The following is a 280157-nucleotide window of genomic DNA, read 5'->3' as shown; positions in this document are numbered from 1 at the left end:
TGTGGTTATGGTATTTAATTGAAATTAAGGTTCTGTAGTCTTTGTTAACATTGAATCCCTGTTGATATGAAAACTGTCTGTTATGTAATCTTAGCTTGTCGCTGTTATTCTATGGTCTTTTGCTTTTCCTTCTTTTGTGTGATGGTTATTTCTGTGTTGTGCTTTGCGACACTTGTATGCTGTGCTAGTTGGAAATAGAAAATTACACAGCTTTTTCTTTTTGGGCTTGTGAATTATTGTTTATCACTATTGACAATTTGATGCAAACACTAGTGGAATAATAACAACACGAACCACTGATGTCTTAAATAGTATCTAACTTGGCTGGGCATGTTACTACATCTTAGTGTTGGCTTTTATGCACTGATATTTTCAATCCACTGGCTCCTTGCAAGTTACCATCATCTAAATATCTGCCCTTCACCTTACCTTCTTCCAGCCAAACATGCGGAACACTTATTTATTTATTTTTCCATAATGCACTGCATGTCTAAAAGAGACAGTACCATCAACACAACCAGTACTGTTGAAAGTGTAAAGTTTGTGGATGTGTTTTCTTTTAATAAAAACTATACTTGGTAAATGGGAGAGAGGAGTATAGGCATCATAAATTTTGACGGAACTTTTCTTTTCAGTTATATCGTGAAATAAGAAACATCTATATCTTTTAGTAATCTAGACTATTTCCTTTAAAAGATGGTTGGCAAGAAACACCTGATACTTTTTATGGTGTTGATGCCTCATTTATCTATTCATATGATTGAATATAAACTTTTAGTGTTGAGAATAATAAAGAGAGACAGGATTGTCGTGGTTATCGAATCAGGTTACCTGTGCAATGAAAGTACACAATGATAGTGGGCAATGGGATAGCGTGCTAACTTTATATTACCTTGAACTATATGATGCCTGTAAAGTAAATATTTAGATATCTGCTTCCACGCACTTATATAACCATGAATCTGTGCCTTAACGCTTCCTTCAGTGTTATAGGTCTAAAGAAGCTTCATGGTGTTTGCTAATTTATTACTATTTCTTTCTTTTTGTTGGTGCACTTCGTGATTTTTCCCATGATGCAGGTGTGATGGAAATATCATTGTTGAAAGCACTCCTTAATGGCATCTCCTCTTTTTTACATTTATTGTCCACTGAAAACTTAAGCTCAGACCTGGTTCAGAAGTATTACCAGAAGGCAGAAGAGATATTAAAGCTGTTGAAGCCTATACTTGATGCCATTGTTGATTCTGAAATGGCTTCTGATGAAGTGCTTAATAAGGCATTTGATGAATTGGGAAAATCTATTGATGAATTGAGGGAGCTCTTTGTAAACTGGCAACCATTATCGAGTAAAGTTTATTTTGTAAGTGCCTAGCCATATTTTTATGATTTTATGTAGGCCTAATAAACAAAAAACCCAAAACTTTTTGGAAAATTGTACTTGTACCCGAACCTCCTAACTAATATTATTTTACCCTAGAATTAGTTGAAATTATATGCATTTGGACAAAATATACTGAAAAATAGACTATTATACATCTCTTTTTTTTTTTTTTTTCGGCTACTCATCTCCAAACTCAACTCTATCATAAAGCTCCATTAGTCTCTTCTTAATCGCAAAAAATTATGGATACAAGTTTAACCAAATGTGTATAATTGCAACTAATTTTCGGTATTAGGGTAAAATAGTCTTTGAGGTTTGATTACAGTTGTGTTTTTTTTGGTGATTAGGCCTTTTAAATAGCATATTTAAGCTGCTTTATATTTTGGGGGAAATACCTAACCTGAGCTTGCTTATGACAATGCATGTTTGACCAATATATTTTACCTTAATGAGAATTGTTAATATAATTTCTTTATTTATAATCAGCATGTTTTGATTTGTACTTTGCATGAGCTGAGATTGCTGTTTGTGGCACAGCCTGTCTTACACTCCCCTGAAACTCCCTCTGCAGAAGTGTTACTAAATAATTTGTATGCAATTCATTATGTTCTGATCCACAAGTTTTTTCAGGTCTTCTGCTTTCAATTAGTCTCTAAGTCTCTATAGAAAACATAAATATGCTGGTATTTGAGAGTAGGTTTTGGTTGTAATTTATCTGTGACGTGGCAGCTTTATTAGATGCCTGAGACTAATGTATTAATGGTGGTCAGTCTATCTATAACAAGAGGGGTGGCTTAAAGTTTGAGGTTGTGCTATAGTGATCACCATTTTACGGTGAAACTAATGATGTGAAATGCGGAGATTGGTGTTGGTATGGGGTTTGGTTAAGCAGTAAGTGTGTACAAGAGAGATATGGAGTGGGAGAGGGGTCGGATAAAATTCTGCTGAGATGGTGGGCAACCTGTTTCACCCTTGTAAGGATAACAATTATGGTGTTGGGAGTTGCAATGTAACAGAGAATAATCATGAGATGAATTCTTGAAAATCTGTGTTCCTTGTTTTAGGCTAAAAGGAAAATTGCTTTGTTTGCATTCAACTGAAGCTTGGACATCATCATCGTTATGATTTTTATAAAATAGCTGTCGTCTCCAAATAATCAAGGCATTTAATATACAGTGACTATCATCTTTTGGAGTTGTTCAAGTAAAATGCAACTTTTTTCAGTTGTCATTTTATTAGTGTTGTCTTTATGCTTGTCATTCTCATCAAATATAGTGTAGGTTTTTGAGATACCTGAGTTGTTGTGGTATTGCGGCTTTGAAGATTAAATTGCGATTGTAAGTTAGCCTCTGTTATTGACATATATCATTCATACTTCTAGTGGGATCTCTTTCTTTATTTGTTGATAAACTTATCCTATGTTCAAACCCTTAAAGGAGGCTAAAGTATCCTTTTTAAATCATTTTTTAATCATCGTATCAGTGTAAATTGGTGACTTGACTGAATCAGTTATCAGTGCAAAGTTTCAATTTATCTTGCTGTTAACATCGCTTAACTTATACTTTTGTTCCATTTTAATGTTCCTTTCCTACTAATTTCAAAAAATTATTACCTTAGAATTGATTATCTAGGAGGCATTTTGCTTGCATGTATTGTTCCTTGATGAATAAAAATATAACACTCTCTTCTTAGGTTGATTCATAATGAATGCAGCAACTCGCTGAAAAAGTGAAAAAAACAAAAGGAGCAAGAGAATAATGCTGAACATATGCAACCTTTCTTATGGATGAGGGTTTTTGACCATCAAATTTTTTCTTTTTGTCTAGATTCTGCAAGCAGAATCATTAATATCAAAGGTTCGGACTTTTGGCCTGGATATTTTTCAGCTGCTGAAGTCTTCTCCTCGACATCTTCCTGATGAATTAAGTTCATCATCTCTTGAGGTAATCATCCCTGAAAACTTGTTTGAAGCTTCTGTTGTTAAGTTACAGATCATTGAAACATTGAAGAATCATGCATTTGGAATATGAGAGAATTAATTTATAAATTTATTCAGGTTCTTATAAATTTATGTTTAATAAGTATTGACATTCTTGATTGCAGTACTGCTTACAGAAAATTAAGCAAATGGGATATGAGCAAACATCCTCTGTTGTCAGAGAAGCTATTAGGGACCAAGCGGAGAGCGTTGGACCCAGCTCAGAGATCCTAGTGAAAATTGCAGAGAGCCTAAGCTTGAGGTCCAATCAGGAGATTCTGATTGAAGCAGTGGCCCTTGAGAAGTTGAAGGAGAATGCTGAACAAGCTGAAAATCCCAGGGAAGCTGAGTTATTTGATCAAATGATTTCTCTTGTGACTCACATGCATGATCGACTTGTCCTGATGAAACAGTCCCAGACCAGTAGCCCAGTCCCAATACCCGCTGATTTTTGCTGTCCTCTCTCTCTTGAGTTGATGACTGATCCGGTGATTGTGGCATCAGGGCAAACCTATGAGCGTGCATTCATTAAGAACTGGATAGAACTTGGGCTCACTGTTTGCCCCAAGACAAGGCAGACTCTGACTCACACCAATCTGATACCTAATTACACCGTGAAGGCACTCATTGCAAATTGGTGCGAGTCAAATAATGTGAAGCTGCCTGATCCTGCGAAATCTGTGAGCTTCAATCAGCCTTCACCACTTCTTGTACACGCTGAGTCTGGCACACCCAGGGATTTACATGTTGTTTTTCCTCATTCCAGGGGAAACCAACCGATGTCTCCTGAGTCAACTCGTTCAACTGGTTCTCCTGGCAGGAATTGGATATCTTCTGGTGCAATTCATCGAGAGGGAGCTTCTCCACTTCATCCCCGTTCTACTTCTGAGGGTTCATTGTCGGGTATAATAGGAAATGAACGGGGTTTGGACTTGATGAGAATATCATTAACCAATTCTGAGGAAAGGTCTGCTAACTTGGAAGGAAAGAGCTTGGATTCAGTTGTCCACCACTCTCTATCTCCATCTAGAAAGGAAGTTTCAAATTCTTTTAGAGCTGATGAACCAATAGCTCAGAGCCACAGTAGAAGTGCCTCAGCCTCCAGCACACTTCCTAATGCAAACTTTTCTCAAGGAGCACAGGGAGATAATAATGAGTCTTCAGAGGTGTCAAACCATCTTGCTTCCTATAGCAGTGATAATTCTGGGGAGGTAAAAGCAGAACCACAGGCTTCTACTGCCTCAAACACCTCTCACAGAGAACATGAATTCCCACCACGGTCACGAAGTCAAACTATCTGGCGCCGGCCATCAGATAGGCTTGTTCCAAGAATAGTTTCTTCCCCTGCTATTGAAACAAGAGTTGATCTTTCAGGTGTAGAAACCCAAGTTCGGAAGCTGATTGAGGACTTGAATAGTGATTCAGTTGATATTCAAAGAGAGGCAACATCTGAACTCAGGTTACTTGCGAAGCACAACATGGATAATAGGATTGTTATCGCACAATGTGGGGCAATTAGTTTGTTAGTTAACTTACTTCGATCAACTGACTCAAGGATTCAGGAAAATGCTGTCACAGCACTTCTTAACTTGTCAATTAACGATAACAATAAAACCGCTATTGCTAATGCAGATGCTATTGAACCTCTGATTCACGTTTTAGTAACTGGAAGTCCAGAGGCTAAGGAGAACTCAGCTGCCACTCTCTTTAGCCTTTCAGTGATTGAGGATAACAAGGTCAGAATAGGACGATCTGGAGCTATTGGTCCTTTGGTTGATTTATTGGGGAATGGAACTCCAAGGGGAAAGAAGGATGCAGCTACAGCATTGTTTAATTTGTCAATATTTCATGAAAACAAGGCTCGGATTGTACAAGCTGGTGCTGTTAAGCACCTTGTAGAGTTGATGGACCCAGCAGCTGGAATGGTTGATAAGGCAGTAGCTGTTTTGGCTAATCTTGCAACAATTCCTGAGGGAAGGGTTGCAATAGGTCAGGAAGGTGGAATCCCTGTTCTGGTTGAGGTTGTTGAGTTAGGTTCTGCAAGAGGGAAAGAAAATGCAGCTGCTGCTCTTTTGCAGCTTTGCACAAACAGCAGTAGGTTCTGCAACAATGTTCTCCAAGAAGGCGCTGTGCCACCATTAGTGGCATTATCACAGTCTGGCACCCCAAGGGCTAAAGAAAAGGTATACTGTGAGATATGTTTTTCCATAATCAAGGTGTTGTTTTTCTTTATCTTCTCAGAAGGTTATATTACGAGCTTTTGTTTGCTTGCAGGCTCAGGCACTTCTTCAGTACTTCAGAAACCAACGACATGGTAATGCTAGGGGCTGATTTGTTTAAAGATCATCCTGTCAATGCATCTGAGGTTTTGATTCGGTTCTATACATAGTGTGTACATTTGATATTGCAAATAACGCAATTTTTTTTTTTCTGCTTGGATTTTACATGATTTGTAGAGGAAATTGATTTACAGGGGACGCGATTGAGTCCTTGTGAAAAATGTTTTACATGTTAATGTGAGTTAAGTCTTTTTAGAGAGATGGAGAAAGGCTGAGTATTCGGGCGTTGTTGTGTCTCATTTCTTTCTATGCATGACTTTTGTTGTCTCAGGATGTTTTAGGATATTCATTTATTATTTTTCTTAATGCTGCCAGTAAATTGAGGAATCTTTTCTAATTATGCTGGTCTTGCAAGCCAAACACATTTGGAATTCGGAATTGCAATTGTTGAAGTTGAAACTAAGCAAAGTGCAAACTAGTTCCATATCTTACATTTCTCTTTCTTCCTTTTTTTTTTTTTTTTTTTTTTTTTTTTCAACTTGTATTTCAAAAAGTTTTTCTGACTTATAGCTTTGCATTGATATTAATTATCAAAGCGGATATTTGAAATAAAAAATTCATACATTCACTAGTTCCATACCTTCACTAGTTTAGGTCGAGGGCGTTGGTGGTGGTTGTTGATATAATATAAATATATGTTTTATTTATTTTTTTTTTAAGAAGAAATCAAAGTAAAAATTTCATTAAGAGGAAACTGTATACATATATATATGATACAGATTTAGATGTTTCTATGTTTTTATATTTTTGTATAGAAAGTCTAATAATAATCTATTTATACAAAGAATAAAAAAATACAATTTTGATTTGAAGTATTGATTGAGTTGATAGAACATAATATTTGTGTAAAAGGTGATCGCTTGCTTCACTTGGGCGCTATTTATAGCCATTATTCGACTCTATAAGTCCAATTTGATTTCTTTCGAAAATCTGCACTTATTTTTGCATAAACGCTAGGCAAAATCATCATTATAATGACAAGAATAACTTATAATTAGATCTGACAACAAAACCAAAATCTTGTTCTTCTAGAACCAAGATCTTCCCTCTTGGCAAGAGATTATGAATGGCTCCACGTAGCCAATTTTGATTGGTTCCCAGTATATAGGGTGACAATAAATCTCAATAACTGAATAATAATATACAGATTTGAGAATTATTTGCAAAAATATAAATAAAAAAAGAAAAGAAAAAGAGGTGACCATCAGTGAAAGCTCATCGGCAGTCGCCCATGGAAGGGAAGAAGAAAAATAGAGAGCGCATAGGTTTTTTTTTTTTTTTTTTGGAGAACAAATAATTACATCAACTTGATTAGATTGACGAAATTATTTTATTTAACTATATTAAATGAGAGATAACATATTAAAGTTCACATATTAAACGTTATAATTATTATGACTAGAGATTTTTCAAAGAATTTATAGAAAGAAAATTAAATTTTCAAAATCCTTTTGGACGTTCAAATCATGTAGAAAGACGATAAAAGAAAATTTAATCCATCCTAATGAATAGTAACGTTCTTACTAAAAAATGATTGAGTATTTAAATTAACATGAAATATAAAATTATAAAATAGAATGTAGTCACATAATTATTTTAAATGATTAATTATAGTATATATATAATTAATTAAGAAAGGCAAATTCCCAAGGTCCTGTCAGTCACCGACGCGTGACTCTAAACAGACCCCACTTAGAGACCTCCTTTGGTAGTTGACACATGGGATGATAATTTAACCTACCAGATTTTGGCGGGTTTAGGTAATATAGAAACGGATTTGAGGTGGGTTTGGATTGTGATTTTAATACATGCATTGGGTTTGGAGTGGATATGAGTTCAGGTGGGCGAGTAGTGGATCATTTAAATTAATTTAACTCCAAGCTACTTAATATTCTTGTATAATCTTTTTTTTTTTTAAATCTTGTATAAAATATACGTACAATATATATATACCGATAACTATAATAATTTATAATTTAAATATTTATTAATGAATAAAATATTATTGGAAGTAATATAATCTTATGAATAAGTAAACTTTTAATAAAATTATGTCAATTAAATTATAATATTTTAATAAATTGAATTTAGTTTTTTTTTTTCATAAAATATATTAAACAAAATCATATATTTAGTATTCATGTCGTGTTTTAATAATTTAATTGAATATTTTATTGTTTGGTAATTATGAAATTTATTAAACATAAAAAAAGTTTTTAATTGAATAGAATGTTAATAATGTTATAATTAAAATTTTTTAAAGCTACTTATCAACATCAATATTAAACTTTTAATGATAATTATAATTCTATCTTAATTTGAAATATAACTCGTGTGAAATGTGAAATCTAGATAGACTTTTAGTAAATTATAATATAACTCATATAAAATATCACTAATAAATTTATAGACATAATTACAATTAGATATTAGTAAATATCTTTTTATTTTTTTATTAGTATCATTATATATACTAGTATACTTAAACTTAGAAGTCTACTGTATATATGTCACGACCCATTTTATTTCATCGAAATTTCTGAACGTTCTGTTTTTGGGCTTGGGCTCAATTCAAATTTGGGCTCAAGTTAGAAATGCTCGGTCTTCACGACCCATACTATAAAAAAAATTCGAATTTTTGATTTAATAAAAAATTCTAAAGTTTTGAAAATAAAAATTCGGGATATTACAATCTCCCCCCCTTAAGACAATTCGTCCTCGAATTGAATCTAGTGGGAAAGAATAAGAATGGATGCATGGAAATTTTAAAGTTATATGAAATTGCTTCCAATACCAAGGAGACAGCTCGCGAGCAAAAATATAAATCGAGGAAACGAAGTGAATGAGGTATTCTGCTTGTATTTCTACCACCAATCATATTTAAACCAAAATTTCGTTCAAGCTATACAATACCACCTAGCTGATACTTATAGGAAGCTTTGTTACTTTAGCCTCTAAACTATCATCGGACAGTTGCTAGAAAATCTTTCTTTAAATAAAAATCTTACAATTAACCGAGCTTTACAACAAAATGCTTAATACTTATATTTTTCCCAAATTAAATTTTATTACACATTTCTTTATGAAAACCAAATACATAATTTGCAAAAAGTAAAACAATTTGAAATTTAATTTGATTTATTTATTTAACATATATTATGACGAAATCTTTGCTTAATCAAAGTCGAAAAACTGTTACTTTAATCCAAGATTTTAAGAAAAATTTTCTTGAAATTTTCATTGTCTACAGGGTTATTCGAGCTCACTCTCAGTTCTTTTATACAAGTTCTATTCTTGTTAAAATACTTTTATCGTACACTAGCGCAATTATTTACTAACCACTTTTTAATTCTATATTAAAACACTCAAATTTTACCCTTCACACTAATTTCTCCAAAGAAAGTTTTTAACATGTAATCACATAATTGATTTACCTTTGTCTTTTATTTTGCTTTAATTACTCCATTTAAATTTTGTATATCGAGATTTGACCAATCAAATACCTTTTATTGTATTTAGACACAACTTATTGTTTTCACGTCTAACTCTTTTTAATTATGCCAATAAGTCTCTATTCTCCTTAATGTTATACTTAAATAATTTACAAATTTTCTCTTTTTACATCCTTGAGTTTAGCCTTGAATAATTGAGAGTTTAATTTATTTGTCTTAGATCCTCTTTTTTTTTTTTTTTTACCCTTCATGTAATGTAAATTACAATTTTCACTTTTTATTCCCTAACAGTAACAGTTCTAGAATTTAATTTCTATCTTCATTGAAATGTTCATTCTAATTCATATTCTATACCATTTATTATTATTTTATCAATATTAACTTTTGCAAGCCTAATTTAGTCCTCGGGATAGACAATATGATAAAAATTAATCAAACATGCGATCATTATAAGTAATTTAAATTCTAAAATCAAATAAATTTTTGACATGCCGACAAAATAATAAAATCAAACAATTAATTGCAACTTCACAATAAAAACAATTTCCAACAAGCAAAGAATAAAACATTTTTCTCAAATCATAGTTCAAATAAACTCACTTTCTTATTGTCTTTAAAACTCCAAATTTTTTTCTAAACCATTTTAAATAATTTTCGAAGCAGTGTCTCTTGTTGGATCAAGGTGTACTGGGTGATCAGGCCATTACACCAATTTCCAACTGATCCTCTACTTCAAAATTTTATAGAGGGGATTTAGCAAACTCAAAATATTTCGTTTATAAATGTCAGTTACCCAGACCTATTTTAATTTCCTATTATTTATGTACCTTTAGTTCTCATCCTAAGTTTGATACAGATTTCCTTCCATCCTCGTGCACGATGCGTCCATCGGCACTAAAATGGAATTCAATCCAGACTACAGCTCCTTTGTTGGTTACGGCCGATCCCAACAGAGGAGTTCTCTATTTAAATTCCTATGTTCCGCAATTGATTCCTAAGTCCCAACTTACGCTCTGATACCAACTTTGTCACGACCCATTTTATTTCATCGAAATTTCTGAACGTTCTGTTTTTGGGCTTGGGCTCAATTCAAATTTGGGCTCAAGTTAGAAATGCTCGGTCTTCACGACCCATACTATAAAAAAAATTCGGATTTTTGATTTAATAAAAAATTCTAAAGTTTTGAAAATAAAAATTCGGGATATTACAATATAGATTAAGGATTACAGCAACCATAATTAATTACAACCTACTAGGTATAATATCTAATAAAAAAATATTAAACTTAATACTTTGTATAATATTTTGTTATTACACTTACTATAATATTGAAATATAATTATAGCCTTATAATTAATTAATAATTAATAACTAATAATAACAATAATAATAATAACAACTTTAGGAATAATAATAACTTTAATAATAATAATAACAAAAATAACTATTTTACCGTCAAAACGACGTAATTTTGGTGTAGGAGGTTTAATTGAATCCACAACCAACACAACGTCGTTTTAGCCTAGGGTTGGATTTTAATCATACAAACAGAAAGTTCTCTCAAACTCAAGTTAAACGTATTCTCCTCCCTCCTCCCTTCCCTGCGCCGCTCGTTTTCTTCACTTCTACAGCCACTGTCTTACTTGAAGACCTTCCCGTTGCTTTCGTTCTTGGCCATCGCCTCCGCAGCAGATGTGCTCTTCAAGTGTACAAGTGCTCTTCAGCCGCAGGTTCGTTCTTGATTTTTTTTTTATTTCATTCTCATTTTTTATTTTCGTTTTGCATCGTTCCTTTTTTTTTTCTATTTTATTTTTGTAAACACGTATAAAAAGACAGAAAGGAGGAATTGTTGAATTAATTTATGGGTTCAGCTTTTTGTACAAAATGTAAAATCTCTACATGCAAAAAATAAAATGTATTTCTGCAACAATTCCATTTGTTTGATATGATGATAATTTGCTTTTACTCTTAATTCGTTGATGTCTTGAGAATGCTATGATTGTACCAATTTATGAATGGCCATTATACAAGGGAATTTAGATTTGCGGAATTGTAATAGTTGGTGATTAAACGGGTATTTAAACGGATTCGGCTAGTACGCGGGGTATTTCTAAACGGATTTGGGACGGGTTTGGGTATTATTGGTTTGTTTCTTAACGGATTCGGGTGCTTACATTATTAACGGATTCGAATTCGGATAGTTTATTTTTTGCGGGTACCCGCCCCGCTGCCAACCAAGTTGACACTGACGCAACCTTTGAACCGCCTTTAAGAGTCCATTAATCTTGCGTCTGCTTCGCTGCGCACGCCTTAAACTGTATTTTCGTTGCTCGCATACAGTCATTAACCACCACGATTCTGTCAGTCACCAGCTCGACTATTAACACCGGAGGTGGCATTCGCTTTTTCAGCATAACTTAGTCGATCCCAATTTTTTGTCTGCGTAAGTGTTAATTGATCTTTCTTTGTGTGTTACGGTTTTAGGGTTTTGTTTAAAGCTTCCTCTATTAATTCATTTTGGGTTATTTTTGTTGTTTCTTGAATTTTCTATCACATAAAGAGTTCAAATTCTCTCTCTCTCTCTCTCTCTCTCATGCAATTTCAAGATTTTGGCATGAGATGCTTTCAAGATTATTTTTTTCATTTGGAGTCTTGTTTCTAGGAATTCTGTTGATTTTCCATATATTTTGATGAAACTGAGCAAGATATGCTGTAGGTTTCTATTGTTCATTTATGCTTTAGCTTGCTTGTCTAGGGAACTTTCTTTTTTCGTTTTTGTGTGCATTTATATTTCTAAGGATTAGCTGGCTCTGAAGTCAAGTGTAGCTGCCCTTTCCTCATCTATGGACGGAGATGGGTAGATTGAGCTTGTGCTATCAAGCCGACAATTAACTGCTCTTTAGTTATTTTGTTTATCATGGCATCCATTTTTTGTCATTGAAGAAAGGAAAATGTTAACCGTGCAACTTTATGAGTCAAATGATTTTATGTTCTTTCAGTGAACAAATCATGAGAAGAGAACATTTTGAAGTTTGAATTTTATGTTCCTTGCTATAAAGATGACTACATTTAATTCAGTTTATTGGATACTCCCTTTGTCACAAAATATATGTTGTTTAAGGTTATTGCAGAAAGATTGAGGAAGCAATTAGTTCTCCTATATTATAACAAATTCAAGGGTAATTTGCCCAAATTATCCTTTATCTCAAAACCAATAGTTACTTTTGAAAGTATTTATTGTAACTAATCTAAACAAGGCTAACATCGGAAAAACATCATTTATTATTTTTTTAAAAATACTCAAAACGACTTATATTTTGGGACAACATAATCACTCAAAAATGACTTATATTTTGGAGTAAAGGGAGTAATTGAAATAAAGGTGAACTCATCTAGACTAATGCTTAGTTTCAAAATAGTTTGAATCAGCTATGTGAATGGTTTTTTCCCCATTTTTCTTGGACTGCATCCTACAAGTTATACTATGTCTCCAATTTCAGGGGCAAAACTAGGTTATAGGGTGGGGTGGCTGTGGTCCCACTAAGATTTTTTCTAATTATAGTTTTATATTTTAATAACCCCCCCCCCCCCCCCCAAAAAAAAAAAAAAAAAAAAAAAAAAAAAAATCCTCCCCGATAAAACATGTTTTATTTTAGTTTAAGTTACTACATTATCTTGGTTAGCTTTCTTCATATTGTCTGACCTCTGTCTTAAAAATTAAAGATTAGCTTCCCATTGTGCAGAAATTAATGATCCCTCCAAGTTTTGTTTTGGTTTTCAGTTGCATTTTCCTATCTTCCAATTGATTTTCACTTGTATCCTTTCCACCATCCCACACACGGCCACCCCCCCCCAAAAGAAAAAAAAAAAAAAAAAAGATGTGAAGTTCTAGTTATTACCTTGTTTAGTTGCTTTGCCATGGAAATCTCAATAACTAAACTTTTTACTAAGAGATTATTTTGTTGCAGATGAATGTATAATAATCTTGGAGCAAATTAATATGGGGCCTGATTTGGAGAAATCAAAAGCTTTGGCTAGTAAAGACAATGGAGGCGTATCCCAAGTTCAAGAAGATAAGTTTGCGAAATGTATAAGTAATTATGAGGACAATAATTTCCATGAGGAAGCTTTAAATTATGACCAAGCTAAACTAAGCGAGGATATGGATATTAATATAATTGAGTGTACAAAATCTGGTGACAATGGACAAATTGAAGCTCGATGTGAGGATGCAACTGAGAGTATGAGTTCTTTTGGTGACACATTATCTGAGACTGAGAATCTTGCAGTGTTAGGTGATGCTGAAGTTGAATCACAGTGCTGTCTCTGTGATGCAGCAGCATCGGTATTTGATGGAGGAGCATTTCAAATGAGGTACTTACTGTTTGATTCAATTGGTTCATTACATTTTAATGCTCATGTGTAGGTAACTTTCTGATGAAAGATAAAGATATGTGATATCATGGCCCTCTATTTTGGTGTATAGTATTGTGAGTCATTGTCAACTAACTTTTCTTGGTGAAATGACTTGTTTGTTGTGTAGCTGGAGGAAGTATAGTCATCCATAATTAAAAGAAAGTTTTACTACCTTCTTTTGTAGAAATATTAACGATGATCTTTTTGATGATGAATTTGGGATGTATTTGAGCATATTTAAGTTGGGGTTTCTCTTCAAATTTTTCTCTATTCTCCACAGTAATATTAGCGCATCATTGTTTTTACTTTGTTTTGGATTATAAGCTGCATCATTGGTAAGTGAGATCAAGGGTGGAGAGGGAGCATCTCGGTTTTGCCTATAGTAACTTATCTTTAAATGTTAACTCAGTTTATCCTTAATACATGATGCTCAGTTCAGTTGTGAGTATAATATGGGCAAATTATCTTAAGAATCATTAAATCCAATAACTAAATTAATGTGATTACATGGATTGCCTCCACCTCTTGTTAAAGAAGCACAAGAATTGAAAAGATTAACTAGCCATTGTAAGTGTTCTGGAACATTTGTCTTTGACTAAGGTTTTTAGTTTGAAACCTGCATGGCGGAGGATTTTAACCATCACTGACATTCAGAAAAGGGAACAAAACCATGGAACAATGAGACTAAACGAAAACGCTGTCAAATCCACTCGTTGCCTTTTACTAAAACACTTTGGGTTACGCAATTATGGAGGTTGGCTTGCTGCTAAAGTCCCAACTTGTGATTGGTCACAGGTCTCTTGATAGTTGACTTCCTTCCCTTGTGGGCTATTTTGAATTAACCATAAAATTTGCTCGTGACAACGAGCTTATTGGAGAGAACTTCTGATCTCCTAAAACCAAACTTTTAAGTTTAATCTTTGCGCCTTTTGTTCACGCCCATGTTCTTTAAATATCATGGCAGTGGACAGAACCAACTATAAACTAGTAAACTAGAAAACTGAAAATAACAACCTATAAGGAAGCTAGAAATAACTGCCAATTATGTAGAAAAACTACACTACAGCCACAAACTGATTTAGCTACTTAATCCAAGCTTTCAGCTGCTGCTGCTAAGTTTTCATTACCATGGGTATAATGCCTATAAACATATCCAAACAAGATAATTTTAATACTCCTTGAACCAGTGTCCTCAGTTTGCTGTGTTGATTCCAGGTTCTTAACACTTCCTCTGTTCTCCGTCATGAGAATTTCTTTGGTAGTTGCTCCAAGTTTGTTGGCATGGAAGGTTATACACTACTATTTTCGCAAGAATTCAGTAGTTTCAATCCCTCTTTTTTGAAGGGATTTAATAGGAGAGCCTTTAGGCGCGGATCTTTCTCTATGCTTAAAGACATCTTGATTAGTACCTTTTACTTCAGTGTGCAGTACTATAGATAGGCAAACTGCTCTTGACTTCTTAATCATGTAACTTAATATTGACTTTATTTTTGTTATTGGGGTATGCTTCCTCTTGGACCCATCAATGCTATTTACCACAATCTTTTGTGTTTCAAACATGTGTGCTGCACCTAGACTAAGTTATTGGTTAATCTTTGAGTAGCGCTGTTACACCATCAGGGATGATTTTTGTACAATGATCTAGGTCTTAGATTCCTTGTGGAGTGATGGAAAATTGCCCTGCGCATAAAGGCAGCATTGACCTTTCCTTGGAAAGTCTTAATGGGATTGCACATGTAGCTCTATTACAGATAAGCTGAAAGATCTATGTCCACCTTGTTGTCGGGCAATCCTTTAGGGGGATTGCCGCTAAAAATTCTCTCATGTCTTAACACCACTTCTGTTTCTAATTTTCAATATACTGAAGGAGAATTGATTATGATAATAAAATATCCAATGATTCCATCTCAGAAAAAGTGTAAATACCAATTTGATCCTTTAAGTGGACTGATGTGGTTCTCTCTTTCTGGTAGAGAAAGCATTAATTGTGCTCCTCTCTATTGACTTCCTCCTTATTTTACATGTTTGAATTTCCATGGTTATACAAAGGAAAATTAGCTTTTGGAGTCAATTTCTAATTTTATCATTTCATTGAATATTCATGCTTTGTTCAACTATGGAATATTCAGTCCCTTGTTTAATTTATTTTCTCCAATTGTTCAGGAGGAAAAAGTTGACAGACCATTGGAGGAGATTTATACGTCCTCTTATGTGGCGATGCAAGTGGATAGAATTGCAAATTAAAGAATTTCAGTCCCAGGCGCTTAAGTATGACAGAGAACTTGCAGAACATGAACAGAGAAAGCAGTTTGATTATGGTACGTTTTTAATAGAAGGAATTGATGCAAAGTCAACACCATTTTCAAGTTGTACTAAAAGGAACAAAGTCATGAAAAGAAAGAAAAGAAAAAGAATTGAGGAGGCAACTGACATATCATCATATATGCTACAACATAACCTCTTTTCCTATTATGGTAAGCATTCCGATTTGCCTATTACCTGTAGCATTTGCATCCCGATGACAAGCATTTTCCTAGGAGAGTAATGTCTTTTCATATTCCCTTTTCTTATTCTTTTCCCCTTTTCTTTCTTGACCAGAAACTAGGAAGTCTTCTGCCAATGGTGCTTCTATGAATGACAATTGCAGCAATAATCCAGGTAAGGAGTTAAAATTTGTTTTGACTTCGTTTTTTAACTGAAATTTTTAAATGATAAAACTGAGTAATCTAGAAATGCCTTATATACTGTGTTTAGCATCTGTTCATGGATTTGATGCTTCCATATGCTAGTCTTTGATACATTTCCTTTTGAGCCTCAACTTGATTGAAGTAGTTAGTCTAATAAAGGACTAGAGACAATCACACGTTAGCAAATGTGTGCATGTATTCTAACATGTTTCTATATGATGACAACAACATATAGCTCTGTGTGATAGAGAGCGCACTTCTGATTACTTGATTGTGAGACGACGTGCATCAAAATTTACCTTGTTTTCTTGATGTTGATTGTAGAATTTATTGTTTTGTCTTCCCTTTTAAACAACTTCTTCCAGTTTCTCTTTCAAGTTTCTACATATTTGTACTTCTGATGTTTTTTGTTTCCTGCAATGGTAAAGTATACCTCATTATTATTCAAATCGAGACTAAGTAGAAGATTATAAGCAAAATTGATATTATGCTGTCAGAATTTAGAGTTGGGTTTATTGGCATAAAGATCTTAAATATTATTCCAAAAAAGATGGTGCCATGAAAAATAGAATTGATATAATGATTGGTCAAGTGCTTACATTCATCTTGAACTTTCTTATTTCAATCTTGTGGGACCTCAAGTTTGATAAAGATCTATTATACACTTGAACTTATGAATTTTGGACTTTGCACACCTTCCTGCACAAATAATAACATCTTTTAGAGTTTTTGGCTTTTATGTGCAAAACATGATTTGATGTATGATGAGCACTACTTCTGAACAATAATTTTTTCATTTTTCAACGATCTAATAAGTATTTAACTAATCTAATTTTCTAAGTTGACGTGTTCAATAAAATGATGTTGCGAACTAAAGTGTTTAACAAATGTAATTTCATAAGTTGAAGTATTCGATGGTTCCAAGAAAAAATTGAGAGTTCTATAAGGTTAAAACAATAAAGTGCAGAGGTAAATTTATGTATTCAGCCTATAATGAATGGATGTTATCTAGATCAGAAACTGCATGCTGCACACACATCGGGAAACTTTTTTTTTTTTTTTTAAATTATATATTCTCTATTGACTATTATTGCTAAAATTCAGTTTATCATGTGCCTAACTTTTCTTATCTGGGTCTTTTTCAGATAAGGCAATCAATGTTAATGATGAGTTTGGCTTTCAAGATGGATGGGCATCTCTTGAGACCAAAGGAATTGATAATATCTGTGAAAATATTCTTTTGAAAATTGAAGCATTACAATTGCTAGTTCGCAAGTTGAAGGTCCGGATTGAGAAGGTGGTGAGTGAAAATCCTGGGAAGTTTGCTTCTGTTAATAGGCTGATCATGCCTGTATCTTGTGATGCATTGACCAGTTCTGATCAAAATCCTGCTTCCCCTCTTGAAAATGATGATAGAATGCCTGTTAGATCTCTATACACCATCTCACAGTTTCTCCCTGAAAGTGCTGTTTCAAGTCACGGAGAGGTCACCACTCATCCTGATATGATTGAAAGCACAGATCAGCCTGTGGTTGGGGTTTCATGTGAAGATGTAAGTTTCATCTCTCTCTCTCTATCCCCAACCCCCCCCCCCCCCCCCTTTCAAAAAAAAAAAAAAAAAAAAAACCAATCCATTCTGCCGTCCTTTCGTGCTAGATAAACAGTGTTGTTAAGTGTATACTGGGCAATGCTTCTTTCATTCCCTGGCATATTTTTGGTGTATACAGCACTTACAACGGGAGGTGCTGAAGGCTTAAAATACTCGCCTTTACTTGTCTATTTCTGTTAAGGATTAGTTGTAAATAGAGTTCTATTAGGAGTTAGATTCCTAATTAGTTTATGATTTGTATTCCTAAATAGCTAGCGTAGGAATTCCTTATATATAGACCTATGTAATCGATTGATGAGATACAAGAAATACAATTACAATATATTCTCTCAACATGGTATTAGAGCCTTCCATTAAAAAAAAAAAAAAAAAAATTCCCGAAACTTCCCTTATGAGAAGCCACTACCACCTTAGGAAGCCTTTCTAGAGTTAGTATTTTGTCTCACCACCGACCTCAGGATATTCTCCAGCCGCTGATCAGCGCCTCCCCAGAATCCAGTTGTCGGATTCCAAGTGAATGGCCCCCACGCGTCTCCTCTTTCTTCTTGCTCTGGTTCATGCGTTGGCGCATGTCCAATGGTCTTTTTCACTCCGGTTCCTCTCTCCGGCGTTGACTTGAAGATAGACGTGCAACCCAGTGAGTTGCATCTTTATTCTTGGGCTTATTCAATAGGTTTGTTTGCTGCGATTCTGTTACAGCTGTGTCGGGCAGTCTTCTGCTACTGTTGTTGCTTTAATTTGCTGAGGAAACATATTTTTCCTTTGCTATGACAATTGGTTTAGGTAATTTTCGGTGATTTTCTAGTGATTCCTTTTTGCATTAGGGTTTAGTACTGCACCTTTGCTGCAGTTACGGGTATTCTGCTTTTGAACTCTCTCCTTTGTCGAGAGCAGTGCAACCCCAGTGAGTTAGCATTGTGTTCTTGGCCTTCAGTGGTGTGCTCTGTTTGCCAGATTTTCCTTTGATGCGTTTCTGAATATCTGTGCTACTGGGTTTCCTCTTTGAGGCATTGATTATGGAAGCTTGAAACAGCCCTATGAGTTGTTTTCTGGTTCAGTGAGATTTGTTTCGACAACCTAAGTGTGTTGTCTTGATTCTGCTACTACTATTTGGTTTGGGGTTCTTTATTGCTATAATGAAGTGGGTACAGTTGCTGAGTATGGTATTGTGCTTTGCTGAAAGTAATAGTTTGTAACAAGTTGAGCATGATTATCATCTATGCTCCAACTTGAGGGGGAGTGTTAAGGATTAGTTGTAAATAGAGTTCTATTAGGAGTTAGATTCCTAATTAGTTTATGATTTGTATTCCTAAATAGCTAGGTAACATAGGAATTCCTTATATATAGACCTATGTAATCGATTGATGAGATACAAGAAATACAATTACAATATATTCTCTCAACAAGTTCATTTGTTATCATTTGTCTCAGTCTGATCATGGTTCTAAATGCTTCTTGATAACATCTCTTAGCCAGCTACATGGATTCTCTTCAAGTCAGTACAATGTACCTTTTCGTTGTCTCACTATTTGTACTGCTTTATACTGGCAGCTTTGGCAAAAATTTTCAACTCCATGTATTGTTGGGCTTGCTTTATGTAATGCAAATAAAGGGTTGATGGAGAGGTCTTGCTTGGGTAAGAATAATTGAATGTGAGAGCTCTAAGACGTCCCAGGTTTGATATATGAGAGAGTAATAATTACTGTCGAGTTGAGCTATAGTTGGTATACTATTAGGAGCAATCTTGTACAATGGGTGCATCAAAAAGCTTAAGCTATGCTTAGCTGATGCTTGTTATTTAGGTGACTGTTTTGGCAACAATTGGCCTCAATTAATATCATGTAGTGATAGTGCCCCATCCCAAATATACATGTTAGCTAATACTAGAAATTGCTATTTGTAATAGAAACTCTGTGCTGATATATGGGAATGAGCCAGTGCTATATATCTCAGTTGTCTAGAAAAACCAGAACATTTATTATTGTGGTATTGAGAACTTGGTGCTGACTTGCTTCCAGTTTGTGTGATCATATATCGTTCTTGTCCTTGTCCTTGTCCTGTCAGCTAGTGAGTTGAAAATTTTCACATTCGTACTGTGCCAACTCCATAAAAATTTTCTATCAAGATATTTTCTTGGTTCATAAGATTTCAGTGGTATGATTGTTGCCGCTACTCATATTGGCAATTATAGCTTTGGTCGTGGGAGTCACAGATTATATTCATTTTCACGGGACAATTTCTGTGTAGAATTTGGAATTGATTAATGTTTTGATGTTTTGTGGACCAGCATGTTTTTCTTCTTTTTAAATTGTATTGCCACCCATCTATTACGAGAGTTATTTATAACTGATGTGTCCTTCATTTCTGCAGACTAAAGAAGGAATTCTAATAAATAATCAGGCAGCAAAGGAAGAGATGCAAGACTTGAATATGTTCAGAAACGAGGTCACAGAGAAGCATCAGGTAGAGACAGAAGAGCAGACATCATGCGTTCCTGAAGCTACTAACATATCCACAGGTACAACTGTGCCTCGTGTAAATTTTGGTGGAAAAACACTTCCAAAATCCAGGAGCAATCTTTCCAATGACAAGAAGAAGACGGGGAGGAGAAAATCTGGCAGAGGTGGCCGGAACCGTAAATCCTGAGCTTAGCTGGATAAGTGATTTAGATGTCTCGAGTACATAAAAGACTGAAACTTCTTCAAAAGTTGTTGGAAGTAACACTTTTGCAAGATGATAATTGTAAATGCTGATGCATTTTCTGATGTGTATCTTCCCGCTGCCCATCTGCTGCTTACATATTTGTACATGCTCCATATTCATTAGGTCTCTTATCTATGCTGTAGAGCATTGGATGCTTTGTTTAGAGATGTGCTATTATTTTAATACAATTATAATTTTGTTTGTGGAAATATTTTTTAGATTAGTGAGAATTTGCAGAATGTGTACACTGGAGAAGCACAGTTGTTAGGTCCCTCCTTGAAGCTAACAGCTCGATCCGAGCCAGGAATTGAATTGGATAGTGAAAACTGCTAGATTCATATGATATCATGGATTTCTTTCTTACATTGACCATATGCGTTTCGTCTCTCTCCTTTCTCCTTTGTGTAGCATAATGACTCGTCTCTTTTACTGTTCAAATCTGCAAAATGGGGATGTTTTTTGAGTCTCATGGGAGAAGTTATGTGATTGTATATTTGTCACAGGACTTAATATTTTCCCTTATCTCTTCAATTTGACACTACAGGAATGCTTGTTAATATTTCAATGTTTGACTGTTTTAGGTTTTCCTTCAACGCATTCCACAAGTTTTTGTGATAATAACACTGTACAAGCAATTCTTAGATAAAGATTCGCTTATTAGTCTGATGGATTGGATTGATATGTTTGATACTGCAAAAAGAAAAAGTCAAATAAATCAAATATACAAATTAAGAAGTTTTTATAACATTCGCCAAACACAAGTAGCAATGATGTCCTGTGTCCGTATCAGAATGCAGATGCAATCCCAGATTCCTGAAGAGGTTGAGCAAGAAGTCTGTTCAGGAGCGCAAACACTCCTAGGAAATGCGAAAATAGTGAAATATGTTTGCTGTGAGAGATCTATCGATCCAGTCAAAAGAAGTAAACTTTCCATCTTATGTTAAGGACTTCTTTTCATTTTTCCCATTTTTAGCATCTAAAATTAACCATTTCCAACCCTTCAATTGAGGTGGAGAATCTTTATACCAACCGATAAAAGATCAAGTACAGGAACAAGGTGGATTAGCGGTCAGTCGCCAAGCCAGTTCAAGAAAGCCAAGTAAAAAAAAAAATATTTCCAGGTCTATCTCAGCTCGTTCATCATCATCCATGATCGATTTCAAGAGCAAACCATCTTCAGAACACCGTCTTCATTTCTGGTGTTTCTGTTCATGCCTCGTAGACTTGGTCTTTAACACTAATTTCTCTCTGTAGGGTACGGTTGAAGAAATGCTTCATCTTTTTGCGGATTTCGAATCTGAACTTACTCATCTACTCTAGAAATTCAAGCTGCATTGCAAAATGTGACTGATGCCCTTTAAACTGGACCATTTTCCAAGATCCTGAACAGAACAAGAAACTCAAGAGAGCCTTGCACCTCGTTTCCACTTACAGGTCTGAAGACGGTTTAGCCACTGGTCAAATGGCTGCTATTTCTAACTTTAGGCAGGAGATTGATAAACTTGTAGCAAAGTTCAGAAATTGCAATGAGGAAACAGTCTGAGAAAGACTTTCAGGAAACATATCTCTTGCTTAAGGAGCTGAAAGTATGTTAGACCAAATTAGTGGATTTTAACCTCACATACTTCTTAATTTAGAACCTGTATGATAAGTAAATAAGTTTTGTGGAACTAAATCGATGGTGTTCGGTCATGGTATCCATAGCGTTGCTTCTTTTTCGGCGCAGACCCGACGCGACTGACAGATAAGCCGACGTTAATAGCAGGTCTAATTCCCCCCCTTTTTTCGTCTAAGTAAGGTGCATTGGCTTCCTGCTTGACCCGAACCGAAGCAAGTCCTTCTTTCATTTCTTCGGTGATTGGCTCTCGTAGCGCTTAGTGTAGTAAGGGCCACTGGCTGTTCTTTCTACGTAAACTTGCTTTTTGGCTTCTTTCATCAAAGATAGGTATGAGCTAAAGACTTTTTTTTCTCACTAAACCCATTTCTGATCTTCTATTGAAACTTTATATTTTCATTTTCATTTTCTTTTTAGGAATTCAATTCATGTATGTTAACTAAATAAAATTCTGCCATTAATGAATTCTGTATTTCAAATGTCAAATTCACATCATAACAAAAAAAAAAAAGAAAAGAAAAAGGGGACACAGAAAATAGAATGGAAAATAAGATGAGATTTCATTTCCACTCCCTCTTTATTTTAATTATTAACCTTCTAATTTTTGTTTCAAAAGGAATCCAAGGCAAGGCAGCAAGCTTAAAGGACTTTAGCTCCAATGTGAAGCTAACAAGTTGTTCCAAGGTAGGAATATCCTTTCATTTCGAAAATTGTTAGATTGAATATAAATCAAGGATTCCTTTCTTTCATCTAAGAAAAAACAAAATCCACTCTCTATTTCTTTGCATATTTCTCCAATTTTACCCTTCCATTATATATGTAACCATTTTGCGATTCAATCTACTTGAATTTTTCAAATTTACAAAATGGGGATGTCCATGAGTTTCATGGGAAAAGGTTTTGTGATCTTCTTGCAAATTTTTCATTTTCACATAGTAATCTTTTTTGTTTTCCCTTGCATATTAATGGTTTTCTTAATTCTTGCATTTGATTAAAATTATTACATAACAAATACAATAAAGAATTTTTTTTTTTTTTTTTTTTTTTTTGTAGGGTTGCCTTCAAACCAGATGGTAGGTTTTGTTATGGGGACTCTCTACAAGCAATTTGTGGACCAAGATATTAAGAACGTTGAGGAATTCCACATGGCTATTCTTGATATCTTCAAGTAAGATTATAAAGAAATTATTATTATTATTATTATTCTTGATATCTTCAAATGAGAGGGTCGGAATCAAGCCTGGACCTATATCATCACCGTTAAGGTTCCTTACCACCAAAATCAACATGAGTTACAAAAATTATCTTTTTTTAGGTTGTGATTAGACCTAATAAATATACATTAATTTTTTCATTCTTGAAATTTTATTGCTGTTTAATTGTTTACAGCGCATTCAACTCAGCATTGCCTGGTAAACATTATGATGCACCCTCAAGAAAAGAGATAGAGGCCAGTGACATTAACCTTACAATATTCTAATTAATTAAATCCCATTATCTCAAATAAATTTATATAATTATGTACAAAAAAATGTTCAATATTGCAGGCATGTTTTAGTTTTTGGAAACATGCTTCAGATGCACAAAGAAAAGAACTCTTCATTGAATTGATGAAGAAGAGCGTAAAACTTAGCAAGATAGATGACTCCGCCTTGGTCACCGGAGTAGTAACACCACCGGCAGCAATGGCTGCCAAGAAAGCGGCGGAGAATTTGCCTCAGTTAAAGATATTAAAGGCTGTGCCAGATGTTGTCTTTGTGCCTGCAGCAACAGTATTAGCTCTTATCTCTGCTAAGCTTACAAAAAGGACGTTCTTTGGAAGTTCAGCGTCTCCTTAATTCTAAAATAAATTGTAGTATGAATTATCTTGTAATAACTAAATAAAATATTAAAATTTCAAGCTCTTTATAATTGCATTTAATGTTTTTAATTTTATCAATTAAACGTATAATTTTTTTTATCATTAATTTTGCCTCATTCATTTTACACATTGAAAGATCGATTTTTGAAGAGAACACAAGAAGATATGAGATAGTACACACCCATTATAAAAATAGACTTTTTTTTTTTTTTTGGTAACGATTGGAGAGCAAAACTCTAAGTAAACATTGAAAGTCCAGTATAAAAAACCTCTTGAAGAAGCCATTCTGCCATCCCAGGAGGCGGTTCATGAGAAGTTGACTCCCTGATGGATAATTTCTTGCGCATCTAGAAAAGTAATCCGCGCAATTGTTCATTTCTCTGTAAATATGTTTGATCACACAACTTTGAAATTGTGGGATCAACTGCTGAATAGCAAGCACCAGTTTCTGAATTGCTCTTGAAGAAGAACCATTGCTTGAAATGAGTTGGACAGCAGCCAAATTATCACATTCAACTTGGATATTTTTCATCCCTAAACTCTTGGCCAGCTGCAAACCTTCCAGAACTGCCAACAACTGAGCATTGAAAACCGTACAAGAACCTATGTTAGAAACAAAGCCTCTGAACCACCTCCCAGCAATATCTCGAATTAAACCTCCACCACATGCTGATTGTCCAGTAACAGAAGTGTTAGTATTGAGATTGACGCAGTTGCTAGGGGGAGGAGACTATGTGAGTGAAATTAATTCTTTATTGCACGAAGGAATCTCGACTTTTTCACGTACAAACTAGTTTCGAAAATATTCTTAGCCAAGCAGAACGCCTCCATTTTCAACCTCTGTATCGTCACATGTTCTTCACGAAAGTACCATCTATTGCGTGGATCCCAGATTTTCCAGCAGCACACTCCGAAAATAATAGGTCAAGGGACACTAGAATGATGCGTACAGTTGCCGGAAAGATTATACAAGAGCCAATTTTAATGCAATATGTTAACTCATATTTCTCACACACGCATAAACTCCACGTGTGATTTGGGATATGGAATACCCAACGTTTCTTAAAATCGAATTAAATTAAATAAATAATTAAATAAATAATATACATTACCAAATATATCTTAATTCTACAGCTGATACATAAATACATTACAGCTTTAATTTTATGGCATTTTAAATTTTGATGAGGACCATTTATGCTCTTATTTCTTATAAATTTTTGCAAATCACATACTTTTCCATATCATCGACAATTATCTATAGGGATATTATTTGAAATATTAATTTGATTTATGATTAGGATAACTTTAGAAATAATGATTTTTACATCTTTTAATTATATTTAATAGATGTCCGATCAATTTAAATTTAAGTGTTAGTACATTCAATAGAATGATTTGCAAATTTTTTAATCTTGTTGAAGTTTTTAATAAATCAAAATAAAGCTAAAGGTTCCTTTAGACACTTAAAAAAAAAAAAAAAAAAAAAAAGTTAAAGCGTCAATTTATGCGTTTGGCCTAATTCTGCAGGTTACTGTTTTTTTACTTTATTTTATTATTATTATTATTATTTTTTTTTTTTTTTTTTTTTTTTGAAATGAGATTTGTGCTTAAAAGGTGCATATTTTTTTCATATGGTTCATTATGATTAAGTAGAATATGCAGGTATGGTAGTGGCTAAAAGGTAGGTTTTGCGATTTCATTTTGCCTCCATCTCTATTTCACGTGAAACCAACAATCTGTGCTATGTACAGATTTTCTTTTCTTTTCTTTGCTTTACTCTATGTCAAGAAATATAATATATAGTATCAACTTTTTTTTTTTTTTTTTTTTTAAGAAATGAAGTAGCATACATACAATTAGAAATAGGTCATTCCGCTATGCATATGTCAATAGTATATATAAGATATGTCGGGTAAAATTAACTGTTTTGTTAGCTGTTAGTTTTTTAAATAATGTTGTTTAAATAATTTTTCATAAAACGTTATATAAATTAACTTTTCATAAAACACTATCTTAACTTCTAAAATCTAGTTCAAAGGCTATAGTACCGAACACTATAAAAAATATTATTCAAAATGCTAAAAACTACTTAAAAAGCGGTTGCCCGAACACAGTCATAGTCTCTTTTATTAAATATTATTAGTAGCTATTTTAATTAGAAAATACAAGGAATAAAGAAAAACTCAACTTTATATAAACTGATTATCAAAACAAAAGATAGAATAAAATGGCAGATTGATATTTACATATATGTTCAACTCAATTAGTTCCTTAATTATGAATTAATTGGTAAATTTTCTTCTTTTCTTTTTTTTTTCATTTCATATTTATATGTGTGTTGTAGATTTAAATCTTCAAAAAAGATTTAAAATTTACAGTTAAACAATTTTTTGCTAATTTAATTCATTCCCATGTTCTTTTTTCATACAAGTTTGATATCCTCAACTTTTCCATGCATCTCCAAACAATTCTTACACAATTTTACTAAACATGATAACAAATACTCTTCAAATGGAGAGGAAGTCTTTATCTGCGTATAATCAAGAACTAGAAAAGGTAAAACTGAAATTTAATATTAAAATTCAAAAAGTAGTAACATAATTTAGGAGTAGAACAAAAAATTCATTTATTCCAAAAGCAAACGAGAATTTGTTCATATTCATAAATGTTTCAAGAAATATTAATCAGTTCAAGGGCACTTGGATTGACCCTTGGAGTTCTTCTTGTCTCTATAGCAAGGGCATTCTGATTTGTTTCCATAGGTTCCTGAAGGTACACATTTGCACTCTTGGCAGCAGATTCCACAATACTTCAAGCACCTATCCTTATATCCTGCATTGCTACACCTTGTCCCACACTTCAAATCACAATCACCTAATATCACCAAAACAGAAATATAAGTACTTATTTATTATTCCAAAATGGAAAAACCCCAGAAAAAAAAAATTGATATTTGCTTGGCTTAATTTAATAATCTTACTTGGAGCAGCTGTGGTAGGTGGTGGTGCAGCCATATATGGTGGAGCTGAAGCCATGGCTGTTTGAAGTAAAGAGGAGCAAAGAGCCAGTGAAAGAATCAGGAATGATGCAAGCAAGAGCTTCATTTTAGTTATTTTGATTGATATTTTACACTTCAAGAAATAGTACTAACTAAGGCGATGAGAATTAGCTTAGGAAGCTATGGGCTTGAAAGAATTCAGAGGAGTATTTATAGTGGTGGATTGAAGGTGGAAGTCATGTGGAAATTTGAAGCAAAAGGGTATTTTATTAATAAAATTAAAAGGCCAATGAACAATTTCATTACAGTCTGTAATTTAAGGAGGCACTTATTGGGGAGGGCATTATAGATTTTTGTCTTGATTAGCTTATTATATTTCTACTCAGGTTTATGCTATACATAGGGAAGTTTGCAAGTACCTTCCTGAGGAAGGAGATAATCCTTTTTTAAGGTTAATTAATTAGGTTTTGACTAACACTTGTGAAGTTCTGATGATTTATAAAATTTTAGTACCAACAATTTGAAAGGGTACAAGCTGTACTGGCTTCTCCGATGTAGCCCATTTGCATATGTTTATTGATCTTTTTTTGCTCTTCCTTTCTGGCTCGCCAGAATCTCTATGTAACTTGAAAAATAATTTCCAACTTCAAGTTAAAAGGGAACAAAGAAATGAAAACTGATATAGACAGGGATAGAGAATCTCAATTAGTTTGGCGCACAATTCCAGGCTGTGGCTTCCCCCAACTTGCACTTATTTAAATTATTTCCTTTTTATATGTGTGGGAACTAGAGGAGGAAGAGAATAGACAGGCCCCCGAAGGTTCCAGGAAATTGGACTCAACCTCCTGAGATTCCTCTTTAAATATTTTGATGTTCAAAAAAAAAAAAAAAAAAAAAAAAAAAAAAAAAAAAAAAAAAAAGAGCTAATTGATTTTACTGTCACCTGAGGAAAATAAACTTAGAAGCTTATGAAAATAAATTATATAGCTACAAGGCAACAAAATCTAGAATTCAATGGCTAAATGCACAAGAAGTTTCATTAATAACAATGTGAATTCTTACAGCAGAATTTTTTATATTCAAGCATGGAACAATTTAAATACATCGGATTAGTGATACTGAAGATGCAAACCTATATACGTTTAAACTGCTGAGAGTTGTGGCCGTGATAAAACAATAAGGAAGCACGTCTTTGCGAACAGAAAGAACTCAGGCTTTGACATGTACTATAAATTCTTCCCAATAACTTGCAAAACAAAACAACATTAAAATGTCAATCCACATAGACACATGTATGCCTATCTATATATGTAATATGATGAAAAATAAACAAAAAGATACCAATGTCAACCTCCCAAACTAGAGGAAGCACGGATATGTTGACCATAAGAATGTTCTTTGGCAGAGCGACTGGAAGTGAGTAAATTGACCTGCAGAAGGCCCTCAACAATTAGAGTTGACAGAATGACACAAAGGTAGGTAGCAAAGAAAAATTGGTCAAGAAAGTTACCTTCACGATGTCACATTTGGCGCTTGGTCGCCTGGAGGCAGCTAGGACACTCATGTGAAATAGCTGTTTTCAAGAACACAATGATAAACAAAGCAATACACGTGAAAATTTTATCTAACAATTAACTTCTACTGTTGTTTGCGGTACTTGCAATGGAAACTAGTACAAAACTTAAAGAAAGGATGAACTGGACATGAAAGCAAAGCAATGTGATTTCTGACTCACAGCAGTTATTAGTTAATAAAGAAAAGTTATATTTTCTTGGTTTGTTGCATAGGAAATTACCCTATAAGGATCGCTTCTTAAGGACTGCACAAACAGAGAATTCCCCGAGTCACTATCCTGCAATGGAATAAACACCAGAACTCTTAAACATGACAAGTCATAAACAGCAGAAGTGGATGCAAATAAATGCTCCAAAAGGATAAAACTGAAATTAATCAATAGTCATGCCTCCAAATAAACATCCTTGAGTCGCCTTCCAGTTTGAGCACAGCAGACGCGGACAACATTTTCATCACAGCTACCACTTATGATGTAATCCCTCCCATTCATGTAATAGGAGCGAGTATAATTATGAGAACTTCCAGTTGCAGCTATCTCAAAGTTCATGTGAACCCTACCATCTACTGCCAGAAGTTGTTTGACCTGACACAAGTTAAAAGTGGGATATTATCTTGAACTCAGTGAAAGAAGCCAACAAGTTTGTTATTACTATGTTAAGGTGGCATGCTTACATCCTAAGAGGTAAACAAGGAATTCTGCTTGATGATTAGTAGGGAACATCTACAGTTAGATGCGTTAATGACATTGGACTAGTGAAATTATGCTCATCTTATCAAACCCCTTTATAAGATTAGGGAGTCTACATCCACACAATGATTTAGAATTTTTCTTTATCTAGTACGTTTTATCCTTGCCCAACTGAATATATACATACATAATGGATATGAAAATACCTCATTGTCAACAGCTGAAACAAGCAGATATTTGTCATCAGGAGAAAAGCAAACCATCACATTCCCTCTTGAACTTGAGGCTGTATAACAAGGCCTCTCTGGTTTTTGTCTCAAATCCCAAAGCTTGACATCATGGTCAAATGACGAAGTAGCAAATAGGAAGGGAGAACAGTGTGCAAATTTAGCAACATTAATGGGTTCTCGATGCATATTAGTAAACAACTGTATGCGTCTTCTACTACTAATGTCATATAGGGCAACATCCTTTGAGTACCCACTGGCAAGAAACTGATCGTCTGTGGAATTGACATGAACAGAAGTCAATGGCTCAAAATCATCAAAACTGACCACTCCTGTCATGCAATTTATATCTGCAACTTTTGGTGGCATATGATTGATGTCAAACAGCTTCAAGGAACCATTATCAGAACCAGCTAGCAACTGTTCAATGCATACAAAAAGCCTTCAGCAAAAATTGAACTTCTAAGAATCAAAATGAAGCAATAAATTAGATGTCCTTCCCATTATATAGCATTTATGAATTACTTCCAAAGACAAGTTCTAGCAACAAATTATCTATCCTATTGATACAATTCTAGTATCTTTTAGGTGTAAGCATGCAACTGGCTGATTTCCCTCATCCAAAGAACAAATGTAAAATATTTCAAGGTTTAAATTGCTGCGGAAAGTATACAAGATACTGCTGTTGGAAATATCACCTTGGAATTCAGGTGTGATCTTGACCTACAAAGTCATCGAGTAAAATAAACCAAATCCAAAGACAACCGCAATTTATTGTTGAACCATATTGAACTTACGATACCAAACACAAGTGCCTTAGAAACAGATAAAAGAAAAGGGTCGAAAGTGCAAGACAAAAGTATTACAAGCCTAAAATGCTTTATGGAAATGGCATACCTTTGATGGATACATTTTGAGCCAACAAAGACCCAGAATACTGTTCATTGCTCCACTGGAAGGAACATAACCAACAGTCTTCCCATTTTCATGATTAGTGACAACTACTTCACCATCTAGAGTTCCAAAAACCATAAGACTAGGATCAGATGGATGATATTCGAATTGTCTAGGGCGAAGACGCTTACTTCCTTCTTTATGCAGATGGCTCAAGCTAGACAAAGGGTGCAAGAGGGGCCATGCAACAGAACCCAGCTTGGCAGCACTAAGAGATCGTGGAAAGAAAATTTGACTCTTTCCATGAGGATATTGCTTCTTTGTCTTCTGGAAATTTGGGCAGGCACCACTTGCTCTCATTTCACGTTTCTGCAGGATACTGACAATGCTTTCTTTGTATTGTCGGTTATAGGCTAAGTACTCATAGAATTTTGAAGAGATGATCTTCGCCATTTTCTTGTCCAGCTTTCCAACGGGCAAATTATCTAAAACCTCCAAATGAGGCAATGAAGCAATTATATACTCCCTATAATGTTTCTCAAAGCAGATAGGCGATGGGTGGTGTGAACTGTAAATGTTGTTTAACTTAGTACAGTTTTTCTTCAAATCCCACATGCATCCACTTGCAAACAACTCATTTTTGTCTTCAATCTATCATTCGCCAAAAGAAACCTGTTAGACAAACTAAAAAAATCCATCACCAAACATCTATATTTCAAACTTTCCCCCTTCTAAGCATTTAATATGCTTACCTCATTTTGCAACTTGACTTTTCCATTCAAATTAGGAAGCATGCTGGATGATAGTTCCAGCAAATCTATTCTTTGCAGGCAGCTTGAAATTTTATCTTCAGTAGTGACTGAAAAGTTATCAGTTCCTCCATTAACCTCATTACATGTAAATGCATTTTTGGGAGAAAGCAAGTCACAACATGACATTGCATGAGGAGTGTAAATAGTTGTGTCAGCAGCATTGACAGGCAGCAGTTCAATGGATGAACCTCTATCCAACTGATGCAGGACATTTGCTTTGTTACCAAATGATGCAGGACATGGCCCAGTGTCCTTGCAACACAAGCAATTTTGGAATCGTAGTTCTAGCAAAGAAGGAAGTTTCAATAAGGCAGCAGTGGTTGTCCAGAGATCAATCACTCTTGTCTCACACATTGAGAGACGCATCAGATTGGGCATGGAAGAAAAACAGTCCCTATGCAAACTAGCGATTGAAGTGCAAAAATCCAGATTTAAGGTGTGCAATCGCATAAAACTTCCAACCATGTTGAGCTTTTGGATGTGAGTGGACCTCAAGCTTAAAATTTCACAAGATAAGCCATGGTGACTTAGATCCCTGGAAAGGTCCCACAAACAACGATGTTAAAATATGATTTAGATAGAGAATACTCCACCTTTCTTTTCATCCTTTTCAAGCATAGTTAATTGGTCACTAGACTCACTGCATGATATAATGTTTCCTTAGCAAAAGAGGATGCTATATGCTTTTCATAGAAAGACAAAATTAACTGTCATGAACCCAGAAAGACACAGGACACAAATGTTGGGGCTCTGTAAACTGCTGAAGCAGGGTCTTGGGATCCTAGATAAGGCCCTCACTTGAGCATTCAAATCTTCATAATTGTTAACCAATACAGAAAGTGCCCACTAGCCGTCCTAATGGTCTTTCCATCCAGATTCTAAAAATATGACGGCAGTGGTCCTTTTCAAGTTATTTTAAGTGATAATCTCATCTCTTAAAACTCATAAAGTGATTAGAACTTCTAGCATCACCATCATTTTTCTCTCTCTTCATATTCTTTTTTCTTTTTTCTCTTTCTTAAGGAATTCAAGGTTGGGAAATTGGAAACGGCAGAAATCTATCAGGTAAAGGAAAATAAAATATAGAAGATAATGCATTATGACTATGGTAAATGACAAAGACAATAAGGACAAGCAATAAAACAGAATGGTGATACCAACCATAAAAAGTCCTCTTCCAATGACATTTCCTGAAGATCAACAACCCGGAGTTTTAGATGAATTGCTCGCAACAAGGAAAGAACATATTCTTCCTTCAAATTGCAATGCGATTCATTGACTATGTCAACTGCATCAATGTCAGAAGAGTCTACTGCTAGGAACATATCAATCAGAGGAGGAATATCATCATTCTTGAGCTGATTTAGCAAAACCTCAAAGGTACACTTCTTCTGGAAGAACTTCTGTATTGTGGCCTAAATAAAAGAAGAAAAGTTATGCTTGCCACAAAATAGTTTCTTCAATGCAAAAACTGTACAAGTTTGTTACTGGATCAATCTACCAGCCAGTGAAGCAAAGATGATTAATAATCATAGAGAAGAAAGCTAAGTTTCATTATGCTATCAAGTTAGGACCATAAGTATTATTTCAGAGAAAGAAATGCACCTCCCAAGGCCAAAAAAACAAAAAAAGAAGAAGAAAAAAAAAAAAGACAGCTTGCTGCTTTAGGAGGTGGGATAAAACTAACTTCAGAAAAATCCAGTCCAAGCAGCACACAGTGCAACATATGGCTCTTTTCTGAAAGATGGTTTAAGAATCCCCTCAATGCAAGCAAAATGATTCTATACTAACAACCAACTTTTATCCAAAAAATATGATATTAATTGATAAAAACAACAACAAGTGGACAGCCTTAGTCAGTAACATCAGATTCCACAATCTAAAGCAGTCTGAAGGGATAAAGGCAGATGAAGGGGGGAGGTGCGTGTGCAATATCCTAACAAAGGAAACACTGTTCCCTATTAAACATGAGGGGCGGCGCAAACATTCATGAAGAAAGTTTAGTTTAATAGACCTTAGAGAAGCATGACAGTACGGCAGAATTGGGTGGCACCTCATGCCTCCTGCAAGAATCAAGATACCTAGCACAAAAAGAGAACGCAATCTGAGAATCAATAAGAATCTAAAAGTACAAGGATTCAGAGAGCAAAAGCCACTATCAACACCAGCATCAAGAAATCAAGCTTTTGAAAATACTTGCAACTATCAACCAATGGAACGAGTCCAAACATGAAATGTTCTACAAAACAAAAGTATTTGAAGCCAGAATACTAATAATTCCACAAATTTACTTTGCCAAATATCAATAAAGGCAACAACAAGACTCATATTCTCATAGAAACTATAAAATTTTCTAAAAAAAACTTAATTGGCCAGTAAAAAGTTCCCAGAAAATTTTAATTATGATTCTTTTTTCTTTTTTTGGGTATGTGAAATTGTACATTAGTTCAATCATTACTAATCAATCAATCCAACTAGCTGACAGTAATATTTAGTTTAGTTAATGTCGCTTTGAATTTTGAAGATTCTTCCCGCTACTGATCAGAGAAAAGGAATAGATCAAAGGGAAGGTTAGCTTTGTGAACTAATTTATGCAAAGATACTAGCTTTGAATCTGAAATAGAAAAAAAAATCATGTTTTGCTTTGTGGGTGTCCACAGAGGATCTCTCTCTTTTGCTAATTTCAGTCATTTATGTAAAAAAGCTGTAACAATTGCCAACACTTTCTCTAAGCACTTGCCACCTGCTACTAATTTTCCTTTGCCTCTTTTGGCTAATTCCATTCGTAACTCCCATCATTGGTTAACCTCCCAAAATACCACGTCTAAATTTCTCTTGAAAGCTGTACCAAACCCACCAATCCTTTAACTCTTAAATCCATGATTCAGTAGGAAAAAAAAAACAAAACACAGACAAGAAACCAGAAAACCCAGAAGAGAAAAAAATTAAAGAAAGAAAAAGATTTAATTAGAGATCAATATCATACCGAGCTTCTAAGGTGGAGATATCCATGCAAATGATTGGTGACTGTAGCTTTGCTTCTTCTAGTTCTTCACATTAATGGCGAAAAAAATGAAGTCAATGGATCTAAGACACGGGAAATATTGCTAACAGTGTCAAAAACACATGTCGAATGGATAAGCACACCTGTTCTTAATTCTAAATTCTAACATTACTCAGTGCAGGAAGAGAAAGTGAAATTTCAACCAAATAATATTCGACAAGATTACCTTTAGAAGTTAGGACCATCATCAAATGGCCATTATGTATTTGAGTCACGCAATTATAATACAAATAGTTTTTACAAGTTTAATTTATAATTATATTTGTCGTTATTTATTTATTGAATGATAATCTATTATTCAATTTGCTAAAAAAATGTATCGTTAGTCATTGCTAATTAATGATTAACTATTATTGGATTTTGAAAAGCTATTCTAATGCTTAAATTATTAAATTCTCCAATCAATTCGCAGTTTAAAAAGATATTTAATATTTTTTATTTTTATTAATGAAATATATCTATATACATTGAATTATGTGCGATGTAATTAATCTCTTACATCCTATAAATATAATAAATATAGAAAGTGTAAGATATTTGGTTAGATTTCTTTTATTTGGTAATCTCCTAAAAAAAAAATCTATATATATATATATATATATTTTTTTTTTTTATGGAGGTAAAATTTAAAAAAAAATGTGTAAAATAACTCAACTACCTTTTGTTATCATATGGAAAAAAATAATTAAAATTAATTTTTTTTAAACTTTGGTAAGGGAACGGAACTGTAAACATTCTTAATTATATCAAGTGAACACCACCAAGTTAACACATAAATATTATAATCTTCAATCATTGTATAATTTTGTATATTAGAAAATGAATTAAGTTAAATTATTTTAGTGGATCCTGTGGCTTTTATTTTTGTCACGATTTGTCAAATCAATGCCCAACTACTAACTAAGATGTTGACAACATTGTTAATATAAAAAGATCATTAATCATGTTAGAAAATGAAAATAAGCTTGTTAGAAATATGTCAAATAAAATACTTATTTCTCATTTTTTTTGTATGAAAAAATAGAGAAGAAAATAAATAAAATTAATTTCTGAGTAATATTTGAAGTTCACCATCAAATAAAATTAGTTGTTTGATTTGAATTTGTTCTAATGAGTTAATATTTCCCAACTAATTATCAAATTTCTTTATCTATCCCTAGAAGGTGTAGAATATGGAAGGATAATTAATTGAAGGTTTTGATTGGGCCTAAAAATGAATGTTAGTATCTTAGAGAAAAAAAGAAAAAGAAAAAAAAAAGCTCAGTGGTAGAATAACGGTGGTTGACAACCACATTTTGCACTGATCATCATCGTCATCATCATCATTATGTAATAAATGAGAATAGTGGATGTTGACATGACATTGTGTTTGAGAGTGAAACTCTCTAAAATTTAAATATTTTGTTTTAACTTAGTTAAGAAAATTTGAAGATTTTAAAGAGAAAACGTGTCTCCCTTAACTCTTTCTCTCTCTACTTTATAACTTTTATGAATTTTTAAATAATACTAACTCATTTAAAATTAATCTCTAATTTATATCTTTTAAATATAATGGCTCTTGAATAATAACTCTTTTAAAATTACTCTCTAATTTATTACTTTTAAATATAATGGCTCTTGAAGTTCTCTTATAATTTTAAATTTTCAATTAGTTCAATATTATTAGGTTAAGAATGTTAGGAATAAAATTATACAAAATAAGTTTGAGATAAAATTTTAATATTGAGTTTGTTGTATATTAATATTAATATTGTTGGTGCAAAAAGGTAATAATTATATGGATTTTGGATCCGCAAAGTAAAAATTAACCAAAAATAAATACTTGCAATTAATATATTTTTTGCATGTGCTAAATTAATTTTGAGATAAAATTTTAGCATTAAATTTTTTCTATATTAATATTGCAAATGAAAATAGGTATTAGCTATATGGAGTTTGGACGAGTAAATGCAGAAATTGTTCAAAAATAAATATTTGCAACTAGTATTATTTTTGCATGTGCTTTTATCTAATAATGATGATATAACCATTTTGATTTGAATAAACTTTTTTACGTTCTTTATTTTCGTTCACCTGCTATCTTAAAAATCATGTTTCACCTTAATTAGCGTAAACAATTTTAATTCTACACGATAATATTTAAGTTTAAATCATGAAATATTATAAAGCTCTGCGAAACATAGAAAATTGCATAGTTAAAAATTAAAGTATAAAGTTATATTAGGAAGCCTCCTGTGTTTACTAATAATTAGATATGAGAAATGATGAAAAAGGCTAGGAGCTCTCCTAATCTATGTCATAATAACTCTCATCTTTAAGAATTTTGATGTATTTTAAAAAATAAATAAATAATAACAATTAGACAAGGATGATTAGTTGATCATGAACACACGAGTAATATATTAATTGAATAATGACAATTTACAATAATTATTATATAATAGAAATAATTGAAATATTAAAAATTGGTTCCGGTAATTGATCAAGTCGACTAATTCAATCACGGATAGCCAGTTCAATTAGATTCTCTTTCTTAAATGATGCAAAAGCCAAATGGATCCAATTTTAAAATTAGTTCACCAAATTTTCGAGTTAATTTTTTTTTTTTTTTTTTTAAGAGAAAATTATGCTTGCACCTTTTAGTTGCGTTGAATTTAAAGTTTGGTTAAATTGCAATTATACCATAATATTTAAAGCTTCTTTAAGGAAAAACTGAAGGTTGGGAAGTTAAAATGTATAAGGTTGAATTTCTCTCCACACCTTAAATAATAAAGTTGTACTATAATATTATACTCTCTTTATCCAAATTATAATAAACTCAAAATAACTTACAAAAAAATATTTAATTTAATATAAATAATAATATGATTAAAAAAATATTTATTAATTTTTTAAATAATCAATACGTCTTATATTTTAAAATAAAATAATCGCAATTTATATTTAGTAGGGCAAAAAAAGTGCTACCGTTGCCAAAGGATAAGATTGAAGCTAATTAGGCAAAACATTTACACGCTTTGGTCAAAATCCTTAAGTACGCGGCTAGCCAATATGGAAGCACCCAAACTATTAACCAGTCTTTCACGTGTGGTCGCGCAAGTCCGTGCGTGTGCGCGCATGCGCATGCTTGTGTGTGCGTGTGTCCATGATTATATTTAGCTTGGTTTGGTAGGATGAATATTGCTACTTTAAAAAAATAAAAATAAAAATAAAAATTGATTCATATAATAAAAAAATTGAGTCATTTAATTGAATAAGAACATAAAAATCACACTCTCTCTTCCTTCGTGATTTACAAGATATTTATGAAAGAAACAAAAATAAGAATTTGGAGGAGAAAGCAAGTTGTAGAAAAAGACAGAGATGCAAGAAAGAAAACTTGTGAAGCACGTGTGCCACCCAAAGGAATATCTTATGGAAATTGAAAAGGATTGTACATTGGCTAACGAATAATTAGGCAATTAGCCTACTATGATGGCTTAATTAAATTATTAATTGACTCGGTAAACTGATCAATTAACAAGTAATTATAAAATAGTGGATCTCCATTTTATACTTTTTCTTCTCATATACAATTTTAAATTTCTACTCATCATTTTAAATTTGGTAAACGGCAGTGGAGTCAATATATAATTAATTTTGAAATGATATTCATATAATAATCAAATAAGTTCAAATTAAGTAAAAATCTAATTAATTAATTAGTAACTTCAAACATATACTACTAACCATTTTGTTTTAGATTAGTTCATGAGAAATTTGTATATCTATATTGAACTTGAAATAAAAATAAAGTTCACTCTTTATTTAGCATAGTATTTTACCCTTTTTGTAAATTTTTATTTTTTTTTTCCTTATTTTTTATATTTTAATTCAACCACTTAAGGTATCTTTAAAGTTTTAAAATTAATATTTTTTTATAATAATTTATATTGATATCTATATTTTTAAATCCATATATCTATGTGTATTTATATCCACACATATTTTATATATCAATTCATATCTAAATCTATATATCTATATTAAAGCTGAATAAAAAAAAAGTTATAAATTCGATTATCCTTTTTCTTATATTCTTTTCCTTTAAAATTTTTTAAATTATTTCTTTATTTTTCTATATTTGATTGAGCTAGTTAACAATATTTTTAAAATCTTTCTATCTATTCAAGCCAAGATAAAGTAAAAGTTCAAAATTTGATTTTCGCTTCATTTAGTATTTTGCTTTTTTCTTTTCAAGAAAGTTTTTGACTTTTTATTTTTATGTATTTATTTTACCGTCTAGGATAGTTTTTTAAAGTTTAAAAATTGTGCGTGTGTATGTGAGAGAGATATATATTAGGATGCTTTGTTAATATTATCATGGTTTTAATAAATGATATGTCATTTGTGTCACGTGTATAGTAAGTACTCTCTTAAAAAAAAAAAAGTTATTTATAATAATTACGAATGAAAATCTAATATATTAATTATATATCATTAAAAAAATACTGAAAGTTCATAGCTAGTTCTATTTGTTGGTTTTTAATATTTAAAATTTCAATTATTATATTATTTTGAGATATTTATTTATTTATTTTTTTGAGTATTGGGGGAGAGGGATTTGAATCCAAATCTATTGCTGGGTCGTATATGCACTTATCACTAGATTAGGATAATAATTATTTAAGTTTGAAAGTTACTATTTATTTATAATAATATTAGAAAAATAATCATATTAATTAAGTCAAAATTAAAAAATGTCAAAACTGCCCTCCCTTTAATTTTACAATTTTACTTGCATTCTACTCTATAGAGTAAAGTATTCAGTTTCTTGATTTTGAGCTTAAATGCACTAATTACGCTGTATTTAATTAGCTCTGAAACTGAAAGTTTTGTTTGAAATTCTTGTCCTTGATTTTTGCCTCAGCTGAAACAGTATATCTGCTTGGATTGAAAATACAAAAGCCTTATACCCAATCATATTGGGCTTAGCCCATACATATCTATCCAACTCCAACATTAACCCTTTCGAGATCATTAACATGATTGGATTTGGCTCAATATCATTATTATCGGTAGAGATGTCATTTTCAAAACAAAAGGGAAAAAGATACTCGAGCTTCTCAAGTTAGTTTTAGGATTATACATTTGTAAGTTCAAAACTAATCTAAACTTAGTTAATCAAATTGAGGTTTTAATTTATTTTTTTGTCTTTCCAAATTAATCCTACCATGCTCTAGTCCAGGAGCACAAGGGGGAATAATAAATTCAAGCTTCCTCCTTTCAATTTTAAAAGATATTCCATATTATCATAATCTTTTTTTCGTTAATTATGATTTTCAAACTATTTTTGATTTGAGAGAGAAGAGAAAGAACCCACTATCCAAAAGAAAAACTATATATTAGAGATTAAATTAGGAAAGTAAGAACTATATCGTATCAGTTTAAATGGGTAGAGTAAGGCCATAAATGATTTATATAATTATCAATGGCTTAAAAGGAATGATAAAAATAGTTGTACTACTAATATAAGAAAATTTTATGATTTTATCATTATATTTTGTCATAATATATAAATTGCTTGCATTTTTCAGAAATGCATACTTTTGTTTTTATCTTCTCTATTTCTGTCGATTTTTTATACTTTTTTTCGTCAATAAATACTACTATGTTTTTCATATATTTTGTTAAAATTTACAATTTATCCATTTATGTATCAATTATTGTCTACATATTTCGCTAAAATTAAGTAGCAAAATTAAGTAATTATCCCTATATTTAATAGAAGGTAGAAAAAATTAACATAAGATACATCAGTGTGTAACGGATGAGGTAAAAAATATGGATAAAATTATATATCTCTAAATAAAAAATAAAATTATTCGAATCCAATCGATTACAGATGTTTTTATCAATTTAATAAGCAAGAGGAAAACTACCCCTACCCTTATTACATAATGCAAATATTAAACATTGCTTACCAATAATAATACATATTCTTTGTATTGGATGCAGATAAAAGCTTTACCTCAACAAAGAAAATCTTTAACACCAAAATGGTAGGGCTCTGACCAAATGCCAGAATCAAGATAAACAATCATGCCATCAAATCAACTTGCTTTTCTTTCTTTTCTTTTTTTCCATAATTACCTTGCCCTTCCTTTTCTCTATCAAACTGTAATTTTTAGATGACAAACAACCAGAGATAACTACTCTTTTTTGTTTCTCTCTTTTAATCTTTTGTTAGTTTTTAACTGAAACAATTAAAGAATAAAGCCAAACATATGAAAAAGCAAACGCAAGAACAGGCTGTTAAGAAAAGAAAGAAAGGAAAGAACAAAAGAGAGGCTCCCAATAGAATAATCCAAAATATATAAAATGACAGTGAATAGAAAACTACAAAAATACAGAGTTTTTCCCCCCACACAGCTCTCCCTCCCTGTCCCTCAAAGAATACTGAATACAAAGCAAATGTGGTTAATCCCCAGGCAGAAAAAACCAAACCACTGGCCAGTAAGATATAGCAATAATTTAACAAAACAATGGTAATCAAATAAAAATATCAAATGGTGAGTCCGTAAATAAAGAAGAAGAGCATGTGGGGGACAAAAGATTAAAATAATTTAACACCAATAGCAATAATGGACATTATAAAACATATCTCTCTGTTTTGATCTCTAGAAGATCAAAGTCATTGCTGCCCATCCCAATGCCAAGCCTCCGAGCATCTTCTGTACTGACCTTATCGATTCTGATCCGCTCTGCAATTTGGATCAAAATTCATTTTCATAATCCAGATGTTAAGAAGAATAAATAAACTTGCATAAATTTCTACTTTAATAATTATTCACGAGAATGTTGTTGCCTCTCCCCGTTGGGAAGTTAATGATCTGAAATTCTGATGTTGAAATTTCAATGTTCGGTTTAGAGAAACAATAAATACACATTCATTAGAAAACCATTAGCTTGAGAATTATTCGATTCAAGATAGATCCTCCTTACGGGAAGTGAAACCGCTTTGTGCCATAGATTTTTATTACTATTGCATTAAAACCTTTCATCAACAGTTATAATTTTATTAATTAAAAGGACTTGCCCACTGTACTAATAAAATTAATCACCTCCACATTAATGTTCTGCAGATCCACGGATGACACAGTGCAATTCACTGTCATTTGTACTACAGTGATGGGGCGTGAATCTTACGCGCCACAGTGTCGCGTTCATCTCACTAGAGACAAGCGCTTACCACCAGAAGCAGTACTTGAGAAGCGCCAAGCTTTGCTTCCACTAAGCAGTTATAAGGCAGCACCGACATTTAGCATTTCAATAATGGATTAACTTGAGGGGCAATAATCCGGTCATTTTAGGAAATTTAAGCATTCTTCACTAATTTAGGCTCGGTGACCACTAACGATATCTAGATTTTTTTCTAGTGCTAAAGAGGGAAAACACAGACCATGGATCTTTGCATTAAACTTCAGATCTGGAGGTGCATTGCACTCCAGCGCATGTCAGATGGTAAGCCAATCGGAAAAACAACTAAAACGAGCACTGGAAAGTAGAAAGTACCTCATCGGCCACAGAAGCGGGACCAGGAGAGCTGGCGTCAAGGCTCGGTCCAGGTGCCTCCGTCGGTGGAGCTGGTGGACTCGACAACTCCGGACCAGGAGCAGGTGAAGCAGCGTGCTTCTTCGACTTTTTCTTGGTTGGAGTCGGTGCAGGAACCTCGGCGGTTGGCGCAGCCACTGGAGCTGAAGGAGCAGTTTCCGGAGGAGAGCTTGTTGGTGGAGTAACTGGTGCTGGTGATGGAGGAGATTGGGCCGGAGATTTTGCTGGAGTTTTTGCTGGAGGAGAGCTCACTGGAACTGCAACAGGTGGTGAACTAATAGGAGCGGCGGCAAGTGGTGGTGTAGCTACCGGAGCCGCAGCCGGAGCTGGCACCTTCTGTTTGGTCGGAGAAGCTGCTGGTGTCTTCGCTGGTGGTGAAGACACTGGAACTGCAACAGGAGCAGGCGATTTAGATTTTGCTGGTGCTTTAGCAGGTGCAGTTACAGGCGCTGCAGGAGCCAACGGAGTAGCAGTCGGTGCTGCACCTGGAGCTTGGCCGCCGACGCCGGCGACAATGATGCACATTAATGCAACAGAAAAAACGCTTTTGCGATCCATCTTGGCAGAGGAGAGAGAGAGAGAGAGAGAGAGAGAGAGAGAGGAGAGAGTTCGAGACTGCGAGTTAAAGGTGAATTAGTGAGAATGGCATATATATAGGCCCCGTTTTCCTTAAAAAATAACGGACAGGTTTAGATAGATCTGGATCGTTTACAAAAGGGGGACCCACTTAATAGCCGTTTGATTAACGAATAGAACTTTTGGACCCCACAAAATTGGTATCAAACAAGAATGTGGCGCTTGACACAGTCTGGAAGGAGGGACCACAAATGTCCAAATCTCGGTGTATCAACGCATGTGATTATGGAGTCTTTGATTAAGTAATAAACGCGTGACACGTCACTAATATACTTTGGTTAGGGCTTTATTACGCATATTAACAATACGATTCTCTGCTGTGATTGGTCTGGTGTTTTTTGGTTCAAGGGGAATTGATACAGCTGTGAGTACTGAGGTGGGGACGTTGCCAGTTTCACAACCAAATCATAGATGGCCACGTGGGGTATTGACAATAATTGTTGTGGAAGTATTGGTGACTTTAGTTGTATTTTCGGCCCACCGCCAAAGCGTGGGGCCCTGGTGGAAATGCTGTCTCGGGGAGCGTGTCTTCTAGCCCAGTTTACTTTTACGTTTTGGGCACTTTCTTACAATTTTTGTAAAGTAAGAAGTGAGAACTGAGAACCAGCCTGTCTCATTTTTACATTTTGGGGTTTTGCTTGTACGATAATACAAGTTGGACTAAAAAATTTTAGGAATGAGATAGATAAAAAAAAGCTAAAGTGTAATTTCATATATTATTTGATATAATAACAATTAAAAAAAAAATATCAATAGTAAGTGATTTGATTGGTTTTTTGTGATAGATTTTAAATTTGAATCTTTCCGATTACAAGAGTTTTTAAGTTTGAGTCTTGAGTATAAAAGTTATCACCAATTTAATAAGCTAAAAGGAAGTTTATTGCTATTATGTAGTCCGTAGTGTTATTTCAGACAATCGATCCTCTTAATGAATAAAAAAATAAAAATAAAAATAAATTTTAATTACAAATTAAAATAATCAACTAAATACGATAATAAAAATCATACATTCTGAATAATGTGTGGACTTATGACTAAATTATTTCAAAACAATAATGGTTCTCTTTTGAAAACTTTTTTTTTTTTTTTTAATTTCAAAACAACTTAACTTTGCAGAAAGAAATTTGGTTTTTATAAATAACTTGAAACATTTTTATTTCATTGTTGTAGATATAAAAAATAAAAAATGCAGAAAGAAATATGTGCCAAAAAAAAAATACTGTTTTAGTGAATTATATCTTACAATGTAATACGAAAATAAGTAAAGAATTTGTTCTACGTGAAGAGGACTTAAATATTTTTTTTTTCTCATCATATGCAGTTGTAATAAAAAAGAAAACTTGTTTTGTGAGAATCTTAGGCAATTGTTTTTATAATAAAAACAAAAATTATATAATTTTAATAATTTTAGGCTATTATTTAGTGACTCAAAATAAAATAAAATATAATATAAAATATTTTTAATGTTTATATATAATTAGATATAGTGCATTTGTTAATAATTATTCTTCCATTTTATAATGTACTGGGAAATTTTTCTTTATTAATTAATAATAGATGATAAACACAATATGATAATATATATATTACCATATGCAATTGTAACTCGAGATCTCCAATTATTGATTAAAAAAAAAAAAAGAAAAGAAAACTTGATCGAGATCTTCAAGTAATAGTTCCAGTTGTTAATTAATTAAAAACATCATATAATAATATTAATATCATTAAAAAATGATCAATTGCAATAACATAAACACAGAATATATTATATATATATATATGGTTGATATATTTTATTTAATGAAATCACCTATAGTTCAACCAATTGCTGGCAATAGTCAACCAATAACAAGTGTGAGTCTTGGACCAATAATATTAGCACCTATTAAAATAATTCAATTTAAAAAATTATACTTATCGAATATCTATTAAATGGTTAAAAAATACGAAAATTAATTTTTTTATTAATTTATTCTAAAATATGCATCTAATACCGTGATTAGTGGACATATGTATATAATTAAAAAATGTATATATTTATATTGAACATGTGAGCTTTTACATAATTTGCCAACTTAAAATTTAAGAAGCTACTGTTTTTCTTTTTCTCTTTGGTACAATTCAAATGTCAATTTATCTATTGAGCTTTGTGTGTGTCTGTAGAGAGAGAGAGAGAGAGAGAGAGAGAGAGTTGTGAAGTTCCTTCGCGAACGGCAAAGCCCAATATATGTAGACGCATAGCCTTTATATGAATTGGGCCAATGCCCAATCAGAATAAATCATAATTCAGAGGGTAGAAGCCCAATGAGCTCAGAAAACTCGGACGCCCAAGTCCCAGAAATTCCTTGAGCCCAACAACAGTCCAGTGCACTTTGGACACATGATATCATAATTATTTGTATAATATATTGATGTGGAACTTCCTAAGACAGATCCTTGGAAACTTAACAAGATTAGGATTTTAAATTTGTATTTATGCATTGTTCTTCTGTCTTTCACCCATGAAATATTCACAAACATTAAGGTTTTAACATCTTCCAATGCTTCCATCTTGTTAATATTTGTTGTGATGTACACATGTCAAGAAATGAAATATGCATAAACTATGTATTTAAAAACTTACTTTGTTTGATGCATTCGTATTATTAAATTAAGTTCCAAAGCTTAAAAGATGGGACTAATCATTATTTTCATATAGTTAAAGAGTGTTTGCATATGATGGCCATATTTTCTTGAGACCAACCCACTTTTGTACTTGAAAGAACATAGATTATGGGTTTTCTAATTGGCTTCTTTGTGTTTAAAACAAACTGAAAAGTAAATTTTTAAGTAGAGTATGTTCAAAACCAAGGCATGGAGGGGACCAAGCAATGCCATAAGTTTCTTTGTTCTAAAGAGACCTAAGATATGGTGAGCCACTGAGCATCATCATTCATGACTGACATATTGTAGTAATTGTAGATCCTCTACCTCTACCTCTACCTCTACCTCTGCAATTCAATTTCTTTTTTTTATATATGTTCTTTTGTAAGTTTTGAACTTTCTGTTTTACATGGGTTTTTGTTCATTTGAGTCACATTATCACCTCAATACTAGCAATAATTAGTTGATATATATATTTTTTTTGAAAGGAATTACTTGATATATATGTGTTCTTCCAGAAAAGAATTATGCATTTTTACTCAAATTGACTGTTTACACCTCATCTCCATATTTGAATTTTTAAGATTTTTCTTTTCCACTTTCAATAATTTCTTTTTATTGGAAATAAAATCTAAATTCCACTTTTTATACTAATTATTCTCTTAATTTGTCTAGTCAATTAGTAGCTATGATTCAGTTTAGTGATTATATATTAAGTAGTGTGCTAGTTGCCTGAATACTTTCTATTCTAGCTTTATATAATTATATTATATGATAGTTATATGAGGAAGTTGCATATTTTTTGAAAGAAATTATGATAAACAAAACAACATTATTTTAGTAGGGGAAATGAAATTGTTATAAAAATATAAAATAAATAACAATTTCTTTATTTATTCATTCATCAACTGAGATATTTTAATACTGGTAAACATTGCTTCAAACCAGAATATTAAATGTAAAAGATAATATTAATCCTTCCAATTCTTTTTTCCCCCCTATAAGATATATATCCTTATAATCTCTAATGATAGATGTCATTACAACACCAAAATTTAAACCAAAGTTGGCATCTTTTGTTGCTCACTACATTCCAAAACCTCCATCAGAGTACAAACTTCATTTTTTTTTTTAATTACACTTATTGAAATGGAGAATTCACTTAAGTGCACTTCTTCTTCTTCTTCTTCTTCTTCTTCTGCTTCTAAGATCCTCCCAAACCCAACATGCAAAAATCCTTTTTGCTTCTTTTGCGCCGTGAATGAACCAAACCCATCTCTCAGAAGATCCAAAATTACCAAATTTTTCAAAGAAATGCCTCTAAGAGATGACCAAGAACATGTCTTGGTCTTAAGTGGGTTATGGAACATCGCCATGACTCAACCAAACGACCCTGAATTCCCATCTCTAGGCATCCTTGAATGCATGGGGAAACTTATAAACAAAGGCATCAAAGATAAAGAATGGCTTCTTAGAGACCAAAACGTTTATATTCCTTACTACGCAGCTCATATAATTGGTTCTTATACCATGAACAAGATTGAATTTGCAGAGAAAGCAATTAATTCAGGTGTAGTTTTGCCTCTAATGCAACTTCTTAGGGGGAAAATCACATGGGTAGAGCAAAGAGTTGCAGTTCGAGCACTAGGTCACTTGGCTAGCCATGAAAGAGCATTCGAAGCTATTGCTAATGAGTTTGAAGTGGAGATTGTTGAATTAGCTATAGAATTAGCCAGTAATTGCTCAAAGACAATCTATAAAAAGTTTCTTGGTGTAAAAGATAGAAAAAGATTGAAATATCATTGCGACTTGCTCACAAGAGGTATTGGAGGGGAAGAGAGAGAAAACAGAAAGGCAGAAGAATGGGCAAATCAGTTACAATGTTGGTCTCTTTATCTCTTAAATTGCTTTGCATGTAAAGAAAGGTCAGTTAGTATTATATGCAAGAAACAACAGTTCTTGAAAGATTTGTGTGGCTTGTGGGGTGGATTAGGCAACAGAAAATCACCTGGTGGGGTTGGACTTATAAGAAGTTTATGCAATACAACAATTGGTAGAGAAAGTATAGCAAATATAGAAGAAGTGATAGTGGGTCTATGCAACAAATCAAGAACTTGTGATTATTGGCGATATATGGCTATTGATTCTCTACTCTTATTGCTTAAAGATACAAATACAAGATATAAAGTTATAGAAATTGCAGCTTCGTTTCTTGCTGACTTGGTTGAGCTAAAAAGCTTAAAAGAAAAAGACAAAATTGGAGAAACAATTACACAAACATTATTGCAAGATTATTACAAAATCAAATATGGAGGCTTGAAATTGAAGAACCAAATTGCAGAGGACGCATTGAAGGAAATATGGGAGTTAAAGGTGGAGAGAAGAAAGAAAGAAGAGATAATTTCCAATAAAGAAATGAAAGAAAGGAAAAACTTGGCTCAGATTTTTAAAAGAAAAGGAAATAAGAAGTTTTGGTCTGGCTTTGTTGAAAAAGCTGTGGTTAAATATACAAAAGCTTTGGATTTATGCCCATTAAAGATGAGAAAAGAAAGGATAGTTCTTTATAGTAATAGAGCTCAGTGCTATTTGTTACTTAAAATTCCAGAAGCTGCCATTAGAGATACAACCAGAGCTTTGAGCCTATGTGATGGCAAGAGTCTTCATAGAAAGAGTTTGTGGAGAAGATCACAGGCCTATGACATGAAAGGGATGGCTAAGGAAAGCTTGATGGATTGTTTAATGTTCATCAATGTGAATGTCAAAATCCCATACTACGCAGCTCGCATGATCAACAAACAAATGAATGCCACGTGGATTTTTGCAGAAGCCAAGTCAAAGAGGAAAGCTGAAAAAAGAGCAGACAAATCCAATGGGGAGGATAAGGTGAAGATGATGATGAAGATCAAAGAGAAGAAAGGTGAATGCATGTTCTTGTTATTTATTCATTTATTTATATTTTTTATGTCTAAAAGAACTATTTTAGCGACTGAATTTAGGTAATGGAAGTTACATCCACTACAAAAAAAGAACATAAAAGTTACACTTTTGTCTCTGGTAGGACTGCCCACTGTACAAGAAGAATCGCTGGGCGAAAGGGAGAGAAGCAAACAGCAAGGTACGGCAAAACGGAGAAGAGAAGCTGCAGGACTCACTGCTGCTTTGGCACGTGTGAGAATTGTTTGATAGATGTGGTCAAAGAGTTGTGCAATTTCAGGAGTCAGGAGAGCAAAATCATGAAATAGGGCCACTGTACTCTGTCTAATTATTATTATTCTCTCAAAATATTAAATTCCACTACTCATTAGAGGTGAAGTATTAGCATAAACTCATTAAATGTAATTAATTAAAGAAATTGTCGGTGAACTAATATATCGTGTCCTTAGTATTTATGATATTTTGAAGCATAGAATTGAAAATGCTGCTGCATGATACCGGAGAGTGTTGAGAAGCTATTCTTAAATTTTTAAATTTAAGAATTTAGGACCAATAATCGGTCGGATCCTCAAAAGTGCACTGTATCTTATCTTTTGACCCCAGGCGACTTTATTTGGAGTCGTTAGAGAATTTTATTTGAATTCGCAACAGTTTAAGGGTATAAATTACTTTTTCATGATTTATTTTCTTATCTTTTGGTGAGCTCACAATATTTTTCCCCTCCCAATTTGTAACATTGATACCTGACCCTGTTACAGATTAAGACACGTAATCTAATTACGACCATGATAGCTAGCTTGAAAGCTAACCGAAATCTTTTATAATACCTAATCTTGATTTTTCATGTATCATGTCGTACCTAACTCACTAATTGTATACTTACAAGAGGACATAAACAATAAATTATTGTCCTGATCCAACAATTCCCATAAAGTAATTTGCACTTTAGTGGACATAACACATTACATAGGATACTAGGCATATTTCCTCTTGGCGTTTTAAGGCCAAATTCAAATTTTAGAGACATATTTCAGAATTTTGGACCTAAAATGCAAAAGGCAAAGTAAATATCTAACATATAATTATGGATGGAAGCATATCCATAATTTTTTAATTATTTGTACCTATACATCTATTTAGTATTCACCATCCATATAAATATACCTTTAATATCCAAATCTATTTAAAATTTTATTATCTATACATATGCTAAACTCATTTGAATAATTGTATCTAAGTACGTTTAAAATTTTATTATCTTTACACATGCCAAACTCATTTGAAGTATTTAAAAATTTAAACAATTCAAATCTAAATTTATTTATTTAAAATACATTTTTTAACTGATAATTAGTATATCCACTATCATTGAATTTATTCATTTAAAATACATTTTTAACTGATAATTAATATATCCACGACCATAATTCATTTAATATAACAGGTAAGGTAATGATAGTGAATACCCATAGCTCTATCTCATAACATATTCATATTCATATCCATTATAAATATCACTTTCGTTCTATAATATTTATCACATTTGTGATTTCAATGAATAATAAATCTTTTTTTTTTTTCATGTTTGCCTTTTATATATAACTAATAATTATTGCTTTAATTTCATGATTTTAGAGAATTAATAATAAATTAAGAGTAATATAGTCAATTTACTTAATAATTTATCATAACTTAAATAAATTTAATAATTTTTTTAAAGAAGATAAAATTCTAAATATGTCGGGTGATACAGAATAAAAGTAGTAGGCAGTAATAATTTCATCACTCATCCATCCTAAACCTATTTATAAGCATCTGGACCATCGTTAAATGGATCAGAACGAAGCAGTCTACTTTCAAATGTCCTGCTTCCATCCCACATACAATAATGTCTATGGACTTCAGGTGATTCGCGTTCAATAAAATTTAAAACATCTATCAAATCAATGGGCACGCTGACCTTTTTTTTTTTTTTTTTTGATATATACATATATAATCAGCCAAATATATGCAAATTAAATTAACTGAATTTTAAATAAAAATTTTATTGACAAAGCAAACTTTTAATTTGATTTATTATAAAACTACACACTTCTTTTGAACAATTGAACTTGTAAAATCACATCATTAAACATAAACTCAAGCATTTTTTTTTTAAATTACTCAACAGATTGGTAATAAATACAATTTGGTAAATTAAAACATTTCATATACACAACTTAAATTGAATATTCAACTGGATAAATTTAGAAATTAAAGTGTTTAATCAGTCGAATTAAAAGGCGAGGGTTCCGACAGACCTTTTCATACAATTTACATTCTGCTTAATGTAATATATGCTTCAAGTAACAGAAAATCGAATCTAAATTAAGGCATAACTAAAAAAAAAAAAAAAAAGGCAACATAAGCACTTCCTATATGTCAGTCGACCTTCCCTTCATCACTATTGGGCAAAGAGCATAGCAGGTTAGATTTGACAGAATCCCAAAGTATATACTACAAATGATAGACTACCTCAGTAATGTAAGTTCTTTCGTCGAGCTAATGTAATGGAACACAATTGCAATGCATGGATATGACAGATATCTCCAATGAAATGAATCTAACGAGCACGGATTTAATTTGGGTGTCAGGAGAACTGGATTAAGGATGTAAAGAAATTTGCAACTATATTATTCTACAATTGCTGTACAACACAATCATACAACAAAGAGGAATGCTTACAAGACTTTTAAGTCAGTGTGTATGCAAAGGCATCTTGAGCAACTTGAACTCGTCTGTATGGGTCCACTCGAACACTTTCCATGAAAGACCAGCTGCTGTCTGCTGCATCAATTTCGAATTTACACAAGTTCAGACAAAAAAAAAAAAAAAAAAAAAAAAAAAAAAAAAGAGGTTGAATTTGCATGGGGAATTCAATATAACTAAAAAAGGACATCCTTGCTGAGTGAATTAGTTTCTCAGAGCAAAGAAACAAACTTAGCCCATTTGATATAAATGAATTCCACGAAATTTTGTGAAATTCATGTTTTATGTTTGATATGGACAAAAATGAGATCCAACATAATTAAAATAAATCTTTACCTTTTATAAATGAGTTCTAGATTTCAAATTCGTTTGAACCAAATAAGGGTGAATAGCAATGAAATTCACGCATTAAAGTAATGCATAATGCATCAGAATTACCATGTGCAATGTTACAAAAAGAAAGAGACCTGAACGACAGACCCCTTTTACTGGTACCATCAATTTCAACTCCAGTTATCTGTTTTATAAGTCCATTCCAAAAGCTCTCTTCAAATGCCAGGGGCCTTACCATCATATTTTCACCTTCACAAGGCAATCATCAAATTTGCCTGATACTTACTCAGTGAACAACTAATGCAGCAAACTCACCTCTTAAGGATTTGAAGGAGCTCAATCATCGTAAGAGCTGAGAGCAGCTACAACCGATCCTGTTGTTGCAAAAGTTGATGCCACATCTGGATAATCTTTCCAAGATGTTGTGACCTTGAGTGATGGATACAACCAACTCTTAGCAGAATCCACAAAAGAGCTTGGGTCAAAGTTCAGAATTGCTTCCCAATCCACCTGTACCCCTTTTGGAATTTTCTCCTCAAACTCCATATTAGCAGCAAGAAGCAATCCAAGCAAAACGATAAATCCAACTGCAGCAGTGCCTCTAGACAGTGGCATAAAATTGTACCTGAAAAGTGATCCCATTTATTTGTACAAACCACCATATTTCTCTGAAGAAAAAAGAATACCTTCTATGTATTAAGAGTATTTTTCTGTACCAATAATATGTCATCCTCAAAATTGCATCTCTAACATTTTCAAGTACATCAAGATCAGTAGACCCATAGTTTTCACTGCAATAAGCATTGCACACAGCCTGTGAATCAAATTTTGAAACATTCAGTTAATAATAAATAGAAAACAAATAAAAATCAATGTCAACAGAAGATCCATATGGATCAAATTAAAGAGGTACTGAATTTGACACAATTAGTAGGAGAATTTAGGAATAATATTAAGGTGCAATTTTTCAAAATTTATGCGTCAGCAAAGATTGAAAGGAAAAATCCATGTGCTAAAAGTAAAAGAAGTATATGTTATCAGGCTGCTGCTTTACTAGTACAAGGAACTCATTCAAATAATCACAAAATGCAATAAGTTTGCCCATACCAATTTTTTTCATTGTATATCATGTCAAAGGATAAGCATATGAAAAGATCCGGGACCTGGATTTATACACAAATTAATACTGAGAAAAGGAAGCTTCCAACCAACAAATAAAATCCCTTGCCAAACCTTACTCGGGCAAATCTGGAAGGTTAATATTTACACTGGAAGAGATAAATAAACTAAATGACTGATTTAAAAAGCTTCTAGACAAGTTCAATTGAAGTCTTGACACAAAATAGACTATTTTATGTCAAACCAGATACCAAGTTATCAAATTTGAAGTGCAAAAATTATCTAACAAGCTTAACTGATTAGTACAAAGAGTTCACAGAGATGACACCATAAAAAGAGAGAATTGAACAGTCACGTGCAAAAGGAAACTTCAACTCCTTTGTGTTCTGTGATTCTTTATTCTATCAATATGTTGCACCAATTATAAAAGCAGCAAAGGATATGATTGAGAAAATTATGGGTTCATTTATTGAGAAAATGGGAACCTTACCTCCCAAGCCATTGCCATTTCGGCATCATACTCATCCCATCTAGAAGGTGTACATGGTGTTCTTATTGCAAAGTCAAATCCATGCTCACCCCTGGAACAATCATTTCGATGTTCAGCCATCCGGGAAAGCATAAAAATGCATAAGAATGTAAACTTAAAAAAAAAAAAAATCAGAAGAAATAAAATGGAGAATAATTAGGAAAAACAAATAGGACTTACATCTTCACTAGGGTAATCCTTGTCCCTTCAAGCTGCTTCCTGAAAAGAGTATAAACAGCCAAGAGTAATGTTATCATTGGGAAATTTTATATGCACTATATATTGCATATTGCATTTCATAATTAAAGGAAAGTTACCCCTCAGTTGCTGTACTGTTGCACCATGTAGCCAACCAGAAGTCCTCACCAACCACTTTGTAAAGATCAGAACAAGTTTTTGCATCCATGATCTGTATGTTCCATAACGAAATTAACCATATGCATATAGATAAACCAGTTTTATTTCAATGACAAAGTGGGAGAATAATTGATGAAACTTATAGAATAATATCATATTAATAAAAAACGGATCACATTTAATAGCCCCATGAAAAGATACTTCTAACAGTAGTAAAAAAGAGGAAAAACCAAAATGCTGACATAGGCACGCCCATATAACCACTTTAGAAACAGGTTGATTTCTTTCATTATCTACATTACAAAGAATGACAGACATGATCCTATCTTAGAGCATCATTGAAAAGCAACAAAATGGAGGAAGATAAAATTGAAACAGAGAATTGAACTACTCACATCCTGTAATTTCTCATCCTTGGATATATCAATGATTTCATCCGCCTTGCTGCACACATACAGTTTATCCTTCATGATTGTCTTTGCAGCATTTAATGTTCTGCAGATTTAACAACTGATGAGAATTTTAAAACCTGGATGGACCTAATAAAGAATCGAACTAGGATTCACCTTTCAAAATTTGGGTAGTAGCGAACAACTTTTGCTTGTCCAAGAATCAATGGTGTGTGAGACCCAAATCCAGAGTTAAACTCTTCACTGAATTGAAGAGATGCCCAAATCCATACAAAAAGAAGAATTACAGCAAAGACTTGAGTCAGTTAAAAAACTCATTCATCTTGAATCTCTAAATAATACACAAAGTCATCCAAACAGTGCCAAAATCAGACATTCTGGGGACCGGATTAAGATTGAGGCATAGAATTGACAGGTGCTATGATATCAATAATTTCGCAGGTCAAATACAGGCCATGACTGCTCAGCATGCAAATACTCAGACAATAGATGAACTAATTGATTAAACTGGTACAAACATCTATGAACAGTCTAGAATGCCAATTCCCAGATATTACATAACAAAATCTGTATAACTAAAGTAGTAAAATGTGAATCTTGCATAACACGTATTCCAATGGTAAGTAACATGTCCTGTTCATTTTGATGGGCTAGAGTAATAGCATGAATTTGGTATACCTTAACTTGTTAACCCACACAACTGGGTCACAGGGCTCAGAAATTTGTCTCCATTTGACAGCGATAGAGTAAACGTCTTGCCACGTCATCTTATAACGACCGGGAGATCTATCTTCTGTAATGCCGTACAAAGTTGATGTTTCTGAGGAACTGCTTGTACTGCAACCGGCGCCACCTCTATTCTGACTGGCCAAGTTGATTCTTCTTCGAGTTCTCTTACCATATTTTGACATGTTTTTATTAGAATGTTTCCATTCGGCCTGCAAAGAACGCCAGGCTTTTGAAACCTTTTGTGCAATTTCAATAGCTGCTAGTCCTGCCATGCGATGCTGAAACAGAACAAAAGATGAACCATATTAATATATACAAACTGTAACAAGAAAGTAACATTAAGTTGACTTATGCACAGTTATGGGGCAACAAGATATGATTAAAACTCAGGTGCGACCTGAACCCAACCAAGCAGAATATCAACGTATAAGATTATCACAAGTTCATTACAGGTAGAAGAATAAGGGAAGTAGATCAAGAGCAATCTTGTTATGTCTTTGAACATGATACCAATAACATAAAATGACAACTTGAATTGACAACAAGACTCAGTTTCCTGTACACGATTCACCTCATAGTTATTTTGTTGCTCTTGTACAGGAGATATCTTTCTTTTTCTACCCTAAAAAAATCCTATCAGGCATTGGCACACCTCTTGGTGACCTTTGGTTTGATTTCGTTTCTTCTAAAGAGAGGAGAAATTGTAAATCAAAGAATTAAAACTAAACCAATTTGGTTAGGGATACTTCAATTCTATCACCACTTGACAATTATACCAGAAATTGCTACATCAATTTATGATTTATAGAGATAAAACCATCATATCACCAACTTTTGAAACTTCCAGACATCCATTGGTCCCAGTCGGGAAGATTGACCCAATGTAAAATGCATGACAGGGTAACAATGTACATTTATGCTACGTTTGGGAAGAGGGAGGAATTAAAATAAGAGTGGAAGTAAAATTACACTATTCACTTTCCTCCAAAATGAAGTGAAAATTGGGCTAAAAATGGTGTAAAATAAATTCATTTTACATCCTCCTTAATATTTTCACCCAAACCAAACAAAGAATTTTGAAAATTCCAAGGCATTTTACCCTCTATTTTACATCCTCCCTATATTTTACCTCCATCCAAACAATCCATGAAGCATTTTGCATGCTGACGAGATCTTTCTAGTATAGAGGGCCCAATTGACTTGCCAATGAAGGCTTCAGGAAAACAGAAGCTCACACCATGAATCAGCTTAATCTAAACAACAGAACGGTTTCTAAAACATGCATTTATGCCATCAAATGAAAAAACACCCAAAAAAAATCTGCATTGCACATACTAAATTTTATAAGAAGCAAAATTATCCTATCTTTCAAAGGATGAATTAATAAAAAAATAAATCATTAGTTTTTTTTTTTGTTGAGAATCTAGATGAGAAACTTAAAAGATCAAAAGTAAAAGTGCAAGATAGACTAGTTAGCGATTCAAAACTATATGAAAAAATTATAAAGACATATAATAAGCTTTCTATGAGAAAGGAGAACTGAAAGAAAATGAAAACTAGAACCCAAACAGAAAGAGCACTGCATTACATATATCTTTCAAAAATTAATCACCTGACGCCTATTGGGTAAGAAGCCAGGGCAATCATATTGAATCTTCTTGCCAATAGAATCAGCTGCCAATAGAAGAGCAGTCTTTGGTTTTGTAATGGCAAAATCTTGCTTTCTCAGCTTACCCCTTTTCAGAGAATCATGAAGAGGAGGTTGGCGGTAAACCTTCTCGCACACATTCTTGGGGTGCAATCTTTTGCACCAGTACTCCTGAAAATTCATTACGGCATGCACACAAAATAAATATGAAATATGTGCTCACAAGAAGTTGCTGAAGCATTGTACTTTCTGCACAATCTGGCATGTTAACTAGTAAATGGTTCGATGTAAGCATGTGATTATTTCTGAATGTGTGATTATTTCTGAAAGAAAATTTTTTGTGAGGTCATGGTTCAGCTCTCATAGAATATTTTAAAAAATGTTTAAGATTTCGAAGAAGGGACTATTCATGAGTGAAAAACAAGTAAAAGAGTACATATAAATGTGTGTATTGTGTGTGTATATATATGTATTGTACGTTTCTTATTCATTAATACCTTGAAAAGAGGATCAATGTCTCCATCAATATCAAACCAACAGAAATCACTGTTAATTTTAGAAGCTGTATACAAAGCAAGCTCCTTCTGCAAAAGATAAAAGCTAAATTTAAAAACTTTTCCATAGAGGCCAGGGTCAGATATGAGCTAAAACAATCAATTGCCGACTGAAACTATTATATTACAAAATGACTTGGATAGCAATATCTTATGAAATACAGTTAAAAACAATAAAGCAAAACTGATATAGAAAAATGCGTACAAACATGCTAAAGATGCACAATATCAATCTACAAATGGATTTCTGATGCAGCTCAAGCATGTGAATTCATTGAATGAGATAAATGTTGGAAATAAAAAGCAGCACGTGATAAATTTTCAAGTTAAAAATAAAATATTCTAGATCAACCACACCTGATAGAAGGCTAAGCATTGAAGCACAAATTTCTCCATTGAGTCTAGTTCAATATCTAGAGTTGCATCATAATCCTTCACCTGTGACCATCGAACAAAATTATTGCAAACAGAAAATACAAGATTAAGCAATCTGCAACTTATGAATAAGACCAATAGTTTTCATGGAAGAGACCTTACCGCCTCTCCATATTCTCCAATAGCATGGTAGCAGGAACCCCGTAAATATAAATATTCTATGTTTGAATTTTCAATACTCAAGCCAATGGATAAATCCTTGATAGCCTTCCTGCAACAGTAAAATCTAAATCAGTCACTCATGTCCATGCAGAACTAGTTAGAAAATGATGTGCTGCAGAAGAAGACATTGCATTTAACTCAATGATAAAATTCGAAGAGTAAAGTGTAAAATTTTCTAACAGAACTTATTGCAAAATTTTATTTTGATTTCTATTTGACACTCTACCAGGTTATTTGCAAATTTATCACATATAAACTCCAAAAGGGTGGTACACATCCGCCTAAACAATAGCCCTTTTTATCTAAAAAAGATCCAGAAATAATTAATGTAGAAAACTACACACTTAGAAAACCACTGTAGCACCCATACAAATCAAGTGGCTAAGAACTTTTCCGTCTGGCTTCACTGTCACTTATTGCTTTTCTCATCAATCTCTTGCTGTTTCTTTATACCTTAGGGTTGATATCTTGATCCTCCATACAATATGTAAATATCCATCTTCCTCAACAAGTTGATTCATAGCTAGAAGAATAAGTGTGCATGTGTAACCATAATACCACGCAACATTCCAAACCAGAAATAAAATAATTAGATATTGCTCAAAGGTAAATGAAGAAGCATAGTAAGCTAGATAGGTCAACTTCAAATGCCCTAAATGTATAAAAAAGGCCTTCTGAAGAATTTTATCAAGATATATGGCTTTCCTTCAAACAGTTTGCTGATATACACGAATGTTATACTAATAATGTTTGACTTAAACCCATAAAGGCAGGGATGCTTTGTTGTAGCCTTGTAGACAGTACTGATCATTACAATTCATCCACACAATGTGTATGTATATATCTAAAAGTAGGAATTTAAATGGAGGGGCAACTGTATAAAGAAAACAGAAAATCAAAATTAAATGCACCCATGCATATTATTCGAAGAAAAAGTACTTTTTTTATAAAAACCTGAGTGATTTGCACATAATGCCAAACTACATTCTCAATCAATTTGCTAACTAAAACAAATATTTCAAATAAACGCCAAGTCCCCTACTACATAAACACCTTACCATTTTATGATTTCCCGCACTTCAAATATTCATAAGATGATGCAAATTAAAATGTATACAATGGTCACATAAATAAAAATAAATAAATACACCACTGAGAGAAAATCAAGAAATTGATATTGACATCACATAAATGATGGAAAAATCTACAAGAGGTGTAATAGTCACTTAAACAAATAAATATTTTACGGAAAATCAATAATTTGATAGAACATACCTGTGGTCTCCCATGCCATGAAGCAGTAGCCCACGCAAGTAATAGGCTTTTGCAAACCTATCAAATGTAATAACAGTATCAAATTCAAGTTGCAAAATCACAAGCAGAATCAGATACAACAAATTCATCATCAAACATTACACATTTGCAACAGGAATGAAATGATGCAGACTGAAGAGTGACAACAATTACCTTGCATCAATTTGGATAACTTGTTGACTGCATTCGAAAGCTTTTGATGAGTTTGCTAAATCTTGGTAGAACTGCAATGATGCAGATATTGAAACAACAGTAAGTAATAGAGCTTCTTCACAAGGAACTTGTCATACTGACGGAACAATGTGTTGTGAAGGTGAAATTTGCAACTCTATATAGTAGTAAAGTACTGAACCTACTCATCGTTGTCACTGTGTGCTTGCAAAGAAGTCACTATAAACCATCAGCATTTTTTCAACCGTTTGTGTAGATGCTATGAGTTAACCAAAATAAAATAAAATAAATAAAACTTCTGTAGGAATAGCATTTTCCTTCAGCTTCTAATTTCTTGTGAAACCCTCAGACCCACAAACAATATGAACTAAGGACCCAAATGTATTGGTGCTCTAGATGTTGAATAAATACAGCTCAAAAAGATATGTTTAGCATACAGCACATACATATCTGGACATTATCGAGTGCTTTACAGAACCAAAAAGTGGATACTGCAAAATCATGTATGCAAACATTGGGTGAAAGGCTGGACATAGCATATGAACTGGCTCAAGGACTGAAAGTACCATGCAAGACAGTGGCCAAACATCATACATAAACACGGACACTACGAGGCAAACTTCTGAAGCTATCAAAGAAGTCTGCAAGTGCAAGTGCCAGATCTTTTATTCCCAAAATTACTTTGCAACTCCATCCTAACCGCCTTTCTCATTAACGCCCTCAATTTAACATCATATATATAACAGTGTTATATATTCCAATATTTTGGTAGCATGAGCTTATCTATCCACATCTTTCTTTCATTGTTATAAAGATGCTTCATTGTATCTGCTTTCCTTGTCTCCAACTTAAAATATCACTATTACATGTATTTTTCATCAATAAGAGTCCTAAGTTATTGTACTGCAAAGGAACAACAATTTCAGTTAAGTGCGTTATTTTGCTTACTGTAAATTTGGGCACATGGTTTACATATTAAATAAGTAATACTATCTCCATAAATAATTTTATGCCATTGACGTCAACACAAGTCGTAAGAATAACATAAATAAACAATGGACATCCCACTAAAGAGATCAGCTAAACTATTCTCCTTGAAGAAAATGCAAATACGTAGTTACCTGTGTCAGATGAGCCCATCCCTCAAGGAAACTCCGATCAAGTTGGATAGATTTTAAATGTGCCTCCTCAGCCTTTTTATATTCACCAATTGAAGAAAATGCCAAACCCTATAAAGTCAAAGTTCCCTCATTCCAAGTAGAAGAATACAAACAATATTAACAATTTAAGATGCTAAATCACAAATATATGATCTAGAATGAGTAAAGTATCAGACATTCAGGACTCACTAAGTATGTGTAGGCAGATTTGTTATCCTTATCAAGCTTCACACATGCAGATAGATCTTCCACAGCAGCATCAAAATCCTTAAACTTAAAATTAACAATTCCTACAATATTAAAAATTATGTTGATCAATTGTTTGGTAAAGAGCAGCCATCGACCACAACTCTACTGTTTCTACAACTACATTGATTAGATCAAACATTCAGCTTTGCTGGCATGCTACAAGCAAATATTAAGAAATGAAACTAAAATCTAAAGACATTATGATTCCATTGGGCTTATAGCTCAGTGGTGATGTGCTTGCCTCAGTGTAGAGTTCAAGGGTTCAAACCCAAATACATCAAACAATTCAGCTTTGCGGGCATGCTACAAGCAAATATTAAGTAATGAGACTAAAATCGAAATAAATTATAATGTCATTGTGCTTATAGCTCAGTGGTGATATGCTTGCCTCAATGTAAGAGTTCCAAGAGTTCAAACCCAAATAGCCACTCCCTTTAAGAAATCCCAATATATGAAAAAGAAAGAAAAAAACAATACAACATCCACTCCCTTTAAGAAATCCCAATATATGAAAAAGAAAGAAAAAGACAATACAGCATCATTTTTAACATGAAAAGTAGCATACTTTTTATGAAAAGGAAAGAAACTACAGATGAACATATTCAACGGTAACAAATCTTTCAAATACAATCCCCACACAGAAGTATTTCTTACTTGATTAGATAATTAAACAGAATAGTTGACATATAAAGTAGAAGTGAATGACATGTTATCCTGTCAGATCATGGAAGTTGACTAAATATTGAAATACAATGAAAGAGATACATTAAAGAAAGTTACCTCTTTCATGTAATATATCTGGTGAGTTTGGTTCAAACTCTAATGCCTTAGTCAAATCTTGAATGGCCTGCTATGAAGAGGCGACATGAATTAACATAAAAGCAATTTGAAGTTTGTTTAATCCTATGAACTAAGAACTTTCAGTCATTTCAAGAGAAGAAAGATATATATGTAACAACTGAATAATTTAATTTAAAACATAGACCCATGTTGGGGATATGCTTTGAGCTTGTTTAATGCCTTCTTCTTAAAGTATAAAATTAAACAAAAATTCAGTAGTAGTATGAGAAAATGAAGTTGCTACATACAGGAAGAAAATAAAGCCCTCCAGTGGGTAACTGCAAATTATTTTCCCAAAAACTTAATAAGCAGGTGAGAATGGTTTAAAATCCAAGAGAAAAAGAACATAGCCAAAGCCAATAAAAATATTTTCCTCGTTTGGGTAATAAAGCCTTCAACGGTCAATGAATTGTTCAAACTATTCCTACCTCTACAGATTCCCCTAATGCAGCTCGGGCCTGCCCTCTTCGCTTCCATGCTTCACCAGCTAATGGATTTGATTCAATAGCCTAAAACATTAATCATGTAAAGCACTTGTAAGGCAGAAACTTAAATCTTTTCATATATATCTAGCACATTGAAATTCAAATACCTTTGAAAAGTCAGCAATAGCAGCTTCCAGTTCTCTCTGGAATGCAAATGCTGTCCCTCTACCAATTAGTGCCTCGGGATAAGTAGGATATTCTCTCAGTATCTGCATAAGAAACAGTTAACACCCTTTTCATAAAAGTTTGATGTATAGCCCTGCCTTGGAACAAGATGAGACTTTCCACACACACTCTCAAAAACATGCACAAAATCATAAACGGGGGACCAGACAATACATTCCCAAAAGATACAAAACAACCAGAATGATGAATACAAATTTACCTGGTTAAAAATAGATATGGCAGAAGCATATCTCCCTTCATTGACCTGCAAGAGGGCACTTTGTAGTTTCAAACGGAATGCAATACTTAAAACATTGACAATCTGACCAATAAGAATAGCACTTGTTAGCAACATTTAAACCTTAAAACTTAAAAGTAGTGCATACCTGTGCTATACCCCGTGACAATCTGAAATCCACAGTCACGGACTTGGTCTTCGAAATCTTAGTTACACAAAACTTTTTACTTTTATTGGCTTCATCACTTGCTTCATTAGGCACGTCAGTCTCATTACTCGATTTGCTGCGGATGTGACTTGTTTCACCCAAGCTGCTAGGTAGCTTAGAAAATTTACTTGGGAATTCTGATGTATTGCTTAAGCTATTGTAGGAATTAGAACTATGGCTTGGTTTATCAAGAATATCATGAGTTACATTCATTGGGCTATCAACCTTTTTACCCCCTTCAGCTTTCTCACTTAAGTCATTTTGCATGCCAAAATTATTCCCCGACTTGCAGTAGAACTCAGATGTATCTCTTGACTCACTACATAAATAATGTTTATCTCCTAATCTATTCTGATTTATATAATTTTCTGTTGGTTTTCCGTTTACGAAGGATCCTGATTCAGGTATAGGTATTGGTGACTTCCCTCCAGCTTCATCTTTTATCCCATTCAGCACTTCAAACTTATCTCGAAACTTGCTGCAGCTCTGAGATGCATCGCCAGACTCACCACTTGAACTTGAGAAATCACTCGATTTATTCTGGATCTTAGATGATTCAGTTACATTCATGGATGACCTAGATTCTGTCACATTATTTTCATGACCATTGTTTCTGTCTTGTTTTCCAAACTTAAGAAGCTCTTCAAGTTCCAGCAACTGTTTCAGATCCGCAGACTGATGCAAAGCATGCTCATAGCCCTGTTCCCATACCAGAAGAGCATCCTCTTTCCTTCCCAAAGATGAAAACGCACGACCTAAAATCACAAACGTAAGATCAGGAGAGAAACCCGTGAATCCCAAACGTGAGAACACTCGTTCTATGCCTCACTTTGACCTAGATAACAGCAATTTATATCGCATTATTGTACATTGAAGAGAATATGTCAAGATAAGCTAAACTTGATCATCAGTTGCAGGGGATCAGGCGGTATAACAACGAACAATTTTTTGCAACTATGGATAATATTATAGATTTCTTGTTTATCAATGTTTAAGGAACATAGGAAAGTGACTATACCCAGTAACAGACCTTGAATCAAGCATATTGTTTTCCAGATAAAATAAATCCACAAACAAATGGAAAAACAATTCCACAATTAAAAAAAGCCAAACTTTTCAACATTTTAACTCCTAATGAAAAAACGAAGCCTACTTTTAGTTTCTTCAAAAGAAAAGCACATGCAGCACAGTCTATGCTCTTGTTTATATCATTGAAGACATCAAACAACGTTTACCACAAAATTGCTAGCAATTTTTCATTTGATGTGCTGCAACAATTAATACACACTTATTTCCTGTTGGGATAATGAATCAAGGGTCATAGGAAAATTCATGCAATAATTAGAAAACTATTGTGACCATAGTAAGCAATCTCTTGTAGATCTCAAATTCAAATTTAGATTTCAAATCGAATGCTGAATAAGCCACCTCTGAGCAATTCCCAAATTACTTAAAATCTTGGACAACTTGACAGCAAAAAGCCATTAACGATGTGTAGTGCCATATGGAGAGAAAACCATATATGCAACTGTACAAGTACCAAGAAAGGACTATATGTTATGAACAAGATCATCCAAAAACATGCATTGACTTAAAACAATACATGTTATTTGATAAAGGAAACAGAAAATGATTTCCAGCGTGCTTCAGCTATTATCTAAGCAACTCCTTTTTTTCAGTACTGGGTACTGAGTCTAATTGTCTAAAAAATTGGAAAAAAAAAAAAAAAAGCACACAACTGAACTGGATTGGATTGAATTGAATTGCCTCGAGCCCGCTCGAATTTGAAGTCAGAAAATTACAATTGCAGCTAAAATTTGACACGCAAAACAGAAACAGAGTAAAACACCTTTGAGAATATAAGCTTGAAGAAGATTAGGATCGAGCTGAAGCGCCTTGTCACAGTCCTTAATGACATGCTTATGGAGCTCCAATTGACTGTAACAAAATGCTCTATTGCTGCAACCAAAGAAAAGAGAAAGAAGAAGTTCACATTATCGAAAATCAATCTTTCTTGAAGATCAAACAAGAAGACTACAACTGGAAAATTAATGAACTGACCAGATATCTTGAATGGTGCATGACTGAGCGAGAAGCGAGTCGAGAACTCGAATAGCCTTTGACCAATCTCCGGAGGCACATGACTTAGCGAGCTCGGCACGCTCAGAGATCGCCGATACCATAATAACTCAACTGAGTTACAAACAAGTTTGTTGAGATTTCAATTTCAAGATTAAAAAGGGAAAAATAGGAAAAGGAGTCGAACGAGGTGAGTGAACGGGAGAAATGGGGTAGAAAGGAGAAGGTGGACCAGGAAGGTGGTGGTGGAGAAATCGAGCTTGGAGGAGAGAGTTTGCACGTGCCGTTACACGTGAACAAAAGAAAGCTTGATTCACTTCCGCTGAGTTTTCACTTTTCACCGCCATTAACATTAACAAAATATTTTACCACGGGAATTAAACAAGCTATGGGCTCGATTTTATGACCAATGAGTGGTTAAATCTTAAATTATAATATTAAGAGAAGTTTACTATTTATTTATATATGTGATTTATTGAAGGTAATTTAAAATTTTATTAATGATAAATTAATCTTTTATTATGTTTATTATTGTAAATTTTGATAAAGTTTAATTTTTTTTTTTTTTTACCAACAAGTGTCAAGATAAATGGTTTAATATTTTTTTTTCCTTGAATAAGGTCGAGTGTTCAAACATCATATTTCTTTAAATTAAATCAAGGATTCGATACTTATAAATAGACAAAATATTCATTAAAGTGTTTTTATCGCTTAGTGAGTAAAATCGAGTATTCAAATATCATATTTTTTTTTAAATTAGATCGATGGTTCAATCATTATGAATGGATTAAATATTCATTAAAGTGTGAAAACCACTTAGTCGAGCGATTCGACACAAGTAAAATTTAGTCGTAATATAATAAATAAAATCATTTTAATAAGAAATACTTATTAAAGTATTTTACCACTCAGTTGGTGTACGGACACAAGTAAAATTTAGTCAAAATCTAGTAAATAAAGTCATTTTAATAAGAAGTATTTGCAACTCTTAACCTTGTATTGTTTCATAATTACTGAGATGACGTGTAATACCATATGATTCAACATGAATCTGTATTTCTATCAAAAAGGGATTCTTTCCCCCAATGCAAGTAAAGTAGAATGAAATATTCCTTGTCAAAATATGAAGGAAAGGAAAAAAAAAAAAACCTCGGTAAATAAATAGCAAATATGAATTTTTAATATGATTTGGACATTTGGTTGTCCAAGTGATATCGTTAGAAAATGTATTTGACTATGATAGATTGTCCACTGCGGATTGGGCCACAGGGTGGCTAGGATGGACACTGAACGGAAGCAGACCTGGACTCGGGCTAAAAGTTTCGAGTCTAAGCCCAGTGGTGCACAAAAATATCTTAGCTTGAGCGCAATTTTTTTGCTAGTGTATTTTATTTTATATGCTCGCAGAATTGATGAGCATTTTTATAGTCAAAATAACTTGAATCCGAAATTTTCTTTCTATATTTTTATAGAAGGTGAAAGACCAAACAAATCACGTGTGATTGACTTATAATATATTTTAATTATTTTCATATATATATATATATAAAGATGATATTGTATGTTATATCTTATGTTACAAAATACAGATCACATGATTAAACTTTTTAATACCATATGCATATAAATTTTTAAGTTTCGTGTTGCTTTCTTACACATTTCATTAGAAAAGTAATCTACTTTTGTAACATTAATCTTGCAGAAAATAGAGGAAGGGAAAAATGTGAGCAAAAGGAGCCCAATTCCAACAACCTGCAATATCCACAAAGGAACTTACCCTTTTATTCATCTCTCCTTCTGGAATAGGAATGAGGGCGAGATTATTTATTAGATAACCATCTCTTATTGCAGGTTACATGCAATACAATCATATTTATATTATGATTTTAATGTATAAAAATATTTTTTATATATACGTGTTATTATTAAAATTTGGGTTATTTCAATTTGGTTTTTAATTATTTAAAGGTTCGATGTAGTTTTTATAAAATTGAATTTGATTCTAAAAAAAATTGGTTATTGTGATTTTAGAAAAATAATTATATCCAACCAACCACGTGTTCCCTCCAAAAACAAATAAACCATATTTCTCTTTGTTTTCCATTTTGGTTTAACACTTGCAGCTGGCGGGAGTTCAAAAGCTAAATCTTGGTAATCTCCCATAAAGAATTTCTAATACCTGCCGAAAGAATGGTAAAAAAAAAAAAAAACTCTTATGACCTTAAAAATCTTGATTTATGACAAATATATGGGTCACACACCAAGGATAATTTTCCAACTTTTTTATATAAAATCCTAATTAACGATTTACACAGTTTTATTAACGAGAAATTACCAGGCTAAACAAGAAACAATGATTGCACAAATGTCAAAAAAAAGAAACAATGATTGCACATTATAAATATTAAAATACCAAATGTGCATTTTAAAGATTAGGCAGCAATATCATAACGAATATGCCTAAGAAGCACCGGAATTACAATATCCGGTGAGCTCAATTGGGGTAAATGACCGTCGGACGACATAACTTCAACTATAGATTCAGAGCCAAGATTTTGATGCAAATACTCCGACACAACCACCGGCACAGCCAAGTCCTTGCCACTTTGGACAATGTGACAAGGCACCGTGATCAAGTGCAGAATCTGCCTCATGTCACTCTGGAATATGGTTCGTGCTACACTTAGAGCTATATCTGGTCTCATATTGAAGAGAGTGCGGCTAAATTCTTGGACGGCAACTGAGTCCATGTCACCGCCAACGGCCAGCGGAGCAAACCCTGAACACCACGCCTTGTAATTGGATTCCATTGCTTCAAATAGTTGGTTTAGATCTTCTTGCTCAAATCCTCCATAGTAATCCACATCATTCAAATACCTGATAATTATAAATGTAGATTAGTAAAACTAGACTTGAACTGTATTAACAAAACTTTTAAAGTAGCTTTTAGAGTTTTGGCAAATTAAATTTTCTAATATTACTTAATAATATAATGTTGAAACTAATTTTTAAAATTTTAACTAAACAACTAATAACTACCAAAATAATTAATTTCATTTAACAAACCCTTCCAAAGTCATGATTCAAAACATTTAGATATCATATTAGGATAGGTCTACCTAAAGCTAACGGTCATGATATTAGATTCGTTCGGTAAAATTAACTTTTTTTTTTAGTAATTATTAGTTGCCTTAGTAGTATTAATTGTTCATCAAACGATAAAAAGGAGTGATGTTTCATTATATCTATTCAAAATTTAAATATTAAATATTAATATAAAAATTATGTCGCTGAACACTACAACTAATGAAAATAATCAAAATATTAAAAACTACATGAAAAAATATTTTGGAACAGCTTGTGAATGCTGAAATTTTCAATTCAATCAACATAGTTTCATTGATTTTAAAATGATTTTCATGGCAAATGGCTAGTTTGGTAACCCACACACAAACACAAAGATCCAAAAAGACACATTATTAAACAATGTTTCAACTAGCCTTACCTTGTATAAAAAAAATAATTTATCTATATTCAAATATGAAAAGACAGGAATGAATAATAAAATATATTAGAACACAAATCAAAGATACCGCAATAATCATAAACAACAAAGTAACTAAACAGTTAGCGATGCGACTTCCATTAAACAACAAAGATAAACCGCTATTTTTTACTAATTTTTAACCACTTGAAAACATTTTATAATGATTTCTATTTCTGCGCAAACTTTTATGGTTGTCTTAATCAGCTAATCTGCTAATCAACGTGGCCTGTAAAAGATTAATAAAATAGTCAAAAAGAAGAGAGTTTAATTAATTAATTTAATTACCTTGGAGAACCAGAGATCATTACGAGTTTGGAGAAGAGATCAGGGCGGCTAATGGAAGCAATAGCGCCAATCATTGCAGAAACAGAATGACCGACAAAAATACACGATTCAACTTGTAATTCCTCTAAAATCGCTAGCAAATCATAAGCATAGCCTTCGAGAGTTGAATACCGATCAAAATCAAAGTAATCTGGATTTGTAGTACCAGCACCCATATTATCATACAAAATGACTTTGAAATCGTCGAGAAGATGAGGAACAAGGTGTTTCCAAACAGATTGATCGGTGCCAAATCCATGAGCGAGAACTAAAACCTGCTCTCCTGCGCCTATGATTTTGACATTATGAGCTTCTTCTACTATGCCCATATCTTTTTCTCCTGTTTTTGGCCTTTTTTTGTTGGGGAGGTTGGGGTTTGGGAGTTGAGCTTTGGGTTTAAAGGTGTGAAATGGTGGACTTTTATTTTTTTTTTGGATTTTTTTTGTTTTTGTTTTTGGTGCTGTGGACAAGGGAAAAGGTGTAGACGGGGAATAATAACGACCGCATGGGTGTGTGTGTGTTTCTTTTTTCTTTTTCCAAATTTAATGATAAGATATTGGGCTTTGTTTATGTATGTGCTGGTACAGGCAATAGGATTTTTGTTCTTACATCAACGGTGTAGAACCATGTGATCAACTTTTTGACGAATTAGTGCAAGTGAGTGCATTCATATGGAATCATCTAACAACTAATAGATAGAGGAGCATTGGCAAGCCGACTTCGCAAAATTTTTTTTAAGTATTGAATACGAGAATATTCATATTAATATATATATATTTTTACTGTTAGAGAAGGTATTAGAACCTAAATTTTAATAGGTGTTGTTGCTATGGTGAAAAATAAAAGAATTCGAATTTGAATTTTTTTCGCCCATTAGAGTTTTTATAAAAAATTTTATAGTTTTGAATATTTTAATTTTACAAATTAGAATTTTTAACATTTTAACTAATTTTAAATATTATTATCAAGTGACAGGAAATAAATTGTTTGATAAATAATTTTTAAAAAATATTTTTCTTAAAGAATATATTTCAAATATAAACTATTTTTCTGAAGTATTTTACTTCGCCCGCCTTGTAATTTTTATCTTGGTTTTACTTGTAGATAGATTAAAAGCATTTAGTTAATATAGTTAAATAAAAATTTTTGCTTTATTTTTTTCTTGATATATCGTTATATTAGTATCCCATTAAAAAATTAAATGATGCATATTAAATTGTTACTAAAATCAATTAGATTGCAATTATCAATTCAATAATAAACATAATCAACCAATGTACAAGTGGAATACTAAGGGTCTGATATATTAATTTTGTTTCTATCAATATTTAATTAATTGTAATTTAGTAGTTTGGGTAATATATATATTATCAAAAATAAACATATTAAATAAAGGTAAGTAGTTTAAGAAAAATACATATAGTTTGACTTTTACCTAGATTAAAAAAAATATATATAGTTAAACTATTTTTTTTAGCTTTTTCCTAAAATATCCTTCTATAATATTAAATGATATTTATATAATTAAGAATATAAATGTATATTAAGAAATTAAATAATAAATCATTTTTTTGAAAATATAAATAAGATATTTTGGGAAAAGAAAAAATGGGAAACAATACGACAATTTGAGGCGAATGGGAGAAAGAAAAAACAGGCAGGACAAAGAATTACGAAGGGAGGGAGTAAACCTAAGGAACAAAATATCCCAACTTGGATTTATAATAAGTATTCTATGCATCTATGATTGGAAGTATAATATGCATCTGTAATTGGAAGATCTCAATACAAGTCAATTAAAATATCAATGATTGAGGGAGTGACTGGCGAAGCAACGAGCAACAGATGGTAAGGCTATTTGGTAAAATTAAATATTTTGATAGGATTAGAAATATTTAGCTGTTAGAGTAGACTGTTGTATTTTAATAAATAGAAATTATGGATAGTTGGTGATGTAACTGAATATGTATTTATAAATATTAAATTTTAAAAATTATTCTCCAATGCACGAAGAAGAAATCAATTCAACGCAAGAAAAAATTTTGAGCACAAAAAAATAAGAAGGCATAAAGAAAAATAAAAAAATGAATAAATAGGAAAATAGAATAAACAACTGAGTCAGACAATTATCTAACAGATTACATGAAAACAGAGAGCATGGTAGATAATGTCTTTTTTTTTTCTTTTTAATACATCAGACTCACAGACTATACAGATAATAACGTTAGAAAATGTTTTCCTTTTTTTAACGTTCAATTTTTTAGACGTAGCAAATAAATAAACGCAATCAACAGTTGCATTAGAGATACTCTTAACTGTTTGAATAATTTTTATAAAATATTAAAAATTAAACATTATATAAATTAATTTTTTATAAAATATTAATTTAATCTCTAAAAATTAATTTAAATATTATGTACTCCGATACCCAAAAAATAATTTTAAGGTTTTAGATTCAAAAAACTGTTTTCGACTACCATTTTAGATGATTGACAGGAAGGGAAGCCATCAATGGACCCACCATCCATCAATGCGGACTTATCCAAACAGCCAGCTGCATGAACCAACTCATTTAGCATTTTCACGTGCCAGTTTCTCTTCTTTAAGCATAGGCACTTAGTGAACTAAAATATCAAACCTCTGTCTTTCATCACCTCTAATATTTGGATTTTCTGCTCCAAATGTCCCTTTTCATGCCAACTTGTACAGGTATCTATCCGGTCCCCCAAACAAGTGGTATCTGAATTTTTTTTTTCTTATCTATTATATTTATGATAAAATGAGGATATTTTTTATTTATTTTAATATATATGTCTCTACGCTCGAATCAATAATAATATTTAGATAAAGTCTTTCTATCAGTTATAATTCTAAGTTTTGAATATAATCTATTTCTGCTTATCTAATTTAACCACCTATTAATACAAATAAAGATATTTTTTTATCAAATGTAATTATATTCCAACCATCCCTATTAATTTTGGATTTTGGTGTTAGCCTCCATCTAAGTAATTCATCAAGGGATATAAGCATGGTGTGACATTTTCAATATATTATTTATAGTATCTGGTATGAAATTTAATAGAATTAATGATTAAGGGTATAATAAATTATTAATCACAGATTTAATTAGCACAAATTATTTTTAATTGATTAGGTTATAGTTAATTGCTTGGTGATTTAAATTAATTAAACCTACACTTGTTCATGTTGGGTTCGGGCTAGGTTGGGTCGGGCTAAAATTTTAAGGTTCTTCTGTCCAGGCCTGGCCCATACCCGGTTAAGCCTACAGGTATCCATCACAAACTTCAACGCTTACGTGTAACAACTATTAATTTCAAAACCCTCTAACAAAATCAAGAATTGATTATTTATCTATTACATTAATTCCTATTTATATTATTTTGAACTCGATCAACTTCATACAAATATTTGCTAATAAAATTATTTTTTTCAAGTTAGTTTTTTTTTATGATAATTTTATTTATAGTTATTTAAAAATAATTTTAAAATTTTAATTAATATTTTTATTTATATAATACATTAAAGTAAAAAAAATATATATTCACATTAAATTAAAAAATATATCATAGACTTTAATAAGACAATTAAGGGGTACATTTAAAAAAAGTGAAGTGCATGTTTTTATATGAGAACAAGCTATTTCACGGTTGAATTAAAATTTGAACGGAGATAATTAGTTGAATGTTAGATAAATTAAACTTTAGATAACAAGCTCTTTTTTTTATATATATTTAAAAGATATTTTAAATTTTTTATAAAAATATATATTTTTCCATAGAAATAAAATAATGCAACAATTACATAACATTTTGTTAGCCAATGAAATTTTTCCAAATAAAAACCCCTTCTTTTACAAAATAATCATTACCATTTATAAAATATGGAAAAATTTACATGTTATTTTGTATTGCTGCTATTGAAAAAAAAATTCACATTTTACATACACACATATATAATTTCTACAAAATAATGACAAAAGTTTTCTAACCTCTTAACTTTTACAAATAATAAAAAAAATTTTACCTTTTACAAAGAAAACAAACATAGAAAAAAAATTTTCCTTTTACCTTTTACCTTTTACTTTCTTAACTATCGAACGACAATGTTATTTCTACGATTAAGAATTTTTTTACAATATTCTCTACAATTAAATCAAACATAAAATTATCGATAAAAGAGGAATGTAACTCATAAACTAGATGTTGACAATCTGTGAATATAATTTCCGACCCTTGCATATCCAGTTTATGCACATTAATAATTAAACTTATATAAAAACTCATTTTTCATATATATTCAATATGTATATGTATTAATTTGAAACTACCTAAACACAATTTAAATGTTCGCTAAAAAAACAATTTAATAAATACAAATATCATTATTTGTAATTGAAAATATTATTTATCCCTTTTTTTTAAATAATAGAGAAGACAAACTAAATACACTATTTCGAATATAAGCAATACTTTTTTTTTTTTTTTTTTTTTTTGGAAATTTAAAAGCAATAATTGTAATGTCATGATTAAGCCATAGCCAAAATACAACGAGGAGACTTCTCTAGATATGAAAACTCAGAAGAAAAGGATTCCTTGTTTTTTTAAAATAAAATAACGTTATGTCCAACTATCAAGTTTGTATTAACACAAGGTTTCCCATAAATAACATATATTAATTATTCATGATATATTGCTTGTATATTCATAGACTTTCTATTTCTTTATTTGACTTATTTGCGACTAGAGAGTACCTTGACCCTTGAAAAAAAAAAAAAGTTGGATACATTTTTTTTTTCTACACTACACTAATAAGTTGTATGGGTTCATCAAACTTTTAGGCTTTTATATTGTGTATTTCAAAACTAAAATTTTATTAATATTCAAAAATATTTAAATGGAATAAAAACATGAGCTTTTTTTTTTTTTTTTTTAAATTTTTCATTCACTATTCAACAGCAAAAAACGAAGAAAAAACATAAAAAAATGGCAGAAATATAGCCTTAAAACATTTAAATTTTTTTTTTATATTAAATATCCATGTTTTGTGGACACTTAAATGTGCTCCGAATATGGATGGTACATACACTCAACCAATCAAAAAGTAATTTTTTTTAAATGTTAATTTTTTTTCCACAAAAATTCTCTCATTTGGACAAAAAATTGTTTTTGATTGGTTTGATATATAGGTAGACTCACACATGGAGTAGGATAGAAATGAATTGGATAAGAGACAAAAATCTCATAAAAATTGTAAGGTGGGCTTATTTGAACTTCAGCCAACTAATGCTAAAATTTTAGTACTAACTAATTAGTTAGCTTGTTTCTCTTATATGTCCTTTGTGGGATATTTAGTCACTATGATACAACCGGGAATCATGAACTTGCTTTAATACCATATTAGAAGTTAAAAGTGACTTGCTTTAATACCATATTAGAAGTTAAAAGTTGAAAAAACAGAGATAAGCTTAGTAGGATTTAGGAGTTTAGAATCCATAAAATTTTGTGAAGTAGGTTTACTTAGATTTAAACTAACTAAAGTTAAAAGATTAATATTAACCAATTAGTTAGCTAGCTTGTCACTTTCATCCGGGATATAAAGAATTGATATTTAGTCAAAACAAATTCTTAATGGTAGGTAAATGTTTCTCGCGTCTCATTATCTTATGAGGAACTCTCTAGATGCCAAAAAAAGACAGGCGTTGCATATTTTCTTCAAAGCGAAGCGAGTTTGAACGTGGCAAATACCATACCAAGAAAACCAGCCATCAGGCTGCGGTTGCAACTTGCAACGCTCTCCGTCCCAAAAGATAGAATTACAAAGAGAACAAATAGAAACAGGATAGTGCTTGGCTTTTCAGTTTTGAGAGGGGACTTACATCGACAACAATATAATATAGAGCATTAACAAGAAGAATAAGAAAAGCCATCTTGACCAAACTTCAAGAAATTGCACTGGCCTTTGGAATTGTAAGAGGAAATCTCTAATTAAATGCCAAAATGCCATTATTGAGACCACTAACAGGAAAGTATGTAGTAATTTTGAAATTGCATGCATGGGGAATGGCCTTGTGAAGGAAATTCAAAATTTCTTGATGCTAATAAAAAATCACGTACGATGGATTGTGGACCTCAGATGTTGGACACAAATTAAGTCTGCTGCAAAACAATGCTTCCCGACATATATTCTGAAAAAATTCTAGTCTCTTGACCTACTTTGAGGAGTAGCGTTTCTTCAAAGACTCCATGCCCAGACAGTAGATACACTTTTGAGTTTCACAAACAGAGTTGGAAATTATTAAGGGTGAAATTTGTATATACTGTTTCATGGTTTTTTTTACCACATGGCAAATCAGTGAAGGAATAAACTCAAGTTTCATTGGGCAATTTATCGGAACCAAAATAGTGTTGAAAGAAAATATTTACGATTATGGTATTATCTTGACTTTTTAAATTCATTTGTTACACAATGTATTATTATACTATGACTACAATTTATTTAAATTTTTTAATATTGGAACCAGTTTTTTCTCAACACACTCTCTCTTACGTTTATAATATAACAATACTATTACACATTTTAAAGACATCGACACAGACTTTAAGAGTAAAGATACATGTTTGATAAAAATTGACATTGTTACACTCACAGTGTAACAATTTATGCATGTTTTCTATTTTTCAATGTCTATTTTTATACATTGTTAAACAATATTAAGGAAATATTATTTCCTTATGATAGATTGTTACACTTTGAGTGCAATAATAGCATGAAAAATAGTTTGGTATGTGAATCTCAATAAATTTGAATGTATTAATCTCAATAAAACTATTTATAGATTTCTTATACTCACAATGTAACAATCTCAAAAAAATAGTTTGAAGAATCTTCTTTGTCCTTAAAGTATGTGTACTTACATTGTTATATTATAAGTGTAGTGGTTGCAAAACTTCTTGCATCCCGATTGAAAAATGCTATGGCGTCAATTATTGGAGAAACATAATCAACTTTTGTAATGAAATAGTTCATGAATTGAAGCAGAAAAGGGCTAAATTAGGTTTATTATTCAAATCAGATTTCAAAAAAGCAAATGATTCAGTCAACCAGAATTTCCTTCTGGACATGACGCATAAGATGCGTTTTGAGCAGAGATGGAGGAAATGGATAGTTTGAGTGCCTCTTAGTTCCAGGCTTTCTGTCCTAATCAATAGTTAAAAATAGAGGATTTTAAATGACATAGACTTGAAACAACGAGACCCAATTTCTCATTCTCCTTTTCTAATCGTTGTTGAAGGCCTTAATCTTTTGATTTGAAATTTTGTCTTACAAGGTTCTATTTCTTTTCATGTCTTACAAACTTGTAATGATTTGTGTTGTTTCCAAATATGACCCCAATTGATAGATTTAGAAAATCTTATAGGAGAATTTAGGAACGAAATGAGTAGTGAAATGAGTTATTAGATTTGAAAAAATTAGTTCATGTTCCATTACCGACACATCAATTATAGATTCAGAAAATTGATTCGTAACACCCTTGCATGTATAAATCTGCATGACATAGATGAAGAAATGATGATAAATAATTATAATTGGATGAGAGAGTAATTATAATTAAATGAAATATATTAATTTTTTGTACCTAAGTATGGAGTTTGATCCCTTTATATAGAATGAGAAAGACTATTCATTAGAGCTACAGTTATAATCCTTGTTAAATACATACAGATTTGGAATACTGAATGAATGCGTATTTTTGGAGTGATTGACAGTTCATTAAGTGTCCTATAAAGAAATTTAAAAGATTCTACATATAAAAGTATTGGCTTGTTTAACATGTCAGCGGAAGTATATTAGGAATAAGATTCTCTTAATCTAATGCAAATATATTTTTTGTCCATAAAATATAATTAGATCCTGATTAACTTACTATTAAAATTCCATCACTTACCAAGATTAGAAAAAGAGGAAGAAAAAGGTCTCAAGCTTATATTCCAAATGATGCTGCTACAAGCAAATTAGAAAAGAAAGGGAAAAAGAAAAGAGAAAAAGAAGAAGACACTCATTTGGTTATAACACAGTCATAGAGTGAAATCAAGGCGAAGGTGCTTGAGAATAACTGGGATTACAATATCAGGCGCGCTCAAGTGTGGCAAGTGACCGCTGGTAGGCATGACCTCGACGATTGATGGGTCGCCGAGATGTTGATTCAGATATTCAGACACCGCCGCTGGCACAGCCATATCCATTTCACTCTGCAATATATGGCAAGGGAGAGTGACCATAGGTAGAATATGTCTCAATTCTGTTAGAAATTTAAGATGGACTAAACTAAAAGCTATATCAGGTCTCATGTTGAATAGAGTTTGAGAGAATTCTTGCACAGCTACCGAGTCCATGTCGCCACCTAGTACCATTGGTGCAAACCCTGAACACCATGCTTTGTAGTTGGAACGCAGTCCTTCAAATCCTCCATTATAATTCTTGTCATTCAATAACCTAGTTTGAAACACCAAATAAAAAGTTTCTATTACACATATTATATATGATTTTGATCAGTATAACAGCAACTAGCAAAGTTTACCTTGGAGTAGCAGAGAGCATAATGATTTTAGAGAAGAGATCTGGGCGAGCAATGGAGGCATAAGCACCTGCCAGACTCAAAACAGAATGACCAACAAAAATACAAGACTTAACCTGTCATTCATCTAATATGGCCAGCAAATCAAAGGCAAACCTTCAATACTGGAGTATCTTTCAAAGTCAAAATAATCAGGATTAGTAGTACCAGTACCCATATTATCATATAAAATAACACGATAGTAGTCTTCAAGAAGGTAAGGAACCAAGTATTTCCAGACAGATTGATCACTGCCAAAGCCATGAGAAAGGATAACAAGTTGCTCCCCTTTCCGCACAACCTTTACATTATGTGCTTCTACAATTCCCATTTTTTGGTTTAACACTCTAATTGTTAGTGAAAAGTTAGTATTTATATTGGTTTCAGGTGCATGGGTGCATAGATAAACATGAAGCAACTAGGGCTACGTATTACATTCCAGAATCACACGTGGAGCGAAGAGGTATGTTGGGAAGATCTAATCAACTAGGGCTACCACTAGCAGTGTTCTTGTTGCATTGTGTTTGAGTTGTGTTATATGTATATGCGGTATTTAATATAGTATTTGCATTGGCTGTGTCCAAAGTGAAGAGACAAGTTGGTATTTCAAGCGGCTAAGATGGCATTTTCCGCATGTAATAAAAATACGTGTGAAGCTAGTAATTACTTCTCTTTTGTTTCGTCGTTGGCATACTGGTCAAGAGTGGTCGGGTCAATGTCCTTTGTGCTCTGCAGCTTTGCTAGGTGTCGCTGCATACATTTTTTATTTGCAAGCTAGCTTTACTTGCAATTGAAGGATATTTCAAACCTGAAGTCTCTATTATTGAAAAGTGTTTACCATAATTTTACATTCAGTCTGACGTAGAAATATGTATGTAAAAAAGAAAGTATCTATTTTATATTTTACTAAATTTATATATGAAACTGGCCTTTCTGACCATTATATGTCTCACTCCATTTAGTACAACCTATACATATATTTAATAAAACATCATCTACTCAATTACAAAGATATAATTAATAAAATGTTTAGCGGTCTAATTGTTTATTCGGTAAAATTAACTATTTTGATAGTTGTTGTTTTAGTAGCTAGTAACTGTTTAAATAGCTTTTTATAAAAGACTAAAAAGCTAAATGTTAGATGAGTTAATTTTTTATAAAACGCTACCTTTAACTTCTAAAAGTCAATTCAAATGCAATGTTAAAACTACGTAAAATAGCAAAACTACTTAAAGAGCTTTTTGCCGAGCATTCCCTAAACATCAATTACATTTTTGCTATCCAATTATATTTTAATTTTATACTTCTAACGAACAAAATACACTTATTGTGTATGTTATTGAGTTATATCAAGGCGAAGGTGCTTGACAATTACTGCAACTACAACCTCCGGCGAACTCAATTGCGGCAAGTGACCGTTGGTAGGCATGAGCTCAACGATTGATGGGCCGCCGAGAGTTTGATGTAGATATTCAGACACCTCCACCGGTACAACCTTGTCCATTTTACCTTGCAGAATATGACAAGGGACCTTAACCATAGTTAAAAGATGTCTAATGTCTGAAGAAAATTTAACATGAGCTAAACTTAGGCTTATGTCAGGTCTCATATTGAATAGAGTTCGACAGAATTCTTGTACATGTACAGAGTCCATGTCGCCACCGACCACCATTGGCGCGAATCCTGAACACCATGCTTTATAATTAGAACTCATTGCTTCGAACATTTGGTTCATCTCTTCTTGCTCAAATCCTCCGTTATAATTCTTGTCATTCAATAATCTAGTTTAAAACAAACAAAAAGTTATTATTTCTGCAAAGATACATAAAAAAGATGGAAAATGTTTCTTGTAGATGTTTATATTAACAATGTTGTAAATGGAAATATGAAAATGGAAAATTTTCGTACGTTTTTTTGGGTACACTATCAGTATTGATTTCATTTCATTTTACACTACTTATATTTTAAAAGTGAAAAAAATCCTAATTGTATTGATTTTTTATATTGATAATATAGTTAAATCATTATATATGTAATAAAAAAAATAAACAAATAATTTCTAATTATTTTTTTATCAGCAAAACTTATATTTTTTTTAATTAATAATTTTAGGAAAACAAACTTAACAAATCTTAGCAGCTAAAACCAAACCAACAGAGCTCCCAATACACCCAACCTAGCCAAATAGAGCTTCCAATACACCCAACTTAGCTAAAAAATGTTTAAGTTAAAAATTCTAGCTAGACTGAAATACATGAAATTGAAAGGAATTAAACTGATAGAAAGAAAAATTCTTGAATTAAAAAACTTAAGCTTTCCTATCAAATTAGAAAACCAGCTAACATGATTGTTCCAAGAAACAGATAAGCAAAGAGAACCAACTGTCCTTAAACTATTTTAACTGCTCATGTATCAAATATAATATTTCTAAATCTATAAATGTAAAATCCACTAAATATGAATATAATTTGATATTTAAAGGACATTTAAATTTAAATTTTTATTATTAATTTTTTAAAAAAGAATGAAAGAACTTTTTATTTGCAGCTCCATCCTTATTAGCGATTGAGGTGTTATTGCTACAAAATATTGAAATTGGAAAAACTGACAAAAAAAAGTCAAAGACCGTGTTCAACAACTGTTTTTTTAGTAGTTTTTTGCGTTTTGACTAAATGCTATATTTTATAATATTCGGTGACATATCGTTTAAATTAATTTTAAAAGTTAAGGTAGCTTTTTATAAAAGATTAAAGGTCTTTTCGACAAAATTAGTTATTTTAGTAGCTGTTAGCTGTTTAAATAGCTTTTTATAAAACACCAAAAAACTAAATGGAAATGTTACATAGGTTAACTTTTTTATAAAACGGTATCTTAACCTTTATAAACTAATTCAAACGCTATATTATCCAACACTATAAAGAATAGTGTTCAATGGTTTGACCAGTCAAAACACTAAAAACTACTTGAAAAGCTATTACTCAACATAGCATAACCCTTGCAAAATTGGAAGTATTTTAATACACTATGCTTATATATATATATATATATATATATATATATCAAACCTTTAACTTGAACATTTGTTAAACTGAAACATAGGTCATGGGTAAAAAGAAAATAAAAATTCTATAATAAAACTATATAAAAGTAGATATTTTACCTAGGAGTAGGCGAGAGCATGATGAGTTTAGAGAAGAGATCTGGGTGAGAAATGGACGCAATGACGCCTACCATGCTAAAAAATGAGTGAGAAACAAAAATACAAGATCTAATCTTTAGTTCATCCAATATGGCAAGCAAATCATAAACAAAACCTTCGATACTGGAATATCTTTCGAAGTCAAAATAATCAGGATTAGTAGTACCAGAACCCATATTATCATATAAAATTACTCGATAATCTTCAACAAGGTGAGGCACTAAATATTTCCAGATAGATTGATCAGTTCCACAACAGTGACTTAGGACAACAACTTGCTCTCCTTTCCCCACAATCCTTACATTATGTGCTTCTATAATTCCCATTTTTGGTTCAATACTCTAGTTGTAAGAATTTAATATTTATATTGGTTTCAGGTGGATGGATAAACATGAAGCAAACTGCAGCTACGTATTACATTTCAGAATCACACGTGGAGCCGAGAGGTACGTTGGGAAGAAACGCAAGTCATCAGTTTCGGATCTAATCTATATGTATATGCAATGCAAACCAGGTTGATAAGCAATGTTGTTGTTGCATGGATTATACTCCCTTCTCATTTAAATATGAATCGTTTTAAAATGGTTTTTTTTTTTTTAATTAAAATGATTGTTTTGTTTAAAAATATACGTCACTTTGAGCATTTTAAATAGTGACTCGTGATCTTTTTCCTATTTTATCATTATTATTATATAATTATTTTCATAAATTAATTTTTATTTGAGATAAAGAGTAATTTGGTCAAATTATCTTTAATTTTGTTATAATTTAAAAAAAATTAGTTTTTTCTTTATCTCCCGTGCAAAAACCTCAAACGATTTATATTTTATGAGCTAGTGAATATTTATCTAAATTAGCTCAAATCAATATTAAAATTTTTTTAGAAATACATAATAAAAATTTACTTTTATATTAATTTGATCTATGATAGGTCCACTCTAAATAAATCAATCCATTGCCTCATTGTTTTTGATATATATATATATATATATATATATATATATATATATATATATATATATATATAATACATGGTATTTAATAGAGTATTTGCATTTGCTTTGTCCGTAGTGCAGAGACGAGTTGGTACGGCTAAGATGGCAGTTTCTGCATGTAATAAAAATACGTGTCCGGTAATTACAAAATGTGGCTCAGTTGTCAATGCAAGTTGGGTATGTGAGAAAAACTCTCTCAAATTCTATTTTTACTGAACGTATCTGCAAAGAAAAATAAAAAATTAACTGTGATTAAATCTCGAGCCGAATTTAATAAGTCTCTAATCCGGATGCTAGTTATTAAAAAAAAAAAAAACGTGTGCGGTGCTAATTATTTCACTTTTGTTTCGTCGTAGGTATACTGGTCAAGCGTGGTCGCGGTCAGGGTGCTCTGCAGCTCTGCAGGTGTCCTTTGGACGCACGCTTTTTTTTTTTTTTTTTTTTTTTTTTTTTTTTTTTGCGTCGTTAACATTCCCAAACCCACTGGTTGAGAAGCAAAGCACACTTTAATATTGTTTTAGTGTATGTAGTTTAGAGTGCATGCTTTAGAAGTTAGCTATAATTTTGATAATCACGAATAATTATATTTATTTTTATCAGAAATTATGAATTTAAAATTATGAATTTAAAAAGTGTATAATAAAATTTATATCAATAGTTTGCATAATTTATAAATATAAATAAAAAAAAATTAATATCCTTCGATTCTATATAAATAAACTTCCCATTTTGAATATTCCATTTAAATTAATAAAATTATTCAATTTAGACTATAGCTAAAGTGTAAAGTTTAAATTGTTTTGTTAATAGCATTAAATTTTTAGAAAAATAAGAAAGTGAATGGAGACGAACTTACTTAGCTTATTTGAGCTTCACCAACCAATATTAGATGATTAGCTTTAACCAATTAGTTAGCTTATATATTCTTTGAAGATCTGATATTCAGTGAAATAAGGATTATTAATGGTAGTTAAAACGTTCCCTCATCTCATTATCTTACGAGGAACTCTCTAGAAGCCAAAAAACGACAGGCATCGCATATTTCTTCTAAGCGAAGCGAGTTTGAATGTGGCAATACCGAGAAATTCAGCCAGCAGGCTGCGCGCTGTTGCAACTTCCAATGCTTTTCGTCCCACAAAATAGATTTACAAAGAGAATAAATACAAAATGAATAGTGCTTGGCTTTTCAGTTTTGAGAGGGGACTTACAAGTTACAACGACAGCAATATAATATAGCATTAAAAAGAAGAATGAAAAAAGTCATCTTGACCAAGCTTCAAGAACTTGCATCTGAAGGCAAAATGCCAAAATGCCATCGCTGAATTGTACGAGGAAATCTCTAAATGCCAAAATGCTATCGCTGAATTGAACCTGAAGGCAGAGATAAGTTTCCTATCAGATTGTTAAATCGCTGACATGAAACTATTAATTCTGAAATTGTATGCTGATAAAAATTAATCCAATGGCTTTGTGAAGGTTGATAAAAGATTTCTTGATGCTGATAAAAATTCACATATGAGGCCTAAAGGTTGATGGGTTATAGATCTCAGATTAAGTCTGCTGCAAAACAATGTTTCTCAGACATATATTCTGAAAATTCTAGTCCTTGACCTACTTTGAGGAGTACTAAATCAAAGCTGCTGTATGGAGCTGCGTTTCTCAAAAGGATCTATGCCCAGACAGCAGGTATACTTTTGAGTTTCACAAACAGAGTTGGAAACTTTAAGGGTGATCTTTGTATATACTGTGTCTGATTTTTCCCACTGCCAAATCAGCAAAGGAATAAACTCAAGTTATATTGGGCAATTTCTCATAATCAAAACAGTGTTGAAAGTGTTATCTTGACTTTTTAAATGCATTTGTTATCCGATGTATTGTTATACTATCAATATCATTGATTTAAATTCTTTTTAAATCTAGAAATAGTTTTTTCTTGACACACTCTCTCTACGCACATTTTAAGAACACAAATAACGATGTATCGTTATACTATCACTATCATTGATTTAAATTCTTTTTAAATCTAGAAATAGTTTTTTCTTAACACACTCTCTCAACACACATTTTAAGGACACAAATACCAACTTTAAGTACAAAGACACGCGTTTCACATAAATTGATACTCTTACATTTGGTTTAATGCATTATATGAGTTTGAACTTTGTATGGTATTGTGATATGACTCTATTTTAACTTTTATGTTAATTTTACCCTGAACTTTAATGTTATGTTGTAATAGCACTCTAAATTGCATTTAATATTTAATTTGCAAATAAAAGCACATTAATGTGGAGCCTACTCTTAACCTTGACTTAACTTAATTCAAGCTTCTTTACGCACACAAATTTATCAAGTTTAATTGTTGTCTTGAATAAATATTTTTTTTTTCTTTCTACAAGCTAAATTATAATTGATTATGATATCTTATACTTTATTTTTAACAAGAAAATTATTAAAATTTCCAATAGTCAAATAATCTTATAGTAGTTCAATTTTTTTCAAGCTTTGTTTTTTAAATTTTATAATATTTCAAAATTTACATTAAAAGCCAAACGATAATAATAATAATAATAATAATAATAATAATAAATTTTTTATTTACAAAGTACTCTAAATTTTTAAAAATAATATCCATATATCAAATAATGCATTTCTATTTATTACTTATTATAAATTAAAGAAATAATTTAAAAAATATTAAAAATAATAATAGAGATTTTCCTTACTATTAACTCATTCTTCTCACTTACACAAATGTATTAAGTTAATCCAAGCCGAGAGTCATGAGTGAAGCCATAATAATTTATTTTTTATTTGTTATTTAAGTCCTAATTGTAATTTATGGTGCTATTGCAACAAAAGGTAAAAGTTCAGAATTGGTGAAATTGATAAGAAATTCAAATATTGCATTAAATTTGATTGAATTATCAACACAATAATATTAACTCTCTCTTTTCATTTTCAGTCAAATTGCAGGCAATTTTCAAGTTTTTGTGTGTTGTTTATTATTGCCCCATCTGCATTTAAATCTTCTAACTGTGCCACATTTTTATTATATGACTACATATTTCTCGTGATCATATCATCGTGTTTAAGTAAAATAAAAAAATTACGTGCATATTATAATGTATATCCCATTCGTTAAGAATGGAAAAGTCATTATGAATCCGGTTTCACATTATATAAGAATTTTTTAACACAAACTCCTCGTCTACAAAAAAAAAAATGAGCAAGTGTTATAAAAGTCGAACATTAAAAATTTTTTTAACAAATTTTTCTGAATACTATTTTCCAATGGCATCGCTTTGCCGTAAACAAAAAAAAAAAAACTGCAGCCATAAAATTCCTCCATTTTTAGAATTAGAGATTTCAGTTTCAAAACTCTTGAGTGACCGTGCCTCCCCAAAATTCATTTTCTCCACCATTTCATTCAATACAAACCTAACTATATATTTAATACAATATCAGCAAACACATTTTACCATCTAATATTTCAATTTATACTTCTAAAAAACAAAACAGACTTATTATGTGTCTTATTGGGTTATATCAAGGTAAAGGTGCCTGAGAATAACTGGAATCACAACCTCTAACGAAATGCGGCAAGTGACCATCAATAGGCATGACCTCAATGATTGATGGACCGCCAAAACTTTGATGTAGATGTTCCGACGCCTCCAGTGGTGCAGCATTTTCCATTTTACTTTTGTATTATATGAAAAGGGACATAGACCATAGGTTAAATATGTCTAGAGTCTGATAAAAATTTAACAGAGGCTTACAGTGAACAGAGTTCGACAGAATTCTTGTACACCTACAAAGTTCATGCCGCCAACTACCACCATTGGCGTGAACACCCAGCACCATGCTTTATGATTAGAACTCATTCCTTCGAACATTTGGTTTATCTCTTTTTAGTCAATTCCTCCCTTATAATTTTTATCATTCAATGGCCTAGTTTGAAACAACAAAAAGAAATTATTTCTGTAAGGGTACACATATTAAAACAAAAAAAAAAAAAAAAAAAAGAGGACGGCATATGTTTTCTATAAATGTTTATATTAACAAACAATGTTGTAGTAAATAGAAATAGTGGAAATCTACACTTATTTTTTTAACTATTTAGCATCTAAAAACTTACTAGTTGGACTAATCGGAGTATGTGCCAGACAAGCTCATGAAGAAGGTAAAGCACTCCGTCCGAGTGTTTAAAGGAACACCATATTTAGAACTTGAACAGAGAATGAATTTCTATCATCTTATCTCATCCATAGAGGATTAGTTTTCCACTCTTTTTCGATATACTACTAGTATTAACTTAATTTTGAGATTTATAAAGCGACTTCGATAAGTGGTTTGTATATATATTGAACTTTAACTTTACAGAAGTGACTGCCCAAACCGACACTATTCAATTTGGTTGGTCTGCTCACAACAAGTTTAGTTGTTGATTTATTTCAGTTCAAACTAAAATTTCAAGGCAGTTTTGTTCGATAATGTCGAATCTAATCGATTAAGCTGAACACTGAATTGACTTTATCAAAATTTGAAGAAATCAACTGAATTCATCCGATTTGATTCGATTTTAAAATAGGAAGTTCAGTTTACCCTTCCTAATCTCGGTTCAGTTAGGTTTTAAACTGAAATGGTGGTTTGATTACCCCTATATATGCTTGTGGACAATTAAACAAGTAAGGCTATTCTTTTTTTATTTCACGAGAATTTTTCTATATTTTCTTATATATCGGACCAATATCATTTCAGAATTTATAGTAGTTCATCCATATAATTATTTTTTCCAGGGACTGAATCTTTAAATAAGTAAATTAAGATATTGAGGGATGCTAATCTCAATAATTATAAATTACATTAAAGCATACTATTAGGAAAAGGGATTGGAAAGGTCATGAAACCTCAGCCTTAGCCACTAAGGGTTCATTGGACATTCTCGACCTGGTTCAAAACTTGTTCCTGACGATGACACATGCTCATAACTAAAAACTAGTAAGCAAAATTAAAATCTTAAAAAGAAGATATATACCTGTTTTACGAGACTAGTTGTATGTATGCAGAAGCTTTTGAGAAAGTATTTTAAATTTTTGTCGTAGGAGCATGCACGTTGGCATTTCGCAGGCGGTAGGGGCAACGCAAAAGAGTTGTGTTTGCCGCAACCATAAAATGGCATTTCACATCATAAACGGCTTTTGCTATCATATCGTTTTACGTACAAAAAAAAAAAAAAAAAACTATTTTGGTCCATTACACACTATTACTTATACATTATTAAAACTATTATCTTCCTTCCATAATATTTGTCATATTTTTTAGAAAATAATTTATTCCAAAATATTTATTACATTTGTGATTTGAAAAAATGATAAATATTTTTTTTACACGTTTACTCTTTATAAATAACCAATAATTATTATTTCAATTTAATAGTTTTCTTAAAAAACATGAAATACCAAATATGATAAGTATTATTGGAACAAAAATATCAGAATTTATTATATATATATATATATATATATAATTTACGATATCTATTGTTATGTTGTAAATACAATGTAATTACCATTAAACTATGTTTTTGTGTGCAATTTGACCACAAACTTAATTATAAAAATTAGTAAATTAAATTATATTATTATCGAGAACTACTGAAAAATAAAATAATTTTACGAAATACAGCCTAAAAATAACTCCACGATGATATTATTCATTAGCTTCATCTTCTCCACGATCATATAATTTTTATATTTATAATTCTGTTTGCAATGCATCTGTTTTCCCAAATTAAGATTTTTCAGTAATTTAATTCTCTCCTCGATAACCTCATACATTATTTGAATTTGAAACAATTAAGCACTCGAAGATCACTATAGACTGTATGAGGAGTGCTAGTTGCAGCGGCTCTTTAGAGTAACTGTTTAACTCTTTGGAAAAAGCCATTCACACCACACATCAACCCGAAACATTTGGCATTTTTGATATTGAAGCAGTATGTTTGATATTGAAGTTAAAAAAAGAAGAAGCAATGCAACAATTTTTAAACCAACATCACTTGTTAATCAGATAACGTAGCTAATGTGCTTGACAATGACCGGAATTACAATATCCGGCGAGCTCAGTTGCGGCAAGTGACCACAGGTAGATATCAATTCAACAATAGATGGGCCACCGAAATTTTGATGCAGATATTCAGATACCGCTATTGGCACTGCCATGTCTTTCGTACTTTGCAGAATATGACATGGGACAGTGACAGAAGGCAAAACATGTCTCATATCTGTCAAGAATATAACTTGGGCTAAACTCAAAGCTATATCGGGTCTCATGTTGAATAGAGTTCTTGAAAATTCTTGCACGGCCACAGATTCCATGTCGCCACCTACCACCATTGGTGCAAATCCTGAACACCATGCTTTGTAATTGGACTTCACTCCTTCAAAGATTTGTTCTATGTCTTCTTGCTCAAACCCTCCGTAGTAATCCTCATCATTCAGTAGCCTAATTTTAATCAACAAAATTGAAAGTTAAATGACCAGATTATTAGAATGATAATAAAAAATCGCATCATATATACAATTAAGTTAACGAAAGATCATACCTTGGAGTGGCGGAGAGGAGGATGAGTTTAGAGAAAAGATCAGGGCGAGAAACAGAGGCAATGGCGCCAACCATACCAGAAAAGGAGTGGCCAACAAAAATACATGATTTGATTTGTAATTCTTCTAATATAGCAAGCAAATCATAAACGAAACCTTCAATAATTGAGTATCTTTCAAAATCAAAATAGTCGGGATTAGTAGTACCAGCACCCATATTATCGTATAAAACCACTACATAATCATCAAGAAGATGTGGCACTAAGAACTTCCAGACAGATTGATCGGTGCCAAAGCCATGAGCTAGGACTATAACTTCCTCGCCTGAACCAAGCACCTTGACGTTATGTGCTTCTTCCACTATTCCCATATTTCCTTACCTTGGTGCTCGTGTATGTGTAGCGTATGGGTTTTGGAGTTATCCATTTAAAGATTAACGTCGGGGGACTTCGTTCAAGAATCACGAGATAGATACCGCATTTCCATATTAAAGAGTAAAGTCGAGTCAAAGTTGCATTGGATTTCGTCAATATATAGCAATAAGGCCCTGTTTGGTTTACTATAGTTTGCCCCATATTTTAGGAATAAGGGACAACGGGTCAAATGTGTATTTATATCCGCATACTTAACGGGGAAAACTTTCTTTACGTCTCAAATTTAAATTTTACATTTTACGGGTGACCTATTACGACCCAGTTACAAACTTTGCTAATATTGTATCCATTTATACTAGCGATAACATTTTTTTAGTGTTTTGACATTTACGTGCAAAATATTCACTTAACGTATAGTTAATATAATCTTTGAAATAATAATTTTTACATTTTTCAACTATTTAATAAATGTTTAATTAACCTAATTTTAGAAATTTAAGTGTCCAATAAAATAATTTTTACAAATTGAAGTAATTAATTAGTATAATTTTATAAATTAAAATGTTTATTAAATTAAAGTAAAAAAATTGAAGGTGTCACAATATTTTTACGTAAACTAAATGGATAAATTTATGCATTGAATCGGACACAATGGTATATTATTTTAAATTGAAATAAATGAAATCATACAGATTTTATATGAGATGAACTCTTTTCAATTGGCAACAACTTTTTTTACAGCATCACTGAAAAAGCTGTGTAGTTTGGAGTTTGAGAGCAAATTATCAAAAAGTTACTCTGTTTCACAACTAAGTCAATGTTTTTGGATCTTTTGGTTCATTTAATACACATATTATACATACAGGTATACAGGTGCATGTACATGCGTGTATGTGCCTATTCAGGTTGAGAGGATCTAGAGAGAGAAAATGCCGCTTTAGCATATAACATTTCACAATTTTTTCAATTCAAGTGCGATCAGTCTTAAAAATTTCCTATATATATATATTTACTGTATATATATATATATATGATAAACAAAGAGCCAAAAAATAGTTTACAATGACTCTTCAAAACAAAACTGAGAAGTAAGCAACAACTTCAATCTAGCTTCTATTGTAAGCAATCTATCTAGTATCTATATACAAACCCCTTGTATGGTTATTACTTCAAGCCAATCCTGCTCTTCAAAGAGAGGTATTATATATGCATTCGTAATTTATTATCTCTATTCACAAGATAGCAGCACACATAACAATTACCTGCAGTCTTGTGCAGAGAAAAGCGGATGCTAACATTGCACTTCATCAGCATCTAGCGAGAAGATATCGACAGGGGTTCTTGTGCAGTCGACAGCATTTTGATCTTTGAATCTACAATTGGAAGAACCTATCGGATGATCTAGGTATATTACAATGACTGTAATATCATCATGGAAATGACGCCTCACTCCTTTTTCAACTTTTCTTATGTCGTCGTATCTCATTTCCCTTTTCCTTGCAGCTTCCTGCAGGGCTGCCCTCACTAATCGCCTTGCAACTCCCTACAAAAGCAAATACTTGTTCATTTCTTGTCTGAAACGGCAAATTATCAGTTTGTTATGGAAATAAATTATGATGATCGAGTTCTTACAGCTCGAGGACTCTTCAAAACTATATCTACAGCTGTTTCATCAGTCAATTGCTCCCAAAGACCATCTGAAGCAAATATCAAGAATAGGTCTTGCGGCCTTAAAGGACGAACCAATATTGAAGGTTCTGCTGTTACCACTGGCCTTTTTAATGGAAAAGGCAATCCAAATTGCTGAAAAAGAGCACCTCTATTGAACTCCGGTTTCTTTAGATAGACATCTCCTATTGATCTTGAAACCTACAAGAATAAGAAAATTTCAAAAATAAATTCCAAGCATCACATGCTTTAGATTACGACCACAAAAGTAGTGAAGTCATAGACTTTAGGCAACAAGAATAAGAGCATTTTGGCAGTTCTGAATTTATTTTAGATAACAGATACCAGGTGACTAGTAAATGTTCGTAGAAAGTTACAGAAGCAGAAATCTCCAGTCATGTAGATAACATACACAAGTTGCGGTCTACAAGTATCCTGTTTACTTATGTCTATCTGTTGCAAAACAGAACTTCTTATGTCATAGCAGAATGAGTGCCGATAAAGGATTAAGCTTTCTAATACTAAATTTTAGTTTCTTGAAGTTTCTAAAGCAAAATAAATTCCAAAGAAAAACAAATCATAATGTTGCAGGAGTGGAAACTGAAGAAAGGATCAAGAATAGCAAAGCTGCAAATGGACAGAGCAAAAATAAAGTTAAAATCTCCGGTGGTTCAAGAACTCAATATTTCTGTGTAATTTTCTCAGTTATGTACCTTGCTTCTAAATGCGAACTTGAGAGATTAAAAGAGTACAATTGAGAAAAGAAGAAAAAGCAGAGGAGAGAGCAAGGATTGGACGAATATTAGCCAGACAACAAACACATACTGAATTGCTGAAAAAAGAAGGTAATACTCATTAAATATTGAACACTAATATACAGTCACAGAAGTAAAAGAAGCAACAAAACAATAACAGTATAAATATTACCTGAATTATGCCCTTTATACGCCAAACTCCACGGGTATAAACCACAATGTGGGAATCATCAGGATGAAGTGCAGCCACCTCATTCCTCACCTCCTCAACACAAACGTTGTGATCGGTAGATAAACGTTCGGCCACCACTGAACTAGTCTTGCCTTGAGATACTCTCTTGCCAAGCACTGCTCTTGAGTCTCCAAGATTTGCCACATATAAAACGCCATTAGATATTGCCCCAACAAGACAACAAGAACCTACTGAAGCAATCTGTGGCTGAACTGTCCATGATTGCTTTACCAAATGCAAGAATTCCTCTTCTATTGCATCAAATGCCTTCCTTATCACTTCCGCTGATACTCCACCCTGCTCTGCTGCAAGGTCTGATACCGAAAGCCATCCATCATGTTAGACAGGAAAAAAGAAGTGCCCCAGAATTTCTCAGTAATTATACAAAACATGCCAATGCTATATTACTAAACCTAGTTTTACATTTTACTCTATTTCTTTTATTTTCCTACACTTCCTCAGCTAGCAAATATTCCTATTCAAAAACTTCGCCAGTTAATTACTGAGCTAAGCTTAAAAAAAGAGATTAAAACAAACTAGAAGTTTTTCGTTAATTAATGATCTTGAATTCGCTAAATTTAATTCAACAGTCAAAACAATCTGAAGAAAAACAGAACAATAAACCCAAGATCACAAAACCCCCCGTTCTTTTCTTTCTTTTTTTTTCCCCATTTTCCCATCAACCAAACAAACTTCTTAAAAAATGATTAAAAAAACTCACCGTGTATAAAAGGGAACAAATTGTCAGCGATGAACCTGGAAGCCTCAGGACCACCATGGCCGTCATATACACCAACATAAGTGGCAGAAGGAGAAGTAAAGACTTGTCCTTGGTCTTCCAACGAAGAATTAGCTTGTACAACAGCAATCGAGTAATCCCCTAGAGCATAAGGCTTTAAGTCTATATGCCATAGCCCACCCCCACCATCTCCACCTCCAAAACACCTCTCTAGAGGCCTTGTAAACATTTCCAACACCATACCCACTAACTAAAACTTGCCAAAAGAAAAACAAGAAAAAGAAAGAGAAAATCTTTTGGGTTGTGGGTTTGATGGAGTTTAGTGAAAAAGAAAGAGAAATGGCGAGACGATTTTCTTGGAAAAGAAAAGTTTGGGAGTTAGGGGGCAGTTGGGTGGAGGTTTGGACTCGTTCAAAGTAAACGTTTAAGAAGAAAGTGGGTAAATTAAAAATTTAAAGAGAATAATTTTCTTTTGGAGTTGACGCAGACGGAGAAAAATTAAAATTTTATAGATTGCTTCATCAGATGATTAGAATCCAAAATCCTTGACGTGAAAAAAATATTAAGACAGAAAGAAAATAATAAAAAAATTTTAATTATTTTTTATTTATTATTTTTCTTCATATTTTCCTTCTATCCAAATATAGGATACGTGTTTGTTTGTTCTTTTTTTCCAATGGGTTTGGGCAGGAGAAGTAGGAGACACTTTGACCGTCGTTTGTTAGGCTTGTTTTGTCATTTGAGTATCAGAGGGGAAAGAGACTCCCCAATTTCTGTATATACACTTATATTATATCTTGATAAATTTTATTAGGTTTGTTTTTGTTTGGCATGTATAGCAGACACCTTTTTCTCTTATTTTTCGTTTTAATTAAATTTTAGTCAGATAATCATAATTAAAGCCCATTATTTCACCTGTTTAAGTTTTAGTAATATATTTTTTATTAAAAAGTTATGGATTTTTTTAGTAGCTTGGATATAATATATTGAAATAATGTTTTAAATTCATTTAAGGATAATAGACTTTGATTTCAAAAATTAAATCTAAATTAATAATTGACATATGTATAATGTATCTTTTTAATTATCATTCTAAATTTAGATCAGATAAATTTAAAAACTCGGATAAATCAAATTGGATTAATTTTCATCTTCTATACTTCTATGATTTTATTGAAGCCCGATCAGAGAGATCAAGTCAATATTAATAAGTTTAAAATTAAAATTAAAATTACTACTACTTTGAAAATTAAATGCCTAAAAATTAAAAATATGTGGTGTGTACCTATTAATTAGTTGCTAATTGAGTCAAATTATATATACGTTCCTTATTATAATAGTTTTAGGTTTTATTTATTTATTCAATAGTTTAAAAGTAAAAGAATATTAGAGAATATATTAATTTTTTTTAAACCATTCAGTGTTCGAAAATCCACTAGCTCAATTTATCAGAATTTGCACTAAATAGACTCATAAAAGAGAAAAAAGTGCTCAATTTTAAATATTTAAAGAGACTCTATATTCAAATCTCCATAGATAAAAGTATATGGAAATAGTATTTTTTTTTCTTTCTTTATGTTTTTTTTTCTCTGTGGTCAAGAATGTGAAAGATCTGCCTACTGTCTTGGTTGGTGCCCATAAATTATGTCACAAGCTTGACTCTTCTTCCTCGTTCTAATTCCACACGGTGATGACCATGTCTTAATGTAAACTGAAATTTGAAAATAAAGAAATGTCCAACTTTTGGCTTCGAGAGTCGTGAACCTCACTTTTGAATATTACATTTTGCTTGACAAATTATCAGTTTTGAAAATGGACTTAGATTTTGGACCTTAAATTGATAATGTCTTGGAATAATTTACAATTATGTGTTTTATTTTATTAATTAGAGAATTTTCTATATTCTCGGAAATTTTCTAATTTTTATTTTAAAAATATTATAACATTATATATTGTGTTTAATAACATTAAAACATCTAAGCCCGTCTAGCTCAGTCGGTAGAGTGCAAGGCTCTTAACCTTGTGGTCGTGGGTTCGAGCCCCACGGTGGGCGTAATTTTTATTTTAAAATATTTGTTTTCCATTTGTAGTCTATTCTGGAAAATCCTTGCATAAATCTCAAACCAACATTTTTTTTCTGTGTAAGCATATTCAGACTTTATTATTAGAAATCGTCTAATTTAGCTTGAGATTTAGTTATAGTTAAAGTTTTTTATGTCTCTCTGCATGTGTGTTTAGTGTGAAATGAACTCGAAAGCTCATTTCAGCTTTCACAACTCATAGGTTAAGTGACAATTATTTTTAATTGAATAACGTGATAATTTTAACTATATCGATTAAATTTTTTTAATCTATGTATAAATGAATCCAGGACACAAAGTATGTAGCAGAGGAAATATTAACCAATTAGCTAATATTCTTAAATACACATAATATACATCTCAAATAAAATACAAATAGTAAATTAATTAATTCCGCACTTTACGCGGGTCGATAGACTGGACTGGATTTGCTTGACCATTTGAATGTGCAAGTCAATCTTTTACATTAAAGGAGTGATAATTACTTCAAAAAAAAAAAAAAGAGTTATGATACTTCAATAGCGATCCAATTCAAAGATGCAATAGTTATTTTACTGCCTCTCTGTTCCATTAATTTTAATATTTTAATATTTTTATTTTCCTCTTATAAAATATTTTTACAAATTACCGTCGTATAGAACCGTTTCATTCTGATTTTACTTTTATTTAAATTTAAATATCTTCACCAAATTTTCTCTTTTAATTATAATAAATTAAATAATTTAGTCATTTACTCTTAATTTCTAGATTGAGATGATGAAATATTTTTTATAATTATTGTAAAAAGTCAAAAAAAAAATATCAAAATTAACTGAATGGATGTAATATTGTCTATAAGAAATATTTCAGTGATAAAGATTTGAAATATTTTAAAAGGTGTGGATTAAAATTAAATTTAATATCTAAAGCTCAATATGTTTTTCATATGTACGAATACCATTTTCTTGGTAATATCAGAAGTTAAATAGTAAATTTGAAAGAGAAATTTGTGAAATAGGCAGTGATTAAGACAAAGTTGAATTTGTAAATATAGCTAACGTGATTCCGAGTATTTTTTTTTTGAGAATTTGAGAGGGGGATTCAAATCCGAATCTATGTTTAAGGGAAGAAAAATTTTTTTCTTTTTGGGAAAAAAAAAAGTATTATCCCCTAATTTTTTTTTTTGCTGAATTGGCCATTGATTTTATGTTTTAGAGATGACTTACAGCTTACAAGTAATTAAAATATGTTTTCTTATAAATTTTGTCGTTTACATATTCCATGCTCCTTAGAGATCTCAAAAAAACTAAAAAGAAAAAATTGGATGTTGTTGATCAATTTGTACTATGAACGTCTCCCACATTGTATTTCTCAATATTTTAGCATGAACTTCCCCTACATTGTAATTTCCAAGATACTTGGTTAGAGTTAGAGATCCTAAAAATTCCTTAAACATGTAAATAATTAATTACTACTTCCTAAAATTCTATATAAATTGACAATTCTTTTACAACTTGCAATATGTATTTGCAAGAATAGAACAAAAAAAAAAAAAAAAGAAAATTCAAAAAACAATATGCAAACTCCTATCTTTTCTTCACTAAAATATTTAGTTGCTCACTTTTCTTTTCCTATAACTTGTTTTATTTAACAAATCAGTCCAAAATAACCTGAATAAATGGCAAACTAGTACATGAATGAAATGGACAAATAAAAATTCATTGTAATGTAAAAGGTTCTGCCAAAAAAAAAAAAGAAAAAAGAAAAAGAAAAAGAAAAAGAGAACAAGAAGAAGAAGAATATTCTTAACTTGACTTAAACTAAATAGACAAGTAAACAGTACAAGAAAGGGATCACTGTTATTATTGGATTCTTAATAAGCAATCTAACCTTTTTTTTTTTTTTTTTTTTCTTTTGATCAGCAGATAAAGAAAGAGTCATGAGAAACGAACACAAAAGTTCATCATTAATATTTAATAACACACGTTAAATTGCTAATAATAGATTAATCAAAAGAAAAGAAAAGATTTACATAATTCCTTTTCCTTTCCTTTTCTTTTTTGGGGTTCAATCCATTTTTATCCAACTTCTTCTGTCTTGGAAGTCAGTCACGAATTGCCATTTTCACTCCCCACATTATCATAAAGCAGCAATCGTCAGTCGTGGGAAGTTTTCGCTAAGAGCTCTTCTCTTTACTCAAGGGTCTTCCCTTTATCTTGGGTTTTGTCCCTTTACTTTAGATCCCTTTTTACCCTGCTATTTCAACTTTCCACCTCCATGTTTACTCTTTCAAATTCCGTTATTTTCTTTGTCCTTTAACCTCTTCGTCCTTTTCCTTACTTGTGTGCCCCTCTTTCCTTCCTTTTGTCTTCTTTCTTTATGGACAAAGCTGCACTAATAGTTAATGCCTCTCACTAACCAAACCTGGCACCACATGATTCCAGTCCAGTGCTAACATTAATTGAAGAAGATAATAGAAGCATTAATAGTAAGAATGTGCTTGCTGGGAAAATTATTACATCTGGGAAATACAGTGCGGAGGTTGTTAAAGAAATCATGACTAAATCCTGGCACTGCAAGGAGAATTTCTCTGTATACTTAAGAGAGATAAACACCTTTGTTTTTACTTTCCATAATGCATGTGATGTTCAAAGAATTCTTGTAGGAAGAGCTTGGATACTTCAAAACCAACATATGGTTCTAAAAGAATGGCCACCAGATATTGCTTTTAATGATATTGATTATAATTTATCCACTTTCTGGATTCAAGCTCATGGTTTGTCCCCAAGCCAAATGAACCACTCTAATGCAAGTCTAATTGGTAACTAATTTGGGGGATTATTAAAAGTTTATCTTAGGCAAGATGAAGCCCATGGATGGTAATGATATCTGAGATTCAAGGCCAATGTTAATGTCACCCGACCTTCGTTATTGGGGTTTAGCTACTACCATTCAAGAGCGTCCACGTGGTACCCTAAGACATCAAATCTGCTCAAACCTAAACCAAATCAGCCATGATAACCTGTTCAATCTATCACATCAGGGCCTACCTTCATTCAATGCTAGTCCTAATCAACCTGCACACCGTAACCAAGACCGTGATTCTCAGCCTGACCAAGCCCATTCTATAGTTATGGCCCATTCTGTATCAAGCCCAACTAGCAACCCTAATTTAGAAAAGATGGTCCAAATACCCAATTCTCCAAATCAACGCCCAAACCCAAAGACAGATTCTAATTCCTCACTCTTTTCTCTTGAGCCGAATAAGATCACCTGGAAAACTAGGAAAAAAACATTCCTTGAGAACATCCAACCCATCAATACAGGTCTCTAAGACCTATTCTCGCCAGGCCAACACCCTCTAGACCAATTGTCTTTGGACAAACTTGTGCTGATTACAAAAGATATTTTGTTTCCACAATTCAGCACTAATAATCAGCAAACGCTATTAGAGGAGGCTTCGAAGGCGGCTGACCTGATTATTAATCAAGCCAGTGTTTTACACTAAAATACTCCTTCAGACCCTGTTCCTAAGAAGAAGCAATGGAAAAGACTAGCAAGTAGCAAAAGGGTTGTTATAGAAGAACTGATTGAGGAAAATAATGCAGCTTTGCAAAGCCAGCTTGAGTTGCAAAATAGAAGCCCCAAGAAGAGGCCTTTCACAGAACAATTAGTGTTGGAAAACAAGAAAATCTGCCCTGATGATACAATGGTGGAGGAAGCCAGCCATAAATGGCTACAAGGGGATCAATGAAACTTTTGAGTTGGAATTGTCAGGGTTTGGGGAACCCCCTGACAATTCATAACCTCAAAGGTAGTTTCAAATCCCATTCCGCTGATATTATTTTTCTTGCTGAAACTAAAAATAGTGATGCTTTTGTGACTAAGAGACTTTGTACATATGGATACCAGGTGCTAGATACAGTACAACCAAAAGGGAAAGCAGGTGGTTTAGCGTTAATCTGGCGGGAGATAGTAAATGTCAAAGGTCATTAAAAAAGAATAGTTCTTTATGCATGCCAGGGTGAAAGATGATAGTTTGCATCTATGTTGTGATCTTATGTGTGTTTATGCTAATAGTGATGATATGCACTGGAAGGAACAATTTGATTTTCTTATACAATATCAGCAAGTCCTATCTTATTATACTCTTTTTGCTGGGGATTTCAACTCTATTTTGAGTTTAAGAGAAAAACAAGGTGGAGGTTCTTATGGAATGTGGAAACTGAATATGTTTCGAGATTTTGTTAATAGTATGACGCTGGCTGATTTAGGCATTTAAGGACATCCAATGACATGGAATAATTGAAGAGACGGATCTTCGAATGTTCAGGAAAGACTAGATCATTTTCTTGCTACTAGTTCTTAGTTTATCAAGTTTCCCAAAGCAAAAGTTTATCATCTTGATTATTTGGGATCAGACCATCATCCTATACTCCTTGATGTCCATCCAAATGTGTGGAAGAGTCCTAAATATTTCCATTTCGATGACCATTGGACCTTAAATCCTGATGTTGGTCATGTGGTGGAAGAGGCTTGGCAATATGAGACACATAGCTCAGATTTGTTTAAGGTTTTCTCCAAACTCAAGAAATGTAAGCGAGCATTATAGGTGTGGGCAAAAAACAATTCTGTGAACTCACAGAAATGGCTACAGGAACGTAAAATTTGTTGGCGTGAGCAAATCAAGGAGAAAGAAATGTCAAAGTTTGACAGATTGTGAAGAAAATCTACTGTCAAACTTTGACATGAGCAAAAAATAGGATTTGTCAAAGTTTGACAGATTATGAAGAAAATCTGCTGTCAAACTTTGACAAATCTTAAATCTTTGCCTTTAATTTAGGCTGTAAATTAGGATCTAAATTGTACAAAACTAGTATAAATATTTGTAATTGCTGGAAAAGTAATTAGAGAGGTGAAACAAAATTGTTCTTAATTATCTTTTCTACATGGTATCAGAGCGAATTAGGTAGAAACTGATTTTTTTTCTGCAATCATGACAGAAGAAAATCCTTTTGCTGTCATCCCTCATGAATCTCGAATCATTGTTCAAGACAATGCCCCTCTCCCCTCTGGAATCATCTTAGATGATACAAATTATCCATTATGGTCGCAACTTATGGAGATGCGTATTGGAGCTCGAAATAAATCCGGATTTCTTACCGGTGCAACACCAAAACCAGCTGCAAATGACAAGCAATTGGAAACCTGGCTTCTTGATAATAACCGGGTTAAGAGTTGGCTCATTGATTCTATGAGTCCACTCTTGATGTAACGATTCATCCGTCTTCAAACAGCCAAAGAAATATGGGAAGCTATTGCAAAGACGTTTTATGATGGCTCGGATGAAACACAACTTTTTGATCTAAATCGAAAATCATTTACCACTCATCAAAATGGTAGATCCTTATCTTTATATTACAATGAACTGATTAGCATATTTCAAGAAATTGATGCTCGCATTCAAACACAAGAAGATAATGCTACAGTAATCGTATCACTGCATAAATATATGACTCGACTTCGAGTTCATATCTTCTTAGCTGGGCTTGACCCAGAATTCAACCAAGCTCGAAGTGAAATATTGAGGAAAGATCCACCTCTTGATCTTGAGTCATGTTATGCATATGTTCGCAAAGATCAAAACCAGAGACAAACTATGGAGGAATAAAAAGTTCAGCCAGATGGAATGGTTCATTTGACAGTCCGAACACGCCCTACAAATTCCCAACAGGCTAAAGGAAAAAAATTTGGCTCCAAGGGAAATAATTATGTGTGCACTCACTGTGGTGAAGAAGGACATTCAAAACAACGTTGCTATGAGATTATTGGGTATCCAGAATGGTGGGATTTTACAAAGAAACCTAGGAAGAAAATTGTACAGGCTGCTGCCACAACCACAAAAGATGAAGAAGTAATTGCATCAACTTCAAATCCAGTTGCAGCACACGTTACAAAAGCTGAAAATCCAGGTCTATCTAATACTTATTGTAACATCCCTTCCCGGTCCACCCGTTAACCCGAATGAACCGAGCCGAGACGCTACAATCTGGTTGAACTTATATCCTGTCATGCTGATATCACCCTGTATGCGAGATATGAATATAAGACACTCCCAATTAACATATCAGACTTCCAATATCTCCAACTAATCATCATAACACAACAACACTTTATATAGATAGTCATAACTGTATAAATCCTCAATAGCATTTAATATCCAGCAATTAATGGCATTCATGATCTATCTCAAGTCTTCATGACCTAATCATACCAACTATAGTAAAATATTTCATATTCAATCATTTCCTCCAAATACTTACACCAAAATAATTACATGCTTCAATTATATTTCCAATTACAGAAGCTCTAACAAATGGAAAAATTATACATGCCATAAATCTTAATACATGCCATAATTCTTAATATTACAACTCTCAATCTACTATGACCAAGTTAGTCACTTCTGCTTTGAACGTACTCCTCAAGTCTTCAAGTACCAACCACGATCTTCAACCTACGCGTGATAAAAATCGACGCGCTGAGTATAAAACTCAGTGGTTCTCATAATTCACATACTAAACAAAGTGCGATGGCAACTAACTTAAAATACAAGTTTCATAAAGCATTGATACTCCTAGAATCAGTAAATTTCAACATGAATGTCTCTTTATAGCAACGAATAAACTTCTAATTCATAAACATCAATAATTGAGTTCTAATTTTCTCATAACTCCTTTACATGAACCTTAAATCACACATTATGATTCTATCATGATCTTACCTGCTGTTCATTGTGTTGTATGAATGAAATCAATAAACATGTAAGAATACATAACAGTATATGTTCATTGTCTTACTTGCTATTCATTATGCTGTATGACTTATGCACTTTTAGTCACATCATATAAGTTATGATTAATAACATCTCATGACTGTATGGCTCCTTAAAGATTCAATAAATAAACTTGTAAGCATATATAGCATTATACTTCCATGATCTTACCTGATGTTCTTTATGCTGTATGAATTCTGCAACTTTGATTAAACTCAGTGAATATCACAATGAATAAAGAAACATATAAGCACATACATATATAGAAATAAACATGTACTCACATATGGAATGTAAGCACACAAATCATGATACTTTCATTTTACCTTGATAATCTTTCTTGCTGTTTAGTATACTGTATGATTCATGAAATGTTATGTCAAGATATCTGTATGGCTCCATAAGGTTATAGTGAAACCGAAGTGATAAGAAAAACTGTATGAAACTGGATAAAACTGTATGCTTGGCTGCTATGGCCTGTATAATCATATCCACTCAACGGCCTGTAGCCGGAGTACCAAACTGTATGGGGCGCAGATCTGCTATTCTATGTCGCGACATAGCCTTATCTACATGGTTTCTACCTAACCTCAATGGAGCATATGAATGGAATGCCAATAGATAAACAAAAGCAAAGTAACTGTGTCATAATTTGCATGCTTATGTCATGTTATTTTCACATATTTGTGTCATGTTATTTTCACACCATTTGCATGCTTGCATTTTGTGTTTATACATGTGTTCATGTTGTCTTTTTTTTTTTGCTTTAAAATGGTTGAAGACATACAAGTTGAGAAAAGGAAATACAATTGCATAGAATTCATAATTTCATACACCATTTCACATCATTTCACAATTGCATAGAATACAATTACAAGTTGTGCTTACCTCATTTCACATCATTTACATGCTTGCATGTTGTTTTGATACATGATTTAATGTTGTATTTTTGTTGTAAAATGATTGGAGGCATACAAAGTGAGCAAAGGAATCCAATTGCATAGAAAAAGAAGTCCAAAAGTGCATGAAAACACAAGTCGCGAGGGCGTAAATGCAAGTCGCGAGCGCGTATGTGTTATCGGCACAAGTCGCGAGCGCGTAAATGCAAGTCGCGAGCGCGTACAGTGCAAAATGAGAGACAGTGAGTTCCCAGGCCAAATTCGCGAGCGCGCGATGAAGGTCGCGAGTGTTTACAGGCCAAGGGCCAAGTCGCGAGTGTGCACTTGCAAGTCGTGAGCGCGAGAAGTGCCAAATGAGAGGTAGTGAGGTTGCGAGCACAAGTCGCGAGAGCGTAAATGCAAGTCGCGAGCGCGTACAGTACAAAATGAGAGTCAGTCGCGAGCTCTTCATGCAATTCGCGCGCGCGTCGCGTTTTCCAGCCTGCACTGTCTGTACTCTTTTGGTCATATCTCTCAATATACAACTCCGATTTGAATGATTCAAAAACCCATGTAAAGCTAACACATAGAGGAACAAATAACTCTTCTATGACACTTCCTAATTCCATCATTTAATGGGGTCAAAATCAAGATGAAGTTACTGGTCAAATTTCCAGCAAGCCCTGTTTCAACATAAACTCAATATTTACTTCATTTATTCACTTCCTCCCCTATTTTCTCACCATTACCAGTCCTCCCACTCAACATAAAGCAATATTATCTCATTAACAACACACCACACAATTTCTCATGCAAAGAAAATGGTAAATATAAAGAGATATCACACCTTCACTTAACAAGCTTGGAATCTTCTTCTTAGCTTCCTTTTTCTTCTACCTTGAGCTCACCTGTAACACCCCTTCCCGGTCCACCCGTTAACCCGAATAAACCGAGTCGAGATGCTACAAACTGGTTGACTGTATGGCCTGACATGCTGAAATCATAATGTATACTGAATATAATCTCATTCTGATGTTGTTTACAAAAATAATGTACTTAATGTTTACAAGACATGATACTAGTTTACAAAATGAAATGGGCTCAACTGTGTGTCCTGTACATGCCATGAAAGGATGGATAAAAGATATACATCAAAACGAGTAGCTACCCTGAAGACTGAGTCTTCTACAGATGAACTGCAGCAGTTGTAAGCCGACTCTCTACGGTCTAGTCTCAAAACCTGCGAGTTAAACAGGTAACTCGCAGAGCAAATAAAGCTCAGTGGATATCTCAACATAGAAAGAAGCAATTAAGCACATCCATAGATAGAAATAAGCATGTAAATGCATAAGGATAACCAAACATATAAGCATATATAGCATGATCCTTTCCTTATACCTTGATTTTCTTTCGTACTGTTTATCATACTGTATGATTTATGAATTGTTATGTCACAATATCTGTATGGCTCCATAAGGTTATAGTGAAACCGAGGTGATAAGGGAAACTGTATGAAACTGGATGAATACTGTATGCTTGGCTGCTATGGCCGATATATAATCATATCCACTCAACGGCCTGTAGCCGGAGTACTAAACTGTATGGGGCACAGATCTGCTATCCTATGTTGCGACATAGCCTTATCTACATGGTTTCTACCTAACCTCAATGGAGCAAAGTGTTGGTATGTCAATAAGATAACACAATAGCATAATAATAGTTCATAATTTCATAATTCATAATGTTCACTTGATTTCACATCATTTGCATGCTTGAATGTTGTTTTGATACATGTTCTCATGTTGTATTTTGATGTTAAAATGATTGGAGGCATATAAGTGAAGCAAAGGAATACAATTGCATTGAAAAAAAAGAAGTCCAAAAGTGCATGAAAACACAAGTCGCGAGCGCGTACTTCAAAGTCGCGAGCGCGTAGAATGCAAAATGAGAGACAGTGAGTTATCGGGCACAAGTCGTGAGCGCGTACTTGAAAGTCACGAGCGCGTAGAGTGCAACATGAGAGACAGTGAGTTCCCAGGCCAAATACGCGAGCGCGCGATGAAGGTCGCGAGCGCTTGCAGGCCAAGGGCCAAATACGCGAGCGCGCACTTGCAAATCGCGAGCGCGAGAAATGCCAAATGAGAGTCAGAGAGGTTGCGAGCACAAGTCGCGAGCACGCACTTGAAAGTCGCGAGCGCGAGATGTGTCAAATAGGAGTCAGAGAGTTTCAGGTGAAAGTCGCGAGCGCGCATTTGAAAATCGCGAGCGCGAGGTGTGCAACGCGAACTCTTCATGCAATTCGCGCCCGCGCTTCCAGCCTGCACTGTCTGTACTCTTTTGGTCATATCTCTCAATATACAACTCCGATTTGGATGATTCAAAAACCCACATAAAGCTAACACATAGAGGAACAAATAACTCTTCTATGACACTTCCTAATTCCATCATTAAATGGGGTCAAAATCAAGATGAAGTTACTGGTAAAATTTCCAGCAAAACCTGTTTCAACATAAACTCACTATTTACTTCATTTATTCACTTCCTCCCCTGTTTTCTCACCATTACCAGTCCTCCCACTCAACATGAAGCAATCTTGCCTCATTAGCAGCACACCACACAAATTCTCATGCAAAGAAAAAGATAAATAAAAAGAGATATCAAACCTTCAACCAAAAGAGCTTTAAACTTCTTCTTAGCTTCCTTGTTCTCCTACTTTGAGCTTCCCTCTCCTAAACATAATCACTCTGATAAATCATCTAAAAGATCACAAAAGTATGAACTTTAAGAAAAGTTACTTACTTGGATAGAGTTCTAGGTTGAAGTTAGTGTGTCAATTACATGAAAAGTGATGGAGAAAGGAAGGAGATGAAGAGAAAGATGAAAGAGATGCAGAGGAAGATGAAGATGAAGAAGACGTTGACGATGAAGATGAAGAAAAGGAAGAAAGAAAATGGAAATGGAAGTCTCGTATACGTCCACTTCCCAACCATCTCTTTAAATGTATGGGACAACTACCAAATAAGACCTACAGTTTCTACATGTTACATTTTAATCCCTCAACTGTATTGTTTGAGTGCAAGTAAGTCCACTTATAATCCCATTCTACCCCAATCGGGTTTGGTTTGGTCCGACTCAACTCGACTCTATGAAAAGACTCGACTCAGTAGGATGTCACATCACCTCTCCTATACATGAGAATTCTTATGAATCATCTAAAAATATCACCAAATGATTCAAGTATGAAATTCAAGAAGGTTTACTTACTTGGATAGAATAGAAGTTGAATTAATGTTTAACTCCCATTAAAATCTTCACCACCATTAAACGTGATGGAGAAAGGAAAGTTTAAGAGGAAAGTAGAGGAAGAAGATGAAGATAAGGATGAAGAAATGAAAATGAAATGGAATCCATCGGTAGTCTCTAGAATGTCATTGATTTTTATATGAAAATTACCAAATGGTACCTCAAGTGTCAAAATGGTACAACTTAATACCTCAACTTTATACTTTAGTGAAATCAAGTCCTAATCCTTATACTTTGATCTTTTTGTTTCCTTCAAGTAAGTCCACTTCTTTTCCTTATTTCAAGTACATCCCATTCTAGCCCACTCTAGAATCTAATGGATCGAACCGGGTTTTGGATCAGCCCGACTCGACTCTAAGCAACGACTCGATTCAATAGAAAAATGGGACGTTACACTTATCTTGTTAGGAATAATACATGGATAATTGATACAGCTGCTACTGATCATATGACAAATGATTCTACCCTTCTTTCACATATTCATCCTTCACCTCAACCTCATGTACTCACTGCTAATGGAGGAGTTGCTCCCGTTATTGGCGAAGGATCAACACATGTGTCGCATTCCATTAATCTTGATACTGTGCTTGTAGTTCCTTCTCTTTCTTCCAACCTTTTATCTGTTGGTAAAATCACAGAAACTCTAAATTGTACTGCAACTTTTTGGCCTAATAAATGTATTTTTCAGGACATTATAACACAACGGATTCTTGGCTATGGTATTAGGCGTGGAAACTTGTACTATCTTGATTTGGCCACTTCAAGAAAACAAAGAATTGATCAAGCAAATAACACTGAGGCCAGTCAAGGAAATGAGGATATGGTTTGGTTATGGCATCGTCGCCTTGGTCATCTGTCATTTAATTATCTTCGAAAATTAAAACCAAGTTTGTTTTTACATACAAATGCTAAGTTTGATTGTGACGTTTGTGAAATGGCTAAGAGTCATAGAATTTCATATCTTCCTAGTTATAATAAGAGTACTTCACCTTTTATGATTATCCACTCTGATGTTTGGGGACCTGCTCAAATCCCTACATTATCTGGTGCTCGTTATTTTGTGACATTTATTGATAAGTGTACTCGCATGATTTGGGTCTATCTCCTAAGAAACAAGGGAGAGGTATGTTCTGTTTTGCAGAATCTGTATCGAATGGTACATTCACAGTATCAATGCAGAATTAAAGTTCTTCAATCTGATAATGGTGGGGAGTATATAAATTCTGAATTGAAAATTTTTTGTCAAAAAAATGGTATTCGACACCAAACTTCATGTGCTGGTACACCACAACAAAATGGTTTGGCAGAACGAAAAAATCGCCAAATACTAGAGGTTGTCCGAGCTTCTTTATTTGGCATGAAAGTACCTCGAGAATACTGGGGCGAAGCTATTTGCTCTGCTGCATATCTTATTAATCGGACGCCGTCACGAGTCATTGAGTTTAAAACACCACATCAAAAACTCCATGAATTAGTTTCTGCTCCAATCAGTCCGAACCTTGAACCTCGTGTCTTTGGCTGTACTGCATATGTACACCGGGTTGCAGGTAAACTTGATCCACGAGCTGTCCGTTGCATGTTTATTGGGTATGCAAACCTCCAAAAGGGATATCGATGTTATGATCCTACAGAAAATAAAATGTATGTAACCCGCGATGTCACATTCCATGAAAATACTCCTTATTTTGGTGGTCATGAGTGCTCTCTTCAGGGGGAGACTACACTTAATTTGGGTGAAGACAACACTCATGAATACTTCGAAGAACAAGAAACGGCTGATAAACAACTTTCAGATCCTGTTGTCACACAACCTGAGAATGATGATGGCGCCCAAGAAAATCAAGATAGTACAATTTCCCAAGTCACACCAACAGCCATAGAAATTCCAGATGTGTCGGTGTCTCCTCAGGTAACATCACTACCTTCATCTCCTTTAATTCACGATCCAATTCCTCTAGCTGAACCAAGATATCCAATTAGGAAGAATAGAGGAATTCCAAAAGCACAATATGAACCTGATTTTAATGCTAAGACTAAGTACCCCATTAACAATTATACATCCTCTCATCATTTGTCAAAATCACATGCACTTGTTGTAAATCAATTATCTCCTGTATCTATTCCAAGTGATGTGCAGGAAGCATTGATGGATTCAAAATGGAAGAAAGCTATGAATGATGAAATGGAAGCCTTACAAAAGAACCATACATGGGAACTTGTATCGCTGCCCCCAAAGAAGAAAACTGTAAGGTGCAGATGGATCTTCACAGTTAAGCTTAATCCAAATGGAATCATAGATCGTTACAAGGCAAGGCTTGTTGCTAAAGGGTATACACAAAAGTACGGAATTGATTATGGAGATACATTTGCTCCTGTAGCAAAAATAAATACCATACGAATTCTTATTTCCATACCAGCGAATCAAGATTGGCCGTTGCAACAGTTCGACGTTAAAAATGCATTTCTGAATGGAAATTTGGAAGAAGAAGTATACATGGATCCTCCTCCAGGCATAAATTGTGGTGGCAAGGTATGCAAACTAAAAAGGGCCTTATACGGATTAAAGCAATCCCCCCGAGCATGGTTTGGAAGGCTATCAAATTTCATGAAGAAAATTGGATACAAACAAAGTGATGCTGATCATACTCTCTTCGTCAAACAAGAGTTTGAGAAGGTAACTGCTCTTATTGTATATGTGGATGACCTGGTTGTTACTGGAAATGACTCAAATGAAATAGTTGTCCTCCAAGAAAGCCTTGAAACTGAATTTGAACTTAAAGATCTTGGACACTTGAAATATTTCTTAGGCATTGAAGTTGCAAGATCAAGTAATGGAATTTATCTATGTCAGCGAAAATATGTATTAGATTTGTTAGCAGAAACTGGGATGCTTAACTGTAAGCCCGTTGAAACTCCCATTGAAGTGAATCACAAGTTAGCCATTCAACAAAACCAAATTCCAGCTAACAAGGAGAGGTATCAAAGATTAGTTGGGAGGCTAATATACTTGTCGCATACACGTCCTGACATTGCATATGCGGTTAGTATTGTAAGCCAATTCATGCATACACCAAGTGAAGAACATATGAAGGCTGTTCATCGGATCTTGCGATACTTAAAGTCTTGCCCAGGAAAGGGATTATTTTTCGCTAAACAGGGAGATCGAGAGGTCAAAGGATATACAGATGCAGATTGGGCTGGAAGTCTGACCGATCGAAAATCCACATCAGGGTATTTCACTTTTGTTGAAGGCAACTTAGTTACATGGCGAAGTAAGAAGCAAAAAGTGGTAGCAAGATCAAGCGCAGAAGCAGAATTTCGCGGAATGGCACAAGGCATCTGTGAATTGCTATGGATAAAGCGTATTTTACATGATCTGGGTATACATCTGTCAACACCTATGAAGTTATTATGTGATAATAAGGCAGCCATAGCAATTGCAAATAATTCAGTTCAACATGACAGAACCAAACACGTGGAAGTCGATCGGCACTTCATCAAAGACCATCTTGACAAAAATACAATTAGTCTTCCGTTTGTCACTTCAAAAGATCAACTAGCAGATATCCTAACAAAGGCTGTGTCCGTAAAAGATTTTCAAAGCTCACTTAACAAGTTGGGAATGATGGACATATATTCACCAACTTGAGGGGGAGAGTTGGCGTGAGCAAATCAAGGAGAAAGAAATGTCAAAGTTTGACAGATTGTGAAGAAAATCTACTGTCAAACTTTGACATGAGCAAAAAATAGGATTTGTCAAAGTTTGACAGATTATGAAGAAAATCTGCTATCAAACTTTGACAAATCTTAAATCTTTGCCTTTAATTTAGGCTGTAAATTAGGATCTAAATTGTACAAAACTAGTATAAATATTTGTAATTGCTGGAAAAGTAATTAGAGAGGTGAAACAAAATTGTTCTTAATTATCTTTTCTACAAAATTCTTCTCAAAGAAGCTAAGCATAGTGGGGATGGTTGGAGTAGCAATAGAGTGCGAAACTTAGAAGCCCAAATAAAGGCTGAAGTTGTTAAAGAGGAAATCTATTGGGCTCAAAAATCCAGACAAGTGTGGTTGAAAAAAGGGAGATAATAATACTGCTTTTTTTCATGCTAAGCTCAGCGGTATAAAAGAAATTTCATTAATGGTATTGAAGATGCTCAGGGAGTATGGCATATTGAACAAAAAGAGATTGTAGCTGTTGCTTTGGATTATTTTGAAGCGATATTCACATCTTCCAATCCCTGTAACTTTCAGAGGGTCTCTTAAGGTATCCGATGTCGAGTTACTTCTGTTATGAATGACTTTTTAATTCGGGAGGTCTCTGATGATGAGATTCAACAAGCAGTATTCAGCATCCATCCCTTAAAAGCTCCTGGAGATGATGGTATGACAGCTCAATTTTTTCATGTGTATTGGGATGTCATTAAAGAAGACATATTCAAGGCTATTAGAAGTTTCTTTAGTTCAGGAAGGATGCTTAAAAATATCAACCACACTATTATCTCTTCGATTCCTAAAACTAAATAAGTTAAAACCATGCAGCATTTGAGGCCTATTAGTTTGTGCACAGTGTATTATAAAATCATTGCTAAGGTTCTCACTAACAGACTGCAAGGAACCATGCACCACGTAGTTGGAGATCATCAAAGTGCTTTCACAAAAGGCAGACTTATTTCAGACAATATTCTCTTAGCTCATGAACTGATGCACTCCTTAAAAACTAGAAGAAACAGTGGTAGGTATGACATGGCTATTAAACTTGCTGTCAGCAAAGCCTATGATTGATTGAATGGGATTTTCTTAGTCATATGATGAACCAACCTGGTTTTCATTCTAAATGATAAACTGGATTATGGCATGCGTTACCTCTGTTTCTTATTGTGTCAAAATCAATGGACAGAAGTATGGTTTTATCACTCTTTCTAGAGGACTCAAGCAAGGAGAACCCCTCTCCCTATATCTATTTCTTCTATGTGTTGAAGGATTCTCTGACATGATTACTAGAGCTGAGAGAATGAACCAAATTTCAAATGTTAAAATTGCTAGAAGGTCTCCTCCAATATCTCATTTATTATTTGCTGATGACTCCATTTTGTTTTGTAGAGCATCTGAGCAGCAAGCCATTCACATTAAAAGCATCCTTACTTAATATAGCCAAGCCAGCAGCCAACAGGTTAATTTTCGCAAATCTTTTATCTTCTTCAACCGCAACACACCTTATGCTTGTAGAGATTCAATTGCTCAATATCTGGGAATCAATCATATAGGAGGGTAAGATAAATATTTGGGTCTCCAATCAGTTATCTCTCGCTCAAAAAGGATCACTTTTGCCGAAATTCAAGAAAAAATAAGGCAATGACTCATGAATTGTAAAGAAAAATTGCTTTCAACTGCAGGTAAAGAAGTCCTAATCAAAGCAATTGCTTCAGCCATTCCTATTTCCTCTATGTCGTGTTTCAAGCTTCCTATTAGTTTATGCCGTAAAATTAATTCCACCATAGCTCAGTTTTGGTAGGGCCAGAAAGAAGATGAAAAAAAAAAAAACACTGGTTATCATGGAATTCATTATGCAAATGAAAAGTAGAGGGAGGTTTGGGCTTTCGAGATTTAGAATATCTCAGTTTGGCTTTGCTTGGAAGCAATGTTGGAGCATCCTTAAATTTTCAGAATCGTTGCTCTCTCGAGTTTTAAAAGGAAAATATTTTCCTTTTTCATCTTTTCTTGAAGTTGGGCATAAGCGTAATCAATCTTGGGGATGGTAAGAGTATTTTAAAAGGAAAAGAATTTCTTAAGCAAGGTCTTCAATTGAAAATCAGAAATGGAAAATCTGTTTTTTATGATGATCCACGGCTACCACCAAAATTTCCCTTCAAGCCATGCCTTCTCAATGGTGATCATAGCAGAATATATTGGGTTTCGCAACTTATTAATTCCACCACTGGTATTTGGAACTATAATCTTGTGCGGACTAATTTTGTTGATGCAGATGCCAAAGTAATCTTATCTCTTACTTTTAGCATCACTACAGCTCAAGACACCTTAGTGTGGCACTATACCAAAAATGGAGAGTACTCAGTTTGTTCAGGCTATCATAAAGCTTGCAAGCAAAAAGAGTTATGTTCTTCTCAACATCAAATGAATTCGAGCTATGGAGCAGGTCAACAATAATTATGGAAGAATGTATGGTCTTTGAATGTTCCAAATAAAATCCGCATCTTTTAATGGAGAGCTTTACACAATAGTCTTCCTGTAGGGATCTCTTAGCTAAAAGGTTCCCTACAAAAACGAATCTTCATAAGTTGTGCTCTGATGTAGAAACCTCATCGCATCTATTTTTTTTGCGCCACAAGGCTGCTGCTGTTTGGATCCATTCTCCCCTGCAATTACGAACCGCGAATTTCAATGGAATGGATTTCAAGGAATTCTGGCAAATTATTTATCAAAACCTTTCCAATTCTGGAAATCATGATATGGTAGCTCTTGCTGTTTTTTTTTGTGGCAGATTTGGAAGGCAAGGAATGCTCTCATTTTTCACGATCAAGATTGGAACTGGAAAGAAATCTTAGAGAAAGCTTTTTTTCACAGTCAAGAGTTCAAAGATGCTTGCAAGCTTTTGAATCATCCAAATGATCAACCATCTTCATCTCTTGAAGAATCTACAACACCTCCAAATGTTGTGAAGGTCAATTTTGATGCAGCTGTGAAAAACAAGATGAATTATGGTTGCATTGCCATTATAGCACGTTCTCATTTGAACAGGATTATAACATGGTCAGTGAAGCAAATCCTTTTTCAAACCAATCCCATTATTTTGGAAGCAATGGCTCTTAGACAAGCTGTGGAAATGGCTTTACAGCATCATTTTCACAATGTTATTTTTGAGGGAGACCCAAAAATAGTCATGGATGCAGCTTCAAAGACGTCTTCTCCTTTTGTTTGTATTCAAGGCTTAATACATGATGTTTCCTATCTAGCTACTCAGTTTTCTTTAGTTTCTTTGAAGTTTATTAGAAGGCATTTTAACAGTGATGCCCACAATCTAGCTAGAAAAGGTTTGAATCTTTCTTTTGTATTAATATCTCATCCCAAGTTTCATGGATCAGGGAGTGATACTAATCGTAGAATTTTATTTCCACTTTTTCAATGAATTTCTATTTGGTAAAAATATATATATATATATATAAAGCAGCAATCGTCATGGTTTAATCATGATAAGCACGTCCACCTCCACCTCCACCTCCACCTCCACCTCCACCGCCCTTTCCATCATTGCCACCCATCACGGTTGCCTTTCTCAATTCTTTTTTTTTTTTTGACATGTCCTTTCTCAATAATCAAATGATACATGAAATTATGATTTTATGACTTCAAATTTTAGTCAAAATAAAAAAAAAATATGTGTAATAAGATCTGTTGGTTGGTGAGATGATCAATATTTCAAAGAAAGAGAAAGAAATACTTCTAGAAATTAGAGCCAATTACAATAATAAATTATGTAATTCAAATTAAAGATGAGGGAAAAAAAAAAAAAAAGAAAAGAAAAGAAAAGAGGGAAACCCATAAACTAAAAAGACGATGATAAAAAAAATAGAGTACAAAGCATGCGTGAGGAAAGATTGTTCATTATCACGAATCTAGGCCCTCTTTCTCTTCTTCATGATCAAGAAAGCTATCATGTGAAAGCTCCTTTATCCACTCAAATGTTCGATGACGTGACATTACTTGCTTTCCCTGCTGTTGCTGCTTTTCCGTCATTTTCTTCTTCTTCTTCTTCTTCTTTATCTTCATTTCTTGTAGTTTTTGCTCCGCTTTTGTCGACCCTCTTTCTTTGCTTTTCTCATTTTTGCTATCATTAATACTTCCCGTGCTGTTGTTACCGCTTTTAATATTGAGTACATTTAATGGAACTGGTTTAACTGCACTAACTGTACAACTGCAACCACTTAATAGCCCTGATTTTTTGTCCAAGAAACGCTGTTTACACCGTTTCTTCTGTTTCTCCATCTTTTCTTGATTGCCCTTGCTACTAATCTTGATACTTGAATTGCTGTTACTGCTATTAGAACTGCTGTTTCTACTAACAGAGGCTCGAACTTTAAGATCTTGCAATTCAATCTCCGGGGTACGGACTACACCGAGTCTAAAAATGTCCCATACAGTTGATTTTCTTGAATTTCTGTTATTGCCAGTATTTCCTTTAGTGGAAAGTCTGATTTGAGGCTTGGGACTCGGATGGGTGTGAAATTGATTTTGAATTATTGATCTTGGCTGCTTTGAAATTGAAATTCTTGGACTTTTTTTAACAGAGCTAGTCGTGCTAGTCGATGAAAATTGGCTTCTACTGCTACTGCTTCTGCTACTAAAACTTGTAAACCCATGGTCCAATGACTCTGATCTTGAGAAACATTTAATAGGATTTTTTAAGCTGTCTTGGCTCGACTTATAAGTACCACTTTCAGAACTTATTGAAAGACGAAATGGAAGAATTTGACCTTGAAAGAAAATATCATCAGCTGCACACATTTCTGATTTTGTAGAAACAGACCTACCAAATTGGCTAAAATCAAAATCTTCTTGATTTGCTTCAGTTTCTTCTCTTCTCAATTGATGATTCTCTTCTTTGATCAAATTGATTGGTAAATCACAAAGTGATAATGCTTCTACTTCTTCTTCTTCTTCAGAATTTTCCCATTTCCCTTCTTCGTTTCTTGCCATTTCAAGAAACAGAGCTTTTAGTACCCAAAAATAGTGTTGGGGTCCCTCCTAAGAAGAAAAACAAAGGAGATGAAGATTCTTAAGACTTATATCCAAGAAAGACGGCATTTAAATAAGAAAAAGGGAAATAGAGGGAGAGAGATTTGAATTTGTTATTCTAAGAGAGAAGCAGGGACATGTGGAACTTAAAGAAATAAAGCTACTGCAAGAAAAACAGAGGATTAAAGAAAGAAAATAATAGCAGAAATGGAGAAGTCAGTGGCTGTGCAGGCTCTCTTCTCTACTCAAATAGTCCTTTTCTTTGGCTGGGACCAACACCTAATTGGCCGGCCATTACCTGATTCTTTTACTGTCTACAAATACCCTCTTTAATGTATTTGAATTGGAGGCAAGAGGGTATTCTCAAGTGGGGCTATATATAAGATAGTGTTATAGGGACATTTTTATATCATGAACATGCAAATTTTTTTATATTTATGCATATAGTTTATAGATAGAAGCAACCTTTTTTGGGTTTCTCTTCCAAGTATAGAATGTAATCTATAAAATAAAATGTCACACCATCATAGACAGCTTTTGTTGAGCTCTATACACTTAATAATAGATTCAATTTATGGAATCAAAGTTTATATGGGAATACAAAAATCAAGACACCCACAAATTCTTTGAGACAGGGACTAGAAGAGAATTAATAAATCAATAGGGAATTGGTGAGGATTTTATTTGTGAATTTTTAATTAATTTGATTTTGGGTCGGTGTGGGTTGATAAGAATACTGAAATGATGTATTTTAATTTTGTAGGTGACTTGTGTGGTGGAATTGGGCGATTTGAATGTTATGTCATGGAGAGCTTGTGATAATTGAGAAAGAATGTGACTAATCAATCTCTTTCTCTTTCTCTTCCCATGTCTTTAATTTTGCTTTTCTTGTGGAATGGACGTTTTTTGCCCTGTTGGATCGGGTAGGAAAGGAATGGCTTGTATTTCATTGTTTTATACACGACAAAAATTGTCTGTGAGATTTTTTTTTTTTTTTTTAAAGGGAAATAATTATTTTTAAGGATAAATATCTCGTGATGTTATTTCAATTTCTTTTCTTTTTTATTTTAAAAAGTGATTTAGATAGTAATTTATATTTAAATTGAATAAACGAGATTTGTAAAATCAATAATTCGAACTATTATAAAAAGTTCAACTCGTGAAATAACATTATAAAAAGAATAATTCGAACTATTGCGAAATAACATTATAAAAGGAAACAACTACAAACCCAAATCAAATTCTTCTTCTTGTACCCAAATAATATCTTAGTGAGAGTACCAAAAAGGAAAATTCTTATTTTCTTTTTTCTTTTAAGGAGTCTTGAGTTGACTTTAGTTGTCAACTACAACCATTTTATTATAGTTTTGAAAAAACAATGTTAATTATTTGTCATAGCATCTTAAGAAGGTTTTAAATGATTTTAAGAAAAATAAGTATTTTTGGAAAGTTATTTACCAATAAAAACAGGTAAAAAAGACTATTCATTCGATAATACATAAATATATACGTATATAGTGTTGGCTTATCATACGTCCAAAATCATTCATATATCCACATACAATGTATCATTTTTGGTATTCAACAATCTTCTTTTTAATGTTTTTTTTAATTAATAATAAATTCTTTTTTAAAAAAAAGGAAGAAATCAATCCGTAATTAGAAATTATTAATGGTAAAATCTATTTTTTGTAATTTTATGGAAAAATGAAATAGAAATATGAACCTTTCTTAAAAAAAAAAAAAAAAACATAAATAGAAATATGAATCATATTTGAACTGAAAGAGACAATATTAGTTTTGTTTAATGTTCTTGAACACGAAAGACAAGCAGCAGACCCACAAACCAGGTTCACGACCTGCTTTTCTTATCCGTTTTACAAGGTAGAGCTGACGCTTGACAGCAAGTAAGAAATTGCAATTTTGTGAATTATTTTCATGTCACTTCTCATGCATCAAATTTAAGTGACATAACTGAATGTGGCAGTAGCAGCCCTTTAAGACTTTCAAAAGGAACAAAAATATATTGAACATGTATTAAAAGAGGCCGAGGATTTCATCTTCATGAACAGAAGATATATAATTAAACACATCAATTATAGAAAGAACATACAAATATACACAGGTCACATTTTCCTTAATCACTGTTATTTATTATCTTTTTTTAATTTGAAAAAAGAAAGCTGAAAGTTTAATTACCCAACTTTATTTAATCCCCATCTATATATTCATCCAAAAAAAAAAAAAAAACTAAAAAAAACTAAGGTGGTTTTCTTTTTTAATTTTGAGGAATAAAATTTAAGGCTTCTTGGGACGACTAGTTATAGCATCAATGGTACTAACATCAGCATCTCGAGGGACAGAGCCACCAGAAAGAGTGGGTGCATCGGTGGCGCCGGCTCCGCGGCCAGGCTTTGGCTGGAGATGGCCTTGAGTTCCATAGCCCTTTAGCTTGTAATCTTCCAAGTCCTTGTATTGCAGATAAGGGCTGTCCTCAACTGGAAGACCCTCTAATTTCTCTTTCTTTTCCTGCTCTTCACGACTTTCTGTAGCTTGTTTTTCCATCTTTAGAACTTCTGATTTCTATTCAGTTTCTCTCCATCCACCACCTTCTTCCTTATTCCATAATATATAACGGCGTTTTCTTAATAGCTGTGGCTTTGCTAAATGTCAGGCTACGTGTCTAATTTGCATGTGAAAGTGTTGTTAGTCATAGAACTACGTGTCAATATGTCAAGGGCACTACAGGCATGCAAATTGTAAATCCTCTTCGGACAATAATTGGATTGAAAAATACTTGTCTAAATTGAATTTATCGCTACGAATCAAATCAGCCAAAATAAAAATTTATAAATTTTTTTTTTTTTCAATATATAGTTAAAAATGCCATCCTTTCAAATTCTATTTCAACGGTTTGGTACAGTAAATATATCAGAGAATTTGATGCTTTAATTTCAAAGATGATAAGACGTATTCTTATTAAATTAAAAACTTCATTAAAAAAAACCATAAACCTTAAATAAATGAAATTGATTTCATAAGGATACTCCCAAAAAGGTCAATTTCATAAAAGTAGTAGTTTTTATCTTTTCTTTTAATTATTAATTTCATCCCTGCATTTTGAAGGCTACTTTTCTAGAGCGATTCATTGTTTTAGAGATTAACATTAATCGTATTTGGAAACTAGTCAAATGAAAAAGAAAGAATCAACTTTTCCTTTTTATGAAAAAGAAATCGAAATCAACCCCAAATCTGTTTTTAATCAGTACCATCGGTTGCTTAATAATTTGACCGTATTCTCAGATTGGCTGTATACCAAAAATGTAAAGAACAGTCATAAAGTGCACAACAGAATATAAAAATTTTGAATTTGTACTTAAAAAAAATTATGACATTTTTAAGTATTGTATACTTAAATTTATAAATTACACATTAAGTACTCCGGTTTAAAAAAACTATTATATTTACTCTTCAATTTATAAAATGATATCAATGAATATTTCTTGAACAATTAAAAAAAAATAAAACTTGCATTGACCACGTCAAATCAACATTTTCATGTAAAATTTAATTATACATGAGATTTTTTTTTTTTTTTTCATTGAGGGAAATTTTATCATTTTACTTATCCAACGTATAAAATGTATTTTACTATTCATATAATTTGATTGGATCTGGCTTAAAAAGAAATTAGGGCCGACTTTAAAATTGGGCTTGCCAAATGCCCAAAAACTGGTTTTGTCCCCCTGCATTGTTAGGCCTGCCCATTAAACATGTGCATCCGCTACTCGATCATTTACTTTCTATTTTTACTCTTTTAAATTTTTTCTTCCGAAAAAAAAAAAAAAAAAAAAAAATAACTATTAACTATTACAAATACAAGGATAATTTACATCTCCGACATCATAAGCAAGCTAAGAAATGATACAAGACGGTGGGTTTTCGGAAGATGAAATCTTAAAGGTAAAGTAGTTACAAAAATTTGCTAACCAATCAGCACATTAACTGACTTGCGATGAATATGAGATAAATGAAACCGAACACCATTATAAGGGAGAGGCTTGGATATGTTTAACTGAAGGCCTCTCTCCACCTGGCAGATCAACCAGGTCAAGAACCAAATGAACTACCAGCGAATTGTCACACGCCACCATCCTATTGACGACCAATGATAATAGCTCAAAGCTCAGCCACTAAAATGGAAATCCTACCGATATGAAGAGATGGTAAAGAACCATCTTTTTTTCAGTTTCAGAAATTCACAGAATGGTGGAGACCAGCTAATTTGATTCAGCTGACAACCTGAGAATGTATTAACAGAAAATATCCAGCAAAGAGAAATGAAAATTTTGCGGTTGGTTTTCATTGATCGATGTTGTTTATATATATACAAGTTGTTACAGAGCTTCTTCAAGCTATTATTCATAACTGTTTGCTAACAACTAGTGCCAGCTAGGACTGACAGCATAGCTAACATTCTTCTAGAATAAATTAATTGATCCGCACCGTTTTACTTATTTTCTTCTCTTGTTGCTGTGTTGCGTTTTGTTTAAAACTCCCCGTTTTGTCTCTTTGAGTTAAGTCTCCTAATATGTATTAAAATATTGAATTTCAATTACTGGAATCGTGAAGCTTTGTCAGCTATGCAGATGCGACTAACAAATACACATGGCAATAACGTTATTCTACAAACAATTAGATGGGTAAGACGCATCTAAAAGTAGCTTAATATTAAATTAAACTTGTCTCAGAGAAATCTTTAACACAAAAAAAGTGAAATCTTGAGAAATCTACTAATCAAGCATAGCAATACAAATACTAAAATGTAAATAAAACTGTACACTAAGAAAGAAAACATCTCCACACATTGCCTTTTCTTTTTCATGGTCTTTTCTTGTTTTCTTTCTCAGAGAACAACATCAAACACTAATCCAGCCTTCCATTATTTCCTGGATATAAACAAATTAATATGACATTCATAGAATTTTAAAACTAACAACTTATCTAATCCACTCCTCTCTTCGAGAAGGAGCAAATTAAAAACCCAACTTCTCCTATTTCATATGCTTCTTCTTCTTGGGCTAAGTCCAGCTAACTGCTATTGGACTACCAACAACATGTTTCCCATCACTCCACTCTAAACGAGCAAACGCGTTAGTATTAATTGGCAATGAACTTCCAGTTACAGTAACAGTAAAAGTTTTCTTCTCCTTTGCTTGGCTAAAGTTCAACACTTGAGGATTAACTGAAATTTTAACTCCCGTAAGCTGACCTGAAATTGAAGCCTTATAAGTCCCCGCACCAACCACATTGGTAAGTGTTCGTGTGTATTTAGCAACACTAGAACCACCATTGATCATTTGTGTAGTATCAAAGTTAACAGCAAAAGAAGGATAGTTAAAATCATTCAAACTATACTTCTTATTCGAATCGCAACTGAATCTTCTTCTTGCAAGGCTAGTGATTTGTGATGCTGTGTAATTTAACGCGCAGAGGAAACTTAAGTAGTCCTCGGATGTTAGATCGTAAACGAGCCCCGGATCAAGGGCTGATACTGGATCAACATGTCCTGCACCATGGTCAAACGGAGTAGAGTCTTTCCCACTAGCAGTATCTTTCAGTTTCTGTCCATTTTTATAAGCTACATAAGCTGTAGTCATTAAAGCTGATCTAATAGCTGCTGGACTCCAATCTGGATGTGCAGCCTTAAGCAGAGCAGCTAGACCACTAACATGAGGACAAGACATTGAAGTTCCTGAAATAATGTTGAACTCCACACGCCTTGGATCTGTTGATAGCCCAGTAGGACCAACTGAACCAGACCATCCTGCTAAAATGTTAACACCTGGGGCTATTAGGTCTGGCTTGAGAATATCTGGTGTAATTGAATTAGGCCCTCTTGAGCTAAAAGCTGCAACAACTGGAGATGGCTGAATTCCAACTTTGGTGCCTTCAAAAAGAATTGTAGCAGTTGGGTTTGAATCTGATGACAGATAACTTTTAATTAAATCCCCATTTTTTTGACCAACAGAAGTAGCTGGTAACAAGTGAGCATCAGCTACTAATTCTTCACCATTAGCAGCTGTATTAGCTAAAACCATCCCCAGACCACCAGCTTCTTTCACTACAGCTCCTTTTTGAACTCTAGCATTAACTCCACGATCACATAACACTAGCTTGCCTGCAACTTTTTCTGGTATTAAAGAATCCATCATACATAAATTCCCATTTGTGGAATTACTAGCATTACCTGCATATACAAAAGGTAAAAGCTTTCCAGGCAAATTACTTCCTTTAAATAAACTCACTCCAGAATAATTTCTTCCATTGCCAAGACTAACAAAAGCAGGGAAATCACGATCCAGAGTGCCAGCCCCTACAGTAGTTATCCAAGGAGCTACATTTGATAAACTATAAGAAGTTGGACCTGCATTTCCAGCTGAGCAAGAAACAAGTATTCCTTTCTCCATAGCTGCAAAAGCTCCAATAGCCACACTATCCTTATAATAATCGGACATTCCTCCGCCAAGTGACATTGAAAGAACATTAACGCCATCTGCAATGGCCTTATCCATGGCGGCTAAAATATCAGAACTAAAGCAACCGCCAAGCCAGCAAACCTTGTACACAGCAACTCTAGCGTGAGTAGCCATTCCACGCGCCGTCCCGGCTGCATAACCGAAAAGACTTGCGCCTTCCACCACCGAACCACCCGCCGTTGATGCAGTGTGAGTGCCGTGGCCATCATCGTCTCTTGGCGATTTAGATTCCTTGGATTCATCGATTGGGCCTAATGTGGCCTCGTAGCCATTCCCGAAGAATCTAGCGCCAATTAATTTCCGGTTACAATTTGCAGAGGTGAAATTGGTACCCGATTCACACTGGCCTTTCCAAGTAGCCGGTACCGGACCGAGTCCCGTATCGGCAAAGCTCTTGCTTTCCGGCCAAACACCGGTGTCCAAAACACCAATAATGACATCACCAACTGAGTCAGACTGGGGGAACATATCAGCACTTTTGTCGAGTCCGAGAAACTCAGGTGAACGAGTGGTGTGTAACTCGTATCTTAACTCGGGCAACACAGAGAGAATCCCAGGTTGGTTCTCGAGTAACTCAGCTTCTTCAGGGGTTAAGCGAGTTGAAAACCCATGAATAGCATTGTCATAGAAATAAAGCATTTGAGCTGAACCGGAAACCGATTTGAGAGACGAATCGTACCAGTGAACATGTTGTTCGAAACTGGCCGGCATCTGGGATTTGGCCATGTGAACAATGTAAGTTTTCTTGTCCTGTTTCTGAGTCGTTGCCATGGAAGCATGGCAAAGACACAGAAGAAAAAGAACAACAGTATTCATCTTCATGTTCATCCCTGAATTTGAGAGAAGCAGCAGAGAGAAAAGAGATAGAAAAGAAAAGCAGCCCGCAAGCTCTGCTTTAATAGAAATGGAGAGAGAGACTGTGAAAGACCCGGTGGTGGTTGTCTGTTTCTTTGAATGATTGCTTCGAGACAAAAATGAGAGAGATGTGAATACAGCTCGAGCTTGAGAAGAAAAAAGAAAGCCACTGATAATTTGTGATGTGTGTACTAGCTTTCATCACGTGTGTTCCGGCTTTTGTCCATGCCTCTGGTGCTCCTGCTACTACTGTTACTGCCACCGTTTTTTTGCTTTTTATCTTTTAGCAGAGCCTCTTTTAGAAGATAGGTTACGAAGAAGATATAATCAAACTTTCTTTACTGATTATTGTGTTCAAAAATTTTAATTAAACACGAAATCCCATTAATCTTTCCTAATTAATTTTGATTATTATGAATATATTAAGGGGATCTAAACCATAGTCTTGGATTGGTGGGGAAATTATATAAATCTGTAGCGTGAAGTTAATTTATAATTGATAGGTGCAGAAGAGAGTGGAGGGAAATCTTGAATCTTATGAGTGGTGGTTCACGGGTACTTGTCTCGCTCGAACAAGTAAAAATGACAAAGAAAGAAATAAAGTTTTAATTACCTTTAGTTGTTGAGTGTTAATGTGGAAGTTTACCGGCCAACAAACTCTAACCTTTTAGTTTTAATTTCTTTTTAAAAATTAAATAAACAAATAAATGGAGCTAGTGGATGGAACATGAAAATATCTCCGGATTACCACCGTTATGAATGATTCATTTCCAAAATCGAATTATTTTTTACGCGATTTTAAAATTATGATTTTGATTTGAAATTTTAGATAATTTGGAATTAGGCAATGTATGTGATTTTCACTTAAAATTTATTAAAATTAATTGAATTGATCTAAACTGTACGTAATCGATGAGTTTGGTTCAATTGTTTAGAAATTTGTTACAATTTCAATTTAAGAAAAAAAGAGAGAAATTTGAGATTTAGTCTAGTAGTGTGATTCAGTTGACTATCCAATTGCCATTTTGCACACCCCTACAAGTTAGATATTTTCTTAAACAAATCAAATTGGCATTAAATTAAAATAACACTTGTTAAAATAAGATTAACTTTAAGCAATGATTTTCGATTCAATTATGAATATATGGTTCGATTTTTGATTCCAAACTATGTATTTACAATTTATCCTAATTCTTATATTGAAGAACTAAAATTATTGTTTTAATTTGAAATTGCAATTTTAATTTGAGACCATAGAATAAAATATAAAAAATTAAAAAGTCATAGAAACTCTTAATCTTTTTTTTTTTTTTTTTACAATTCGTTAAAACAAATTTTAATACATTTTATTAAATTAGCGTATTCAATATTATTATTTATTCATATTATAAACTGAAAAATTAAACTGTATCGAATATTTAAATTATCGAAAAATAAAATTTGAATTAGATTGGTTTTTCAGGTTTAACCGAATTCTGGTCACTCTTATTATTTGTTGAATTGATTAAAAATAAATATTCATAATTAATTCAAATTAAAAAAAGAAAATTGATCAAAATATTAAAATTTAGGAGAGAAAACGAGATTTCGTGCGTTCCAATGGCTAAAAGCGAGTGTTACAATTATAATAAGGAACGGTGGGCCCTGAGGATCACATGTACTCATTGGATGATGTAACCGGGTTTCAATTATCAATTAATAAATAGAAAACGTCTTACGATTTGATTACTTTATTCACGAGATTAGTCTCTTTCAGAATGAGACTGCTAAGAATTCACTGCATCAAACTTCAAACGTAGACTGCTAAGCTAAGTCACAGGTTCCATACACTCTCCTGTATGTTGTATGTACTTTCTGATTCTTACCCATTCTTGGGTTTTCTTACACTTCATTTTATAGCTTATATTTATATTATATGATATGATATGTTATAAGACTGCTTAAATTATACTATTGTAATAATATTCTTATGTCATTTTTTTTTTTTTTTTATTTTCGCCGAGAATGAGAGGTCATATCAAAATTTTTTTCTATCATAGTGTTCACTATTTTAATGATGATGTTTAGTTTGAGGTAAATAGCTAGAAAAGTATAACTTCCTGAAATCTCTATATATATATATATATAGTCTATTCTCTCTCACACAAGCAAAGTAAATTCTTTTAAAATAATTAAAGAAGTTGCAATTTTTTATTTAAGTTCAGTGATTTACCAATTTATCCTATATATTCAAATTTATATTATGAATATTATTTTAGTTTTTAATTTGATAGCAATTTAATTTGTGGGAAGTTGATTTACTATATTCAAATTATATTTTGTGAGGAATGATTTTCTCGAAACTGTACTTGAAAAATATACTTACTAGAAAATAAGCCATTTTAAACTAACAGAGGTATAAGAGAAATATTATTCCAATTACGTCGACCCCCAAATATATTTTGACCTATTAATCTTTCCGATAAACTAAAAAAATATATATTATTATTCTATTATAAAATCTTTTGGAAAAAAAAAAAACAACATAAAAACCCTTCAAACAACCATTAAAAATGAAATTACCGTAAAAATTAATAATTTAGTACATATTACAACCATTAATAATTTCTTTAGTAACCGTCACAAGCAATGGCAATATCACCCAAATCGCTTCACTTCTTTAAATAGTTTTAAAAATCAGTATCAGTTTGGAAATTTGTTTTCAAAAGCAAATTATTTTTGTCAATAACTCTTACTAATTAATTTGTAATACAAATTAATTTTAAAAATATAAATTTTCTAAAGAATTAATCTATTTAATTCACAGTTTTCTAATATCCATAATATTCAAAATTGGCAGCTGGCCAATTCTTGCATTATTTGCTTATTATATCTTACTGGCTTCCAACCTGTTAATGATTGCCTTTTCAATAATTTGCAGTTCACCATAAGTTCACATTTTTCTGTACATTGAATGGTCTTTTTTTTTAGCAGCAAAAAAAAAAAAAAAAAAAAAAGGGATCATTTTAATGATTTGAATTAATCTTCCACTGTTTAATTTAAAAAAAAAAAAATAAACGTGGAATCTCCCACTGTTTAATTAAAAAAAAATAAAAATAAACGTGGAACATCTTTTTGTCATATTTTGTTCAACGAATCTTTCTGAAGGTTATCATGAATATACTAATGGGATTATGAGAATCTTTAGAGTAATTAAAAGCTAAAAATCTTAAATAATATTATCAATTGTTTTTTTTCAATTTTAGTATCCAATCTTTAAAATTATGATTGAAATATAATTTTATCAACAAATATTAATCCGATGGCTAAATTTTTATCATTTAACGGATTAATTTAAGAGAATGATGCAAGTAATTAGATGGACAATATGAGGAATTAATATAAACTTCACATGGATAATCCAGTTGGTTGGGCAGAAACCCGATTGACACTTGGAGTTCCAACCTGCCACATGTGCCCTAATTATTAGTTTGTCTCTGCAACTTCCATTTCCTGCCTACCATTGTTTACTTCCTATTATTATAAATTTTTTTTTTTCCTTCGTTATCCCATTTTTATTTAATTCATACATTGATTGATATTTGTTTTTATCTAGAAGAAGGGGGAATGGGAATTGGGAAAATGCCACCGTTTTAAGGAATTCCTTTCTGTCATTATTATTATTATTTTAATTCATGGAGGCTAATTATCCAGAAATATTAATATTTAAACTCCCATGCATCATGTATAAAATTTTAGTCATCTTTTTGTCAATATTCAAGAAATTATGATCATCTAAATGTGCCAGATTTTTCGTGTCTGCACATGCAGAAGTCCAAATGCTCACAAGTTACAACAACATATATATACTACTTCTGTTTTTCATGTATTATTATTTATCTAATAATAATAAAGATATATTTTATTTGCATTTCAACTTTTCTATGTAACTTTAAAAACTAATTTGAACGTAATAATTTATTGAATTAAATAATTAAATAATAATATTAAGAATTAATCATTAAATGTTTAAAAATGATACATCGTATCATTTTATAATTGTAGGTTATTTTATTTTTTATATTATTTTAAAAGTTGTATAAATCTCAAATTAATGTTTTAAATATAAAAAATTGTGCATAAATAATTAAAATTTATAACTTTAGTGAAGTAAAAATTTTTAAAATTTAAAGTGCAGTAAAATTTATGGGAGTATAAATTAAAAATATTCCGCGCATAATAAGCGGAATTTATCACATCAAAATGTAGGAAATTGGGAGTGTTTGCATCAAGAGGAGATTACATTAAATTTCATGGGTTTTGGGTTTGGATCGGGAGGCATTTATGATGAAGCAAGCAACCCAACTATTGCTCTCGTTCTCGAAAGCTGTACTTAAGAAGATCCAAGAAATTTATGGCCAGGGAACTGTTAGTCAAGCTGCTGTCTGAAGTAGCCTACGACACTAGTACACGTTCCTTCATTGCCCATTACTATAATGCATCACCAGCTTCATCACCGATTGAGGCCATGTGTACGTGGTGCAATAAATTGTGTGCACAGATAATATCCACTACTGTCCTTATCACGCGGCTGACATATGTAATTACAAATTATGTTAATTAATTTTTTTAATAATAAATAAAATTTACAAATTTTTAAGATTTTATCTGAATTTTTGTATCTGAATAAATATATAAATTTACTTTTATATCTATGAAAATTTTATAAAAATCTAACTTTAAAGGGGAATCTTTATATTTTAAAAAGTTACGAATTATATGTTTTCACACTTCTTTATGCTAATAAGAATAATTTTCTTTATCTTATTGATAATAATTTTTAAAGTTTTTAATATTTAAAATATTAATTTGAAAAATAATTGAATAATTTTTGTTTAATTTTAAAAATATTTAATAAGTTTTTTCACACTCCAATAATTGTGGAAGAGCTCCCGGCCTCCCACAAAGTATATTCATCCACCACCATCGCCTTATGGACAAGGATCCTGTCCTAACTCCTAACATTGGTCTGAACAGGCTTAGAAAAACGACCAAATATATCAAAACTAAATATCTTATCATTTAGACAAATATTTTCACTATCGGTGACATTTTGGTTATCAAGGGAAAAATATTTTTTCGATCTCTGGACAGTGCGTGTGTGTATATATGTTCGCTCCCTGGCTGAACTTGTTCGGTGGAGTGCTCAATTCGGCCCAACAAAACAGGAGCATGTTGGGCCAAATATTTCTCAACGCCCACATTTAAAACGAAAGGTCATTCACCCGAGAACGACGAAAACGTCATAAACGACCTGCCGCTCAAAGTATGAACACGTAGGTAGCTTGAGATGAACGTTCACTGGATAGTTGGTTCATAAACAACTTGCAAGTAGCGGGAATTATCTCAGGTTAGTTTCATTGAAAACTTGAACTTTAACTGATCGTCGTCGTCGAAATTATGATGGCATCATTACTGTTACTACCACGACAACGAGTTTTAAAACGACAATGTTATCCACGTCCCACAGACTAACCCTGAAAGTCTTATGTGGCTTTCTGTAGGCTCGACATTTTTCAAATGCCATGCAATGTTTCGTTACCATAGCACTTCCCTTCCCATCCCAACCTCTCTACCGTCTCTTCGTCGTCTATCAGTAGCAACTCCATTCCTATTTCGTCCAATAATCAGAAAGAGAAATTGCAAATGTAAAATGGTTTTCGCTTTAATTTCAATTCGATCAGTTCACTGCAGTGACAGAAGAAAGCTCTGGTATATCTTCTTGTTGTCGAATACGGGTTTTAGAACTCAGTTCTTTAGCACCAGCACTGACTCGACTCGGTCCGAATTTTCGGGAGAAAATGCGTACGATATCTTAGGAGTTTCGGAAACCAGCTCATTCGCCGAAATCAAAGCCTCGTTTCGAAAATTGGCCAAAGAAACTCACCCGGACCTCGCCGAGTCAAAGAATGATTCATCAGCCTCTCAACGTTTCATTCAAATCCTCGCTGCTTATGAGGTAGTGTTGATTGAGGACACCTCTATTTTTTTTTTATTATTATTATGAGTTTGTTCATTTAGTCTTTATATCTGCTTCTGGTGATCATTTCCATGTCACTGTGATTGAAGCATCTTGAATGTAATTGATCTGTGGAAGTCAGTTTTTGATACAGTAGCCAAAAATTTGATGATTCTTCTCAATTTCGGTTACCTATCTGTTTTTTTTGAGGCATAATATTAGCTTAGTTAGTAATTACAGTTGCCAAAACTGAAATTCAATTGGAAACAGCAGAAGCTCAAATGTGTCTTATGATAGTGCATAAACTTGTAAAAATTGCACAAGCTTTGCGTTATGGGCAGTTAGTATTATATGGAAGAGCCGATATTTTAGGCCACCACCAACCAATCCGGACGTTTTTCATGCTGGAAATATGTTATATACAATAATATGCGTGTATCGTAGGTGATATTATAGGTAATTTATATTGTTTCTGCATGTTTTTGGTGTTTGGCGTTTGACTGCAAGTGTAACCAATGTTCAATAGTAAATTGCAGATTCTTTCAGATTGTGAGAAGAGAGCCCACTACGACAAGTATCTGATGTCTCAGAGAAGAGTAGTGCAGAAATGTTCTGGAGAAGGTTCAACATTGTACATGTATAAATCCCATATGACGACTACTAAACATATGGAAGTTGTTGAATGGTTGAAGTGGTATAGATTGGCTATAAATGATATATTGTTAGAGAAGAAGGTGGTGGTTGGAACAAGCTATTTTGATGTACTTGAAGCTGATTTTTATTCAGCAATTCATGCAGCTTACTATGGCCCTGCAATTGAGTCTATGGATCTACTTCCAGATTGTTTTGAGGCTGAGGAGAGGTCTGTTTATGAAACTCCAGAAGTTATGCACTTGGTTTCGGGACGTGACCTTTTTGGGATGGTCTGCCTAGTTGATAAAATTCCTGAATTATCTTCTGCTTACACTAAAAAATTGAATTCTTTAACGTCTGCTGGTCTGGGTATCTATGGCTCTGTTGAGAACACTAACCTCTTCATGAAATCTAATGAAGAAAATGATGTTGGATCTTCTCAGATACATACAAGGAACAGTTTAACTCATGTATCAGATGCATATAAAGATTTGGAACTGCATGTAGGTGGAAGGGTAGTTGCTGTGGCCACTAGGATCCCTCCTAAAGACCAATATAATGGTTTTCAGAATGAAGATGCGCAAGATCAAATACACGTTTTTCTTAACTCGGATGATAATTCCACAAGTATTAGAAGAGGATTTTCCCCAGATTCCATTTTGGTTGGTGCAGTTGGACTAAGGATTCCACTGGGAACTATAACTGGATTGGGGAATAGCTCTGAAGAGGGATCTTGCTTTGTCTATGATAAAAGTGGTACAAAAACCCATGTCCTAATGAAACATAGAACATTGCTGGTTTGTAATGGACTTCTCCTGTCTGTATCAGTTTTTGGTTACATGATTCTTGACATACAAATTGGGCTTCCATTTCTATGCTTCAGCTTGATAATTCACGTTTCATTTTGCTGTTGGTTATGTGGAATAGGCAAAGATTACGTAATTGTCTCTCTTGCATGCTTTGTGTAGTATATTCAATATGCTTTTTTACTGAATTGCTGGAACATCTGCTTTTGGGTTCGAGGTTTCTCCTTAGCTTGTAATGAAGTTGAAGAATTGTTTCATTGCTGTCTAATACATCACTAATATCTGATTACATTGATTTAATGGAAGAGTAATCCAGCTTAAATATTCTTGCATGATAGTGTTTGATTTACCTTTTCTAAAATTCATCTGCAAGACGAGTAGTATTTATTTTCTTCCTTTTTTAAGTATTTTTTAGCTATGCTTTGAGTTATTGCCTGTCTGTCTTTTTCTGGCAATAAATAGATATTTGCTAAACTTGGCTACTGTTATCAACTTGCATATTGGGTGAGATTTGCTGTGGTGTGTATTAATTCTTTGTGTATTATGATGATTTACCATTCAACCTTTGCATTTGACTAAGGCGAGCGTTTGATCAAATAAGATAGATTATAAAGGAAAATATACAGCCTTATAGTTCCATATCAACAGTGAACCATCGGGAAGCGCATATGGTTGTATTTGCTTGCATGTGGTTGGTCTTATCAATTACTTTCCTTTGGAACTTTTCAGGTGAAGCATATGCACTGGTACGGAGTGGGAGATGAAGTATCTGTTTGTGAATGTAGGTGCAGTAGAGCTCGATTACCACCAAGCAAGTAAGAAGTGCAATTTCAATTATTCCACATTGTGGATGAATTATTCGTTAATACTTAAAATGTAACATGTTGGGATATCAAGTGTGAGTGGAACTCCCACTTTAGAAAAACAATGAACAATGTGGATGGTGTATAAGTGGAAAAACCCATAAACTAATTGCCTTAAGGTTTGAGTTGAAACGTGGTGTCTAGTCCACGAATTAGATCTCCCAAGGATTTTGGGTTTCCCAGTTCTAACACAATGCAACAAACCTAACTCCATTTATTTTCTGTTACATTGAGTGGAATATACCATGCCTTAGATCCCTAATAGTTTGGAGGTGCGATTTACTGGAGTTGATCCAGTTGAGTTCCTTTCTTGATGAGTTTTATGGAGTATGTTTACTAAAAATTACAGGTGCTGTCCTGTTACAATAGTTAATTGTCTTGTTCTGGAATTTATATTTGCAATAAAATAAATCTTGAGGGCTTCCACTGTGTTTGCCCACTGCAATGGTGTCTTATGAACTCACCATAGTTAACTGTCTGCAGCCACCATAGTTACCTTGCTTTATTTCATTTATGTGGTATTCAGGCTGATACTATTTTGTGCAGATTTAATTCATATTTCAATAACACACTGTGCATTAGTTGTTCATACTCTGTTAAATGGTTTTAGGCTTCCTTCTAACTGCGTTCACTAGTTGACGTTGATATCAATGTGCGACTTATATTCTTGTTCATTTTTAATGAGATATCATATGCACACCATGCGAGACCCTTCTGCACTCTGATGTATATTTATTTTTCTGTTAAATTGTCTTATTGAGCTCTTGCTACAGATTTTGGCTGTTTGAGCCTCGTTGCAACATGCATGATATTGGTGGTTGGTATGTTGAAACATTTGGTAGGGATAAGAAAGGTCGGACGGTTCTATCTCAGAGGCATTGGGATGGCTTTAATGGCAGTGAACAATATGACAAGTAAGTATATGTCATGTATTCTTCAGGAAAATTTGAGCTTTGTCAATTTGCATAGTCCCTCTCTTGCTTTGCATGATAAAATTTTAATAAGGGCAGGAGTACTTCTAGACTTGTTGGCTCTGACAACTACTACTCTAACATCAAGTTGGTGGTTTATAAAATCTTACGATTCTGGATGCAATATTGCGGACTGTCCACCGATTCTAGTAAAAAAAGCAATGTTGATAACCTTGCATGTTTCAGATTTGAAGTCCTATAAAAATTTGAACAATTATGTTTTATTATTTATGTCATTGCAGGAGACTCCATCCAGCAATGTATTTAATTGCTCTTGCATATAGAACTTTAGATCTCGAAGATGCCAAAAGAAGGAAGCAAACATTCAGGCATATTGTTGAAGGTCAACTACTTAGAATTCTCCATTGGTGCAAGAAACTTGTTTAGCAGTGAACTCTAAGGCCTTTAAGATGCGATATTCTGCTTAACCTGTCTGGCTTCGTTGAGTGCTTTAATAATTGGTTCTGAGGTTGATCGGTGATTTGTCATTGTGCATTACCATTTAATTGGCCAAGGCAATTGCTATAGCAAGTAGAAATATTTTCTGCGATATATCTGTTGGGATATTTTGTAGGACAATTCTTTGGAATTCTTGGTGCACCAATTTTACGTGAAGGGGAAGGCATTTTGGGTGTTGAACATCAGACCTAAATGCTTTGGTTATGGCATATTCAAATGATTATTCTGTTTTCAAGCTTCAAGAATAAGCTTATATTGGATTTAGAGTGAATTCTTCAAAATCCATCATTCCAGATCGAACTGGATTGCCGGCAATTTTTTCAGAATCTATAACTGTGAATCCAGCCCATGTAGATGAGTTCAGTGGTATACGGAAAACATGGTTCCTTTCAATGCTGCTAACAAGGTCTGGAAAGATGGATCATTGAATACCTTCAGGGACACAACTCTCTTCTTGTGCCTTGTCATCTATTCTAATAGCATATATTTGCCAACATTTGCACCTATGTGTTCTTGAAGTTATTCTCTGGCATTGTCCATCATCATGGATGGGAGAGGTGATATTCCTGTGTCTCAAACATTGTTGATCTAAATATCATACAAATATGTGTCTTAGCAGTTGATTTGGATGTGGATCACAGGAAGTGGCTTGTTGGGGAGGATATCAATGGTATCTTGAGAACAATTCAATTGCATTAGTGCAACTGACCAGTGCTTCTTTTGCTGCTTTCTATGTATACTTTGTTATAATAAACTTCAGGCCCAACTGGAAACTTTGCTGTATTTTCTTTTTGATTCCAGGGGTCTTGTATGTAGGTGAGGAAACTGGCTTCTTGTGTTGTACTCTTGTAGGTAATCAAGATATTGGTTTATTTTATTTTCCCAGAATATTATTTTCTTTCTTTTGCAGGTGTTTTCTGATTTTGGAAAATCTAGTTGGTTCCTTAAAAATAAAGGCTAAAAGTTTAAACATAAATCATATGCCATTTGACACAAATTACAAATATATGCAACAGAGGATAGAACCACGCCTTTTTTTTCCCATTATTTAAGTAGATCTTCCCATTTACAGTATTGCCCGCCTGCTAATGCACGATAATATCTATCTCTGCAGTAGACCGGTCTTCCATCAGCAGCCTTGGCAGCAGCTGCTGCTAAATCATCATCAGCCACAACCTCCACTGGTAAACTGAGCAGCTCTTCTTTTCTATCATATGTACAAAGGTGTAAGAATTTAAATAAAGTGTGCAAATGGGGGATGGGAGCCGTAATCTTAATAGTTATGCTCATACCCAACATTATACTTCATGTTGATGCTTGAAGCTGGATCATTTAACGGACTCTTTTTTGTGGCAAAGTTGTTTTGAAAGAAATCCTCCACTGGTGTGGCGAAGATAAACAGTAATACTGCTGTAACTAGTAAAGCACCTGTTCCAACTAGTGTTTGTTTCAACATTTTGATAACTGGTTTGACCTGGAGGCATGAAATTTCCTTACAAAACCCATTTGTATTAAAAAGCTCAGAACTCTAATATATGCTGCTTAGGAATTCAGAAAGACAGGATGACATAATCATTTACAGCCTATACCATAAGAACAACTGTGTTTTGATTCCTTGGTATTGGCAGGAGCCAGAGAACTGCAATTTCTTCTATACATTTGTGCATTTGCACTTGCATACTTCTGTTGCTGCTATCCAAGCATGTATATATGCTTGACTTGTTCTTATAAGATACTTATGTTCCATTCAGTTCTCCTTTTATTCTCTTTGGTTGTTTTGTTAAACTGTGCACATGTAGTTAGGGTTTGATTTTTCTAGTTTATAGTATAAACATCTGTTATTTCTTTTTCCAGTATTATGAATTGGATTTTACTCATATGCATTCTTACCTTGTAAGAGCCCAATAGTCTGTCACGAGCCAGGACCTGCCAGGGGAAAAATGGAGGTAAGTTATTAATTTCTGATGTCAGTCTACTGCAGTATGAATGGTGGTCCATATTTGTTGGTTAGTAGCTGTAATCATCACATATATTCATATCCAGGCTATCAAATTGACTAACTACTCTGGTAGAACATTTCAGAAAGTTGCAATAGGGATTTTGGTCTGCTTTAGATGTGACACTTTTACCCGTCTGATACTTGGTAACCGTTTAAAGACAGGCTAACTGAGTTTTTACACTCCAGTGTGCTTGGTTAAGGACATTTTGGCTGCCAGTGATCTCATACAGCGAAGTGGTAACATGAGCTTGTATTTTAGTTCTCTGCATTCTTATAAATTAAGCATGCTATATTTATACAAAGTAATTTTATTCTAATGCCATTTCTTTTATCTATTCTTTTTGCAGTAATCTGGCTGTCTTTTATTAGGTATAAACCTATTATTATGCCTTGACATGTCCTGACAAAGAAGAATATGTAATGTGAGAGAGAGAGAGAGAGAGAGAGAGAGAGAAGAGAGAGGGTGCGAACCTCTGGTGGCTTTACCCACATTTGTCCATCATACCATCCACTCTCTTCATATGGGATCACTGCTGATAGAAGTCTGTCTCCAACATAACTCCATCCCTTCAATATGCATGTTCAAATGAGTTAATATTTTCAACAGGGATTCTACCTGAGATACTAACAAGACAAATGTTTATGAGTTCATTATGAACTAAAAACTAAAGAGGCAATCACTAAAACTATGGTGTAGCAATTTGGTAGAATAAATAGTTTCACTAATAAAATATGTTAGATAGAAATTGCTTTTCTTCCTTCTTTAGTGTTCTTTCAAATCCTTGCCTGGATGCTTGTATCAAACCTCTCATTCATCTGGTTCTATCAAATAATTTATATAGGGTCAGTTATCCTAAACTAGGTAAAGTTAAGAGGATGTAATGAATTTTAAGTGACTATAATTTCTGTTAATATTCGTTACACTTGATTTTACATAGTTTTGGTAATTATATTCAGTTAAGTATACTATTGCAGACTAATTACCAAAACTCTGCCCTCAACTGCAAAAAAATTTTGACGACTGCCATTTGCATAATTGTCCCTCTTTATATATGTCAACTTCTTCATATCCTATAGTGGTGTTGATTTTTTAATTAGATCAAGTGAGCTTCTCTATGTGGAGCAGTTTTGCAACTACTTGTGGGTTCTGTCCCAATGGGGAAAGCACCTTTTGGGGCTATAAACCCTGAAACTCATTTATCTTGTTGGTGAGTCGACAAACTTAGATTGCGACCGCTTCTTGGCTCCATCTCATGTAGAGAAACTACATTTTTGGGTACACAAATAAGAGAAGTATTTACAGTCATTTGAAATTAGCATTAATGGCAAGAGAGTGATTAATTATTGGAAATGTAGCATTGCTATAATGTTTTTCCATGGAAAAAATCATTTGTGCTATGTTTTTGAACAAATATGTACTAACTGCCTGGGCCAACTGCTTTTTTGTAAATGAGCTCACACATGCATGGGCATGTCGAAAGAGCTGTTATGTTCTCTAGCGACAGAATGAACTTTATGTAAGACGTGCAATATGATGATCATACCAGATAAATTCTTAGGACAATTAATGACACAATGAGTAGAGTTCCTGTTCCAGCAGCTAGCGCAAATCTTAATGGCTCCTGCAAATTTGGAATGGAAAATGAAGTTGTAATATAGATACCAGTTCAAATATAACTATAATTGTAATGTAGCTGCTTTACATTGGTTCTTCACATAATTGTTTATCTTGTGTTGTTTATCTCGTATTGTTTCAGTTGTTGATTTCCAAAATATGATGTTTAGTTTTGAAGGTGAGAACTTGGAGAGGTTGCATGTTTACATTTGTTAGAGAAATTTGTAACAACGAAAGCATTCTTTTAAGATCTGTAATGTTATAAGCCAGTTTTGGTCTAGTCTGGAAGGTGTTCCAGTTGACATTTATTTGCTTACCTTTGCAGGATTGAAACTTGCAGCTGCAATTGGAACTCCAAGAACTGTGAAGGTTACTAACCAAAGACCTCCAAGACGAGCAAAAAGAGGTCCAGGACCCAGTTCACCCCAAGAATACAATGCTCCATCTTTAAGAGATTCATATTCGTTCACCTATCACAGACACGGAAATGAATTAATCGCTGCAAGTACGAATAAGCTCTTCTATCTAGAAGTAGAGATAAGCCTATTTCAACAAGTGCGTAATAATCTCTCTCTCTCTCTCTACTTACTTACATATATATACATATATAAGCACACCAGACCACAGCATACTTCCGTACGGCACGTACATATTCAATTATACATACTGCTTTTAATGAAGCAAGTCTGCTCAGTATGGTATTTGCATGGCCATAGAGTAAAATATAAAGTACACATACCGGTCTTTGTTCAAAAGGGACTTCAATTTCCAAGCCAGGATTCCAGCTTCGGCCCGGAGAGCTACTTGTGCCTCCATCTGTCTCATCCTTTAAGGCCTTCACTGAAACTGTGGAAAATGATTTCTTGGTAAGATGGTACCTAATGATCCATGAACTATAGCTGCTTCCAATTTTGATTTGCCTTTGACTAGGGATTAAAGAGCAGTAAACATTTAGCCTTAGCATTTGTGTTTCTGGCGCTGGCTGGTCAAAGTTTAACCATGTTATTGCAGCAAACAAATTCTGAAAAACTTTCCCTCCGGTTTTTGGTGGAGAGAGAATTATGATCTACTCGTTCTCTACTTAAACTTATGGCCGCTTATTCCGTTTTTGACCATGCATTATTTACATGGAGGAAAACAATGGAGACATCGTTTTATTTATTTCTTTGAAGGAGAAGATTCTTTAAGACAGGAACCTCTTAATTTAAGATCAGAAAACTCTCTTCTAAACTTCAGATTTCCGTTGTGGTCCTGTTAGAATGCGAGATTTGTTCTTCCCATCTGTCCACGTGCCCCTCTTTTCTGCCGTTAATTCGATGGGCCATTTAAGATGATCCTAATTTTGAGACTTTTCATGCGATATTTTATGTGGATGAAGGAAGAAATAGCTTGCAAAACGTGGCAGCTGCTAACTTGCACGCAATTTTGTGTGTACTTAGCAGGTTTGCACGGGCATATGAGAGAGAGTATTATCTTGTCGTCTTTGATACTATCCGGCTAGACCAGGCCTTGTAGGTAACTGTGTCTTTCAAGCTATGCTGGGATGGGAAAAAAAAAAAAAAAAAAAAAACAGAAATGAACCAACCCTCTTCTGAGTTTTGAGCAGATAAACGATAGCAGCGGAAACAACAAGAAGAGTCACAAATCTTAGGATGGTAGTTATTAAATGTCTTGTTCTTCTAATCAAAAGCGAGTCTTTGTAGCAAATAGCAAAGAATTGCAGTGAATATGAATTAAGTGGGGTGGGATTTCGCGGGTATCAAATCAGTATTAAATTTATTATATAATGGGTATACACCACCCATCAAAACCTATTAATAATTTAAAAATGTATAACAAAATATTGCAATTGAAACATTAAGTATATATTGAATTTGGATATAAAAGATTAATTTAGAAGGATTGGAGGATTATGATGTTATTTTCTGTAAAAATTTTGTACTAAATTTTTTAATTTATGAACGAATCTTATTTATAAAGAATTTTAATTTATATTTGTATGTTAAGGTGACCTAATTTTTTTATATATTTTCTTAAATTTATTTAGGAAAATTTGATAGTTAATTGAGATTTATTTATAATTTTTGCTTGTTTTGTTTTAAATGAAATGGACTTTATAAGGTATTGAACCCATAAACAGAGTGAATTTTTTAATCTGTCAAAGCCCATTTAAAGTAGGTTTATATATTATTCAAACAGGTTAGGATGTAAATTGGATATCCACTTCTATCTCTAGCAATGAATATAAGGAAACTTGGTTGTAAATTGGAATTGCATATTAGATTTTGATTTTGTAGTCTCTTTCATCGCTCTCTCTTAATTAACTATCCAAATTGTGATTTGAGCTTATTTAAGAAAAGGAAAGGCGAAACGTATATATGACAAAAGGGTGAACTTAAGAGAATTGCATTGAAAATTAGAATATCACAAGAAGTTTGGATTTGGTTACCTTTTAATCTCTCTCAATTAACCATCCAAAATAGTTAAGGAAATCCCGAAAGATGGTGTTAAAATTTTTGAGTTCCACATAGTAGACCTGCATTTTCTTTTACATGTTTATCAAAAATTAACAAAAACATTCCTTTTCTTTTTTCTGTTTCGTTTTCCCAATTCTTCTTGGCCTCATTGCCGTGCATATTGGTAGTTCTGCTATTACTTGCTGAAACGTACCTTCCACATTTGGGGAATTAATTAATCAAGTATGATGAAAACTATGAAGTTGGAAAATGACTCCCTTTTGGTCTTGATGGCTTATGACTAGGCGTATGAGTACATAAAGAACAGTCCTCATTTATATAAATATATAAAAACTTTCCACTTCCACGTTGGAGATCCAAATGTCTATTTTTAATGAATGATAACTTGGTATGGGAATGCTACATCTTGAACTAACTATTCTTTTTCTTTTTTTTTTTTTTTTCTCTTTTTCAAGTAATTGTGTCAGTGTGATATTACAAATTTAATTTTGCTCATCAACTTAAATCAGTTTTCTCAATTTTATTGAAGTCAGTCCATTCACATTGAAGTTAAAATTAAACAAGTCATAAGAATAAATTTTGAATTTTTTATGATTTAGCCACAAAATCAAGATGCTAATCAACAAAGTAGGAGAAAAAAAATTTTGTCAACTGGGCTAAGCAGCAGCAACAACAACTTACACGTTTCTTGTGTTTCATGCGTTGCTAGTGTTGGTCTGTTGCGACTTGACATCCATTTGTAGAATACTTGTGACATTAGAAAAGGGCATTAATAGTTATATATGCACATTAAACAATTTCAATACTAGGGTTAGCTTATGACAAATAAAATTATATTGTCTTAGGCTGGATGGTAAGGATGATATTTTAAAAATTGGAAAAGATTTTATTAAAGCTAAATGGTAAAACAATTGTTCTATGCCATGGACAATTTAAAGTTCTACGGTTACTTTTATTTGGCAATATATATAAATTCAATCGGTTACTTTTCACCAAAGATTTAATAGTATCTAAAATTTCGCTGGAAGACCTATAACATCTCTGTAGTTAAGAATTTTAACAGTACTGCACATTTCTCCGAATTAGTAATAATAATTTTTAAGATTTTCGGTCTTTATATATGTAAGATATTGATCCAATATATAGTTAATTCAACTTTTTAAACAAGTATTTTTATATTTTTCAATTATAGAATAAGTATTTAATTTTAGAGGTCTTAATAAGTATAATTTGATAAGTTGAGGTATTAAATTATTGAAATAAAAATAAGGGTGTGATTAAAATTTTTGTGAAAAATAGATGGGTCTTGCATTTTATTATGTACTATTTTCCTTTACACAATTATTGTGATTGCAAATATGAAATTTGTTTAGACTAGGAGAGTAGGATGTTAGAATTTAATGCTAGATTTTACTATATTAGCCAAATAAACAGGCACATAAGTATGGTAAAGAGTCATAGAGATTCTCCTAGGAAATGATCATATATGGTGTCCTTGACTTGAGGCCCCACCTCCTTTGACTCAAAATACACATGTAAGTAAAAAAAAAAATACCATAAAACCAAAAATAAATTTCTGTTCCTGTGGGCTTTGAGCCTTTTTTTTTCTTCATTACTATAAAAAGATAGGTAGGTGGACAGCCAGGTAAGTTAATTGGTAATAACCCTTTAGACAAAGTAGAGGCAGAAATTTTATTTACTGTTCCTTAAATGCGGACAAGTGCCCGTTTGACAGCTAAGACCTCTGCAAATGCTTGTCCTGACTCAATAATTACCAAATCCACAGAACCTCTAAATTCTCTCTTCTCTTCTTAACTAAATTCCCGCCCGAGCTCTGCACTTCCAATTCCTTGTCCTTTTTTTCATGCTTCGGATTCGTTTACCCAAAATAAAGGAAAAGAAACTCTGACAAGTCAATTCCACCACCACCACCAATCCAGCAGTGGCAAACAGGGCAGAGAAAAGAAAAGAAAAGAAAAGAAAATAAATAGGATTAAGGACACAAACAGCTAGCTAACTCCGCACATTACGTTTACATACACTTAAACAAGCGATCATCCATGAAAGTGAAAGCAAGTAAAGGAAAATGGAGCTTCAAGCCAAGGCTCGGGTTGACTATTGTTTTTCTCTCTTGTTCTTTCTTCTTCGTGGCGGGTCTTTTTGCTTCCAATTTAATCTCTCAGGTGTGGTGTGATTTTTTATTTGATTTGACGTGTTTTCAAGTTTTATAGTTGGTTTATGATTGATCTTTTGTTGATTGCAGGAAGCTAGACAGAGAGCAAGTTCAAAGCAACTCCAATCGGTGAAAGAGGAGATAATTGAGTATGATTTATTGTCTGCAGGAGAGACCGGAGATGATTCTATTACTGTGATCCCCTTTCAGGTGATTTTCATTTTTTTTTTTCTTTTACTATTATTGAAAATGGTAATGAGGTTGTGTTTCTTGGTTTGTAGATTTTGAGTTGGCAACCGCGTGCTTTGTATTTTCCTAATTTTGCAACTTCAGAGCAATGTCAAAGCATAATTAATATGTCGAAGCCAAACCTTAAACCTTCCACTTTGGCTTTACGAAAAGGAGAAACAGAAGAAAACACAAAGGGAATTAGAACCAGGTTTCATTTTTATATATCTTCATCTTCTGTTGCATTTCAATTAGGAACTATTTGAATTTTGTTTAAAAGATTTTGAATTTACTTGCTGCATATTATTAAAATGGTATTTAGTAATATTCAGTTTAGTCATGTTCATTTTGAATATTGCCTGAGAGGATTGCTGTATATCACTATAAGCTGATGTGTAAAAAGGACTGATTTTTTTATCTTATTCTTCTTCTTTGTTCAAACAGCTCTGGCATGTTTATTAGTGCTTCTGAAGACAAAAGTGGGGTTTTGGATGCTATTGAGGAAAAAATTGCTAGAGCGACAATGCTTCCCAGGGCTAATGGAGAGGTATTTGTGAAACGGAGAATTTCATGCTCTAAATCTCCTATTTTCTTCGTCCTGATACTTGAACTTTTACACCTTATGGAATTTCTTTTTTTTTGTGAATGCGCCTGCATATTTTCTTGTCATGCTAATTCCTGATACTAGAATAAGCATTAATATGCAGATGCTGGAAATCACACGGCAGGTGCCTCTAAAAGAGCCCTGAAAGAGGCTTGTCATCGGGTCCAAATATGAGAAATTGACAATTCCTAAACAGCATACTTCTCCAATATTATAGTTTAAGTTGGATTCTTTTTTCCTTTTTTTCTTTTCTTACTTTTTTTTTTTCCATGTACATTTTACTTGTTCTTATAGGGGAAATGGTATTCTCAAATTAAAAAGAGTTGTCCCTTGCCGTTTCTTGCTACTTTTCTGTGTCGCGTCTTTAACCAACTGAAAGTTATAAGCATTAAAAAAAAAAAAAAAAAAAAAAAAAGAAATGGAAAAGCTGGGGTGATGAGATATGCAACCCCAGATTAGCTTTTGTAATTTGGAGCTTACCACTGCAGCAAAGCAGCTGATTCTGCAACTTCAATTTCATATATATTCTGTATTTTAACCTTTATATTCATGGCTTCTGCTAGTAAATGCACTCTCTTCATATTTATATTCATGTCAAACAGTTATAATCTGCAAAAATCACCTTCTTAAGCTTCCCAACAGTTATCATGTCTCAAACAATTATTTTATTGAATTATTTGTTTGTCATTTGCGTTGAATTAGTGGACCTTTTATTTCAGGGTAATTTTAAAATTGTCTGAAGATTGCACCATGTTTCAGGCATTCAATGTCTTGCGCTATGAGATTGGGCAAAAGTATAATTCACATTATGATGCATTCCATCCTGCAGAGTATGGCCCCCAGAAGAGCCAAAGGGTAAATCTCATGCAAAAACATAGATTTTCTTCATTCTTTAATTTAATCTATAATGTTTATTTTATGTAATGCATGCATTTGAACCAAGACAAACCATAAATAGTCTCATTGTTTTTGCTTGGACCTCCACCTGACCCAAATCATCCCTGGCAAGATCCGAACCTGAGATATGTTAATAGAAATTCCAATCCTGAATCACGCGTTGCTCTCTTGGAGAAATCTTGTATACTATTACTAAGTGCATAGAGTTATCTCTACCAGTAGTCATTTTTGTGCATAGAACATATGTTCTTGTCAGTTTAAACATGGAAAATCTGTCATCAGAAACACCTTTGGTACTTATATTCTTGATTAGGACCATGAGTTAAAAAGTTTAAGATAATTCTAAACCTCTTCTTATGGACTTGATGCAGGTTGCTTCTTTCTTGTTATATTTATCTGATGTAGAAGAAGGTGGGGAGACCATGTTTCCATTCGAGGTAAGGTCAAGACCTCTTTCTCTCCTCCCTTTTGTTTGACTAGATATAGACATTCATCGCAACTTTGTTCTGCAGAATGGCTTTGACGTTGATGAAAGTTATGATTTTCAAAAGTGTACTGGTTTACGAGTAAAACCACGCAAAGGGGATGGACTATTGTTCTATTCTCTTTTCCCAAATAATACAATTGATCCTGTAAGTCTCTAAATTTGAGCTTCAATACTACGTACACCACATAGGAAACTAACATATAAAGCTGTCAACAGCAGACTATATATATATTTCTGAAGGAGACAAATGACAAATTTCCTTCAAAGTAAAATTTCCTCCTTTGTGTTGTAAGTTATAACTTAAAAGCTTGTTTGGTATCATTATCAATGTTGGTTTTGGTTTTTGTTGTCCAATTTTCAAATAAAATCATACATTTCCTGTTTTTACTCCATGTCTTGAAAGAGAAAAACTCGTGGCCAAAACAAGCAAAAACCTAGTTTTCGTTTCTCAACCAGTTTTCCAAGATTCAACTTTTTCCTTATTGTATAGTATTCCATATTGGTTTTCTTGATGGTCATGTGTGGTTGGTTTTTTGGCAGACATCACTGCACGGAAGCTGTCCAGTAATCAAAGGGGAGAAATGGGTGGTTACAAAGTGGATTAGAGATCAAGAACTCGACGAATAGAATACTTGTACATCCTATCAGTGCAATATTCTTCAACTGTTCCTTTTTTTTTTTTTTTTCTCACTGGACCTCAGAAACAAAAATAAAATTTCACGTAGCTAAGCTAAAATTTTTTTTTCTTTTTGGGTTAATGTAATTTCTCATGCTGACATTCCAAAGTGAGAAAATGATTGAGTATAGTGGTGATATTTTAAATAGACAGGTCCTTATATGTTCTTATGAGCTTCATTTCAAACTACGTTTGGGGAGCCATAATAGAACATAAGTGGATAGACTGGCGAGATGCTGCGGTAAATTATCTTTAATTTAAAAGAAATTAATTGAAAAAATAATTTAATTTATTAATAGTTAAAAAATTAAAGTTACTGTGAATAATTTCTGTCCCTGAAACGGAATTTGGAACTCGCATGATGGATGTTCTTGGCTTGGTTAGCAGTTTTTTGTGTTTCAATGTTGTCATGTCCGATGGTAGGCAAACTCTGTGGCCCATGAGTTAGATACAGCTATTTGGTTAGAGGATGTTCCTCGTTCTGTTTCTCCTTTTGTTGCTACTGATATCTCTTTGATTCCTTTATAAATTCAGTTTTATTCTCAAAAAAAAAAAAAAAAAAAAAAAAAATCAGTTACGATGAATAATTGAAATTTTTTAGGATGAATCAAATTTAATAATAACAATTAAATTGAAATAACTAACTAAATAAATAATATTTATATTCACATAACTTGTTGGGTTAATTTCTAGACTACATAAATTGTATAGTACATTTATTTTCTCCAATTTTTAAAGTTAAAATTGGAGAGGATTTTTCTTAAAATTACTTAATCATTCAAACCTTAAAAAAAAAAAAAAAAAGATATAAATAGTAGAGGAGTAATTGCAAAAATTTGACGCACGATGCAAATCAGTTTAATAAAAAAATTAAAAATATGAATAGAGTTGATAAAACCTTGTCTTTAAAAAATTAGTAAACCATTATTATATATGGATCTATCATTGAATTTTTTTAATTAAAATTATTTTTAATGAAGTTAAAAATTCAATAAATAAATTGAAATGTCTTTTCTATATTGTAAAGACTCTTTCTATTCTTAAATGTGATGAATTAAATTTTATAATTTCTATTAAAATTAAATAAATGTTTTTTCCATTATATGTATAAAAAGAATGATAAGTATATATGAATAATTTTATATTTTTCATACATAAAAATAAGATAAATATTCAATGTATAATTATATTAATAACAAATTAAAAGTAAGTTTTAAAACACATAATTAAAAATCCTCAATTTTATCATTTATTTTATTTTTTTCAAATTAATAATATTTGAAAATATATATATATATAAAAAATAACAAACAAAATCACAGTATTCTCCAAATATCATGCAACTGCGTTTGTAATACATGTGTAAAAATAAAAAAAAGGTGTCAACTCACATAACATTTGTGGGACCTACTTTTACAGCTGAATCAACTTAAAAGAGGGTTATAATTGCCAATTCACTATTCATATTGTTCTATGAACATTGAATTTGGTTTTCATTTTAGGCTCCGTTTGTTTCCGTAATGTAACTTGCAGGAAAATATTTTTCATAATTTTCCGTTGTTTGGAGCGCTCATAAAAATAAATTGACGAAAAGTATTATCCTGATCAGAAGAAAATTAAGTCATTTTTTAAGGAAAACAACTTTCTATTTCTTAGAGAGTAAAACATTTTCCAAATATTGACAAACTTTATAAATCTATATTTTTAATTTGCAAATCATCATAGTAAACTACCGGGCATCATTTACCACCGACCACCACTAGCAGCTTTCATAATTTATATATATATATTTTGCATTCTTTTCATATTCAACAACAAAATTTTTTAAGTTATAAAATTTCCATTATTATTAATATTTTTTATGGTCTTATGAGATAAAAATTTTAATATCTTTAATTAATTTTCAATATTACAACCAAACAACGGAAAATAAATCATTTAAAAAATATTTTTCAAGAAAAATGTTATCCATGAAAATGATTTTCGGCAAATTATTTTATGAAAACAATCGTAGCGTGTATAGATAATGTAAAGCAATTAAAGTAATTTTCTTCCCCTAGTATGAAGTTGACATTAGAAATGCATGAATAAGAGACGAAGCTTTATGTTCGAGATAAAACAAGATCAGTCAAACGAGCTGATAATATTTTGACGACAGAAAAGCAACAATAAATAGAAATTAAAATAGATATAATTTATTTGGAATGACACCTAAAACTAATGTTTTCTTTTAATTTTTAATTTTTAATTTTTAATTTTTTTGGCAATCACTGGATTATTTTAAGCTTGCAAGCTAATTAATTCAAAAGATGTAATAATTTATAATCAAATCACAAATCACAATAACTCATGCGGGGTAAAAGAACAAATGAATTAAAATAAATAAATAAAATCGCAATCAAGAAATGAATTCAAAATATTTCTACTCCAATAAATATTCTTGAACTGAACAAAAAAATAAATAAATAAATAAAACTCTCCATTGTTTAGTTGTTCTCAGCTTGTAATAATAATGTGTAGCTCCCTCCACTAAAATCAAATTGGCACAGCAGCCCCCTTTGTTTCCTTATACATATGAGACTGGACCTGCACACATTGACTAAAACAATTAAAGCAATGCCCTCTTCACGATCATATAATCAGACACATCTCTGCAGAGTTGCCGAGGTATTGCCAGCAAATATTTCTATAGTCATTCAAATTTAACAGTTTTACTTGTTTTTCTGTTATAAGCTGTTGAAAAATGTGGAAACAGGAAAAGGGAAATAAATACCTTTTCTGCTTCCTTCTTTAGGGTTTCGAGGGCAAAATTTCTCTCTCGGTTCCTTGACCGTCTAAAGTAGATGACAGACACCCACATTTATAAATTCTGTTGAAGAGTTTGATGTACAATTGAATTCTTGAAGTTACAACTTGCGCCAGTTTTGGTATGGTTGCTTTCCCCATTGCTTCAGCAAATGCATGCAACCAGCTGCTATGAAAAGCCCAATAGCGGCAAATGCCATCATAGTTGAATTCTCAATTTTTTTATAGTAGCCTCTCTGGAATTTAGAAAAGATTGAAAATAAGTCCGTCATAGCTATACGTTCATATTAACACAAAAAATTAACTAAACCAAGAACAAGAATCAGTAAAATTGAGCACACATATGTACATATGGCCACAGGTAAAACTCATCCCAATACCAACATGAAAAGTAATGGAAAAGGAAAGAAAGATGAAACCTGGGCATGAAATTGAAACTTCATTCAAGGTATTTGAGTAACATTTCTTCCATTGGCATACCAAAGATGGCCCATGTTGAGCCAACCTTATTATAATGAATGGAAGAAATGCTCAGTCCTGATTACTCAAAAAATCTGGGTTACAGAAATCTTACTTGCATCAGCAAAAACAGAATAGCTACATTTGCGGGAGCAAGAGACAGGCTTATCATTCCTCCGCGCAACTTATTTGGCACATGCCTATGCACAAACAGTAGAAATCAATTTAAATTCCAGTGTATAAGACGAGTCACCACCAGTTACAAAAAGATAACTGAGAAAGCACCACTTTAGCATACATGGTCCTCAATCTTGCAAGTGAAGGCATAATCAGGCCCACTCCAGCATGGAATAAGCAAAACAGTGACACTAAAGTTCCAATTTCCTGCATTTCATGAATAAACAACAGGAACGTATGAACAGCTAGCATAAGAATCAAAATGGATATAAAAAGTAATCTACCACAGGTACAACAAATGGATACCTGGTAATCATAAGCCACAATTGACAAGGCAATCCCTAGTACAATAAATGCATATACTAGGCAATCCTCAGTTCGAAGTGATAATGGCCCACTCAACAGCCATGGAAATACTGTGCTTCCCAGCATTCTTGCACCCAGTAGGCATGGATATATCAACCCTAGATATACTTCTCGCCCATCAGCCTAAACTCACATGCAATTTAAATATTGCGGATCAGAAATTAGTTTCTTACAGAGTGATTTATGCATAATTTGCTACAATTGTTTTGCAAATTGTAAAAGTAAGAAAACAAAGGAAGAACTGGTTTGTTTGTTTGCATATAATTTCAAATTTAAATTAGGTTTCAATACAAATATGAATCCCCAACCACCTTCCCCAAAGGGGAAAAATAAAGAAAACAGAAAACTCTATCCAACATTTGTACTTGTCACATAGTTTCCATCAAACATTAGCCACCACCATTTATATCCATGAGCAAGGCATATTGCCCATTTGCAAAGTCTTGAAGCAAATGTACAGATTTATATATTGTTGGCTTTTAAGATGTAGGGTTTGCAACATTTAGCTCTAGGCTTAGTATATCTTAAATTATTATAGTAGATGCATATATCTGGATATTGCTATCAAGATTTCATCCAAATTTGCATGCCCTATAATCAAATGGGATGGGCATTGACAGGCCAGAAAAAGGTAGACAGAAAGCCAAATGATTAACAGGATAAAGGTAAATTGAGGATAATAAGGAGTAAATTGAGATACCAGAAGCTAACAGTAAAAGCATTTTTCTTTCGAACTGAATGGTAAAAGCATTTAATAACATAAGCATGTGATCTTACCACCAACATAGGTGCCCACAAAATCCAGAAGATATAAATAGAGAACTGAAGGCAAGCGTGAGCTAATCCCAGCAGCCACATTCGTTTATCTGGTAGATAGTAATACACCCCAATAATAAGAGCTAATGAGAACAAATGCTTATCAAATTCTTACTACATATATATGAGAATAAAACAAATGCATATTAAAGTAAACTTCCTTTTTTGCCTCTACCATTAACAATATCCATATGTGAACATTTTCTTGGACCATGTGACCATAATATGTCCATCAGTCCATGAAAAAATTTGTACAAACAGAAAATTGATTAAGGTAGTTCCAACAATGTAAATTTGCTGAGCATATTGTGCATGACAATGATTTTCTTTCGAGAGGCTTTCCCACACCAATAGAAGTGTCAAAAAACATAAGTTGAAAGTTGTTAATGCATAATAAGTTATGATCCAACTACAGTAACATCCTCCATTAATCAATTATTTAAACTGCAGATAAAGTATCCATCTTGCTTTCATGATCTGATGATCAACATATAAAAGCCAGAACTCAGCTACAGACTACCAAAGAAGCTCAGGCTTTAGAAGTTTTCTTCAGATCTTTTTAATGCAAAGAAGCAATGAAAAGGAATAATCTAACTAAGCAGTATGAAAAGACTGTACAAAAATGGCTATTGTTATAAAAGCCCATGTATAACTTGGGCTAGTTTGAATCATGACAGGGTGAAGTATATAGAACCAAAATTACAAGGCACAATATCAATAATACCTTAAAACAAATTGCATAATCCTTGTATAGTGTGGTAATATTATTGCAGTTATTTATTTTTGAATACAGACAATCAATTGTCTAAATTCTAAAAAATTGCAATGCCTCAATTTGGTATGATACAATCATACAAGCGCTATCCAGGCTTACTAAGGAACCTTTGGATTTAAATGTTAAAACACAATTAATTTGTTCATTTCAAATTAACGCTTAGAAATTTTCAGTTAAAAATATGAAATCTCACCACTAAAGATATTTGCATAAGATACAGTATAATCTTGAATTACTGTACTTTGTGTGGTTTCTTTCCATCCTTTGCCGACACAGATGATACCTACTATTGCCAAAAAGATGGTTGCAGTGGAACAAGACACAATGCCTTTTTCTGGATTAGTACCTAACAGCCAATTTGCCAGTGCCTGGCTTCCAATTAATGATGCCGACTCAAAGAAAGTCATTAACCAAAATGTATCACTCAAAGTATCTTGTCCGTGTCCTCGCTGCAATGTGGACAAATAAGAATTTAGCCATTATTTATTATCGGTAGCTTTTTTAAACATGCCTAGGAGGCTAAAACATAACACAAGATTGTTCTACTAATTTATATGTTGAAAGGACAAATAAAGGGAAATCAATTGAAGACATAAAAACAAATGGTATACTTGGATCATTAGAATGATGAAGATGATAAAAGTTTGTGAAGAGAAAGGCAAAATTTTTGTTAAAACAAACCTTTTCATTTTCGACAACCACCCATGCCTCAAAGCTGAAAGAAAATATTGAGTTGGCAAGAGACAAGCATATACTTGCTAACCAGATGCTAGGATGTGACATAATCCTCTTCCATATGCCAACAAAGAAGTGTAGGGTGCAAAAGATCAGACAAGCATTCTTGTGACCGCTGCGAGGAAGCATGCCGCGATAAGATTAGTTAGAATTTATCATACTCTAACCCATTACCTAGATTCAAGATGAATCAATATTTTCCAAAAAGAAGTCGAAGTTTGCCTTCTCCAAAATGCCAAAGCGAGGGAAAGCCTAGGCGCAATGCTAAGGTTGCTTCATTACAACATAGAGATTGTGGGATCAAGTACATGAATTGGATGTAGTAAAAGAGACATAACAATAATTCGAAAATTAATCTGTAAGCATGACGAAAAGTAACACCAGAATTATCCTTCTCCAATTCTCAACTAAATATCCTTCGAAGCAATAACCTTCGCTGCAAAAACTTTACTTATCTCTACTTTCTCATCACTCAAAATCAAAACTTTCTGCTTCCACTATTAGGTATTGAGTAAAAATTACGCAATTAAACTAAAAAGTAGCAGAAAAAGCTCAAAGTTAATGTTGCTTACATTAAATCAGAAAGCATCCCTAAGAAAGTACCAACAAGAAGAGCAGCTCCAAATCCAACACAGAGAGATATAACAGTTTGCTCCTTACTCACCCCATAAAAAGCCAATTCAAACTCTCCAAACACCAACCATAGCCCTTCAATTACTGCACAGAACAATAATTAAATTTTTTTTTTTTAACTACCAATCAAAGATAACTATGAGTATGTACAACTGACTGACCTGAAGCGAGAGAGAAGAGAAAAAGAAACTTTCTCTGGAAACGAAGAAAATTCGAAGAAGAAAAAGAAGAGAAGGCGTGATCGAGAGGAGAGGGAGATAGAGATTTATTGGTGTTATTGTTCGATTTAGAGGCATTTTGAAACAGAGCGATGGAGAAGAAACAACAAATGAAAATGAAGATGTAAAGTGAAGGATTTGGTTCCCAGACATAGCTTTCGATTACTACCCCCATATCGAATGATCTACTGAAACAAGTTCTGTTATTGTTGAGATCTGGAAATTAACTTTTAATGATTTTGATCTTTAGATTTGGTAAAGACACGAATTTCGAGCTGTTTGCACGTTGAAGAGGCTTTAACAGTTATCTCTAGGGTGAGCATTTCGTTAATCCGAACCGATCCAAACACAATAACTCAATCGAATATGAACAAATTTCATAAATCCATTGTTTAACCCAAATTATATTTAATATAAAATCGAAAATAATCGAATACAATAATATGTTGTTTTATTATAAAAAATTACAATTGTCCGAATAATCGAATTAGTATTTTCAGTTTAATCCAAACCAATTATGAGAAAATATTTAAATTCAAAAATTTTCAATACATGTGTTACTGTCTCTAAATTTGTAATTTGCACTCTTAAATTAATTATATACACATGCTTATAAATTTATTACACAATTGTATAAAATAAAAATCTAAATAATAAAATTAATTAATTAATCCCCAATAAGTCACAAGTATCCAAACAAAAATTACAAAAGCAGTCATATTTAAATCCAACCATACAAATAACAATTAATATAATTAGAAGTATTTACTAAATTTTCAGTTACAAAATTACAGTTAATAATAGATTAAGCATGCAGTTCTTTGTCAATGATCTCAAAAATTATACATATTATTGTCACTATCACAAAAACTATATAAATATAATTTGCACTCTTGGTTTTATTTTTTATGGGATAAAAACTCAACATTTTGACAAAAAAATTTTGAGATGAAGAAAAATATATCTTGAGTATTAATCTGGTTCATTTGGATAATCCAAATTTTTTTCAGACTAACCACACCATAACCAAAAAAATCAAATTAATATTTTATAATTTACTTATCCAAATCAAAACTAATTTATTAAGAGTTGAATCAAATCAAATTATTCGGTTCGGTTGAGTTTTTGGTGATATCCGCGAATTGCTCGCACTAGTTATTTTCCGTAACTGAAGCCAAGAAGAGATTGGTCCTGCCTTCCGTTTGATAAGACCACTCTACAAAACGGTGCGTTTCGCGTGTTAATATAGTATTTAGTTCCTCATCCCATATTTGACCGCATACATGAGCGAGGAAAAAATGGCAGACTATGTTTTTTCTTTTTATAATAAGCAGGAGGTTTAATACTTCTTTAGTATAAAGTGTAAAAATTTTTTAATATTTGTAAAGCGTAAATTTATCGGTCAATAAAATGCATTTTGCCGAAAGCACTTTGCAGGAATCGAATTTGTATTCACACTGAAATTGAAATGGTTTACTATTCAATTAAGTTTTGTTGGTTAAGTTTTTGATAATTTGTTACCTACCATTCACGAGCTTCTCATGAATTTTACTTTTTGTCAAAAGAAAAAAAATCTCAACATGAAACGAGAGAAAAAGTTCCAGAGGGCAGAAGCTGTCAACATCCAGGGCATAAGATGGTTGATTGTAATTAATCTATCACAAAAATAGGTTCAAAAGCTCAACAGGAAAAAAATACAATAAATTTAAGGGCATCAAATGGGATTTTCCCACCCTAAATAACCTTGCATCTTCAAGATACAATTACCCAAATTTTTTAACCAAAAACCCACACTGATGTGCTACCTAATATACAGCAATTAGGTAGCTTGAAGGCTATCCCACACCATATGCTATATAATTAATTATTAAAATATGTCTAATAATAATAATAATAATATATCATACTAGCAATTTCTAAGTTCGAATTCTGAAAAGAATTAGCATATATCCAAATATTTTCTTTCCCAAACAATGAGGAATCATAGAATTGAGGAATTGCACAGAACCTAAAACTGCTATGCATTTTTTTTTTTTTTTTTACTCAGTTACATTATTCTATATCCTCCCTTTAACTGGCTCGCAGTTCCAATCCTCAAAGATACCTTCTCCCTCCCCATTGGCAGTTGGAAGCTGCAAGGTTCCTGGATGGTTAGGCATGCAACTTTCTCACTTGATCCTGAGTGCAAAACAGAGCAAAATTAATAGCGTAGCTTCATTTTAAGCCAACTTATTCTAATACTAGCGTTTGAAGTAGCTTAATGTCTCTAATACATTAAGCCTCCATTTGAATAAGGAGATACAAACATAGACCACCCAAATCTAAAACTAGTTGTTCTAGCCTCCATTTGCAAAGAAACCAAGACTCAACACTTTCAGTTATTAGTTAAACCACCCGCCACCTCTCAAATCTTATCTAAAGCATCTTATTGCAGTAGCTAGGCTTTTTATCCTTCATTTTCACTGGAAACACATCTTTTTAACTACAAATTAATACAAATACTTACCTCAAAATTATCTTTCATCCATCCAGGAATACTTCTTGAAACAAGGTTGATATACTGCTCCATTGCCACCTCTGGACTCATGTTCCCAAGTTTTTGCCATGCATTCCTATAACAAACAATCTAATTACTTCCATTCATAAATTAATTCAAGAAACCACGAAAAAGGTAACCAAGCTACAGCCAAGAACTGAAGGTTAATGTGATTTTGAATTCCAACAAGTAACCACTGAGCTTTGGTTAACTGAATCTTAAATCCTAATAATCATGACCTTCAATTTATTTGTTCCAATAATTTCAACAACTCTGAGAAGTTCTCTGCTTCAATTGTCTCAAAAATCTAAAGACAGCAATCTAAGAGAAGGAGAAATAAAATTAAAAAAGGAAAAAAAAAAAAGTTAATACCACTTTGAGCGAGCAGAGAACTTGAATGGCCTGGGTTGAGGCACATGGCAAGGCCCTTCAATGGCAACCTGGTGAAGTCCATGCAATTTCAGCTTCAAATCACTGTTAATATTCAATAATATTTTATCAGCATTATTGATAGAACCAACAAATGCCACAGCAGCACCAAATAGCTTCTCTAACTCACTTCTTTCTATCCCTTCCCAATCATCCTCCTCCTCAATTTCAAGGTTAATCTCACTTTTACCAAAATCTATTTGTTCTTTTATCAAACCCATCTCAGTTTCAGTTTCGCTCTTAGTAATCGAATTCTCTTCGAATTTAGGCAAACCATTTTCTTCTCTACTACCTTCCTCTGTTAAATCAACATCAGTTTTTATATCTTCAGTTACATGAAAAAACGATTTGATACCTTCATTAGAGTATAATTCTTGTTGGGTAAACTTATTCTCCATCGATTCGCCTAATTTATCAACTCCTACAATTTTTGAAACAAACCCAAATTTCCTTTCCGTCTCAAAGTGATAACTTTTAGACTCCGGTTCGAACTTAAGGTAATGGGTAGTTGTTTTTTCAAAATAATGGTCATTATCATTGGCTGTTGCTGTAGAGAGGAGCTTAGCGAGAAGAAAAGAGCAAAAAATAGAAAGAGCAACTGTCAAAAGGAATTCAAAGAAAAGCTCCATGGCCATTACACGATAAGGAGTACGATAAGAAAGTACGAATCTGAGATTTGATGAGGCGACAGAGAAAGAATAGAAAGGTGGAATTTAGAGAGAACAGAGCAAAGTATATTCTAAGAAATGTGTCGGTCCTGCTGTATAATTATTGGATTGGTTTTGAAAAGAAGGTATCTGAAAATGACTCTTTCGCTATTGGTAGACGAGTCGGAAGCGGTTGAAGCGTCATCAGTTCTGAGCTGTCAATTAGAGGTCAAGACTGCTATTACAGAGCTTCCCCTCCCTCCAACACTTTTCCCCCTCCTTCCTCACTGAGTTCTGATGCTAATTACTAACCAGTAAGCAATTTTTTATATCTCCTTAAAAAGAACATTTATGATTATTAATTTTACACGATTAAATTTATTCCAATAAAGTAAATACATATACCGATATTTTTATTCATAAAATTTATTTATATTAAATCAATTTGAATATGAATTTAGTTAAATTATTCTATTAAATATAAATTTTAAGCTAAATTATTTAACTTATCATTTTGGTCATCAAATATCTTCTATGAGTAGCTTTTTTTGGTAATCAAAGAAAAAAAAATTAGCAGCTTAAATAGGTTAGACAATATTTATGACCAAAACAAATAAATAAAAAGCAATTAATTAAAAGAACAATATAAGGATCTTAACTACCATATTGCTGGCTGTTGTTACTGGAAATTAGCTGGTACAGTTCTTGGTGTATAGTCCATTCGATGGGTAATTTCTTCCCAATTAAAGATCCATCTAAAGCATTTCTTGCGGTTAAAAACATAGTAGTAAAATCGGACATAAGTAAAAAACTATAAGTTTAAACACTAGATTTTATGAAATTCAATATTATATAAAATTTTAAAATAATTTTTATATTCAGTACGTGCAAAATATTACTTGAATATAAGATTTGAAAGTACTATCTTTTCATACAATTTTTTTTTTTAGTTAATAAAGAGCTATCTCGTATCTAAGAACGTTATTAAAACTAATATTTGAACGTATAATTCAATTTGAAATCTTAAGGATTAATATCTTATAATTGAAATTAAAATTTTAATACTTGAACTTAATTGTAATCATAATATTACAATTAAATTATAACAATAAATGAATGATTATTTGAAGTTAATTATTATGATAATGAATAACATTAATATCTAATATTAAAAATTAAAAAATTAGTGTTTTGATATCAATATTTAATAAAAAAGATAAATATTACTGAAGATTGATGTTTAAATTTAATTAGGATCCCTTTCAAAAAACAATTAATTAGGATCCTAATATTTAAAATTATTACTAAGAAATATTAAATCGCGAATATGAACAAATATAGATGACATGCATTCTTAAAAACCAGCACGTAGAGCGTATATGAAAAATATTATCCACTAAAATAATTCATAAATATATTTATATATATATAAATATATATAATTTTTCAGTTGTTTTGCTTCTTTGTTACCAATGAAGGAACGCGTGATTTTTCCAATCTATATATATATATATATATATATATTAAAAAATGTTTTAGCCAATGATTGTTTAACACGTTTCCGTCTAATAAATAATTCTCAGTTGAGGATTTGTTCACCATAGTTATTAGGAGTAATTTTGCCTCTTCTCTCTGAAAGTTCAGAATTAGGGTTTTTGTGCTCGATCGATCGGGGAGAGAAATATGGGAGGGGGCAATGGCCAAAAGGCTAAGATGGCTCGAGAGAAGCACCTAGAGAAGCAAAAAGCTGCCAACAAAGGTAATATTTTTCAAATTTGATTTCGATTCCTTGGACAATTACGCAAACTATAAAACAAAAAAATATTGGATCCTCTGAGTTTCCTTTTTGTTTCTTCTTTGATAAAATTTTTCTCTCGGAGGTGCAAAATTATTTACTTTGATTCTCTGTGTTTTAATTCATGTCCTCAGGAAGCCAATTAGAAACAAACAAGAAAGCCATGAATATCCAGGTAATCCTCCTCTCTATGTGCAGATTCAGATATTCAGATTTATAGATATGGGGATATAATACATAGCTTTATTTGCTGATTTTGAATGAAGTACATCAAAAGGTACAATTATTTGGCTTTTTTTTTTTTTATAAAAATTTTAAATAAATTTTGAAGGATAGTGCTATGTTTAAATTTTGAAGTTTGTGTGTTGGTGGTAGGAGCATTACTAGTTACTCGTGGGTAGTCATATATACTATGGCAAATAATTTTAGTATGTTAATGTGATGATTGAGGGAATGGAAAAGGCAGTTGACAAGTACTTTTCATTTATGGGTTATTAGCACTTGGCCATACTATTAATTTTAATTACCAAAAAAAAAGTCTTGAAACTTATTATTTTGATTGGCAAATAACCCATTTAACTACAAACTCAAATCTAAATTATTGAATTTCAAATTCTCCATCCAAATACGACCTAAAAGAATAATAGGGAATGAAATGCATTCTGAATAATTTGATAATTCCATAAGGAGTGTGATTTAAAATGAACTGTGAGACATATATTATATATATGTGAATTATCTAGTTGATGCTTTGAAATTTGAATGCAGTGCAAGGTTTGCATGCAGACTTTCATGTGCACAACATCAGAAGTGAAATGCAGGGAACATGCAGAAGCTAAGCATCCTAAATCTGATCCTTATGCTTGTTTCCCTCATCTCAAAAAGTGAGTGGAGTTTGACAAAATGCCATGTCAAGGCAGTAGATTAATATTTTGCTTTATACAATTAGTATGATGGATCCATTTGTGCTCTTGTAATTGTGGAAAGACAATGATTTGTCTTAGTGCCTCTTGTATTGGAACCTGGTAATCAGAAAATGGCAAAATTTGAGCATCGTGCTTGTAGATTTAGTTATTGTTTATGCTGACATATTGACATGAAAAGAACTATATGAACTTTACGTTTCTACATCAATGTTAAACTAGGGAGTCATTTTATGAAGCAACAGGTTTTGCTTGGGGGAAGAATTAACAGTTCAAAGACTGACTGGTACATGCCTGTTATGATTCTAGCACATGATGCTAGAGATGTTTTGCAAGTTCTTGGAGTTTTAATGGTACAATATGCATACTTGCATGTTTTTATATGGTTGGCTCATCGTTCAAATGCCATTACTGCAATTTGTAGAATTTCAGCTGAGGCACCCAATTGACTACTGGATCGAGGGCCAACATGAGCTTTCACCTTTCATAAGATTACTACTGTATTTGCCATCCGAATGGAAAAAATAACCGTTTTAAGTTGTAAGCACGCCTGTTATCGTACAATATTAAGCACCAGAGATTCTTTATTCTAAATACAATTTTATTATTTTTCCTTTCTTTATTTGTTTAACATTAACCGAATCTAGCATTGTAACATATGAGTAAGCAAGGGGTTAGTCCTGCAAGGCTTTGCATAAAGAATGTGAGACGCATGCCAATTTAATCAATGGGCTAGTAAATTCTCATACGGAATGCAAGATACCAATATATTCTCTCAAACAAACGATCAGATCATATGATTAAAAATCCATGCACAACTTTAGCTGCCTGCAGCAAACAAAGGCAGTCGTCATTGTTCCCCATAACACTAATAATCGCAAAGATGATAATACTGATACATGCCCCACAAGCATTGGCCTCTGGTCTGTTGACAGACCCATGTGAATGCTTACTGTGTCCGCATTCTACTACTTTCTGCAGCTCTCACCTGAGAAAAATATGGATGTGCCTGTACCACAAACAGCATAAAAAATATCAAGTTACTCAAGAATTAAAAAGGTATTGTTATTGGTCATGTTAGTGAAAAAGACTACTGCAGTTTACTGGAACATTTATGCCAGCAATTCAGTCTAGCTATATGTTTACTTAACACTTATACAAGGTCCAAAAACAAGAAGATTATATACATGCTAGCCCCTGCAAATTACCAATGCTAACATTGGTGCTATGGATTGAGATAGAAGCAGACGGTCTCAAATTACCCATGGGTTGTTAATGTTATGTCTCTGAGTGTGAGGTGAATGTAATTGTTCCCAACACCAGCATTCCTGGAGTGATTACATTATCTCTACCTATCATGGTGACCATTCAAGGTGGAAGCGAAAAGGCTACACTCATTGATCATTTTTTCCCAATCCACCACCACCCCATCACTTGTACAAAATACTAGGGCTGTTCAATCTAACGAAATCAGATTGCACAAGTTTTGTTGCTAGTGTTAATATTAACATATTTGTCAATATTTAACTGCTCAACTAAGACATTACATATAAAAGCTGTTCAATCAGGTCAAATGCAACCCGATCTAATAGCCCTACAAAATACAAGCAAATACACTCAGGTTATATGCCCATAAAGGCTTACCATTGCTTCTCTTGCAGTTAGCCTGTCTTGATGATCATACCGAAGGAGCTTATCAAGAAAATCAATAGCCTGCACATCAGAAAACAACAAAAAGAATAAAAACCATTTTAGGACCACTGGTGCCAGGATGAGAAAAGCTAAAAGCTAATTATTTAATGGGCATCAGATAAGAAACCTCTGGAGAAACTAGATGCTGATTGTCTGAATTAATGAATTTGGACCAGGGCTTCCTGCTGTGCCTGCAGCAGTTAAAAACAACAAATTCATTCATGTTAACTTTAGCAAGTCTTTTGCTGTGCATCTACAAAAGGGACCTGATATAATTTGAACTGCAGCACTCTTTAAGAAAATGCACAACACAGTGAAGAAGAAAATCATATTGAACAAACCTCCCAACAAGCGCATCAAGTTGAGGATCAAGCTCCAAGTGATATTTATTCAGATATGCATTCAACTCATCAGTTCCAAGTACCTGCCATCACCCTTAAAATCAGACAGTGGGTTCTACGGAACTAATTCATGTATTGTAGTTTTTATGCAGTAATGTTTCCCTACCACACCATTGCAGTACCTTTGCAATTTTGACAAGCTGATCATGGTTGTCATGACCATAAAAGAATGGTTCCTTCCTAAAGATCTGATATTGAGTACAAGGACAATCAGCAAATCATAAATAATAAATATAATTAGAAAGAAATCAGAAAGAAGAATATGTAGGCTATTGCATACCATTCCTGCAAACATGCAACCAAGGCTCCACATATCCAAAGAATAATCATAGTCTTGCAAATCAACCAGAAGCTCAGGACCCTTAAAGTATCTGAGAAACAAAGAAAGAAAACTAAGAATGAACTCTAAAGAAATATATTAACATAAAAAATATTGAAAGACATTCCACTAAGAAATATAATATACTTGTATAATATTGAAATTGCTATTCCATTCACTCAAAACCTCTATTTCTGGAATTTCAGAGCTTAAAATTGCAGAATGCTGAGAAACTGACTGATGTCTTTGAAAATCCATAGGGCTGAAATAAAAGCTAAACTTCAAAAGATGAAAACTACAGATAACTTTGAGCAATCTGCAACTTAGTTAAAACTGAAACAAACATCATCAGAATTTCTCCAATTTGGGTAACTTGACATTTTCACCCAAATGTATATTTGCAGACCAAACTCAGTTTCAAATTTGGCCATTCCCATGGACAAAACAACATATAGATCTACAAGACTTTGCTTTTCCAAAACTTTAATCATGGTCCACAATTTTTTACCAATTTCCATCCTTCGAAATAAAGTAAACCTCATTAGTGCACCTTTAGTAGATTTACTTAACGAACTTACGATTAACATTTGTTCTACAAGGTTTGTCTTCACAAGGCCAGGAATGGACCAGTCTTAATTTCCAAAACTGAAAGTAAACCACAAAACTGAAAAGGGAAAGCAGCAAAAGTGTTAAAGAATAATCTAGAATGTCTCCAAATCACTACCTTGATGCCACCCGAACATTATATTCCTTGCCAGGATGGTAAAATTCTGCAAGACCCCAATCTATCAAGCGAAGTTTTCGCAACTCATGATCAATCATAACATTGTGAGGTTTGACATCTCTATGCATTATGCCTTGTGAATGGCAGTAATCTAATGCCTGCATTCAAAGAAATCTCTATTAATTCACACTAATAAGATAAGAATGACCTTTGAAACTCATGATCTACAATGTCTTCTATAGTTGGGGTGAAGCCAAATGAAGGCCGTACTTTACCCACAAAGGAAATTCACAAAAATAAAATGTAAGGACATAATTATTTGACGAATGCTAACTAAAATAAATGGTTCAAGTAAATGATATGAATAGCTGATAAATGAGGCCAGATCAATGAGATTAGGCAAATATATGAGATACATATATCTGAAGCATATGTACTTATAGAGAGAAAAAGAAAATTTTCCTCCACAAAATACCTTGAGAAGCTCGTATATGTAGTAACGTATGTCATAATCAGTAAGCGTTGGGTACAAAACTTTGAAGTCTGTACTGTTCACAAATTCAAATATCAGGCTAGGAGTTTTTGAGTGCTGATCTCTAACAATGTCGAGAAGTTTGACTATATTTGGGCCACCGCAGAGATTCTGAAGTATTTTTATTTCCCTCTTGATCTGCAGAAAGATAAAAAAAAGTACCATTATCAACATATTTCTTCAAGGATGAGAAACAAAATAGCTTATGTAACAGTCAAAAAACATAAGATACTTATGGATGCATGGGGAGAAATTAAAAATTACCTTCTTTTTCTTAACCGGCTTGAGGATCTTGATTATGCATCGCTCATTACTGTTCACATTTATGCCTTCAAAAACCTCACTATACTTTCCTCTTCCAACTTTACGAACAACTTCATAATCATCTTGATCGCTGAAAAGAACTTTGAAAAGTTAAAAGAAAAAAAAAAAAAAAAAGAAGAGCTAGAAAAAGAGAGAGAAAAAATATTGCGAGCATTATAAAAAAGACTCATAATTATGATATCCACAATTTTACGCTAAAGAAAATGCTGCAATGAGAAGAGAAAATTAAAATTATAGCTAGAGATATCAAAACAGATGTGACTGAAACCGATTAATGTATGAATGGAACTGAATGCATAGAAAGGAGCTGTAAATCTAATCCTGCATTTTATGTTTAAAAAGTTGTCGTAGTCTTCTACTCTAAATGACCACATATTTTGTGTTCATTAACAATTGAATTCCTTTTTATCAATCAGTAAAATATAGGTTCACAGCATATCGAGCGATTAAATTTTAGCCACTCCTTAGAAATGACCAAATAAGATAAGTCCACATGAGATATAATATAAAAGTAAAATTTCTCTCTTCCCAAACAACACAATAGTAATGGCTCAGTCTATCAAGAGACCTTGGGTTTTATTTTTGTTGGGTGGGTAGGAAGGGGAAGAGGTATCCCAGTTGTATTGCTCATTTAATATTCTTATGTACCAAAAACTATATTCTTTCAACTTGATAATCAAATTAATAAAAAATTTTCAGAAACATTCCCCAAAAGTTTCCTTCACTCATTAGTTGGGCACAGGCCACAGCAGCATTTTAAAATCCAGCCAAAAGAAGTTATAAACACTCTCTTTGCTAGATGAACTTTGACATTTGGGGAGTAAGATGAAAAAGAAAGAATGAGGGGGAGGGGATCCTAGATTTTCTTTTATCTAAATGAATTTCGCCTTTTGGAAAGGCTTAGTCATCATTAGAGGAAAAAAAAAAAACCTCTTTATTAAATTGCTCGCATTATTTGCTCCAAGTTACGTATTTCAACTTTATAGGAACAAAAAGATGAGACATCAAACACGACGAGAAGAACTGAACAATTGGGACAGTAGAGCATTGGTCCCGAATATGACAGGAGTATCTGAAACAAAGAAATGGCTACTAAGATATTTTCCAGTTAGCATACAAAAAGTCCGTCAACTTTGGATGCCAATTTACCCTGTGTATCAAATCCTAATTGTGTAGATATATCCCTCAAAATCTCGCACTCACAAATTCTAATAAACATCTTTCTAAAGCCTAACTCAAAGCAACATTTCTGCCACCGCACTGGCAGAAAGCAACAAACTCCGTCTTCTCTGAAATCAAAGAGACGAGTTAAAAGGGAAACGATCCACCAATAGTACTCTTTACAATCTACTATTCCGCTTGAACTGAACAGCATTAAGTAAAAAACAAAAGAAGAAGAGACGTAAAAGAAACGAATCAAAATCAAATCAATCACTTCAACTCAGATTGAATAAACCCTAGAAGTCTCCAATACCAAAAACTTTTCCCCATATTTTCAAACATTACATAAGCCAAATAGTTCGCAATCACATCGGCAAAAATAAAAAGCAAACAGATAAATAAACAAATAACTATATTAGGATTGAAATTAACAAAAAGAGCAACAATTACCCCCATTGAACAGTAAGAGACTCGTAATCCCAGTACTCCTTGGGACGCAGGACGTTAACATCGGCATAAACTCGCGCTTTCGACATGGATCGGCAATTCAAATCGGAGATCTCAACGGTAGGATCACTCCTAACAATGATCTTATCGTTGATTCCGTTATCGTCGAGGATGGTAGTGGGAGGGTGGTTGGTTATTAGATTAGGAGGGTTAGGGGTGGCGAAGGTGCGCAGGTTAGGCTGGTGCGCAACTGGCGCACGCAAAGCAATAAGAGCGCACACTAGCAGTAGCCGATGAAGAAGCAGTAGTGAGTTAAAGTTTTGGGGATCTTTTTTCATATGCCGCTAACGCGACGCAAGGCCGTGGCACGCTAAGGGAAAATTAAAATGAAAATGAAAAGGCTGCTGCTGTGCGTTTTGGGCCTGTTGTGTTGTTTGTTTCATGTTAATTCTTTTATTAGCAAATATCGGATATTTCGGAGTGGAAGAGGGGAGGTATTAAAGTGCTGTTGTTGATAGTTTATAGTGATGAAGCTTTGATACGTGGCAAGCGGTAACCCGTAAGTGGCTTGGAGGAAGAAACGGGGAGATTTTTCGGTTCTCATTTTACTCCCTCTGTTTGTTTATACAAAAACAACTAATTTTTCATCAGAATTAAAAAAATATATTTCAATCAACTCTTTTTGTCTTTTATTTCTTAATATATCTCTAATATATCATTTATTTCTTCTCTTATATTAAAATATATTTTAAACTATGTTTCAATCCTCAATGAAACTTTTAAATATTTTATTGGAATGTAGAGAATAAAAATAACTGCAAAACATAAAGTTTATGCTCTAAGTTGCAGAGGGAAATTCTTTTTTTAGTTCTTTATTTAGGAAAATTATGTGAAAATATGAAAATCTGTGCTCATTTAACCTTCTAACTGTTTTTGGTTGTTGAAAACATATTTTAAATATCGCGTAATTTTTCAAATATTCGAGCGAAGTCCATAGGGTTTATTTTCATTGTGGCCAACTTATAAATTTTATGAGCACTTTTTTTTTTCAATGAAAATTGATGGAAAAAACTAATTCTCCAAAATTTTTTCATATTAAATGTTCATCTATACTTTTATCTACTACTATCTTGAGAATCTTAATACTAAAAGCTTTACCAAAAATTAAAACAAGGGTAAGATAAACTTTTCATATTGGCATGGTTTTCAAAATTATCAAATTAGGTAAAATTTTCTACATAAAAAGAACACCTAAAGTAGAAACTTTTCCTATATAAAAACAACATAAAGAGTAATAATTAAGACATATTTTTTTGAGCTTTCATTTTAATTAAGATATATGGGCACCAGTGAAATATTTATAGCTAGAGCAGTACTAATTTTATTTTGGAGTCCTAACTAGGGACGAAAGTGAAGTGGAACTAGGAAAGAAGATGAAATTCGAACTCGAGACAAAAGTGAAGCACTAGGGAAGTGTAACGTCCCATTTTTCTATTGAATCGAGTCGTTGCTTAGAGTCGAGTCGGGCTGATCCAAAACCCGGTTCGAGCCATTAGAGTCTAGAGTGGGCTAGAATGAAATAAGGAGAAGAAGTGGACTTACTTGAAGGAAACAAAAAGATCAAAGTATAAGGATTAGGACTTGCTTGCACTAAAATATAAAGTTGAGGTATGAAGTTGTACCATTTTGACACTTGAGGTACCATTTGGTAATTTTCACATCAAAATCCATGATATTCTAGAGACTACCTGTGAGTTCCATTTCATTTTCATTTCTTCATCCTTATCTTCATCTTCTTCCTCTACTTTCCTCTTCCACTTTCCTTTCTCCATCACTTTTAATGGTAGTGAAGATGTTAATGGGATTCAAACATTAATTCAACTTCTATTCTATCCAAGTAAGTAAACCTTCTTGAATTTCATACTTGAATCATTTGGTGATATTTTTAGATGATTCATAAGAATTCTCATGTATAGGAGAGGTGAGCTCAAAGGTAGAAGAAAAAGGAAGCTAAGAAGAAGATTCCAAGCTTGTTAAGTGAAGGTGTGATATCTCTTTTCATTTACCATTTTTTTTGCATGAGAAATTGTGTGGTGTGTTGCTAATGAGACAATATTGCTTCATGTTGAGTGGGAGGACTGGTAATGGTGAGAAAACAGGGGAGGTATTGAATAAATGAAGTAAATAGTGAGTTTATGCTGAAACAGGGGAGTTACTGGTACTGGAAATTTTACCAGTAACTTCATCTTGATTTTGACCCCATTTAATGATGGAATTAGGAAGTGTCATAAAAGAGTTATTTGTTCCTCTATGTGTTAGCTTTACATGGATTTTTGAATCATTCAAATCGGAGTTGTATATTGAGAGATATGATCAAAAGAGTACAGACAGTGCAGGCTGGAAAACGCGACGCGCGCGCGCGCGCGAATTGCATGAAGAGCTTGCGACTTGTGCCTGAAACTCACTGACTCTCATTTTGCACTGTACGCGCTCGCAACTTTCATTTGAGCGCTCGCGACTTTCACCTGAAACTCTCTGCCTCTCATTTGGCACTTCTCGCGCTCACGACTTTCAAGTGCGCGCTCGCGACTTGGCCCTTGGCCTGTAAGCACTCGCGACCTTCATCGCGCGCTCGCGAATTTGGCCTGGGAACTCATTGTCTCTCATTTTGCACTCTACGCGCTCGCGACTTTCAAGTACGCGCTGGCGACTTGTGCCCGATAACTCACTGTCTCTCATTTGGTGCCTTACGCGCTCGCGACTTTGCAAGGCGCGCTCGCGACTTGTGTTTTCATGCACTTTTGGACTTCTTTTTCTATGCAATTGGATTCCTTTGCTCACTTTGTATGCCTCCAATCATTTTACAACAAAAATACAACATTAAATCATGTATCAAAACAACATGCAAGCATGCAAATGATGTGAAATGAGATAAACACAACTTGTAATTGTATTCTATGCAATTGTGAAATGATGTGAAATGGTGTATGAAGTTATGACTTCTATGCAATTGTATTCCTTTTCTCACCTTGTATGTCTTCAACCATTTTAAAGCAAAAAGACAACATGAACACATGTATAAACACAAAATGCAAGCATGCAAATGGTGTGAAAATAACATGACACAAGCATGCAAATTATGACACAGTTACTTTGCTTTTGTTTATCTATTGACATTCCATTAATATGCTCCATTGAGGTTAGGTAGAAACCATGTAGATAAGGCTATGTCGCGACATAGAATAGCAGATCTGCGCCCCATACAGTTTGGTACTCCGGCTACAGGCCGTTGAGTGGATATGATTATACAGGCCATAGCAGCCAAACATACAGTTTCATCCAGTTTCATACAGTTTTTCTTATCACTTCGGTTTCACTATAACCTTATGGAGCTATACAGTTATATTGACTACAAATTGCATAATCATAAGTATACTAAACAGCAAGAAAGATCATCAAGGTAAAATAAAAGTATCATGATATGTGTGCTTACATTCCATATGTGAGTAAATGTTTATTTCTACATATGTATGTGCTTATATGTTTCTTTATTCATTATGATATTCACTGAGTTAATCAAAGTTGCAGAGTTCATACAGCATAAAGAACATCAGGTAAGATCATGATAGTATCATAATGTGTGATTTAAGGTTCATGTAAAGGAGTTATGAGATAATTAGAACTAAATTATTGATGTTTATGAATTAGAAGTTTATTCGTTGCTATAAAGAGACATTTATATTGAAATTTACTGATTCTATGAGTATCAATGCTTTATGAAATTTGTATTTTAAGTTAGTTGCCATCGCACTTTGTTTAGTATGTGAATTATGAGCACCACTGAGTTTTATACTCAGCGCGTCGATTTTTATTACGCGTAGGTTGAAGATCGTGGTTGGTACTTGAAGACTTGAGGAGTATGTTCAAAGCAGAAGTGACTAACTTGGTCATAGTAGATTGAGAGTTGTAATATTAAGAATTATGTCATGTATTAAGATTTATGGCATGTATAATTATTACATTTGTTAGAGCTTATGTGATTGGAAATATAATTGAAGAATGTAATTATTGTGGTGTAAGTATTTGGAGGAAATGATTGAAATATTTTACTATAGTTGGTATGATTAGGTCATGAAGACTTGATATAGATCATGAATGCAATTAATTGCTGGATTTTAAATGCTATTGAGGATTTATACAGTTATGACTATATATATAAAGTGTTGTTGTGTTATGATGATTAGTTGGAGATATTGAAAGTTTGAAGTTTAATTGGGAGTGTTTTATATTCATATTTAGCATACAGGATGATATCACAATGACAGGATATAAGTTCAACCAGATTGTAGCGTCTCGTCTCGGTTCATTCGGGTTAACGGGTGGACCGGGAAAGGATGTTACAGGAAGAACTAGGTAAGAAGGTGAAATTCGATCTAGAGATGAAAGCGAAGCGAGTACCTATGGAGTCTGAACTAGAGACGGAAGTGAATTAATTTGTTAGTATTCGTCATAAACCATTTTGAAGTACCTCTTAATTTCATAGTAGGGTATCTCCAAGAATTTATTTAAAATACAGTTATTTTATTAATAATGAATATGGTACACTCAATATAGTGTTTATACGAAATTGTACCCATAACTTCGACGGTATTTGAATAGAAAATATCAAATAATCAAATATGCATCTACCAAACGTTGGAAAAGAAACTATAATTATGGCTAACGTAAGACACAAAATAGCTATGCACATGATAGAAGTAAAATATGAATGCTTAATAATTGTTATGAGATGTAATGTGTCCTCTAAAAGGATGTGTTACAAATATTTATAGTGTATCTCTATTATAACTGAAGATGTAAATATCTAGTAAGAATTTCGATAATAAATATTGAGCAAAAATTTTTTGCATTAATTGTATAATTAATTGACTCATTAATTATATTATTAAACTGACTCTTAATATCTTTTTAACTGTGCATTTCCTCTTTTCTAGCTGGTTTGAGTAACGCTCTGTCCATATTTGTTGCTATATTTGTTGCTCATCTCATTCTTCTCATTCTGTTGATTGCTCAGTCCATATTATCAATTGCTCCTACCAGTATCCTTTAAATCTTTTAAGATCAAATTACTAGCTCAAATTAATTCATAATCATACTACAAGCCTAATCGAGGGAAAGTCAGAAAAGTTGAAGAATTTGAAATTTTCATACAGCTTTTGTTTGGATTTGCATAAAATAAAAATACACTCTGTCTATGAGGCAAAATTTAATTGGTTTTTTTATCCATATTTTTCACAAGTTGTTTCATTTGAAATCTCCAAAAGAGGAAATAGGCCAAACCCAATCCAATCAATACGAACACCCAAACATTCTCCTCTTTGCTTTCCTTTTCTGATTTCACTTCCTCTATAGCAAACCATTCCCTCCCTCCATTTCCCATCATAACCTCATTCACACTCCCATATAACACATATACCCTCTCATCCCTCCCCACTACTACTGAAGTTGGGAATCTCTCAACATCAAGGTCAATTTTGTCATAAACGACTCCCTCCCCCCAGCTATCGTCGCTTTTCAAGAGCCAGAGTTTACTTTGGGACACCACCACAACGACGCCGTCTCTTCGTATCGCGATCCCGTCGGCCAAAGTCAAATCCTCCGTCAACAAGACCGCTCTCGCCGTGCCATCGTCCACGTCGACCTTGAACATTTTTCCGGTGTTGGATTGTACCACCAGTAGATAACCCTTGCTGACGTAAGCAATCCCGTTGAGACCGCAGTAGCTAAACGGTGAGTCCCGGTCGACGGGATAACGCGTGAAAATCGGAGATCTCGAGAAAATTGACGCCTCTCCTTGAGCGTTGACTTTCCATATGAAGTTCCCATCGGAGTTACCCAACGAATTGGTAACGTAAGCGTTTCCCTTGAAATCAACGGCCACAGCATTGGCGACGGATCGGTTAGCAGTGCTGGCTGATTCTGCGTCGGGTAGGATGGAGAGAAAGATGCGTTGGCGGGTACTGAGGTCGTAGGCGGCGAGGGCGTTGAAAGGAGGGAGTAGTGGCGAAGAGTGAATAGCCGCAAGAAGCCGGTTGTGGACTGGATCTACGGCCAGGCCTAGAAAGGTGGTGTTTGGAGGGAGGGAAGGGTCCGAGATGAGAGTTTCGAGGACGCCTGCATCAGATACGGCGTGGAGTGTACGGTCGTGATAAGAGCCAGCGATGAAGTGTTGAGCTGTGGGATCATAAGCAAGGCCCTCTGGATAGAGATTTTTAGACCGGAAATTGATGACGTGACGCTTTCCGATAGCTAAAGGGATTGTATCAACGAAAAAGAAGAGGATAAAAAGGGCAAGCAGAGACATTGCTTTTGCGATCTTTAGCGGGTATGGTATGGGTATGTGGTGGTGGCAGCAGAGTAACGACTAAAAAGCCTTTTTAAGTTAACTGGACCTTTCTTTTTCTTGTCAAAGGGGGTACGGGAAAACGTTTCAAAAGCCTTTTTTAAGTTAACTATGCCTTTCGTTTTTTCTTGTCAAAGGGGCATGGGAAAACGTTTTAACGGAATAATTAACATGTTAAATTGTAGTAATTTAATATGAGGATGGTGCTTGGATCTTTTTATTCTTTTGAAATGTCAAATAGAAAATATGAATAGTCTCCATGATTTTTTTTATTAGGTCAATTTCATTTATGCAAGAAGATAGTAATAGGTTGATTTTATAATTGATCATTTTTACTCTCTTTGTTTACATAAAATAGCTTATAAAATATTTTCTATAATTTTTCATTATTTGGAGCTTTTAGAAAAATTAAGTAACAGAACAAACTTACTTCACCTTATAAATGCATATTTTTAATTTATAAATTATGGATATTTTTAATTTATAAATTATGGGTAGCCATTATCACCTATTTCTATTACCACCCATCAACATTCACCACCACCAGTCACTAGTAACTCATATTGACCAACTTACAAATAAGCAATTGATACACATGCATTAGCCTAAATGTCTTGATCCTCAAATTGAGCTGCAACATTTGCTATCTTTTGTTGGCTTTAGGAGAAAATTAAATGACAGAAAAATACTCTGACGAGAATCTTTCCCAAAGAACAAGCAATAGTCATGAGGCACAATTTTTATGACTGCCAACTGCAATTCAAGTTGAACCCTTAGTCCCTTATCCACCGTGTCACACAAGGTTTGCTTGACGCAGTTGATGCAAGTATGCTCTATGTGAAAGGATGAAAGTTGAAGGAGATCAAAAGGGTTAACTTTTTTCTCAAAATTTTATACAGCTTTTGGCTGTATTTGCTCAAAATCGAAAACCTCAAACATAAGGCGTCTCACTTCTGGCTTTCCATACACTGTGTATGATAGCCCATGAAGGGCTTGTTGAACGGCACTTGTGGCGGGGTTTCTCAGCCTTCGATTGTTCTCAAATGCATCTTGAACCTGCTCAGAGTAGACAACAAATTGATGCAGACGTTTATCTCTCAAGTACCGCCCGCAGAATTTGTTCATCAGAAGACGCCGGTGCTTCTCCTGTAGCCACCTCCCAGGAGCGTCTAAATGCTTCATCAGTAACCTCTCAGCCATTACGAGATCCTAAAGTAAAAGAGTAAAATCACTTAAATAAAATTTAACAAATCTTGGTTCTGGTAGTGCCTAATTCTGGAACAAAGAATTGTTACAATCTCGTTAGTTATAAAGCTATAGTGCTTAATTCTACCAAGATGGGTAAAAGCATAATTGAACAACGTGAAAAGGATGAAGAAAATACCTGGATCTTTTGGCCAACATATTCTAATCGTTCGTAGCAAAACCGAGGATGCTCAAATTTGTATTTTGATGGATGCAAGAAACAAAGCTGTAAAAAAGTAACAAATGGAAGATCAGAAAACAAGTGGACAGGAAAACATTTATTCTGTGCAACAGTGTATATACAATGTCGGATACATAGTTGTACAACATGAAAATATGTACAAGCTACATGAAAATATGCAAATATATAATATATATTTGATGCAGGAAGATAGAACTACCTGTAACCCAAGTCCAAGTTCAATATTCCTGGCTTCAGTAATTTCAGGAATTCTGTCCGACAGCCTTAGGGGATACCCCAGTGTTCGCAAGACTTGAGGTCTGCTTTCATAATCCCATAAATTTCCTCGAAACCGATGCATGCCTGGTGGAACACAAGCCCTGAAAAGCCTTGGGTGTGCAAAAAGGCTATCTTCAGGAGGCTGCAAAAGAATTTAACATCACTCGAAGGATTCCCTCACATTAATAAGAATGAAATTAGCTGCTCCAAATTCAGGTAAAAGGAATATTTTTTTCTGAGATTGCATTTGCATGCATCAACTATTTAGGAGTAGATGGTCATAACGATGTCCTATTAACTTAGTAAATACATTTCCTCTTTCCAATTCTAAAACTAATTGCATAAACTTGAATGTCTCCCAACATAAGCTGCAGTCTCAATATCCAATTTGGTATATGAAAAGCATGGGTGGTGACTACACACTAATGACAAAGATAGTAGTATTCTAGCAGTAGTAACATAAGTTCACTATAAAATAGGATTTTGGGGTTCTAGTTTCTAATAGGCAGAATGATTTAACATCAAAATGAAGTATAGGTACAACTTGCCTTATAAGCAGCAACGTCTTGCCAACTCAGCTTTTTCCCATCAAATTCAACAGAAACATAGTCTACATCTTCAAGTTGCCTCCGTAAATTTGGCTGGCAATCCTCAGCTTCCGGATCCATCCCAAATACTTCGAAAAGAACACGATAGACTTCTGGCATGCCAAAACACAAATATATTGCACCAAACAGTGCCCAGAAAACAGACCTGTCAAAAACAACTAAAAGATTAGCATATATTTTCTCTACAGATATAAAAATTGATATCCCATATTAACCATTAAGTGTAACATCAAGCTAATCCATTGGCAATTTGGTACAGGAAGGTCCAGTTTGTCATTGAATCAAACATGTCAATGCCCAAGAGAGCCACCGAGTCCAAGTCAATAAAACAGAGATTTGACATCATGCTCAAAATAGTCAAATCAACACAACTATGGTTCACTCCCAAACCAGTTGGTACAAGTTCTATGACATGAATGATTGCCACCTGGCATGAAATCTATGCTTTACTGTGGATAACTACTTGAGTTGAAATGACAATTATACCATAGAGCAAATGTATTTTTGATATTTTAAGGCTCTTTATAAACAAATGTTTTGATGATATCAATCAGATATTATCTTGGTCCAGCACTTCTTTCTCCAAATGTATTTCATCCAACTTTCATCTCAAACCAATCTTCTCAAAATTTTTGCTGCACAGTAGGATCTTCCACCCAAACATTCTCTAAATCCCACTTTTTGAATGTGAACGTAGAGATAAAAAGCAAACCAAGGCCATATGCCACCAATTTTCACAAACCTGTCATATCATCTTCTCTTATTTCACCAGAGGCATTAAAGCGAAAATCAGATTTTCATAGAACATCCAACCAACACAACTAATAAAGCTTCCTCCAGAGCCTTGGGCATTAGCAAAGAAATTTGGGTGGATTGACATAGTTTGCATCTTAATGATCATAGAACTCCGACATACTTGCCTATGCATTTCTTTCTCCTCAAACAAATTTGAAGAACAAAAGTATAAAACAAACCTACTATACTGAAAATCAACTAGCCAGATCAAGCAATTCTGCACCCTTGCAATCAGCCAAAAAGAGAAATGAAACCATGTCCAACAACTGATTGGTTAATGGTTACTGCACGGATGCTATTACCCTACTTTGCACCAGCAAACAGAATTACTAATACAAACCAGTTCTTCTATTTCTGAAGATACAAAAACTTTTTGTACATCAAGCAGGCACAAAAATATAAAGGCCTCACTTTTCTTATGCCAAAAAGCTGACAGAATAAGGGGAAATGCTATGCATATATCAATGATCTATATCTTAGAAGCTTTAACAGCTCAACAAAACAAAACTTAAGCATATTAGACTAGTACAAGAAAATTGCTTGTAACCAACTAAACGAAAAGCTTGAACATAAGTGAAGCCTAGGCACATTAAACAACTAGCCGGCAGCAGGAAGCACGACAGCAACCTTTCCACAATCCAGAAAATGTAATTGCTATATTCATTCCACATAAAGCTATGCTAGAGGTAAAAACTAAACTTTGACATTCTACTAGACAAGACAGTGAAGCAGAAAGTGAAATAAAAAATGAGAAACAGAAGGAAACTTACTTCACTGGCGGTTCTCGATCTTTCCTAACCAACTTATCCATATCATCAAAAGGGAAAACCAAGTTCTGCAAACTAGCTGCTTTAATCCACTTAGGCAAATTCCTCTTTCCAATCAAAGCAAAAACTCTCTCCCTAAGTGGAGCCGGAGATTCTCTTGGATATCTCTGCAGAAAATACTCACAAAAAGCCAATTCCAAAACATACTGTCCCAGGAACATTAGCCTTGAATGCCCACACCTTATGTGCCTGGCATTAGACCTCTCACAACTAGGATGCTGAAACGCCAAATACAACAAAGTATCAAATTGCTTTGCAGGATTATCGTCCCCAAAATTATCTGATGGCTCCAAAGGATAACCTAAAGCTTGCTTTGCCTCAAGCAAGTACTCATCAATCCAAGTTTTATCAGCATTATTAAGACGCGAAGGGGGTAAACAAGAACTCAATAAAGGGAATTGCTTGAGAGATAATTGAGGACTATCTAAAAATCTTTGCGCGAGTCTCTTGTCATCAAGTGGAGGTCTTAGTATAAATCGCTTTGGGGGCACCTTTTTCTTTGGAGAAGTGATTTTCTTGCGCTCTGCTAGCTCTTTGAGAAGTCGTTGAGGACTATTCTGTGGAAGCTCTTGAGGGTCTACAGCTACAGCAAAAACGCGAAGATTTTGAGCGCTTTTAGGGTTTTTGAGGTGGAATAGGATGGGAATTGGAGAAAATGAAGATGAGAATGAGATGTCAGATATTTTTGGGAGCTGAGTGAATGAGGAAGAGAGTTCCATTAGTAGATTTTTTGAAGTAATCGATTAAACTTTGTTACATTTATAAGGATAACTGAAAGCAATTGGGGGTTTTTAGGCTTGTGGACATAGCAACAGGTACTGGATGTTGGGTTACAGCGGACAGGGTTTAGCCGGAACCCATGGATAAGAAATGAAGAAGACGAAGAAGAAGCTAAGGCAAATGGCAAAAAATCCAATCTTTTGGTTGGATATTTGGAGCTGGCTTACCTGAATTATCATTTATCAGTTACCACAACGCGTAGTCGTTTATTGTTTCCTTTTCATTTTTAAGGTACAAACAAACACTACTGTGGTTTACCGACCTATCGTTTCTTTCCGTTGTCTTCCAGTATTTAACGTTTGTCATCGGTGTTTGTTTTCAATGTCTAAAGCAAAACAACGAGTCGTTTAAAACACGTATATTTAATCATTGTTTTCAATCCCATATAAGATCAAGTTTTTTTCATAAAATAATATCAATCTCACTACTAAAACATCATTACGAAAATCGTTGATTTTTATCTCCTTCCAAACAAAGCCTAAACGAAGGGCCAGTTGGCAATTAGAAGTTTAAAGTCACACAAATGCTTGGATGGAAAGGCCCAACTACAGAAATGACCCACCTATTCCAAGGCCCAACTTTGATATATTTCCCGGGCCATAACCCATAAGTTAGCTTCGATTTTTTTTATTTTTTATTTTCAACGATCTGATATCCGGACCCACTAGCCCACCTAATCCGGATTCGCACCGTACAGTCTCACAAACGGGCAAAACCCTAGTTTCGATTGAATTCCTAATTTTCCATACGGCTATGTATATCCTGTCATTGGTTCTTCTTCTTTCTCTATTATTAGCCCTACTTTTCATTTGGAGTACAATAATAGAGAGAGAGGCCAGCTTTTCCAACTTTCTGATCCCCACAATAGATTTTTCATCGATACGCTGCGGTGGAATCCTTCATCTTATTTGTACACACACCATTGTTGGTTGTCTGCCTAACTAGTAGTTGAGCTTCAATGTAGAAGTTCAAGGATTAATGTTTAATTTGTCTTATTAGAGTTTTAGCTTATTCAATCCAACAATAATGAAATAAACTTATATATTTGAACTAAATCAGTAAATTATTTATTCGAATTTATAAGTTAAAATTTTGTCTAAATGAAAAGAATTTCCTTTTAAAGATGATGCTATATAACCTATTGGCTGGAAAAATAAAATTACCTTCTACAGTCATAAAATAACACCATATAACACTTCTTAATCATTAGACAATCAACTCTTAATATTCATATTTAATTATTCAGTAAATTGTTTAACTAGATAATATGAAAATCCGATAGGCCATCAATAAGACAAAATAAATGAATCTAGACTCAAGCAATAATCTTGAAAAGATTAGAAAAGATAATTTAGCTTAAGATATATTTGGCATTTATTTCAATTGCTGTTTGAATGTCATATATTCTAATCATAAAAATGTTAAAATAATTAAAAAAGGAGATCTAAAGTCTAAAATATAATTATAATTTAAATATAAACTACGTCAAAAACTATTACAGATAGCCAAATCCATAAAGGTCAAAAATTACAATTATAAGTGAAAGAATATTAGGGGAGGAGATATTTTAGTCATGGACTTCTACCGTAGCCATCTAGGCTAATTAAAGTTCATTTGCTAACATCCCTGAGAGATGAGATGTGATGATAAATATCATTTCTTTCTTAATTAGATATTTCGAGTTCAAGTTTTAGGTATAAAGTCTCTTTTAAATATATGGGAGATCCCTTTGTAAGCTTATCCAGTGCGAATCTAGATTAATCGGGTCAATGAGCTTCAGATACTGAACAAGGGTTATGGATCCTGTAATACACAGATAACATCTATTAATAGTTAGAGAGCAATACAAAAGTCAGAATCTACAGTGCCAGATTTCACTATGTTTATCTTATATATTTATGTTTGCTTCTTTTAGGTTGTTTCCTTACCGTCAATTCACATGGACAAGAATGCTAGGTCACTTCTATCTTTTATATATAACTTTCGGCATTTTTCTGCTCATTATTCTGTATTTCCAACCAACTTTCCCGACATTGTAACTTGTCTTATTAATTTGTTGGCAACTTGTAATTTCATGTTGTCACGAAATATATATATGTACACATTCTAAGGGTCTGTGTAACGCCCTATTTTTCCTGTGTTGAAATAGTAGTTTATCTGTCTGTGAATAATACTGTCGGTCCGGGAGTCGGTATTATTTTGGTCCAGAAAAATTATTACATATGGTTACTATTTTATGTCACATTTTTGGAGCATGCATGCATGCATGATTTTTATGGGTAGAAAGTAAGTAATGAATATTTTTGGAGAATTTTAGAGAATTAGTGAGTAGTAACTTAAGATGTGATATTAATTAAGGAAATTAGAGGCAATAGTTGTATGGACTAAATTTGAAATGGTGTTATATTAATTAAGGAAATTAGAGGAATTATTTTTATGGAGTAAATTTGAGAATTTTGTTGTGTTATATAATATTTTGAAGGAATTTAATTTGGAGAATATTTGGAGCCATTAGATTAGATTTACATTCAATCCTAGCCATCCAATTTTGGTGAAAAGTCCAAACTACCCTTTAGTCAACTCCATTATTTGAGCAATATTTTTCTTCCTCTTCTTCTCCATCTAACGTGAACTTCATCTTCTTCTCCTCCATTTCACCTTTAGCCTCTCTTTCTCTTCTCTTTGTTTTCTCCATTTTCTACTTGAATAATTCACCAAATTCACTCCATTTACCTTGAATAAAGTAAGAAAATCTAGAGATTAAAGCTTGAGAAGTGGTTTTTAGGGATTAATTTCAAGGAATTTGGAGAATTCATTAGGTGAAGTAAACTTCATTATTTTTGGATTTAGAGTTTTCTTTTAGCATATACATACTTAATCATGCTCCAATTTCTTCTTTTCTTTGTTTTCTTTGTTTTGATTTTGAGCTTATTACATGTAGAGGGTGGAGAGCCTTCTAACAAAGATAAAGGCAAGACCAAAGTTTAAGGAGCTTTGATTCAAGTTGTTTTAAAGGTTTGTGTTCATAAACACACTAACCTTACTTCAATTTTTGGATTTGTGAAGTTTGTACTACTTTGTGAAAATTTGGGATTTGGTATGAAATGATTTGATTGCTGGAATTTGGTTGTATAAATGTGTTCTTGAGTGTTTTCTAAGCCTACCTATATGTTGAATTTATGAAGAAATTATTTTTCTCTTCTTCTTCCAAAAGTGGCAGAATTTTACCAAGGGAAAATGTTAATGGGTGTGTTTAAGGACTGTTTTTCTATTCGTTTTATTTTCCCCTCTGTATTTGAGTCCTTCATAAAAGTTGTAGGTATATTTCTTAGCTTTCCAACCCATCCTCTTGTGTCCAATTTTGATATATATAGCTCAACTTATGACTAAAACACCTAAACTGACTCTGTTGTAACGTACCACATGCAGCAATAGATTGAGTGACTATTTTGACCACCATAATGGCAAGATTAGGTGTTGAGCTCTTCATGAGATTTGTTACCCTGTGTCTTGAGATTGCCCTGGTGTTGGATTGGTTTAATTTGAATGTCTGGTTACGGAGAAATTCAATAAACATTGGACTTGGTTCTGCTGAATCCGGTCTGGACTATCAGTCTGTGTTCCTAGCTTATTTTGCCTATCTTGTAGATTTATCTGGGTTATGGTTCCTTCATAACAATTGTATAATTGTGTCTTATCTTTCTAATGAATCTAATTTCATTCAATTTGGAGATATATAACTCAAGTTATGTATTAAAAACTCAGCAAAGGTCAAGATTGCTTTTATGCTGGAAATTTCCAATGTTAAGTACTTTGGTTTAAGTATGAGACGTTTCATGAATGAATTCAGTTTAAATTCAGTTTTCATTGTAATTTTATGAATACTACAGAAAATAAATTTTATGAGCAATGGAAAGTCAGAATAAAAATAAGAATAAAAAAATGGATTTTGGGCTCTAATATACTTGGTGTGAATTTGATGCGTGATTTGATTTTATTCTGTCTGATGAGCATGCTCGGCATTCGATGCCATTTTGATAAGAAGCTATGATCATATGCTAGGCACGTGGGTGCCTTCTATTCTGTTAGGGCGGACGCGCTCTATATGTTCTGAATCTGTTGGCGACCTAAGGCCATTCTGAATCTGTTCTGAAAACCTATCTGCTTCTTTTTCTCCTAAGTGTATGTGAGCCCTTGTAAACATATTTTTCAGGTAGCTTGGAAATAAATGATTATATGTTATTAAATGAATTGTCAAAGCAGGATATTACGTTACATGGTTTTCTAAATAACCAGTATATGTATTGGTGTACTACAATTTCAAATAATGAATTTATGATTTGAACGAATAAAATATTAATAGTTTTATTTGATCATTTTGTTATAAATGTAAATGTATATTAAAGCGTTAATGATTTTATGATTGTAAATCTGTTGATGAAAATTGATATTTTAAGTGTGTTGCCATCGCAACATTGGTTTGTTGTGTTTTATGAGCACCACTGAGTTTTATACTCAGCGTGTTGATTTTATCACGCGTAGGTTGGAGTCTATATTGCTGATTGAAGACCAAAAGAGTAGCATCAGAACTGAAGAGATATTTTGGTAGTTGATTAGTGTGTTATGTAATTAAGTATTATGGCATGTATAAGTAGTCCATTTTTGGAGACTCTATTATGTAATTTATACTGTAAGTATATTATTGTAAATTAATTGGGTGTATTTATTGGAAGATAGACTTGGAACTTATTTATTGTGCAGAAAATTCAAAGTAATATGTTTAACTAAATGTATCTAATTGATGCATACGCAAATGTTGTAGTTAGACCTTAGAAGAGTGTTATTGTGTTGTTCTTGGAGTTTGATGGAGTTTGGAGTTTTGAAATTGGGAGTGTTTTGTATTCACTTGTTTGGCAATGTCTATGTTTAGGGGAAACTCTTGCAGTTTTTCTATAGGTTTCTCCCAAATCATTTTTTTTTTTTTTTAAAAAAATAATACTACTTGTTAAACTTGTGAATATTAAATCACTTCTAATTCATACTAGGATTTTCTGATTTATATGTTAAGTTAAGACGGTGCCTCCGGCACCGAATGTGACATCCGTCGTCGGGTCTCTCGGGACTGGGCGGTGGGTGTTACATTTAGTGGTATCAGAGCATAGGTTTAGCCGATTCTAGGACTATATGCATATAGAGGACTTTATAGATTTGAAGTTAGAGTAAGAGTAATTTATGTTAAATACATGCCATAGTGGTTTGATTTAGAACTTCTCTCTGATGCGAACCTTTTGGTCTTTGTAGGAGTTCAGTGATGTCTCAACATTAGTCTGATGAGGAGGTGGATAGTTATGTTCCTCATAGTGGTGGTGTTCCTGTTGGTCATGATGCTAGTGGTGCTGTGGGTTCTGATGCGGAGCACGCCTCGAGAGTGGGGCAGGCTGCTGCAGGTCCTGCGGGGCCTAACCAGGATACGTTTGTTCAGCAGTTAGTTGCTGCTTTGAGGCAAGTAGCGGGAACTGTTCCCCAGGCTCCAGTTGCTCCAGCCCCTATTCCAGTTCGTCCCCCTATTGAGAAATTGAGAAAGTATGGAGCTGTTGAGTTTAGGGGTAGCAGGGATGATATGGCTTCTACGGCCGAGTATTGGCTCCAGTCTTTGGAAAGGATATTGGAGCAGATGCAGTGCTCACCTCCAGATAGTTTAGTTTGTGCCACTTCGTTATTAAGGGAGGAAGCTTATCAGTGGTGGGAAACAGTATCACAGACAGTCAGTAAAGAGAAGAGGACTTGGGAATTCTTTCTGTCTGAGTTCAGACAAAAATATATTGGGGAGCTTTACATGGACCAACGTAAAGCTGAGTTTTTAGAGTTAAAACAGGGCAAAATGACTGTGTCTGAATATGAGAGAGAGTTCATCCGACTAAGCAGGTATGCTGTGGAGATGGTTCCTACTGAATCAGATAGATGCAAGCATTTTCGTAGAGGGTTGCATGATGAATATAGAATGCATCTGGTTGCTCATCCTCATACAACATTGTCTTCTCTGGTAAAGGCAGCTTTAGAGCTTGAAGAAGTTAGGAATGAGCAACAGGCTAGACGGCAACGAAATCAGCAGGGCCAACAAAAAAGGCTTCAGGGTATGACATCTGGACAGACTTCTGGGGCTCAGTCTAGCAGTAAGAGGTATAGAGGTGCATCACAGACTTGGTCTAGACCGATACAGAGACCTGGACATGGTCCTTATGGTAGAGCAGTGTCACAGACCACATCTGTTGCTAGTGGTGGAGGTACTGCATGGAGCAATTTACCGACATGTACTCATTGTGGTCAGAGACATCCTGGAGTTTGTAGGAGATTATCTGGGGCATGCTTTCGATGTGGATCTACTGAGCATATAATTCGAGACTGCCCTACTTTGGCTAGTTCAGCTCCACAGGTCGGGAGGTCAGCTTCCTTTATTCCGAGAGGAAGAGGAAGAGGCCGTGGCGATACAGTAGGTTCTAGGAGTCAGAGGCCAGTTTCAAAGACAGTGGACAAACTTGAGTCTAGAGCACCTGCCAGGGCGTATGCTATTAGGAATAGGGAGGAGTAGGATGCCCCAGACGTTATAGTTGGTATATTCTCTATCTTTGATATTTCTGTATATGCTTTGATTGATCCTGGCTCTACGCATTCATATTTATGCATACATGTGGGTAGATTGGGTAATATGCATGCTGATATGTTAGAGCATAGTATGAAGGTTACTAATCCACTGGGTCATAGTGTGATAGTTAATCGGGTGTATAGAGCTTGTCCATTAGTAATATATGGCCATGTATTTTTGGGAGATCTGATAGAGTTACCTTTCTGGGAGTTTGATGTGATATTGGGTATGGATTGGTTATCTAGACATGGAGTTATGATTGATTGTAGACTGAAGAGGATTACACTCCAGACTTCATCTGGTGAGGAGATTGTAGTAGTGGGTGAGAGGTCGGATTACCTCTCTAATGTTATTTCTGCTTCTAGTGCTAGAAGACTGATCCAGCATGGTTGTGAGGCATACTTAGCCTGTGTACTTGCTCCAGAGTCAGAATCCCCTGGTGTACATGATATACCCATAGTATGTGATTTTTCGGATGTGTTTCTAGAGGAGTTGCCTGGGTTACCTCCTCAAAGAGAGGTTGAGTTTGGTATTGAGGTTATGCCTGGTACTGCACCGATATCCATTGCTCCATATCGGATGGCTCCTACTGAGTTGAAAGAGTTAAAGATACAGATTCAGGAGTTACTTGATAAGGGGTTCATTCGTCCTAGTGTATCTCCATGGGGTGCTCCAGTATTATTTGTAAAGAAGAAGGATGGATCACTTAGATTGTGTATTGATTACAGACAACTTAATAAAGTTACAGTGAAAAATCGATATCCATTGCCTCGGATAGATGATTTGTTTGATCAGTTGAGAGGAGCTAGTGTGTTCTCAAAGATAGATCTGAGATCGGGTTATCACCAGCTGGGGGTTAAGGAATCAGATGTACCTAAGACTGCTTTTAGGGCACGTTATGGTCACTATGAATTCTTGGTAATGCCATTTGGGTTGACGAATGCTCCTGCAGTTTTCATGGATTTGATAAACCGGATTTTTCATCCTTACTTAGATCAGTTTGTAGTTGTGTTCATTGATGATATCTTGGTATATTCTCGGACTAGAGAGGATCATAATCACCATTTGAGAATTGTACTTCAGATATTGAGAGAGAGACAGTTGTATGCTAAGTTGAGTAAGTATGAATTCTGGTTGTCTGAGATTACTTTTTTGGGTCACATTATTTCTGCTGAGGGTATTAGAGTTGATCCGAAGAAGATAGAGGCAGTGCTTCAATGGAAGCCACCTAAGAATGTTACAGAGATTCGGAGTTTCTTAGGATTGGCTGGTTATTATAGAAGATTTATAAAGGGATTTTCTCTCATTGCAGCTCCTTTGACTAGACTTCTTCAAAAAGATGTCAGATTCGAGTGGACTGATAAATGTCAGAATAGTTTTGAGAAGCTTAAGAAGATGCTTACTGAGGCTCCAGTGTTGACACAGCCAGTTTCGGGTAGGCCGTATGATGTGTATAGTGATGCTTCGCATAATGGATTGGGTTGTGTGCTTATGCAGGAGAGTAAGGTAGTTGCTTATGCTTCTAGACAGCTTAAACCAAATGAGAAGAACTACCCTACTCATGATTTGGAGTTATCAGCTATAGTCTTCGCTTTGAAGATTTGGAGGCATTACTTGTATGGTGAGAAATGTCATCTGTTGGCGACCTAAGGCCATTCTGAATCTGTTCTGAAAACCTATCTGCTTCTTTTTCTCCTAAGTGTATGTGAGCCCTTGTAAACATATTTTTCAGGTAGCTTGGAAATAAATGATTATATGTTATTAAATGAATTGTCAAAGCAGGATATTACGTTACATGGTTTTCTAAATAACCAGTATATGTATTGGTGTACTACAATTTCAAATAATGAATTTATGATTTGAACGAATAACATATTAATAGTTTTATTTGATCATTTTGTTATAAATGTAAATGTATATTAAAGCGTTAATGATTTTATGATTGTAAATCTTTTGATGAAAATTGATATTTTAAGTGTGTTGCCATCGCAACATTGGTTTGTTGTGTTTTATGAGCACCACTGAGTTTTATACTCAGCATGTTGATTTTATCACGCGTAGGTTGGAGTCTATATTGCTGATTGAAGACCAAAAGAGTAGCATCAAAGCTGAAGAGATATTTTGGTAGTTGATTAGTGTGTTATGTAATTAAGTATTATGGCATGTATAAGTAGTCCATTTTTGGAGACTCTATTATGTAATTTATACTGTAAGTATATTATTGTAAATTAATTAGGTGTATTTATTGGAAGATAGACTTGGAACTTATTTATTGTGCAGAAAATTCAAAGTAATATGTTTAACTAAATGTATCTAATTGATGCATACGCAAATGTTGTAGTTAGACCTTAGAAGAGTGTTATTGTGTTGTTCTTGGAGTTTGATGGAGTTTGGAGTTTTGAAATTGGGAGCGTTTTGTATTCACTTGTTTGGCAATGTCTATGTTTAGGGGAAACTCTTGCAGTTTTTCTATAGGTTTCTCCCAAATCATTTTTTTTTTTTAAAAAAAATAATACTACTTGTTAAACTTGTGAATATTAAATCACTTCTAATTCATACTAGGATTTTCTGATTTATATGTTAAGTTAAGACGGTGCCTCCGGCACCGAATGTGACATCCGCCGTCGGGTCTCTCGGGACTGGGCGGTGGGTGTTATAGTCTGTTTGACAATTTAGTTATTATAATAGCCGTTAGTTATTCTATTCGCTATTAGCTTTTAGCTGATACCATTTATATAACGGCTTAAATTTAAAAAGTTCGATAAAAATAATTGTTTAATTTAAAATGCTAAAAAGAACATTAGTTATTTAATTAATTGAATTTGGAGGAAAAAACAATGGCCTTAATTTTCCAAAAAAAAAAAAAATTAAAATTTTGAAGCTAAACAATAGGGTGTTTCATAAAAAGCTCCCTTAACCTCTAAAAATTATTATAAAATTTATGTTACCCAACGATAAAGATAGAGTTTTGTTTTGTGATTTGATCAAAACGCTAAAAGCTAATCCAAAAGTTATTGCCAAACATGATCTTAATTTTCCACAAAAACAACAAATAATTTAAGTTGTCCTAAATTTACTCTTAAAAACAATTTCATATATCAATGCGACTCAAATGGTTGTGAAAGAAAATACAATATGCCACATAAATTTGATGCATTTCTATTATATCTACATCTTGTTGTTTAAGGCTATAACCTTTTCTATGAATCTTGATCAAAAGAGGAATTTAGTCTATCCCATTTGTGACCAATTATAATATTGAAGAGGGTATAATGTGAGAGGAACATAGACCAATTTGGAATAGATGAAAATGTAAAAGGACAAACAAGAAACTCTATTCAAGAATTTGTGCAAGGGAAGGTAAGATGAAGAAGATGTAGCAATTAGAGGTTGTTGGGAGCTAGGTAGACAATAGCCACAAAGCTCTAGTTTAGGTGGGTGCAATAAGGTTGTACAATTAATTGATGTTTGATGGGGCAAATGAGAGACTTTTGCTCTACATTATTATTATTATTTTTGAATGTTACATTATTTGAATATATAGGTCCCAAAGAGATAATGAGATGTAAAATCACATTGGTGATTGAGATCGACCCATGATTTTTTGTCCCATGAACTATCAACATTAGAATTGGACCTTGATGTTTCTTGAATTTAATTTTTTTGAGAAAACACTAATTATTTAATAATTGATATCTCATAACAACTCAGTTAATGATAGAATATTATTAACCAAAGGTTCAATTCTAATAGTTTGTGCTTACTGAAGTTTGTCCTGAAAAACCCGGTGAGGGTGCCTCTGAAGAGGTCACCAGAGCTTACCAGAAATGGGTTAAAGCTGATGAGATGGCGCGATGTTACATTTTGGCTTCTGTGTCAAATGTTTTGCAACATCAGCATCAGAAGATGGACACAGCTTTTGACATGCTCGAAAATCTCAAGGAGATGTTTGGAGATCAAACTAGTGCAGCAAGGCAAAATGCACTGAGGGAGATTCTTACTTCCAAAATGGAGGAGGGAACTCCAGTTAGAACTCATGTCTTGAAGATGATGAGTCTTCTGAATGACATGGAGGTTCTTGGTGCTGAGGTTGACAATGCTACACAGGTAGAAATGATCTTGAACACTTTGCCAACCAGTTTTCAGCAGTTTCGTTTGACCTATAACATGAATAAGATGGATTTCACTCTGTCTAAGTTGCTGAATGAGCTGGTGGCTGCTGAGACTATCATTAAGCAAGGAGCTACACCTGTTGTGCTTAATGTTGAGCGAGGTTCTTCTTCTGCCCAGAACAAGGGTAAGAAGAAGAAAAATGCTCACAAGGCTAAGCCTAAAACGAGTGGTGCATCTACTAGTGCAAGTGTTGCTGTGAAAAAGCCTAAGGGTAAGTGTTTTCACTGCAAGCAACCTGGGCACTGGAAGTCACAATGTCCAACATGGTTAGCCAAGAAGAAGCAAGGTATGTCTCTGTTTTATATGCTGATAGTTGAAACCTGTTTAGCGGTGTTGACTACACTCCAATGGTGTGTAGATTCTGGAGCCACTAATCATGTCTGCAATTCATTGCAGGGGTTTCAGGTAACTCGTCAGCTAAATAAAGGAGATGTAAGCATTTTTCTGGGAGATGGCACAGAAGTTGCAGTTCTAGCTATAGGAAATGTTTCTTTGAATTTTGAGAATAATAGAACATTGTTTTTGAAGGATGTTTTATATGTACCTTCAATTAGAAGGAATTTAATTTTAGTTTCTAGTTTGAGCAAGAATGGATATTCGGTTTGTTTTAATGAATTTTATGATGATTCTGTCGTTATTAAATTTAGAAAACAAATGATATGTTCTGGCTCAATGATTGATGATCTTTTTATTCTCAAAGTTTCACCTGAACTGCAAATTCCCAATTCTGAAGTTAATAACTTTGATGTCATTGTTCCATTGAAAAGAAAACGTCCTATTGAATTTAGTCATACCTATTTGTGGCATTTAAGGCTTGGTCATATTAATTTAGATAGGATTTCTAGGTTGGTCAAGGATGGACCATTGAGTTCATTGAAAGTGGAGGCACTACCAACCTGTGAATCTTGTTTAGAAGGTAAAATGACTAAGAGGCCTTTTCCTATAAAGGGTAATAGAACTAATGATGTACTTGAATTAATTCATTCTGATTTGTGTGGTCCAATGAGTGTCCAAGCTAGGGGTGGTTTTGAGTATTTTGTGACTTTCACAGATGATTACTCAAGATATGGATACATTTACCTGTTGCGCCGTAAGTCTGAATGCTTTGAGAAATTCAAAGAGTTCAAGGCAGAAACGGAGAAACGACATGGAAAATATATCAAGTCGTTACGGTCTGACCGTGGTGGCGAATACCTCTCTAGGGAATTCATTACTTATTTATCAGAACAAGGAATTACTTCACAGTTGTCTGCACCTGGTATGCCACAACAGAATGGTGTAGCAGAAAGAAGAAATAGGACGCTTATGGAAATGGTTAGATCAATGATGAGTTATTCAGATTTGCCCATTTCGTTTTGGGGGTATGCCATAGAAACAGCAGCATATATTCTGAATTTGGTTCCATCTAAGTCAGTACCTAAAACTCCTACAGAACTGTGGACTCGGCGAAAGCCAAGTCTAAGACATGTTCGGATGTGGGGTTGTCCAGCCCATGTGCTGAAAGGGAAAGCAGATAAGTTGGAATCAAAAACAGACTTATGCTTCTTTATTGGATATCCTAGAGGAACGAAATGTGGTTTATTTTATAGTTCTCAAGATAAAAAGGTCATTGTTAGCACCAATGCACATTATCTTGAGGAAGACTATATTAAAAACCATATTCCCAAAAGTCAATTAGCCTTGTATGAATTGAGAGGAGAAAATATACCAACTAGAACCTTTCCAATAGAACAACAACCTAAACCATCACTGGTTGGAGCTGACATTCCATTGCCTAGTCGCAGTGGAAGAAATGTTAGTCGACCAGTAAATCAACATCAGCCTGAACATTCAGTACCTAACATTTCACTACCACCTGAAAGTAGTGGGAGTTATGTAGAAACTGAAGTGGCAGCTGTTGATCCAAATATACAGGAGCACAATGTTGGGGCTTCTAACATTTCATTGCCTCCTGGTGATGACAGACATGTTGAAGTTCCAGAACATGATCAAAATGTAGTCCCACCAGTCATGGACTTGCCGGCTTTACAGCCACAGCAAGATGAAGGTGTGATTGTAGAACCTGTAGTACTTCGTCGTAGTGGGAGAATTAGACGACCACCGGTTCGATATACACTTTTGGGAGAAGCTTTTGATAGAATCCCTGAAGAAGTGAATATTGAACCTGTCTGTTACGATGAAGCACTACAAGATAAAGATGCTGATAAGTGGCTTGTAGCTATGAAATCTGAGATGGAGTCCATGTACTCTAATCAAGTCTGGGAACTTGTAGAACCACCTGAAGGGGTTAAACCCATCGGATGCAAGTGGATCTATAAGAAAAAGAGGGGTATAGACGGTAAAGTGCAAACTTATAAGGCAAGGCTTGTTGCGAAAGGGTTTACTCAGAAAGAAGGGATCGATTATGAGGAAACTTTTTCGCCGGTAGCCATGCTAAAGTCTATTAGAACTCTTCTATCCATTGCAGCTCATTATGATTATGAGATTTGGCAAATGGATGTCAAGACAGCTTTCCTAAATGGAAGTCTTGATGAATGCATCTATATGAAGCAACCAGAAGGTTTCATAAACAATGGCCAAGAAAATTTGCTTTGCAAATTGAATAGGTCCATTTATGGGCTTAAACAAGCATCTAGGTCATGGAATACTTGTTTTGACCAGGCGATTAAAAGTTTTGGCTTTGATCAGTGTCATGATGAGTCTTGTGTGTATAAGAAATGGAATGGTAGTAAGGTTGTTTTTCTAGTACTATATGTGGATGATATTCTGCTTATAGGGAATTGTGTAGGTATGTTGAATTCTGTCAAAGATTGGCTATCCCAACGTTTTGATATGAAGGATTTGGGAGAGGCTGCTCATATTCTTGGGATTAAGCTTATGCGAGATCGCAAGAAAAGGATGATTGGCTTATCTCAAGCACTTTATATTGATACCATTCTTGCTCGTTTTAGCATGCAGGATTCCAAGAAGGGTTTTCTTCCCTTCAGACATGGAATCACTCTATCTAAGGACCAATGTCCTAAGACACCTGAGGAGATAGAGAACATGAAGGCAGTTCCATATGCTTCTGCAGTTGGAAGCCTTATGTATGCAATGTTGTGTACCAGACCTGATATCTGTTTTGCTGTTGGCATGGTTAGCAGATTTCAATCTAATCCTGGGCGAGAACACTGGACTGCAGTCAAGCATATAATCAAGTACTTGAAAAGGACTAGGGATTATATGTTAGTTTATCAGTCTGACGATCTTGTACCCATTGGGTATACAGATTCGGATTTTCAGACTGATAAGGACTCTCGGAAGTCAACCTCTGGTAATGTTTTTGTCTTGGGAGGTGGAGCCATAAGTTGGAGGAGTATTAAGCAAACTTGTGTTGCTGACTCCACCATGGAAGCTGAATATGTGGCAGCTTCTGAAGCTGCAAAGGAAGCTGTATGGCTTAGGAACTTCCTTATGGATCTAGGCGTAGTTTCTTCAATGCAATTGCCTATTACACTTTATTGTGATAATAGTGGGGCAGTTGCAAACTCGAAGGAGCCACGGAGCCATAAAAGGGCAAAACACATTGAGAGGAAGTATCATTTGATACGAGACATAGTTCAAAGGGGAGATGTGGTAGTGACAAAGATTGCATCGGAAAACAACCTGGCAGATCCTTTTACAAAAAGCTTACCAGCAAAGACTTTTGACAGTCATGTAGAAGGAATGGGAGTTAAAGTTATAGATGCATGGTTATGAGTCTAAGTGGGAGATTGATAGAGATATACTATTAACCATGCATATGTAATAGTATAGCTATGAATGATTTTCTATTGACAATTATTTCTTTGTATTTAATTGGAAATTTGCATTAAATAAATGTTATTAGCATATGAACAATAATTGTGATTAGTACATTTTGTATGTATTTAATTGGACCAAGTAGAGAATGGATGTTTAGTACTGACTGTTAAACATATTCTCTAGGACATTAGAAATAATATTTATTGTTCTTAATCTTGATTTATTTTAATATGAGCAAACATTGATTGTCTTGTGCTTTGATTCATTAAAGGGTGAGTTTCATTATTGGAATAATATTCTCGGTGAATTGGGCAAAGATTTTTTATGTTTGTGAAATATTAATTAATGATAGAATCCATGTCTCGGTTTAGAGATTGATGATGCACTTTAAGTAAGCTTATAAGGTTTCATTGTGTAAACCCTGCAGGTGGATTTTAAATCCGACACATGAAATAAGTTGAGCGACAATCTTAAAGTTATATTGTGATTTAAATAAATTGTCAGTAAGTTATTTAAATGACAGCATCTGTAATCTTAACGTGGGGAACATTATTTTATTATGTTGTGGAATTGTAAAATAAATAAGGAGTTCAGTCATGAGTTTTTAGTGGAATAATTCATGATTAATTATAATAAGAATATGTTGGTCTACATAGGTTCTTATTATAATTAGTAGCCTGATTTATTTTATTCTTGCGGTCCCTGTAGTGCCCTAATTATTTGGAAAGTTAAGGGTGTATTAAATAATAGATAAATTATTTAGTTTTAAAATAATTGATAATTATTTTAATTAAATAATTTTTTATTTAATTTATTTTATATTAAAAAATATCTTCCTATCGAAGAGAGGTTTTTTAATATAAGATTGGAAAACCCTAAATATAAATAGACACACGTTATTCTATTCTCTGCCACTCAGAGAGTTCCAAAAGAGAGATAGTTAGGGATTACTGCAGAAGATCGTGGGTGACTCCAAGATCTCTGGAAAGAAGACCGGTGAGCGATTCTGCGCTTCAAGAGGTCAGTTTATTGATTTGTTCGATAATGTTTTTAGTTTGCCTCATATAGTTTCGATGAGGGTTGTTTCCGCTTTATACCCGCTCCCATCAGATTTTTTGTCCCATGAACTATCAACATTAGAATTGGACCTTGATGTTTCTTGAATTTAATTTTTTTGAGAAAACACTAATTATTTAATAATTGATATCTCATAACAACTCAGTTAATGATAGAATATTATTAACCAAAGGTTCAATTCTAATAGTTCATTTTGTTCTTTTTATTTGTTTTAATATTTTTTTGAAAAGAGATTTGTTATAATATTAGTAGTCAAATCATTTTCAAAAAAATAAAAAAAATTAGTAGTCAAATATTAAATTTAACTCATTCCAACGGTTAACAAACTAAAAAGCTTTGATAACCATGTGGTAGTGAATAACCATCAACAGTTTAATATATACTCACATCACAGCTAACCTTTTCTTTTAAGTACTTTTGTGTTAAAATACAAAAGGCCATCAGGTTGAGGTTGCCCTTACAGAGGGTACTATTAAAAGAGATGAGATAGTATTGTAGGGACATTGATCTCATACATATTTCTCCATTTCCCAAAAGTTTTCCATTCTCATCTCTTTCACTTTCACACACATGAACACGTGATCCTGCACGTGAGCAGTTTGACTTTTATGGAGCATTGTATGGACCCTTGCTGTTGTACTGAGCAGAAAGTTTAGACCAACATTGCCTCTTTTTCTCAAACAATTTGTCATCAGGTTTCTCAGTTTTTCCCTATAACAAAGTTTGACACGTAATCGATGATTATGTATTAGAGATCTCTAATTAACTTTCATATAGTATTAATATAATTCATTTAATTATATTATATTATGTCAAATATAATTTAAGGATATTGTATTTTTCTTCGAATTCATTCCTTGTTCTATATATTATCATTTTGAACAGAAAGAAAGAAGCACGAGGAAATGATGGATCGTGGGGTGTTTAAAGAAAGCTTGAAGATACTTCTTTTGTGCAAGTAATGTGAGATTTTTATCTTTTAACGCAACTCACGCTACATCTATATATTATATTATGAAATTTACTTATATTATTGAGAAAGAAATAATATCAAATAATTATTCTTTTATAGTAAAAAAAAAAAAAAAAAAATCATATATGTGTTCTTTTATGAGTTGGAAAGAATAAAGCGGAAATTATCTCCCTTTGCTTTCATGTCTTCCTTGCAATTTTCCCATTTACAGTGCAGGCAAAGTTTTCCAACACATGAAATTTATCAAAATCCATGAAACTTAAAAAAAAATTGAAGTTTTTAATTCTGTAAATTTCTAAAATGTTTCTTCGTGATGTAATGATTTCTAATGTAATGACTTTCGAAAATCTTTTAAACTCCATCTTGTGTTGGTTCAATCCGAAGTTAATTAGTTTTGTGCAATCGAATTTTATCACTCACACACTTATAAACTTGTAAAGTAATTCTTTTCATTTGTTTTGTCAGGTTTGAAAATGATCAAGGTGTTCTCCAATAAAATTTGTTGAATCCATAAAAATTAGGTCTTCAATGGCGATATCTAAGAACATTTTCCTCACAATTTCTTGCTATGTTAAAAGATCACAAACTTTAAGCAAAATTGGGAAGAATTTCCTTTTTCCTTCCTCCAAGTTGCACAAAAAGCTGGCCCAATGAGTGGCAAGAATTGGCTACACTGTGAAAAAAAGAAGAATTTTGTGGATGGGAATAATTCCACGTGGAAACTCCTACCTTTAGCTGCCAATGAACATGCAGCCATCTCATCCATTCACAATCAAACTCCTGAAGCCCACACCACATAACCTTCATGTGCAAATCCTCCTCCCTGTAAATTCACCCACCTTTTCCTCATAATTACCCAAACTGCCATCCATTCTTGTTTTCTGTAAGGCTGAAAATGGATATGCTTTATTCAATTTGCTAATTATTGGAAAAGTTAGAGCCTTTGAGCATCTAATCTCACTATTTCTCAGTTTGTACGCTTTATTTATTTTTTTTTTTCAAGAAAAAAAAAAAGGGTCGTAAGGAACCAAAAAAGTACATGCATATTGGTTTTTCTAATTCTTAACTCTCTCTAATTTGTGTTTCCTGCACTGCACTGCTCTGTTTTGGTTGGACTCATCATTATTCTTTTCACTCTCTGATGGAGACATGGTCCTAATAAATATCCTTCCTTCTCTGCCATGGTGGAGCTTAATCAGGACGAAACTGCACCCACCAGTGCTGCGAACATGTCCGCCAAAAAGAAAGAGCTTCTGTCCACTGTCATGAAGAGAACTAGTGAATGGTTTGCTTCTTTTTCTTAATTATATATTTAATGAGTTCACTAATTCTTTTTGTTATAGTAAAAAGTTTCAAGCTATGTTCTTTTCTGGGTATTTGTGTAACATGAACTTTTTCAGGATTTTCTCTCAAGAAATCCCCAGCGATGTCACTGTTCTTGCGGGTGGAGCATCCTTTTCATTGCATAAGGTTTGGTTTTTTGTAATCTCGACTTCTTTTTCTTATTATAAAGTATAATTGTAACCTCCAAGAAAAATTTGTAGGACCAATTTGTTATAATCTACTAATTAAATTAACTTGTATTTATCTGCAATCAAGAGAGAATTGACAAGAATCCAGTAGTATATGTAATAGCTCCATTAGCCCTAATTATCTATATATCCACATGGTGTAACTGTATAATCTTTTTATTTTAAGAAGAATAACTGTATGATCTTTGATAATCTCTTGAATTGGATTTTTTTTTTTTTGTTGGTTTCGCATTGCTGGCAGTTTCCACTAGTTTCGAAATGTGGGTATATAAGGAAATTGGTATCAGAATGTAATGATGCTGATCTTACTGAGATTCACATTCCTGATATACCTGGAGGGGGAGAGGCATTTGAACTTGCAGCCAAGTTCTGTTATGGAATCAATTTTGAAATAGGTACAGAAAACATTGCTATGCTCCGATGCGTGGCAGAGTATCTAGAAATGACTGAAGATTATGCAGTTGGAAATTTAGTAGCAAGAACTGAAGCCTACTTGAATGAAGTAGCACTTAAAAGTCTTGCTGGGGCAGTTTCGATATTGTACTCGTCAGAGAACTTCCTTCCACTTGCAGACAAAGTAAAATTGGTGAGTAGATGCATAGATGCAATTGCATTCATGGCCTGCAGGGAAAGTCAATTTTCTACTTCAGGTAGGTCTGATAGTGGTAATGAAGGCGTGCTTTCTTCTGCTATATCTCAACCAAAGTCCATTGCTGATTGGTGGGCTGAAGATTTAACTGTTCTTAGAATTGATATCTTTCAAAGAGTTCTGATTGCAATGATGGCTAGAGGGTTTAAACAATATGCTCTTGGTCCTATACTTATGCTGTATGCACAGAAATCTCTACGAGGTTTGGTGAGATCCTAACCCGAAAACTTAATTTAATACTTTTATATTGCTTATGTGCTTAAATATAAATATTACATCTTAGTTGTTTTTTTTTCCAGGAAATATTTGGAAAGGGAAGGAAGAAAATTGAGCTACAACAAGAGCATGAGAAGAGAGTCGTTTTAGAGACAATTGTTAGTTTTTTGCCAAGGGAAAGGAATGCACTTTCAGTTAGCTTTCTATCTATGTTGCTTCGTGCTGCAATATATCTTGAAACAACAGTTGCTTGTAGGCTTGACTTGGAGAAGAGAATGGCCTTGCAATTAGGACAGGCTGTGTTGGATGATCTCTTGATTCCTTCATATTCATTCACTGGTGATACATTGTTTGATGTGGATACAGTCCAAAGGATCATGTTGAATTACCTAGAATTGGAAGTAGAAGGAAATCAATTTGCGTACCAAGCAGATGATGAGTATGTTTCTCCTCCTCCAAGTGACATGGAACGTGTTGGGAAGCTGATGGAGAACTACCTTGCTGAAATAGCCTCTGATAGGAACTTAACTGTTTCAAGATTCATTAATCTTGCTGAACTTATTCCAGAACAATCCAGGATAACAGAAGATGGGATGTATAGAGCCATAGACATCTTCCTTAAGGTGCACTCTCTTAAATGTAATCTTTCTATCTGCAGTTGCTAAATTCTATCTTGCTAAAATGTTTCAAATTATTCACTTCATCACATTATGAAGCTTTTAAGTATTCAAAGAATCTGAGTTGCAGAAATACTTAACTCTTTGAATCGCTCATATGGAAACTAGTGTCATCTCTTAAGGCAGCTTAATAAGGCATTTCTTATATATATATATAGGCATTTCTTTAGAGGGAGGAGATGGTCAGCATTTGAACTTTTGACTTTTCCATGACTAGGCATGAACTAATCTTAGACCCAGCTTAGCATCCCTATACTGCTCAATTAATGAACTCTAATTTAAAATTTTGACCCTTTAGATAGATATTAGTTTAGTTAAGTTGATAGTAGAATTTAACATATAGCAAAAGTGATGATTTTTACCTATTATTATAAGGCAAACAAATATGACAGGCATTGAAATGTAATGAAAATCTATGAGTGGCACGCTTACATTTCCTCTAAGAGAAGTTCAGTTTTTGATCTGCTTGTCTCCTTATAATTCTATAATGCTGATAGGCTCATCCTGCTCTAAGTGATATGGATAGAAAGAAAGTTTGCAGCTTGATGGATTGCCAAAAGCTTTCCAGGGAGGCTTGTGCTCATGCTGCTCAAAATGATCGCCTTCCGGTTCAGACTGTGGTTCAGGTATTATACTATGAGCAACAGCGTCTTCGAGATGTCATGAATGGAAATATCATAGGTGGAGATAGCCCTGCACTTCCTCAGAAAATGAATTTATACTCCGCTGGTATTCCTCCTGTGTCTGATGAGATATCTAATTTAAAGAGAGAAAATGAGGACCTGAAAATTGAGCTAGTGAAAATGAAAATGAGATTAAAAGAAATTGAAAAGTCTGCAGGTAGTAGATCAGCGACAAATAGTCCATTATCAAACAGTACGCCATCAGCAGATAAACCTCCGTTGCCTCGAAAATCATTTATAAACTCCGTCTCGAAAAGGCTTGGACGCCTTTATCCTTTTGTCCGAGCTGAAGGTGATTCCATTCCCAAAGGTAGGACAAAACCGAGCAAGAATCGGAGGCACTCCATTTCCTGATGAAAAATGGCTGCATCTATCTGCACTTCATAGAGAGCACAGTGTTCGTTGTGTTATTGTTATTATTTCTTTTGGCTTTGTTTTTAAGGCAGACTTGAGAAGATTATAGTAGCAAGAAGCTGTTTGTTTTGTTTTCTACTTGTACTTTTCTGTTTGATAGTCTTGTAAATAACAGTGTCATTGTGTCTTCATGTCATCAATAAAATACATGATTCAAAGGCTAGGAATTGCTGCTGCTTGGTGCATAATTTTATTCTTCTTGTCAAAATTACTGCCAATGCAATAAGGAAGGAATTAAAATCTCGAATTTAAGCGTTTCCAGTTGGCAAAATAATTTAGATATGGCACATCAGCCTTTTTGTAGGACTAAGGTGATGGACAGTTCATTTCCTGGGAAAGTGATTCAAAAGAAAGAATAATATAGCAGAACAAACATACGAGAAAAAGAGAATCCAATGCTGTAATGTATATTCGATAAGGCTTTCAAGTGAAAATTTGTTCTTTAAGGGAAGACTGATCGAGTCACCTTTCAATTTTGGATTCATGGCACTTCTTTTTCTTGGGCTGTGAATAATAATTCTGCAGATCAGTCAAAGTTTAGAACTATATTTGAGACCAGAAGTGCACATTCAAAACTAAGACCTTGTGGTTCAAGAAGTAAAGTTCCTACCTAGTACTAGTTATGTGTAACTGTGCGTGGGGTCTGTATATAAATTATTGAAACCTTTTTGGACAAAGAGCTTTTGGAAAAGCAAGAATGGCCTAAGGGACAGCCTAGCAGAAGTGCACGCTCATGTCTGAGGTAAATTATCATACAACACAAAAAAAGATAGTTCTTTGAAAAATTGGATCAATGAATGAATGTTCATAAGGGGATCTCCACCCACTGAAGCTAACTAGTAATATATTATACATATGGCAGTTTTAGTACAAGCAGGCCTTACTTAGATTATAGACCTTAATTATTGAGATGGGAATCTGTTGTTGATTTGGTGGCAGACAAACAAAAATAAGCTCTGTTATTTCTGTTTAGTGGGGTATAAATTTTCAAGTGTTGGGTTGAATATATATTGATTATGAAGAGCATTGAAGAGAAAAAAGGAAGGTTAGAGGACAGAAGACTTGAAAAAAAAAATCACATTTTTTAGAGTTTTCTTTAACATGCTTTAATCTGCAAAGGCAATCACAAGTGGAGAAATCAACAATAATAATAAATAGTCCATTTACAACAGTCCAATCCAAAAATTTCCTTGAATTACTTGAAAGTTGAAGTTATTTTTGGTGAACCCTACTGAAATATAACATAAGATAAAATAATCAAAGGCATTTTTATGTAAGATAAACATTACACTAGAAACGCATTTGATTACATTGGCCCTTGTGAATCCTTTAATTCTTGCATAGCAATATTGAAATGCTTCAACATTAGTCAACTTGAATCAGACAAATTCATTATTAAGAACTTTAACAGATCATCAAAAATAGTCCGTTGATACTTTTGAGGTTAAATAAAATCCAAATATAATGAGCCTTCAAAACTAAGGTCTAGTATGGAAATTGCTGTCATGGATAATATTTAAGTTTCAGACAGGAATAGACAATTCTGCCAGTTTACACAATTGCATAGGCAACTAATGATGATTGATATGAAAGATCTAAAAACAACCCATCCTCAGATTTTATTGCATTATGCAAGCCAGGAAAAGCAAGTCATGATCTCTACAAAGGACTACACAGAAAAATCCAAAAAAAGTTAGTCTAAAATCTGATCTCACATATATATAATATATATATAGAAATGGGTTTAAAAGATACTATATTTTTTTTAAGTTCAAGTCATGTTTAGACTCAAAACTTGAAAAAGCCAAGGAGGCTGTTTTAACCTCTCCTGTCTCAATTGTTCATCAACATCAATATTACTTGTTTTACTTTCACTTTGGTAACCACCCAATGTCATATCATCAGGAACCTGATGAACGAGCCCCAATTCGCGCCCATCAGGTTTTTCTCTTTTTTTATTGATTCTCTGATGATGGCTCAAAGAACTTGTACTGTTTATATTGCTAGATCCAGTAGAAGATGAAGAAAAGCTTGGTCCTGAATCTGATGTTAATGGTGTGTCAGGTTTCTTCCTCCTCCTGTTATTATAACTCGAAGGGCCTAATGTTAGCTCAATCTCACTTTCATCTATAAACTCTAACACTCTATCTCCACTTGACTCCAAAGCATAATCTTCAGCTGGCCTTTCCAAGTCTAGTTTGATTATAGACTTATGTGCAAAATTAATGTTATTCTTCGCATTCCATAATTCTTGAGTATTTTGTAATGTATTAGGCCTGTTGTTAGCAATGTTCTTCATCAGTATCTTCTGGATTCGATATAGTCGATGAAGTTCATGCACCTGCAAAATGGTAACTAGAAGATAATTAAGTGGTACTAGAGTCACCTTCTTGAGGACCATAATGTTAATCCAGTTTCGAATTCGAAACCTAATTAACCAAGAAAACCTAATTAACCAAGAAAAGAACACAAAACATATAAATAGATACATGTGGGGAGATTTTATATGACTACCTGCTCTTTAAACGTCTCTTCATGTTTTAACATGGCCATTCTCATGTATTCTTTGTCATAAGGCTTGAGAAATTTCTCCATTAATTTTTCTTGATTACTTCTATTGCATATCTGTCAGATAGGGCAATTTAAAGATTGGATGATGCTAAAGATATAGATATAGGTTGCTTGATAAAGAACATTAATGTCAAGCACTATTACACTAACATGAATATGCATTAGCTATAACATCAACCATATCAAGTATAGTTTGTCTTGTAGCAGCTTGTTTTTATTCTTACAGTATTCAGCTCCTTTTTGGGCCACAATATAGTTTTCATATACAAAAATATCTACCAATAATCTTATAATGTTCATATGCTGTTCTTAACCTATATGTTAATTAGCACTTCTATTGAACAGAAGAAGATATTAATTATAAACCATAGATATAGACTTAAAAGAGAGAATTGAAGGCTCTGTCTCTACTATTCTATGCTTGGAAGATTCAAATTTATTATGGGGATGCAATATTCCTTTTTATTTTCAAATAATATATAGATATAGATGTAGAAGATAATTAAAATAAACCGTTAATTAGTATTATAATTAAGTTCTCTCTAATATACAATATTTAATTCATGTGTATCATGAAATGATAATTCAGTTTCTGTTAGTATTGATAGTATATATCTGATGAGGTGCATCTCAAGATCAGATAGACATATAATTAAAACCCTAATTGTCTGAAAAACATGCAAAAGATTTGACTTCTTAATTGAGATAAAAGTTAAGCAATAAGCAAAAATGCATCAACAAGAAATGGATAATTGAAAAAGAAATAAAAGAAAAAACTTTCTGGAACCAAGAAACTGGATCCTTTTCTAATATTCCGTGCCATACAAAATTCATACAAACAAAAGAATGGGCACAAGAAAAAAAGGTAAGATAAATGATTTTCTGACCTGTAATAATTTGAAGAGCTAGCTAGCTTGCAGCCGAAACCAAGAAGAAGAAGAAGAAGAAGAAAGGTTATCTGTAGAGGTAAGATGATTATGCTTTAAAGAAGCAAAACCAAAAAGGGAAACAGTACAACTTCTTGTAGTTTGTTGCACCAAAGACTATTCTCCCAAAAGCAGGAGAAGCAGACAGAAAGCTTCGTTTGTTATTTAGAGAAAGAAAAGGGAAATGAAAACATTACTTGCCTTCACATTCTCCATCAGTATATACTGCAAAAATAAATAAAATTAAATTAAAAAACTAACAAAGAATTTAAGATCCTTTTCTTTTCTTTTTCTTTCCTCTCTATCTCTCTCACAAAAACCAAAATAATGTTAATGTCGCATCTGGGGTTTGAGGCATGCCAAACAAATCCCAGTGCTCTAGCCAATACCATTCAAGTTTTGTGAAAGAGATGCCCCAGACAGGTACAGCAAATGCACCTATATAATATTATAATTAAAATATTTTTTTTTTCTCAGAATTTATTTTATAATAATTGTTGAGGATCACAAGGAGCTTACATTGCTCCAGACAATCATGATCAAGAAAACAGCTTAGCCTGTTAAGGTGAATCACATGCAACCCAAGAATTCTATTTCTATAACTATATATATATCATCACCACCACCAACAGTTGTTTCACTTATCTATACAATTATTTTATCTTAATCCAAGATTATTAACACCAAGAAGATTAAGTTAGCATCCAATCCATATCTCATGGCCCGCCGACAATTACATCTCCACCGTACATTTCACTGTGTACCTGTTATAAAGAATCCAAAAGCTTAAACACTGACCACAGGATCTCAAATTAATCTAATAATACAGTAGTCCTAAACTTGATCGATTAATATCTCATAAAAAAAATAATTTTCAAGACTTGGGTAATAATTAATATACATACCCTGTCACTCAAAGAAGACCCCAGCACAATGATTATAAGCAGTATAGGCTGTAGGACATGTGAGTAAGAAATGAAATCTATATTAAGTGTATGAGATGGAAGGATCCAGATTAATTATTTAATTTGAACTCTCCAACAAGAACTGTACTTGCTATACATATGTATTATAGCTCAAGAAAATGTGTATGTATGTATGGATGTATGTATGTGATTTGGTAGATTAGATCTGTTTTTGTTTAGAGAAAGAAAGAAAGAGAATGAGGTGGGAAAGTATTTGGCAGTGTTATGTTTCGAACAGGATATCTGTATATGCAAATAAAAGAGTATAGAAAGAGACAAAATGAAAAAATTAAATAAAAATCAATGTCTGCTCGTTCTTATCAAGAAATATGATAAGTTTCACATGCATATGCATATATGTAGGCCTTACCTTACATTATCAAATTAAACTTTCAAGAATCTAAAAATTAATATCACTGGAATTTACAAGAAAGGGAGTACTGAAATGAAAGAGTCAGGACCTTGAGAAAGAGAAAGAGAGAGAGAGAGTGACATGGAGGCACGCGTTGCCGGTGAGAGGAGGTGCAGCCGTATGGGGAGGTGGGTCTATTGGGTTTGCTGAAAAGGCTGAGATAGCCATTAGAGGGTGGGGTCCCACAAGAAACAAAGGAATAGTCAAAAATTTCTGCTTTTTCACAGCAAAAAAAAGAGATCATCGATGACAAGTGAGGACGGTACAGTAATACGCACAGTATTTTACATAATTTTAAAAAAATAATAATAATAATAAAATGACACTGAAGAAGAATCTTAATGTTTCTGCCATGTCGGTGTGTGTTTGATCAGTATGAGCATGTCACATTGCGCATCAAAATTTGGGTCCTTAATTCAGTATTTATAATATTACTGTTTAATTCCCATGCTACGTAAATCTGACTATTTATTGGTTTTAACATTCAAACCAATACTATCATGTTTTAACAATAACTAATTATATATATATATATATATATACACTTTTCACGTCGAAATTAAACAATTTAAAAGCAATTTATTTTATGATTTAACTTAAACATTATATCTTGATTGCCCGATACATAAATTCATTTTTGGACTTTATTATTTTAATTATGTGATATTCTTAATTTTTTACGAATGCTTTAATTTTATGAAATTAGATTTATTAATCACTTGAAATTTAATTAGTTATTTTTCTTTTATTTCCATCCTATGTTTCGATATATGTATACTGTTTTCTTAGTTCATTGTAAAGGTAGTACTGAATTTGATAAGTTTTTTTTTAAATATTAAAAAAAATTAAACTATAATTCTGTTGATAAAAAAAAATAATTCAATTTGAAAAATTACTTTATTTATACTCCAACTTACAAATTACAACAATTAAATACCTATTAGATAATTAAAAATTATGAAAATTATAATTTGAAAAATCGTACTGACCACAGATTAAATTAATATTTTATGCATAAAAGCCAAAAATTTTAAAAATTATTTTTAATAATGTAGAAAATGTATAAATTTTAGGAGCAGAATAAGTCAACTTAAAATTAAAGATGCTAAAGCGAGAAAAGTCACGGATAAATTTATGTATTTCGGTCTATATTAATTAAATAGCAAAAAATGTAAATCAATAGCATATATACTAATCTCTTAATTTATAAATAGCAAAATTTTAAAATATATAGTTCAAATGCCAATGATTAGTTTTTTAATTTTAGTTTTTAATTTTTTTTTTTGTTTGAAAAAAAATAGAAAACATAATTTGGTGGGGTGCGAAATGAAAATTATTATGAGAGTGGGGAAAAATAAATCTTAGGAAAAGGAGGAGTTGTTATCGTCAAAGCAAACAGCTAAATGTGGATAACTGAAGGATTTGCATGACAATAATAATAAATTAAACTCGTGAAGTACGGATTCTTTCTTTCACTAACTTTGAGATATGCATGTCGTTTTCAATAGCAAAATAAAGTCACTTTCTACCGTTTTGAACTAAAAAGGAAAATTCCCTAAAAACTGAATTGTGACGTAACAATCACTGCCACAATTCCTACTCTCCTCATTTTTCAAACTCCAATTAAAAAAAAAAAAAATCCCAAGTGAGGTTTCAACTTTAGATTATGTTTTATAATTATGGGTTATTATCATGTTAATTAATTAATTAGGAGAAGTGGGTTTATCATGATTAATAATTTTATTAAGAGGATCGAAAAGTAATGACTAATGACCACTCTGTCTTATCGAATAATTGGTTGGTTTTTATTAATTGATATCACGGGTTTTAAATTAATTAATTAATTAATTAATAATGTAAAGTTAACAACCAAAAATTTTAATAAAAAAGATTTAATTATTCTAATACAAAAGTAATAATGATGATCGGTAGTGGAATCTGGAATCTACATAATATTTTAATGGTGCAATATATATATATATTATTCTCTCAAGTGTAGAAAGAGATTAACCAAAATGATGTAGTTAGTGGAGAAACACGTGGTCCTCAATATTCACGTATCAACTTCTACATTGGACATTTTTTAGTAAATATAATTAAAAATAATAAAATTAGTTTGTCATTAGGCACTTGCTTGTCTTGAACTGAATTAGATATGTCCCCCATTTTTGAAATCTTAGATTGAAGCATAAAGGAGATAGAGCCTTTGTTGTCTTCCCAATCTTTTATATTGTTTAATATTTTTTTCATAATAATTAATTTTAATTAGTGGAATTTATAGAGTTAATTTATACCTAACTTGACAAGTGAAAGTGGGAACTATTTATTTGTAATAGTTAATTAATATTTTTTTGTTTGTTTTTTTTTATTTAGTGTGTACTTTTTTTTTTGTATACATATTTTAGTTGAAGTCAAATATTTCATTTCACAATAAAAAAAAAATATTGTTAATATGTTAAAATTTATTGTGTTATTATCAATTTATTGGTAGTGCTTTTCAAAAATAATAGAAATTATCAATTTTGGCAAAGCTCACACGTATAATCTGATAATAAATATATATTTCACATGGGTGCATATTTGTGCTCGTACAATATTAAATACATGAGTAGATCGGTCATTTATAAATTAAAATTTTTTAAAAGAATCTAAATATATGCTACAATTACCATTAAAATGCTAGAATAATGCTCCACTCGTTTTATAATAATTATTATTCATGTTACTAATTTTAGAAGGTTGGAAATTAATTTTCTATTTTTCTATTTTGATTAAAAATTAATAAATATTTTCTCAACGATATCCTCCAAATAACCCACCTTAACTTCATCTATTAAATTAGAATAAAATATTTTTTTCAAAAAGAATGAATAAGAATAAAATATATAATTTGATAGAAAGTAATTCATTTAAAAAACTTTTCTTAATTTTTATATTAAAGTAAAATCAAGCTTTAGTTTTGGAATAGATGAAGTAATTATTTATAATTCCTCTATTATATTAGGCTTGGCTACTTACTTTTAACTTTTGATTTAAAATAAATAAAAAATAAGTAATTAAAGTGTTTTGTGAAACAACTTAAAAGCTATATATTTTTAAGTAGTTAATAAATTAATATATTGAGCACGTCGTGACAATGCTGAATTTTCAAATTAAAATTTTGTTTTCAATCATTAAATCCAGCTGAAAATGCTTGATAAGGAAAAAAAGAATATTTTAAATACGAAGCAATATATATAACAAAAGACATGGTCAAGTATCTAATATACATCGAAATAAGAAAAGTCCTTATCCGGTTTTTAAGTGATAGGAGATTGATGTAATCTAATTCTTAATTAAATAAAAAAAATTGAAGATCTATTTTGGTGTTAACCTAGCTAATAAAAAACTAATTATATTTCAAATTTTATTTTTTTTAATATTTTTTACTTACTTCTTCATATGTATTAATTGATGTTGCCCCATTTATTTATTTCACTTTTTTATCGATAAAATTCTTTCATTTTAATGGATTTATGAGACGTTTGCTTACTGTTCCTTTTTTTTCATATCCCAAAATAGTTGCAAGGTTTCTATATTTATATATTTACATAATATTTTTTTTATAATCACTTTATGATTGTTTATTAAATGAATATTTTTCATTAATATTTTAACGAGTTAAGGATAAAAAAGGATAAAATAATTTGTGTTGACTAAATTTTTAATATGCGTATTTTGTCAAACCATTCAAACAAAATGTGTTGAGAATCTGGGCCCAGTAATTAATCAAATTCAATTATATATTTAATATCGGGCTGATAATGAGTTGGGCTTACCTTTAACACAAAATGACATAAACCATTTTGGTTGGTTCACCGTTCACATTATATGTTATTTTTAGTTAGTTGTATTTATCCGATGTGGGTAATACCCACAAACTCCAACGCTCCCCACTCAAGTGGGACTACACACTTGACAAGCATACGATGACCCAACACATGGGTCCATCAGGGACCGACCCAACACGAGAACTTCCTTCGTGCAGGTTCGGGTCCCAGGCTCTGATACCATATTGAGAATCTGGGCCCTAGGAGTAATTAATCAAATTCAATTATATATTTAATATTAGGCTTATAATGAATTGGGCTTACCTTTAACACAAAATGACCTAAGCCATTTTGATTGGTTCACCCTTTACATTATATACTCTTTTTAGTTAGTTGTATTTATCCGATGTGGGATTACCCACATACTCCAATAAAATGGAATGGAGCAAAAACCGAATGGGAATAACTTAATGGCAAAGAGCACTTACAGAGTTGATCAATATGGCTCGAGTCATGGATTGAATCCTTCGCAATGGCTTGTGCCTGGATACCATGAGACGGAGGGAGTAGACCAAAAGAATCACAAAGAGAGAAGCATGAGCCACTTCCCAAATAAACAAAGAAGAATTAACGAGTGATGTGATCAGCAAAAAAATTATAATATTATTTTGATTAATTTAAATTCTAATGAATAATAATTGAAAAAATATAAAATGTTATATGTAGAGGGGCACCACGATGGGTTTTGGATATTAACCCTTTGAGGCCAATGTGGAGTGAATTTGATAAGGAAGAAAAAGAAGAGATTGTGAAGAGGTTTTCAAAGGCAGATATTATTAATTGGGGTTGGGTTTGTCTCCATTCAGCAGCACCTTCTGTCGTGTTTAGCTTAGCCACATATTTGTGTTGAAAGAAATATCATCATCCACTGTTATATATGCCTGAATGGCCAGAGGGTGAGGGTCATGTCATAGCCTAAGCCTCCAACTTTTTACGAGAAAATGAGATTCTATCATATGGGTCCATCTCCATCATACATTAGCAAAAGCTTGTAGACGCAAATGGATTAGAATTGACATCAGCAAACATGTACTAGTGGACTCATATTAAATTTCAACAAATGAAAGTGATTTTGATGGATGATGTTTTGGTCCACAACATGCATATATGATCATCTAAGGCTTCCAAAGATCTTATATTGGGGAAAAAAGGTTCTAATGAATATTAGATTTGGACCTTTTGAAATTGTGAATGGAATCGAATTTTATGGATGCCAATATATTTTGTTTTGATATATATATATATATATATATATATATATATATATATATATATATATATATAACCATTAAATGAATAATTTAATAATTAATTATTATGGTATTAACATGTCAAATTTTATTCAACAAGTGACACTATCAAAGATCATAATTGATGTAACATAGAAATGTAAGTATTAGAATCTGTAATCTACATAAAATAGTAAGGTTTCAGGAATTGGGGTACCTACTCTAGGCCCGAGTGGCGACTTCTGCAGACCAGACTCCAACAATCCAAGGCCCAGGACTCCCATTCGCTTATGAATTTTGAAGTCCAAAGCAAGGCCTTAACTTACATATATGTATATATGTTATTTTAATTTACTATAGATGTATAAATAAATAGGACTAGAAAGATGACATAATTATGTTTTTTATTTATAAAAATATTATTATATTTATTTATTTTCTTTTTTATCTCCATCATTATCAAATGGATCAAAGTACACTTTCTTTTTATTTTTGTTAATATAATAAATTAATATTTATAATAATTTAAAGAAGTCAGCAATAAATTATTTATTACTTTACAAAATATATATATGACATAAATTAGAAAAAACTATAAGCAAATGCACATGCTATACAACTTAAATTTTATATAAATTAAATAATTAAGAAATTTGGCTTGGGATTATATATTATAAAGAATTGAATTCAAATCTAAGCAGACAACCATAATTAATATAATGGGAGATTTCAATTATTGATCTCTCTTATTAAAAAAAAAAAAGCCCAAAGCTTAAACCCTAAACTAGTAAAACTATTGTAAATTTTAAACTTTAGCTTAGTAAAGAGCAAATAATTAAAGCCCTTTCATGAAAATAGGACAAGTGCTATTGTAAGAAATGTAATAACAAATTAATAATTTAATTAGTAATTTAAGTTTTTAGAAACGTTGAGCCTAATCTTGCTCGCGTCACGTTAAGCCCATAAGAGGATTCTATGCATAATGATCGTACGTTCGACTTCTTATTTAAAAGACTTAAGTTTCTTTCAATTTGAATAATTTCTTTTGCTTTAGGAATATTTCTTTAAAGAAAAGTTGATAGGAACATATGAACAAACAACAACCCTTCTTTATTAAGATCCAAAGTCACAACCATCCCTTTCTGATCCAATATGCATTAGTTAATTAATAGTGATGTAAACTTCATTATACACTAAACTCCTGCTTAATTAAAATTAATTAGCTGACGTGTTCTTGCAATGTCTAGCAGGCACATGTTTAACAAGGAACACCAAGCTAGGAATTAAGAATTAGGATCAGTCCAAATCCTACCTAATGCTTGGTTGATCTCCTTTTGGATCCATGTGATGTTCTTCTGAAATTGAAAAAGGAAAATGAAAAAAAAAAAAAAAAAAGCTTTTTCTTGCTTTTTTTTTATAATTTTTAAATGGGTGTTCAGATATATAAATACAGAGCCCCTTATTCACTTGCTCTTTGTTCACGTGAAACTAGCTAAAGTTGTTGGATTAATTTATATCGTCTTATATATTTATACAAATATAATTAGTTTTGCGCAATCTCAATCATTATTAATATGAGGATAAATGATTGACATTTTTTTTATTAAATACTAATGTTTTTTATGACGTCGTTATTGCACGTTATTATTATTCGGCATTACTCATTGTTTGTACTCATTAATTTATTTTTATACAGTATTAAGTATGATTACAATTTTGTTCTTATATTCTCTAGATATTTATATATTGTTAAGACATGATTTCATGCGCAATAACTTTAAAATAAAATTTATCTCTATTTAAATAATATTCATATTATAAGCGAATAATATTCTTTTAAATTAATTTTAATATTCTTTTAAATTAATTTTAATATTCTAGGACAACATTAAATGCCAAGTCTATTTAATTATAGACTATAAAATGAAAAAATTATTATTAATTATAAAATTAAATTTTAATTTTTTTGAAAATGATAAGATTAGACTTTAATTAAGACTGATTTCTTTAAAGAAACTAAATAATATGATATTACGTTATTGAAAGTTGACTTGAGTTCATGAAAATCAAATAAAAGAAACGAAACCCTTAAGTAAATAATAAAAAAGAACTCAAATATATATGAACCTCCATATGAACAAATTTTGATCGATGAAAAAAGAACGTTTTGATTTTGAATTTGATACCAGTTTAAATTTGTAATACCCTGAATTTTTATTTTCAAAACCTTCGAATTTTTTTTAAATCAAAAATCGCAAATTTTGGCCGTGTGAGCTGCAAATGTAAAATAGGCTCAATTCGAGCCCAAATTTTCAAATTGGGCCCAAGCCCAAAAATCGAAAACCACAAGAATAATCCGAGAACCAAGTGAAAAAAAAAAAAAACCAGCAAACCGAGCAAGAATCGAGCCAAATCGTTGAATCAGACCAAACCGGTTCGAATCGAACCAGAATGATCTGGGAACCGACATTCTTTCTTTCTTTTCTTTTCTTCTTCTTTTCTTCTTCCTCTCTCTCGATCGGGCGACAACTCCTCCTCCTTCCTCCCTCCTCGTTCCAGCCAGCAGAGCCAACCAAGCTCGCGTCGCCGTGGTGCCACCACCGCTGATGCTCAAGCCGCCTCCTCTCTCCTTAGTCTCCGGCGAGCGCAGTAATGGCGGAAGAGGACGCAGATTTGCTCAACCACCGGATTTCGTCTCCTGCTCGATTTCCGGCGACCTCGTCATTTCCGCACAGCTCCAGTCACCTCCTCCATGGACGATGAGCGTCGAACAAGGGTGAACTGCAGTTGTTTGATCGGGATTTGGTGGCGGCGATGAAAGTGGCGTTAGACCACTGTTAAGCTTGATTCGACTAATTGGAGTGCCGATCTCGCGAAACGAAGACCAGAGACGGACTCTGGACGGAAAATCGAGTCAAATGGTGTGGAGAGCGTTCGGTTCTGAGCTGCCGCGACTTTCCGGCCACCGTGCACGGCGGCGGTCCGGTGACCGGCGGGCGACACTCCGGCGAGGCCCCGAGAGACAGAATATTCCTCTCTTCACGCTGATCACGGAATCGTGGCCCGATTCTCAATTGGTACGTTCTAAGACTAAATTCTCAATTTTTGTATATAAAGAACTAATTGATTAATGAATTTAATTGAGTTATTAAATAGATTGAATTGAATAATAAGAAATTAAATTATTGGAATAGCTTAAACATATATATAGACATTTATAATCTTTTGTAAATAAATTAGATTGATTAGTGTGTGTGATTGCGATAGCGAACATGATTAGTTAATTGGTTTAGGATTTTAGAATAATGTAATTGCAAATTAGTTGAACCATTGACAAATAAGAATTCACATATAGAATAACTAGATTATTGAATCTATTATGAATTTTTGGTAAGGAAATGATGACTCGTTAGTACGATAGTATGTATTTTTGGTCGTTGGTCGAATTCTTGGCATGTTATAGAGGAAACCTTGATTGTACCGTTTAAATTGAACTATAAACTGGAATGGCGAAAGAATTGAGAAACCTGAAATGGCAGCATGCCATTTTAACTAATTAGCTTGAACAATTATTGTGGTATAATGCAAACAAAGTTATAAATTAAGTTCTTGGTGGGAAATGGGTTAAGTAGCATATGATGTATGAGTTTAATCAATTACTCAAGGTTTCTTTGATATAGTGGCTAGCTTGGAATTTAACTTATCGATGCAAGTTTTATTTATAAAGTGTACATTTATTTGATAATTCGTTAGAGGACAATTAATAAAATCATTGGAACATGGTGGAGGTTATTATAATTTGTAGATTTATTTAGTGAACGTTGACATACTTGTTGCTTTGGAAGGAGGATGGGATTTTAAATTGACTAATTGCCCGACGGATGGGCTGTGTGCATTGATTTATAAATATATAATAATATTGTGATAATTGAGCAGGTAGATAGTCCAATTTTTAGGGGAGGTGCTGCCGAAATTTTGATAGAACTTAGACTAATTTTAATTAACAACATAATTAATAAGTTTATTTGGATTAATTCTATAATTTGGTACATAATAAATATAGTGCTTTGATTATTCATTATCTTTATCATTTATTTAATTATTTACATATTTATTTACTTATTTTCATTATTATCGTTAATATTGTTATTTATTTTATTATTGTTGTTTATTGTTAGTACTATTTATTTAGTTATTTGCATTTGAGAATGAATGTCTAATTGTGCATTACATTACGATGTTTAATTGATTAATATGCTTGCATTTAATTGCAATACTTGATTAATTGTGTTGTGATATTGCTGTGCTTTGTTTGTGTGGAATTGGGATGAAGTGGGTCACCATGGGTTTGTGAGACCGTTACCATTATATGGATCCAATATGATTACTGTTAGCCGGGTAAATGGGAGATCGGCGCCCCCGTGTGCACCTACCGTTACCGTTACCGTTAACCACGGGTTGGCTTCTCGTCGTTGCGCACCGGACAGTCTAGATTTGATTGCAGCCCGCAGGGTGGCCTCCTGTTGTGAGCGCTTGATGATTTAGATTGGATGGAGACCACCGAGTTGCCTCCTGTTGGTATGAAAAAGAAAAGAGAGGATAGAAAAACAATGAGAGGGCTGGTCAAGTGAGGATTAGACCGGTCGGCCAGTATGGGGGATCGGCTCCCTGGTGCACATGTGAGAGGATGAGCCATGTGGGAGGACGGCTCATCGGGGGTTCGGTGACTCCACTGACTAATTTCCACGTGATGTGATTATATGAAGATGTTAATGATTGTGAGTGCTGGTGATGTGCCATTTGTGTGACTGGCTGCGTGAGCATATAACTAGTCGGATGACTAGATTGATATGTTTACACATTTGTGTGACTGCGTGTATTATGCAATAATTATCACTCCTTAAGAAAACTCACATGTCTTGTTTAATTTTTCAGGAAGTAAGTTTTTTTTTCTTTAATCCGATATAGGCTATGTTCCTTCAGTGCAGGGGAATAGAGAAATTTTCCTAGTTCTATAATTATTTTACTATGTAATTATATGTATAAAAAGCTATGTATACCAAATAGTTAGTGACTCCGCAGTTGTAGAATTTGTGTACAATTAGTCGTGTATTAACATAGACGATATAATTATGTGAGCCCATAGTAAAAATGTGATGTATTGTTAATTGAGCCCGAACTGTGGTATATTGTAGCTGATAAATTTGGGCCGAGATTTAATAAAATCTTGAGGTTTATTTTCCTATCAATATGGGCTGAATGTTTAAATTATATTGAGATAGTAAATTTTTAGTGTTTCAGGCTTACTACGGGCCTCGGGGGCCTTAAGCTTACCTGGGCCCTAGTGCCGGTCCGACCCACGGAATCGGGTCGTGACAAAGTTGGTATCAGAGCTTAGGTTAGGGTTTTAGGACACAACTGCGGAGTATAGGGAATTTCTTTATGTTGGGATCGGCCGTAACCAACATAAGGAAAGAAGCTTGGGAATTTCCTTCTTGGGGATGGTGGACGCACTGGACCCTATGAAGGAAAAATCCATATCTATTGTGAAAACCAATAGTTCGTAGAAAGAAGTAGTTGAGGATTAAGTTAAAGCAGTAGACGATAAGATAATTTGTCGCAATACCTATAGAGGCTAGAGTTGGTATCAACCCTTAGGCTAGGGAATAGAGTAATACCTGATGGTAGTGGATTGGTCTGATCACCCAGTACACTACTTTTCATGTGAGCTCTATTCCTACAGTGAATAGGATAGTGTAGAGAATAAATAGGTTTTCTAATTGTATGGTGGATTGATGAATTTTGGGTGATTAGGAATCGGTATTTTAGTATTCAGCTCGGCTACTGAATTTCTTTAGAATTTATTCAAAAAGATAATCTTCTTAATTGTTTTATTTACTTGATATTTGATATTTAAATGTAAAACCTCATTTTAATTTTGAATTCAAATTGTGTTATGATAAATAATTTGAAATTGATTATTTATATAGAAAATTATTTTTGAAAGCTGTCTATTTATATCACGGGGCCAATTGGATTAGATCATAATAAGAAACGATTTCAAGGATAGTAAAATTTGAAAGAAGATTGGACAAAGAAGAATAAGACTGGTGGTGATAATAATAAGTAAGTAGACAGTTAGTAGTCAAGTTGAGAACATGAACGCTAGAAATGTCGGGTAGCCAGTCTTGGTATAGAAGTTGGGTTATTATGGTCTATCTATTTGATGATATATCTAGATGGTGTGGCAGCATTAGGAAAAGAATTAAGAAATTTTATTAAAAACCTTAGTATTGATGAGTATTAGGTATAAGGTGAATATTTAGGGCACATAATAAATGTTAGGCTAAAATGTTAGTGATTAGGTAAGTCGTGAATAATGATGATTAGTAGTAATTTCTGAACCTTTGATTAAGAAAAGTTTTAGTACTAATATATGTAATTAAAAGAGTTAATTTTTAGTATTATAAATGAATTAGATTCCAATTGTTTTGCGTTTGTAAACTATGTGTTAATTTTTCATGAAGAAATGCCTAGAGAAAGTTTAAATTTTCAAATGAAATTATATAATCTTGAGAAAAAAATATATTTTTTCTTGGTTAACTAAGTTTTATTGTAAGACTTTATTCAAGAGAGATTTTTTTAAAAGAGATTTCAGTAGTTGTATGAAGATAGTAATTGGAGATTTAAGTAATGAACTGAAGTTCTTATAAGTTTTAGCCAGGTGACACTAAATTTGATGGTTGGTGATAAAAATACAATCAGAATACTTGACTCTTTTCTTTCCTTTGTTCATATTATTCGCTCTTGAGCTGTCTCCTTTGTATTGGACATAATTTATTATGACTTAGAAATTCCCTATGTGTCCGTTCTTACTCTCTCCTACTAGATTGCAATTCGAGGACGAATTGTCTTAAGGGGGGGAGATTGTAATACCCTGAATTTTTATTTTCAAAACCTTCGAATTTTTTTTAAATCAAAAATCGCAAATTTTGGCCGTGTGAGCTGCAAATGTAAAACGGGCTCAATTCGAGCCCAAATTTTCAAATTGGGCCCAAGCCCAAAAATCGAAAACCACAAGAATAATCCGAGAACCAAGTGAAAAAAAAAAAAACCAGCAAACCGAGCAAGAATCGAGCCAAATCGTTGAATCAGACCAAACCGGTTCGAATCGAACCAGAATGATCTGGGAACCGACATTCTTTCTTTCTTTTCTTTTCTTCTTCTTTTCTTCTTCCTCTCTCTCGATCGGGCGACAACTCCTCCTCCTTCCTCCCTCCTCGTTCCAGCCAGCAGAGCCAACCAAGCTCGCGTCGCCGTGGTGCCACCACCGCTAATGCTCAAGCCGCCTCCTCTCTCCTTAGTCTCCGGCGAGCGCAGTAATGGCGGAAGAGGACGCAGATTTGCTCAACCACCGGATTTCGTCTCCTGCTCGATTTCCGGCGACCTCGTCATTTCCGCACAGCTCCAGTCACCTCCTCCATGGACGATGAGCGTCGAACAAGGGTGAACTGCAGTTGTTTGATCGGGATTTGGTGGCGGCGATGAAAGTGGCGTTAGACCACTGTTAAGCTTGATTCGACTAATTGGAGTGCCGATCTCGCGAAACGAAGACCAGAGACGGACTCTGGACGGAAAATCGAGTCAAATGGTGTGGAGAGCGTTCGGTTCTAAGCTGCCGCGACTTTCCGGCCACCGTGCACGGCGGCGGTCCGGTGACCGGCGGGCGACACTCCGGCGAGGCCCCGAGAGACAGAATATTCCTCTCTTCACGCTGATCACGGAATCGTGGCCCGATTCTCAATTGGTACGTTCTAAGACTAAATTCTCAATTTTTGTATATAAAGAACTAATTGATTAATGAATTTAATTGAGTTATTAAATAGATTGAATTGAATAATAAGAAATTAAATTATTGGAATAGCTTAAACATATATATAGACATTTATAATCTTTTGTAAATAAATTAGATTGATTAGTGTGTGTGATTGCGATAGCGAACATGATTAGTTAATTGGTTTAGGATTTTAGAATAATGTAATTGCAAATTAGTTGAACCATTGACAAATAAGAATTCACATATAGAATAACTAGATTATTGAATCTATTATGAATTTTTGGTAAGGAAATGATGACTCGTTAGTACGATAGTATGTATTTTTGGTCGTTGGTCGAATTCTTGGCATGTTATAGAGGAAACCTTGATTGTACCGTTTAAATTGAACTATAAACTGGAATGGCGAAAGAATTGAGAAACCTGAAATGGCAGCATGCCATTTTAACTAATTAGCTTGAACAATTATTGTGGTATAATGCAAACAAAGTTATAAATTAAGTTCTTGGTGGGAAATGGGTTAAGTAGCATATGATGTATGAGTTTAATCAATTACTCAAGGTTTCTTTGATATAGTGGCTAGCTTGGAATTTAACTTATCGATGCAAGTTTTATTTATAAAGTGTACATTTATTTGATAATTCGTTAGAGGACAATTAATAAAATCATTGGAACATGGTGGAGGTTATTATAATTTGTAGATTTATTTAGTGAACGTTGACATACTTGTTGCTTTGGAAGGAGGATGGGATTTTAAATTGACTAATTGCCCGACGGATGGGCTGTGTGCATTGATTTATAAATATATAATAATATTGTGATAATTGAGCAGGTAGATAGTCCAATTTTTAGGGGAGGTGCTGCCGAAATTTTGATAGAACTTAGACTAATTTTAATTAACAACATAATTAATAAGTTTATTTGGATTAATTCTATAATTTGGTACATAATAAATATAGTGCTTTGATTATTCATTATCTTTATCATTTATTTAATTATTTACATATTTATTTACTTATTTTCATTATTATCGTTAATATTGTTATTTATTTTATTATTGTTGTTTATTGTTAGTACTATTTATTTAGTTATTTGCATTTGAGAATGGATGTCTAATTGTGCATTACATTACGATGTTTAATTGATTAATATGCTTGCATTTAATTGCAATACTTGATTAATTGTGTTGTGATATTGCTGTGCTTTGTTTGTGTGGAATTGGGATGAAGTGGGTCACCATGGGTTTGTGAGACCGTTACCATTATATGGATCCAATATGATTACTGTTAGCCGGGTAAATGGGAGATCGGCGCCCCCGTGTGCACCTACCGTTAACCACGGGTTGGCTTCTCGTCGTTGCGCACCGGACAGTCTAGATTTGATTGCAGCCCGCAGGGTGGCCTCCTGTTGTGAGCGCTTGATGATTTAGATTGGATGGAGACCACCGAGTTGCCTCCTGTTGGTATGAAAAAGAAAAGAGAGGATAGAAAAAAATGAGAGGGCTGGTCAAGTGAGGATTAGACCGGTCGGCCAGTATGGGGATCGGCTCCCTGGTGCACATGTGAGAGGATGAGCCATGTGGGAGGACGGCTCATCGGGGGTTCGGTGACTCCACTGACTAATTTCCACGTGATGTGATTATATGAAGATGTTAATGATTGTGAGTGCTGGTGATGTGCCATTTGTGTGACTGGCTGCGTGAGCATATAACTAGTCGGATGACTAGATTGATATGTTTACACATTTGTGTGACTGCGTGTATTATGCAATAATTATCACTCCTTAAGAAAACTCACATGTCTTGTTTAATTTTTCAGGAAGTAAGTTTTTTTTTCTTTAATCCGATATAGGCTATGTTCCTTCAGTGCAGGGGAATAGAGAAATTTTCCTAGTTCTATAATTATTTTACTATGTAATTATATGTATAAAAAGCTATGTATACCAAATAGTTAGTGACTCCGCAGTTGTAGAATTTGTGTACAATTAGTCGTGTATTAACATAGACGATATAATTATGTGAGCCCATAGTAAAAATGTGATGTATTGTTAATTGAGCCCGAACTGTGGTATATTGTAGCTGATAAATTTGGGCCGAGATTTAATAAAATCTTGAGGTTTATTTTCCTATCAATATGGGCTGAATGTTTAAATTATATTGAGATAGTAAATTTTTAGTGTTTCAGGCTTACTACGGGCCTCGGGGGCCTTAAGCTTACCTGGGCCCTAGTGCCGGTCCGACCCACGGAATCGGGTCGTGACAAAATTAATGGTGTCGAGATCCGCAAATTCCGATTAATTGAAAAATTTGAGGACTATATTATATTATTTTTTTATTTTTTTAAAGAATATTTTATTTTGATTAATTTATGTTGAGATACAAAGATATATAGATATCTCATAATTCTATAATACGTGCAATTCTTCTATTTATAAATATATATATATATATATCCAATTTGTTTTGCAGAAATTGAAAATAATCTAATACTATATGATGTGACAACCAATATTTACGAAAAAAGAAAAAGAAATTAAAGTGTTGCCCGTATAAATATAAAAATTGAAAAACTTAGATATAGTTAAATAGATATAAATAATAAAAAAATTTAAAAATTGTAAAAGTGATATATATATATATATATATATATATATATGAAACGTATGAAACAATATTTTTTATATATATTTTTATATTTTTTTCCATTTTGAAGTTTATTTTAAAATTAAAATAATAATCTGTTTTTTTAAATAATTAACATCGTAAATCATCAATGATTGAAAATTCAATTAGAATAATATAATAATATATTTTGCTAATCAATTAATAAAAAATATTAAAAGAATTCTAATTTATCAATTATTAAAAATTCAAGTTATTTAATAAACACAAATTATTATCAATTATCAAATGATTAAGGATATTTTAATATTTCTAAACTTTCGCTAAAATCATTACGAGTAATCTCATTATTCCTCTCCTCATTCTCACCTTTCTATATAATATAGAGTAATATTAAATTTTTATAAAATCAAGAGTTATTAGATTAATTAATAAATTATAATTGTTTATTATTTTACGATCAACAGTTGATAATTGATATATTAATTATCTCGCAATATAAAATTCTCATCAAATTGTCCATGTTTATATTGTTAATTAATTATTATAACCTAACTTAACAATATTGAAATTATAATGAAACAATAATGAAAAAGAATGTGAGGTAGGCTGTAATTGAAAGAAAAATTTGTTTCACCGAATTAAAAAAAAAATATGATTAAAATAGAATAAAAAATGAATTTGATACTTTTCTTTTTTTTTTTTTGTCATAATATATAATTATATTCCTTCACGGCACAAATTATTTTTTTAAAGGATTTGAAAAATTCATAAAATTAATGAAGAACATTTATAGCATCCGTTGAATTTCAAAATTCACATGCGTTAAGAATCGTAGCGAAATAGAACTCTTAATATTTTAGAATATTATAACTATTGTCCATTCTGGTCCAGTCAAGAACTCTAAAAATCCCAAAGTCCAAAGGCTACTGGCTACTGCTTCAAGCTGTAACCGGATAATTTAGAAATAGAAAAGTCTCTTAGGACCAAATGGAGTCATACATGAACATAACGTCTCTAATTGGACAACTACTAATCTGTAATCAACTAATCATTAATTATCATGCATAACTCGTTTTATCATCATCTAATTATTTTTTCAAAAATTAAGATAATAATATATATCGCTTCTATAAAATTTAGTGATAATTATAATTTCATCTCTTTTTATTTGGTAAACTCAATGATTAATCTATTCAGTCTTCCATCTAAAAATGTCATTTAAGTGAGAAACTATAGTAATTCAATAATAAATATGAGAAATTAAATAATAATAATATATTAATTATAAAGCATCAAATAATCAATTATTAAATATAAAATAATACTTTTTGGACAAAAAGAAAATGGAATGCTGAAATTTCTTGTCATCGCTTTCTTGAGATAATGATATAAAAATATCAAAGTCAATAATATCATAAAGAGAATCAATTTGTGCAAGCCAAACCATATTTTCTTTTTCTAATTTTGACACATATCATAAATGTAATTAGGTAGAATTTCATGTCCATAGAATTTCAGTGGAGGAAGTCTTTTTAATTTGTCCATTCTGAACAAATGTAATTAGTCATGTTTCTTTTATTTATTACCAGGTTCATTGAACTAATTAAAATAACATAATTGATTCAAATAGTGAAAATTCTTGTAGTGCAGAAAACTTAAACTTAAAATTTCTAACTCTTTATATAAGTGAGAAAACTAAACAAATCACACCTGGTTGACATAACTAGTCATATTCTTATCGCAGATTTTTTTAAAAAATATATAATTTTCATGCACTTGACAAAGAAAAATTGATATTTCCTCATTTTGATAGAAATGTGAAATTAACCTTAAATAATTGATATATGTTTGTACCCCAAAAAGAGAAGGCAGAGCTAATAATGCTATTATGTATGTGGTACTATAGTTTCCACATAGTCCTCTTAACAGCCAATGCAATGATTTCCCTTCGATATATAGCATGGCTCATTTAGGTGCATCCTGCATCTATGTATGGGCATATGGCGAATCCTCTCTTTTCTCTCTCTCTCTCTCTCTTTTTTTTTTTTTTTTTTTTTTTTTTTTTTGATTACAATAAAAATAATTCAAAAATCTAAGCATATAAATTTCTTGATCAGTTGTATATTATGCAATTTTATCAAATCAATGCCTAATATCAATTTTTTTTAGTTTGTACATCTTTAGGTTTTGTTGATTCAATGTTGTTAATTGGTGGCTAATATGATTTTTTTTATTAAAACCATTCAGAAGCCTACAAATTTGACTAGTTCATATCTCCTATATTGCAAATTTACAAAAAGGCATATAGTTTTTTTTCGAAATTTAAACTACTCCGTTTCGAGCTCAAAACTGAAACTTATGGATAAGAGAAAAGATATTCAGGTCATCCCATTTCAGCTCTTGCAAGAGGGTATGATAACGTGATTTTAACAGTATTAAGTAAAATTCACAGCGAATATTGAATTAATTAGTCAACAGAGCACAAAGAAAGAATAGTCTTAACGTGCATGCCACGTTCTAGTTGTATCCCAATACAGTGTTTCTTCATCAATCTTTTATCTTGGACCACCTTTTTCATTTTTCAGGAATTCAGAAATATCAGCAGACTCATCAGCAAAAACAATATTTAGACGACGATAAGGAAGCGAGAAGCTATACAGAAAAACAAAGGCGGCCAATAATATGTCCTTTTCAAATGTCTACTTTAAATAATACACAGTTTCTTTCTTGCTTGGTTGTCAAAAAGATTCTAATCCTGCCTTTATATATATATAGCACACAGAACTAGAGTCTTTAACTAATAATGGGTCGATTTCATCTCGTTCTTTTATTTCTTTCTCTCAGTTTCTGCCTCTTCCCTGATATTATATCAGCTCAACTTAGACGAAATTATTATGCAAATATTTGCCCAAACGTGGAATCCATTGTTAGAAATGCAGTTCAGAAGAAATTTCAACAGACATTTGTCACTGTTCCTGGAACCATTCGTCTCTTTTTCCATGATTGCTTTGTCCAGGTAAAGTTATCTTTTTTTTATTATCTTGAAAGTTAAAGATTAAAAATAATGGTGCATGCTTATAACTTTATATTATTTGATAGGGATGTGATGCTTCAGTTATAATTCAATCCACTCCAAATAACAAAGCAGAGAAGGACAATCCCGATAATTTATCGCTGGCCGGAGACGGATTTGACACCGTTATAAAGGCGAAAGCCGCCGTGGACGCAGTCCCAAGTTGCAGAAATAAGGTCTCATGTGCAGATATTCTTGCTATGGCAACAAGAGATGCTATTGCTTTGGTCAGTACTCTTCGGTCTGTACAATTATTATATTAAATTCAAATTTTTGTGTCGTTATATTATCAATATAATGCAGTCTGGTGGACCTTCATATGCTGTTGAATTGGGAAGATTAGATGGTCTAAGCTCAACTGCTTCTAGTGTCAATGGCAAACTTCCTCAGCCCACTTTCAATTTGAATCAGCTCAATTCACTGTTTGCTTCTCATGGTCTTTCCCAAACCGACATGATTGCTCTTTCAGGTAAATTAACTATCATTACTAGACTCAATCAATTAATTTTCAATGAACTTTAATTTAACAAAGTAATTAATTTAATGATTCATAATATAATTTAATGATTGAATTTGCATTACTATGTCATTTTTTTATGTGCTTTGTTTAATAAAAAATTCCAAATCAAAACAGTATTAGATGAGGTTATTTATTTATTTATTTTTTTGAGTGGAAGTATTAAATTAGGTTATAAGTACACTGATCCAGTTATTGTTGGATAACTTCCAAAATTATTCCTAATAACGTTAACGCGTAAGTTTTCAAACCACGTGGATTCGCAAGATGTTGGGGCCCGCAAAGTAATACCACGTACGCAACATGGGTTCACAGAACAATTCTGTTGCTACTTTTGATATAATAGCCTGTTTTATTATCTGGCATTAGCTGGTAATCACTAACCTAAACTGGCAGCTAATGAAATTGAAATGACGTGGATAAAAATTAAGCGTTGATTCTGTGTCACCACTCAACTTCATGATTGCTGCATGTGATGCGAATTTCTGTTTCTTTTGGCAATCTTGTCAGGGGCCCACACCGTCGGATTTTCCCATTGCAACAAGTTCGCTAACAGAATATACAATTTCACCCGTCAAAATCCGGTGGACCCTACACTCAACAAGGTCTACGCAACTCAGCTACAAGACATGTGTCCTAGGAACGTGGACCCCAGGATAGCAATTAACATGGACCCCGCAACACCCAATACTTTTGACAACGTGTACTTCAAGAACCTCCAGCAAGGACAGGGCCTCTTCACTTCAGACCAAGTACTCTTCGCAGACCCAAGGTCGAGGCCCACGGTGAATGCATGGGCCCAAAACTCCGCAGCGTTCCAAAAAGCCTTTGTCGCGGCCATCACGAAGCTGGGCCGGGTCGGAGTCAAGACCGGTAAAAACGGGAATATTCGTAGAGATTGTGCTGTCTTTAATTAAAAAAGAAAATTAGAGGTCACAAATTTTGTTCACAAAGCCAAGAGAAAGGGGGGTTTAAGTTGTATTTAGAAATTGCACTCTTCGTTGAAGATAAAAGTACGTGGAACCCATATGAAGTTTTACGACGAGCAAATTGTATTAATTAGAGAAATATGGGTTTATGGGATTGCTAATTGAATAAAATTTTTGTAAGTGGAGCGTCCATTTTTAATAAAGAAGAAGGGAATTGGTTTTACTGTTGCAATTTCTTTCTTTTGAGTAAACCATGTATCTGGGAACAAGAACAAGGGTATCGTTGAAAAGGCACATGGTTTTATTACCAGTTGCATGCAGACATATAGTAAGCAAACAAGAGACAGCTGGAATGATTAATTAGATTGCCTAATAGGAAGAAATATTAAATTAAATTAAAACTAGATAGAGATAAGATGCTAATTAAAATAAAATATCATCTCATCTTAATCTAATCTAGAATTCCCCAGTGAAGGTTAAAGCCTAAAACAGTGAATAAACACTGTACATTAACACATATATATGGTTCCAGGTTTCTGTTTCTTTTCATAGCTCATCTTCTGCAAGACATTGTATAAATCTTCATCCTAATTTTCTACCAAGCCAATAAAAAAAACACTATGAAAGATGATAATTACAAGCATGCCACCCAAATTTGGAACACGATGTTTGCTCATCAAAAAGCCAGGCTCAAAGAACAGTCACATTCAACAACTTAAATCAATTTCTCCATTTCACATTCTGCATGAGCTGAAATCACCTTCTATTATTCAGAAAGTGCACGCCCAGTCTCATTATTTTCTTGGCCAATTTTTATCTTGAAAAGCAAACCTAAAAAGCAACAAACTTTCCAAATTAGACGGAAAACATTTAGATATGGACGAAAACTAGTAAGCATGGGGTGGTGCGCCTGGACAACATAAACCTTATCTGACTAGCCAACATAAACCTTGTCTGACAAGACCTGTCAGATTCTTGAATAATCCTCAAACCAAGGAGGTAACAAATTCTCTATAGTCTAAATTCCACAGTGAAATGTGGTTGAGAGAACAAAGTGGAATTAGCTCTGAATCGTGAGTCAAACAAAATTTAGTACGACGTTCATTTGACACAGTCCCTTGATTTTATCAGCCTATCAATTCACATCCATGATTCATGCTCCAGTTGCAAGCCTGCCAAATGAAAAATAGAAAGGACTGAGGAGATATACCATAAAGATGGTTCCCTTTCTCTGTTTGAGAGAGCTCCTTGACCTGGGCTCTCAACGCTTATAGGCTTGTGGTATAGTTCAGTTCGTACTCGTATCAAGCTGTGGTCTCCGCCCCTTTCTCTCCATCAGTCTAGAGAGTACCTTACCAGTCATACTTTTCTCCCCAAGGATTCCTTATTTCCTGTGCTCCCAAATGGATATCATAGACCGCTCTGCAGATTGGATGAGAAATGAGCAACGGAGCTCCTTGCAAATGCATTAAAGATAAAAAAAACTTTCCTGCTTCTCTATTTTTGGTTACAGAATCATATCTAGTACAGAATAAAGCCAAAGCCTGCAACTTTCATTTAAGCTGCAAACTATTGCTTACTGCAATATTATAGTTGTTTTTCTGATATCTTCAACTACCCATTTAACTCACACCCCATCAGGTACTCAGGACTGCATTTGAGATTGTCCGCCTCATTTAGAACACAGTTCCTGCAGAACAAAGAATCACCTCAACCATCATCATTGTTTGCCCACTAACTTTTATATTAAAGAACAAAGAAATATGGGGCACATCTTCCAGATAGCCATGAGAGAATCACAAAATCTCTGTCGCAAAATGCTGTCAAGTATTAGTGAAATCTCAAGATGAGTTTCGAGTATGCATAGGTATTATATTGCAGGCTTTGAAACATCAGGAAACACCCAACTGCAATGATAGGCAGCCATAGGACTATACTGTATTCCTATCAATAATAATCTAAAAGTAAGATCAGTTGAGGGGGAGAACTTCAAACTATAAGCAAAGAAGCAACATCATAAGGTTTTCATGATTTTGAGTTGAATTCAGAGAAACATCATTCCGCAATAAGATTTTCATGTCATTGTTGAAAAATTCAACCCTCTTGAATAAAAGTTGTTACTTTTTCCTTCCAGAGTCACAAGAAAGCCAAAAAGATGACTTCTGCAGAACAATTGCTTATTTCAAACACAATTTTCCATCACAAGAATCATTACAAATTTAAACGTTCAAATGTCTAATCATGTAATTCTCTCATGTTTCTTTCACTTTATAATATTGCCATTTCATCAGAGGAAGGGAGAGAGAGAAGAAATGAGACTTTATGGATAAAAAAGTAAAGTTTACGAAGTATGTTATTCCACATTGCAAGCCAAGTAGAATAAAATGGATAGATTTTTAAGGGTCTAAAAAATAATAATAATTGCAATATAATGAACTTCAACCTGCCATCACATACTCATTGAGATGTTCATATAAAGTCTCTATAAAGTCGTACACAGAGGCTTTACATGCATGCTAGTCTCTCACGCTCAGAAAGAGGACATACAGAAGTGCGCGCAGTCAAAACAAATGCACAACCCACGGCGCAGAGTAACAGATACACCGACTACACTTGTGGCAGCAGGAAATCATCTAATGATATAAATAAACAAAATGAACTGTTAAAGGAGTATCAAAATACATAATAGTTGACAGAATAAAGACAAACATAAATGTTCCTAAGAGTATTGCAATACGCAAATGCAATCAACTATAGAAGTAACAAAAAGCTATTCCAAAAAAATTTTAAAAATGGTTTCTGCTTTCAGCAGGATGGCTCAAGATAGAATTCTGCAAGTTTCAAACGCCAGAAAAAGAGAATAATTTTATGGCCTGCCAATCATGAAGGCCATTGCTGTAAAATTTTCTTGCAGAGTTAAGGACTACTATGATGCAATGAGTGTCTGTTGTTAGCACAGATAAAGATTAAGGAAAAGAAATTCCCAATGGTAAATTCTCCATCTATAACGTTTATTAGAACTCTTCTGAGAAGGATACAAACAACTGTAGCCTTAGGCCTGAAAATTGGAAATGTAAGCTTTATTCACAAAGTTAATAAATTGAACAAACAAACTATAGAGTCAGTTGAAGGAGAAAACTGACCATTTTGAGACAGCTAGATTCTTACAATGTCAATGTGTTTATACTCTACCATGTCAGACCCTGGAAATAATCAGTCCAAAGGCCTATATACAAACTAATCAACTTAATCCAAAAATTCCAATGACTTACTATTTATGTACTTCACAGTTGTCACAAAAAACAGTGTGGTCAACATCATTATCAGAGTGGACCCTGCAACAGCATCAACTCAAAGTCCCTTGTAACCTAAACTTCCCTTCCCAACAAATATTGCAACAATATTATCGTTCATTCTTCTAATGCACGAAAGCAAACCTTCTCAAGTTGCATCGGCCACTCTTCCCCTAGAATCTGAGGGTTTAGTTCCATTGCAAGCTGAAAATCTAACATAGACACTGAAATGGGCCCACTTGGTCTTTGTAAACATCTCACAGGCCACAACCCATTCAATCGAGATACAGTATGACAATGTCCTTGGCCAGTAAATTTCTTGCCAGATCTTGAACCAGCTAAATCCATACATGGCTTTATCAATCTCTTCAAGTAAACATCCAGGCTGTTATTTAACAAATTGGCACAATCAACAGAGACTTTTACTCCCTCCATCTCCAATTTCTTCTCTAACCTCTTCCTTAAAGAGTTGGTATCCGGTAATCCAAAATTATTTTGGCATGTCTCCATATGATAAGAAGATGCCGGCCGATTACAAAGCACTTTTCGTGCTCCTTTTGTGTTCAATAGGATGCCAAGAGGAGCTCTAACAGGGCTCCTACTATAAATGCTAGGACTTCCAGCAGCTTGATCAACCTCTTCTCCATCTTCCACAGAGCCTGGGGGTCTGCTGCCAAGAGAAAACAGTTCTGTAGCACTCTGTTGTTCTTGATTTTTAGGGACTAAATCTTCAAATGCAATATTGTGACTCTTTCCATGAGGGCCAAGAGGGCTAGGACGATCCCTAAACTTGCGTTCACTAAGAACTGACCTCCCCTTACGAGGGGATTGGAGAAAATCTCTACAGAGGGACTGAATACTACTTTTCTGATACCCATTGGACACTTTTACACCTAAACCACTTTCAGCTTTGCACTCCTTTGGTGGGGGCATCTTCGAGAGATGTGCATTTTTTATAATTGATCTGAGCAGATGATTATGAAGGCGCATGTTTTCCCTCCCTATTGTACCAATGAAGAGTCTATCAAAGTCAGATTTGCTAATTTTAAGAGATAAAAACTTTGTGAGGAGATCAAAGTATTTCTGTGCTTTTAGATGCCCAAGCTTCCTCTCAATCTGCAATTTTATTTCTACTGTATCTATCCGGGAAAAATGCCGAGCTGCAGCCATTTTAGTCTGAAATCTCCTCACTATATCAATCATCAAAATAAAATATTCCAGTTACACAACTCATTACAACAAAAATTGCATGAAAGCTAGTTTCCCAATTAAATAGATAAAAATGAAAAAAATTGTTAGTTTAATTATAATCCAAGACCCTCAATCCATTTGTTTCTAGCAATTCACTACCGCCAAGCAAAGTCAACAGTAGAAGATTAACTAAATTCTAAAACAAAAGAAACAACACCCGTATAGAAATTAATATCCAAACGCGATTTTTAACTTCATTTTGATAATTAATCCTTCAATTCAATCATTTATACACTAAATCAAAAGTCAAGCATCGAATACGAAATCTTCACCACCCAACTTGGCTTTCACATAAAACAAGCAAAGAAAACAACATAACTCGACAAGAATCAAACTTTCCAAAGATATAATGGTAAAATCCAGCTCCACGGAACAACCTACCAAAATTTTCCCGAGAAAAGAAAAAATAGAAAAAAAAACCCAGAAACCCAGCAGAGCAATTCAGACATTAAAAGAAGAAAGCAAATAAATGAAGTAAAGAAGAAGACAAAAGCGAACCTGAATTGAAGAAGTACGCAATTGAATTGAATTTCCTTAAGCCTTCACTGTAGTATTGAATGCAATTCGATGATCAGTAGCTACTTTTTTCGACAAGAGAGATTAGGGCTAGTAAGGAGCGAAAGAAGGAAGGAAACAACGAGGCTTTTCGAAGCTTCTTATTAAGTCATCCGAGTCAATGTGCACGTGCGTTTTGACAAGTGTTAAGAGCTGTTTTGGTGCTTTTTTTTTCTTTGTTTTTCAAAGTTTTGTAAAAATAAAAATAAATAAATATAATATAATATTATACACCTGAAGTCACTGAGTCACTCACTCACATATCCATTTTCTGTTCCCGGAAAGTGAGAGAAAATTATTGGGTCACAACGTGTCTAAAAGTGACATGGACTGCATGTCCGTTGGTTTAACACCTAAATACTAGTCAAATTTTATTCGAAAATGGCTTTTTTGGAAGTGATTGATAGATCATTAACGGGAATGGAAGCATTATTTTTTTATTTAGAAATAAATTATTCCTTCCCATTCCAATTCAACGGTAATAAATACTCATTTTACTTTATTTCATTTTAAACATTCATTTAAGATTTTAAAATTATATTAATTATTATTTTTTCAACTTTACTCATATTAATTAAGTCTGATTTGTTTTTATATTTATATTCAAGAAGAGCAATTTAGACATTATATTACATTCTTTTAGAAAATCAATAAATTTCAGTCATTTTCTTAATCCATGTGAATATAGCAAATATTGCTATTATTAAATTGAGATGTAAGGAGTATTATTCTTTATATTAAAAACATATAAGTCTTATTACCAAATCAATATGTGCAAAAATATTACGGAAATGTCTATATATTCTAAAACCGTGTCAATCAAGTGTACTATAATTAATCTTCTCACTCTCTATTAAATGAGATTCGAGATGATGTCAATTAAATATGATAACAGTAAAAATATATTAATATTTATAAAAAATAATAAAAGTACAAAAAAACAAGAAAAACATTTTTTTTAATAAAAAAGGAAAGCTAAGCTTCAAGAGACATACAAGCATAAAAGAGAGTCAAGGATATATATATAAGAAAGATATATTTTTTAAAGAAAAATCAACCAAAATAAGAAATAAAAGATTAATAAAAAAATAAAGAAAGAAAACGACTAAAGTTTTTCCAACAAATAATATAATTTACATGTTAATTATTATAATTAGTTTAATTATAAAATTATAAAATCAACTGATCGCTGATCTTTGCAGAACCCTAATCTTCCTTTTACCTATAATCAAATTGATTCACTGGAAGAAAAAATGAGGCAAATTTGGTAGTTCTAAGTAATAACCCCAAAATCAAGGCTCAAAAACTTGATTCATTAAACCATGGCAATTCAACAAAGTCTATGCATGCTCTTCTTAACACTTTCTAGGCAACCAAACAGGAAAAAAAGGTGTTACCTGGGCGAGTAATGCAGTGACTTCTCCAAGCAACCGTGATTCCATTTTACTTTTTTTATTTCTCATAATTTTCCCTCATTTCTTTCTATCCTTTTCTGTCAATCGTTGAAACTCGATCCAAATTAATTTATAAATTAAGCAGCCAAGATCACAACTTAGCTATTTGTATGATATCTTATTTTCAGACTGGAGTCTCAAGGATAATCCTTTGAGACAAAAGCTTCCCTCCAATTTGGAGATGAAAAGTTATAAAAATTCGACAGTGAAGAGATTATTTTGCTATATTTATGCATTACAACTTACAAGTTACAGTGGATGCATGATTACTGCCCATTCATGAAAAGAATATATTTTATTGACGAATGAGTAAATATAATTAAAAGAGGAAAAAAATAGCCCGCAAATGAATTTTACCTGCAACATGTAAGAATTTAAAATTTAGAGTTGCTATTATAGAGAGAGCTTTAACTGAATACCGTCCAGCAGGCCCCAGCATAAATATACATATGCAAAATATTGTAGCTGAATTAATTACCCTAGAGAAACAAAAATCGAAGCCGTTGTTTTCTGGGTCCTGAATTAATTTCTTTTATCAGTGCAGGTTTCAAGCATTTCATTGGCTTCTGTGTTATGACTATATATTGTTGGTTAAAGCACTACAATGAACATATTCTTCTCGAACTCCTTTTTAGGATTTTTAGTAAGTTTTATTTAAAAAAAAAAAAAAAAAAAAAAGAATTCTAATTAGTAAGTTTTGACTCTCTAATACAAGATTTGTGCAAAACTTATAAAATTAGGAATTTAAACCCTAATTGAAGTCAAACTAATTTAAAGGAGAGAAGAAGAAGAAGAAGGCAATCTATTAACATATCCAGACAGATAAACTAGGAGAAACCCACTCTGAAATCTCAATAACGGTTGCCAAATTAAGTTGGAAATTAACTAATAAACCCAAAAGAATTAAAATAAGAAAAAGTTGAATAAAAAGATAATTAAGCAGAAAGCCAAGCAGTAGCAAATACTACATTATGTCCTTTCCAAGTAAGTACAAGGTCTTCTTCTTCTTTCTTTAATCCCCAACCTGCTGCATGTTCAGCAAGCATCGTTTTAACTTCAGAAACTGCATCTTCTCCAAAAGAAACACTTGTAAAATTTGCATTTCTCATTCTTTGAACCCATTTGTTCTTTGGCTCGATCCTTTCTACTCTTCGCAGCCCTTCATAAGCTATCACATTCTCAATCTTCCAACAAATATCAGCTTCATACCATTGCCTTTGCTTACTTCCTCTTGGAAGAAAAGTGTCCACAGTATCATATGGAATCCATAAATAATTAAAAGCTGACCTCAATCTACAAACTAAATTATTCGAAGTAAGATCTGCATCTTCATCTACTAAAACAACAATTGTTGGGTCTAAACTTCGAAGTGATTTAAGAAACATTGTTCGAAAAGAAGAAGCTGAGGTAGAGTCGAAAGGGTAAATATTAGAGTTGTTCATAATAATACCAGAAGAAAGGGTTTCTTCGGGAATGTAATGAAGTAACATATGACAGTTAATAACAAGTGCTTCGTTATAACTTTCTGCGTACACCAAATTCTGCATTACTCGAAGCTGTTCGATTAAAGTAGAAAATCCATCAGAATAACTCGAAGGAACAACTCGAAATTCCAAAATTACGTTTCGGGACCTAGCGAAATTTATCAACTTAGAGCCTAACTCTTGATAAGAAAGATCAAGCATAGGAGGAAATATAATATCTTCATCAATAGGACTAACAACAGTAAGCTTTATCAATGGAGTAACCTCGAAACGACTAGAAATAGCATCGATAAGAGTAGGGATTTGCATGCAATGAGTTAAGCTTAAATCTACAATATGAACAACTGAAAACCCTTCAATAGCTTCTAAAATAGCAGCATTAGCAGCAGTGAAACCGAAACGATGCCATGGAGTTAAATCAACAAAACCAGCAAGTTCAATAACAGAAAATTTATGGGTATTTATAGAAAGATTATTGCAATGAGCATTAGCCATAGCAGCAAGAAGTTTACAAGTACCACTTTTAGCAGCACGTGCAATAAGAGCTTTAAGGAAAGCACAAGTGAGCCTTTGATTAGAGTCACCTTCAGGAGAAGCAATGTTGTTTAAGACCCATAGAATTTGTTGAGCTAAAGTAGCATCATTGCTTTGAATTGCGTTTGCGCAATGAACTAAAAGCTGTTCCATGCAATTTGCGTCTCCTAAACTGCTTAAAGATTTGGAAGAAGGGAAACCAGCTGGCCATGGACGAGCTCTTTGGGTTTGATTTTTGTTCATTGTAGAGATTTGGTGCAAAGGAGGTGGTGGAGTTTCAGTAAATTGCATCATTGACAAAGAAAGACAGAAAGAAAGTAAGAAAGAAAGGGAGCAAAAAGGACAGATAAAATGAAAATCAGAAATCTGAAAAGAGCAGAAAAGATGGAAAAAGACCAGACTAATAGTAGTGGGTACCTTAAATTTTCCTCTTTTTTGGGTATTGGGAACGGAATCAATATAGACAGACTGGAAGAATTCTGTAAATGAATCTAAAGAAATAGACAGTTCAGCTTTATTTGGGGATTATATTGAATAGGGAAAAAGGACTGATCAATAGAAGAAATAAAACCCTCATCCCAAAAACTTTTAGTTCAAGTCAAAATTTTGGGCAAAAAATTAAATAGAGGCTATTCCTTTGATCAAGAACAGCCCTTTTTCAGTATTATCGAGATGTATTGAAGAAGGCACCAATTCAAGAAACCTTTCTTGGGCATGAAAAGGTTAATTCTTTTTCTTGATTTCTCTCTTTGAGCTCAGGAAGCAAGAGAGAGAAGAAAAACGATGAGGAAATATAAAGGAGAGAATGAAAGGAGGGTAGGCTAATTCCTGTTGATTTTTGGTGGCATGTGAAGTAGCCGGCCAGGGTCTTGTCTTTATGTGGGAGTTGTGATTTCGTCATGTAATGAGAGTGGTGGGGATACTTGTTAGAAAGATCACTCACTCACGGGACACCCATTATAATATTTGTATACTTCCCATCATCAACAAATCATTTTCTGCATTTTAACTTTTTTCTTGATACCCTAAATTAATTTTCAGGGTTTTCTAAATTCACAATCTATCATCATGAAATAACTTAATTCACTAATTTTGAATAGGAAGGTACCATAAAAATGACTTATAGCAGACAAAATTCTGTCATTTTCCAAATCCTACAACGACAATCATTCTCTTATCAAGTGATTTCATTTCCCTCCCTCTCTTAATTAACTAATTATATAACCAAGAGCTCTCTCTATCATCACCTCATGTTTCATATGCTTTCTACAACAAAGCCAAAGCCTCCTCCATAAATAACAAGCTATAGCATCTACGTGTAAGCCTAAAAATGAGACAAAACAGTATTTATATATACAATAATACAAACATAAACAAATATATTAGTCGCTATTATTCCTAGTCCTAGCTACTAACAATGGTTACACTCAAACAAAGACACCAAGAGTCTGCGACTGCGAGCATAGAAAAATATATACATATATATCAATATTTCTATGCTCCTTTCGTTTTCCCAAGCCATTCCAACGCCATAGGTTAGACAGTACAGCACGTCTTTTTGAGCTAAATTTTGGCTTATCTGAAAATTTATACTCATCTCCACCCACAAAATTCCATGTGGCGAAGTCAATATGATACTATAATAAACATTCTCCATTGTTCTCTTTTCTCTCTCTCTCTCTCTCTCTCTCTTTCTTCTAAATTAGTGAAGATGGATCTTATCCAGGACCAGTTTGAGATATCATTTCTGTACGTATATGAATAACAGGGCATATTTATAAGGATTATATTGGGTAAATACATATGTTTTGAATTAAGGAGTATATATACACACACAAATATATTCCTTAGTTGTGGAATGGGATTTTATTCCTGCACTGCACCTTTACACGTGATATGTATAGCACCTTTTTGTTCCCTTGCAACAGTACTAAACCTTTTTCTCCCAACCCTCTAGCCCCACTCTGAAATAGACCATTCAACCATGCCCTCCAGTCAGGGGGACACCCCATTTTTTGGCCTTCTAATTAACATAACTAATTACTATTATTTATGGATATTATACAGAAGTTGATTCATTATATTACTAAATGCACAAACTTAATTAAGTTTTGGCAAATTAACATTAACTGAAATATTAGTAGCATATATTATCCCTAGAGATATTACTGGTAAATGATTGTGTTGTCACATCTTAGTAACCGTACTTCTGATAACTTTATGAAATGCTTCATGTGATTTCCAAGCTGTGGTAGCCCTTCTAGGGCCATATACAAATCTTTCCTTAGCCATTATATAACAGATATACGATTTTACAGTTGACACCAACAAAACCCTAATTATATACATATACATAAAAAATAAAAGAAAGAAGAGATTTACACAGGCTGTGGCTCTCACAACCTGTCTATATTAACAATTACATTCCTGGCATGATAACAGCAATACCACAACTGCTAAAAGTTTTTCAAGGCCATTACACTCTTTTCATCCCGTTTACACTCTCTGGCTGTGCATGACACAAGTTGTGCCGAAAATGTTTTTTCAAAGAAAGAAAAAGAAAAAGCTTGCTCCATGTTGGTCCTTAGCAAATTATATTTATCAGTATGGTAAAATTTAAAAGCCTCTTATTGTTAGAGAACTAGAGAAAAGCTGACTCAGTTTTTTCACTCTCGTTAGCCCTTATTTTGTTCACAAAATCAATTAAATATTAAAATATAAACTAATGTTGATTATCTGTCTGAGAGGACATTGATGAAATAATTAAATGTATGCAGTAATATATAGGTAAAGAAGAGTATGAGAAGAAGAATCAAGAATCTAAGAAAAGCACATAAGGAGAAACATATAAGTTAAGGTTGTATGGTTTTAATAAATGAAACTTTATAATTTTGAGGAGGATTCCTAAACTTTTTAGATACAACAACTAAATGACACACAAAGCTAAATTAAAAAGGAAAAAGAAAAGATTTCAAGAAAGTTTTGGAATTTTTCTGAAGGGAATTCTTGGGCACCAACACCAATGGCCTTTGGGTTTTCATTCATTAAGACAAGATATAAAACAAAGCACATGAAAGTAAGGAATTAGCAAGTAACCATGTGCTTAAAGATACCCATCGATATGATTATTGATAAGGAATTATATAATTTGTTTTTATTTGGATTATAAAGTAATTATGAACTATAATTAGAACACTTGGAGCAGTATTATATATGTTTGTTTAAAGTTTAAACAGTAGAGAACTTGCCTAAAACATATGGAGGACAAAAGAAAGAAGACATTGGCTTCGAATGTTGAGCTATAGAAAAAAGGGAAATGCCTTTTTCATGCACATTGATTTATCAGAATTACTTATTTTGGTGACTTCTCGTGGATTTAAGCCAGATGAATCCACCCAATCATTACTAAGAGTGACCTACCTACCTAGCTAGCTACCTTATTGTATGAGATTTATTTTTTTAAAAAAAATAATAAACTAAATAGCTAACAACTGCACTAATATTTATTAAAGAACTAACCAAAGAGTGTTGAAATGAGTGGTTCGACACTCTTCTCCTTAAGTAAGGTTGAGGTTCGATCCTAATAAATGGAGTAAATAAGAGCATTTTACCTTTTAACAGGCCAATCAACATTTAGTTGAAGTATCACTTAAAATTATTTGAGCAATAATATCCTAGTAGTTACTGAGTTGCTGATGATACACTCGCTTTACAGTTAACTTCATCCACTGGACGGCTTCTTTAAGGACCACTCGCTGTCTCTTCTCCACTCGTTAAGAATTGGACCCCTTGGCCCAACACCTGAGTCCCAACTTACTGTTCTATTATGTTTTTTTGCCAATTGCTTCGAATTTTCATCAACTTGAATAATGGATATGTTTATTATTATTGCGTGTTTTATATTTTTATTAAACACTGTTCATTAATTTATAAAATTCACATCTATAAAAATAAATTTCAGATTTACAATTTTTGTTCCTATCTAGCCACGAAGCCAAGACCATGGGATAAGATTTTTGATGTGGTAATTTGTATTTAATGCACATTGGGGTTGCTCTCCACTCCCGGCGATGAATGTATTAAATACTACGTCGTTTGCATCTTTGAATTATCTTCTGTATAATGGGCCTGTTGCTGCCTGTAGTTGGTTTGTTGGGCATATTTGGGCCTTTCTTTTATTTTTCCTCTGCCAATATTTGTCACTCTTGAAGCCCATTGTTTGTGTAATCTGATTATAATAATGATTTTTGTAATATCATAAAAAGAAAAGGATATCAAATAAAACCAAATAATAATTAAGCTACAAGACATTTGTTTATTTATTTATTTTTCTTCATACGGGAAAAATACATCTGATGTGAAAATAAACTACAAATCGATCATCATGTCCTTGGGATGTTCGATTGCTTGAATATAAAAATTTAACACTATGCAAACTTTAAAATGTCTGAAACAATATAATACATTAAAAAAAAAAAATAGTACATTCTCATAATTGAGTCATTTTTATTAATAGATAGAATGGTTTAGTTTTTTGTTCTTTTATAAAAAAAATCAAATACAAGGTACAGGAAAAGGTTGGAGAATAAGAAAATTAAAAAAAGAGGCAACCACCTCGTGCTCAATCTGAAATTTGAATTATATCGAATTCATGATGCTCTCCGCCTGCAAATCGCATACCCAAGAAGATGGACCTTAACCATGGGAGCATTATGGCAAATATCAGTTTTTGTAGGTCCCCCTCATGGTTCATGCACCCACCATTTTATTCCCTTCTCTACCTTCTAGAAGAGAAAGGGAAAATATTATTTTTCTCTTTTTTTATAAATCAATTTAAAGTTTTATAATTATCACATAATAAATAGAATAATCTTTCAAATCAGAATTTCATATAGTCTCTATATTGATTTTGTAATTTTTCCATTTGTCCTATCAAACTCAGTATTTTATTTTATGATGCCACTAAGACAATGTTTTTAAATTACTTCATAAATTTAACAATAAAATTATATTTCAATTAAAGAATTGGTACATATTTTTTAAGATATTAAAATGAAAAATCAGTACAATTTTTTTTTTAATGAGAATAAAAAAATTTTATTAAAAGAAATAAAAAGTTAATTAAATTATTTTTTATTCAATAATTAAATTAAAATTTCAGTACTAAATAAAAACTTATCTTAATAGAAGCATTATAGACAGGGATTGGTTTTGGGCTGCCAGATGCAGAGTAGGCCGTGACTAGGATGGAGGGGACATGTTCACGTGGGATAAAACATTCTCTGACGTCAGCTTGTCCAAGGGTTCAGGAGTACCATCTTAACAACCCGTGCCTTGCTTTTCGGTCAACGATGCCGGCGCCTGCGCTTCTTGGACCTAAAGCCCATACTCTGTTTTTTTTTTTGCAAAAATAAAAATATATCGAGATATTAGTTAAGGGAAATTAGTGTCTATGTCATTAATTAGAATGCGTCACTTTCATAGCAGGGAAATGGAATGCCAAGAGTAAAAATTATTATGTGGGAGACCAACTACCTACTCTCGGTATATCGACGTACTCATATATTAAAATAATAAATACAATTTTTAGTTAAATAAATATATTCTTATTATAATAAAATTACACAAAATCAAAAGAAGGTATTATATTTCTTTTTTTTTTTTTTTTCTCAGTGAATGGTATTTCTTACCATATTTAGGTTTAAAAGAAAGTTTTTCTTACTATCAAGAAAAAGAGAGTTATAGAGGATTGTGAAGAAAATTGGAGTCAGTTTTAATGTATTTTTAATTAGTTTGGGGCATGAGGTGGAACGTAGATAGGTGTTTCTTCTTTTTTTTTTTTTTTTTTTTTTTTTTTTTGACATTAAAGATAGGTGTTTCTGTATAAGGGAGTAAATGGCATGGCATGACTTTAAAAATGATTGAAAGGCCAGACCGAGACGTCCCTTGCGGAAGCCAAGACTTAAACCCTCCAATGAAGGCTTTTTAAGTTATAGATGTTAAAGCAGCGGCATATATTCAGAATCGCAAAAGCCAACAAATGGGGTCCCTCTAAAAATATATGGAGAAGGTAACAACGTCATCCTCATCCACTCTCAGGCTAACCCAAACTCTCAACTTGCAATAACAAATCGACCTCTCCATTTTCACTACTTGCACGCCAATCTTTCAAATACCATTAAAAAATAACACCCTTTATTTACTTATCAAGATTCTTATTATTAAAATATATAATGCCTTAACCTAATCATAAATCTGAAACTGTCCATCAAAATTTAAATATCCTGCAAAGTTTAATGTTTATAAATAATACTTGACTCAATATCACTCATCTTGTGGGTTTTCTCATGTTTTAATTAATTATTGTTAAAATAAATTATTAGTAAGGAGGCCAAGGGCTTGGACCTACCCTGAAATTTTAATTTGCTATTATATTTTTAAAAAATATATATAATATAAACAGAGGCTTGCATCTCTACCAAGAAGTTTGGAATTTGTGGGGGGATTACTTTATTTAAATGGAAGGGAGAGGGCGAAAGAAATTAGGAAAGGGAGCGGTGGTGGAATCCGCGTCACAGCTTCTCTCCGTTTGTCGGTTTTTCTTTGATTTAATAATAAACAAGTGCTGGCCAACCAAATTTACTTAATTATGCTTTTTCTGATGTGGTTTTTCTTTTAATGGGATCTGATATTATGCAACCGGGTTTTACATACTTTATGCTACAACCACGAATGTTAGAACACAAACTTCTCCACCAAGTGTAGGTAATTGTAATTGGTTGCCAATTTTATTAAATTCACCAATATAGTTTGGCATAATTAATGTAAAAATTAATGCAGTCAATTTAATTCGGTTAAATTTGTTATTCAGTTAAAATTTAATTGATTTAAAAAATAATTCGATTCACTTGGTTGTATTAAAAATTCTATTCAAATACTTGTTTCACTGTCATTTCTATTCAGGATGTTTAAAATCTAAAACTATTATTGCTCAGCAGACATTGCCTAAATAATATAGATTTATCAATTAATTTTAATTCAATAAGTTTGAAATTATTTTTAAAATTAAAAATGAAATTTGAAAAAAAAAAAACAAATCAATTAAATGGTTAGTAATGATAAATAGATACTATTAACTATGCATCTGTAATAGTATGTTTTTTTATATTATTTTTTTGAACAATTATTTCTACGTATTTAATTGAAGATTTGCATTAAATGAATAACTTTTTCAGCATATTTTATAATAATAGTATTAATACAATTTGTACGTATCTAACTGGACTAAATAGAGAATTATTGTTTTATACTGACTTTTAAAACATATTCTCTTGAGCATTAGAAATAAGATTTATGTTCTTAATTTTGATTTAATTAGTATGAACAAATGCACATTGCTTTGTGTTTTAATTGATTAAAAAGTGAGTTTCATTTATTGAGAAAATAATTCTCAGCGAATTGGGCAAAAACAACTTTTATTTGTGAAATATTAATCAATGATAAAATCTATGTGATGACTCACTTTAAGTAAACTTATAAGGTTTCATTGTGTAAATATTGCATGTAGATTTTTAATCCAACGCATGAAATAAGCTAAGCGACAATCTTAAAGATTAAAATTATTATTTAAATAAATTGTCAGTGATTTATTTTATTTGACAAGAATCTGTAATCTTTACATGGAGAACATAAATTATTATGCTGTGGAAAGTTGAATTAATAAGGAGTTCAATCATGAATTTTTAGTGGAATAATTTATAATTAATTATAATAAGAATATACTGGTCCTGTATGGATTCTTATTATAATTTGTAGCCTTATTAATTTATTCATCGGTCTTTATTGTGCCTTAATTATTTGGACTGTATGTGGGTTATGTATTTTAAATTATTAATAGATTAATTTTTTAATTAAAATTTTATTGATTAATTTTAATTAAAAAAGGAATAATATATTTTTATTTAAAATATTAACTGCGTGGGTGACAGAACGATAAAAAGAAAATATTGTTCGCTTCCCACATGGAGAAGAGAGGACATTCATTTTTTAATACCATCTTCCTGTAGAAATATATTCAGAAGAAAACGGTGTAGATTCTCAAGAAACAGACGTATTGTTTTTTTTTTTTCTACCTACTAAGAAAAATAAGATTCATAGAATCAATTAATGTCTATAGCAGAAAACTGCAGGGTAACTTGAAGATATCTGGAAAGAATACGGTGAGCAATTCTGCACTACAACATATTAGTTCTTGTTTGATTTGTGTTTTTTATTTGCTTTCGTACTTGTTTAGATTCTGGATTGCTTCCACTGCATAATTCCTAGTCCCATCAAGTAATATTTATTAAACAAAATTATACTCTCTTCATCCGAAAATATAGTTTGTTTTAGGGTTATTGTTTTTGTTCCAAAATATAAGATGCTTTGAATATTTTATAGAGTAATAAATGAAAATTTTGAACTTTACTCTTCTTACTATCTTCATAAATTACCCTTAGTTTTGATAAAAAGGGTAATTTGATCAAATTACTTGTAGTTTTTCTATAATTTAGAGAAATTAATTACTTCTTTAATTTATAGAAAAACCTTAAAAGATTTATATTTTAAGACCAGAGAAAATAAGTAATACCACAAGGTAAAGACTACCATAAGTAAAAAAAGATGGTGACTTTTATGTGAAAGCTGTATTCGGTAACAACTTTTGAAGTAGCTTTTAGTATTTTAAGCAATCAAAAAGGTGAATTTTTTTTTTACAATGCTCGGTAATATAACGTTTGAACTAACTTTTAGAAGTTAAGATAACGTTTTATAAAAGGTAGGTTAATCTCTGTAACGTTTAGTTTTTAGCATTTTATGAAAAAGCTACTAAAACAATTAACAGCTATCAAAACAATTAATTTTGCATGTCAAATCTGAAAAATAATAATTTAATAAAGTGATTAAATAGTAATAAGTTTACTTTTGGTTCTCATGCTTAATGATTTTTTGAAATGGCAAAATAGTTTTTCTAAAAAATAAAAAGAAAATGGTAGAATAGTTATTGGATGCCACAAAAGGTGGCGATAACACCAAGTGGGAAGGAGCCAAGCAAAGCAGAGTTGGGCGGTGACTGATGGAAATGGAAACAACCAAAAATTTTCCCAAGTGGTGGAGAAGGTTCCGTGGGGTTCACTTCCAAATGCGGCGAGACGCAGCATAACATGTAAAAAAGAAATTTAACGGAAAATAATAATAATAATAGAAAGAAAAAAAAAAAAAAGCATTTTCTTCACTTTACAAAAATTGATCTCTCTCTCTCTCTCTCTCTCTCTCTCTCTCTCTCTCTCTGATTCACAAATAAAAAAAATCCAATCGCATTGATGATGTGGATCCCACCACTCCCAAGATAGGAGGAGATGATAATGGCTTCACTTCAAGTGGCATCGTAATAAATTTTAAAAAGTGCTAATAGTATTTTCTGTTTTATAATAATTGTCCGTATTACATTCTAATTATATTTAATTTTAATTAAATGTAAAAAATTGAAATTCAACTTTTACCTTTTAAATTTTTAATTAAAATTATCCGTAAATAATGATATATATAAAATTAGTTTGATACGTAAAAATTTGTGAAAAAAAAAAGTAAAAAAAAAATAGCAATGAAACTATTGCATCAGTAGACTATAAATTTTTGCATGAAAAAGAAAAATAACACTGTGAAGTTAAAGAATAAAAAGGAAAATGTTAATTAATTAATTAAGACCCACAGAGAGGAGGTAATAAAACGACAGCCAAAATCGACGGTGACATGGGCCGTACTGATTGCTGCCCATTGGCCAAGAAAGAGACGTAGGAACTGCGACTTTTGTAGGTCCCATGCTCAGTAGAATAATAAATAAATAATAAATAAAATAAAACACAATCTTCTCCCAATCCCAATCTCAATCCATTGATTCCTCCTCTTCTTCACGTCTCTTTGCGTCTTCCAAAAGCCGCCTCCTTTCTCTCTCTCCATCCCCTCCTGCCAAGCTGTACAGCCGAAAGGAAGTATAACAATATTTGCTATACTTGATTCTTGTTTGCTTCAAAATAATCTATCATAGGACAATATAATTTTCAAAATATATTTTTAAACAAATTATTTAAAGAAATAATATGATTTACATTTATTTAGAATTTATTAATAAGAAAATTATTCTCAAATTATGCTTTTTAGTTTTCTTACCTCATAATAAGATAGCGACAGCCACAACCACGGTTATACTCGATGTGTTTCTTTATATTTGACAATTTTTTTACTTTGCATAGAAATTAAAAAAATAATTCGATTATTTTAATTTTATAAAAATTAAGAGTAATTGACTAATTATTTTTTAATTAATATTCATTTAATTGAAATTAAGTTTAATGTAAATCTCTTGACAAAGGTAAAATTAAATTAAAATAATTAATACTATCTTAATTTTCTAAGTGTCATCTAAATGGAAAAAAAAAATAAAAAAACTATCAAATGTAACAAAATTAATTTTCTTTTATACATCATATCACACGGTTAAGTCTCATTATTTGTTTATTCATAATAAACTTATTTTTCTTTTTCATCAAACGCATGTACAAATAATTCTTTTTATATATATAGTTATTATTTATTTTGAACGCTGTGTTAGGTTTAAAAGTAATTTTAAAACTAAAACAGGGGCTAAGATGGGTGGTACTAGCTTAGATAAGGTCAGTTACCTACTAGAGCTAAATTATTTTGTCCGCAGAAATGACATACGATTCCTCCAATAAAATAGGTGTTTAGCTTCTATGCCGCGTAGGAAACTGGTCAAGGCTTGAACTTAGTAAACCAAACTTTCCTTCCCATAACTTACTCTTGGATACCCCCAAGGTTGGATTCATTAACGTCAAATCAAAATTTCTAAATTTTAAATGATTTTTAAATTAAAATACTTTTTCAAGTTGCAACTATATGCATTTTTTTTTTTTTTTTTTTTTAGTGCAATGAAAGATGAACTAACTAAGTAGATGTAAATTGTTGTTTAAAGAATTGGAAATTACATGTGAACAATCTACCCAAATTCACTCTCAAAATGTAAAAAACATGAATTAGGGGGATGTAACTTAGGTAGGGTTTGATTTCTTTGTTATGGGCATAGCTGACAACTCAACTTGACCCACTCCAGAATTATCTAAACACACACCAATCACATGCACATGCATTAACCCATTACTAAAAATGAAATAGCTCTAAATTTATTAGATATACGAGAATAAAAAAATTCTATATCATTAAATAAACAAGGAAAAATAATTCTCGAAAGAAGAAAGTAATTTGATTTATTATTCATGTCATACAGTCATCACTTGACACAAAAGAAATTAAAACAAAAAAAACAAAAGGAAAATTACCGGCAAATTCATTTGTTCTCTTGAAGAGTAGTAAAAAGAGAAATCCTCAACCGGTAATTTACAAAAGCTCGCCGGAAAAGTAATCTGATCCCGGGTAAAAGTAACAAAAAATCATCTATAAAGGACTAAAGAGGAATTAATATTTTTCTCTTCCTTCCATGGTGAACGTCAGATTCACAAAACTAAACAAAAAGAGAAATTATCCTCTTCTCTTCTCTGTATAATCTGTCTAAACAAACAGGTTGAGCAGTTTTCTCTCTCCTCCATTACCGTATTGGTGATCTCCCAGTATAATCTCAGAGCATGTTGTCGTTGTGGTCACCGACTCCTCCGAATTCATCGACGGTGTTCCCGACCGCCGGGCTTCCGGTTTACACGGCGAAGTTTTAGGGGAAAAATTCGGAGTAAGGCGAAGATCCAGATCGTTTGGAGGGAACTGTAGTTGTAGCCGTTGCCGCTTTATGGTTACCGGTTCATCATTTCTTTTTCGTTTTGGCGAAACTTTAGATCTCGAATTAGAGAATCGGGAATGAGGATTCGGAACCTGCAAATTCCACATGTCCGTACAAGTCCCTTCCGCTTCCGACCCTTCATCGGACGTCGGAGACCGAGATCCTTCTTCGCCGGAGAGTAATTCAGGCAACGGCCGTAGCATGCCGCCGCGTAACACGGTTTCTACAGCGGCTTGACAAACATGCCAGTTACCAGTCCAAAGTAAACCTACGGCGCCGTTTACAGGATTAACTGTTCTACCGCAGGCTTCAAATAACAAAGATTGAAACAAAGCTGAAAAATCAAGAAAAACCAACGTCAAAACGAAGATCCGTTTCTTTTTCTTTAAGAAAAAGAAAAAAAAAAAAAGTACTAGGGCTTAATTTAGTGTATATATACTAACCAGGGCGCTGGCTTTCAGGTACAGCAGAGATAAAAGACATGAGGCCGGCACGGCCAAAGAATTTTGCGACGAAGACAGTAGCGTGGCCTTGTGCTTCAGGGCTCTCGATCCATTGTAAACATGGCCGTAGAATACAGGTTTCGCTGCACCCTTTGCGTAAGACTCTGCACCCGTTGCAACTCATTTCTTTTCCTTTTCACTTCAATAATAGTCACATGAACACAGTGGCTTACCCCAACCCGAAAATGGTAATTTTAAGCAACACAAAAATTTTCTTTGGGCACAAGGCTAAGATTGAGGAGAGGAAGACAGAGAGATGAAGAGGAGAAATTAAGGTTGCAAGGAAAAGGTGAAGAAGGTATATATAGAAAGTGGGAAAGGATTATTGAAGGGGTTGGTTTGGGTTTAATAGTTAACTAGAGTTGAGTTAGTTAAATAGTGGGTGGGTGTGCGTATTTAAAAACTGAGGGAGAAGGACATTGGGAAAAGAAAGGGGGTTAGATTCCAAAGACTTGGGTGCAAGCGGCTCCGTGTCTCCGCGGATGGTTGTCCCTCCACCGTTGGATTCTTAAAATTTTTAATTTTTTTTTGAAAAAAAGAGTCAAGTGTCGTGATTTTGGGTTTTTGTGGTGGTGGATATTTGAATTGATTGGTGCTCTGGTTTCGCTTTCGTCATAATTTAATTAAAATTAATTCATTTTAGTCTTTATTCCATTCAACGTTCCTTGGCATGATGATGGAGAGGAATGGTTATAGAATTAGAAGAAGAAAAGATGGGAGTTGTTATAAAATAATATGGCATGCACATATGTGGAGAAATGGGAAAATATTCGCATTGTAGTTGTGGGGATATGACGACGCTGGTAGTGTAGTGGGAGGAGAAAAAAGATAGTATTTTTAGTGGCTAATCAGTGGTGCGAGATTAGGAAACACATCCATTGTAAGCGGTGCCAGTTTTCTCATCTCAAATATTTTAGATCACCCATTTCTTTTTCATTATTATATCTTAAATCTCTAATTTTTCTTTTCACAAATTGCAAATGTTTTACAGTATTAATTCCCTGGTGTACACTCCAATTTGCATCAACACAGTTTTAGCATGACCACTCTGACTCTACCAATGTTAAAGAGTTACCATCCTCATTTGGTAATAAATGTTGTACTTAGTTAACAAGAATAATATGAATATAGATGATGCAGAGGACAGGGCACAATTAGATAATTCATCCAAGAAAACTCCTTCACTTGTCTAATTTGCCAAATCCAGTTCATTTTAAATGAGTATATTGTCCCACACTATATATACATACATCCAAATTCAGGCGCATATATATAGATATTGTTATCTTGTTGGAATTAATAGATTTATTATCCTAGTTTTAGTCTGGCAATTATTCATTAAGAAATAGGTTAGAAAACCTTATCTTTTGAGTGCATGATTAGTTGTCTGTACATAAGAAAGTAGTCCGTATATGTTAAATAAGAATGATTTTTAATTTGTTTCAATAAGCTAAACTATCTGTGGTACAGCTTGCACTATCTAGTATTTATCTATGATAAGGTGATAACATTTGAAAAAAAAAAAAAAAGATAAAAAGAGTATTGCATAGTTCAGAAATAGTAAATTAAGCTCCACTTTATCAAATAAATAATTACTATATATAACACTTGAAACTTGTAAATAATATATAGTTTTAAAGAAGTGATTTCATGTGAGTAATAGACAACAGATAGCCAAAATATCGGAAATATCTACTACCTTAGTCTAATTAATTAATCTATTATCTATAATACATGCAAATATGGGAATTGAAAGGGAGAACTTTAAGATAGATAGCCACAACGATGACATAGTTAAATTTAATAATGATGGTATATTCTTTAATTTCATTGGATAAAAAAATAAAAAATTTATTAAAACTTTAATTTAATTGATTAGCATATTTCTAATTATTTAAGAATTGTTTTTTTAATTTTCATAGGAAATTTAAAAAAATATTAATATTGTTTTTATAATGTCAGGAAAAAATTTTCCGCTTCATCAATTTATTTATAGCGTTGAAAATTTTATTAAGAGTATATTCAGTAAAATTAATTATTTTAATAATTATAGAAATTTATGTTTCGTACTTTGAAGCCTTACACTTTAAGAGTTTTATGCTACTTAACATGATAAATATAGTGTACATATATATATAAAAAGTAAGTTTTGATTAAATCAAAAGCACTAAATGATATGACATAGAAAGCTGTTCCTAAATTAGGCATAAATCAAATATTCAAGATTGAGTGGTGAAGAGGAGCTAAGCACCAATCTCCTCAATTTGTACAGTGATTACTTTTTTTTTTTTTTTTAAATAATATTCATTCCTTTTATGTTTAGATACGTGATATTATTTTTCATATTATTGAAAACCCTTTATTATATTTTTTTAATTGAAATCACCATCTTATAGGTATATGCTTATTTTTTATATTATTCACGGAAATGCAATCTGTGATAATAAATTTGGCAATGTTTCAATATTAATTAGGTGACTAATTACATATTTGTCAAATAATTGATAGAATAAATCACATGTAATCATTTCAATATCCAATGTATGCATAAAATTTTTTTTTATTAAATCAGCCATAGTTTTTTTTTTTTTTAATTTAACATTTCATTATGTTTTCGGAATTTTAGTGGATACAGACTATTAATTGAAAATTATATTGAAAAAATATATAATATATTTATTTTATATATTAAAGTATATATTTGATTCTTAATATTATTTTTACTTATTAATGTGTATTATAACTAAATAATGCATTTTATATATTAAAGTATATACTGAATTCCTAATAGAATTCTTATTTAGGAATTCTCATTTATAAGTAAATTTTAAAAACGGATTGCACATATATAGTTTTATGTGTTGACTGTTGAGTACAAGTTGTGATTATATTATGACTTGTGTTATGAATTTGCGAAATTCTAATGTACTGGCAATGACAAGACAATTAAAAGTGTGGATATAATCTTATCTTATAAAGATTTATAATGGGAATGTCTATGATTTAAAAGCTATGTGAAGAAAAAATGAGAGGTAGATATTATTTTGTTGCATTTGTTATTAAAAAATAACTTTCTTTTCAAAAATATTTTTCAAATGACTTATTTTTATTGTTTGATTGCAATGTTGAAAATTAATTAAAAATATTAAAACTTTTGACTCATAAGAAAATAATAATAATAATAATAATATAAATTTCGTATTTTAAAATTTCTTTTTAAATATGAAAATAATGCAAAAAAAAAAAGATAAATTATGAAAATTGCCGATGGTGGTCGGTAGTGATAGTGGCGAGCAATGAGTGATGGTAATGGCGAGCGGTGAATAGTAAATTAAAAAATATAGATTTATAAGGTTATAATAAGTTTGTCAAAATTCAGAGAATATTTTACGCTTTTGAGAATATAAAGTTATTTTCCTTAAAAATTATTTAATTTCCTTTGATCAAGAAAATATCTATTGACTTATTTTCCTGAACGCCCCCAAACAACAGAAAATTATGAAAAATATTTTTTTTGCAAGTTATTTCATAAAAATATGTTTAAAAAAATTTTAGTTTTATACTAGAGCGTGTAATTACATAAAAAAAAAAAAAAAATCATGTTCTTGATCCTTTCTTGGTACCCCTAAATATGTTCTGTTGGAATAGAAAGCTAGGAGCACTTAGCTCAGTTAAAATTTTTTTTTTAAAAAAAAAAAGAAATTTGAAAATTTAATGTTAAATCTAACATCTTAGAATATAGAAATGGAAGCAAATATGCACAAGTTTCTTTCCTTACAAAATAATAAAATAAAATTTTTTTTGCATGTTATTGTTACATTAATTTCTTGAGGAAGAACATATTTAATTAAAAAAAAAAAAAAAAGACACACGGAAAGGAACAAAGAAACTTTTTGAAAAAAAAAAAAAAAGTTGATAAAACTAATGTTATGTCCACAAGCAAGGTTGCAAATTGATACAACAGCGTTAGGCTAGGCAAGGCAAATGCATCAGCAACATGGCCTCCATGTGCATGTGCCAAAGATCTAACATGATATTGATAGTAGTGTCTGATACCCCAATACTTGAATTCACCCTCGCAGTTTTAATTTTTTACCACTCTAAAAACCTATATTCGGTGACGAGCTACAAATTGAAGCTAAAAGAGTTAAAAAATTTCCAAAGATTAAGGAGGACAAATAAAAAAATATTTCAAAAGGTAAAATTAAAAACTTTAATAATTTTGAGAGACAAATTCTAAAAGTATTTAATATATAAAATGAAAATTTAAACTATTATAAAGTTAAAATAATAAAATCGAGAGATAAATTTATAAATTTAAGTGAGTGTCTTATTAAGCATCGTAGAAACTTTGGGTATGTACAAAACATTTATTTAAGAAAGAAAAAAGAAAAAAAATTATAAAGGTAATTAAATAGAGAGTAGACTTAAGGAGAACGTGAGTGGGCCCAGTCGATCGACCAATGGAAATGTCGTGGTCGCTGCGGACGTGGCGTCCTTATCCTTAGAGTCAAGCTCACGTCAGCTTTCCCCACTAGACTATTTCTTTCCCTATAGGGCCTACATATAGACTTTCTTGCCCCTACCCAAAACCTCTAAGCTTTGAAAATGATGGTATTGTTATTATTATTAATAAATTATTGTACTTTTTTTTGTCTAAATTTAATTTAATTTCATTTATCGGTGGAAACTGAAAAGTGAACTATTTTTCCATGTACTAAATAGAAAAAGACTGAATATATACTCACCATCTAAATTTTATAATTTTAGTTTTGTGTTATCTTAAATTTTTTGAATGGCTTATTGTGAATTTAAATTTTGATAATACAATAATAATTTTTAAATTTTGATTTGATATATATAATTAATGTAATTTTTGATATTTTTTAATTATTTTATAAATAGTTAATTGATCTAATTTTATAATTTCAGATACTCAATAAATAGATTTTGCTAGTTGAAATGTTTAATAAATATAATTTTATGAGTTGAATTATTTGATAAGTTAAAGTAAAAATGGAAAGTATAATAAAATTTAAGTAACAAAGTTTAGAGATCGAATTTATGAATTCAGCTTTTAGAATAGAGTGCCTTTTTTTATGAAAACTATCGTACTAATAATATCAAATTAATTTCATTGTAATTTTACTTTTTTAAAATACTAAAAGTTAAAAGTTAATTTTTGTTGACATTTTACCAATTAATTGGACATTGAAAATTACATCATAGTCAAATAAATAATATAAAAAAATACCATTCTTTTGTGGCCCTTTTTTTTTTTTTTTTAATTAATGTGGTTGAAGATCAAAAAATGCCATTTCCATATAAAAATCCTTCCAAATCTTGTTTTCCATGTCTGCAAATTCTCTGTTTTCATTTTTCTTTTCAAAATAGAAAATGAAACAAAATACATTTAGACTGCTAGACTAACTTGTTTGTCTAAATAAGAAAAAGAGAACAATTTTCTCTTAACCTTACATTTTTTTATTGGTAAATTGAGAGCTCCAGCATATATATATTTAGTACTAGTTGATTTAATAGGATAAGATAATTATTTATTTCAATGTCATTAACCATCTGTCCACCACTTAATGAACACTATCGTACCTAAAAACAGGATTATTTTTATTTACTGAAGCTTTTGATCCACACAAAAAAAATAAAAATAATAAATACTAGTAACTAGTTGACATTATTTTTATTTTTATCCATGATTAAAAAACTCAAATTTGCATCAGAAGCCAATCAATTTTTCTTTCCTAGTAACAGAATTATTCTAATGTAATTAGTTCTATTATGAGTAGCAGCAATTTGGACCATTCAATTAAATAAGCCAATCAGAGAACATATTTATATAAGAACAAATATAGGCAAATCTATTGGATTCCGATTTGTGGGGCCATCAAAATCTATTTTTAATAGGAATTTATCGTCTAGTAAAATCTGTTATTTGCTAAAGGTTAGCAATTTTAGTGGTTATCAATTATACTATTCACATTTTATTAAATATTAAAAGAATTAATATTTCATAATTCGCTCCCTCAAACTATAAATAATGAAAATGAAGTAATTTTTTTGACTCTAATTAAAACACTAAAAATTATATTAAACGCTCTTACAGGATCTAAAAGAAGCAAACTAATTACAACTATATCAATTATTCATTAATTCATCATAATTTTTATTTAAAATTACAAAGCAGGCTCTTCAAAGTTTTTTACTTCACTGACATGTAAAGATAAAAGTATCTACTTAGTACAGGTAGGTATTATTCGTTAATGAGTGGCTAACTTTTATTATGTTGGTTTTCCTTTTCCCTGTTTTTTTTTTTTTTTTTTTTTTTTTTTTTTTTTTTTTTTTTTTAATTACACCCAATTGAGAGTTCTGAATTTTGATTTTTCATTATTGAAAGTTAATCCTAAAATTTTTTAAAATTTTTTTCTCAAACTAATTCAAATAAATTCGATGATCGATGGGACTGATTTAAATTCTACCCACATCTTCAAATTCAATCCCCAGTAATTTTCTCTAATAAAAAAAATCCAATTTTGTAAAGTGGTCCATCCACTAAGAGAAGAAATATCCAACTCTATGGTGTAAATCAAGTCTGTCAAGAAACTGAAACTGAAGGTTATTAGTCATTACTAATACTATTACTTCGCCTACTTCCAAGAAAATAAACTCCTCAGTAGCTATATACCTAAATATTAGAAAATTTTCAAGATCAAGAAAATCTTGTTTCAGCTATATATGGCTCATCAATATAGTACAAGACTTGTCTTTCCAATAGACGTAAAGAAGAAACCATGGGAGCAAAAACTTCCCCTTCATAACCGGTGGCATCCTGACATACCTCCGGTGGCAGAAGTGGCTGCAGGTGAGCTTTTTAGGATTGAGATGATGGATTTCAGTGGAGGTCGTATTACACAGGAAAATTCTGCAGAAGACATCAAATATGCTGAACCTTCTATTGTGAGTTCCGTTTGCTTTTTCTTTTCCCCCTTTTAGAATCATATATACATTATCCAAAAATAATTAATAATTAAAAAACGTAATATATTTTTGTCCTTTAATGGAAGGTAGTGCCTTAGGAAAAATAGTGTCCTCTAATTTTGCTGTTAGTCTAACTTTAGGACAAAAGATAATAAAATTCAGTGGCCAAGTTAGTTCATTTATGGCTCCTTCAACGGCTAGAGTGGTGGTGCCTATAGATCTGAAGAAGAAGCCATGGGAGCAAAAACTACCTCTTCACAACCGTTGGCATCCAGAAATTCCACCGGTTGCGGAGGTTAAAGATGGTGAATTCTTCAGAGTAGAAATGGTAGATTGGACTGGTGGTATTATTAAAGATGATGATTCTGCCATCGATGTAAAATCCATAGACCTTTCAACTGTAAGTACAAATAATATGATCAATAGCTAGCAATTAAGGGTAGAACTCAAGGGAAATATAGAGTAAGTGATCACCATGTCAAAGAATTATGGTCTGTTTGGTAACTGTTGCAGGTTCATTATATGAGTGGACCGATTAGAGTTCTGGACAAGGAAGGAGTTCCGGCGAAACCAGGAGATCTGCTCGTGGTAGAAATATGTAACTTGGGTCCTCTCCCTGGAGATGAATGGGGTTTTACAGCAACATTTGATAGAGAGAATGGAGGTGGTTTTTTGACTGACCATTTTCCTTGTGCAACCAAAGCTATTTGGTATTTTGAAGGAATATATGCCTATTCTCCTCATATACCAGGTAAATGTGAAATTGTATTCTGAAATCTCAACAAGAACTTCAAATATTAAACAGAACTTGGGCTCATGACTATAGAATTGCACAAAAGAATTAGTATTTTATAGTATGGACTAATCTTAATGATTCTGTATGCAAATAAGGGGTGAGATTTCCAGGTTTGACTCACCCTGGAATAATTGGAACTGCACCATCAATGGAACTCCTAAATATATGGAATGAAAGAGAAAGAGAAGTCGAAGAAAATGGGCTGCAATCATTCAAACTATGCGAGGTTTTGCATTCTAGACCGCTAGCAAATCTACCATCACCAAAAGGATGCCATCTTGGAAAGGTATGCCATTAAGCTAAAAGGACTTCAGAACCATGGAACTGTTTCCATAGCACATCAATCTTTCTGCAGATTTTTGAAAATAAATATATAAAATTGCCTACTGATGCAGATAGTGTAGCCAATTGCCCTGACAACCAAAATTTTTATGCAGATAGATAGTATAGCCAATTGCCCTGGCAACCAAAATTTTTGTTTATGCCAAAATTGAAACATGCAAGTGCATAGAAAAATTCTGGTAAGAAACTTGGCAGGTAATTCTATGTGCAAGAAAGACAGCAAGGGTCTTTCGTGTTCCTGTTTGAGCTGCTATTGAGAATAATATGTCAGAATCATTAAATATATTTTGTCAAAGGTGAAATTGGTATGGTTTTGTAATAAAAACTCCAAAACAGTTAAAAACAATGTAGAATTATCTTTTTGAACGTATTGAGGGTGTTTCTTATTGGAAAACTAGAATTCAACCACAAAAAGAAGAAATGTAAATCTAACGGTTAATGTATCTTCTGCAGATCCAAAAGGGCACTCCTGAATGGGAAAAGATTGCTATGGAAGCAGCAAGGACAATCCCAGGAAGAGAGAACGGAGGGAATTGTGACATAAAAAATCTTAGCAGAGGCTCAAAAATATACCTTCCAGTATTTGTAGAAGGAGCAAACTTTAGCACTGGTGATATGCACTTCTCTCAGGGCGATGGCGAAATCTCATTCTGCGGCGCAATCGAAATGAGTGGATTTCTAGAGCTCAAGTAGATATTTCATATATTCACTTTGCCTATTAATTGCTTAAATATTTGCCCTACCATTAATCGTCCCTTACTGCATCTGCCTCTTTGATTCAACATCTGTTTGGCAATTGCATTTGGGTTGCTTTTAGCAAACTGCAGTTGCAATATTGAATACTTAGATAATCATGTTTCGAAAAGCAATTCCAAACAGAACCTCAAATCTACATTTAAAAGTTGTTGTTGTGGTATCAGGTGTGAAATCATAAGAGGTGGAATGAAGGAGTACCTTACACCGATGGGGCCTACTCCTCTGCACGTAAACCCTATCTTTGAGATAGGACCAGTAGAGCCAAGATTCTCAGAATGGTTGGTATTTGAAGGGATCAGTGTCGATGAGAGCGGAAGGCAGCATTTTCTTGATACAAGTGTTGCTTATAAGCGTGCAGTACTAAATGCGATTGATTACCTCTCCAAATTTGGCTACTCCAAAGAACAGGTTTATTATCCATAACCTAACCTCACATTAAGCTAATTCATTCATTCATCATTGAATAAAGTCAAACCAGAAAATTTTGTTGAATACATAATAAGAGAATATGCTGGTGATTATCAGATGTATCTCCTGCTATCATGCTGTCCATGCGAAGGAAGGATTTCAGGAATAGTTGATTCTCCTAATGCTGTGGCCACCCTCGCAATCCCAACAGCTATATTTGATCAGGTAGTTAATTCTCGTTCAATCTTTCAGAAATCAACAGTTATAATTTCATGTTTCACAAGTCAGAAAGTTTAACCATGGCTCGTCAAGTATCTTTACCAACAAAATGATACCTCATAATTAGGCAAACATTAGCAAAATAGTATATATTTTGGAGCACCCTTGGGAGAAAGAACTAAAATAAAAGTGATCCGACTTCTTGTTCTCCACTCGTTTTTCATTTCGTCGTTGGATAATTGAATTGTGCAGGACATTCGTCCAAAAAGCGACAAGGTGCCTGTCGGCCCTCGGCTAGTGAGGAAACCGGATGTCCTAAAATGCACTTATGATGGAAAATTACCCATCACGAAGAACCCCAGCGCCCCGTAATAAGGAATCAGCACCTTTTGACTCCAGCTTCTCATACCACTTTCCACGCCATATCTATGTACATACATATGTGTGCACGTATACATAAATGCCTATTTTATTAGCAGTTTATGGTAAGAGGAAGAATTTTGAACTGCAAAACCTTATTAATAACTTTAAAAATTCAAGGGTTATAAACTATGCACTTCTAAAAGTAAATGTCTGTCACAGGTATCTTTGCATTTACACATAATTTTTTGCAGAACTAAGTCTAAGATAGAATAGATCAAGTGTGTTGTGCTCTCTAAAAATAGTTGACCCTTCGCTTCAAAGAGACAAACAAAAGGATGCAATGAATTACTTGTCCTATTTGCCCAAGTACATCACCTCTAAACACTGAAGTCAAAAATTCTCTCTCCCAATAAAAAGCCATACTGGGAAAAGGCTATGGCAAAATATAATTAAGTCAATAGTATATGGAGAGTGTTCGATGGTGTTGGAGAGATGTACTTCGCACACCAAACGCCCAGAGCCAAAGATCCAATTCAATACTCAGTACCTGAGTAAACAAGTCATGAGATTAAAATAATAAAAAATAATAGGAGAGAGATCAAGAAATCAAGAAACTCTAGAAGATAAGGAGATTCTGTAGGTTGCCTGCTCGGTAACCCAGACTGAAAAGAAAAGTTTGATTGATGATTTATGTTAATTCTAAAACATGATCTTTAAATTCCTTTCAAAAAAAAAAATATATATCTTTAAATGAACTATTTATACAAAGATTAGTTAGGAGTGCCATAAAAAAAGGTTGGAAATTTGAATGAAAGAATAGTAACAGCGTTAACATTAACAACCCTTCAACAGTAGCAAAGTACATGGACTTTTCTTTAATCAAAAACTGCAGCCCAACTGCGGCAAATAAAATTCTGCTGGTGTGTAGGAAAGATAAATTTAATCAGGGATTTCTAATGATAAGCCCTAGAGGGCAAGGTTACAAGAGGCAAAGAAATTTATCCAAAGGCTCAAACATAGCTTATGAGTCACATAATGATTATTCATCAACAAAAACATCAATGAGGGAAAAAAAAAAGATAATAGCAACATCCTTATGACTGATGCATAAAAGAGATTTTATTCCCCATAGCAACAGATTAATGTTGCAAGCTAAGCCAATATGTTTACGAGGAGATTGACAGCATAAAAGTTGCAAGCTAAAAACTGAGGCACATTTTCAGAAATTACATTTTAGGTACAAATTCATTTCCACAAAGGAAGCATGCAAACATATTTCATTTTCCAACTATTGAGTAGTGATGGGATTACATTGAAACAAGATTGGTATTTCTTATAAACTGATAGAGATAAAAATAAATGCACAAATATCTGCGCGAGTAAAATAAGTTAGTTTAACAGTACCTGCTTTCCTGATTTTACTCGAAGCAAGTCCCTCATTTTCTCCACTGCATATATGGAGCATGCTCTTAATTCAACTTCCTCCTCACTGCCTGAAGATAATTCACAATCAGACTCAATCATTTTAATGAGGTTTGAACTATATTTTAGCACACCAAGTTGCTGAAGCACCGCTGGAACAATATAGTCTGCAAAAATAGTGATAGAACCAATGTCCTTAAATTCTCCATATCCTCGGCCCTTGAATGCACCATACAAATCAGCTGCAAAAATCTGAGCTCTTTTATACAAGAACACTTGGTGGCCTTTGTAAACTGAGTGGTCTCGGAAACCTAACCATTCAAATCACATCAAGCAAATATTTCAAGATCCTTGGAAATAAAGGCTATACCATCCCTATACAACTAAAGTCAATATGTACAATTCTGACAAACTAAGAATTCACAATAAATAACCAAAAGAAAAAATAGAAAGAAATACCAGGAAAGTGACTGGTAATAGTGGCAACAAGCTTCGCAGCTGATTTCTCACAGGATTCCACAAGATTTGATGCTTTACCTCCAAAATTCCTTTCCAGTTCAAAACCAACCTATGTCACAAATTAACAGATATCAAATTACCTATTTTTTGTCACAAGGTAGGTTAAGAAATTGCGTATCATCTGAATTAGTTCCGAACAGATTATGCATTCGAACGACAAGAATTTTAGGCATTAATCTCACAAGAATGGGGAAAAAAAAAACAGGAATCAAAACTTCAAAAACCTCATGCAGTAGACGAGTTCTTTCATCCTCCAGAGGAAGTGGTCTGGGCCATTTTAACAACTCACGTAATTCAGGACCTGGCAACAAGCATTCATCTTATTACTATTTCGGGGGAAAAAGGCATATCCTGGGCATGCATGCATGGAATTCCAGTGGTCATGCATACAGAGCAAATATAGTAACATCTTTCAAGGAAAGAAGGAATACTAAATAGCTCAACTTATCAGAAAGAAATTGAAAGCAAGGAGATGGAAGGTTAATATTGATTATTAGCTGAAACATAAATATCTTCATTCAGAAATTACAACTCAAAGAATGTAGAACCAATGTAAGAAAGCAAAAAAAACATGCTCACTGGCAAGCATAATTTTTCACACGGACAATACAATTATATTCTTATTGATGCCTATTCTCTGCAGAATTCTGATTTTAGCATCACAATTGACAAAGAGAACATTATTATCCTCTGACTGTCAGGCAAGAGTTATACCAATCGCCTGAAAACTAACAAGAGTAACTTACCTAGTCATCTGGCAAACTAATTTTTACTTTGGCATCTCAAAATCCACTCACTTGTTTTCTTTTCTTTTTAATCAAAAATGACTTCTAATTTCAAAAATAACTCTTGGTGAATGTGATCAAACCCGCCAATAAAGATGTATAAGGACACAAAATTGACAAAAAAAACAGCATTACCTGTGTACTTTTGCAGACGATCAGCATCAAACACAGATTTGTCATTTTCCAAAGCTTCCTTTAGGCCTGAAGCCAAATGATCATAGCTTAAATCCTTATCTGCAGAGAACAGGCAGCAAATTATCCCAAAAAAGAAAAAAAAAATGCAGTTAGCAGAGCAAACTAAGTAGCAATTGTATTGGCGGCAAATAGAAACTTGTGACACTACATAACTGCAAATTATCATTAGTAAAATATTAGAACATTTTTTGTCAGAGCTTCAGACAGAATATTTCAAATTGATAGTTTGATGGTAGATTAAAGATGTCCTGTTATATTAAAGTTTTCACAGGACGAAGGTTCAAGTCTATCTATCAAGGCATTGGCAATGGCCCTGCAAAAGGATTTTCATGCATAATGGCAGAGAAGAGTTTGTACATGCAACCCATGGTGAAACAGAGGAAACATTTCAATCAAAAGAAGAGAAAGGGGAAGATAGACACCAAGCAAAAGGATTTGGAAACACGACAACCATAAGCTAGCAAGAAGCAAAACATCAATGATAGGTCATCAGATAACATTAGATCCACAAGCACACATAAGGACTTTAAGCTAAAAATACAAATAAACAAAGAGAAACAGGGTGAAGAGAACCATACCAGGCCAGAAGCAAAAATTCAAAGCATCCAAAACAAACAAGTATTGAACGGTGAGTGGTCCGTCATCGAAGTAATGAATCCCTTCAAAGTCCCATTCTATTCTCGGAATTTCCTGAATGTTTTCCACCGCTTTTTCAATCCCTACACCACCACATTTTCATGAATAAACAAATTACACCTCGCAGTAGCAGCGAGAACTTAAAATGGCGGTATTACCGTACCCGCAGAGTCGACGACGACATGAGAAGAGCGGCTAGCCACCCAAGCAGCGCTTGCCCTAACCTGTTCCATGGTTGCCGCAGTAAATGTAGATATTTTGAACCCTAAAATGAAATTTTATATAGGAATGAAATAATGGTGCGCGCGTGAGCCAATGGTCTGCTAATAAGTTTCCCGCTTTTGTTTGGCAGTTTTAGTTGCATTAGTCTAGTTTGTGGCGTTTGGTGGTGGTTTTTTCCTGTCCCCGATGAGTGGAGTGAGTGTCGGCCACGAAATTTCCATCAAGGGCTGCGTCTGTTTTTGTTTGGGTCTCACGTGGGAACATGGAATGGAATGGAAGTTACTAGTAATGGGCCTAAAAAGTAAAAAGCAGCCAATAAGGCAATGAGTTTCAACTTTCAACAAACTTGCCTTTTGAGTTTTGATTTCTTCGTCAATAAAGGTGTTGGATAAAATGTGAAAGACCAAATAGTGTGAAGAAGACTTATCTATCGGATGAGAGGCTGGGATTCCCCTTTTCAATATTTTTGGAGAATAATATTTTAAAATTCAGTTGGCTTAATATTATAATTGAAAAAGGTTATTATTACCGACATTTGTTTCGGCATTGGACTATTACCTGCCTATTAATCATCATTGTATATCTTCTAAAAATATATATATATATAATAGATATTTTTTTCTTGGTGATAAATTATTGAGAGTATAACTTTTAAAAAAAATAAATGAGTTTTGAGGAAATAGTATTTTGAGGGATAAAATTAGTTGTTTTGATAGCAGTCAGCTATTTAAGTATAGTGGTAGAACTAAGGTGGCTAGTGGTGGTGGCTGCTTCCTAATTTTTAATTTTTTTAAAATTTATCTTGTAATGAAATATATTAAATTTTACATTTTACCTGTAAAATAGTTGTTTTCATTATGGCCACCTCTAAATATTGAAAATTTTTCAGCCTTTTTTTTTTTTGCCTTTTTTTTGTTATGCTATTGTTTGAGTAGTTTTTCAAAATGTTAAAAGTTAAACGTCACATGAGTTAACTTTTCACAAAACGCTACCCTAATTTCTAAAAATTAATCTAAATGTTAAATTTATTGAACATAGAAACCACTAAAAATTTACTTAAAAAACTGTTACCGAACACAATTTTAATAAATATTCTATCCTAAAATAAAAAATATTAAATAATTAAATAGAAATTTAAATTTTAAAAAACAATAAAAGTCGTGTTTTTCTGAAAGGTAATAGTAGCACTTGTATTGACCTGAAAGTAAAATCGGAAGGACAGGACGCCCACTCTCATAGATCATACGCAATTATAGACGAGTTGCAAGGAACTGTGTTGAACTTTTAGCAAATGAAGTAGGACATTCAGCAAATTTCATTTATGTTATAACATTGCATTTTTTTTATCATGTTATAAAAAAATTTATAACATTGCATTGTTATTACATTGTATTACAATTCAACCTGGATTCCTTTTTTTTTTTTTTTTTAACAAAATGTATTGTAGACATTGCTAAAAGCATAGTACAACACAAAAATTTCCAGCCCATTAAAAACCATATTACAAAGTAAATTACAAAATTCATTAAGTGCATGAAATAAATCAATTAATTAAAATAGTAATAAAGAAAGGTATTGCACATGGGAATTGTTTGATCTTGGATACCTCTCTAACCATGACAATTAAGGTTTTATGTGCGATTTATATTAAGAAATTCAATTTTATTTTTTTATTTTGTTTAATTTTGGTTTGAATATGAAATTAATATTTTAAATCTATATGATTCACTCATAATTTTAATTCGTAGAATAGTGGATCAAAATAATAGAGTTCATAATTTGTTTTTTAGAAGAATACCAGAATAGAGTTCACAATATTAATTTGTCGGTGAACTGAAGTTGTAAAAGTTTCAGAAACCATGTAGGAATCTACTAGGTGCCACGTTGATTGGATAAGATTAGTTGTCTTTTGAGACGGCTTTATTCAAAAATGATAGTGTAGATTTTTTCTTCTTTTGAGGAGTAGTCCGATGTATGTACAAACAATGTGCCATTTTATTATGTCTGAGAGTAATATCATTTTTCGATTTATTACTGTCTCCTTTTATAGAGATTTTCTCATGGACCCAACCCATAATCTATATTCATCAGAAGTTCTGAGTTTCTGTGCACACCACCACAACCCCCAGGGCAAAGATTTCCTCTTGAGCACCCATCAGAATTAATTGCAATCCAGCCCAAAGTAGGATATTTCTTAATATTAATAGTTTAACTTTTGTCGTAAAATATTATCGGAATAAAAACATTAAAAAAATTTAAGAACTCAACATAAAAAAATATAAAAACTTAAACCAGACAAACAATTGTTTAAATGGAAGTCTCGAAATAGATTCTTTCAAAAACATAGATATTAATGTTAAAAAAAATAATATTTAGTACAATGTTTTATATAATGCGAAACGTATTCATGCGAATGTATTTTACAAATTGTTTATTCTAGCACTGTTAGCATTTTAAAAAATTTATTTTTCAGAAGTCAATAAAAAATATAAACACAATTTAGAATAGTAGCTACAAATTCAATCCTACTTGAATTGCCTACCTACGACTCAAAGCTCAATTTCTGTTACCAAACAATCAAAAGCCAATTAGTTTAATTTGGCAACTCTGAACAACTCGTTGTTCCACGTTTCCTATCCGAATTTTTTGTTGCAATCCAGAAAACGATGTCGTGTGCAGTACCCCAAATCAAAGGCTCAAACTCAAATGCGATCAAACGGCATCGTCTATTTCATTTTTCTTTTTAGCGATTTATTTTAATTAGCAAATGAAGGGGGAAAAGAAAAGAGGGGAATATTAAAAAGCAAAAAGAAAAAGGTAAAAATAAAAATGAGATGGGGAAAGAAAGCGATTCCGGTTCCGACTAACTTAAAACAAACACCTTTTTTCCCTAATTTACGATTTGATGGCCATAAGGCCTCTGCTACAGCAATTCACAATCTTCCATCATCGGCACCATAACAACACAACTTTCTTCTCTCTCTTCTTTCCTTCTACAACTAAGTCTCCCTCTCCTTCCCTTCTCTTCTCTTCTCGATCGCCAATTACCTTATTGCGTCGCTTCGCATCTGGCGCCACTTTCTCTCACCAAAAGCAAGAGCAACAGCGCCAACCGCCTGTAGGCCTCCATCGCTCGAAGTCGTTAGCTCCGTTGCCAGACACGCTGGCGCAGAAAATCGGGAAATCAATTCGCCGCCCTGGCGCCCCTTCCAAAGCTAGGGTTTACGGTGATGTTAATGTTATCCGGCCTAAGGAGTACTGGGATTACGAGTCCCTTACTGTCCAATGGGGGTAATTGTCTTTGTTGTTTTTAGGAGTTGTTTTGCTCTCTTTTATTTGATTGCCTTGAAAAGTAAAGGGAATTGACTTTAATTTAGATGGATGGATTAGTTGTTGCTGGGAAATTTGGATCATTATTTGCCATGCGATGAAACTTCACGCATATTTAATTAACCATTTCGGATTTTGCTTCCAGTTGGGTAGTGTATTTACGATTGAGTATACAATTCCTTGGTTTTATGCTTGGAATAATTTCATATTAACCACTCCAAGAAACTGTATTATGTGATAGTAGTTCATTTGTGTACCTGGCTCACTTCAGGTGGGATTCAGGTTCATGTTTCTGTTAATTTGCTTTCTGTTTTCGTTCTAACGGTGACAACGCTATGGAAGTGATTAAGTTAAATAGTTGATATAGGTGTGGTTGGGTTCAGGTCATTGCTTTCTCTAGGGTAGGGTTTAATAACAACATTCAGCTCTTATTAGTTTTAAGTTGCTTATAATGCTAACATGTATATCGCTTAGAAGTCTTGATTAAGCTGAAATGAACTTAAAATGATAAGTCAAAAGTTTCTCCTTAAATTTTGCACTAAATACAATCTCAATAGGCTGTTCAATAAATTGCATCATTTAAATTATTCAGCACTTAAAATTCAAGTGTTATATTTTCAGCACTAATCTTCATTTTCAACAAATACCTTCTAAGTAATCAGCTATACAAAGCATATTAATTGGAACTTTTGTCCCTTTTGCGCTCTGCGTTTCTTTCCCTTCTGTCTTTCAGTTACTTTGTCTTATAGTTGTTTGATGGTGTTTCCAGGGAGCAGGATGATTACGAGGTGGTGAGGAAGGTTGGACGGGGAAAATATAGTGAGGTTTTTGAGGGCGTCCATTGCACTGATAATGAGAAATGCATCATTAAGATTCTCAAACCTGTGAAGAAGAAGAAGGTGAACCTTAGTAATTTGCATCAGTCATTTTCTTGTATTTTATTTATTTTTGAATTTTTTAAACAAGTAAATGATTGCACCAGCTGGGAGTTGAGCTTGGCGCAGTGCTGTGACAGACTGCTGGTGCTATTGTTTATGTAGATGGTTATCTTATTAAATGAGTATAATTGTTGGAAGTCAAGAATTGTGCAGTGTTGAATTTTTCATTCATTTTTATCCTTTTGGTTCCATCTATTCATCTATAGCATTTGTTCTTATCTTGAAGAATATATAGACAATATAGAAGTTTGTTTGCCATTTATTTGGAGATATCATATATTTATAAGAGGGAATTTTTCATTGAATACTTGACACAACATTTACTAAATTATTGAATAAAAAATCTACTCTATTATACATGTGCCACAATAGCAATTAGAGTTAATTTAAATTTTCAAAGGAAAGAGGGATCATTTCACAATAAATAAAAGGAAAATTTAGGAAACAGTAATTATGATCAATTAATTGGAATTTAGGGTTTTCAGCTTTATTTAACTTCACACGTGGATTGGTTAGGTGTGGTTGAAAATGATACATATAATACCACTTTGCTACTTGTTTTTTTTCATTGCTGGTAAATGGTTGTTGCTGTGATTATAATACGGTCAAATTCTGCCGTTAGTTTGTAGATTATTATTAATGGCTAGTTTGCAAACTAAGGGAAAAAAAATGAAAAACAAAATGATGCTTAGAACCCATAATGCAGGTTGTTAGTATGGGGTACTTCAAATGTGCTTCTAGATATTTTCCTTATATGTGTTAATGCAATATAGAAAATATATATTTTTTTGACCTTTTATATGTGTTTATTTATTTATTGTGTGTGTGTGTGTGTGTGTGTGTGTGTGTGAGAGAGAGAGAGAGAGAGAGAGAGAGAGAGAGAGAGAGAGAGAGAGAGAGAGAGAGGGAGGGGGGGCGGAGCAATTTAAACTAGCTATTTTGAAATTCTTCTGTTGAAAAGTTGGATTCATTTCTATCCACGCTTTTTAGGTTTACCTTGGCTATGTTTATTGAACATTGTGCCTAGATTATCCTTGCAGATATAGATTTAGCACTTAGGCCAAAAAAAAAAAAAAAAAAAAAAAAACTCTTTAAGATAAATTCAAATGTAGTGCGCATATCAAGTACTATGAGAAACCAGTGGTTTACTTGGTTGAGTAAAAAGAACCATTAAAAAGATAGTGTGTGAATACTTGTGCATTTGGTTGCACTTTGTGAATATGTTTTTAGTGCATGTCTTACTAGGTGTCTTACAAGTAATGTTATTTGCAGAAATTTAGGCCAACTTTGTGTTGAACATTAGTGTTTATTTAAGCACAGGGATGGAAATTAGTTAGATATGAATTCCATTTTTTTGCTTGCCACGTGTCCATAGCTCAGGTATGTGGTGTCTCTAGAAGTGGGTATGCTGCTTGCTTTTTCTTCTTTTTTTTAGGGAAGATAAAAGTATATACACCTTTGCACATTATATATGCTATGAAAATTGAGATTTTTATTATGTCATATGAGAAATCATGTAGTTGAATGTAAACACATTGATTTGGTTAAACTTAGAATTTTTTGACAAACAACTTTATTTTTATTAACTATGAAAAGACCATTAATATGAGGGGAATTATAATAATATTTATATAATGGTAGGAATAAAAAGTAGAAATTATATTTAGAATAAGTAGGTGTAATACCACAATAACAACATTTGAGCCTCAGTCCCTAACTAGTTGAGGCTAGTTATATGAGCCTTTTGTTTCTATTTTGCTATATTCAATAAAGTATAGAAACAACAGATCTTTTGAAACTTACCTCCATATGGTTCTAGGTCTACTTTTTCCTCTTTTAGCATCCTTGACTATCAACGTTTTACATCTACAAACTGGAGCATGAGGGTCTAGTAGGATATTACCAAATATCTTAGACATCCTTCTCTTATTTTATCTCCAACTTGTGCTACTCGCACCTTTTGGTAGGCATTCTTATTTCTAATTTCATCCAATCTTGTGTAACCACGTATCCATCTTGACATCTTCAGCTTTGCATCATTCATTCTATGAACATGTTGGGAATTCAGGGCCCAAGATGCATTCCCGTGTAACTTCGCAGGTCTCACCGTCATTTTATAAAATTTGTTTTTTACTTTGTTAGATATCTTTTATACATAGCACACCTGTAGCATTTCTCTATGTCATCCATCCTATTTTAATTTTATGAGTTACATCTTCATCTATCATGTTACCTTCTGAATACTGAGTCTGTGTGAGCTTAGCAAAGCATAGAAAGTCCTAGGCTCAGGCAAAGGATGAGAGTTGCAGTAGATTGATGGCCAAAACTAAAAATAGTCAAACCCCGGTTTGAATTCTTTGAATTAGGTGTAATATAACATATAGGGAGATTCTTTTTTTTTTCTTTTAAATATATTTTGAGCTCTAATTTTTTCGTGTTCTCTTAAAACTGTATGGTTATTGATATTTGCATATCATCCTTGTTAAATTGCTTTTTAAAAGCCTTTGTGTCACCCTTGCATATATTCCCTAAAATTTTTTATCAAAATAGTTATCTGAAGGAAAGGCAATGTACAATTGTTTTTGTTTCATTAATAATTTACTCTCACAAACACTATGAATCGAATAAAAGAATAATGTAGTGCTAGATTTAAGAACACTCCTATCCAATAAAAAAAATAATTATCAAGAATAATTATTTGATTTGTATTATAATGAGATTTCGAACAGTTGACGTACAAATGGAAATTCACTCGTATATGTAATGCAAAAGGAAAGGAAAAGGATTTCTGCGTCATCTTTATTAAAATGAAATGCTATAGCTATAGCGAAATTACCAAGATGAACTAGCTATATATTTAATTAAAATCTAAATGTGTGTAGAGTAGAAATTGAAATTTTGAAGCAACTTGCCTCTCAAAGCTTTTGCCTAAAATCTGTTTTATCATTATTCCTAAACTCATTATGTCTCATCATTACTCCCTTTGTAAAGCTCATCAGACCTAGATGGCAAACATTTCTGTTTACAACCTGCACATGAGGAAATTTGATCAATTAAAATAATAAAATATATGCTGCAAACATTAAGAATCCTTGTAAGTTTTAACCAACCAAAATTTAATTATGAATTCATGTCCTACATCCAACTAATAACAATACAAAACAACATTAGAATTCCAATTTGAAACCAACTAATAACAATACAAAACAACATTAGAATTCCAATTTGAAATAACAACTTAAGTTAACCCTAAAGGGACTTTTGGTAATAGAATTCTGATGTCCTAATTTCTTAAACAAATATTTTACGTCTTTTTACTTTTATATTTGTTATAGATAAAATATATAGCATTTATTTGGGGTGACTTCATGGCTGAGCTGCCCTGTTAACATGGGTGACATTATTTGCTTTATTTGGTGAAGATAGGTGCAGTTAGCTAAGATTGTAAAGCATGCCATCCCTGTTTGCTCATCAAATGGTGCAAAATAATATGTTTATTTTTATGTTAGAAAGAAATGCTTTTAAAATGAAGTTAGAGCGTTATTCATTTTGTCAAAGATCAATATACCAGATGGGATTCAGGAGATTGTTCAAATGAATATTTTTTATTGGATGCTTTTGGAGACTTTCATGTCTTGATTCCTGTACTTGTTTCCCTTAGTCCTTGTTGACTGGGCAATCATGCTATAAAGCCATGTTATTTTGTAGGATTTTGAAGTCATCTGTCAGCAACTGTCATCTGGATTTTAATCTTATGAAATTTGTTCCTGTATTTTGGGCTATATATTTACTTTCCATTTTTTAGGATCTGGATAGACATTTTCAAACATCTGCTTCTGACGGCCAATATATCATCATTATATTAGTAGACATGCAGCTCTACAATTCTTTGGTTATGATGTGAGCATTGATTCTATATGACTTTTTTTGTAGTCATGGGTTTTATCAGTTATTTTCCTAAAGAGAGATCTAATTGCTTGCAACTGTAGAAGATAAACTTTATTTACTTTTTTCTGAATGTTTTCAGCTTATGTGCTTATTTTGTAGGATGACTTTGCTAGACTAATTTTTAGTTATATTGAATGCAGATTAAGAGGGAGATTAAAATACTGCAGAATCTCTGTGGCGGGCCAAATATTGTGAAGTTGCTTGATATCGTTAGAGATCAGCAATCAAAGACCCCAAGTCTTATTTTTGAATATGTAAATAATACTGAGTTTAAAGTGCTTTACCCAACACTCTCAGACTATGACATTCGATATTACATTTATGAACTTCTGAAGGTAAGTACACATTTTTCATTTATCTTACACTGGGAGCTGAATGTATGTTATGTATATTAATCTTTCATAAATGGTATCTGAGGTAAAAATGGAAGATAGATTGACATTGACCTGCCTTGTCATCTAAACTACTATTTTTTTTCCCGTTCTTGAAGATTGAATTGATTATGTTCTATGTATAATTTAATTACTAGATTTGAATTTGAAATTCTCAAATGTTCTCCGGAGTATAGGAGCCAACCCTTTTCTCTTTGTCCAGTGGTGGGGAAAAACTTGGTGAGGACACTGAGTCCCTTAAGAATAGTTGTGTAACACCCTTAGGTTAATCCCTTATTGGATGAGCACATGATGGAAGTGTGCAGATTCTGTAGGCTAGCAAGAGGCCTTTTGGGTAGAGCGCTAAAGTCTCTACTTCAAAACAAAACCATGAGAGGATGACTATCGAGGCTCCCAAAGAGGACAATATCTTGTGACGGGTTGGGATGTATCCAGATCTGTACACAAGTGACATGAAACTATCTTGAGTGTGCAGTGGAATTGACTGAGGTGTTATAGATCAAGGATGAGAATTCGAAGACAAATGCTTGTGTTTTGCTGTTAGTGTTGTGTTTCTTTGAATTTCTTCAAATGAATGTGCAGAATGTGAAGTAATGCTGTCCTGTTAATATGTTATCAGGTTGGCCAAGTTGTTTTATTGGTGCTTCCTGGAATGTTATAATTGTTGGCATATTGTTATTGGTTCGGCCTGCCTGTCCAAATATGGAGTGTGATTTAGGAACTGTTGCAATAAAGGTGTCAAGCTTCTTGGATATTTTCTGTTCATCTTCTAGTTGATAAGTTAGTAACTCTGTTATTGCTGCACGCATATTGTTGTTGTTTATAGTCAGCATGGCGTCATACTGAGTATGCTTTATGAACTGTTAGAATAAAAAGCATTGGGCTCCCGCAAAATTTGGTTTTTATTATCTGGCTGATAAGTTAGTGATGCTGTTGGCTTTGGCTTGACCTTGTTTGTTATTATAGCTTCTCTGCTAAACAATTCTTTTTGGCTGAAATATTCCTGTTTATCTCATGTTATACCAAAATGAATTTGGCTTCTCATGCCTTCAGATAATATGCATGTAGTGGGTCTATATCTACATGAAACACTCACGCGCACCATATTTCCATTGTATTTTATGCATCAATTAGCTGGAGTGAGTTTAAAGTTTCAAACTTACCTCATTTTTTTCTTCTCTCAGTTTTTTACGTATTTCAGGTTATATGTTTTAGTTTTCAATTAGAGAAATATTACTTAGGATGCTGAGGAATCTAATTGACATTTTAACTATGGTTATCTACAATTAGCACTTTTAACTTTGCTTTAGCAGACTTTCAGTGATGAAATTAAAAAAACAGAAAAAATAATAACATGTGGGGCTTGCTCTCTGTGTGAAATCTATATATTTCACATTGCACTATGTGTTAGAATCGTATTGACTGCCCCTTTTCCCCTTCTCTTCCTCGTACTTGCTGCTGTTAATCTGAATAAGTTAGCCTTGCAAGTTATGCTAATGACATTTTTGGACTTATAATTGTTTTTGTATTTGGAGGGTTTCTTGTGTAATGCTCCTTGTTGGGCACCATGTTATCTACAATATATATTCTTCAGATTGTTGTGGGGCATTACCTCAAAATGGGGGAGTAATAACACTCTCTTTTTCAGAAGTCTTGAAAAGCTTAACCGTTATCATGCAGTTCCTTGTTTGTAAAAGGCAGGAAAAATGGTATAAGTTTCTTCTTGACACAATTTTCCTTACAGAATGGATGCAGCCTCATGGTTACTACGGGAGAAATTTTTATGTGGCTTCTTTGGATTGCCAAAAAATTTTAGATTTGGTCCATATATATGGATTGCAAGCGCATTTTGACATTCTTTTAGATTTTGGTGCTACAATCTGATTTATTGCAACTTAAAGTGGAAATTGATTTATCTTCTCTTCCTATTGTTGGTTAATGCTTATTTACATTGTTAAATATCTTAATTACTTGTCACATCCATTTCACGCTTCTCTTTTTAATGCTGCCATACTTCTAGTTTCTAAGTTGTTATGGATCCTTTGTGTAGGCTTTGGATTATTGCCACTCACAAGGTATTATGCATCGAGATGTGAAGCCTCATAATGTCATGATTGATCATGAGCAGAGGAAGCTTCGCCTTATAGATTGGGGATTAGCAGAGTTCTATCATCCTGGCAAAGAATACAATGTTCGTGTTGCTTCAAGGTTTGTTTCCATCTGATAGTTTATATTCAAGTTCCCAATGTAATGTTCCCATAATCTTTGGTCATTCTCTCTCTCTCTCTCTCTCTCTCCGTTTTGTAAAGCTCTATCCCCTCCTCATATAATTTGTACCTTCAACAAATAACCTGATGGCCATCATATAACATAATGCAATGCAGCTGACATTTTTTACCAAAGATGACTTCTTGATGGGTTATTGCATGTCATTTATTGATGAATCTCTAATAACTTTGACTCATCAGCTGTCAGTATTATTTGATGCTGTATGGATCACACTTGCATGCAAATGCTTGTGTTTGCTACCAGCACTGCAGAAGCTTTTGCTTCCAGGGTCTTTTTAACCATTTTTATTTTTTATTTTTGTCTAATTTACAGATACTTTAAAGGCCCTGAACTTCTTGTTGATTTGCAAGACTATGATTATTCGTTAGACTTGTGGAGTCTTGGTTGCATGTTTGCTGGAATGGTGAGTTCTTTCCTTCTCTACCATCCATGCATCCCCTTCTTTTTCTTTCATCTTTTAAATGTGGAAAAGTGCTGTTTGCATGATTACTGAGTATGGTTTGAAATAAACTTCTCACTATTTCAAATTCTACTTCTACACTTCTACGGCGTGTTTGGAAGTGGAACCCAACTTATTTTTCCAACAAGTCTTGGACTGAGTCCTGATGATGGACTTCTCAATAGCTCCCTTGGATGGCCTGCTAGAGATTTTGCATTTGAATAAGGATCTCAGATTTATGTTCTTGGTGATGCAATAGACAAGTTATTCTTGCTCTTCTTGCATACTCTTTCATGGGTGACATAACATGGAGGATTAAAAAATGACATAATACCACTGAGCTTTGTGATGCTTCATCATAGTTATTAGGTGTGCCAAGTGCACAGGCTTTGGCGCCTTACACCCTGGAAGGCTGGTGACCTACATCAGCCACACACCTTAACAGGTGCATGCCCCAAGCAGCATAAGGAGACCACATGTTCTCCCCCCCCCCCCCCCCCCCCCCACCCCTTTAAGTTATTTCATCAAGGCAATTCTTTACAAGATTTTAGGGATTAACTTACCATATTATGTATATTATGGACACACACTAAGTTATTCACATAAATGAATGTATATAAGATTCCAACTCATTACAAAGAAATTCCCATTAGACTTAACTAGTCTATAAGATTTGGTTGTTATTAGCTGAGCTTCCTATTCTTATTGATTTTGCTTTCTTAGGATTTAATTAAACTCTCAATCCTTTTTTTCTCTTAACTATTCTTATGATTTGATGGACATGATTAACTTTCCTATTTGTAGATTTTCTATAATCTAATTGCCATGACCTAACTTTCCTTTTTCAGATTTAGTTCAACTTCGCTACCTTAGGATTAACTGTTCAAAGACAAAATGTCTATATTTTTAGTTATATTTAGATTTTAAAAAGACTACGCAACGATTCTAAATCTTTTACGTTATTAATGTGACCACATGTGCACCTCAGTCTCATTCTGATGTGCACCTATGCTTTGCGCCTTGTACTTAGGCTCTTGGACCCCTGCAATAATTTTGTGCCCTTTAGTTATGCTTATGATTGTGTCTCTTGTTATGCAGATATTCCGTAAGGAGCCGTTCTTCTATGGGCATGATAATTATGATCAACTGGTCAAAATAGCCAAGGTATGTCAACGCTTATATACTATAAAAAAAAAAAAAAAAATCAGTATCAAATGTTTAAACAAGATACTATAATTTTCATTTTTTTATATGACAGGTACTTGGAACAGATGAATTAAATGCTTATTTGAACAAGTACCGCATAGAGTTGGATCCACATCTTGCAGCTTTAGTTGGCAGGTAGATGATACATCTTGATACATCTACCAGTTTTCCATCTTCTTCAGATATCTGGTTGTCCTAATTGTGATCATTTTCTTCTTGGCGTAGGCATAGCCGGAAACCATGGACAAAGTTTATTAATGTTGACAATCAGCATTTGGCAGTTCCTGAGGTAGAAACTTACAGTATGTAAATAGTTTATATTGCATTATACTTGTTTTAAATGCTTGCGCTATTTCTTTTTTGAAGGCTGTTGACTTCCTTGACAAGTTGCTGCGATATGATCACCAAGAAAGGCCTACTGCAAAAGAAGCAATGGTAAGTCCCTTTTCCATTCACATTTATCTATAGAAACACTTGACTAATTGATCCAAACTTGCAAATTCGTAGTATTTGACTATTTAATTTCTGCTGTTATTATCATTCCTATTGTTAGACTCGAGATTTAATACTATGCCTCCATAATTGATGACTCACCGACATGAAACATCAAGATAAGAGCCTGTTTGACCTGAAGCAGCAACTACAGGACCAAACAGGCCTCAAATAGTCTGATCTATTAAGTGAACTGCATCTGCATATGAATATGTTGGGCTGAATTTTGCCCTTTGTTTTTTTGGGTTTATTGGAATGTGTTTTCGCAGGCTAGCAGATGCTGCCCCTAATTATTTGTTTGCTTGTTTCATCAAATCACATGACTGTTTTTAAGTTAATGACCTTGTTGTTATGCAGGCCCATCCTTACTTCTATCCAATTAGAAATGCAGAAAGCAGCAGGGTTCGTACGTAGTTTCAAATTTCAGGATGCTGTCAAGATACGGCATCTTTCTTCTGCGCTTTGTCAGGGTCTTTTCCCTTGTAATCTGACTGAACTTATAATGTGTTGGTGAGCTTGCATCCAGGAAACCTTTTCATGTTTCTGTTGTTACAAACTGAGTCAATTTTTTAATGCTCAATTTAGATTTCTAAATCTAGATATTTCTGGCTTTATTATTGTAAGTTCACTATGTGCTCCTTTATTCAGGAAACGAATTTTATTACAGTTTTTATTCTGCAGTTTCTTGATTTAGGGGAAGTATCCATATTTTGTTATATATCTTTGTTTGTAAACATTTATATTCTTTTTATGAGTATTCAAAAGGGGGATCCAAACCTGAATTCACCACTAGTTTCTTTTTCTGGATCTGGGAGTCTGAAAATAACACCTTGAACCCAGTGGATTATTTTCTTTTAAATGAAAAAAAAATCCAATTATTCGAGCCTTGTCCCCCTATTATAGTTTTTTTATTCAATGAAAATTTCGTTAGTAAAATTTAAAGGAAAATTTTCGTTAGTAGTTTTCATTTCAAATAAACTGCAATTTAGTTGGAGGCTATTGGATTTGATTTTCTTTTCGTACTAGAATTGTAAATACATTTGAAATTGAGATTTACTAAACAATTTACCCAACAGTAAATGAGCAATTTTTAATTTAATAACTTGTATTTTTAGAGAAGTTTTAGAACCTTCATTAATAAATAATAATATTAATAAAATTATTATATTTAATTAGTGATAAATGTACATTTAATCTGAATTTCTCTTTTTAATACTAAAAAAATATTAATATAAAAAACATAATAATAAGAAATATTTTAATTTAGTGTGGTTATATTTAATTTTTAGAATGAAAACCCTTTTTATTATTATTATTTTTTCATTCTAACTCCAACAATAAAGATTTTTAAGTGAATCACAAAATTGAGATTTGTCCCGGATAAGGGGGTAATTATCTATTTTATTATACAGTAAGTTACGATGACAACTGGAATCCACTAATGGGCAAGTAACTGCTAGGGTTACATGCCTGAATAGGCGTTTTGATAGACATACTGTTACTGTTACTGTATTACCTTGCTTGGTTGCAAGTTGCAAGAAATCAGGAACGGTTGTGGGAGCAAAGTCAGAAAGTCAGAGAGTCAATTCAAAAGCTGCTGCTAACGTTATCCCGTGGAAGAAGTTTTACTGACTACTATTTGCTAACTTATCCATTTTAAATATAAAAAATAAATGTAACGGAAAATTCATGAATACGTAAAATGCATTTATTATTTGAAAAATCAGACACAAACTATTATGGAATAGAGGCACACAGGCCAAAGGGTATCCCTCCATAAATTGTGCAGTCTCCGTTGTATTATTTTTTGCAAACGTTATATTGTCCTAATTTAGCCATTCAGTTTTTCAACATTTAATGCCATCAGTTTCTTTCTTTCTTTCTTTCTTTTGGGTATGCATCATTTTTTTTTTCTTGCTAATGCAATACTACAAAAATGGGTTTGGTTCCTTCTGTAGCTTTGCCCTTATCTTATCCCTTTAACTTTTGACAATGGGGTTGGATTTCTCTGCTTGCTTGCTGATATTCTTCTTTCAATAGTTTCAAATATCAGTTTTTTTTTTTTTTTTTTTTTTTTCAAGGCTTTATTTTATTATAATTTCCATATATGGATTTCTGATTTTCTAATATAAATTTTATTGGGAATTAGTTCCTAACATAACAAAAGCAATTATCTTGTTGTAAAGTGCTTATGTCATTTTGGTACTAATTATAGAATATTTTGTTGATAATTTGCGTTAAGCTTCCAATCTTTGTGGTTCTTATTCTTTCTAAATTTTGGGTACTACTTTTAATTTCTTCTTCTTTTTTTAGTTAAATTCTGCAGTTCTTTTTTGTGGAATAGAATAATTTTCTTTTAAAGTTCAGAGCCTTTAGGTCAATTGACAGAAAGAGAGAGAGAGAGGTTGACTCTTACAAGCCAAAGATCATCCCTATCTCCACCCACCATGACATAGAAAGTGAAACGACAAGGTCTCTACCCAAATTTAGTTGAGGGACAAGTGTCCTTAACTTTCTTAGTTGATGGGAAGTGTGTTATGGAAAATAAAACCCACTTTTCCCTTCCCTTCCCTTCCCTTGGCCTTGACCTTACCTCCATTGTCCTCTTTTGACTGTATAAGGCAATTATTAGGTTTATCTAAAAGAGTATCAAATGGAAAATTCAATGCACCAAAAACTATCCAAATAGCAACTTCCTGTTTGTTAGGGACGCTACTAATCCAAAATAGGATATCCCATGCTACTGGATCTTCGTCATTTAAATTTAAATGGTTCACTCTAATTTTTAATTGATTTTATCTTTTTTCATATAGAGTTAAATTAATAATTGATTTTATCTTTTTTCATATAGAGTTAAATTAATAATGAGAGAGTTCACTTTTCTTAGAAAAAAGTAAAAATCTATACTTAAATTCATTGAAAAAAACTCAAAAATACACAAATTTATATGAAAACATTTTTAGAATATGTTCGATAAAATGAAATATTTTAACAGCCGTTAGCAGTCAACTATTTAACTATTGTTTCATTTTTATAAAAAATAAAATTTATAATCTGTATTCTCGTAACTCTAAATATTTTCTATAAATGCTATAGCCCATCAATGTTAATTGTTTATAAAAAAAAAAAAAAAAAAATCATTTTTAAGTATTAGATTTTCAATTCCAAATCTACTCAAACCAAACAAGAAAGAAAGAAAGAAGGAAAATGGGGTCAGAAATAAATCCATGTGAGCCAACTAATTCTAGTACCAAAACAGGAGTTTTGTTTGTAGGAGAGCCCTTAATTAGGAGGGCAGAAGTGGGAAGGTAATAATTGGCGACAAGATTAGGACATAAGAATCCCAACCTCATATTGGTTAACAGACATTTGGCATATAATCCGATACTTGGGACCGGCAATGAAGGGACCATACACACCTCATTTACATATTTATCATCTGTTACTTCTAATGTCTTAGTCTTATTGAAATGATGGAAAATACACGACTAAAAAGGTTACATTTTTATAAATATCACTAAAGCAACAATTGTCCATCGCAACCAGACAAAATACGATTTTCTTTTTTTTTTTTTTTAAAGTTATAAAACATAAACAGAAAAATATCATTTACCATTTATTTTCTATCTTGTTGGAAAATTTTTTTTATTTGCCACGTTTTTCTGTATTTGAGTTGAGACGATATCCAAATAAAATCTCTCCAATTCGTTTAGAAATATAGTTTATTTTTCTTATTTAATCAATTTATAGTAAGAATAATTAATTATTCAGTAAATTTTTTTTAAAAATATTATATTTTTTACTTGATAGTGACTTTTTATTGTATAAAAATAAATTTTAAATATTGAAGTATTAATTGAAATTATGAAATTGTAATTTCTAATATAGCTGCAATCTTGTGTTTTTATTATTGTTCGAATAAAGTAGTATCCAATTATAAATGAAAAAAAAAAAAAAGGATAAAAATTCAATCTTTTCCTTTCTTTCTTTCCATAAATACATTATATTATATTTTATAAAATGAATTCATTCCTTATAGATCCAAAAAAGACATGTGGGTCCATCTGAATTGAGACAAATAGAAAAGGCAAATTTTAAGGCCTTATAGTACTTTCATTTCATTCACATAGACAACTCCTTCCAAAGGTGAAAATGCATTACAATCGCAGCCCCACCACCACCACCACCACCACCATCATCATGCATGTCATGATCATGCATATCATGATGCTCCATACATACATTCATGATGATTAAATGATGGGATGGGCTGATGGGACTAGTGAGAAACGTGGCAAAACAAGGGATTTGGGGATCCAGAATTTGTTCTTATCCTCTCTCTCTTCTCCTCTCCATTAGGCCCATACTTTCCGTTTCAGTACTTTTTGTCTTCTTTTACTACCCCTACCTTCAACAACTACGTACCATATTATTTATTATTATTAGGTTAACATTTATATTAATTGTCTTATATAAACGTGTCATTTTAAGGGCATTCTCTTGCTTTATTTCTATTTTCAGTGTAATTATTATTTTTTTTTTTTCATTTACATCAGATGATGCTTCAATCCACTTATGCAGCTGAAGCGATTCAGCTCTCAATCGAGTGGAATCATTTTAATAATAAAAAACTTAAATTTTTATATCTCGAAAGTTTATTTTCGTCCATCCTTAATGGGTATTTCTTATTTGTATATATATCTGATAAAACAAGATTAAAAAGGTTGCATTGAGATAGACAATAACAATAGAAAGTTCATTTGCAGAGGAGAGCCAGAAGTAGAAATTTTAGGGTTGTGACGTTTCAATGAAAAGATGGTTATAAGTGGAGTCAATCTGATATTCGGGTAACGGGGAAAAAAAAGTAATTGGAAAAATTAGAAAGGTGTAAAATATATATATTAATAATTAATAAATATTGGGTATATAGAAATAAAACAAAATAATGTTTGTTTACTGTATAGTTAGAAAAGCAGAAATAGGAAAAAGGATTTAGTTTATGTGTGAGCCATAATATTTGTGTTAGAAAGTGCAAGAGCTTTTCAAAGTGGATGAAATCCGAATCAAATGAGAATGCACACTCAATCTTTTACTTGCCATATATATAAATATATAGCAGTTTCCATCAGATTTCTCTTTTTCAAAAGCAAATCCAACTTAATTAATCAAATATTCAAATATCCCTCATTTCAACTTCTAGCTAACGAAATATAAATATTCTTCCTAAGCAAATATTCATATACAGGGTCTTTTACTCCTACCATTTTGCTTTTTAGTGATCTTTTTAATGTTCTCAAGTCACACATTTTTAAAGTTTGGTCACACTCGCATGTGTATATATATATATATCTTGTAATATCTTAGATGCTTTGACATAAGCTCGCATATATTCGCAACAATCTCAAGATCATACATGTAATCTTCTCATAAATATGAATGGCTACATAAATTTTTCTAAAATAAAGAAATATAATAGTTGCTGGAAATATTTTATTTTTAATGAGAAAATCCGTCACAAATAATGACTATTTAAGTTTTATAAACCGCTAAATAGATGTAGATACCTAAATTTAAACAAGCACATATAGAACTTGTCCAGAACTTATATATGGCATTATTGGATATTCACTTCAAATCATGTAGAAACACTTCAATTTATGTTGAAATCTTATACACACTTGCATGCTCGACATAAATGTCTGCAAATCATTTTTGTTAAGATGCATGTTGATATATTGTTGAATTTTCAAATTAGGGTGACAGACAGAAGAGAAAGTCCAATGCATGAAATCCACGTGGCAAGGCAAGGGTGACAGTGATGAAAGGTCATATCAAGAGGGGGGGTATTGGTGTGTGTGAGATATATAGAAAAGAGAGAGAGAGAGAGAGAGAGAGAGAGAGAGAGTGGGTTGATGAGACATGGTACATAATCTTGGGGATTCGGCCGAGCCAGGGCCGCACCCTTGTGTCGGTCTCTTACCATACAATTTTTGCTCCTAACCAAAACAAACTTCTAACATTTCTCAGAAATGACAACTCCTTCTCTTCTCTTATTTCAAATACAGTCCCCCTTAACCCTTCCAATACTCCTCTCTCTATACCAAATCAACCCTATCTCTGCCTTTTGTCTCCCTTTCCCTCCCAACATTCTAAGCTGTACTCCATTTTTATTATTTTTAACCCTATTTTTGTCTCTACATATATACACTTTTCATTTGGGTCCTTTACTAATTAATCAATTCTATTTCATGTGATCAGTACATAATTATGACTTAATCAGTAGGTCAGTAATAGGTCATTATGTACCCAACAAGGTCAAACATAACTTCTCCATTCCTTATATCACCGACCCTCAAAACATGTTAAGGGTCTCTGGTTTTATTTGGTTTTAATTTAAAATATTTGCAAGTTTTCATTAATTAATTGATTTATAGTATATTGGACCATATATTATATTAGGTTTTTCCTTGGTCAAGTTGAAGGTCTCGATGCCAAAAAGACTTACAAAAAAGAACTAGTTAATCATAGAGTATTAAACTAATAATCCCACATAATCACTTCTCGAGCCACTCCATCCATTCATATCATCTTTAATCTTAATTTGGTGCATGGGTCAACTTTGTTCAGAGGTAGCTAAATCTAAAACCTAATTAATTAATTTCCAACTGTGTCTTAACTAAACAAATCAATATTAATTTAATTAACCCATTAATAAAACCTTTGTTATTTCCTCGTTCCCATATATATGTCAAGAAAATTTGGAATATGATTGTGAACATGTTGGCTACTTGTTAATTAATCTACTCTTTCATGTTGGCTTCCCACTAGCTAGTATAATTATAAGCTAGGGTTTCAAAAATTTTGGACAAGCATATTTCATTTCACTACTTTCTAAACAATATTATTTTAACTTCAATATTATTACTTCTATTCCATAATACTTGTCATATTTGAAATTTCACGTCCCTTAAAAAAATCATTAAATTCTTGAGTAAATTGATTATATTACCCTTAATTTAATATTAATTCTCTAAAAAACCATTAAATTGAGTAATAATTATTACTCCTTTAAACCATAAATGTGACAAGAATTTTGGATCAAACTATTTTTTCAAATATGATAAGTATTATAGAACGGAGGTAGTAGTTCAATTGACAAAATGAGTATATGCCTTCTATATATTGTTTAACAATAGTGAAAGATCCATGATTAATTTTTTAGGGTCAATATATAATTTTGAAAGAAAATAGTTAACAAATGAGGTTAATTTGGAAAAATATATAAATGTATACCAAGAATTTAGAAGAAAAAAAAAAAGAGTAAATTGAACTCCCTTTTCATAGCTAGTTCCGCCATTATTTACCAACACCCAATTTATAAATTTAGAATTTCAGAAATAATTCTTAAATTCATAAACTAAACTTGATTTAAGATCCATAAATACTTAAATTGAGTTGAAAAATATTATGACTATTCAAATATATGAATAAAAAACTTGCATGTGATATCCAAAAAGAGACATAACCTAATATGAGGACTTGATGTTTCACATTGACCCTACAATTAATGTTGGTTGTGGTATGCAACCATTATTCATTAGTAAATGATGGGATAAAAAGGGTTTTGTACGGATCAAAAGCTAAGATTATTATTAAAAAAGGAAACAAGATCCTCTCCAGTTATCATTTTCCAGGCAATTGTCTCGGTTTTTGTCTCTTAACTGTTTGTGTTATTTATAATCTAGGTGAAACATGTTAACACCTTAACATGATACTTTGTTGAAGACCCATGTTCTTCTTCTTGACCCTAACAATATATATTTATATCAGCCTTCGTGTCTCTTGTTATAGCCTTATATAGTCTTGGTACTAGGGTTTCTGTTCACAGTGGTCCTAGCTTAGCTGCTCTGCTCTGCTCTGGAAAACCCTAATATTATTATTATTATTATTATTTATTTTTTCTTTCGGTTCTTTATAATCAGGTGATTGGTGACTAGAGAACAAATCATGTAGAAATAATTATTGGCTTCTTGATCCATTATCGACATAAACAATGATTATATAGTTGTAAAAAGCTTGATGAAAAGAAAGAAAATGGAGCAAAAGCCAAAAACTTCGCAAGAATCATGTGTTTATATTATGATTATCGTGCCCGTCACCTCTTTCGTAATCAAAAATCAAATCGCCATGTTTTGATCCGATCAAAGTTTTTAAACAAGTTGATTTAAGTCTTAAATAAGTAAGATTCTGAACCATATCTTGAACAGGAGAGACACTCTAGCGATTAGCTCATCTCCAAGAATTATTCTTTTGCTTAATTAATTAAGTTTAATTAAATTAATCATAGTCAATTTCTTTTTTCCTTTTTACCTAGTAGTGTAGAAATCAACACCAAATATCTCTCCCTCGATTCCAAAATCGAATGGGCTCTCGACAATCATCTAGACAGAGAATAATATGATCGGTAAAATGTTGGTGGATTCTTAGTATCATCTTAAGCAACTAACCATTTGTTTAATGATGATTAAGAATCTCATCACTCACTTGTTCATTTCATTGTCGCTTTATTCTAATCCCAATATTTTTCCAATAACCAAGTATATTATAATGAATTATGCTTCTCCAATTTTGACCCGCAATCATTTATTTCTACAATATACATTCAGATGCTTCTATTAATTTCTTTTTATTTTCTAGTTCACCAAATTAATTTCAGTCTAATTAACTAATCAACATACATATTCATTTCTAATTGTCATTATCATCCTCATCATCGCCATCATTGTTGATAATATATTACTATCATAATCAACTTAACATATTGCTCTTTTCATGTAATAGTTAATGTTGTTGTCACCATCACATGATAATCATTTTCATTTCCCCCCATTTTTTTTTGGCTTCTAACTTTTGTTATAATGCATGCATAAGACATTGAAAATATCTTATTGCTTGTATTGGAAGTAACTAGTCATAAAGTATCCAAATTCATCTATATTATTATATATTTCAAATAGCAAAGAATGATTAGTTGTTTTTGCTTTAATGGAAATAATAGTTTGCAGAAGACCAAAAGTTGAGATTTGAAAGATAAACGAAGAAAATATTTTTCTGGGATTTAATCGTTGTCTAGTTCACTGAAAATAATTGTCTCGTAAATTAAAAAAGAAAAAGAAAAAGAAAAATATTTGCTTTACCCAAACATGGTGAGCTTATACTAAGCAATTAAAACTGACCCATACAGTTTATTTTAAATTATTTAGTGGCAGAAGAATTTTTTTTCTGCTCTAAAGACTGTTTTTGCTAATATCTTATATTTTAATTATTTTTCCTGAGCTATGCAAATTGCTGCAATTAGTCAATGGAATATAGTTCACTAGTTAATTAGCTTATCTGTTTAAGGGCACCATCAAATGCTTCTATGGATTAATCTTTTTGTTGATTCTGATTAAAAGGACCAACTTTTTAATATAAATAGCTTAAATTCTCTCTATTACTATAAAGTGGAGGTCTCGAGTTTGAATATTTATTCCATTATATAGGTAGAATATTTAAAATTCATTAGTGACTAATTACTATTATTCATGTAATCCAAGCCCATCACCATCGAGCTTTTAGTAATTAACTTTTTTTCTTTTTTTGTTAATCTTTAGATCTTAATTAATCTTAAGAATATCACATTTGAGCCAAAGTGTGTATAGTGGTGCAAGAAATGATTAAGTATATAGCAAAATTAATCTTTTAAGTAGTGTCATTAGTGTATTAAACTTTCCCAAAGTTTTGACAAATGCAAAAACAAAGATTGATGTAGTACTACAATTCAATAATATTATATAATATGATAAGACATTTCAAGTAATTTAATTAAAATTAATGTAAGGTAGCAAATAGAAAATAGAAACCCTATTGCTATCTATCATTTGGGTATTTTTCATATCACATTAAAAAATTGCTTTGAAACAATAATTGCAAGTTTCCCATTGGTTAGGAGTCAAAATCAAACCAATAATCACATAACAACCTCCAAGGACTAACCCACATAGATTTTTCAATGGGTCCCTTCAATTGTAGGGTCCCATTTGCCCTGCTTGTTATCCATATATGTATTAACATAGCTATCTAATATTATTTATAATTGATATAATATTAGTTAGATGCTCTCTTCAACGTATAAAAAATGTTTTTCTATATATATAAAATATATAATAAATAGTACATACAAGCTTAATAAAAAATTATGAATATGCCAAATTCAGGAAACTTCAATGCTGACTTCTCATGACTTGTCATTGGCTTCATTTCATTTTCCTTCTATCTAAATATATCTCCAATAATTCTAGGTCGTTTTCAAAAAGCTTATAATATTGTTAAAAAAATTAATTATTTTTTATAGGTTTTATTATTTATTAGTAATAATAAGCACCATCATAACAGCCGAATGCAAATGATAGAATAATTAAATGTTAGCAATAAATTCCAATTCTTGATGGTGCATTCACTTCCTTAATTAAAAATTGGATCATAATTAATTAATTAATTAATTATTTCAAATAATTAGTAGATTGAGGTACATGAGTAGCGATTGGGGTGCGTTAGAATTGTGGCTGGATAAAAAGATTGAAGATGGGATGGGATGGGATGGGATGGGAAGAGTCAGAAAATACTGGGAGTTGATCATGGCCGTTGAAAATAAGATATGTGGATAATTATAATGATTATGATCATCATGATTGATTGGGAGGACGATGGTGATCGGAAAATCCACGCGATTAGTGGGAGTTGTCATATTCAGTAAGCCAATAAAACAAAATATATTTCACTGTTTGATTCTGTAACTATAAGCCAAAACTACAGCAAAAAAAGAAAAGCAAAATTTTCACTGTTTGATTAAAAAGACAAAAGCCACTTTTGCAGCCCACTCATAAATCAACGGTCGAAATTCCTGGGAATTGCCCACGTATCCTTCCCCCACTCTAATCCTTTTCCGTTATTTTACTTTTCATTTTCTAAAATTTTCAAAATATCATTTTCTCTTGTTTTTTCTTTTAAATATATATCATCATAAAAGATTTTTAAATTTTTTAGAAATAAACATTTATTTTTTTAATAAATATTGATTAACGAATATACTGAAATTAAAATTTTTTATCTTTTATCTATTAAATATCATCTATTATAATGAAAAATATTTACCTACATTTGATATATCGTCCATATATATATATATATGATAGGAAAACTAACTAACCATAATCTAATGCCAAAAAAAAAAAAAAAAAACCATAATCTTAAATTAAATTGGTGGTTACTATTTTTTTTTTATAATATTATGGTTTTAATATGGAAGGAAATTCTTAGAAGAAGTGTGAACTGTTGAAGTTTGTATAATATTTTAGTCCTTGTATAACATGAAGCAAACATCTATTTATTCAGTAGATTATTTGCTAAATAATTTTTTTTTTTTTCCTTAAACTAAATTATAGCGATATGCGGCATGCATGATGATGATAAGAAAGGCAAGGAGGGGGGTCCACAGTAGAGATGGTAAGTATTATGATGATCATGCGATAATGATGATAGATGGATAGATCATAGATGGTAGAAAGAAAAGAAATAGAAGAAGAAGAGAGTAGTAAAAAGGTAATGATTACAGATGGGGTCATGATGGGAACGCCTCCTTCCCTTACAATTAAATGATTATTATCAAGAAGAGAGAGAAAACTCACACCCACAATACTGCGCAGCCATAGCCGCCATTTGCTCTTCTGGCCCCTTTTTATTTTTTCCTTTTTTTATAAAAAATTTTTTCTGTGATGAGTAATATTTCACTACCCATTACCACTATACATTCAAATAAATAATAATCATTTATTATTAGTAATTTAGTATTGTTACCAGTACTAGACAAACAGAAGAGATATTACAAGGGACAGGGACTTCAAAAAGCACTCAATTAAATAAAATATTTTTTTTTTTTAAAAAAAAAGGGGAGGTGAGGGGATTCCAGAGAGAGAAGAATAGAAAATTTTCAAAATAAAGAAATAAAAAAAGGCCAGAAATCAGGTATTTATAGGCACCGTAAGATCACTTGTTTCTCTGCGATGATGAACTGCTCACTGCCTAATTGAAAGCAAGCGAAAACAAGAAGACGACGAAGCTAAACGACCTAACGTTTAATCCCTTTCTTTCTTTATTTTTATTTTTATAGAGTTCATTATTATCTCCTCCTCCTCGTCATCCTCCTATATGAGTTGTTACTGGTTATAATACATATGAGCTGTTCAAAATCATCCATTTTCTTCTTTTTTTTTTTTTGTTTTAATTTTTTTCTCTACCTGGTTTCGCTGATTTCGAAGTCCTAGCCTAATAGCCCCTCTCTGCTCCTTCTCTTTCCTTGCTTATTTCACACGTTATTATTATCCTTCCGCTTCTTTTCTTCGTCTTCTTCTTCCTTCCTGTGTCTATATATACAGAACCCTCAGTTGTAGGTTTTAGCGTTTGTATTGATTCATTTCCTTCTCGTTTTGTGGGATTAATTATGGGAGAAGAGAGAATGATAGTTGTGAGAGAGTTTGATCCGAGCAGAGATGGAGTTGGTGTTGAAGAAGTAGAGAGAAGATGTGAAGTTGGTCCCAGCGGCGAACTCTCTCTCTTCACCGACCTCTTGGGTGACCCAATTTGCAGGGTCCGCCACTCCCCTGCTTTTCTCATGCTGGTACATACCCACAATACCTTACTTGTCCATTCACTCTTTTGTCCTTTTCTTCTCGTTCAAAACACCAAAAATAACAACTGAATCCAAAATTATACTCATTCATTTCCGTTATTTAACTTAAAAACTTTTTTATATTAATTAAGGTAAATTTATATGCTTCTTATGATGATTGAATTTTACTTAATTTGATTTTTCTTTTTTTGAAAAAAATGGAAAGGTACTAATTATTATACATGTTACTACTAATTGTTCTGTTGGCTTGTGTTAAATGTTTTAATTAATTAATTAATTAATTTTTAAAATCTAATAGTTGTGTGTTTAATTTGTATTGAGTAGGTGGCTGAGTTGGGTGAGGAGATAGTGGGGATGATAAGGGGTTGCATCAAAACCGTTACATGTGGCAAAAAGCTTTCTAGACATGTCAAAAACACCACTAACAATGAACCTCCAAAACCTCTCCCCGTTTACACCAAAGTCGCTTACATTTTAGGCCTTCGTGTCTCTCCTTCTCATCGGTATGTATCTCTTTTTTTTTTTTTTAAATATTTGTACTTTTAACTTTTAAAATTAATTAATTAATTATACTCACTGCATTAATCATTGTTTTTAAATTTGCCCTTTTGTATTCTACGTTTCTTTTTTTTTTTTTTTTTTTTTTTTTTTTTTTTTTGCTAATGATATGAAAGTGAAATGATTGAGAGAGAGAGGGGTGATTTGCATGCAAGACGACGCCGTTTGTATTCAAAAATCTGCATTTCCAATTCCACTTGGAAACAACATAACAAATTAGACACACACATTAAATAATTAGCGGTAAACGGCATTGCGTACCAATTATTAGGCGTTAATGAGGTTTACTTTATTATATCAGAATGTGCTCAAACATCTCTTTGGTTTTTAGTGTAATAATGTTTGATTTTAGTAATTGTTTTTTTGTTCGTTTGTTTTCATCTACAGGAGGATGGGAATAGGCTTAAAACTGGTGCGTATGATAGAGGAATGGTTTCGCGAAAACGGCGCTGAATATTCCTACTTGGCAACTGAAAACGACAACCAAGCTTCCGTTAAACTTTTCACCGACAAATGCGGTTACTCCAAGTTCCGTACTCCCTCCATCCTGGTCAACCCGGTCTTCGCTCACCGACTCCCCGTTTCTCACAAAGTTACAGTGTTTCAGCTCCCTACTGACGACGCTGAATTGCTTTACCGACGTCGTTTCTCCACCACCGAGTTCTTCCCCCGCGACATTGACTCCGTTCTTAATAACAAACTCAGCTTGGGCACTTTCTTGGCAGTGCCGCGTGGCACCTATGAATCCGATTCCTGGCCCGGATTCGATAAGTTTCTCTCCGACCCGCCTGAGTCCTGGGCTGTTCTCAGTGTTTGGAACTGTAAGGATGTGTTTAGACTGGAAGTTCGCGGTGCGTCGCGCGTGAAGCGGACGTTTGCCAAAACGACGAGAATGGTTGATAAAGCGTTACCTTTTTTAAGGTTACCATCGGTGCCCGAGGTGTTCAGGCCTTTTGGATTACATTTTTTATATGGTTTGGGAGGTGAAGGGCCACGCGCGGTGAAAATGGTAAAGGCACTGTGTGCCTACGCGCATAACTTGGCTAAGGAGCTCGGATGTGAGGTGGTGGCAACGGAGGTATCGAGTCGCGAACCGCTTAAGTTAGGAATTCCACACTGGAAAATGCTATCGTGCGCTGAGGATTTATGGTGCATAAAAAGACTTGGGGAAGACTACAGTGACGGGTCAGTGGGTGACTGGACTAAATCACCTCCAGGAGTGTCCATTTTTGTTGACCCTAGAGAGTTCTAAGCATGTTGTAGTCGTCACATCAAAAGAAGAAAATCTGAAGACTTTAGGTAAATTAGTAGGATAACAGCAACACAAGGAGGGGTGCCTTTTTCTTTTATAATTAAAATTTTGTTAACTTGCTTTATTTTTATTTTCCTTAATTATTATTATAGTTTTAGCTGTGTTTTTAATGTGGAGGATTTTGGGGGATAGAAAAAGAGAGAATGAGAAGATATGTAGAAAGGAATATCCTCACTTTTGTTTAATTATTATTATCAAGTCTTTGTAAATGGATGTGGCTTTTTTGATCCTCTTGCAGCCAAACGCAGCCTTAATTTTCATGTGGGGATGGGTTATCTTTTATTTATAATTAATTTATATTATATTCAAAACTCTTGTTAATAAACTCCAAAATATATAAAGTTGTTTGGTTAACAGATGGATCGGGTCCGTAGTATCTTTCTAATTAAGGTCAGTAGACATCAAACCAACAAAGTCTGCCCTTTGGCATGATAAGGGCAAAGGTGTCCTAAAAAGAAATATAATAGTCATAATGGACAACTTTTTTCGTGGATGAACTAACTTTGGTGGGGATTCTTTTATAAATGAAAATAATATCATATGTGAAATTGACTGGAGATTTGGCTTTTTGCTGCTGTGGATTTACAATTTGAGTGAGAAAAGATAGTACGAGTGGGTATAAGGTATTTTTGGTTCCTCGTCTTTACCTTTCTTTCTATATGGACCTTTTTTTTTCTTTCTTTTTCTTTTTCTTCGGTGGGTTTTAGTTTGGAACTATGGACCATACGACAGGTTCTTAGATTGTGACGTTTTTGGAACCAAATTAAAATATTATTATATATAAATATATATAAACCAAACCCATTCTTTTTGACTGCCAAGCTTTTATCTTTACCTCCTTTTTCTTCTCTTCAATTTTCTTTTCCTTGGCTATCCGTTTGTGCATTTTCCCAGAAAACAACATGCAGTCCTAGATATTTT

The 280157-nt window shown here is 32.9% G+C and overlaps 37 protein-coding genes, 1 non-coding gene and 1 pseudogene across 68 annotated transcripts in view; 16 read left to right on the top strand and 23 right to left on the bottom strand.

The window, feature by feature from the left end:
- Positions 1 to 6035, top strand: part of LOC105639798 (U-box domain-containing protein 4) — an 8529-nt gene extending 2494 nt beyond the window's left edge. The window contains exons 3-6 of one of the 2 annotated variants that reach the window (XM_037641887.2): positions 1080 to 1360; positions 3208 to 3324; positions 3497 to 5542; positions 5634 to 6035. In XM_037641887.2, coding sequence (XP_037497815.1) covers positions 1085 to 1360; positions 3208 to 3324; positions 3497 to 5542; positions 5634 to 5690 — 2496 coding nt within the window. In that variant the 5' untranslated portion in view covers positions 1080 to 1084 and the 3' untranslated portion in view covers positions 5691 to 6035. Of the gene's footprint in view, positions 1 to 1079; positions 1361 to 3207; positions 3325 to 3484; positions 5543 to 5633 lie in introns of both variants that reach the window. The other variant, XM_012223950.3, reaches the window with a different exon arrangement.
- A 4658-nt stretch (positions 6036 to 10693) lies between these two features.
- On the top strand, positions 10694 to 20774 carry LOC105639799 (uncharacterized). 3 transcript variants are annotated; one of them, XM_089719323.1, is made up of 6 exons: positions 10694 to 10880; positions 13119 to 13524; positions 15730 to 16040; positions 16165 to 16224; positions 17399 to 17553; positions 20233 to 20774. In XM_089719323.1, exons 2-6 carry the CDS (start codon positions 13151 to 13153, stop codon positions 20506 to 20508), a joined length of 1176 nt encoding a protein of 391 aa, XP_089575449.1. In that variant the 5' UTR covers positions 10694 to 10880; positions 13119 to 13150; the 3' UTR covers positions 20509 to 20774. The 3 variants fall into 3 exon arrangements, with proteins under 3 accessions (XP_089575449.1, XP_012079342.1, XP_089575448.1); XM_012223952.4 differs by having other exon boundaries at positions 10695 to 10880; positions 17399 to 17805; XM_089719322.1 differs by lacking the exon at positions 10694 to 10880 and adding an exon at positions 11434 to 11593 and having other exon boundaries at positions 17399 to 17805.
- Positions 20775 to 21332: 558 nt separating this feature from the next.
- Positions 21333 to 22444, top strand: LOC149497895 (uncharacterized; annotated as a pseudogene).
- A 502-nt stretch (positions 22445 to 22946) lies between these two features.
- Positions 22947 to 24143, top strand: LOC105639800 (calcium ion-binding protein). Its single transcript, XM_012223956.3, has 4 exons — positions 22947 to 23077; positions 23234 to 23348; positions 23570 to 23630; positions 23728 to 24143. Exons 1-4 carry the CDS (start codon positions 23047 to 23049, stop codon positions 24016 to 24018), a joined length of 498 nt encoding a protein of 165 aa, XP_012079346.1. The 5' UTR covers positions 22947 to 23046; the 3' UTR covers positions 24019 to 24143.
- Positions 24144 to 26596: 2453 nt separating this feature from the next.
- On the bottom strand, positions 26597 to 27961 carry LOC105639801 (peamaclein). Its single transcript, XM_012223957.4, has 2 exons — positions 27025 to 27961; positions 26597 to 26918 (listed from the first exon to the last, which is right to left on the bottom strand). The coding sequence occupies exons 1-2, from the start codon at positions 27146 to 27148 to the stop codon at positions 26734 to 26736; spliced, it is 309 nt and encodes a 102-aa protein (XP_012079347.1). The 5' UTR covers positions 27149 to 27961; the 3' UTR covers positions 26597 to 26733.
- An 86-nt stretch (positions 27962 to 28047) lies between these two features.
- Positions 28048 to 34478, bottom strand: LOC105639802 (protein DWD HYPERSENSITIVE TO UV-B 1). Of its 4 annotated transcripts, none has more exons than XM_012223960.4 (11): positions 34225 to 34478; positions 33253 to 33319; positions 32400 to 32653; positions 31179 to 31773; positions 30430 to 31077; positions 29512 to 29952; positions 29006 to 29200; positions 28838 to 28894; positions 28553 to 28615; positions 28384 to 28472; positions 28048 to 28288 (listed from the first exon to the last, which is right to left on the bottom strand). In XM_012223960.4, the coding sequence occupies exons 1-10, from the start codon at positions 34248 to 34250 to the stop codon at positions 28389 to 28391; spliced, it is 2430 nt and encodes an 809-aa protein (XP_012079350.1). In that variant the 5' UTR covers positions 34251 to 34478; the 3' UTR covers positions 28048 to 28288; positions 28384 to 28388. The 4 variants fall into 4 exon arrangements, with proteins under 4 accessions (XP_012079350.1, XP_012079348.1, XP_089574966.1 ...); XM_012223958.4 differs by having other exon boundaries at positions 28394 to 28472; XM_089718840.1 differs by lacking the exon at positions 34225 to 34478 and adding an exon at positions 33982 to 34144 and having other exon boundaries at positions 28394 to 28472.
- A 6161-nt stretch (positions 34479 to 40639) lies between these two features.
- On the bottom strand, positions 40640 to 42535 carry AGP18 (arabinogalactan protein 18). Its single transcript, XM_012223961.4, has 2 exons — positions 41857 to 42535; positions 40640 to 41045 (listed from the first exon to the last, which is right to left on the bottom strand). The coding sequence occupies exons 1-2, from the start codon at positions 42451 to 42453 to the stop codon at positions 40962 to 40964; spliced, it is 681 nt and encodes a 226-aa protein (XP_012079351.1). The 5' UTR covers positions 42454 to 42535; the 3' UTR covers positions 40640 to 40961.
- A 3559-nt stretch (positions 42536 to 46094) lies between these two features.
- On the top strand, positions 46095 to 48590 carry LOC105639804 (ARM-repeat/Tetratricopeptide repeat (TPR)-like protein). The gene is made up of 2 exons (XM_012223962.4): positions 46095 to 48091; positions 48233 to 48590. Exons 1-2 carry the CDS (start codon positions 46324 to 46326, stop codon positions 48355 to 48357), a joined length of 1893 nt encoding a protein of 630 aa, XP_012079352.3. The 5' UTR covers positions 46095 to 46323; the 3' UTR covers positions 48358 to 48590.
- A 2170-nt stretch (positions 48591 to 50760) lies between these two features.
- Positions 50761 to 64302, bottom strand: SRFR1 (Tetratricopeptide repeat (TPR)-like superfamily protein). 7 transcript variants are annotated; one of them, XR_016320089.1, is made up of 25 exons: positions 64024 to 64302; positions 63812 to 63921; positions 61903 to 62717; positions 61737 to 61781; positions 61459 to 61560; positions 61295 to 61375; positions 60807 to 60876; positions 59967 to 60067; positions 59739 to 59846; positions 58600 to 58670; positions 58408 to 58464; positions 57073 to 57181; positions 56893 to 56973; positions 56479 to 56565; positions 55946 to 56152; positions 54283 to 54611; positions 53761 to 53847; positions 53590 to 53689; positions 53155 to 53246; positions 53018 to 53056; positions 52799 to 52889; positions 51906 to 52003; positions 51505 to 51814; positions 51295 to 51438; positions 50761 to 50934 (listed from the first exon to the last, which is right to left on the bottom strand). XR_016320089.1 is itself a non-coding variant. In XM_089719181.1 (24 exons), exons 1-23 carry the CDS (start codon positions 64143 to 64145, stop codon positions 51526 to 51528), a joined length of 3291 nt encoding a protein of 1096 aa, XP_089575307.1. In that variant the 5' UTR covers positions 64146 to 64302; the 3' UTR covers positions 50761 to 50934; positions 51505 to 51525. The 7 variants fall into 7 exon arrangements, 3 of the variants coding, with proteins under 3 accessions (XP_089575307.1, XP_020537233.1, XP_020537234.1); XR_016320092.1 differs by having other exon boundaries at positions 50761 to 50931; XR_016320090.1 differs by having other exon boundaries at positions 51324 to 51438.
- A 2105-nt stretch (positions 64303 to 66407) lies between these two features.
- On the bottom strand, positions 66408 to 68382 carry LOC105639807 (putative esterase KAI2). The gene is made up of 2 exons (XM_012223965.4): positions 67874 to 68382; positions 66408 to 66918 (listed from the first exon to the last, which is right to left on the bottom strand). The coding sequence occupies exons 1-2, from the start codon at positions 68239 to 68241 to the stop codon at positions 66474 to 66476; spliced, it is 813 nt and encodes a 270-aa protein (XP_012079355.1). The 5' UTR covers positions 68242 to 68382; the 3' UTR covers positions 66408 to 66473.
- Positions 68383 to 75915: 7533 nt separating this feature from the next.
- Positions 75916 to 77009, bottom strand: LOC105639989 (karrikin insensitive 2 receptor CA). Of its 2 annotated transcripts, XM_089719516.1 has the most exons (3): positions 76515 to 77009; positions 76321 to 76429; positions 75916 to 76185 (listed from the first exon to the last, which is right to left on the bottom strand). In XM_089719516.1, exons 1-3 carry the CDS (start codon positions 76532 to 76534, stop codon positions 76012 to 76014), a joined length of 303 nt encoding a protein of 100 aa, XP_089575642.1. In that variant the 5' UTR covers positions 76535 to 77009; the 3' UTR covers positions 75916 to 76011. The 2 variants fall into 2 exon arrangements, with proteins under 2 accessions (XP_089575642.1, XP_037497828.2); XM_037641900.2 differs by having other exon boundaries at positions 75916 to 76429; positions 76515 to 76633.
- An 877-nt stretch (positions 77010 to 77886) lies between these two features.
- LOC105639808 (karrikin insensitive 2 receptor CA) lies at positions 77887 to 80075 on the bottom strand. Its single transcript, XM_012223967.3, has 2 exons — positions 79711 to 80075; positions 77887 to 78331 (listed from the first exon to the last, which is right to left on the bottom strand). Exons 1-2 carry the CDS (start codon positions 80073 to 80075, stop codon positions 77887 to 77889), a joined length of 810 nt encoding a protein of 269 aa, XP_012079357.1.
- Positions 80076 to 86712: 6637 nt separating this feature from the next.
- Positions 86713 to 88144, bottom strand: LOC105639990 (karrikin insensitive 2 receptor CA). Its single transcript, XM_012224194.4, has 2 exons — positions 87355 to 88144; positions 86713 to 87254 (listed from the first exon to the last, which is right to left on the bottom strand). The coding sequence occupies exons 1-2, from the start codon at positions 87720 to 87722 to the stop codon at positions 86816 to 86818; spliced, it is 807 nt and encodes a 268-aa protein (XP_012079584.1). The 5' UTR covers positions 87723 to 88144; the 3' UTR covers positions 86713 to 86815.
- Positions 88145 to 88546: 402 nt separating this feature from the next.
- On the bottom strand, positions 88547 to 91580 carry LOC105639809 (putative protein phosphatase 2C 78). Its single transcript, XM_012223968.4, has 4 exons — positions 91103 to 91580; positions 90322 to 90695; positions 89359 to 89595; positions 88547 to 89269 (listed from the first exon to the last, which is right to left on the bottom strand). Exons 1-4 carry the CDS (start codon positions 91359 to 91361, stop codon positions 89018 to 89020), a joined length of 1122 nt encoding a protein of 373 aa, XP_012079358.2. The 5' UTR covers positions 91362 to 91580; the 3' UTR covers positions 88547 to 89017.
- A 1520-nt stretch (positions 91581 to 93100) lies between these two features.
- Positions 93101 to 93173, top strand: TRNAK-CUU (transfer RNA lysine (anticodon CUU)). Its single transcript has one exon. It is a non-coding gene; the product is annotated as a tRNA-Lys (tRNA).
- A 3750-nt stretch (positions 93174 to 96923) lies between these two features.
- On the top strand, positions 96924 to 97549 carry LOC149497894 (uncharacterized). The gene is given in 2 exon segments (XM_089719304.1): positions 96924 to 97136; positions 97261 to 97549. Coding segments are annotated over 2 exon segments (495 nt in total). The 5' UTR covers positions 96924 to 96930.
- Positions 97550 to 108489: 10940 nt separating this feature from the next.
- Positions 108490 to 111343, top strand: LOC149497893 (uncharacterized). The gene is made up of 3 exons (XM_089719303.1): positions 108490 to 108580; positions 110183 to 110271; positions 110699 to 111343. Exons 1-3 carry the CDS (start codon positions 108490 to 108492, stop codon positions 111341 to 111343), a joined length of 825 nt encoding a protein of 274 aa, XP_089575429.1.
- Positions 111344 to 111631: 288 nt separating this feature from the next.
- On the bottom strand, positions 111632 to 113476 carry LOC105639810 (uncharacterized). Its single transcript, XM_012223969.4, has one exon. The coding sequence runs from the start codon at positions 112909 to 112911 to the stop codon at positions 111823 to 111825; it is 1089 nt and encodes a 362-aa protein (XP_012079359.1). The 5' UTR covers positions 112912 to 113476; the 3' UTR covers positions 111632 to 111822.
- Positions 113477 to 114963: 1487 nt separating this feature from the next.
- Positions 114964 to 115570, bottom strand: LOC105639811 (uncharacterized). The gene has a single exon (XM_012223970.4). It carries the CDS (start codon positions 115513 to 115515, stop codon positions 115249 to 115251), a length of 267 nt encoding a protein of 88 aa, XP_012079360.1. The 5' UTR covers positions 115516 to 115570; the 3' UTR covers positions 114964 to 115248.
- Positions 115571 to 117708: 2138 nt separating this feature from the next.
- ARA12 (Subtilase family protein) lies at positions 117709 to 120700 on the bottom strand. The gene has a single exon (XM_012223971.4). It carries the CDS (start codon positions 120315 to 120317, stop codon positions 118032 to 118034), a length of 2286 nt encoding a protein of 761 aa, XP_012079361.2. The 5' UTR covers positions 120318 to 120700; the 3' UTR covers positions 117709 to 118031.
- Positions 120701 to 125893: 5193 nt separating this feature from the next.
- On the top strand, positions 125894 to 130962 carry LOC105639813 (Chaperone DnaJ-domain superfamily protein). Of its 2 annotated transcripts, XR_001047137.4 has the most exons (6): positions 125894 to 126342; positions 126879 to 127772; positions 128511 to 128596; positions 129418 to 129558; positions 129858 to 130631; positions 130716 to 130962. XR_001047137.4 is itself a non-coding variant. In XM_012223972.4 (5 exons), the coding sequence occupies exons 1-5, from the start codon at positions 125914 to 125916 to the stop codon at positions 130000 to 130002; spliced, it is 1695 nt and encodes a 564-aa protein (XP_012079362.2). In that variant the 5' UTR covers positions 125894 to 125913; the 3' UTR covers positions 130003 to 130962. The 2 variants fall into 2 exon arrangements, 1 of the variants encoding a protein (XP_012079362.2); XM_012223972.4 differs by having other exon boundaries at positions 129858 to 130962.
- A 76-nt stretch (positions 130963 to 131038) lies between these two features.
- Positions 131039 to 135164, bottom strand: CGLD27 (DUF1230 family protein (DUF1230)). Of its 3 annotated transcripts, none has more exons than XM_012223974.4 (7): positions 134428 to 135164; positions 134006 to 134158; positions 133618 to 133695; positions 132545 to 132640; positions 131965 to 132000; positions 131367 to 131548; positions 131039 to 131276 (listed from the first exon to the last, which is right to left on the bottom strand). In XM_012223974.4, the coding sequence occupies exons 1-7, from the start codon at positions 134650 to 134652 to the stop codon at positions 131240 to 131242; spliced, it is 807 nt and encodes a 268-aa protein (XP_012079364.1). In that variant the 5' UTR covers positions 134653 to 135164; the 3' UTR covers positions 131039 to 131239. The 3 variants fall into 3 exon arrangements, with proteins under 3 accessions (XP_012079364.1, XP_012079363.1, XP_020537196.1); XM_012223973.4 differs by having other exon boundaries at positions 131039 to 131281; positions 134428 to 135130; XM_020681537.3 differs by lacking the exon at positions 133618 to 133695 and having other exon boundaries at positions 131039 to 131281; positions 134428 to 135160.
- Positions 135165 to 137921: 2757 nt separating this feature from the next.
- Positions 137922 to 141378, top strand: LOC105639816 (putative prolyl 4-hydroxylase 9). The gene is made up of 8 exons (XM_012223975.4): positions 137922 to 138348; positions 138429 to 138548; positions 138620 to 138777; positions 139011 to 139113; positions 139930 to 140025; positions 140439 to 140504; positions 140580 to 140699; positions 141095 to 141378. The coding sequence occupies exons 1-8, from the start codon at positions 138226 to 138228 to the stop codon at positions 141179 to 141181; spliced, it is 873 nt and encodes a 290-aa protein (XP_012079365.1). The 5' UTR covers positions 137922 to 138225; the 3' UTR covers positions 141182 to 141378.
- A 2202-nt stretch (positions 141379 to 143580) lies between these two features.
- Positions 143581 to 148568, bottom strand: LOC105639817 (Major facilitator superfamily protein). Its single transcript, XM_012223976.4, has 10 exons — positions 148158 to 148568; positions 147936 to 148080; positions 147310 to 147478; positions 146822 to 147077; positions 145815 to 145903; positions 144978 to 145160; positions 144793 to 144878; positions 144610 to 144694; positions 144004 to 144271; positions 143581 to 143816 (listed from the first exon to the last, which is right to left on the bottom strand). Exons 1-9 carry the CDS (start codon positions 148387 to 148389, stop codon positions 144137 to 144139), a joined length of 1380 nt encoding a protein of 459 aa, XP_012079366.1. The 5' UTR covers positions 148390 to 148568; the 3' UTR covers positions 143581 to 143816; positions 144004 to 144136.
- A 1559-nt stretch (positions 148569 to 150127) lies between these two features.
- LOC105639818 (acyl-CoA-binding domain-containing protein 3) lies at positions 150128 to 152109 on the bottom strand. Its single transcript, XM_012223978.3, has 3 exons — positions 151123 to 152109; positions 150721 to 150826; positions 150128 to 150392 (listed from the first exon to the last, which is right to left on the bottom strand). The coding sequence occupies exons 1-3, from the start codon at positions 151812 to 151814 to the stop codon at positions 150366 to 150368; spliced, it is 825 nt and encodes a 274-aa protein (XP_012079368.1). The 5' UTR covers positions 151815 to 152109; the 3' UTR covers positions 150128 to 150365.
- A 1306-nt stretch (positions 152110 to 153415) lies between these two features.
- Positions 153416 to 154674, top strand: LOC105639819 (uncharacterized protein At2g23090). The gene is made up of 3 exons (XM_012223979.4): positions 153416 to 153585; positions 153756 to 153796; positions 154390 to 154674. The coding sequence occupies exons 1-3, from the start codon at positions 153510 to 153512 to the stop codon at positions 154507 to 154509; spliced, it is 237 nt and encodes a 78-aa protein (XP_012079369.1). The 5' UTR covers positions 153416 to 153509; the 3' UTR covers positions 154510 to 154674.
- A 589-nt stretch (positions 154675 to 155263) lies between these two features.
- On the bottom strand, positions 155264 to 160575 carry LOC105639820 (casein kinase II subunit alpha-2). The gene is made up of 10 exons (XM_012223980.4): positions 160148 to 160575; positions 158477 to 158606; positions 158156 to 158350; positions 157681 to 157838; positions 156918 to 157008; positions 156760 to 156825; positions 156578 to 156660; positions 156364 to 156427; positions 156189 to 156257; positions 155264 to 155553 (listed from the first exon to the last, which is right to left on the bottom strand). Exons 1-10 carry the CDS (start codon positions 160480 to 160482, stop codon positions 155494 to 155496), a joined length of 1251 nt encoding a protein of 416 aa, XP_012079370.1. The 5' UTR covers positions 160483 to 160575; the 3' UTR covers positions 155264 to 155493.
- A 4756-nt stretch (positions 160576 to 165331) lies between these two features.
- On the bottom strand, positions 165332 to 166649 carry LOC105639821 (NHL domain-containing protein). The gene has a single exon (XM_012223981.4). It carries the CDS (start codon positions 166506 to 166508, stop codon positions 165411 to 165413), a length of 1098 nt encoding a protein of 365 aa, XP_012079371.1. The 5' UTR covers positions 166509 to 166649; the 3' UTR covers positions 165332 to 165410.
- Positions 166650 to 167222: 573 nt separating this feature from the next.
- LOC105639822 (Ribonuclease III family protein) lies at positions 167223 to 171341 on the bottom strand. The gene is made up of 5 exons (XM_012223982.4): positions 170426 to 171341; positions 168801 to 169005; positions 168194 to 168394; positions 167932 to 168018; positions 167223 to 167756 (listed from the first exon to the last, which is right to left on the bottom strand). Exons 1-5 carry the CDS (start codon positions 171199 to 171201, stop codon positions 167439 to 167441), a joined length of 1587 nt encoding a protein of 528 aa, XP_012079372.1. The 5' UTR covers positions 171202 to 171341; the 3' UTR covers positions 167223 to 167438.
- A 17394-nt stretch (positions 171342 to 188735) lies between these two features.
- On the top strand, positions 188736 to 192245 carry LOC149497892 (Phototropic-responsive NPH3 family protein). Its single transcript, XM_089719539.1, has 5 exons — positions 188736 to 189196; positions 189312 to 189381; positions 189685 to 190299; positions 190392 to 190931; positions 191483 to 192245. The coding sequence occupies exons 1-5, from the start codon at positions 189093 to 189095 to the stop codon at positions 192020 to 192022; spliced, it is 1869 nt and encodes a 622-aa protein (XP_089575665.1). The 5' UTR covers positions 188736 to 189092; the 3' UTR covers positions 192023 to 192245.
- A 1433-nt stretch (positions 192246 to 193678) lies between these two features.
- On the bottom strand, positions 193679 to 196901 carry LOC149497891 (glycosyltransferase-like protein). Of its 5 annotated transcripts, XM_089719784.1 has the most exons (6): positions 196485 to 196901; positions 196099 to 196343; positions 195781 to 195804; positions 195541 to 195611; positions 194597 to 194707; positions 193679 to 194423 (listed from the first exon to the last, which is right to left on the bottom strand). In XM_089719784.1, the coding sequence occupies exons 5-6, from the start codon at positions 194675 to 194677 to the stop codon at positions 193854 to 193856; spliced, it is 651 nt and encodes a 216-aa protein (XP_089575910.1). In that variant the 5' UTR covers positions 194678 to 194707; positions 195541 to 195611; positions 195781 to 195804; positions 196099 to 196343; positions 196485 to 196901; the 3' UTR covers positions 193679 to 193853. The 5 variants fall into 5 exon arrangements, with proteins under 5 accessions (XP_089575910.1, XP_089575909.1, XP_089575907.1 ...); XM_089719783.1 differs by having other exon boundaries at positions 195781 to 196343; XM_089719781.1 differs by having other exon boundaries at positions 195541 to 195804; positions 196485 to 196900.
- A 17842-nt stretch (positions 196902 to 214743) lies between these two features.
- LOC149497890 (peroxidase 51-like) lies at positions 214744 to 217262 on the top strand. Its single transcript, XM_089719036.1, has 4 exons — positions 214744 to 215527; positions 215611 to 215811; positions 215888 to 216053; positions 216612 to 217262. Exons 1-4 carry the CDS (start codon positions 215315 to 215317, stop codon positions 217016 to 217018), a joined length of 987 nt encoding a protein of 328 aa, XP_089575162.1. The 5' UTR covers positions 214744 to 215314; the 3' UTR covers positions 217019 to 217262.
- A 768-nt stretch (positions 217263 to 218030) lies between these two features.
- Positions 218031 to 222227, bottom strand: LOC105639827 (uncharacterized). Of its 8 annotated transcripts, none has more exons than XR_016320031.1 (5): positions 222073 to 222227; positions 220303 to 221513; positions 219488 to 219663; positions 218611 to 218720; positions 218031 to 218452 (listed from the first exon to the last, which is right to left on the bottom strand). XR_016320031.1 is itself a non-coding variant. In XM_012223988.4 (2 exons), exon 2 carries the CDS (start codon positions 221491 to 221493, stop codon positions 220441 to 220443), a length of 1053 nt encoding a protein of 350 aa, XP_012079378.1. In that variant the 5' UTR covers positions 221494 to 221513; positions 222073 to 222227; the 3' UTR covers positions 220096 to 220440. The 8 variants fall into 8 exon arrangements, 1 of the variants encoding a protein (XP_012079378.1); XR_016320033.1 differs by having other exon boundaries at positions 219578 to 219663; XR_016320028.1 differs by having other exon boundaries at positions 218031 to 218720; positions 219474 to 219663.
- Positions 222228 to 224369: 2142 nt separating this feature from the next.
- LOC105639828 (scarecrow-like protein 32) lies at positions 224370 to 226412 on the bottom strand. The gene has a single exon (XM_012223990.4). It carries the CDS (start codon positions 225893 to 225895, stop codon positions 224519 to 224521), a length of 1377 nt encoding a protein of 458 aa, XP_012079380.1. The 5' UTR covers positions 225896 to 226412; the 3' UTR covers positions 224370 to 224518.
- Positions 226413 to 236981: 10569 nt separating this feature from the next.
- Positions 236982 to 238221, bottom strand: LOC105639829 (LOB domain-containing protein 37). Its single transcript, XM_012223991.4, has 2 exons — positions 237890 to 238221; positions 236982 to 237780 (listed from the first exon to the last, which is right to left on the bottom strand). The coding sequence occupies exons 1-2, from the start codon at positions 238071 to 238073 to the stop codon at positions 237224 to 237226; spliced, it is 741 nt and encodes a 246-aa protein (XP_012079381.1). The 5' UTR covers positions 238074 to 238221; the 3' UTR covers positions 236982 to 237223.
- A 6340-nt stretch (positions 238222 to 244561) lies between these two features.
- On the top strand, positions 244562 to 248033 carry LOC105639832 (Acetamidase/Formamidase family protein). 3 transcript variants are annotated; one of them, XM_012223996.3, is made up of 8 exons: positions 244750 to 244921; positions 245083 to 245342; positions 245456 to 245693; positions 245834 to 246024; positions 246534 to 246769; positions 247001 to 247244; positions 247362 to 247469; positions 247716 to 248033. In XM_012223996.3, the coding sequence occupies exons 2-8, from the start codon at positions 245124 to 245126 to the stop codon at positions 247833 to 247835; spliced, it is 1356 nt and encodes a 451-aa protein (XP_012079386.1). In that variant the 5' UTR covers positions 244750 to 244921; positions 245083 to 245123; the 3' UTR covers positions 247836 to 248033. The 3 variants fall into 3 exon arrangements, with proteins under 3 accessions (XP_012079385.1, XP_012079386.1, XP_020537222.2); XM_012223995.3 differs by lacking the exon at positions 245083 to 245342 and having other exon boundaries at positions 244562 to 244921; XM_020681563.3 differs by lacking the exon at positions 244750 to 244921 and having other exon boundaries at positions 245072 to 245342.
- On the bottom strand, positions 247962 to 251871 carry LOC105639830 (uncharacterized). Its single transcript, XM_012223992.4, has 7 exons — positions 251547 to 251871; positions 251326 to 251466; positions 250688 to 250786; positions 249992 to 250068; positions 249708 to 249816; positions 249231 to 249559; positions 247962 to 248373 (listed from the first exon to the last, which is right to left on the bottom strand). The coding sequence occupies exons 1-7, from the start codon at positions 251614 to 251616 to the stop codon at positions 248281 to 248283; spliced, it is 918 nt and encodes a 305-aa protein (XP_012079382.1). The 5' UTR covers positions 251617 to 251871; the 3' UTR covers positions 247962 to 248280.
- A 2560-nt stretch (positions 251872 to 254431) lies between these two features.
- LOC105639833 (casein kinase II subunit alpha-2) lies at positions 254432 to 265312 on the top strand. The gene is made up of 10 exons (XM_012223997.4): positions 254432 to 254896; positions 255705 to 255834; positions 259962 to 260156; positions 262264 to 262421; positions 262815 to 262905; positions 264040 to 264105; positions 264200 to 264282; positions 264373 to 264436; positions 264514 to 264582; positions 264997 to 265312. The coding sequence occupies exons 1-10, from the start codon at positions 254511 to 254513 to the stop codon at positions 265051 to 265053; spliced, it is 1299 nt and encodes a 432-aa protein (XP_012079387.1). The 5' UTR covers positions 254432 to 254510; the 3' UTR covers positions 265054 to 265312.
- An 11402-nt stretch (positions 265313 to 276714) lies between these two features.
- LOC105639835 (putative N-acetyltransferase HLS1) lies at positions 276715 to 279466 on the top strand. Of its 2 annotated transcripts, XM_089719877.1 has the most exons (3): positions 276715 to 277354; positions 277691 to 277869; positions 278312 to 279466. In XM_089719877.1, exons 1-3 carry the CDS (start codon positions 277178 to 277180, stop codon positions 279174 to 279176), a joined length of 1221 nt encoding a protein of 406 aa, XP_089576003.1. In that variant the 5' UTR covers positions 276715 to 277177; the 3' UTR covers positions 279177 to 279466. The 2 variants fall into 2 exon arrangements, with proteins under 2 accessions (XP_089576003.1, XP_089576004.1); XM_089719878.1 differs by lacking the exon at positions 277691 to 277869 and having other exon boundaries at positions 277219 to 277354.
- Positions 279467 to 280157: the final 691 nt, after the last annotated feature.

The sequence above is a fragment of the Jatropha curcas genome, chromosome 3, assembly GCF_041381405.1.
Source record: "Jatropha curcas cultivar XTBG-Jc1 chromosome 3, XTBG_Jcur_1.0, whole genome shotgun sequence".
In the NCBI taxonomy this organism is placed as follows: Eukaryota; Viridiplantae; Streptophyta; class Magnoliopsida; order Malpighiales; family Euphorbiaceae; genus Jatropha; species Jatropha curcas.
Note: the sequence above shows the minus strand (reverse complement) of the source record. Positions and strands in the feature narration are given on the sequence as shown.

Excerpts from the sequence above, each read along its gene's own strand:
- LOC105639799 (XM_012223952.4), top strand. The coding sequence starts at position 13,151 with ATGGGGCCTGATTTGGAGAAATCAAAAGCTTTGGCTAGTAAAGACAAT. Across the intron at positions 13,525-15,729 it reads GGAGGAGCATTTCAAATGAG|GAGGAAAAAGTTGACAGACC; the intron begins GTACTTACTGTT and ends CCAATTGTTCAG. Across the intron at positions 16,225-17,398 it reads CAATTGCAGCAATAATCCAG|ATAAGGCAATCAATGTTAAT; the intron begins GTAAGGAGTTAA and ends GGTCTTTTTCAG.
- LOC105639800 (XM_012223956.3), top strand. The coding sequence starts at position 23,047 with ATGGGGATGTCCATGAGTTTCATGGGAAAAG. Across the intron at positions 23,078-23,233 it reads CATGAGTTTCATGGGAAAAG|GGTTGCCTTCAAACCAGATG; the intron begins GTTTTGTGATCT and ends TTTTTTTTGTAG. Across the intron at positions 23,349-23,569 it reads GCTATTCTTGATATCTTCAA|CGCATTCAACTCAGCATTGC; the intron begins GTAAGATTATAA and ends AATTGTTTACAG.
- LOC105639801 (XM_012223957.4), bottom strand. The coding sequence starts at position 27,148 with ATGAAGCTCTTGCTTGCATCATTCCTGATTCTTTCACTGGCTCTTTGC. Across the intron at positions 26,919-27,024 it reads ACCTACCACAGCTGCTCCAA|GTGATTGTGATTTGAAGTGT; the intron begins GTAAGATTATTA and ends TGGTGATATTAG.
- LOC105639802 (XM_089718840.1), bottom strand. The coding sequence starts at position 34,037 with ATGATGGGAGTTACGAATGGAATTAGCCAAAAGAGGCAAAGGAAAATT. Across the intron at positions 33,320-33,981 it reads CAAAGGAAAATTAGTAGCAG|GTATCTTGATTCTTGCAGGA; the intron begins GTGGCAAGTGCT and ends TTTTTGTGCTAG. Across the intron at positions 28,616-28,837 it reads TAAGAAGCGATCCTTATAGG|CTATTTCACATGAGTGTCCT; the intron begins GTAATTTCCTAT and ends TCTTGAAAACAG.
- AGP18 (XM_012223961.4), bottom strand. The coding sequence starts at position 42,453 with ATGGATCGCAAAAGCGTTTTTTCTGTTGCATTAATGTGCATCATTGTC. Across the intron at positions 41,046-41,856 it reads CCGCTTCTGTGGCCGATGAG|AGCGGATCAGAATCGATAAG; the intron begins GTACTTTCTACT and ends TCCAAATTGCAG.
- LOC105639804 (XM_012223962.4), top strand. The coding sequence starts at position 46,324 with ATGGAGAATTCACTTAAGTGCACTTCTTCTTCTTCTTCTTCTTCTTCT. Across the intron at positions 48,092-48,232 it reads GAAGATCAAAGAGAAGAAAG|GACTGCCCACTGTACAAGAA; the intron begins GTGAATGCATGT and ends TGTCTCTGGTAG.
- SRFR1 (XM_089719181.1), bottom strand. The coding sequence starts at position 64,145 with ATGGTATCGGCGATCTCTGAGCGTGCCGAGCTCGCTAAGTCATGTGCC. Across the intron at positions 57,182-58,407 it reads CATGGCATGGGAGACCACAG|GAAGGCTATCAAGGATTTAT; the intron begins GTATGTTCTATC and ends TTACTGTTGCAG. Across the intron at positions 56,153-56,478 it reads ACATTGATCCTCTTTTCAAG|GAGTACTGGTGCAAAAGATT; the intron begins GTATTAATGAAT and ends ATGAATTTTCAG.
- LOC105639807 (XM_012223965.4), bottom strand. The coding sequence starts at position 68,241 with ATGGGCATAGTAGAAGAAGCTCATAATGTCAAAATCATAGGCGCAGGA. Across the intron at positions 66,919-67,873 it reads ATGATCTCTGGTTCTCCAAG|GTATTTGAATGATGTGGATT; the intron begins GTAATTAAATTA and ends TATAATTATCAG.
- LOC105639989 (XM_037641900.2), bottom strand. The coding sequence starts at position 76,534 with ATGCTCTCTGCTACTCCAAG. Across the intron at positions 76,430-76,514 it reads ATGCTCTCTGCTACTCCAAG|GTTATTGAATGACAAGAATT; the intron begins GTAAACTTTGCT and ends GTTTCAAACTAG.
- LOC105639808 (XM_012223967.3), bottom strand. The coding sequence starts at position 80,075 with ATGGGAATTATAGAAGCACATAATGTAAGGATTGTGGGGAAAGGAGAG. Across the intron at positions 78,332-79,710 it reads ATGCTCTCGCCTACTCCTAG|ATTATTGAATGACAAGAATT; the intron begins GTAAAATATCTA and ends GTTTTAAACTAG.
- LOC105639990 (XM_012224194.4), bottom strand. The coding sequence starts at position 87,722 with ATGGGAATAGTGGAAGAAGCACATAACGTCAAGGTGCTTGGTTCAGGC. Across the intron at positions 87,255-87,354 it reads CTCCTCTCCGCCACTCCAAG|GCTACTGAATGATGAGGATT; the intron begins GTATGATCTTTC and ends GATTAAAATTAG.
- LOC105639809 (XM_012223968.4), bottom strand. The coding sequence starts at position 91,361 with ATGGTGTTGGAAATGTTTACAAGGCCTCTAGAGAGGTGTTTTGGAGGT. Across the intron at positions 89,596-90,321 it reads GTATAAAGGGCATAATTCAG|GTTTCAAGATCAATAGGAGA; the intron begins GTAATATTTATA and ends TTATTCTTGTAG. Across the intron at positions 89,270-89,358 it reads TTTTGAAGAGTCCTCGAGCT|GGAGTTGCAAGGCGATTAGT; the intron begins GTAAGAACTCGA and ends TTGCTTTTGTAG.
- LOC149497893 (XM_089719303.1), top strand. The coding sequence starts at position 108,490 with ATGAATGACTTTTTAATTCGGGAGGTCTCTGATGATGAGATTCAACAA. Across the intron at positions 108,581-110,182 it reads AAAAGCTCCTGGAGATGATG|ATGCCAAAGTAATCTTATCT; the intron begins GTATGACAGCTC and ends TTGTTGATGCAG. Across the intron at positions 110,272-110,698 it reads CCAAAAATGGAGAGTACTCA|ATTTGGAAGGCAAGGAATGC; the intron begins GTTTGTTCAGGC and ends TTTTTGTGGCAG.
- LOC105639810 (XM_012223969.4), bottom strand. The coding sequence starts at position 112,911 with ATGGCAAGAAACGAAGAAGGGAAATGGGAAAATTCTGAAGAAGAAGAA.
- LOC105639811 (XM_012223970.4), bottom strand. The coding sequence starts at position 115,515 with ATGGAAAAACAAGCTACAGAAAGTCGTGAAGAGCAGGAAAAGAAAGAG.
- ARA12 (XM_012223971.4), bottom strand. The coding sequence starts at position 120,317 with ATGAACATGAAGATGAATACTGTTGTTCTTTTTCTTCTGTGTCTTTGC.
- LOC105639813 (XM_012223972.4), top strand. The coding sequence starts at position 125,914 with ATGTTTCGTTACCATAGCACTTCCCTTCCCATCCCAACCTCTCTACCG. Across the intron at positions 126,343-126,878 it reads AAATCCTCGCTGCTTATGAG|ATTCTTTCAGATTGTGAGAA; the intron begins GTAGTGTTGATT and ends AGTAAATTGCAG. Across the intron at positions 129,559-129,857 it reads GGCAGTGAACAATATGACAA|GAGACTCCATCCAGCAATGT; the intron begins GTAAGTATATGT and ends ATGTCATTGCAG.
- CGLD27 (XM_012223973.4), bottom strand. The coding sequence starts at position 134,652 with ATGCTAAGGCTAAATGTTTACTGCTCTTTAATCCCTAGTCAAAGGCAA. Across the intron at positions 132,641-133,617 it reads TTGTCCTAAGAATTTATCTG|GGATGGAGTTATGTTGGAGA; the intron begins GTATGATCATCA and ends TGCATATTGAAG. Across the intron at positions 131,549-131,964 it reads GACTATTGGGCTCTTACAAG|GTCAAACCAGTTATCAAAAT; the intron begins GTAAGAATGCAT and ends TCATGCCTCCAG.
- LOC105639816 (XM_012223975.4), top strand. The coding sequence starts at position 138,226 with ATGAAAGTGAAAGCAAGTAAAGGAAAATGGAGCTTCAAGCCAAGGCTC. Across the intron at positions 138,549-138,619 it reads TTACTGTGATCCCCTTTCAG|ATTTTGAGTTGGCAACCGCG; the intron begins GTGATTTTCATT and ends CTTGGTTTGTAG. Across the intron at positions 140,505-140,579 it reads AGACCATGTTTCCATTCGAG|AATGGCTTTGACGTTGATGA; the intron begins GTAAGGTCAAGA and ends TTTGTTCTGCAG.
- LOC105639817 (XM_012223976.4), bottom strand. The coding sequence starts at position 148,389 with ATGGGGGTAGTAATCGAAAGCTATGTCTGGGAACCAAATCCTTCACTT. Across the intron at positions 144,695-144,792 it reads CTTGCAAGATTGAGGACCAT|GCATGTGCCAAATAAGTTGC; the intron begins GTATGCTAAAGT and ends GTTTGTGCATAG. Across the intron at positions 144,272-144,609 it reads TTCTGTTTTTGCTGATGCAA|AGAGGCTACTATAAAAAAAT; the intron begins GTAAGATTTCTG and ends TCTAAATTCCAG.
- LOC105639818 (XM_012223978.3), bottom strand. The coding sequence starts at position 151,814 with ATGGCCATGGAGCTTTTCTTTGAATTCCTTTTGACAGTTGCTCTTTCT. Across the intron at positions 150,827-151,122 it reads TTCTCTGCTCGCTCAAAGTG|GAATGCATGGCAAAAACTTG; the intron begins GTATTAACTTTT and ends TGTTTGTTATAG. Across the intron at positions 150,393-150,720 it reads GGATGAAAGATAATTTTGAG|GATCAAGTGAGAAAGTTGCA; the intron begins GTAAGTATTTGT and ends TTTTGCACTCAG.
- LOC105639819 (XM_012223979.4), top strand. The coding sequence starts at position 153,510 with ATGGGAGGGGGCAATGGCCAAAAGGCTAAGATGGCTCGAGAGAAGCAC. Across the intron at positions 153,586-153,755 it reads GCAAAAAGCTGCCAACAAAG|GAAGCCAATTAGAAACAAAC; the intron begins GTAATATTTTTC and ends TCATGTCCTCAG. Across the intron at positions 153,797-154,389 it reads AGAAAGCCATGAATATCCAG|TGCAAGGTTTGCATGCAGAC; the intron begins GTAATCCTCCTC and ends ATTTGAATGCAG.
- LOC105639820 (XM_012223980.4), bottom strand. The coding sequence starts at position 160,482 with ATGAAAAAAGATCCCCAAAACTTTAACTCACTACTGCTTCTTCATCGG. Across the intron at positions 158,351-158,476 it reads AGCCGGTTAAGAAAAAGAAG|ATCAAGAGGGAAATAAAAAT; the intron begins GTAATTTTTAAT and ends ATCTTTCTGCAG. Across the intron at positions 156,661-156,759 it reads AGCTTGTCAAAATTGCAAAG|GTACTTGGAACTGATGAGTT; the intron begins GTACTGCAATGG and ends GGGTGATGGCAG.
- LOC105639821 (XM_012223981.4), bottom strand. The coding sequence starts at position 166,508 with ATGTCTCTGCTTGCCCTTTTTATCCTCTTCTTTTTCGTTGATACAATC.
- LOC105639822 (XM_012223982.4), bottom strand. The coding sequence starts at position 171,201 with ATGGAACTCTCTTCCTCATTCACTCAGCTCCCAAAAATATCTGACATC. Across the intron at positions 168,019-168,193 it reads AACTTGGACTTGGGTTACAG|CTTTGTTTCTTGCATCCATC; the intron begins GTAGTTCTATCT and ends ACTTTTTTACAG. Across the intron at positions 167,757-167,931 it reads ATGTTGGCCAAAAGATCCAG|GATCTCGTAATGGCTGAGAG; the intron begins GTATTTTCTTCA and ends CTTTTACTTTAG.
- LOC149497892 (XM_089719539.1), top strand. The coding sequence starts at position 189,093 with ATGGTGGAGCTTAATCAGGACGAAACTGCACCCACCAGTGCTGCGAAC. Across the intron at positions 189,197-189,311 it reads ATGAAGAGAACTAGTGAATG|GATTTTCTCTCAAGAAATCC; the intron begins GTTTGCTTCTTT and ends GAACTTTTTCAG. Across the intron at positions 190,932-191,482 it reads CCATAGACATCTTCCTTAAG|GCTCATCCTGCTCTAAGTGA; the intron begins GTGCACTCTCTT and ends TAATGCTGATAG.
- LOC149497891 (XM_089719783.1), bottom strand. The coding sequence starts at position 194,677 with ATGGAGAAATTTCTCAAGCCTTATGACAAAGAATACATGAGAATGGCC. Across the intron at positions 194,424-194,596 it reads AAGAGACGTTTAAAGAGCAG|GTGCATGAACTTCATCGACT; the intron begins GTAGTCATATAA and ends ACCATTTTGCAG.
- LOC149497890 (XM_089719036.1), top strand. The coding sequence starts at position 215,315 with ATGGGTCGATTTCATCTCGTTCTTTTATTTCTTTCTCTCAGTTTCTGC. Across the intron at positions 215,528-215,610 it reads TCCATGATTGCTTTGTCCAG|GGATGTGATGCTTCAGTTAT; the intron begins GTAAAGTTATCT and ends ATTATTTGATAG. Across the intron at positions 215,812-215,887 it reads CAAGAGATGCTATTGCTTTG|TCTGGTGGACCTTCATATGC; the intron begins GTCAGTACTCTT and ends AATATAATGCAG.
- LOC105639827 (XM_012223988.4), bottom strand. The coding sequence starts at position 221,493 with ATGGCTGCAGCTCGGCATTTTTCCCGGATAGATACAGTAGAAATAAAA.
- LOC105639828 (XM_012223990.4), bottom strand. The coding sequence starts at position 225,895 with ATGATGCAATTTACTGAAACTCCACCACCTCCTTTGCACCAAATCTCT.
- LOC105639829 (XM_012223991.4), bottom strand. The coding sequence starts at position 238,073 with ATGAGTTGCAACGGGTGCAGAGTCTTACGCAAAGGGTGCAGCGAAACC. Across the intron at positions 237,781-237,889 it reads ACCTGAAAGCCAGCGCCCTG|CTTTGTTTCAATCTTTGTTA; the intron begins GTTAGTATATAT and ends TTGATTTTTCAG.
- LOC105639832 (XM_012223995.3), top strand. The coding sequence starts at position 244,700 with ATGGCTCATCAATATAGTACAAGACTTGTCTTTCCAATAGACGTAAAG. Across the intron at positions 245,694-245,833 it reads CTATTCTCCTCATATACCAG|GGGTGAGATTTCCAGGTTTG; the intron begins GTAAATGTGAAA and ends TATGCAAATAAG. Across the intron at positions 247,470-247,715 it reads CAACAGCTATATTTGATCAG|GACATTCGTCCAAAAAGCGA; the intron begins GTAGTTAATTCT and ends TGAATTGTGCAG.
- LOC105639830 (XM_012223992.4), bottom strand. The coding sequence starts at position 251,616 with ATGGAACAGGTTAGGGCAAGCGCTGCTTGGGTGGCTAGCCGCTCTTCT. Across the intron at positions 250,069-250,687 it reads TCGTCTGCAAAAGTACACAG|GTCCTGAATTACGTGAGTTG; the intron begins GTAATGCTGTTT and ends GCTTGTTGCCAG. Across the intron at positions 249,817-249,991 it reads GAACTCGTCTACTGCATGAG|GTTGGTTTTGAACTGGAAAG; the intron begins GTTTTTGAAGTT and ends TTTGTGACATAG.
- LOC105639833 (XM_012223997.4), top strand. The coding sequence starts at position 254,511 with ATGGCCATAAGGCCTCTGCTACAGCAATTCACAATCTTCCATCATCGG. Across the intron at positions 255,835-259,961 it reads AACCTGTGAAGAAGAAGAAG|ATTAAGAGGGAGATTAAAAT; the intron begins GTGAACCTTAGT and ends TATTGAATGCAG. Across the intron at positions 264,437-264,513 it reads AGCATTTGGCAGTTCCTGAG|GCTGTTGACTTCCTTGACAA; the intron begins GTAGAAACTTAC and ends TCTTTTTTGAAG.
- LOC105639835 (XM_089719877.1), top strand. The coding sequence starts at position 277,178 with ATGGGAGAAGAGAGAATGATAGTTGTGAGAGAGTTTGATCCGAGCAGA. Across the intron at positions 277,355-277,690 it reads CCCCTGCTTTTCTCATGCTG|GTGGCTGAGTTGGGTGAGGA; the intron begins GTACATACCCAC and ends TGTATTGAGTAG. Across the intron at positions 277,870-278,311 it reads CGTGTCTCTCCTTCTCATCG|GAGGATGGGAATAGGCTTAA; the intron begins GTATGTATCTCT and ends TTTCATCTACAG.